We start from the raw sequence: 246,276 nt of genomic DNA on the forward strand, positions 1-246,276 counted from the left end.
GCTTCTCCAGCCATGAAGGGTCAGTAATGACTGCAAGTGTGCAAAGTGGAACTGCGGACACAACTGTATAAACATGATTTTACCCATAATGCAGTGTTTTACCCATATCAGCAACCTTGGCCAAAGTTGTGCCCAATGCGTCTAAACCAATGCATCTGGGGGTGTGAGCAATTTGGGTGCAAGTTAAAGCCAACATTTTAAGAGCATTTCTGTCATTTGGTGTTAAAATCATGTTACTATGTGATTCTTTTGGCACAAGTATGGCATGCCTATTGGCACAACCTTTCTTGGGAACCCTGAAATTACGCCTTCGTTCATGGTGGCAGTAGCTCTAGAGTTCCACAGTACCAGTAGGTGCAGTCGTGTGCAACACAGCCAGGCCTGGGCTCTTATTTAAACAGGCCGGGCATTTGTAAATATAACATATAATAATGATGTATAAATATATCAATAGAATAAAAAGAGGACACAGGAAACAGTAGGTCACCTGCACAACTTTACTAGTTGCCCTGATTTCAAAGCTTGAAATGCAAAATCCTTGGAATGGGAAAAGGACACCGGCATTTTACACCAAAAAAACCTTTTACTGGTTATATGTAGTGATGACCATTTTTTTTTCACCAGATATGAATTTGCAGTGACATTACATTGTTTTTCTGCACGTAAAAATGGCGCTGTCGCAGCAAAAAGGGCGTGGACATGGCAAAATAGGCCCTTTAATGTCAAAAAAAGGCCTGTTTCTCAAATTTCTACTGTTTCGCAAATTTTTCTGTAGTTTCGCAAATTTTTCAGCAAACCAAAACATCACTTCACTCATCACTCGTTTCATGCTTTCTGCCACACTTTTTGAATTTAGCTGTAACTTTAGTAGAATAAAACAAGGGAATAAGCCCCAGTACATTGTGCTCATTGGGATTATTGCAATTATAGAGCATTCAACATTATATGGGATAAATTGCACCAGTGCGGCAGGCATGCGATACAGTACTGCACTGTAGGATACTGATAGGCCTACAATTAGGACTTGCAATTTATACATGAAAAGAGCCAAGTTCAGTCCCAGCATCTACCAAATAATCTCAACTAAAATTTCAGTTGCTATCTTTATCATGCAATATGTCAATGTCATAACAAAGAGAAACAATTTAAAGGGTATTCATCCAGATGTATAACTCCAGGCAAGTGTTTTCATTTTTAGCAAGCTTTAATATATTCTAGATGTGAATGTACTGTTGCAGAATGCAAAACATTGATGTTTATATATTAACCTTTGCTACTGTTTCAAAATGATCTGCTCATATATAATTACAGTGGTTGTAGTTATGCGCAGACAGCACAGCCGAAACTCTGATACAGCTCATTATTCTTTCTATAACTTTGCAGCCTCACATGTACCGTAGCTTCCTTCAGTTGGGAATACAATTTTCCAGGACGTGGGCAAGCACAAAGACTGGTATTTCATGGTTTAAAAACCTGAAGGGTTGCTAAAGCAAAGTTTCATCCCATTTAACTCACAATTATGTAGTATATAAAATTTAATCAAGTGGTGATTGAAAAAAATCTTCTAGAAACCAGCCAAGAGGGATTCTTTTCAGAACATTTTCTGTGGCACATGGGTGAATAAAAGGATGAAGGTGTTGGGTGACAAATTATTTTACTACTGGTATGGTGGTGCTGTGCCTCTTGAGCTAGCCATCATAAAAAGCGTCGCCACCAAAAGTAGGGATCCTTTGGCAAAGACAGTTGGGCAAAGACTCTTTACTCTACTGAATATTAAGCTCTGCTTGATTCATATCTGACCAATTTTCAGACAGATATCAGTCAGGAAGGTCAATCAGTAGGCATGTGGCATGGCCCACCAGCAAAAGGTTATTTAGGACTTCTCCCCATGCCAATTAGTTTCACCCTTGAGACCCCCTGACCCAAAATGTCCTTACCATGCCCACTGTTTCTCTGGGCCCCCTAAAGTCATGTGGTCTACCTATAGTTATGCTACTGCTCAGGGCCGGAACTAGGGGTAGGCAGAAGAGGCACCTGCCTAGGGCGCAACTAAGGGGGGGGGCACCAGGCAGATACCTCTTCTTTTACCTACTTCTAGTTCCAGACCCTTTTCCCCCACTGGAGAGGCCCCGTGTAAGGAGAAGTGCCTTACCGGCACGGCGGGGACGCCCGCCGCGCTGCCATCGGCGGGGACGCCCGCCGCGCCGTCTGCTCCCTATGCCTGCTCCTTCATAGTGTGCGCGCGCGCGCACTTCCGCATATTTAAAGGCGCAGGCGCGCTGACGGATGACGTCATGACGCATGGCGCATGACGTCAGCGCGCAATGGCGCCAAATTTGAAATATTTAAAGGGCCTTTCTATTGTTACTCATTGCCCGTGATAGGATTTGATTCCTGGTGCCTTTCTGAGCCTTGTGTATTTTGTTCCTGTATCCTGCTTGTTGCCTTCCTGTGTTTTTGACCCGGCTTGCTCCTGACTATCCTGATTATCCATATCTGACCTCGGCTTGTACTTCGATTACGATTTCGTCTCATCCTGCTGTATTGATTATTCCGGTTTGACCCTTGCCTGTCTGACTATCCTTGATTGCTGCCCGCCCCGACCTAGCCTGCCTGACGACGACCTTGTTTAACCCTATTTGTACCGTGATCTTCGGCCTAACTGACTTTATCTACAGTCGTGCCCCTTTGCTTGCCAGAACTCCTGCCTCGTTCCCCTCGTTAAATCCAGGTGGCATCTGAGTAGCTGAGGGCTCCTCCCGAAGCCAAAGGCGGTCACAATACTGGTGAAGCCGAGCCGAGACAAGGGAACTTAGCATCTGTTCTGGTTTAGGGTGCCGACCGTGACATTATCACGGGCCATGGAGGACCAAGATCACGTTGAGTCCGCTGCTGCTCCTCCCACTACATCTGCTACCACTGAAGCGCTTCTTACTGCCCTGCTACAGCGCTTGGAGGATCAGGAGCAAAAGCAGAATTATCTCCTGCAGGGTTTCCACAATCTAACCCGCCAGCTGGAGACTACGCAATCTTCGCAGCAGCAACCTGTTCCTTGTTCTTCCCCTTCTGTGGGGGCATCTGTTATGGGAGGTAACACCTATAGGCCCCAGGAGCCTAAGATTGCATTTCCCGAGAAATTCTCTGGGGACAGGTCAAAGTTTTTCGTCTTCAAAGAGGCGTGTAAATTATATCTTAGCTTTTTCCCTCATTCATTCCCTTCTGGTGAGGAGAAAGTAAAATTTGTTATGACCCTTCTTCTGGGAGATCCCCAAGTTTGGGCCCTTAGGCTGCCTCCCTCTAATCCAGCCCGCTTTTCCCTTGATGTATTCTTTCATTCCATGGCAATCCTTTATGATGACCCGGATCGTGCATCATCTGCCGATTCGGCGATTCGTAAACTGCGCCAAGGGAGACGGGATGCAGAGGTGTATTGCACAGAGTTCCGCCGGTGGGCAGGAGAAACTGAGTGGAACGATGCAGCCCTGCGCAGTCAGTTCCGTATCGGGCTATCCGACTCTATTAAAGATAGCCTGGTGAATTACCCCTTGTCGTCCAGTCTGGATGATCTCATGTCCCTAGCCATCCAGATTGATAGGAGACAAAGGGAAAGAAGGAGTGAAAGGGGTCATACTAATTTTTCTGGGGTTACTTATATGAGGCCTGACTTAGTGACCAATGTTAAGTCTTCGGCTTCCCCGGTGTCTCCACCTCAGGAGGAGCCTATGCAACTAGGCCTATTCCATCTCTCTCCTGAGGAAAAGACACGCAGGCGGACCCTTGGGTTATGTTTATATTGTGGGGACAAGGGTCACTTTCTCAAACAATGTACCAAGAGGCCGGGAAACGCCCAAGCCTAAATGAAGAAGGGGAGCTTCATTTGGGTGCAGGCGTTTCCTCTCCCCAATTTGCCTCCAAGGTTCAGCTACCGGTCAAACTGTCCTGGCCTACGGGCTCCGTTAACTTGTCCGCTTTCGTGGACTCTGGGGCAGAGGGTAACTTTATTGAGGCCAGATTTGCTGCTAAACATGGCATTCCTGTAGTCCCTCTCAGTGTTCCCATGAGGTTATTAACGGTGGACAAAAGACCTTTAGGGTCTGGTGTAGTAAATAAGAAAACTGTATCTTTATCCTTATGTGTGAACGATTTCCATGTTGAAGAGATAGTCCTTTTTCTTATTGAAGGTGCCTCTTCTCCACTCATTTTGGGTTTACCCTGGCTCCAGGTTCATAACCCCCAGATTAATTGGGTTACTGGGGAGGTTTCTCAATGGGGTTCTTGTTGTAGGGGTATCTGTATTCCCTCAACTATAGCAGCCACCTCACTTGAGGGGTTACCTGCAACCTATTCGGCTTATGCCGATGTCTTTTCCAAAAAGGCGGCCGAGACCTTACCCCCACACAGACAGTATGACTGTCCCATTGATCTGGTTCCAGGTTCCTCTCCCCCTCGTGGTCGTACATACCCTCTTTCCCTACCTGAGTCCCAATCCATGAAGGAATATATCCAGGAAAACCTCGAAAGAGGTTTTATCCGGCCTTCTAATTCTCCTGCAGGTGCTGGGTTTTTCTTTGTGGGTAAGAAGGATGGGGGTCTCCGTCCTTGTATAGATTACAGGGGCTTAAACAAAGTCACTATTAAAAATCGCTACCCTCTCCCTCTAATTTCTGAGTTATTTGACCAGGTTAAAACAGCCAAGATCTATACCAAGCTTGATCTTAGAGGTGCATACAATCTCATCCGCATTAGAGAGGGGGATGAGTGGAAAACTGCTTTTAACACCAGGGACGGCCACTACGAGTATTTAGTAATGCCCTTTGGGCTCTGTAACGCCCCCGCAGTTTTTCAAGAATTTGTCAACGACATCTTTCGTGACCTACTGGGGGTATTCGTAGTGGTCTACCTCGACGATATTCTTATTTTCTCTTCTAATCTAAATGAACATCGTAAACATGTGTGTGAGGTCTTAAAAAGGCTAAGGGAGAATAATCTGTATGCAAAACTAGAGAAATGTACCTTTGAAGTTTCTACTGTTCAGTTTTTGGGTTTTATTATTTCCGGCAAGGGTCTAGAGATGGATCCAGGTAAAGTGAGAGCTGTCCTAGATTGGGCCCAACCCTTTTTGTTACGCGCCATACAAAGGTTTCTTGGTTTTACCAATTATTATCGTCAATTTATTAAGAATTTTTCTCTAATTGTAGCTCCCATCACGAATTTAACTAAAAAGGGCGCTGATCCCAGTATATGGCCTCCTGAGGCTGTACAAGCATTTGAAACCCTCAAAAAAGAGTTTAGTTCTGCCCCTATCCTTAGACCTCCCGATTCCGCTCTCCCTTTCATTGTAGAGGTAGATGCCTCTGAGGTAGGAGCTGGGGCAGTCCTGTCTCAAAGACACCCAATAACCAACAAGATGCATCCCTGTGCCTTTTTCTCTAGAAAGTTTTCACCTGCAGAGATCAATTACGACATAGGGAACCGGGAATTGCTGGCCGTGAAATTGGCTTTCGAGGAATGGCGCCATCTTTTAGAGGGGGCTAAACATCTAGTTACGGTCTATACCGACCATAAGAATTTACTTTATATTGAATCCGCTAAGCGCCTGAATCCAAGGCAAGCCAGGTGGGCTTTATTCTTTTCAAGGTTCAATTTTTCTTTAACTTTTAAGCCCGGTTCAAAGAATACCAAGGCGGATGCACTCTCTAGGAGTTTCGACTCAGTTTCCTCCGACTCTAGTGAGTGCACTCCTATCATTCCCAGGGAAATAATTGTTGCAACCTTGAGGTCTGACCTCTCTTCCTTATTGTCCCCTTTACAGTCCTCTGCTCCTGCTGAAACCCCATCTGGTAAATGGTTTGTTCCTGAAGTACTTAGGGAGCAAGTATTAAGAGAGGCTCATGATTCTAGGGTGGCGGGTCATCCAGGTATTGCAAAAACCATTTGTTTATTGTCCCGACATGTTTGGTGGCCCTCCTTCAAACAGGATGTTAAAACTTTTGTCAGTTCCTGTTCAGTCTGCCAAAGGTCTAAGTCATCTCATCATCGGTCCCAAGGTCTGTTAAATCCCTTACCCATCCCAGAGAAACCATGGTCTCACATTTCCATGGATTTTGTTGTAGAGTTGCCCTCTTCTCAGGGTAAAACAGTGATTTGGGTGGTGGTTGATAGGTTCAGTAAAATGGCTCATTTTATTCCTCTTCCACATCTCCCTTCTGCTAAGACCCTAGCTGATTTATTTATTATGCATATTTTCAAGTTTCATGGATTTCCTGAAAATATTGTTTCTGACAGGGGGGTTCAGTTTGTTTCTAAATTTTGGCGTGCTTTCTGTACTTTGATTGGGACGGAATTATCTTTTTCCTCTGCCTATCACCCCCAAACTAACGGTCAAACTGAAAGGGTGAACCAGTCCCTTGAACAGTATCTCAGGTGCTATGTATCCGATAACCAGTCCACATGGTCTGAACTGCTTCCCTGGGCAGAATTTGCATACAATAATGCTACCCATTCCTCCTCAGGGAGGTCTCCTTTCTTTGTCGTTTATGGGTTACACCCCAAAGCATTTTCTTTTTCTGGCTCTAATTCCCCTGTACCCTCTGCCAATTCCTCTGTCTTAAGATTTTCTGAAGTCTGGTCGCTAGTTCATGATTCACTATCTGCAGCTTCCCTAGCCCAGAAAAAAGCTGCTGACAAATCCCGTAGGGAGGCTCCCCAGTACAAGGTGGGGGATTTAGTGTGGTTATCAACCAGGAATATTAAGTTAAAGATTCCCTCTCCCAAACTGGGTCCCAGGTTTATTGGTCCATATCCCATCATTGCAATAATTAACCCATCTTCTGTCCGTCTTCAGTTACCTCCTAATTTCAGAATTTCTAATACTTTTCATGTTTCTCTCCTTAAACCTGCTGCTAACACTCGCCATCAGTCTGTTCCTTCCCCGGTGTTGATTGAAGGTCAGCCTGAGTATGAGATCCAAGAGTTCCTCGACTCCCACCGTGTGAGAGGTAAACTTCAATATCTTACTAGGTGGAGAGGCTTCGGGCCTGAGGAGAACTCTTGGGTCTCAGTTGATGACATCAAGGCTGATCGCCTCAGGAAACAATTCCATTTAAAGTTTCCTGAGAAGCCTGGGGGTCCAGTGGCCCCCCCTAGAGAGGGGGGTAATGTAAGGAGAAGTGCCTTACCGGGACGCCCGCCGCGCCGTCTGCTCCCTATGCCTGCTCCTTCATAGTGTGCGCGCGCGCGCGCACTTCCGCATATTTAAAGGCGCAGGCGCGCTGACGGATGACGTCATGACGCATGGCGCATGACGTCAGCGCGCAATGGCGCCAAATTTGAAATATTTAAAGGGCCTTTCTATTGTTACTCATTGCCCGTGATAGGATTTGATTCCTGGTGCCTTTCTGAGCCTTGTGTATTTTGTTCCTGTATCCTGCTTGTTGCCTTCCTGTGTTTTTGACCCGGCTTGCTCCTGACTATCCTGATTATCCATATCTGACCCAATCTGACGATTTCGTCTCATCCTGCTGTATTGATTATTCCGGTTTGACCCTTGCCTGTCTGACTATCCTTGATTGCTGCCCGCCCCGACCTAGCCTGCCTGACGACGACCTTGTTTAACCCTATTTGTACCGTGATCTTCGGCCTAACTGACTTTATCTACAGTCGTGCCCCTTTGCTTGCCAGAACTCCTGCCTCGTTCCCCTCGTTAAATCCAGGTGGCATCTGAGTAGCTGAGGGCTCCTCCCGAAGCCAAAGGCGGTCACAATACTGGTGAAGCCGAGCCGAGACAAGGGAACTTAGCATCTGTTCTGGTTTAGGGTGCCGACCGTGACACCCCGGCAACCCTGCCACCCTGTGAGCGCGTATTGTGCGCTTATTTGCACATGCACACATGGGAGGGGGGAGCTGATTGTGGCGGGCCAAGGCGACCAGGTTTCCTAGGACGCCCGGTCGACTGCTACTGCTTCAAGATTTAGAAGGGCAGGACCTCTGAACTTTGGCTCATAAGTAATATGTCTGTGCAGCAATATTGATGACCTTGCAGAAGCGAAATTATGCCAATTGAGAGAAGACAGTTTACTATATAGGTGTTATGCTTGTGTATTTCCATAAACCCATGTTTCATTTTAAGGCAGGACTGGTTAATTTCCAGATCAACATAATAATATAATAAACTACTTTATATATCAAAAGTGGAAACACTACCTTTGTGGTTATGTCCCATCAAATGTTAAGTTAAAACCTTCAACAGCAACAAAATTAATCCCTGTACAGAACAAATGAAAATTGCACGGCTTGAGACTGCCTTTGGAAACGTCCCCAGCTGCTGACTAGGAAGCTTCCTATATTTTAACTGTGTGCTGCTTCAAAATCCATAGGTAGTGACGTTAAATGAACTATTTGACGCTGCAAAACTATGTTTCCAAGGAATGCAAACGGCCCAAGGGTAACTTTTTATTAGTTTGAGCTCACAATCGCATGAATGAGATGGGAGAGAGAGACAACTCATTCTTTCATTTATTTTGTAGCATGTGATTCCCACAGAGAGAGAAGCTGATAAGCTTTAGATTCACAAGCATCATACCTGGCAGGCAATTTGGAAAGCTTGTGTAGAGAAAATGAACAGGCTACAATCATGTGCTGAAAGTCTGCAAGCTCTGATGCTGCATCAGATGATAAGACAATAAACAATCACTTGGCCAGAGGCTCCAGGATCATTTTCTCAATGAGTTATCCTCATATCTTAACCATAGATAGCTTCTCTTGGTGCAAAATGGAGCTCTCCCTCCTTAGTGTTCTGGTTCTTCCACCACAAAGTGTTTTGCTATAGCCCATATATGTATGCATATAAATATATATATATATAATTTGTGTAAATCAGGCCCCCAGTTTCCTTTGCCAGGTGTATTGGTTTTGTTAGCTTTCCCTTTTATAATAGCATAAGCCTCCATTTCTTACTGCGTGCTGTGTGTGTTATTTGACCTCTCTAATGTGAATTCAGTGCTCTAAACTGTACCAAGTGCCCAGGCTCTCACTATACCATTCTAGGGTTACTCAGGACATCCCAGCAGCTAAAGTAACTCTGAGCCTGGGATAAGGGGTCTTTCTGTAATTCAGATCTCCTACATTGTCTGCTAAAAAAATATTAAAAGTAATTAACCCCATAGGATTGTTTTGGCTCCAATAAGGATTAATTAATTATCTTAGTTAGGATCAAGTACAAGGTGCTGTTTTATTATTACAGAGAAAAAGGATACCATTTTTAAAAATGTGAATTATTTGATTAAAATGGAGTCTATGGGAGATTGTTTTTCTGTAATTTGGAACTTTCTGGATAATGGGTTTCCGGATAAGAGGTCTGATACCTATATTATCACATTTTATTTAAATAAGTTTTAGTCATCACATGTTCTAGAGTTGACACTAAATAATTCTATCACATTTCTCAGTGTTTGCATTATACATACAGATTATTCTCATATGCCACATGCTGATAATATTGGAAATATTATATTGCTGGAAATATTGTCTCTGTATACAGAGAACATGCAGATATGTGTGGTGACAATTGCAAACGTGTGCACCTTAAAAAAGGAAATTCAAAATCAGATAAAAGTTAATGGTAAAGAGTACCTTATTTATAATAATAATGAGGCACAGCACACTACATTTTGTACAAAGAAGACGTGCATTTAAATTGTAGGATTCATGGATTTTGCTATTATCTTTTGATCTTGTAATGATGTGAAAGTCAGTCATTACTTGGCTATCAGATATATGACAGGCAAAGGGATTGTGGCACTGTGGGTGCCATGATTGCAAATGCACAGCTTTCCTGACAATACAGAAAAGTGCTGTAGAAACTGACACCCCTGACAATATCACGCAGCAGAGATGGAGATCGTTATGGCAGATTTATGAAAGTTTTTTATATTCTTAGACTTCTTTTAGCACCCAATTTATCCTCAGCTTAACTCAACAATCAAACCAGAGCTGTGCCCATAACATTCAGTTTATATACACAGTCTCTCTTCCTCATGCTAAAATTGTGCTATTGTTTTAACACTGGATGTATCGGGTAGTCTGGTGGCTTTTCCCAGAGTTTTAAAAATGGATTTAAAAGAAGCTGAGTGCAGGATAAATATTAGAAATCAGAAACAGTCACATATTCTACAAGCAGGATTAGATACAATGGACCACATTTTCTAATCTACACAACTTGAAATGCATTTTACTGACAATGCACACTTATCTCAGAATTCCATCATTACCCTGTGTGCTGCAACATTTTGCACCCGTCACTTGCAATGCATCAGTACTGGCACTGCATCAGTGTTTTCTACACGGCATTTCGGCATTATCCAGCCAACACAAGCAAGCAAGTCAGGACAGCAGAAGGAACACTGGAGCTAATGATTCCCTTTGCTGCAAAAGAAGACACAACGTCTTAGGTGCAATTGGTATTACAATAATTATTTTAAATTATATAGTGGCATGGAGCAGATGGAGTGGAATATAAGTGTAGTATTTGCAGAATATGTACAGAAATGAAATTGAATAGTGATAAAAAGTCATGGTAGCAATAATATTATGGCTCTGCAGATCAATCATTTTTTGGTTACTGGAAAGAGGTTGCAGAACAGGAAGGCGAATATAAAAAAAAAAAAACAAATAAAAAATGTAGATGAAATGAAAAGTTGCTAATAATAGGAGTTCTAAAAAGCATTAAAAGTTAAGATAAACTTACCCTGTAAGTGCAGCTTATTTGAATAAACATTGTCAATTAAAGTATGGATGCTCAGTCAGAACAGATCTATAAGGGAAATGCATAGCTTAACATGGCAGCAATGGCTAAGCAACTACTTTGTAGTTACACAATGCAACCTTGCAGCGATTACCTCCTAGAGCTATTATTTATTAAGCAGGTGCTGGGATTTCACATAGCTGGCAATGCTGATACATGGGCAATATAACTGCAGTGGCACTTTACATAAAAAAAGCTCCAAAGAAAAGCTAACAATATGCTGGGTCCTTGCATTGATAAATTACACCCAGAGTCAACTATCATTAGTAGATAGAGATATCCTCTCTGCCCCTGCCATGCTACATTTCTCTTTTTATTATTGAGCAAATAACACATGTTGCGGCCTGGCTTGGCCTCTGAGCAGAGGACACTACCACTATCACAGTGGCCACAGTAGCTGACTCACTGGCCAATCTCTCTTACCTGAAGTAAGTGCACACTTTCCATCTCCCATGCAGGTACTTTGGCCTGGAACAAGGCTATGTCAAAAGACATTTCTACCATTCACACCATTTATCCCAGCACTCCCTTGTGGCTCAGTTCTACTCTAAAGCGCCTCCTTTCGATCCGAAACAACTCTCGGCAAGGCACAAAGTTACATATGTTAGCCAGATCTACAGAGATCAATATCTTGTTTACAGATTTGTGCCAAGAATTTCAATTACCCCAAACTTTGTTCTACTGGTACTTGCAAGTACAGAATGCTCTACTTGCACAATATTGATCTATGCCCAAACTGGAACCCTCAGCCTTGGAGACAGTGCTTGGGGTGCCAGATAGAAAAAAAACCCTCAATATTTATAATCTTCTTAATGCCCAGAGGGTTAACCCATATGAAGAATCTCACAAATGCAACAATTTAATAAAAGATGAACCCACCTTGGACAGTGATGACTGGAATGACATCACTGATATGTTTACATCAACTGTGATCAGTAGTACTGATATCCATATTCAATATATATATATATATATATATATATGGCAGGTGCTTCCGTTCTTGCCTCCTGACGAAAGTCCCAGTGGATATATACATAGAATGTACTGCACGCCGGTAAATTTCTACAATATGGGGGTGTGTTCTACTCAAATGTCTTTTGGTCCTGTACTGCAATCAAATCCTACTGGAACAAGATTGTTGCCTTTATACAATGCCACTTTGCGCCCAAAATATACCTTCTAGGATGCATTGATTACATAATCCCATGTTAGTACAAACACATCTTTTTCCACATATTTTTTTTCTACACATTTACATCTGGGACGACTGAATCTCCTGTCTGGATTCTAACTCCAACCAGGATACCAATCTAGACTCTGACTAAAAAGAATCAAATTTGACATTCCCTCCAACTATTCTGATTTATATTGTACATTAAAAAGCATTGTGGCCTACTCTACCCAAGCTTTTGGACACACACCCATCCTACTTATAAAGGGATCTACAAAAAGAATAAACCCCACCAAGCTCCTTTATTTTATCTTGGGGGAGTCACATGACAAACCTGTGCCACTGGGAGTGAAACTCACCTACAGGGTCTGACATTACCTTGGAGACTACACTACCAGTGCTGTAGGAATGGCTATTTCTACTTCTGAGCAGGTGCAATGAAAACATTATTAATAATATCAGTAGTAATAAGTCTTAAAGTAATATATGGCTGAACTCACAGTAAAGTAACAAAGAAAACCAAAAGAAGAAAACCTTGCCAAAAAGAATTTCCTGCCAATACAAAACAAGCCTGTAGCTATTGTTGCCTTATAAGCTTGATTATTCAAATTGCCTTTTAAAGAATAGCTTTTTTTCAACAAAGGGAAATGATTAAAATAATTTAAAACGTTATTGCTTCTTTACTCGATTTTGTGGCTAATAATTAAAAGTCAAGGTTGAAAGGCAGTTCCGCAGTCACATAATTATTCCTTTCATCATTTAGTTTTAGACTGTGTGCACATTTCCTTATTGTATGATTTTAATTGTTTGCTGCCACATGCCTCGTTACTCCTCAAAATTCTGAGAAAAAGTATCAAAAGTTAAAATGTTTGGCCCTGGTTTGCATAACATGTACACTCTTCTTTATATCCCCAACTATAGCATTATAATTGCAGCTGAATTTCACTTAGCTATTGGTCCTTGTCAGATAAAACTCCCTGGTCCTCATAGAATCCAGCACAGATACTGATGAATTGTGAAATCACAGTAAAATAAAAGCAACAAGGTTGTGATTGTTTTATATCAAGGTCTCATCGGAAAACAGTCCAAGGGTACTTGTGCCTATTGTAATTGTCTAAAATGCCCTCTAATGTTCTTGTAAAGAGTAATTATGTTCCTTCCAACAACCCCAACCTGAACAGCCTATCCTCATAGTTTAAATCCTCCATCCCCTTTACCAGTTCAGTTGCACGTCCCTGCACTTTCTCCAGCTTATTTATTGGAGCTCAGTTAGATATTAACAAGGAAAGCTGCAAAATTCTGTTGGACGAGGGGCACATTAGTCCATAAATGTGGTTTCTCACTAAGAGCACAGATTTATTTTGACTTACATTTTACTAAATGTTTTAGATAGTCACATAATGTTTTTCAGAATTTCAGCTATTTCCTTTACAATGTAATCTTATACCTGTACAAGTATTATACAGTATTTGTAATATTACATATATTGCAGCCTATAGAGTCCTATTCCCTGTTTCTGGCTTACACATTCATACTGATCACAAAACGTCAATTGCTCTAGTGCAGAGTCATCAACATTTATAATAGACTTTAATTTCATTTAGAAAGTGTCCCATCTCACCCATATGTCATTGGATGAATATACTCTCCCCCTTAGGTGTGAAAATCATATTTTCCTTTAACTCTAGCTTCTTTCATTTGTGCCATTACCTCGGTCATCCTGTGGGACTCTTTCCAGTGAGTATAAGCAGTAAGTTAGGTTGCTGTAGGGATAAAAATAAAAAGCTGTTCTCTTTTGTTGTGACATTATCAAAAGGCTTACTCACCAGAGCATTCCATATGCTCAAATGCAGTTCTGACCATAATTTAATTTATTTATGTCTTCACATCTAACCAGATATCCTGGAGGTTGAACATGACCATATAACCCATAGAAAGGTTCCGTCTTCCCTACATCACCTCCAGCATAACTTTGATGTGTTTGTAAAGATCTTATTATGTTTCTCTAGGGTATGATAGCAATAGAATATAATTTTATAGCCACTTTCTCTTTGTCTAAAATGTGTTTGTTTTCCAAGTATTTACCCATTGGTCTTTCCACTCCTCTATAGCTAATTCATTACCTATTGCTGTCTACCTTTTCCTAATAGAATGTTATATATCCTTTAAATAATGACCTTTTGTGATATATTTGCAGTTCTTTAAAATGTATTCTTTTTCGTATTAATTGGTCTACAGTGATGTGTATTCTATAAATAGACTGAGAACCCTAGTGGGAAAGGAAATGGTTTGATAATCCAGTGGGCAAGAATAGAATGGCTATGAATGATGTGAGATAGGGCAAGGGGAAGGCTATAGGTTATGTTACGGCTTCCAATTTTCTTACCAGTGGAGTGATAAAAATGATGTTAGCAGCAGATATGTTTTTAAGGGTTTTAAACCCCCAAATAACATTTTGCCTAGTGAAAGAAAAATGATGGCCATTCACTTTAGGTCCTGTAAGGTCCAGAGATTTTTTTGGATGTATTTTTTATGGATGGCAGCAGTACATATAAAACTGGAGGAGAGGGGAATCCCTGCCTTAATCACTATCAGAAAGGGCTCCTGAAGCCAAACTTTTATATTACTTGGGATTTTACCTAAACTGACTGTCTCTATTACATCAGTTACTGTAGATAACTATTCGGTGCTCCCTTGTATGAACCAGTATAGGTGCTATTAGCTAGTATATTAGTAAAGCAGTAGGTCTTTAGCTACAACATTGATCGGGGTTCTTCTTTTCTTTATAAATCTCTCTTCAGTGTTGGTCTTTACTCCAAGATGGTTTTTATAGTTCTGTTCTCTTTACTTCACTTTGCTTTCTTCTGGTATCAATCTCTGGAGGGGACAATACTGGAAGTTTTTATCATGTAGTACAGGTATCGGACCCCTTATCCGGAAACCCGTTATCCAGAAAGCTCCGAATTACGGAATGCCCGTCTCCCATAGACTCCATTTTAAGCAAATAATTCAGAATTTTAAAACTGATTTCCTTTTTTTATGTAGAAATAAAACAGAACCTTGTAATTGATCCAACTAAGATATAATTAATCCTTATTGGATGCAAAACAATCCTATTGGGTTTAATTAATGTTTTATTGATTTTTTAGTAGACTTAAGGTATTGAGATCCAAATTACGGAAAGACCCCTTATCCGGAATACCCTTGGTCCCGAGCATTCTGGATAATGGGTCCTATACCTGTACAGGGCATAAAATGCCAATGATGGGCTTTCTTTCTAGTGTGAGCTCTATCACTCCTGATATGTAATACTAGCGTTTTAGAGATAAAGGAGAAAGGAGAACTCTAAGGGCTGATTATTACATTCTGATGCAAATTGCACTGGTTTCTGATCTGCAATTAAGGCTCATGCCACATGATGCATATGGCGTATATTTTCGGCAACCCGAAAAGTGCCATATGCTCCTACCTGCGCCTGCAACCTAATGAATGGAATAGGCTTGGGTGCAGGCATGAAAACGCAAGATTTGGCATTTTCTTGCATTTTCTCACATTTTTGTGCTGACATTGGCTACATGTGCCTGCCCTTGATCGTATTCAATTCATTCGGCTGCAGGCACAGGTAGGAGCGTATGGCACATATTCTCAGCAATCGTTTTTTGGTTTGCCGAAAATATAAGCCATGCGCATGAATAGGGATCTACTCAAGGCATTTTAGAGGCACAGATCTGTGGTTGCCTTGGGCTGGTACAGAAGCCCAAAACATAATGCCCAACATTTCTAGCCCACTTCCTTGTTAGGTTTTAATTCTTTTTTAACTATTTTCTCCACAACTCTTAACTGCTCTTAATAACTCTTAAAAGGCAAATGAGGGTTCATCCATAACATCATTTGCCTTTCAGTAAGAAGGGTATCCTCAAAATGGATATCTGCTTGCTTTAGGTCTCTTTATGAATCTAAGGTTGGATCCCTGTCATTAAAGAAGCTCTCTGGATAACAAAATGGATAAAATCCTTATCAGTTAAACATCTGATGTCTGCTAGGTTCTTCTGACGTCTGACCAAGAAAACCAACAGGTATTGTAGTAAAAGGTGTAAAGTTTGCGTCAAGTCTTACTCCTAGAAACCAATCAGCAGGTTGCATTTACTGGTCATCTGTTTGAAAATAAGCACCAAATTGGTTGTTGGGGTTTAATGGATTTTGTGCAAGCTTTTTAAATTTTATTATATTACCCCCTAACCCTCTTTTCCTAGATTTATAACAGGCTTGGCTTTTTAAGCTTGAGTTTCATAAAAGGGAGATCAGTTACAAGCTATTGCCTACTTGCATACAGAAAAAGGAGGCACAAGAGATTTTTCTGCAGCTAAGGGCAGACAGCAGAGCAAATCAATTATCTACAGATAATTATGCAATAAGTATGAAAATTAGAATGCAAAGGTTGTGTGTGTATACAAACACACACAATGTATTTCTGATTATCGTACAAAGATTATCAGATTCTAAAATAGATTGTATTTTGTCTTCAGACTTCCATAAGGAAATCCAAGTCAAGCACATGGTGAAATTTATCTGAGCCTAGCAGCAAAACAGAGACAGGTTATTAAACTCTGCAAGGAAAGCAACGATCACATAATCTAAGTGACTGCAATCGTTTATTTAAATTGATTTCTTTGTAGCTGAGATGTAGCAGATAGATGGCTAAGGGAATCTTCAAGAACAACTTGACCAATAAAATCTTAACAACTGTGATAAATATGCATTCAAAAATAAAACAAAAGGCTGGATTAATGCATAGTTTTGCAGTCTTTGAAACTCATCTCATGCTCTCATGCGTGTCATCCTTCCAAGCTGCTTAGAAGGACTAAGATGAATTTAGTGCCCTCTGGTGGAGTTTCATGAACCTGTTAATGTAATTACATGTTTAAATAAAGGAGAACTAAAGCTCAACAAAGACATAGGCTATAAATGCTATACATTATATTTTGGGGTTCTGTACAAGCCCACGTAATCTCAACTTTTTTTGCAGGGAAGATCTGTGTCTATATTAGGGATGCACTGTACCCACTTTTTTTGGTTCGGCCGAAACAACCCTGATGGGGACCATGGATTTGGCTGAAACCGAATGCATAAAAAAAAAGGCTGGATTCAGCCCAAATCCCAAACCAAATCCGGGATTCGGTGCATCCCTAGTCTCTATACATGCCCCCAGTAGCTTCCCATCTTCTCTTCTGCCGATTCCTTGCATAAATCCAGTAGCCGCTTTCTTTTCAATATATAACAAACAAAATCTCCCATTTCAGAAAGGTTAATGGATCAGATAAAATGGTCGGCAAGAAGCAGCAATAATAAATTGAAATATACTTAAAGGACAATGAAAGGTTAATATAAATTAAAAGTAAGTCTAAAGGCATTCTTTTTAAGTACTTACTGCATATCTAAATTCCCAGATACCTGCTTGCTTCTCTGAGATATGGTGCTGGCAGCCTACAGCAGTGTGAAGACTCCAGTGACATCATTGAAATCTCTCTCCCCTTCCTGTAGGTGCCAGCGGCAGCCTTCCTATTCTCTGAGCATGTGTGTAACTTGATCCTGTCTCCTGTTCTGAGCTACACATGCCCACCAGCCAATCAGAAGCGGATCTGCCAGAGGGGAGGGGGGGAGGGAATGAAACACATGTGCAGTATGAAGCAAGGAGGGCAAGGAAGGGAGAATACCTTTTTAGAGATGGCTGCCTGTTCTAGAAACTGTGAAGTAAGTGTGACTGAGTAAATATTTGATTAGGTGAGCCAAAAGTGTGGCGTTTTTACTAAACAATAGGAGGACTATTGGGCAGTATGCTTTTTCAATTTTGACTTCTCCTTTAATGCTTGTACAGGTATGGGATCCATTATCTGGAAACCAGTTATCCAAAACTACAGGAAGGCCATCTTCCATTTACTCCATTTTAACCAAATGATTTGTTCTCTGTAATAATAAAACAGTACCTTGTACTTGATTTTAGCTGAGATATAATTTATCCTTATTGGAGGCAAAACTGTCCTATTGGGTTTATTTAATGCTTAAATGTTTTTCAAGTAGACTTAAGACTTAAAAGAGGGAGACAATATTACCTTGTGATTCTGTTACACTTTGTACACAAGAGGTAAATATACAGTACATCTCAAGAGACATAAATGTGCCTCTTATCTCAAAAAATAATGCTTTATGTGGAAATTCCTGAGCTAATAACTTACATGCTGTAAGCTGGGATCTCTTTGATTTGTTTCTATAGTGATGCCAGGTTTATTGATAACCTCACAGAGACGCAAAGAGCAGGAGCTGAGCAGTCTTCAAAAAAATGAAGCTATTGTAAACGTCAGCAAATGCAAATTTACATGGAGATATTATACCTAATTTCTCCCTCTTTCTCATAAATCTCATGTTTGCAGACATTGCATTCTACAGATAGGAATTCCATTTGTGTATATATAATGATGCAGCTATGCTTACACTGCACCTAAACATTTAATCCTTTAAGAAATAATAATATTTTGTTATACAGTACACATGAAGAAGGGATTGCAATCCTAAAATAACATTTTGCTTAATTACAGCAAATATAATTCTAAGAACATTTCCAATACAGATTGATATAAATATTCAATATTTGTAAACGTGATTGCTACTGAAAGCAGTATCTGTCTCTTGCTATTCTCTACTTCTACTTTCTACAAATGAAACAATGCAGCAGAAGTCAGATGATAACAGCCCAGGGAAATATCATGCAAGGCATTGTGGGAATTTGAGTCTTGGCTGGAACAGAGCTGACTACTGTTTTATTGATTTAATACTCAGAACCAATAGTAAGAGTACAGAATAGTGAGGGGCAGTCAAATACTGCTTTAGCAGTACATTGACAAATTACTTTTTATATAGTTATCTATACTGTAATTGGTAAGTCAAGAGGTTTGGGTACCACTCTGCAGGGGCAGAACTACTAAAGGCCCACTGGACACTTGCGCCAATGCGAATTGGCTGTGAAAATTGTGTCTGGGGGCAGCTGCATATTGCCACTCACTACATGTAAGGTAAAGACTTCAAATTAAACTGTATGTAGTTACAATGTATAAAGCCATTTGCAGGTACTCCTAAACAATATAAACACAACTTCATGTTAGATGCAGAGAATGGTAACCCTTAATAAACACACATATTTAGCATTTTCTGTTTGTCCCTGCTTTGGTCACCCTAGCAACACTAAACTAATTTAAATGCAAATTTTCCTGTTTAACTAAAACTATTGCCTTAATGAATGCAGATAAAATGCATCAATATCAGCAGAAGGAAGTGTTAAGCAAATATGGATTTGTGCAAATACCCTGCTATTTTAGCCGGCCTTCTGGATTCACATACAGTAACTAAGCACAAGAAATAAAGAAAACAACTAAAAAAAATAAAAGGTTTTTTTTGTACAATTAAGGAAAATGTAATTCTACACAACTTTCCACTATACATTAATTACAAATAAATAATTTATTATATAATTAATATTTGTGTATTACTTTGTTCTCTCGCTGCAAATATGTGCTCAGTGGGGTCCTTTAAGTCATGCAACAAAAATGCATTAATGTATTTTAGATTTTTTTTTTTTAAAAAAAAAAAGGAAAAAAGATAAGAAGCATAGCCATTGAATACATTTGCAAGAGTGCCCAGAGTTACTGGGTACAGAGATGTCCAGCAAATAGCAGCAAACCATCATTCAAGTAAAGGCGCGGTTATCAGAAACATCCGCTTGTTTGGAAACCTCGCTAAACGCAATGTGTGTGGCCACCTTAAAGTGGGTGATATCTGGCTAATTCAATAGTTTGGCCCTAGGCCAAGATAAACTGCAGAATTGGTCCAAAGGAGTCATCTGCTTAAATGTTCCTGTATATGGCCTCCTTGAGTGTGATAGCCCAACAGGCACAGATCAGCTCCATACTTGAGTACAAACTAAATGTTATGGAGTGGTTTAGATTGGGGGCCCCAGTCAGAATGCCAGTTACAGTTTAGAGTACAGAGTACAATTTGCAGACAATGGCTATTTATACTAGATATACAAGAAAATGTCTTGCTTAAAGGCCAATTAGGGTTAAAAATAATAACTGTGGCTGAATGCCAAATAGAAGTTTTTCCCTATATATATATAGCCCTGGTATATGATAAGAGCCCCTGACCAAAGGGTGGCCCTCCAAGGGAATGCTTGAACTAAAAAGTCCGACAACCGCTGGAGTAAGCAAAGCTTTGCACTTCCATTTGGTTCATGGCTTATGGGATCTTTCACCCTATAATTAGGAAATACTCAGAAATGAACCGTTTTTAAAAAACAAAAAAGAGAGCCGACTCATTTACTATCATTGGACACATTTTCCATCCCATGCAAGCCAGTTATCAAGTAGCTTTAAACAGTCTCCTGTTTCAAACAAACGTAGGTTACTGCACTAAGGCATATTTCCCTGGTGTTAATAATGGAACCTACCAATACAACTGCAGCATGAAGAGGAACCTAACATTTGAGAGATCATTTCACCCAAGTGACTGTTATGGCTAAAGGAATACTGGGACTTGCAAGAGATCACAGAATATTTGGAATTCATGTATGGTTGCTATTAATTTGCTGGTTTAAATCTGGCATTCTTGATGTACATTTTGTTAAGCTACCCAGCAAACTCAACTTTTGGTTGGCCTCCTTTAATCCCCAAACTCACCCTTACTTACATCCTGGGTTAACTTTTTCAGCCTGCAAGAGATTGAATGGCGGATTTATGTTTGTTTAGTTGGAGTTATGTGGCTGCATGTATTCCAATCAGAATAAAGCACAGATTGGGAAAGGCTTAACAGAAAGCTGGGAAATTATGGCTACAAAGAAATAAATGTGGTGGACTGAAAGCAAGAGAATGTTTAGCTTATACTCTTTACTTTTTTCTACTTGTATTCCTTTGTCTAGCCTCTCTTTTTAGTTTCAATCATTTTTATTGGGATTTTTTAAACATTATAGCCAAATAAAGGCATTAAAATATTTTCAAACATTAATATTTACTTTATGCAGAAAAATAATCTGCAGTACAAATAATAACAGCCGTTGAAAACTTATACATTCAGTATTGGTCAACATATGATAAAATGTGATATAATTTAATATTGTTGGTTAAGAAATTTGTTATGTACACGTATATTTATACCCGTATACTAATCACGCGTTGAAAACGTGCAAAACACGTATAAACTGACACTACTGAGATCCTAGGGGTCGCATCCATCTAAGGATTGATTGAACATAGTCAAGCTGTATCATTAAGAAATTTTGCTTCACCAAAAATATAGAGCAATATTTTACTATAATAAATTGATATATCCCAATAAGGAAGTATACATATAGTAAAAACTATAACTACACCTAATACTACAACTAGCCTCTCTTTTTAAAACCTTTTCTATTTTAATCTTTTGTCATCCCTTCATTTTCTCATTTATTTTTATGTTCTCACCACCCTTCATAATTTTAATTTTTTTCTCCCAATGTTATATTCTCTACCATCTTTCCTGTGTTCCTCCACTTTCATATCCTCTCCTTTTAGCTTCTTTATCATCTAATATTCACTCTTCCTGCCAGCACCATTTCTTGTTTCTTCAACATTGATTTGCTATTCCACTTTTCTCCCCCTATAAGCAGTATTTTGCAACCCTATATTTCCACAACTCCCTGCTTTTGTCAGATCCATTCCCTTTTCCCCACTTGTAACCACACTAATTCCATTCTGGACACTTTCCCCACAGGATAAAAATTGCACTGCAGGACATTCAAATCTATGCCTAACCGCCCAGCAGAATTGCACAGCTGACGCTGTATTGAGAGACGTGACAACTCCTTAACCTGCAGCTAAAACATTGTTTCTTATTGCTCTGATCAGCTAGTTCATAGCAGTTATCAATTTATGTCACAATTGTCCCGCGGCAGAATTTGATCCTGTGAGGAAAGCTAAAAATCTCTTTAAAAAAAAAATAAAGCTCCAGTATTAAAAAACTTTACATCCCGCCCACTGTGATGAAACATAGTCATTTAAAAAAGGTAGCATGATGGCAAGGTGCCCAATCCCAACCCAACTCAAGTACTGGTGACTAACGAACAGTAAGCATGAGGTAAGTACAGGGCTTTGTTGTGCTTTGCTCGCGCTGGCAGTAACTTGTCTGAATGATGAGTGAATTTGAGCCAGTCACTAATACAGCACTGCAGAATGCAGTCAGTGCTGCATTCACTGAGCCTTATAGAGCCAAAACCAAATACACTATTCTTAACCTGCCCACTTCTCTTCATCCCACTAAAATGCAGTGATTTGCAAAAAATAATAGACTCAAAGTCAAAGAAAATCCACACTGTTTGACAGTTTATTCAGGGAGACATTATTTGCATATATATATATATATATGTATAGTGGCACTAATCAGTTATATACAATTTCCATGAAAAGTAACAGTTGTGGCAGAAGACCACTGAATCTAAGCTGAAATATACAGATAGGGCTATGTAGGACACAGATCTTTTACTTAATCCTCCCCGGCTGCTGCTAAACAGTAACTGCCATTGGCTTGCTTTGGGATGCTGGGAATTGTAGTATAACAGCAGCTGTAGAGCCTCATGTTAAAGACTGTGAATTTAAGACACAAGGAATTCTCTTCTGCTTCATGTCATTGTAACATTAAAGGAGCCGTTCCCCATAAATTAACTTTCAGCATGATGTAAACAATTTAATTCCTAGAAAACGAGATGCTAGGAATAGGCTGATCTATAACATACCGAAAGTTAATTTAAAGGTGAGCTTGCCATTTAAGAAATACTGATAAGCTCTTTGAAACTAGCAGTGTGCTAGGAAGTGAAATATTAATACTATTCTGTTCTGCACAGGACTGTTATTCACACTTAAGAAAATCCATAGAATACAATAATACAATACATTCGGGGGGGATGGGGGGGACTATTGCACTCACATGTACAGGCTGTATGCCCTTATTTGCCTGTGACGCTGCACTTTTTATAAACATTTACAACACATTTAATAAAACACTATATAGACGCAGTGCAGCATATTTAGGAATAGGCAATCAATTATTTATAGACAAAAAAAAAAGTTCACAGAATTCACATAAAGTCTCTTTACATATTCCTGTATGTTTCACTACTAACTTTGGATTGCCTATTTCCCTTCTAATGCCGGGGGGTGGGGGGGTTCTCAGTGCATGAGAGCCTACAGCTGCTCTCTTCATTTAGTGTCCAGTTAGGTAGTCTTGGGTGGAATCTGATGCAAAAGAATCTGCATCTTCATTATCGGAGTCGTCACTGCTGTCATCGGCTGCGGGCTCGCCAGTTAGTGCAATCCGCGCGTAGTCGTCCGTGTCTATGGACTTACAAAAGTGAATGGCGTATTTTAATTTTTCCTCCAGGACCTGCTTGCAAGAGTATCTAGGGAGCTTCAGCAGAAAGAAGCACGTGTAGGATTCTGGTAGGAAGTGATCTGGAGGATTGTACTTATCCAAAACCTAGTCAAAACAGAAAAAGAAGAAAATGTCTTTAAAGTTGCCTTATGGTCTAAGCCTGCTGTAAACCTGCTTTTCTCCTATCATGTTAATGCAATGCCAAACACTAGTTCTTCCTTTACTCTGTATTTCGTTTTTCACATTCCTGCTCCTGCCCAATGATAGCCACTTTCCAAACATACTGCTCTGTCCTCCTTTTACTATTGGCCATTGCTAAGAGCTATCCCCCCAAGTTGATCTCCTTATCCTTTCCCCACTGGCCAAGCTGTCCTCCTTTTTATGTTGCATGCTGGGCCATGAGTTCTTCCTTTTCCAATGCCTACTTTTCTCCTTCTGCTATTGCCTGTCTAGTTTTTCACTGTTTACTGCAGACTAATACCATATAGCAGTGCTGTCTAACTGGCGGCCCGCGACCCCCCTCTGTGTGGCCCCCCACCTGTCTGGCTGATTTGATGGCTTACCTTTGAGTAAGCATTAAATGGTATCAGTACTGAGATTAAATGGCCCCCTGCATGGTTCTCACCTCAGATTCAGGCTGTAATCCCTCTGTATTGTTTAAAAATGTAATCCCCTGTGTTTTTCACACCTTTTAATACCTGCATTGTTCAACCCCTGCAGTGTTCACACCTCAGGCTCAGGCTGTAATCACTCCCATTGTTCACTTATTCACACCTCAGACATAGGTACTGTAGGCAGAGTATGGCACATACATCCAGCATAGGGCAGGTAGAGTGGCACACACAGGCAAAATAGGTCAGGGAGGGTATGGCACACACAGGAAGGGTAGGGCAGGCAGAGTATGGCACAGTCAGGGTAGGGCAGGCAGAGTATGGCACACACAGGCAGAGTATGGCACACAGAGGCAGCATAGGGAAGGCAGAGTATGGCACACACAGTCAGGGTAGGGCAGGCAGAGTATGGCACACACAGGCAGAGTATGGCACACACAGGCAGCATAGGGAAGGCAGAGTATGGCACACACAGGCAGGGTAGGATAGGTAGAGTATGGCACACACAGACAGCATAGGACAGGCAGAGTACTGCCTGGGTGCGCCATACTCTGCTTGCCCTATGCTGCTTGTGGGAGGTGAACCTGGCAGGGGTTTGTTGTGGGAGTTTGTTAGCAGTTGGAAATAGACATTAAATGGCCCCTAAGGTGTGTAATTATGTACTGGGGGTTGCTCTGCTATCCACAGGGGAGGAGGAGGCATATGGAATTTAAGGGTATATCTTAATATGACATAATTCTTTCACATATGAATGATGGTTGATATCCCCACAGTAAGGACCAAGCATTTGGGATTTTGCTGTGCTACCACCATTGTGATAAAATAGGTGTGGTTTGAAGTGGGTGTGGTTAAAAAAGGGGAGTGGTCAAAAATGGCTTCCATTAGCGGCCCTCCACTATGTATGCTAGAGAAATTCCAGCCCTCGGCACCGTAGAAGTTGGACAGCACTGCCATATAGTATGCCCTTTTACCCTCTTAAACGACATGTACCACCCCCCTTCCCACACACAAAAATGTAATCAGTGAATAGCCTCTTTGAAATCCTTAAATACCTGCCACTCCAGTTGTTAAATGGTTAATAGTAAGGCTGCAGCATTCCCTTGGAATGCCTTCTCCTCCTCTACCATTGGCTGTTGGCTACTAAGCATGCTCAGTTCTTCTCAGCTCGGATTACACATCCTTTAGTCTAGCAGCCAATGAAGAGATGGCATTGCTGGCTCACATAGAAACGCTGCTCTAGCTGTCTGCTCCTATTTTTTTCTCCTAACCTCCTGTCCTGAGCTCAGCTTAACCATTACAATGCTCAATCCAAGCAGAACTTTCTATCAAATTTCTGCCTGTGTAAGCCTGCAAGAACTTTGCAGGTGTAAATGTCACTGATGATGTGTTAGAGAAAAATGGTTGTGGGGTGAAAACTCCTATTTGTTTTAGGGAAATGTGATGGTCCTGGAAAACGGGGGGGGGGGGGGGGGGGGGGGGGTATATGCAGTACAAATTATGTCATTTGGGTGGGGGATGTGCCCAACATATACATGTACATGTCCTTTAAGTAGTCCTTTTTTCTATTGTGTTATGCCTTGTATTGTCTTTCTTCTGTTGCTTTCAGTGTTTTAATTTTTTCCTACAATCCTGTGTTGCACAGTAAAGTACTCTCTGCTGCCCAGATAACCTGCTAAATTGAAACTGGTTAGAGATGCACAACAGAGAGAGCATTTCCAGGACAGTCATAAGCATGTTTATCCTATATGTTGAGCACATTCACTATGTTTTACTATGATGCATACAATTGTAAATGAAGGAAGAGAAAACAATCAATAAAGGGACAGTAAGGGAATAAAGTACCTGAATAACAAAATCCCTTCCTCTGAAGTCTGCTATAGTACGTGGTAGTCTGGTTCTTCCCCACACAAACCGGAGGAAAAGAGAACGCTCAGTGTTGGAAAAAGACTCCATTACATCCCAAAACCACTGGATGAGGGATGCAGTTGGCTCAATACCTTTGTAGGTGGCTACAGATTTCAGCAAATGAAGTGGAATATCAGGGCTGCCACAGACCTGGAGAAGGTGACAATGGTTTAAAAAAAAAAAGAAAAAACTTTTTCTAAAAAAGACACAGCTGCTAACACCTCAGTCCAGCACAATGTGACTGCAAGGATGTAAAATGTAAACATCCTTGCAACAGAAGTTAAATATTTCAGTTTAGTAACATATATTGTGTTTAATACAAAGATATTTATTTTCCTTGTAAAATATGCAGGAGCAATTTGTACTAGGAAAAAAACTGTTGTGTTCAGGCTGCATATATCAGGTTATTTCAAGGTCTAAAAAGCATTCAAGCATGAATCAGATACCTGCATGTGCAATGCCCAGCTGCTTAACAGCAGGATTTGATAAATGAATGTAATAAAAAGACAAGCATAATGGGACCTATTTTAAAATGTTCAGTATGGTTTGCATGTATTTTCTATGACTGTTTATCTTTAAAATATTCTGTACAGATCACTGACAGTTATTAGACTGTAAGCTTTGCAGGGCAGGGCCCTCCTTCCAACTGTGTTTAATACATTGATCTTTGTAACTGCAGATAGGTGTTTATGATTACATTCTTTGTTATAGCTGGATTGTAAAACTTATACTCCCAACAATAACAAGTTCTACCTCCTAATAGCCAATTAGGCAGTACAGGCTTGTACAACTGTACGGACTAGTCAACGTTAAATTGCGGCACAAGGTGATCCTGGGACCATAGATGATAAGGTTGGGGGCGAGTTCAACAGTTTAAAATGTATAGATGGTTAGGTCCCCTTTAAACACTGTTGTGCAATATACATTTTCAAAATAGAGATAATTTTAGTAGTAGATTTGTGATGCTGCCATGGTAACCCACTTTTCTGATGTACAGACCAGGATTAAACTACTGGGCGTGCTAACAGGTGAAGAGATAAAGACAGGGGACCAGGAACTAATGTGTTATATGGCAGAGTGCTCAAGTCTCCCCATTTTTATTTCCATTTAATTCTTCTTCAACTATAAATTAGCAGCATAATTCAGGGACAGCTGAAGAGTAATATAGGATCTTTAAACAACAGACAGCTGACAAACCCACAAAACATATCTTAATAACCATGTAAAGGTAAAATATACCATAGTTTCAAGTTCATAGCCAGTAAACAGTGATAAGAGTGGAACAGGAACAACACGTGCCATCCCTTCTCGAACTGCTGCAACTTGCTCATCAAACTCATGCAATCTGGGAACGAGAGAAAAACCATAATAAATATAAATTTGGGAACTGGATTATAACTGCTATCAGTACAGGTAAAAGGCAAGGATAATACTTAATGTAGGGCCTGTATATAACACACAGCAAGCACATTATGTGCTTGAAAATAGTCTGTAAGCAAACAGAAGGTATCAAGATGCCTACTGATATGTCATAGGTAGAACATTGAACCTGAATTTAAATGGGATTTAAAGGAGAAAGAAAGGTTAAAAACTAAGTAAGCTTTATCAGAAAGGTCTATGTAAATACAGCCATAAGCACTCACAGAAACGCTGCACTGACTTCTCTGAAAAAAGATTAGTTGTGTCTGTATTTCCTGTGCCAGAGACACACAGCTTTCTGTTCTCTGCTCTTTCCTGCTCCCCCCCTCCCTCAAGAATGCCAAGAACTCACTCCCCCCTTAGGAATGTGGATCTGAGCCAATCAGCAGGAAGCTGACTCATAGTCTTACTAACTGAGCATGTTCACTTGGTCTGCATGTCAGTGCAGAAGCGAGGCATTATGGGAACTTTCTTTACACAGCTCAGCGTTTTTTCTTCCTGTTTGGCTTCAGATCTTCTGAACAGGTGAAATATGGGGAGACTTAAGGGCACTATTGAGACAACTGAGACAACTGAAGGTATGCCTGCAGCTTGAGATTAACTCTTTATTACCCTTTCCTTCTCCTTTAACCCCTGCTTTGAGGTCCCTCCTTCTACTATTGTTGCTTTGTTGTGATGGGGTATGTACATTTTAAAATAATTTTTATGTGTTGGTTGTGGGGAAATAAAGATTTTTGCTTTTACTAATTTGTTTATATACACACAATATATATATAAATATATACACACAATATATATACATATATAGAGCTAGTTTGCTGTACCAACCTGTAGCCAATTGCCAGCCTCACATATTCTGCACGATTGTCTAATGTAATGTGGGTGTGCTTAGAGCTCAGCTGTATGTCTTGCCCACTTGCGCTTGGAACGGTGAAAGGGAGAATCATTGCTTCAAACTCCTCAGATGTGGCCTCATTATCTCTAATATACATAAGCCCAGGGATGAAATCTTTATCCACCTATAAAAAGAAAAAACATTAATTGTCAGCTTAATAAAAAGATGGATGTCCTTCGATATAAAACAGTACTCGTTCATTCAAAGCCGACTTGACAGTTATTATATGCAGAGTGAAGTTACTCATACTGTTAACAAAGATATTAACTGTTGAATACAATCATCTGGTTATTATGGTTGAACGTGATGGATGTATGTCTTTTTTCAACCCAACTTACTATGTATCTGGTCCTTCAGTAAGGCTCGCAGCACACAACTGCTTAAAATCTATAATTCTGTATGTTAAAATAGAAGATGGCACGATTACTTCCTAACTTTGGCAAGTGAATGACAGACTGTAGGTATGCTATTAAAACAGAGGGCTCAAGTAAAAGGCTACTATCTCTGTGTATTGCCCATTCTCTGGGTAAGGCTGAGAACAAAGGCTCATGCATCTATATATGCATGCATCTAGTAACTAAAACCTAGGCCTTACATCATCAAACTGGCCTTACCCAATTTAAAAAAGTTACCACTAAAACAACCATAATTTCAGCGGTTTTACTCTAATTCCAAGGGTGCATTGACCAATGGTTTAACCCACCCATTAGACCAATGTGCACAACCTCGCATGCAGACTGTTTACCCATATAATTATCTAAATAAATTAAAGGGGCTACAGGGCCACTAAGCAGGTACTAGTTGTCTTCTTTGAGGACCACTAGATCTAGGCTACATTATCATTTCTCTCAAACGTTAAGTGATTTAAAAATCAATGTCTAATTGATTTTAGAAGCTTATCAACCTGTCTAGTCTGATCTATAATCCAAAGTTGAGTTAGCCATCCTGGAAATGTTGGATCATATGAGGCTTCTCAAGGTGTTCTAGAGAACACTAAACATTACAAAATTCAATAAAGATGCTACTCTCAACCAGCTTGCACTCCTTGTTTCTGCACAAACAAACTGTAGGTACATAAGCTAAAATCACTTGATCAGTTAAATTATGATGGCCTACAGAGTTCTCTTATTCGTCTTAACTCTAGAATGTTTGAAGGAATATCATTCCCCCACAACTGACCCTGAGCAAAGTCCCTTCTTAAATTTGTAGACAAGTCTGAACTTCCCTTGAGGCTAATCCAAAGGAGGTACCACCATTTTGTGCAAAAATGTATTAATTTTAAAAAGAAAAGAGATCTAGTATGCCACCTGGGCTACTTTAGCACCTAAACAGTGGAAGTCATCAGGACTTATCTTAAGTCTTTTTTTTGTGGAAATTTAGTGTAAAGTACACTCAACTCTTTCCTTTAAACCTGTACCAGAATGAATGAAAAATAATTTTTCATTATCACAACATCTGATTTGACAAAAGTAGACTGTGAAAGGCCAAAAGGCAGGGATTTGAACTATGTAAAGCTGATCAACTGTAAATGGATGTTAAAAGGCTTCTCTCAGGTTTACATTTAACATCCATGTAATCATAAAAATTATGGATTAAAAAAAACCCAATATCTATTAATTTTCCTTGAAAAAAATGGAAAATATTTAATAAATGAAATCTTCTCCTCAAATTGCTGGTTTCCAGAAGTTATTGGTTATATAAGAACAGGTCAGCTATCCCTTTTTTGTATGCATTCAGTCCTATTTGGCAAACTCATTTGTCTCTCTTTTCCTCAAGCAGTAATATAGTTTACTGTGTCAGTGCTTACTTCACTAAGGTCAGCAATTGTTAAATTCATGCCTGCCAGCTGCTTCCACACTGGTTCAGCAAGATTAAGGCTCAGAGGACTCCCAGTTCGAATTGCAATTCCAAGGAGCACACCTAGAATGCAAAGTATATTTTTAGGTATAAGCAACAAATTCAGATATTAATCTCTCACCATCTCAGTTTCAAGAAAAGTATAAATATTTAATAAATACAAAGAATAAAGGAAAGCTGAAAATGAAAAGCAAACCAGTAGGAATAAGTTGGCAGAGTACATAAATATATGTTTTGAAGTATAGGTTTAGAAACACTTGACAACAATTATTATATATATATATATATATATATATATATATATATATATATATATATATATATATATATATATATACATACATATACATATATACACATACATACATACATACACACACACATATACAGGGTGGGCCATTTATATGGATACACCTTAATAAAATGGGAATGTTTGGTGATATTAACTTCCTGTTTGTGGCACATTAGTATATGTGAGGGGGGAAACTTTTCAAGATGGGTGGTGACCATGGTGGCCATTTTGGATCCAACTTTTGTTTTTTCACTAGGAAGAGGGTCATGTGACACATCAAACTTATTGAGAATTTCACAAGAAAAACAATGGTGTGCTTGTTTTTAACGTAACTTTATTCTTTCATGAGTTATTTACAAGTTTCTGACCACTTATAAAATGTGTTCAATGTGCTGCCCATTGTGTTGGATTGTCAATGCAACCCTCTTCTCCCACTCTTCACACACTGATAGCAACACCGCAGGAGAAATGCTAGCACAGGCTTCCAGTATCCGTAGTTTCAGGTGCTGCGCATCTTGTATCTTCACAGCATAGACAATTGCCTTCAGATGACCCCAAAGATGAAGGGTGAAGTTAACAAACAAAACCACTGCTATTGGTCTGACACTAAACCACATTGGATAGATCCCTCCAAGACTGTTGGAAGAAAAAAATTGATGGTATGGTGTGGTATATAGGGTACAAAGATAGTGGGGCCATTCTTCATCAATGGAAACCTCAAGGCCACTGGATATGCAAAATTGCTACATGATGATGTGTTTCCCTCTTTATGCACTGAAGCTGGCACGTTCCCTGAGTTTTTCCAGCAAGGTGGTGCACCACCACATTATGAGTGTCAGGTCCGAGCATTCCTAGATGAACAGTTTCCTGGAAAGTGGATTGGTCGTAGTGGGCCAGTTGAATGGCCCCCAAGGTCTCCCCGATCTGACCCCCTTAGACTTTTATCTTTGGGGTCATCTGAAGGCAATTGTCTATGCTGTGAAGATACAAGATGTGCAGCACCTGAAACTACGGATACTGGAAGCCTGTGCTAGCATTTCTCTGAGGTGTTGCTATGTTGCTACTTGCTGCAGTGTGTGAAGAGTGGGAGAAGAGGGTTGCATTGACAATCCAACACAATGGGCAGCACATTGAACACATTTTATAAGTGGTCAGAAACTTGTAAATAACTCATGAAAGAATAAAGTTACGTTAAAAACAAGCACACCATTGTTTTTCTTGTGAAATTCCCAATAAGTTTGATGTGTCACATGACCCTCTTCCTATTGAAAAAACAAAAGTTGGATCCAAAATGGCAGACTTCAAAATGGCCACCATGGTCACCACCCATCTTGAAAAGTTTCCCCCCTCACATATACTAATGTGCCACAAACAGGAAGTTAATATCACCAACCATTCCCATTTTATTAAGGTGTATCCATATAAATGGCCCACCCTGTATATATATATCGCACAGCCTTTCTCAAATTGGAAACAGCTGAAACGTTAGTTTCCTGTCCTTATATGGTCATGGGATTGGTTATATAATGTTTTGCTCTGAGAATTTTCGATTTTCTTTTTAAAATCTAAATATACCGTAATTAAATTCATCAAAAAGGAGATATCGGATCATTTTATTCTACCTCTCGCCTTGATATTACAGAAAACTAAAAAGTACCTTCTACAGTAATCAAAATTAGATCCTCAGACACAAGAACCAAATCATTATACATATGATTCAAATACACCTTACAAATATTACAGAACACATCCCCAGGAATATGACGGACGGAAATTAAATCCTTTTTCTATAACACATTATGGCTCATTTGCAATTTGCGCTTTGCCTTGCAGTGAGTCTAAAACCACTTTCATTAAAGATACTGGTGTCCAAATGAGCTCTGTACACTTCCATATTGATGCACTCAGTGCCAATCACTCCTTCCTGCCCTCCATTCTTAAATGAGTGTTGCTGTGGCTATTTACGCACTGCACTTTGCAAACCCTGGAGCTACAGTCCCTCATAATCAAGTGTTAGTTCCGGGGGTTCCCTCAGCACCCTGCATTAACAGATGCAGCGCACTTGTGGTTGTGAAAATATTTGGCGCTACTGCATCAGATTTGCACTTGTATCAGTTTTTAAAACAACAAAGGACAGCAGAGTCAGGCACAATGAAACTGCATCCAATTCAACACCGCATTGTGCCTGCAATGACACATTAAATCTGGAGAAAACTGTTATACTGTGGGGGGTGGGAAGGACACTGTGATTGTGTCCAAAATTGCATTTTGCGTTCTGCATCTGTGTAAGTGAATATGCCCAACTGGGTTTGTTTTTTCCCCAATATGAAAAGTTGACTGTAAGATCTAGCACAGGAATAATGAACGGGAGGTGGAAGGGGCTTTGTATTTCCTAAATAAGAGACTACCTGTATTCTGTGGGATACCTACCCAGAAAACGGAACATATTCATGTGAAGAGTAGTCTTGGCAGCTGGGTTCAGGAGAAAGCAGTCCCTATTAGCCCCAGACTCATCCCTCCCATTTGGAGTTACAATAAGTAGAGGTGTTAGTCCATTCTGAAGTTCTTCACACATTTCTGCAATTGATTCACTGTAGCCTCCACCACAGTCATCAACAGACTCACCTACAAAAGAACCATTAAATGTGAATATTGTTGTGATTAACAGCCTTACCCCTGCAGAGAAAGTGAAACATAAGCTAATGAAGTTGCTGCAGATATGAAATAAATATTTCTTAAAAGAATAAAAAAAAGTGTCTGGGAAAGTGATATTCAATGGTTTGTCTGAAACATTAAGGAAACACTTTGTTAAGGCTTAAGTGATGGCTGCAAGAATAACACTTTACAGCTAAAGAAGATGCCCAACAATGCATCAGGTGTCACAATAAGTACAAAGAACAATAGGGGTTAAGGGGCCCATGGGCAATGGTCTATGGTCTAAAAGGCATCATTTGAAATAAATTCACAAATTCAAAGTGATGAAAAGAAAGTGCCCCAAAAAGGAAACAGAAATTAAAAACACAGCACAAAATCAAAGCTTCATGCCATAATTATTATTAAACACATAGTTACATTCTATATCTAAAAAAAAGGTTATTATAAAAAAATAAAACAAATACATTACCAACAAATTTGACCTTCCAGACTCGATGAGGTAGCAGTAGGCTGTCAGGACTGAAGGAAGCCATTTTTGCACACATTTGGCCAAAGACAGATTTTGTACCATCAGGCCCTGCCAGTCCTCCTTTGCTTCTTGAACGCTTAACCTAGTTAAGCATAACACAATGTAAACTATACAATTTCAGGAAATAACATTCATTTGACAATATGGAAAATTTGTAAACAACAACATTTTTTTCAGTTAAAACAATCACCTGCAAAATTCTAAACTTAATGGCTTTGTTCCCTCTCTTCATTTTGAAATATTTTATCTAATAATCAAGACAGATGGATCTGTCAGCAAGCTGTCAGCTGATGAATTCACTAAGGAAAATATATATCTATGTATTTCTTTTCAGTTTCAAAGTGTCTGTATAGCAGAAAATGAGATCTGATCAAAGTTCATCTAAATCACTATTATTGCTTTAAAACTTTGCAGCCCTGGGTGGTGAGAATATGTAAATGGATACTCTCATTTATTTCAGAAGTTTTCCTTTTTACTCATCCCATAGTTTTGAAGGCCATGTTAAAAAAACATTCTTTAGCTTTCTGTGGGTCAGGTTCTGAGGATTTTGGCCTATTTGTATTTATTTTTTTGTCCCCCACTTCCCTTTAAACAAATGATCACACTACAGTGCTTAAAAGAACAAAGGGATTAAAATCTTGAGTTAAAGTAAGCGCAGCAAATTATAGAACACACAAGTAAACATTTTTTATTGCTAATCAATAAAACCACATTAACTGTTCTCAGGCGTTGGTGATTTTTATTATGGTATTAGTGCAGCTTTTATAGATACATGTTAGAAAACTGTAAATCCTGTTTATAATCAGTATATTCCTTGCGTGACTCCCACTGCACTCTAACTAGTCAAAACCAAATTCTGTATTCCCAGTGGCTAAGGGCAAGACCAGCCATGCATTGCTGGACAGGTAAGGAACCCGTTATCCAGAATGCTTAAGCCCCAGGGCAGGGGGGCGGGCCAAGCCAACTGGGCATCCTAGGCAACCAGATCTCATACCTGTACCAGAATATGGATCACCATAGTTAAAATTACCAATTCATAGTAATGAGTTGTTTTCCAGATATAAAAAGAAATGTTAGCAAAGCTTGTTCTGTTTTTGTCGTTTCCTAGACTGGGTTTTCAAGATCAGTTTAATCAGACTGCAATTAAACTACCAAAGGCAGATTACAAAACCGAAACCTACCTGTATCCTATTTAACTCAACCACAGGACCGTGCTGCCGATCCCGAACCATAGTGGCTTGAACAACCTTGCGAAAGGCTGCCTCCTGAAGAGACAAAATTTAACATTTTTAGCAACTTCTGGTATCTACTCATAAATCAGTATTTCGTTCTAAAAAACGAGAAGCAGAAAGAAATTTTCTGAAATGGTCTCCCCATTTTCTTGACAAACTAAACAAAAACTTTCAGCAAAAAGCAGAAACAGATAACAGAGGCACTGGTAATTAATTATCAAGGCTATATACAGCACTCTCCTGCAAGCCATTTTAATGATACCAGACCAATGATACCAACAATACTTTAAATGAACAAAAGCTTTTACCTTTCCTTGTGAAATGAGAATTCCACGTAACGTATCAAACCCAATGGAAGGACCCTGTCCAGACTCATCAAGCCGCCCCTCCAAGTCAAACATAGGGATGCATGGACAAAATAGCTCTGAGATATGGTGCAATAAAAGCAATCTATTTCTCAATGCTATTATCATGATCTCCTGTAGGTGGTTATATTCCATTGGAACCTGCACAAAGGAACACAAGATTGAATACAATAATACTAAACATCTTGATAAGTCCAGATAAACACAAACACAGAAACATGATAGCAAAGGCATGTACAGTCTGACCAAGTGGCAGTTTAAAACATTTTAGCATTTCTTTCTTCTTAAAAAAACAAGCCTAATTCAAAATGTCTACATTAACTCAATAAAATATATATCTCTCTCTACTATCTGACAAGGGGGTTGTATTTAGCCATAAAAGTCTGGAGAAATGTGCTAGCAAAACATATAGGGGTTGATTCACTAAAGTGCGTTAAAACCAGCGCTATTTATAGCATGCGTTAAAAATTGTATCGCTTCTTATTTTTTGCGATCTAACGCACAATACACTAAAAGAATACTTGCGTTAATTAAGACGCGATGTTGTTTCCGTTATTTAAGTCGCAATGAGCGTTTTTCTTGCGTTATTTTCCACGCGTGCGTTAATTCCCGCTGTGCGTGATATATTTCACCACTTGCTATATTAGCGCACGATTTAACGCACATAACCATTACGTTCGTAAAACTACTTTTCTGAAAATGACAATTTCCCTGAAAACAGGAGGCTGCATCACTCTAGGGCCAACACTTACTTGAATAAATCCCACTGCAAACTCAATGTTGCCAAAAGCTCACCAACCACAATTTTCTTTAAGTACCGCCTGCCCCAAGTAGGTGTTAATCTTCGAACAGACTAATGCGATATTTAGCGTGTTTAACACTTCATATGTGTTTGTGAATCATGCGTTAGTATTATTTCTACGCGTGAATTAACGCATGCGTTAAAATTAACGCATTGCAGTAGCACACAACTTAACGCATGCGAAATTACTTTGATGAATCACCCGTTATTTATCGCATCAATTTGAACGCACATGCACAGAACCATGCGATAACGCTTATCAACCTTTAGTTAATCAACCTATAATGTTTAGATTTGCTAACCCTAAAAAAAAAAATTGGTAAGTTTTATAAAATTATTTCAGTTGCCCAAGACAACATTAACATTTAAACACATCAGGGCTCACATGGGACAACTGATTTTCATCAAAACACTTAGGTAACATTCACTAAGGCCCATACTTAAATATAGCTCTAACAGAGTTCAACAGAACTCTATTTACACAGCCTGCTCGTCTACACAATTACACCAGTTTCCTTATGTTGCCTTTGTTGTCAGAAAAATACTCCCTTGACCCACCCTCTTGTTCAATTCTCTACTTAATTTGTATCATCGCTAAGTGATTTATTTGAGTTTAACTGCATGGCTCTTTACCCCACTAACTGCCCATATGATCCTCCACAATCTTCTACCCAGCTAAAATACTCTAATCATCATTCTGGAGCTATTCTTCCCTTTGAGAAACTGTCCCATTTGTAATAAAAGTCATTAGGTTTTTTCAGGTGCAGTAATAACACCTCTTTGCAGATACAAATGAAGTCTACTGCTCTATCAGTGATTTCTCTTTGCCTGCCTCTCGTTACTACAAGTTAAGTGCTGCATTGTGTATCCTCTTATCAAATCCTTTTAAAATCTTGCATCCGTGCAACATTGCCAGAATTAATTGTTTCCTTACACAAGAATAAATTTGTTTATATAATTTTCTAGTTTTATAAGCGTCTGAGTTCTTAAAAGAAGGCTATCCTATTTTACTCTATAAACCTTTTTTTGAACATTTTTGAATTTTATAATGCTATTATACATAACAGTGTAGCTTCTTCCACTTTATTAAGAATACTCCAAACATTATGTTTACCTGGGAAGGAAGCTTGCCAGCATTAGCAGGCTTACTTGTTGACCAGGCCAACGTGTGCGCAGACCCACAAGCAACTCTGTTGATTTTTTTACCCTGCAGTGCAGCAACTAGCCTTGGCCTTTGAATGGCATTGGTTGTTCCATCTCCAAGTTGTCCTTCATCATTATCACCCCATGTATAAACTTCTCCTGGAGAAAGTGAAAGTGCATTTTTAGTTTTTGAATACATTTCCAAATGATTCTGTTATGTAGACGATTGCTCTAGGATTCCAAAAAGGGCTGACTTATACGCAGCTGATTTAATTTTCAATATAATGAGAGAATGCAGAGCAGCAAGTACATAAATGTCATTCAATCTAAATGTCAACTTAAATAAAAGCCTGACAACGCTTTTCTGAGTGCCAAGCATCCTGTTTGGCAGAAACAATCCATATGCAGGCACATTTTCTTCGAGATAATTTAATAGACCAGGATTAAGGCATGGCTGTCACTTCTTTATTTCTTCATTATTATTTTGACTAAGCCCCTAGAAGCTGGGTAAATCTCTTTACAACTATACAGATCTTCTCTTGCTTGTTACTATCTTACATTAACCTTCAGTAAGTTATTTCAAAACATAAAAGGTTAGTTCCCATTTGGCAGCAGCAGTTTTGGTCCTACACTGTTTTCAAGTGTGATACAGTCTCTCACTATTAGTAATGTTCTCTTGCTCTTCTAAAATGAAAAGGCAAATCAGCTTCATTCATACTGTGCTAAAGAAACTAACATTATACAGTTTTTATTCATATTCACATAGTGCACATAGCACAGTGTGAGCTGAGCTACTTTTGGAAGTAAATGATGCATTTTGCCCAAGATAAAGAGTGAGGGTGAAAAATAACTGTGTGGCATGTTAGATTTGCTGAGCAAATCTACAGAAGCATTACAGTAGCCTATGGCAAACTGTTGATGGAACAAAGGGCTTTTTCAAAAGCAGAACATAGTTTTGGTCTTGGGAAGGTTTTCTTTCTAAATCTTTACATCTAAATCTTTTACATTCTTCAACTGAATTTGGAAATAAAAAAAATAATTAATAAATGAAAAACAGACTTCCAATGATTACCTTTTTAAAGTTTAAAATAATGTTTTTTGTTATAGAGTTTTAGGAGTTGATAAGATATTAGGTAAAATGAGTATAGAGTAATGATGACATTATTAGTAAATATACCTATGCAACACCCATAAATAAATATCGGTAAGAGATAGTTTAAATAAGTTGTGGGTGTGGTGAGTGCAAAGGCAAAAGCCAAGATAATGCTGTTAAAGGACCAGTTCACTTTAAAATTAACTTTTAATGTGATGTAAACAACAATTTGCAAGCACTCCAGTTTTTGTTTTTTTTATTTTCTAGTTTATTAATTACAGTTTTGATTCAGCAAGCCTCTTTCATCATCACTGAGAAGTAGAAAGGAGAAAAAATGCAAAGAAAGAAAAGGTTCCGCAAAAAAAAGCAGAAAAGCTACAATTAAAAACTAAATGAAAGAAATAGGGATAAAGTACAGATTAAAAACAAGAAAATATAGATGGATATTTGGAAAGGAAAGCTCGAGAACCTTTTTTGAAGCAAAAGTAATAGATATATAGATATATAGATATATAGATATATAGATATATAGAGAGAGAGAGAGAGAAAGAGAGAGAGAGAGAAAGAGAGAAAGAGAGAAAGAGAGAGAGAGAGAGAGAGAGAGAGAGAGAGAGAGAGAGAGAGAGAGAGAGAGAGAGAGAGAGAGAGAGAGAGAGAGAGAGAGAGAGAGAGAGAGAGAGAGAGAGGAGAGAAGGAGAGAGAGAGAGAGAGAGAGAGAGAGAAGAGAGAGAGAGAGAGAGAGAAAGAGAGAAAGAGAGAAAGAAAGAAAGAAAGAAAGAAAGAAAGAAAGAAAGAAAGAAAGAAAGAAAGAAAGAAAGAAAGAAAGAAAGAAAGGAGAGATAAGTTTTGACCCTCAGTGGCAGAACCAGCAGATAAATTAAGTCAATATCAAAGCAAGTTTGATATTGACCCCTACCCACCTGACGCCAGTTTGAAAAACTTGATCCAACAAAGTAACATTTGGTGGTGGAAGTGCTGTTTATAAATAGGAAAACGGGAATGTGGGGCGATAGGAATTAATAATGGAAAGAAAAATACTGATCTATATATACTGAGCTGGAACGGTCTCCAGGATCAGATGTTTCTGTGAACTGTGACTGTCGAGTCGCTAAGTATTAAATGCATTATGGTCAGATAGTCTGGAACCTCCTTCTTCCATCCTATATAGTATACAATACTTATACTAATGTAACACATAAGCATGCCTACACAGATTTTCTATAAATAATAACACAAAAAAAGGACATAGACCTAATGTGCCCTCCGCTCAAAAACTCTTAAAGGGACAGTAACACCAAAAAATGAAAGTGTATAAAAGTAATTACTATATAATGTAATGCTGCCCTGTACTGGTACAACCATTTACAGGAGAAAAGGCACAGGTTACTTAGCAGATAATAGATAAAACCCCATTATATTCTACAAAGCTTATCTGTTATCTGCTATGTAACCTGTGCCTTTTCTCCTTTTTCCAAGCTTCAATGGCTGCCGGTTGACATAGCAGCCCATTTATATAAACTATATTAGCGTTTCTGTTGCAAACTTACCAGTTTTACCAGTGCAGGGCAACTGTACATTATATTTTAATTACTTTAAAAGACTTTAATTTTTGGTGTTACTGTTCCTTTAAGCAGTCTGATATATTTTACATTTCTTAATTTAATATGAAAACTTTTAGGAATTAAATAAAAGTACATTTTAATTCCTTTTAAATAGAATGCTGCATATAAGTTTGAAGTATATAAGATGTGCCGAAGGCAGACTGCATGCTAAATAAAAAGTATTTTTTTTAATTTGTTAAATTGGTTTGGTAAAAAATAAACAGTTGCTACGGTTTATTTACTGTAGCAACAAGGCAGCTGTTTGGAACTCAATAAAGAATATAAACAGAGAGGACTTCAAATAAAGATAAAAAAATAAAGACTTTAATAAAAGCCTTACAGTCAAACTTTTATTTGGTTTCTGGGTCAGTGACTCCAACATCTAGATTGTAGGTCGCAGGTTCCAAGTATAGGAACACTAATAATGACCCTGAAGGCCAATTGAAAAGCTACTCAAAATAGTCCCATATATAAGCTACTAAAATTAAATTTGAAGGGTGAACTTTCCCTTTAATATTGTCTTGGTGCATTTCAGCCCCTTTATAAGACTATAATTGAGACCAACTAAAATGAAACCTAGTGGGAAAGTGCTAACACTCTTGGTGCATAAAGCTTTCCAGGACCAACAAACAGATTATTGGAGATCTGGAATACCCCCCTCAAAATCTTATTTACTTAAGTTACAGACTATAAACTCTTATTAAACTCTAGTTTGGATCTATTTTATAGCTATAAACACAGAACAAGGAACTTTTTTTTTTTTTTTTTTTTTTTAATACACGCTGCTGATTTTTTGCTTCTATTAAACACTGCACGATATTCATTGAATTTCAGCACCCTCTGACATGCCAGTGTCAGGTTCCGAGGCATTTTTGCCCACAACAATGAAAAGGTATATAATTGGCAAACTAAGTCACACTGTTTCTCCCCCATAGTAAAATGCATTGATTATGGCTTTTGGTTCCATTGCAGAGAACAGCATTTAATAATCTAGCTGCTGGATCAAGCTCACAGCATCAACACACAGTAAAAGCCTTTTATTTAGATGCCTAAAGATGTTGCTTAAAGAGGCTTTTAGGGCACAAGCGATCATCTTCTCAGCACCATCTACCACAAGCAGAGTCAAAGTACTCAAGAACTGTAACTTATAAAACACATTAAAAGCCATTGTACCCAGAGAAGTTTGGCTCTTGTCCATTACTCATATGAAAACGCCAACCTATTTCCAAAGGCAGAAACAAATACAAATATAAGATATGAGAATTACTGTTTACCATCCTCTGTGCAGCAAACACAGTGCAATGATCCAGTGGCAATGGCAATAACTTTCTTCCCCTGTAGTCCTTGGACTTGACGTGGTCTCCTTACATGGTCATCAGATCCGTGACCTAAACGATGATAATCTCCTTTCCCCCTGAAATCGAAAGTGAGCAGGTATGACCCTGGGGCACACTAACTGCAGATTTAAAATTATAGCTAATGACATCTTATCACAAACATAACAAAGTCTTCTGTGTTCAATGGCTTCATAAGGTTTAGATTCAGTTATCCAGAAACCTGGTGTTCAGAAAGTTCAAAATTACAGAAAGGCTATCTCCAATAGACTCCATTATAAAGGAGACATATTCTATAAAAATTATGAACGTACCAGTGAATTATACTCCTCTAGGTATCGAAGGATTGTGTTTAAAAAAAAAAAGTTGTGTATCGGACTTATTTATTGAGAAGTTCCACCAAAACCCCAGTAGTCCTGGCCATCTGTTTCACTTCCTGTGGCTGAATTCTCTGGATGTGCAGAGGAGCCGTTGGCTCTCAGTACACTGCACTGTAGGATAGGAACCAATCAGCAGCTAGGCTGACCTGATAGGGAACTGAAGCCTGTCTTTGATTGTGTGAGTGCAAAGCTGTGATTGGCTCTCCCCCTCCTACTGTGCTTCTGGCAGGGACCATTAGGATAGGCCCACCCTTCATTTCAAACATGGACAGAGAACTGATGGGATCTATAGGGAGCTCCAATAAAGGGCCCATTTTACAGATAGGAATATTTTTTAGCACAAAGTGAATATATATTATATATATATATATATATATATATATATATATATATATATATATATATATATATATATATATTGTGTATATTATTCATAACTGTCTACAAAATTAGGGTTTTCCCCATTTATCCAATATGTCTCCTTTAAAAATGATTCCCTTTTCTCTGTAATAATAAAACAGTACCTTGTACTTTATCCCAACTAAGATATAATTACTCCTTATTGGGGGCAGAACAGCCCTATTGGGTTTATTTAATGTTTAATTGATTTCCTTTTTCTCTGTAATTATAAAACAGTACCTTGTACTTGATCCTCGATCCCAACTAATATATAATTCATCCTTATTAGAGGCAAAACAATCCTATTGGGTTTAAGTAATGATTAATAAATGATTTTTCAGTAGACTTATGGTATGGTTGAGATTCCCAGGTCCTAAGCATTCTGGATAAAAGGTCCCATACTTCTATATGGCCCCTGACTACTTAAAAGTTATATTTATTTTATGAAAAGCTATAGAATTTCTTCACCATCTTGAAATCTGGCATAATGGCCCCTTTTTTTTTTTTTTTTTTTTTAAAGGGATCCAACTTCAGTAATGATCACCCCACAAAGGTTTAAAATTTAGTGGTGATTACAAGTTTCCCTTTTTTACTACAGTTTATACAGGAGCACTGCCCAGCATGACATAGTGGGCCAGCTTGGATATACTTCAATATATAGACAAACAATCAATTTTGTTTAAAGGGAGGGGGGCATTTACTAGTACATTAATGCACAGGATGTCTTAATGTCCTAAATATGTTGATAATTGAGTGCAGAGGATCTCATGTCTTTGTAATTACTCACTGTTACCCAGGATAAGACAGAAAAGACATATAAGGCTGGTCATTACTGGCCCACTATGCTCTTTAGAAACCTTCTGACCACTAACTTCCTTGCAGCTGACCATATAGCTGTTTAAAATAGACAAACTAAAACATATGTACACCAGCCAAGGTTCACACTGGCTACAAAAATTACTACTTGAGCAAAAAAAAAAAAAAAAAAACCCCAAAACATACCATGTATACACAGCACCGGACTTTGTCAGTGCCACAGAAAACTGAGAGCCACATTCCACTTTTGTTACACCAACACCAGTAAGAGAATCAATCTGCAAAGACAAAATGGCATTTAAAATCTCCTGGCGTATTTTATTTGCCCTACATAAAAATGTAATAAAGAGGGGAGTAATTGTAAAAGAAAATGGGAATATTTCTCATGTCAAACCTCTCTACATTTCAAAAGGCTACAATAAAGCAAATGGATTAAATTTAGAACTGTTTCTTTTAAAATGTCATTTTGTTCCTTACCTTCAGCTGTCACATATTTCATTTAAGTACTGTGCTCCCAGTAAGCATGCTGAATTAACTTATATTACTAAGCAACCTTGGCTGCAAGTAATTTTGCACAAAAAGACATGTATTCTGCCAGGGAGAACAAATTATTTAAAGGAAAATAGGTGCTTTTTTTTTTTTTCTAAATATGAGCTTATCACCCAGTTATTTCCCCCTAAATGGATAATAAAGTGTAAGGGCTTACAATACTTATAATACTGTATCACATGCACCCTCTTTATATCACAAGTGTATATGAACAGAAGCTGCCATATTACTTGCCCTGGTAGAAAAACTGCATAGTCTGGGTCACTAGAAAGGTTGGACCATATCACTTGAAAATTCTGGGACTTGTCTAAAAAGTCCAGATAGCATGGCTGAACTGATTGCAGTTTATTTTAAATGCAATCAGTGCTGCCCTGCAACATGTATTTATTAGATATGTCCCTGGATTTTCAAGTGATCTTCTCACCCTACTCTAGAGGTTGTATTGTATAATGATCTATATCAGTAAAGTAGACTATGTAAAGTAGATATAAATGTAAAAAACATACCTACTTGAAAAAGATTTAAATATTCCTTGAAAAGCATATATTAGTGTACAATTTATAAATTAATACCATACACGTGGTTCAACAGACCATATATTAAGGGGCATATCTCTGACTGAAAAGTGATTTCTCCATATTTATCGGAGAATGAAAAATAACTTCTGTACAGTCTTCTTAAATCATTTAATGGTTTACACTAAATAAAGATCAAGAATAATGCTTAAAAAAAAAAAATTGAACATACTTTCATGGGAACTTTGCAACCGTCACTTCCACCACGTCCTAGTTTCCCATAGTCTCCATCTCCCCAGGACCAAACAGTATCATCATCAGTCAGACAAAGAGTTTGTGCATCGCCACTACCACAGGCAATATCTATCACACGGTATCCTTGTAGGGCTTCCACCTGAAAATTAATTTATACCACAGTTATAATTAGAAATGGTTTATAATCAAACACACTGGGTCAATCGAACTATTTTGATATATCTGAACCGTTTCGGATGTATCACATATTACAGAGAGAGAGAGACACATATAGAGCACACATGCTTGGACTTAATATACAGAAAACAAGTTTTATTACAAAAAATCCACTGATTCGAGCACAAACGGTGCTCTTCCTCAGGGACAACCAAAAGACTGAAAAAGCAACACAAATATTTAAACCATAAGTCAAAGAAAATTGGCACCCTTATTCTTTGGTTAGGGTTTAAATGTTTGTGTAGGGTTTAAATGTTTGTGTTTGTGTAGGGTTTAAATGTTTGTGTTGCTTTTCAGTCTGTTGGTTTGTCGCCGAGGAAGAGCACTGTTTATCCTTAATATATTGATAACGTGTATGTGAAGAGGACCTCTTGTTTATATTTAATGCAGAAGAACAATTGTTTCAGCAAATCCTGTGCTGTTCTTATGCACTGTTTATGTTGTTTCACAGCTCAGGCACCCATGTAAAACATTATGTCTTTCTCTATTATATCAATCTATCTATTTGATAAATCCTTTGAAAGTATCACTTTTCCCTTGCTATTTGTTGTAGTGAACCATGTCCTCCTTAAGAATAAGAAGTCTGAACAGCCTTTTGATAAATCAGAGCCATTATAAATCAACCAGCACTTTGCTAATGGAAACCAATGTAGTACACATCTTGTCTGATGCAAAAGCTTGCAATATATACATAGTTAAGGTTTCATATGATGCTCTCGTTGGTTAACATGCTAAAACTGATATACAGCCATCACTGATAAACAGAAAGTTTGTATCAGCTTGAAGATTCTGCTTATACTGAAAACTTGCCATCTAAAGGTCCCCATACACGTGAAGATTTGCTCGCTTGGCGAGGTCGCCAAGCGAGCGCTTCTTCACCCGATATCCCCACCTATGGGTGGGTGATATCGGGGAACATGTAGGCTAATTCAATCGTTTGGCCCTGGGGCCAAACGATCGAATTATAAAGAAGGGTATAGGCAAAGTTTGTTCGGGGATCGCATGAACGAGCCGATGCGGTCCCCGATCCGACTAGATTTTTTCGTCAGACATGTCTGACGAAAGGGCGTGCCCCCGAAATGTTACATGGTTTGCTACTATTAAAAATCAGCAGGGTTTATCCCGCTTAAACAAGTCCTGTTGTGCCGGCATTTTGTGCTTAAGAAAATGTGCAGATGAATGCAGTATATACACAATGCAAAATATATTCAAATACCCCAAATTTTGCTTTTAAGTTCGACCACCATACAATTTAACAAGCCTCTTAGAACAAGCTATTTCCCCAAACACAAAAACTTCCAGCTTCTTCCAGACATAAAAATCCCACTTTTACTGATAACATTTGATGTACCAGGCCATTTACAAAGGAAAAGAAAGAGTAACCTCAAAGATTAACTTGTGTGTACTTTGTGCTGATTACTAAAGGTGACCATACATGTTAAGATCCACTGGTTTGAAAAGGTTGCCAAATGAGCAGATCTTCTCCCAATATGCCCACCTAAAGTGGGCCAAACAACTGAATTACAGCAATGGGTAAAGGGGCTGTCAGACCAAGGACTACAGGAACATGACCCTACCCTAAAAATGTGGCAGTAGGCTCACTTTAAACATAAGACATTTATTTTAGAAACCTTAGGATACAACATATTACTTCATGTAGGCTTTTATATTAGTGTTTTAATTACATGTGCTGAATACATTCATCTTTATACTGGAGTATGTGTAAATAATGAATGAACAAATAATCTTCACCCACCAGTTTAGGCTTTAACTGATCTTCACTGTCTCCATGACCAAGTCGCCCATAGCGTCCCTTTCCCCAGGTATACAGTTCACCGGCTGCAGTGATACATGCACTGTGTGCTCCTCCAGCAGCAATGTCAACTACTTCTGTTCCCCGCAAAGACTCGATAACACGAGGACGATCACAAGGGCTAAAATGGTTACACACAATATTAAATATCAAAATGTTCCAAAGAGATTACCCCAATTAACTGTTGTACATGTATTCCATTCTCTCCTCTAACGATACAGATAAAGCATTTCAATTATTTACCTTCTGTTTCCATGGCCTAATTTTCCATCTTCTGCTTCCCCCCAGGAATAAACCTCTCCTTCAGATGACAAAGCCAAGCAATGCTTTCCACCAGAGTTCACAGCCACCTTCTTAATAAATACATGCTGGATTGACTCCAGAAGTGTGGGAGTAGATACTGATTCTGTGCCGCCAATTCCCAGCCTTCCACCTGCTCCATATCCAGTTGCATAGAGCTGCAATGTAAATAAATATATCCTTCGTATAGGGCCATGATGGAATAACTTTGTAAAGCAATGTCTATGAGTGAACAAAATGGTCCTACATACGACACTTCATCTATTCATCTATATATTTTTTTTTTTTAATTCCAAGATATTAAAGGGTGAAAATACAATTAATATGAAAGCATTTTGTTGGGCCATATGCTGGTCTCTTTTCAAACATGAAGCAATCGAGGAGGTTGTCAGGAAAAGCATTCCTCAGATAACTTTTTTCACATCTTTCCTTACCAGAAGAACATTAGCCAAGCCCTCTTTCTTTCTCTTAACAACTTCCCCCAAAAAATATATTAACATACTACTTTACATTTACTATTTCACAAAAACTCATATTTTTCCATTTACAATAGATCACAATAAGACCAGCGACTAAGTGCTCAATCAAAAGACAGATACAATTTCTGCATAAAACAGAACAGAAAGCTAAAATACATCTCAGGAACACTGCAGTAAGCTTTTATTACACATATACGTTACTGTTCAATGTAACTAAACTATAAAAAGCTGCTTTTGTGCTGTGCTGCATTACCTTTCCATCAGCTGTTACAGCAAATAGCGTTTGCTCTCCCCCAATTAACTGCACTGGCCGGAGGGTTGCTAGTGCCTCGCAAGGTGTTGGAACTTTAACTTTTGCACCTTCAATGCCACCAAGCTGCCCTCTGTGATTGTGACCCCAGCCATAAATTGTTCCACTGCCTCCAGCTGACAAAGTCCAATCATCAGGCCGTCTAATAGAAATAAACAATGAATGAAACAAATTCTTAATGTGGGTATATGAACAACATTGTTAGCTCACTAAACCAATGTACAACAGTACAAACCTGTTCATCCACTGGACAAGTTGCTCATCTTGCTCTCTCTTGAATGTGTCATGGCTCTCATGACCAGCATTCATATTTTCGTTATCTGCCATCAATTCCCGTATTTTCTTGGCCACCTTTTATACAAGATTACAGTATGTTTAGAAATGTTAAATAAGGCAAACATAAATTAAATGAACGACCCCTCTTAAATCTGGTACCTCATCTAGAAACTGGCGAGGAAGTGGTGTTCTCTTGTCTAATGCAACTGCCACCCTGGAAGCCATGCAGTATCTCCTGAACCAAGCCCATTTGTGGGTCTCCGCACAGCATGGAAGAGTATCCAATTCCAGGTCACAAGCTAAGGCCACTAGCACCTTAAATACAATAAAAATAATAGAACAAAGTCTTTCTAGAGTTGAACAGACTACTATTTATCGCTAAAAAGCAGATTGCTGATATATTTCAGGTTACTAGTTTAACAGATTAGATCAAATACTTAAGGCTCCATGACACTGGTTGGTTTATAAGAACAAACAAAATTACCTTAAAGAAAGGACTATGAAGTAATTGTTTTCCTCCTCTTACAATTGGATCTTCATATTCAAATTGTCTCTGCAAGGCTTCAGGAAGGCCCTTGACCAGGGCAGCTAAAGCACTGCCACTAAAGCTCTGAAATATAAAAAACATGAGAGTTTGCAGAATATGCCCGTGGATGTGTGCATTTCAAAACTTTTCAAATTACATATTCTGTCCAGTGGGCAGTTGTGAAACAAAAAGTGATGGTGCTCGATTCTAATGGGTCTGCGCCAAACACAGGAAGCAAGAACTTATTTTAATGCAGACATTAATGACCCTCATTTAAAAACTGGAAAGTGACAGAAGAGGAAGGCCAATAATGCAAACACTATACAAAATAAAAAAAAACAACTGCAAAGTTGCTAGGAATAGATCATTCTATAACATAATAAGTCCATGTAAAGGTGAACCAACCCTATATAAAGTTCCCAAATAGTTGTAGTGATAATGGGTTGTAAATATCAGAAATGTTTCATGCACTTATATTTTAAGCAGCCAAAAAGTATTGCTCTGTAATGCTACATTTTAATTTTGTTGTTAATCATTACTTATCATTCTGGGCAGGCCCTCTTCTATTTATATTCCTAGCTCACGTTTAAACCACTGCCTGGTTACTAGGTTAAAAAAAGACCCTAGCAACCAGACAGCTGCTAAAATACCAAATGGAAAGCTGCTGAACAAAAAGCTAAATAACTGAAAAACCATAAAAAAATGTCAACAGCATATTAAAAGTTAAAGGTGAACTACCCCTTTAATATATTCTCTTTTATTTTACAACAATAAAGAGAGATCTCACCATTGCACGTGTTTCTGTTTCTCCATCACCAAGTAGTCTATTGATGTTGATTGATTGCCCAAACTCTGTTGTCAAAAGTTTCCGCAACCTCTGAAGAGCCCACATTCTATGACCTGCAGCTGAAGTGTACATTTCAAAATTCTAGATCAGCAGTATGCATTTCTACACATAAATTGCTCAAGTATCACAGTTCCTTTAGGGAGAGAGTTTTATTTTCTATTTCACACTATAAATAAAAACCAAATGCTTAAGTAAAGTTAAATCGTGTAGTCTAAAAAAAATAGAAATGCAACATACTTACCCAGAGCACTTAACTGAGCACAAGCTGCAAGGGAAGCAGCCAGGCGGGGAACAATACTCCTGTTGGATGCAAAATTCAGCCTAAAGTCTAGTAGACAGGTGACCAGATCCATGGATGGACAAGAAAGTATGCACCGATCAGAGAGAAGATCTTTAGGGCCTGAAAGATTAATGTATAATATGTTTAGGGTGCATTGGATAGATGCCAACTTTCTTGTAAATGAATATTACAAGAGACTCCTTATTTATAGCAAAAACAGCTAGAATTCAAATGATTACAGCTCACCTGCAGCTGGCATTATTGGGTAAACAGTGAATCTCCAGCCCCATCCATTAACAGATCCATCGCTAATGAATTTCCATTTTAGTTCATCACCTGGAATCCGCAGTTCACTAGACCAGTCTGACCACTCCCGACCTGTGAAGTAAACAGAGAAAACATAGTTAATGCAAGCATTCTACAATCTTTTCACATTTTGCTTTTTTTACTGTAGTCATTCAAATCTTGTTTTAAGTCACAATGATTTAAAAAATGAAACTATTACATCAACTGTTTGAAGAAAACCAAGGAAGGAAAATGTGGATAATACAAACAAGATTTTCCCATACTTACACTTAAATGTCCTCACTAATTAAATACTCGCCCACACTGTATATATACTGTACTACAGTCACTTAAAACCATCTTTTTAAGGAATAAAGTACTAACCCTACTTTTACATAATTGCTTCTTCCATATAGCAATTAGCCATTTGGTGAGCATGTCAATGTAAAAAGAAGGCAAAAGAACTCCCTCTTGTTTTTATCAGCTATGGCATAACTTTATTGGGCCAAGAATAATGACATCAATTGCAATGTCTATTAAGTTTTGCAATTCTTTGGAAGCAATGTGCTAGCATCTGATCACAGCAGTCCTCTCAGAATGAATTTTGGAAATCAAAATGCCACGGGTTCAACAAGGGCCTAAGAAATGTTATTCTATTTAGTTGAGGTTTTCTAATCAACTATTAAGCATAGGTTACCAATCATCTCAAAGCCAGCTTGATCTAAGCACACTTATTTATAAAGCACTAAACATTTTTTTTTGTTAATACAGGAAGAAAAATTATATTTTATTGAGCTTTTTTTTTTTTTTTTTTTTTTTTACATAGACAAAAATTCCTTTCAAGGAGATCTTGGAAAGACAGAGCAGTTCTTCCACATTAAGTTAAGTTTTCCACTATAAAATACACTGTAAGCTTTCCTATTATTGTATTATTTTCATTGATTTAAAGGACATATAAACCCCCACCAAAAATTAAATCAGAATAGCCTCGCTGAAATCTTTAAATAACTGCCATTCCCTTAATCACTTAGGATTCCTTCTCTTCTAATCCACTCAGCCCCCTACATTAGGAATTTACTCTGGCTGTTGGCTACTGAGCATGCTCAGTTCTTCCCAGCTCAGATTACTTAACATGCCTTTAAATCTAGCAGCCAATGAAGAGATGGCATTGCTGGTTGCCATAGAAACTCTGTTCTACCTGTCTACTCTTTTTTTTCTGAGTTCAGCATAACCACTACAGTGCTCAATCTAAGCAAAACTTTTTATCAAAGCTCTGCCTGTGTAAGCCTGCATTCTTGAATGCATGAAATTTACAGCGCACATGTGCTTTTTGCAGATGTAAATGTTACTGAAAATGTGTGAGAGGGAAAATTGCCACCAGATTAAAGCTGCTATCTGTTTTAGGAAAATGTTATGGCCCTGGCAAACGGAGAGGATATTTGCAGTACAAATGATACCATTTTGGGTGGGTAAGACATGCCCAACTTATATACAAGGTGGAAAAATGCAGGCTTTAAATGTCCTTTAGTTACAGGTGAAGAATGGATTGCATATGTATACCCAATAGGGCACAAGCGAATGGTGTTTGTTTCTTATTTATAAAAGTTAATCAATGAATAACAGTTTTACATGGTGTGAGGGTATGTGTAATGCATATATAGAAAAAGAAAATGGTTAAAAAAACATAAAAAAGCCACAAGACAAGTATCTCGCCACATGAGCACAAAATGACAAAATGGCGTTTGTTGAATCGTCCTGTATGCACTAAACAGCATGCATATTAACCTATAATTCTAAATAAATAAAGTTTTAGTCTGCTTAAAAGCTAATCTAGGCTTCCATGTTGATTTTTTTTAAAGTACTTATAAAGCTCATAATTTATACCAGATGCAAAAGCGCAAACACATAGGTCAGATTATCATAATTATGGCAATACTGCATTCTGAAAATGTACAAATATTAGACAAGCAAATTAAAGAGGTGATAATTTATTTTTAGTCTCTGCTCATCACCTGATCGGACAGAAACTATCCTGTTGGCCCCATCCATTATGGTGAGTGGGTCATGACGCCGCTCTGTAGAACACTGGCGGTCAAATTCTACTCTAAGGCCCTCAGCACCTAAACAGCCATAAAGAGAGTTATTACACGCACACGATTCAACAGTAACAACTTGTATGCACGAGGAGTTCACAACAGATCCCATCTGGCATACAGACCATCTTGAACAAAAGGTTGTATTGAACTAAAACATGAAAAGAGTACAACAAAGAAAACAAATCCAGCTAATATACAGTACATTAATTACAATAGTAATTTTATGTATATTGTGAATTCAGAGTTAAATTTGTTTGTGCCATGTGTATTTGTATATATTTTTAGCAAATACATTTTAAAGATATTAGTATAGTGGAAATAATATCTTTTAATCAAAATTCCCAGAATTTAATACTGTAAATGTACCAGCCAAATACTGCATATGATAGTGGAGAAAAAGGGAAACAGTCACAGGATATTCTGAACTTCATTTTTACCAACCTGGTATTTTCACAGTGCCACTAGTTGAAGTATCATCCGTATAAGGGTGGCTACTTTCTACCACAACTGGTTGTGAGGAGAGGCGTCCACTCTGTGAGTCTGTGGCTACATCTTCCAGTTCTGTGACACACAGCTCCAAAAGCATATCAGCAACCTGAAATAACCACAAAATGTTGAAGAGGTGGACTTACGGAAATAGTCATGAATACCATTCACCGAGTACAAGACAAATCTCAAAAAAAAAAATATCCAGTATATAGTTAGTTAATTCTACTATCCATGCAATGAGACCGTGATACTGACCTGTGGATAGGCTGTGCCCATGCCAGAGAGTACAGCTGACAGTACTTCCTTTCCCTTCTCACCAGCTCTATTGGAAACAGCCAGCTTTAACAGGTCAACCATGACTCGTGTGTCATCTGGGACTAGCAAACTTGTGAATTCATCCAAGCACTGGGGTTCAGGACCAGTCACCTTGTTTTGGCTTTCCACATCCTGTACAGAGGAGGAGGAGTGATTATTCAGAAGTGCCAAAACTAAGACAACTGTAAACTGTATACAAGTGTTTCTTCAAAATAAAGCAACAACTGCCCTACCTCTTTTGTTTTAGTCATTGTCTCTGCAATTATACTAGCTGCTCCAGGATCATCTGTAACTGGTATGAATGGCCTAGATGAGGCTGCAGATGCAGAGGGAGTTACAGCAGAAGGGGTAACTGCATCTTCTGAAGAATTCACCTGTACAATATGTAATAATGATATTGGTGGGACAAGAACAAAGTAATCTGACAGTAAACTCTCACATCCACGCAACTTATAGATTTATTGCAAGGTTTTCTTATAAAGGCGTTGCATCATCTAATGCTCCAAATAACAATCAAGCAGAATAATATTTCATGCTAAGCCTTTCTACTTTATAATTGGTCTTGAACCATAGCTGTTTTAATACTACAGCAGAATAGTTTTTGAGTCAGGAGTAGTAAGGCAAATATTACAGAACAGAGCTTCTCTGTGAGGCACATGATAGAGCCAAGGAGTACTACTGCACCTGCTCAATTCAGTAAATGTACCTATTTCCTATGCTTGTACAGCCAAAGATAGATCATTTTAATTTTTATGCAGCGAGAGTTTGGAACAAATTTATAATCAAAGCTTTATATTTTTACTCACAGCATATTAACCTTGCCAACCAGCGATTATCAGTTTATTGGGTTACATCAGTGCTGTCCAACAGGTGGCTCGCGGGCAGCATGCGGCCCACTACCCCCCCTCTTTGTGAACCCAACCTGTCTGGCTGCTTTGATGGCTTACTATTGTGGAAACTTTAACTGATATCAGTACTGAGATTAACTGGCGCCCTGCATGGGTCACAGCTCAGATTCAGGCTGTAATCCCCCTGTATTGTTTAAACATGTAATCCCCTGTACTGTTCACACCTTTAAATTTCTCTGCATTGTTCACACCTCAGGCTCAGGCTGTAATCACCCACATTGCTTACCTGTTCACACCTCAGTGTGTGCGCCATACTCTGCCTGCCCTATACTGCCTGTGTGTGCCATACTGTCTGCCCTATGCTGCCTGTGTGTGCCATACTCTGCCTGCCCTACCCTGCCTGTGTGTGCCATACTCTGCCTGCCCTATGCTGCCTGTGTGTGCCATACTCTGCCTGCCCTACCCTGCCTGTGTGTGCCATACTCTACCTGCCCTATGCTGCCTGTGTGTGCCATACTCTGCCTGCCCTACCCTGCCTGTGTGTGCCATACTCTCCCTGCCCTATGCTGCCTGTGAGAGGTGAACCTGGCAGCGGTTTGTTCTAGGAGTTTGTTAGCAGTTGGAAATAGCCATTAAATGGTCTATAAGGTGTTTAATTATGTTCTGGGGGTTGCTGTGCTATCCACAGGGAAGGAGGAGGCATATGGATTTATGGGTGTGTCTTAATATGACATAATATAGTTACATAGTTACATAGTTACATAGTTACATAGGGTTGAAAAAAGACCTGTGTCCATCAAGTTCAACCCATCCAAGTAAACCCAGCACACCTAACCCACACCTACCAATCTATACTCACATACATAAACTATAAATACAACCACTAGTACTAACTGTAGATATTAGTATCACAATAGCCTTGGATATTCTGATTGATCAAGAACTCATCCAGGCCCCTCTTAAAGGCATTAACAGAATCTGCCATTACCACATCACTAGGAAGGGCATTCCATAACCTCACTGCCCTCACCGTGAAAAACCACCTACGCTGCTTCAAATGGAAGCTCCGTTCCTCTAATCTAAAGGGAAAGAATATAATTCTTTCACATATGAATGATGGTTAATATCCCCGCAGTGAGAACCAAGCATCTGGGTTTTTGCTGCGCTACCACCATTGTGATAACATGGGTGTGGTTTGAAGTGGGTGCAGTTTAAAAAAGGGGAGTGGTCAAAACTGGCTTCCATTAGCGACCCTCCACTATGTACACTAGAGAAATTCCGGCCCTCGGCACCACAGTGGACAGAACTGGGTTACATAATTTTATAGCTAATGCTAGAGAGTATTTAAAGTCACTACAATTAAAAACAAAGATAAACAAAAACGTGTGATATTTTGCTGCTGTCAAATCACTTAGTTACCAGCCAATAGTGCGGATAGTAAAGAAGAGTTTCTAGAAAAAGTTTCTACAGTTAAAACTTAAGATACATGCTATATATTTTAAAGAAATATCACTGTGTAATCCTTACCTCTCCTTTCCGGTCTTGCCATGGGCTTGGACTTAATCTGTCTTCCAGGTCCATTGCTAACATTATATCATCACCATTAATAGGGCTAGAAGTTCCAGACATGTCTGATGGAGGGGCAGTAGATAAAGATGGGCACTCCATTGGTGCAATCATACTGGCTGGCATCAGAGCTCCAACTACAGCATCCCTACAACATAAATGGAAACATAGTAAAACTAAAGGACAAGGCACCTTTAAGGCCCTTAAATTCAGCTAGAGGTTGATTCAAGCCATATAGCATGTTGAAAATGAGTTTGTGTCCGTTTCAGAATATTTGTTATGTTTAATTGTACAAATTATAAGCAAATTATGACTGAATTTGATTAAAGGAAAATTGCATTGAAACGGTTTAGGTGAGAAGAACTTTCTTTTGTACTGATAAAGCGACAATGCTACTTTAAACAAGTTATAATATAGGTCAAAAGCAGCCATTTTGTTCTTGCAGACAGACAAAAGTAAAAAAAAAAAAATGTAATAAATTCTTCTGGTGACATTTACCAGCGAATAAAAAAAGAATAAGAAAGCAGCCCTGAAAGAAATGGATAGTAAAAATTCTCTTAAAGGTAAATCTGCCAGTTTATCATGTATTTCTTACCTGGCATACATTATCTGTAATGCAGTGAGTATATGTGAGAGTGCTTGCTGTTTGGCAAGGCTGCCATCGATAGACAGAAGAATCTTTGCAAGGGAAGGCCGATTAGGTTTTAAGCTACTGACCCCACTGATTTTGTTGCTGGAAGAAGGTGAAGACTCTGAATCTGAAGGTACACCTTAAATAGAATGTAATATGGAAATAATTTTGTTATTGGGGGGGGGGGGGAACAATCACAAGCAAAAACAATGCATAAATGTATTTAACAGCACAGATTCTGACAGCCTAACATGAAGTCAAAGTACAAGCTTCTATTACTACATTTAGCCTTTCAGCTTCCTCAAGCACATCCTGTACTGACTCTCAGCCACACCTACACCTCATCACATGGCAAATGAAACCATGTTTCTAGATTCCAGTGTATTACTTATATTCCAAAAAGGCATGCGTGGAAATCTAACATGGGCTGAATCAATGCAAATACATATGCAAAACTTCTCAATTCAACCCCAACTGAGCATTAGGACCCATACTAATATTAGAATTTATCAGAAAGATTGACCTAAAAACAAATAGATAAAAGAAGATGCCCAAAAGAATGAAAAAAGATTGCATAATGAAAATGATTTTAAAGTTATTAGTAAATATAACTGCAAGTAAAAAGCTGCCTTTTGAAATTCTCTCCACTGTGTAACAGCAGAAATCAATAAACTTTGCACAGTTATGTTATTCTCCTTCCCATACCAAACAATGCATTGTGGGAGTCTTGGCTGGAAGAGAGCCGAATGCCAATAAACGGTTTCAGTAGTGTGAGTAGCCAATAGACTACGGGCACGAAACTTGAAAATACATTACAACAGTATTATGTAAGTCTTCATACCAAGGTAAGAGGCTCCAAGGGCATCCCTTGCTGTTTGAAAGAGGACTGGCTCATGAACAGATGGTGTTGCCACATCCACAGTAGTCCAGGCCACACTGTGTGAAGACCCACAAGCTACACGTGTGATCTTTTGTCCTTCCAAACCATGGACAAGGGTAGGCTTCCTGTTGACAGTAGTTGTTCCATTGCCTTGTTGCCCATGATCATTATCTCCCCATGCATAAACCTATAATTGCAGTAGCACCATACTTTCAGTATTGTTATAAAGGCAAGAACAAAGCAGAAACCAAAATACATTTTGGTTCATTTTTTATGTCGAAAATAGTGAAAAACTGTCTCTTCTTTTTCTGTCTATAATACCTAACAAAAACATTCTGTACTATAGTGTAATAGTATTAGCTGTTTTATATTAAAAGAGTGTTGGCTATATGGATTACCTTAGACTAGAGTGAGGAGTAAAAATTTGCCCTTATGTGCTCTGCACCTATCACTGCAATATAGAAATATGCTAAATATTTAAGATGTATTTAATAAACATTCAATTAAGCACAAATTACCTTTGGGTACTTATTCTAAAAATGGAAACCCTGCTATGAATACTAAGAATGAAAACAGCCAGTTCTTTTAATCCTGAAGAATACAAAGCATAATGCTGTTCCTGATAGAAATCAATTCCTATAGACTAGGATACAGTGTATTACCCTCTTTGTGGCTAGTTATCTACTGCTATTTGTGTTTCCAGTAAATGGAAGTTAATGGCAGCATATTCCCTTCCCTTACTTAGCTCATACAAATTAGTGAATAATAAAATAACTTACCTGCCCAGCATCTGTTACAGCAAGGCAATGGAGGGCTCCAACTGCCACATGAACTATCTTCTTTCCTCTTAGTCCTTCAACCACTTGTGGCTTCCTCACATGGACATCTGTCCCATGGCCAAGCCGAAAATAATCACCTTTTCCCCTAAAATCATATAGATTTTAGGCAACAAATACATTTTAACCATACTTTTTTTAATTTTACATTTAATGGTACATACAAGGTTTCAAATTCCTACTATTAAAAGGATACTCTAAAGGTGACAATATATACACAGTTAAAGTCATCCGAAACAAAATTTACCGCTAAATAATCCTTGCCACACAGCATATTGGTGGTCATCTAAGTGGAAATCACTCACAAGAAGATCTATTGCCCACGAGTAATCTGCACTACCTGTAGGCAACAAATCTTCTAAAAATACTTCTCCCTTTGTTAACATAAGGATTGCATTACATTCGACAATCCAGTATAATTGCAGAAAATGGCTTTATCTGTATTAATACACTATGCTGAACTGCCACATGTACAGGTCCTTTTCAAAAAATTAGCATATTGTGATAAAGTTCATTATTTTCTGTAATGTACTGATAAACATTAGACTTTCATATATTTTAGATTCATTACACACAACTGAAGTAGTTCAAGCCTTTTCTTGTTTTAATATTGATGATTGTGGCATACAGCTCATGAAAACCCAAAATTCCTATCTCATAAAATTAGCATATTTCATCCGACCACTAAAAGAAAAGTGTTTTTAATACAAAAAAGTCAACCTTCAAATAATTATGTTCAGTTATGCACTCAATACTTGGTCGGGAATCCTTTTGCAGAAATGACTGCTTCAATGTGGCGTGGCATGGAGGCAATCAGCCTGTGGCACTGCTCAGGTGTTATGGAGGCCCAGGATGCTTCAATAGCGGCCTTAAGCTCATCCAGAGTGTTGGGTCTTGTGTCTCTCAACTTTCTCTTCACAATATCCCACAGATTCTCCATGGGGTTCAGGTCAGGAGAGTTGGCAGGCCAATTGAGCACAGTAATACCATGGTCAGTAAACCATTTACCAGTGGTTTTGGCACTGTGAGCAGGTGCCAGGTTGTGCTGAAAAATGAAATCTTCATCTCCATAAAGCTTTTCAGCAGATGGAAGCATGAAGTGCTCCAAAATCTCCTGATAGCTAGCTGCATTGACCCTGCCCTTGATAAAACACAGTGGACCAACACCAGCAGCTGACATGGCACCCCAGACCATCACTGACTGTGGGTACTTGACACTGGACTTCAGGCATTTTGGTATTTCCCTCTCCCCAGTCTTCCTCCAGACTCTGGCACCTTGATTTCCGAATGACATACTTTGGACCACTGAGCAACAGTCCAGTGCTGCTTCTCTGTAGCCCAGGTCAGGCGCTTCTGCGCTCTTTCTGGTTCAAAAGTGGCTTGACCTGGGGAATGCAGCACCTGTAGCCCATTTCCTGCACACGCCTGTACACGGTGGCTCTGGATGTTTCTACTCCAGACTCAGTCCACTGCTTCCGCAGGTCCCCCAAGGTCAGGAATCGGTCCTTCTCCACAATCTTCCTCAGGGCCCGGTCACCTCTTCTCGTTGTGCAGCGTTTTCTGCCACACTTTTTCCTTCCCACAGACTTCCCACTGAGGTGCCTTGATACAGCACTCTGGGAACAGCCTATTTGTTCAGAAATTTCTTTCTGTGTCTTACCCTCTTGCTTGAGGGTGTCAATGATGGCCTTCTGGACAGCAGTCAGGTTGGCAGTCTTACCCATGATTGCGGTTTTGAGTAATGAACCAGGCTGGGAGTTTCTAAATACCTCAGGAATCTTTTTAAGGTTTTTAGAGTTAATTAGTTGATTCAGATGATTAGGTTAATAGCTCGTTTAGAGAACCTTTTCATGATATGCTAATTTTTTGAGATAGGAATTTTGGGTTTTCATGAGCTGTATGCCACAATCATCAATATTAAAACAAGAAAAGGCTTGGACTACTTCAATTAAATGGATCTTGCCGGAGAAGTTTCAGAGTCTGAATGGGAGAGCAAAAGCTAGTAGATTACACAAGGCAACCATATATAACATATTTTGACAAAACTAAATATGCTGACCAGGAGACTAAGTAATTTACCCAGGGTCACAAGAAGTTGCCACAGGGTTTCTACCACCAACCCACTCTAGGCAAAATCTTTCTTGGTACTTTTTTCTTGAACACTTTTTTGCTTATAACAATTTTAATAATATTTAGTTTAAAATATGTTGCACAGGTTTATAAATACTGTCCCAAAAGTACAAATCTTACACTTTAATTAGAAATAATTCTAGTAAATAATTCTAGTAATAAAATTAAACAGCCAAACAATGTTTAGTTTATTACCATGTCCAAACTACTCCAGACTTTGTTAGTGCCAAAGAAAACTGAGCTCCACATTCAATCTGACAGACAGCCTGCCCGTTCAGTCTTTCAATGTTCTGAGGAATGTTGCAGCCCTCACTGCCTCCACGGCCTAACTTTCCAAAATCTCCATCACCCCAGGAAAACACAAGCCCTGGAAAAAACAGAAGGCATGATGAACTCAACATAAAAAACACCATCAGTCTAAAAAGATATAATTCTGCAATCTAAGATTTATATATATGAATAACCATTCATAGTCACATGTTTTTTGTTTTCTGTGGAATATTTATTTCTGTACATATATGGTATAGCAAATGAGCAGATGCAGCATTATACTCACTGCAAACTGAATTTTCACACCTGTTCAGTAACTTGTGAGAACTAGAACTAGGTTAAGCAAAAATAAGGCTAGGAAAAGTAAGCCAACCAAAACCACTAAACTCTATTAGTGATGAGGATGTAAATGAAATATACATATTTATGCATATATATAGGCACAAACACACAACTATTCATTAATCGAAGTGCAGAAAGGATGGGTTAACATATGAGTTTTGGTACAAGTAATTTTCTTTTTTACTACTAAAGAAAATATATGTACCTTCATCGGTTAGTGCCAGAGTTTGTGCATCTCTACTTCCACAAGCAACCTGAATCACCCTGTGTCCCAATAACACTTTTACCTGGCAGGGCAAAGGGAGAGGGGAAAAAAAACAAGAAATATAAGGGTTAATGAAATCCTACTAAATCAGTTACTTCACCGCTTCCTATAATACCTTAAATATACAATAGCTAGAAATGCAAAAGGGACAAAAACATGTAACACTTTCTGGATTACATGAACACTTATTTACATGCACAAAATCTCATGCTTCATTTCTGAGATGTTAGACTTACTGGAAAAATTATTGATTGCTAATAGCAGCTCAGTATTCTACTAAAATTTCTTTCTTTACGTTTTACCATTTTTGGTTTCAGTTGTGTAGTATTGTCTCCATGTCCCAGACGGCCGTATTCTCCAAGACCCCATGTGTACAGCTCCCCACTAGATGTAATGGCAGCACTGTGAGAACTGCCACAGGCGATGTCTCTGATGCGTTTGGTTTTCAGTGCCTCAATCAATCGTGGTTTATCACAATTCCTAAATAATAAAAAATAGCTTATTAGTAAACCTGGAAGTTTAGCACCATGCTGTTATTGAACAGAATAAATACAAACTATGAAAAGTTACTAGTACCATGTTACTTAGATCAGGTTTGCTGCTAGTATTTCTATCACTCATGTAGTTCTATCAACGGTAACAATATGAGATAAACGAAAGTTTTACTCACATTCTGCTGAAATGTCCCAGTTTGCCATCATCACCTTCTCCCCAGGAAAAAACTTTACCATCCACAGTTAAAGCCGTTGCATGTCTTCCACCTTAAAAGAACAAATGTTCAATTGCAAACTGTACTCCCAAAATAAATGGGAAAGATACCACGTTTGGACCATAAGACACAAGGACAGGAGATGTGAAATAAAAACAAAAACAAAATAACAACTAAGCCCTAAATTGAATATGGCTAGAAATGCCATATTTTATATATACATATTGTACATTGGTCCCTAAGCTCAGTAACTGACAGCAGGACAGAGCAAGTGCAGTTAATCAGCAGAAAAGAAAACATAATATACAACATTTCCAGCCTACGTCTTTTGTTTAGGTTTAGTCCTCTAAGAATAAACATGTATTTTTTCACTAAAGATTCACAACAGTGACTTAGTTAACATTTCAGTGGTTTTGTGCAATTACCTGAATGAACAGCAACTTTCTTTACCACATAGTTGCTCAGAGCTGTAATTTGGCGAGGAATGGGAACTGTGCCACTAGAAATGCCTAAGCCCAATCTTCCATTGGTGGCCTCTCCGCAAGCATACACTTTGCCCTCTGCAGTTACTGTGAATCGCAGTGAAAAGGAACAATGAGAAAAATACTGGAATAAAAGCTTTATCATTTGTTAAGAGTCTTTTAATATAGGAACCTGCAAAAAGGCTCTTGGATCCACCGGCGACTTGTACAACATTCAGTGCAGAAAGGGTCTCAGAAAATGATGGAACTTTGATCTGTGAAAAAGAATAATCATTGGATAATGAAACAAAAAGTCTGTCCACATTTAGTAACCCATGGCAACCAATCAGATGTGTTTTTAAACATCTGACTTGTAAATTCTGCCTGCTGACTGATTACTATGGGTTAAAAGAGAATTATAAAACATTAGACCCCTCAGTGGGATATGCACGCATGTGACATTAACCCTAGAACGTTTGAGGTGGTTGAAGTGAATGTTCATGTGGTATGTATGGCGTGGACAATAAAGAATTTGTTGTCTCAGAGATGAAAGTTAGTTATGAAGGCATAGAATCCATTTAGCTATTTTAGGCCAACTTTACAAAAACATGTCAATACGGTGCAACAGAGCCCTAAATAGTGGAACACCTCAACTGGTTCATACATAGTGCTGTAAATAGCAAAAAAAAAAAAAAAAGAAGTTTTACCTTGGCCCCTTCTATTTTAAATACATAAATAAATGCAGACATGGACATTATTAATAATCTGCCCCAACAGCAAGAGGAGTTATTTAACTCGTTACAGTCCATTATTCTTTCAGGTAGGACTTTAATATGTTTTTAAGTGTTTTGTGTCCCTCAGTACCATTGAAGAGAAAACATATTTAATGAGTGACAAGATTACAACTGAATGTGTAACATCCTAAAAATCTTTAAAATTATAGTTATAGACTCCATCAGTGCTAGAATTAGGGGTAGGCAGAAAAGCCACATGTCTAGGGCGCTATGGTCTGAGGAGATAGTCATGTACCTCTTCTGTACGTCGAAACACCCTTTCTAGCCCTTCTAATTGTAAGCAGCTGCTTACATCACACATTGACTACTGCAGCGCCCTACCAATTCACCTAACCCTTGAGAGTCAGCATTCCAGTCCATGTAATAAATGCAACTCCCACACTCAAACATACTTTTTTTTCTGCAATTCCACTGTGCTAATCTCTTCCGTTATCATTTAGGATATGAGTCAAACCACTGACCCTCAATATTCAAACCGGTTTAATGTTTTATGATAACATGCAGCAGTTGGTGGTTGTGCATGTACAAGTGTCAGTGTGATCTGTCCCACTATTCTGACTCTTAAACAGAGTGCTATAACGTAGATAAGAATTCAAAAGGAGAAAATGTTTGAATATTCTAAATGTATTTTCCCAGGCAGAACCATTAAATCCTGTAAAATCCTACCTTGGATCCTTTCAGTCCTCCCAGTTGATCTTTGTCATTCAATCCCCATACAAAAACCTTGGTTCTGATTGTTGCTGTAGATTCCAAACCAGCGGTCTTCTTTCTAACAAAACTGCAAACAAGAAGAAGTAATACTTTGCTTGTCCTGCTTCCAAATAATAAATAGGGCTTGGAGAGAACATACTTTTTGCCTAGTTGCTTGATAGGGAATTATCTATGGGTTTTGTTAGTCTAACAAACCAGAAGCCCCTGTAGAATTAAGGGTGAAGACACATGGAGCTACAAAAAGCAGCTCATTGTACAGAGGCTTCTTGGTGGGCTGTTTGTTTGTTGATGTTGCCCTTTGGGATCAGGAAGCAGAATGTGTCTTTAGCTTCATTTTCAAATTTTCCCTGTTCAGAGTAAGTAATAATAAAAACCATAGCTATTTCAAAATTAAAAGAATATGCAAAAATGATGTTCAATACAAATCCTATTCACTGCATCAGTGTTGAATAGGGGGGGTATACTGACCCTTTAACAACTAGTATGATTGTCAAGAATATTAACAGCCTCAGGACATTGGTACAACTTAATAAATAAGAGTAACGGGAATGCACAACTAATTTAACAAGACTTTCCACAGCAAATAAGGTTTTAATGTTTATGTATTGCTACCATGTTTTATGCATCTACCTGCCAGTGCTTGCTTTATCATCATCTTCTTCATCGTTGTCTGATGCAAGGAAAGGAACAGTTGCCATATCTTCATCTTCTGCTCGTATCTGGCCTACCAAATTTAGTTCGTGAATCTTGCAATCAATGCCGGAGCTTCGACACTGCTTTATAGCAATTTCAATATATCTGTGATACTTTGCACATGAACAAAACAGAAAAAAAACATTTTATCAATATATTTCTATTGCTATATGGCAGATAAAACTCAAACACAAACAGGTACTGCCAGCCTACCTCTGTACAATCAGTCAGAAGTACAACATTTAAGTCTGTAGGGTTTATATTGATTGTCTTCAGTTCTATTAGGTTATTAAGTGAATTTCCACCTATGATAGATTCAAATATAATTGTAAAATTACATTAATGTAGTTTAAGCATATTTTTTATTTTTCTTTGCACTGCAGTGTAGTTACCTGACACCACCACTAGAGATGGCATGTAGCTGCTGTCTGCTGGATCCACAGTCATCACTAGTCTATGCACAAAGACATCAGGGAAGATCTCCAGGCGTATCCAATGCTGTATTGGAAAACACAAGTGTATTTTCAACACTGACAAAACTTAGGTATTTAAAATAATCATGAGAATACACTTCAGACTTTTAAATTTACTTTTATAAATACTTAAATAAGATTTTCTTTGTTATTAATTTCATAATTTGCCTTTATGCTAAATGCAGTACAACTTGGCAGGAAAATCATGTAGTAAACCAAAAACCAAAATCAAACTTGCCTTTCCCTGTGACCCAGACGACTGCCAGCATTGATCACTACCATCAATTAGACGTGATGCTTGATTCACAGATGAAGAAACGGTCAAACTTTTTACAATCCTTGACCAATCATCCAGTAACATCCCTCTCTGTCCACTGTGTCGCTGTTTAAGCTGTTTTCCAGATCGCCCACAAAACACAGGAGACTGGCCTGCATTGTAAAAGAAATGGTGAAGCAATAAGAGATCAGAAAAAAAAGTACACAATATTCTCTGTTCTCTAGATGCTTCTAAAATATCCATATTCAGCAAACACTTTTTTAAACTTTTATTTGGTAATTAAAATTGAGCTGTAACAATGGTACCTGGTTCATTTATTCTCCCAAATGTGTGCCTTGCATTATGCTTGCGATTCTTGAAGCAAGTGTCGCAGAAATCAAAATCATCGCAAACACGGCATTTAAATCTTGATCCATGGATAGGAAACATCTGACAGCCATCACACCTATCAGTAAAGGGGCAACAGCAGCAAATAAGCAGTCATGTTTAAAAACTCACAGATGCCACTGCATTCCTGTAAAGCTGTCAATACAGGTATGGGACCTGTTATCCAGAATGCTCGGGACCTGGGGTTTTCCGGATAAGGGATCTTTTTGTAATTTGGATCTCCATAACTGAAGTCTGCTAAAAACCATTTAAATATTGAATAAACCCAATAGGCTTGTTTTGCCTCCAAAAAGGATTAATTATATCTTAGTTGGGATCAATTACAAGGCACTGTTTTATTATTACAGAGAAAAAGGAAATCATTTTGAAAACAGAATTTGCTTATAATAGAGTCTATGGGAGATGGCCATTCCGTAATTTGGAACTTTCTGGATAACGGGTTTCCGGATAAGGGATCCCATACCTGTAATAATAAAACATTCTATGACAGTTGCATATATTATAAAATGAAGGATTATCAGATAAGTGAAATAAGATAATTGAAGAAAAGGCAAGAAATTAAAACAGTCAAGGGCCTCTAGAGCAGGGCTGTCCAACTGGAGGCTGTGGTCCAAAAGTGTCCCTCCAAAGGATTTTTATGGCCCCCAGTCTTCTCAGAGGCTCCATAAACTTCACTATATGGCATCGTAATCTTAATTGAATCTGGCCCTTCCACATGTTTTATGGAATATAACTGGCCCACTAGTTGTAATAAGCTGCACTTTCTGCAGACCCCATCCCTTTGCAATATACTGTAGCTGCCCTCAGCAATATCAGTTCATCAATGTACTTCTCTAGGTCAGCACTATGCTGGTTGGTGCTAGCGAGAAATTGGATTGTGTAACTGCAGCTATTAGTACAAGTCTGAAAAGGCATCTTCAGTAACATTTTAGCAAATGTTCAAACAGCAGCCAGAATATGTGCAAGCACGAGAGCCTATTCTACTGTCTAAAACAGTGGTAATTCCACATCATGTTCAGCTATATGTAAGGTGTTATTTCAGTATGCTTATCCAGTGCAGCAAAACAGAGACTGGGAACATACTATTTTTGTGACATTAGAATTAGTTACTTCCTAACAAGTTGATGCTATGTAACTCAAATCAAGCAGATTTGATAACCTTCTTATTGATATCATGCCTTGAAATAAAAGCTTAAGTAGAAACATATGGCTACCCACACGTTTTGTCAACTACATAAAACCATGGGCAACAGAATATTTGAAAATACTCTTCCATAGCAAGGCACTGCAACTGCCACATGTGCCAGTAAAAGCGCATAAATACACGCAAATGCAGAAGTAAGCATTTTTGCATAATTCCCCGTTTTTCCTTTTCTTCGGGTATTTTCAAACATTTAACCCAGGCATCAAAAAACCCTGTGTGACATTGGCCTATTAGGCATCCCCACACCCATCCAAATATTGGGATGGTGGTGCAATCAAATATCCTGGTTTGAATAATGCGTGGACTACAGGAGGGCAAATTTTTAAAAAAAAATATTTAAAAACATCAGTCATAGTACAAAACAGAGTGGTATTCTAAGACAAATGGCAATTAGTTGTGGCTTTTAATAATGGCTTTTTGTTCTGTAGTTCTCCAGTTTCAAATTTAAAGTTTCATCTGCTTGCTACAGTCCCCATTTACCCTGGCAATTAGACTCTTGTTTAAAAGCAGTCTAAAGGTGAATAAGAAAACACAGAAAAACACGCCCTAAAACTCTAGCCTCGGAAATTACAATTTCAGCATAGAGAAAGACAGAATAAAGAGAAAAACAGTTCCAAAACCTTTAAAAAATACAGAAAATGAAATGAATATACATTTGTCTTATAATATCACTGCTCTCAATTTTAAAGTGAACTTCTCAATCTTACGTTACTCCAGCGTGAATGCTTGGGACCAGTTCCATTTCTGACAACAATCCAGTCCAGTGTGACTGTTGAGGGAAATCTACAATCACATCTTTTCCATTTGCGCTAAAGGCTATTAGTGGAGAAAAAAATGTGTAGAAAATTACAGTGTGATAAGTATAGGAAGAACAAAATGCAAGCAAATGTATTAAAAGATAAACGTAAATAGTCTTTTGCAATAGAAAATATATGGGTACAGATAAAGGATTTATTATGTGAAATGCTTGGGACCTAGGGTCTGCTAAAAACATTTAAATAAAATCAAAAGGAATTGTTTGCCACCAACAGGGCTTTGAGGTTACCCTCTAATAATAAAAGTGTCTTGTACTTCAGGAAAAAAGGAAATCATTGCTTAAATTGGACTCTATGGGAGATAGGCAATTCCATGCTTTCTAGATAATGCATTTAAGTGAGAAAGTGACTGCGACTGCTGTTTCAACGGTATCCTTTCTTTTGCCTGGTAAGAATTTTACAGCACAAGTCATAATAGGATTTTTATGTTACTCACAGTTAAAATATGTTTCTCTGTTGTCGACAGGGGGAAACAGGGGACATATGGATAGACAGGGAACATTAGGGTAAAGCTCCACCCTCCAGGAGGCAGGACACTTGATTAGTAAAATTAAAGGGGGTGTGCCTAGATGATGGTTGAGAGCCACACATACCTAGTGAGACCAGGTACCTTATGTGGATAGACCTTGCCATGTTGCCCCCCAACCCTGTAGATTCCGCGAGTAGTGGTAGTCCCTGAAGGGATGCCAGGATTGGGATTTTGTCTCAATTGGCCATCGGGGTACTGGGGCTTCAGCAGGAAGGCTGTCTGGCAAGTCTCAGGAAGCAACCTCCGTAAAGGGGTCCCCGAGCTGCCCCAGGTTTTCATGGGGTTACTCCATGAAGCTGTAGCTGGTCCCTACTACTTAGAGTAGGTTTTGCAGGGGGGCTTACTTTGTCCTCCAGATAGCTTTGCCTGGCACCTGTTGCAATTAAAATATGTGCTGCTGCTGGGACTTTTCCCAGGCCATGCTGGGGAATAATCCCCCTGCCCTACCTTCTGCCATAGATGAATTGGAGAAGTAGGGAATAGGTGGGTGACTGCAAGCTGCAATGTGTGGGTGAGCAGTGGTGTTCCATGTCCAGAAAATTCACCGGCCGTCTAATTTTACCACATGGCTGCAGGAAATTCCTGGGTGGTCAGTCTAACCCAGTATGGCTAGTGTTTTGACCCCACATAGGGGGCTCATGGCAAGGGATGCAGGCAAATCTGCTCCCTGTTTCACCCAGAGTGTCAGTATCCGTTACTGATTGCAGATTAAATCAGAATTCTCATTAAAAACAGGAATGTCCAGGACACTTGAAAAACTGATGGAATGCGTATGGTGTAGGGGTCTAGCTGGAGTGGAACTGGCATAGCGTCCTGCCTCCTGGAGGGTGGAGCTTTTAGCCATAACTTCCCCACACACCCATAAATTCCCTGTGTCTCCCTGAGACGACAGAGAAAACACTCTTTGGAACACAGTGGAATTAAATATGGAGAGATGACTGTTTATACAGCTCAAATTGCAACTGTATTTATGCAGCAGGATGATAAATATCATGGCCGTATATTGCCACCTTTATGCTGGACATACAGAGATAGATCGGGTTCATTTAGTGATTATCAAATCAGCAGATGTTTGCCTGATTTTAAAATAAAGGTCAGGGATTGGACTCTCCAGCTCTATTTGGAGTTTAATAAGGTCCTCAACTAACAGGCGCTCCCAGCCACTTTTAATTGATAGCCAACTGAGTGTTGACCAGATAGTGATTTAGGAAGTCAATATTTTAAAGTCATATACATAGCAATAAACAAGAGACACAACTATGGGTAGCCAAGCCTTGTTTGTTGCCAATGCTGGTTTATGGCAAGTATAATTCAGGGGTATCAAATCATGCTGCATTGATTTGTTGATCAGATAATTTAAGAGGGCATAAAATGTGACATTTATGCTTAAATACATTTTAAATTGCACATTACCTTTTACAACACCCACACTTCTATGTGTGACAGAACCCCATTTGTATTTTGGTGTAGTCACAGAAGCCTTCACCCGGACTTTGTCTCCAATCTTAATGTGTGAAGGTGAACTCTGTGGTGGAAAACCTGTGGATTTAAATATAAAGAGACAGAGTAAACTAACTATGCCTTTACTACCCCCTTACCCATTCCTCTGCAAGACTGTATTCTCACCAAGTAACTCAACATGGATGTATCGAACCCAGTAAGTTCCACCTTTTTCCTGCCAATCACACTGGACATTAAGGTCATACAGCCCATCACGGTCCAATTTAATAACTTTACCAACATCACCTTCACAAACCTCTTCATATGTACGACAACATCGTACCATCATTCCAACCTTATATAAAAATACAAAAAATGACAAACTGGTAAGTGATTCTATATACTTCTGTCATTTCTAAACATTTACAAAAAACTGTCCTAAAATTAATAAATCTTGTATTGTAATAGCAATGTCACTGAAGTATACAGGGTATAGCAGCCTATACAAGTGAAGCGATTGTAAAACACATGATTTCATTGCCACCAGATACTGGGAAATTTGTATATCACCCAAGATGTGACAGAGAGAAACATTCTTTAATAACGGCACTTACAGCTACAAAAATTTTAGGACTGTAGAAAATAAACCAGCAAGCAATGTAAAACTACATATCATTCACATTTAAAAACAATTAGCATTCACATAAGTAAGCAGTATTGAAACAAATGGGCATTTTGCACATTACATAATGTACTATTGCCAGGGGGGTTATACCTGGACATTTTCCCTCACGTATACCGCATAATCATCATTGCTTAAGAAATCAGCTCTTTTCTTGTAGGTTTGGCTTTCTGTCACAACAGCACCATTAGCCTGCAATGCACAAAATACGACAAATATATACCTGAATTACTGTGAACATGTATATTGAAAAGCATGCATTGAAGGACTTGTAACAGCAAAAATGAAAAAGTGTGCCTTTGTGCTAAATTACTTGATTGCTGCTGCACAAAAAAGCAAGTGATATGAGGCTAAATGTTTTTTCTCATAAATAACAAAAAAATTAAAGTTCTATGCGTTTGTTATCGACTCAGGTGATTGACACAATGTAAGGGTGAACAGAGTTGAATTTATAGACATTCTTCAAAGTCTCTTCCAGGTTTTCTATCAGATAGGAAAGATGGGCAGGTGGGGTTGAATTTTAGATGTCAGTAAAAAATGGTTGGACCACTCTTCTCAGCTCAGAACACAAGTTGCCTGACAAAACTGAGCCAAGTTAAGCAGATTCCTAGTCATGATAGCACTATTTAAGAATAAAACTAAAATTCTAATTTCTATATCTGCTAGGGATCTCATAGGGAGGCCAGTCTCACAGTTTGAAATCCTAAGCGTTAGATCACGGTTGTCCAACTGAAGCACGTGGGCAAGAAGTGGCTCTCCAAAGTTATAAAAATAGGCTAATATTACCATTTTTTAGAAATCTTGGTTTTATTATAACCCAGCTCCAAATATAAAGTAGCTAATTAAATATGATATCATTAAATGCTAAAGACTAATATGAAGAAATAAGCAAGAGTCTTTTTTACTGAAGACATTTCCAGTGAGAACATAGTTAATGAATTTAACACAAACCATTGGGTAAGAAGCCTCAGTTTCTTCAACCTCCTCAACAATCTCCTCATCAGAATCCTCAGAAGCAGTCTCAGCATCTGACAATTCGGCGATCTGAATGTCAGGATGATCCAAGAGCCAACCAACCAAAGCCTCCACTCCTGTTAAGTTATGGAAGTGATAGCACCATTAGGTACAAATTATTCTACTTTTTACTCTAGTACATGGACACTGAGTACATAAACACATGGAGAGCTTAGCCTTTTCAATGGGTCTCACAGTATATAAAAAAAAATAAATAAAAAAAAGATTGTGTGACTAATGACATACAAAATACAGAAAAATAATCACAAATATTTTCATAAATCTCCCATACAGCCTTATATTTAACCGCAAAAGGTAAATGCATGATTCCTTGCTCATGCCTAGATTAGGGGTCTGAGATGTTAGAGTATAAGCAAAATGACTATAAATGAAAAATACAAACATTTATCAATAAAGCACTATAATGTGAGGGGAAAATCAAAATGTTAAATAGCAAAAAATTCTCCCCTTACTAACAAAAAATACTCTGTCCATATACACATCTACATGATGTATCACACTGAGATAAAGTATTGGGAGGTGGGAAAGGAAGAAGGGTTACTTCCCACATTACAATCTAGGATCAAGGCTACTGGAGGTGGGGCCGTGGTGGGAAGGGGTTTCAGTCTAAACTTGCAGAGACGAGTGTAAGCAAAAATAGACTTGGTAAAATGAAGGAAAGAACCAAATCCAGGATCAGATTCAGCTAAATCCAAGTGTCTGGCTGAGACACATTCACAGGAACAAGGAAATTGCAAAATGTTTCTCCCTTGCCCTAATTTGCACACACAAATTGCAAAATATGCAAATTGAATTTGCCAAATCCTTTATAAAAGATTAGTGGAATTGGTTCATCCCTGGGGATATGTTCACCAATTCTGTGGAAAACAGGGGTGCAGGGCTTAAGTAATGTTTTAATGACACTATATATATTTGGCACTTCAAGTAGTGTTAATGCACCATCTTTTACATAAGACCTCATGAAGTTCATTTCTAAAAGGTAATTTTTTATTTTAAGTAAGGATTTATTCTAAAAGTTCCTTTTGTTTTTTTACTACCTGGAGAACTTGAGGCAGTTCCTGAAGCTCCAGAGAGAGACTTAAGAGCAAATTCAATGTTTTTTCTCTGAAATCCCATTTCCATCAGTTGCACCACAATAGGAACCGGTGGAATAGGTGACTGCTTGCGCTTCTTTACTTTAGCCGGACGGATGTGCTGCATTGTTACAGGAGAAGAGGCCTCACTTGAACTGCAAATGTCCTCAAACAGAGGAGTTGATGGATGTGTTGACTCCACTGCCAAAAACTGACAGACAGCCAGAGCTGCAGCCTAGAAACAAATGAAATAATTTCAGTATATCACCAATATGAATTTACCCCTCCTATTGTTAAAAAAAGGAGTACATTTTGAAAAAATCATCCAAATAAATATTAAAACAAATAGCCATCCTGAATCAATAATAAAATAAATAGCATCTAAATTTACCAAACAGGTCCTTTAAAAGGAAGAACAAAAACTGTTTCTAGTCTTCAGAATTACATAGCACAAATGTATTAACAGATCAAGGATGAAAGCTCCTTTACATAATACTTTACTATAATTAAACAATATGCTTTAATTTGTAGCTAAAAGCAACAAGTAGAAAAAGTAAATAAAACAAGAAGTAAAGAGATTCTACTTCAGAGTTAACAGAAAAAATTCAACGCTGACTTCACAAATGAGAGGGGAAGTGGAGGTAAGATATAATGTCAAAGTATAGCTAGGCAAAAATTCACTAGGGATAATGGTACAGTAATAAAAACGACTCCGACACAAAGCCTGCACGTATATAGACTGCTGACAGGGAGATAGTTAATATTAACTTGATTTTACAAACATTACATTATGTATTATAATATATATAGATTAGATTAATATTTAGATTATTTTATATTTAAAAATCTTACTGCCATGAGATGACACTTTATAAAACTTTTGTTCTAGTACCCTTATATACAACAATTATGTTAAGATGGTTCTTATAGCTAGTTCTGTACCAAAACAATAGATTACCTCCAATTCTTGCTTGTCAAATATAGCCTTTACTGGAGAAGGCTGTGTGGCAGCTGTCAGTAACTGCTGCAAAAGTATCATGGGTGGCTGTGGTCCCTCTGGAGACATATCGACCATTTCAGGAGAAGCAGTAGCTCCCTCATCTGCAAGATATAAACCTGGAAATTGCAGTGCCCAGTCTGGGAACTATATGCAAACTGGCAGAAATTGCTGTTCTGACAGGGTCAAAAGGCATTGTTAATTGAAACATTTTTTAGTCTCCTATCTGGGAGATAGGTGATGGACACTAAGCATCCAAAACGAATTTCAGTACGAACATACAGCAAAATACAGCCATTGAGCCTAGGAAGTTTTTTCTTCTGCAGGGTCCTGCTTTATCTCAACATACTGTATATGCATTAGTAAACAGTGTTGCTGTCCTTTGACTATATCTGATCCACAATACCCATTAGTCTGTGGCATAGGATAATATTCAATAACAGTAAGAAGACTGTTATTCTCCCATCTCCACAAAGTTTCCTAACAATGCATACCAGATGCAATCAGTCCTGGTTCCTGAACAGAAGGCTGAGATAAGATCTGGCGTAATCTGTCTTGGTGAGAAAGAAGTGCCCGTCCAGCTTTTAATATGTAGAGTTTTAGTTGCTGGCATCTTAAACGGTCCAAGTCCACTTGGTCTGGAAAAGAGAAAACATGGGGAAATAAACACTTTTTACAAATAAAGTTAATATATATATATATAATATATATAAGGGATCTTTCTGTAATTTGGATCTCATAACTTAAGTCTGCTAAAAATCATTTAAATATTGAATAATCCCACTAGGCTTGTTTTGCCTCCAATAAGGATTAATTATATCTTTGCTGGGATCAAGTACAAGGTACTGTTTTATTATAAGAGAAAAAAAGGAAATCACTTTTAAAAATCAGAATTATGTGCTTATAATGGAGTCAGAGATGGCCCTTCCGTAATTCGGAACTTTCTGGATAACGGGTTTCCGGATAAGGTATTCCATACCTGTCTAGCATGCTTCCTTTTGCCTCCTGACGAAGGTCCCTGTGGGGGACTGAAACGTTGAGGTTTGCAATGTTCCTGTGAGTGCTGACATTACTTTTGCTATATTTTGATCATACGGTTTCTGCAACCAGGTCCTGACTCTGATATTTATATTTATTAATTTTTTTCAATATTATTTCTGTGCTTTTTTTAAACTAAACTTTTTACTTCTCTATAACCTGAAATAATCAGGTTTGCATCATCATATTGATGCAACATCATATTGCAATGTTTTTATAAAAAGCCACAGGAATGTGCCTGCAGTGTTAAAAAACAATATGCACTACATCTGGCCGGTCACATTAGGCTTGGGACCATTCTTCCTTAGGCTGGAGTGCAAATAAAAGCAGTACTGTAAACCTATTGGGGGTATTGCACAGTCCTTCATCCCAGTGTAGTTGAAGCAGCGGGCTCTCTGCTACAAAGAGTCTATTCCCTATTCACAATGTTAAGCTCAAAAATTTTGGCCAGTATGCAAGACTTCATGCCTATTCAGATTGTCGTTTGTGATTCTATAAAACCTAATCAAAGGGGCATATTGAGGCTACATGAATACTGCAAAAATCTTTACTGGTCATACCTGTTAAAGTTTTATAAAAGAGGCCCATTGAATGGCTACATTAGGTTTACAGCAATTCTGTGCCACAATAAAAATTGAATTTGTTCTTCATAAAGGTTTTCTGGTTTTTCCCTCAGAGAGTATTGAAAGTGGATGGAAGATGTCACACAATGAGTATGAGCTACAGCTCGATCATATAAAGTGAGTCAATTTCGGTAGATAATGACCCCTGCCCACTGTCATCTCAAAGCTTATTGAATAGACTTAAATATAGTACTTTCTATGATTACATTAGCTCTGGGCAATTCAGAGTCATAAAAACACTTTATCAGTACTAAGCCTTTCTTGGTTTCTGCTGAGAGGGCTTTTATTGCTAATGGAAGAGGCCTTTAGTGACTATGAAAGAAGAGCTCTAAAATGTACAGTAAAGTAGTGAAAGAAAGGGCCCTAAGAAGAGCTTAATGTAGATTATACCTGTGAGGCCCTGCCTCATAGACTTCTTCAGCCTGTGCTTTTCTAGCTTACATCCTGCCAAGTTCACAAGCTGGGCCCACACTGAAAGCATTGAATCCGTGAAAGGCAAGTTATTCACATTAAATGGCACTACAGGCATCTAATAGGGAATAAAAAAAACACAAAAAAAAAAACAAATTTATATTTTGCATTAGCTTAAGCTGCACACCATTATTTCACAGTCTGGCACATGAATATTTAATACTTTCTGATCTTCTTAATCTAGAGAAAAGGTAAAACTATATATACACACTGACAAATACACATAAAAACGACTTGCAAAAAGCACTGGAGGAAAAACAAGTGAAATACATGAGAGCGCATCATGCAAAGGGCAAAACAGGTCAAAGTCAGCATGCTTTTTGCACTTTGGCTTTAACCACTCACCTACAGGACATGGTTCAAAGATCTTTAAACTTCAAAATGGAGCACAACCCCACCCCCCAGGCCATACCTGCATTTGGCAGCACTGTATTCATGTGTACTGGGTATAGGGCAGCACATGGGTGCAAAGGGGGCTGCAATGCTTCAGTACCTTGCACCTTGTACCTTGCACCACATTTGCAAAGTGTAGGTATGCCCCTAAATAACTACTGAGGGGTGAAATATTGCACACCTTAGTGTACTAGCACTTGTGCACCAAAGCATTAATAAATGAGTTACATTGTCTCTTTATACTGAAGAGGCGCTTGCCTGTTAACTAACTATAATTTACTTACTGGATGGAGCTGATTTAGAGGACAAATACGACTTGTCCGCACATCATGAAACTGTACTGTGATTTTTCCCTTAGGAGTAATTCTTGTCACAGTGCCTTCTCCAAACTCATCTTGCACAACTTGTCCTCCCAAGCGAAGGCGGCTGTCAATGCCACCTATAACTGCAAGTACTGCCATGAGACTGCCCACTTCAGGACCCTCGGAGTCAGGAAAATAATCTTCTAAAACAGTCTAATAAAAGGTCACTATGTTACTTAAAGGAAAACTTACACTGAAAAATTACTAGTCTCTACAAAAATACATCAAAATAGTTTTTACACAAAATACTGTTTCATATAAATCAAGTCTTTTCACACAAAAAAAAATATTTTTCTAACAGTATTTTTCCTTGGGTAATCGCATACTAAAAAGCTACAATTTTGAATGCATGGGGGATCATATAATAACCTCTCTAATGCTTTATTTACCACTAGGTCCTTCTAACTGACACAAGGCCACCCATTCTGATTAGAAGAAAGGAGGCTCCGTTTAAATATTCAGAAAGGATTTTTTACAGTGAGAGCTGTGAAGTTGTGGAATTCCCTCCCTGAACCAGTCGTGCTGGCTGATACATTATATAGCTTCAAGAAGGGGTTGGATAGCTTTTTAGCAAGTGTGGGAATACAGGGTTATGGGAGATAGCTCTTAGTAGAAGTTGATCCAGGGACTGGTCCGATTGCCATTGCTGGAGTCAGGAAGGAATTCCCCTCCCCCTCCCCTGCGGCAAATTAGAGAGGCTTCAGGTGGGGTTTTTGGTCTTCCTCAGCTAGCAATAAGGCAGGTTATATATAGTATATACTGTCAGGTGATCAGTGAGTGAACACAAAATGGCGGCTCAAGGTAAAAGAGCAATATTTACAGTTACACATGTCAATTTGATTGTTTAATTGGTCACTTAAATTATATGCTATCTGTTGAGTAAATTTTAAGATCATATAGTTCTCCTTTAAAGAAGAAGAACAAAGCCTTAAAAAATAAATACAGGTACAAATGCCATGTTTTATATACTAAACTTACTGCACTCAATATCTAACAGTAATGATTTGGGTCTTTAAAGCTATGCATAGTGGGCTCACCATGTTAAAGGGACAGTAACACCAAAAAATGTGTATAAGTGTATAAAAGTAATTACTATATAATGTAATGCTGCCCTGCACTGGTACAACTGGTGTGTTTTCCTTAGAAAGACAACTATAGTTTTTATAAGTAAAGCTTCTGTGTAGCCACGGGGGCAGCCATTTACAGGAGAAAAGGCACAGGCTACTTAGCAGATAACAGATAAAACCCCATTATATTCTACAAAGCTTATCTGTTATCTGCGATGTGCCTGTGCCTTTTCTCCTTTTTCCCAGCTTCAATGGCTGCCCCCGTGTTGACACAGCAGCTCATTTATATAAACTATAGTAGCGTTTCTGTAGCAAACTTACCAGTTTTACCAGCGCAGGGCAACAGTACATTACATTTTAATTACTTGAAAACACTTTCATTTTTTGGTGTAACTGTTCCTTTAAGAGCGTCAGTGACATTCATATGCTCAGTGTGGTCTGGCCAGCTGTTGAGAAGCCTTCAAGGTTCTATATTTTAAAGCTGCCTTACAGAACTTAAGGGTAAATCAATCCAAATCCCAATATGTTTTAAGTTCAGGTTTGAACAATTGCTAGGCTAAAGATTCTTACCATGTCAAAGCGTTTTCCCTCAAAAATGTTGGTGACAGAGTTGAGCTGTGAGTTGATATATTTGTTGATAAGACCATTCCACTGATTTAGTGAATGAAGGGTGCGAAGTAAAGCTACAATCTCCTCTGCCAAGGTACTGCTATGGGTAGCAGTCAGCGATGCCTGTGGGCGCGCCTTTCTTCTCCTTAAAGTAGATTCTACATAGAAAGAACCATAAAGCCAGATAAAAGCAAAGCCCAATCATTTTACTGTTCTTTATATGCTTCTTAACAAGCAAACCAGTGATATCAGAACATCTATATGGATGGTCAGATGGGACACTGAGATCGGAGTACTGCATTGGTCCAAAATGCAAGCAGACTAATAAATCAATTGCCACGGGCTAAAATTATTTCAAACTTAACCATTTAGCTCATGGAATAATCACCAATGGCCAATCTAATGCTCACACCAGTTTACCTTAGTAAACATGATCAGCAGCAGACAACTTGAACCATAAACATTTACAACCAAGAAATACAGATGTTAGTCAGTGTATTAGCTCATTAGTTTTGGCTCACAAAGTCTTATCAAACTTCTTACCACGAAGAAGAGGAATATCAGAAGAACAAGTGCTCAGCAGGCTACCCAGGAAGCTAAAAAGTTTTTCAACAAGGGTTTTCATATCACATGATCTTTCATTTTTGTCCCAAGATGGAAGTACTGCTTGTAAAAGTCTAACAGCAAGAATCTAGAGGAGAATAGGTAGAAAACAAAAAAGTTAAAAAAAAAAAAAAAAGTATAACTGCAAGCAAATATAATCATTTAAAATTGCAGCATTCATTTGTTTATAAAAAAAAAAAAAAAACATTTAAGAACACATTGTATGTTTATCATGCATTTAGATAATTCAAAAAAGAACTGCTCAATTACCTGTCTTTGTAGAGAAGCAGCAGAAAATGATTCTGGTCCCTCAACAATTTTCATAAGCAGCGATATCCACTGTGGCATGCTGAGTGTACTGCACATTTGTGGCATAATGGCTATGCTCCTAATGAACCCCAGTGTGCACCAACTTTTGTGCTGCTCTTTATATACTAGTTTATTAGACTGAGTGCCTAGAAAGAAAATATTATAATACTTCATTTAAATAATGGAATCCAACCCTTTTCTTAAAAGGGAAATGAAAGCTGATAGAGTTAAAACTTCTTAAGGGGACACAAAAGCATGGAGAAAGATGCCCATAATTTGGCAACCCCATACAAGGTAGAAGGTATGGAGTGTTATTAAATTTGCAGATTTATATTTAAGGTACAGGAATGGGACCTGTTATCCAGAATGCTCGGGGACCTGGGGTTTTTTGGATAAGGGGTCTTTCTGTAATCTGGAACTCCATACCTTAAATCTACTAAAAATTAATTTAAACAGAGTTTCAATAAGCATGAAATAATTCTTAGCTGAGCTCAGTTACAAGGTACAGTTATATTACTTCAGAGAGAAATGAAATAATTTAAAAATATGGATTATTTCATTAAAATTGAGTCCATGGGGATGGCCTTCTCATAATTCTGAGCTTTCTGGATAACTGGTTTCTGAATAACTCATCCAATACCTGTATAACCTTAAAGAAACTAATCACTAAATATTGTTCTTTCCCTTTATTCTCCCAATCAGCAGCACAGCTGGAATTTGAGAGAACATTGCAGGAAGGGACAAAATGTCAATCATTTACAAATGTTTTACAGAGTTAGAAAGTTCTGAATCTTATGCAGTTATCCAAATACACAAGAAACACTAACTTGTTTTGTCCATGGTCCCACTTTCCACCAGCATCCGAAGCAAACCACACAGGGTCCTAGTTGTTTCAGATTGCATGACCTCGGCATTGACACCCGCTGAAAGGCATAGAGCCTGGAGCAGATTTACTGTGCTCATTAGCATCAAAGAGGTAGGGTGCAGGTTTTTGTCAATTTGCTCTCCTTCTGAAATTACAAAGGTGCTGTATTTAATGCTAATCAATATGCATTAGATCTTAAAGCAAAACTGCAAACTGGAAGTTCCACTATTTCTAGAAGAACAGACACAAAACTGTACATAAGACATGTGGACAAATAAAGTATAACAAAACAAGAATATCCAATACAAACCTGAATCATCTTCTGTGTCAGAATCCTCTGCCATAGCTTGAGTAGCTGGTGGCGGCTCGGTCAGTTTTAGATCATATTTCCCTTCTTTTCCCATTCTGTAAGAATTTGTGCTGCCTGTATCCCACTGAACCCTTATCCAGCCATCTTCTCCCAGTTCCCCAATTACACGACCCAAGCCAGGAGGGGGCCCATCCTAGGTAAATAAAAAATAAAACTTAATTGCAACATATCTTTGTTTTCTTTGATTGTATTTTGGGGTTTACATACCCTTTACAGTTTTAAACAAAAGTAAATTCGCTCCTTTTACATTCCAGTTGAAACCTGTCATCTCAGAAGATGTATTACTGAATCCCACAGTTTATGCCTGCTTACCTGGTCTCCCCATTTCCAATCCACTCCCCTCATAACTCTAGTACCAATTTTCATCATAGCAGCTAGTTCTGGTCCAGATGCTGGGAGCTGCACTGGTGTGGTCTCTTTTCTGGACTCTTCCAGTACAGTGGCTGAGGCACCCATGACACACACACTGGAATCATCCTCGCTGTTTTCACAGCTGGGACCTTCACAAATAAAAGAAAGAAATACTAATGACAGCAAACCTGTGAACATCTGAGAAGTGTTAAGAGTTGCATATTTTACATATTTGGGTTTGTAACATATGTTGGGTTTAAAAAAGCCCATCAAGTATATATTACATATACACAACTATATATACCAGTTTCTATACTTAACATAGATTTTAGTATCACAATAGCCTTTGATGATATTGTGCTTGATCAAGAAATCATTCAAGCAACTCCTAAAAATCTTAACTGAATCTATTTCTCTGGTCGAACGGGGTGGCCTCTGGTATGTTGATCTAATCACAGTTAATTTCTGAACATGACATTTAACGTTTACTTGCAGGCAACAATTTCTTCTTAACATTTTGCATTTCATTGCTATAAGGTTCACAGTCAGTTAAATATACTGTCTGAAAGAGAGGCAATGTGGGTTTACCACTCACCAATTAGCCTCAAAATGGTCTGTGTCAGTGCCAGCATTCCAGAGTTCAGAAGAAGGTTGAGGCTCTTTGCTCCATGTTGGCATGTAAGCATATTTACCATTACCAGCATAAAACGTGCTTGTGGTATGGTACCCAGACTTGGTCCAGAAGGATTTTCATTAGTGATTGTCTGTAGGGGAACAGGCTGGATACCTAGAACAAATCAATTGGGACAACAATGAAACAGAAGCAATTAATGTCAATGGTAAAAGCTATAGTAACAGTTATACACTTATTAAATCACTCCATGAGACTCTACTTACCCATTTCTTTGAAACAGCTGCTTGCATCCATCAGTGTGTTCCTTATGTTTTGAACAGCCCAAGCATACAGTTTCCCAAAGGTTACCTCCAGCAGCATGCGGTTGAAAGGAGGGATTAGGTCAACATCTTTTAAACAGTCAGTCAGTGGTTCACTATAACAAAGAATAGAATTGACTGGAATGAGTAATAGTCAATTAAATATCAGGAACCAATTTACCCGACTGTGGGAGGAAAACCACTCAAGAACAAGGAGAACATACAAACTCTATGCAGACAGTGAACTGGTTAGAATTAAAGCTAGTACCACAGTGATAAAAAAAATAGCAGTGCTGATGTGCTGCTTATTCGACTGAACACTCTGCAGACTGAATTTAAACGATATTCAGCATGCTGAAAAAGTTTATGCCTATGCTTTTAATTTGAAAATCCATATTCATTAAAATTCAACCTTAAAAGGTTTACCTTTCATGTTTTATGATTTCTCAGTTATTTAGCTTTTTGTTTAACAGCTCTCCAGTTCACTGTTTCAGCAGCTATCTGGTTGCTTTGGTTTTTGGCAAGTTGAAAGTTGGAAAAAGGCAGTAGAGGAAGGCAAATCATTCAAAAATTATAAGAAATAAATAATGAAGTCCAATGGCAAAGTTATGTCTATAAAATAGGACATTCTATAACATAGCAAAAGTTAACCTAAAGGTGAACCACCCCATAGTGGTGCAAACCTTAGGAGATTAGTCGCCCCCAATAAATTTCTGCTACCACTGGCGACTAATCTCCCTGGAATGCAAGAATGTGAACTGCCGGTGGGAAAGCATACGCATCAGGCAACTCACTGTTATCTGTATCTCAAGTTCACTTAGGGGATTCAAATTTGATTAGCTACCTTCTTCCACCATTGATCTGAATACCAAGATTGTGGGCTAGTTTAAAAATGGATTAAATTTCACTGTTTTATATCATTTAGTGCAACTCGACACATAGAGACAATTTTTAAAACAATGGGCAGAATACATGTTCAACAAAAGCCATATATATTGGGCACACAAGTGTATTCAGTCACTACATGATAGATGAACGTGGCTAGTACAAGGGCTATCCACTGGCTAAAGACAAAAATCAGATCCTCCTAGTCTGTAGTTAGCAACAAAGCCAGAGTACATCAATATGGATATATTCCATTCAGACTCATTTATCAGGTGATTATGTTGCACCATAAAATACTAAACCAGGCAGCTGTTACACTGGAAATATTCCAAGTTCTTGGTGCCAAGTCCCTGATTCAAAGCAACTGTAAGCTATAATAGCTAAGACGGCAAGTTGAATGTTTTTCTATTTCATTAGTCACACAGGCTTAAATACATATAATGCTGTATAAAAAATTAAATAGCATTACAAAAAAGGAAATTATGTGAAGACGGCAAATATTTTACCTTTTTCTACAGCTCTCCCTATCCTGTTTTGCACACCTTTTCATAAACCCCCTTCTCTGCTTCTTTTCACTCTCCCCTCCAATAAATTTCCACCACTTTTTCCACTATCTAATGCATCATTAACAAATGTATAGCCAGAATTGGTCACCCAGTATAAATTTTCCACCCAACAATATCGGTGACAAACTTTGAGGCATGATGAAGCTAGGAATGGCTCACCTTATATTGGTTCCCTCAGGAGCAAGTCTCTGCCAGCCACAAAACATGGCATACTGCACAGAAGGAAGCAAGAATGTTTTTGCTGCAAGTTTTAACATAGTATCTATTCCTTCTAGACGCACCTCTGCTCTCTCCAACTAAGAAAACAAATAAAAACAAAAGTAATTAAAGGGTTTTTGTTTTTTTAAATGCAGTAAGAAAAGTTACCAACAAAACAAACAAACATAAAGAAAGGACAGCATACACTTTTTATTACTATCATGAGTTATACAAAAGGAGTTATATACGTCACCTCCGCTAACCATACTGTACTTATATAGATATATAGATATGGAGAGTATTTCAGTACAAAGACTCTAAAGTATGCATTTCCCCATAAATCTGTGAATCGGCTTACATCGGATTTTTCTTTGCCTGCGTTTCCACACAGAGGGAAAAAGCCCTGTGTGCCACTAGCTTTAAACTGAAGGACATTAGGCAAGCATTAAGTGCTCTATGTTGTTTATACCCCTTTGGCCACTTCTTGCAAGTGCTTGTTGTTATGTGCTATGTACCTGTGATTTAGAGAGGCAAAGTGCATCATTGTGTGTAGTAGGTATACAGTTAAAAAAAGATTACCAGAAATGTATGTTGCTTTCTTTATAGAAAAAGTTAAATTTCCTTTCACACCACCTCAGTAAAATACACAAAAAACTCTGATAACCCTGGCAGCAGGACACCACAAAACTAAAAGCCCCAAAGTCCTTGTGTCTAAACTTGACTGAACTGAAAACAATAAAATATTAAACTAAAAACGTATTTTTATGGACTTAATATGTGGACCCTTTCATATATGAACACTTGAAATTAAATATCTCACCTGCTTTAACAAGCACTTTCTCATTTTTTCTACATCCACTGGCTCTTCCTTCAGTACAAATTCTACGATAGTACCAAGCAGCGCTGACTGAGGGTATGTACCCTGCACATTATGTTTCAACCATTTGTATTTGTGAACGCCAGCCACAGTGCTTAATAACGGTTGCCACTTATCCTGGAAATAAACATACAATTTGTAATAACAATACAAATACTTTAAGAGCAGAGAGATAATATATTTAGGTGTATTTTGACAGTAGTCATTGTGGCACAGGCAAGCGTGGAATGCAGGTGGAATGCAACTTGCTGTGTTAGGAGCTTACCTGTGCCACAAAGAGTACAGCCTAATAGGATACATAGGCCTGCATTTCTTCCTGTGCTGAAACACATGAAAATTCCAGCACAGGGAAACTCAGGGAAAAACACTTGTCTGTAAGAGGTATGAACAAATTTTAAAAAATTGTCACACACATACATTGACAACTTTAAAATACTGAAGTAAAAATGCAGTTTGGAGCAGTTAGGGTAAAAGGAAAAATAACATTCATTTTTTGGTGGCATTGCTCCTTTACAGCTAAAATTTATTTCAATAACACTGTCTCTCTAAGAACACTTAATACAAGATTAATTAAACTAAACCAACAGCTGCCTTATAATCAACTCCCAGCATTCATTTTTAGGTTCTACAGATTGTCTCTAGCATTTTTCTGTCAACTCCCAGCCAGTCCAGCCATTATCAGCTTAGTATCTTCAGTTCCAAAACTTAAGCCCCCCACAATAACCAATTCCAGCTGAACATTTCTCCCATAAGCCTTAACAGAGTTCATATTTTAGCACCCCAAATCCTTTATCACTCCCTATGATTTCTAGATAGCCCCAAAAGAATCAGTTTCAACTTCTGACTTAACTCTTGGGTGTACTTCTAATTTATATGAGCTCAACATTAGATCTATTACAGCTCTGAAAAACTTTGCCAGCACTTCTACAGTTCCGATACAGTGCAAGACTATAAAAATAAATGATATATAAAGAAATATATGTGTGCTTATCTTACTAATAAGGTAAACCAGCACCTTCTCCAGCTCTCTACATTGCTTTCCCTCAGAAATTTCAGCTCCATGTAGCCACTCCCTCTGCTGGGCGGGCTAATGTTACACTGGGAAGGAAGGCAGGGAAGAGTAGCAGACTATGCCCAGAAACTAAGTAAGATTGTAGGCATGCGTGGCATACATTAAGGCTGGATTATTATTGCCTTATACTTGCACCCCTTAGCCTTCCCAAGCCTTTATTAAAATCCGCCTATGTTTGCTGTGGATTTCTGCAATTCTTATAGGCAAGCAGATTTTGCTTTATAAAGATCACTCTACAACATAGTAGTAAATCCTAACAAATGGTTCACTGTATAGGGGTTATGGGGCCAGCTCCATTCAGACACAAATCATTGAAACATTTGTACACAAAAACACTACCTTTGGTGATTTTATAGGAACAGTTTTCTTATCCACAGACACAGGACTAGAAGGGACAACACATGATTCCTCCATTTCCCCTTCCTCATTTCCAAGCTTTGTATCATCCACATCAGCCGACTCTGATTTTTTTGGAACTATAAAATGAAATAAGGAGACCAGTGACTTACAAGTTTGATCATATCAGCTATTTAAATATGAAATCAATGAGGTGGAATAATGGGGAGTTTTTTGGTTATAAATTACCTACCTTTCTTTTTCCGTTTTTCACGTATAATCTTTTGAACTATTCTTTTCCAACGGGGAACAGAACTTAGAAGTTTGAGCTTTGAAACAATTGAAAGATCATTGCATACTGCAGGACGAAGCTCATTAAACAAAAACCTCAAGCGCTCAATGACTGGAGCACAAACTTCTTTGTAAGATCGCCCTTGTTCCTGATGAGTCTATAAGAAAAAAGGTAGGTAAAGAAAAAGCTGTAGAAAAAGAAAAAAATGCTCATGAACTGCATATTCAGAACTTACCTTTATAAGGGAGCACTTAGCCTGATAAACAACACGACAGACATCTACAACAGACTTGGGCAATGTCTTGTGCTTGACTTGTTCCACACTCAGAGCTCCATGATGAACAAGAGACAAAGCTATATTGCCTGAAAAAATGGAAGATGATTAAAGATGATTGACTCTTTGATTGATTTTACTTACAGGATTAAATATTTAAAGATATATTTTTACCTAAATCCTCATGTTTCAGTAGACAACACAGCAGCAAGCGGCCTACTTCTTCCACAGGATGCTCTGGAGGAAATGTAATTGGTGTGGTCAAGTGGCACTGTTTACAGTATCTGTCAATCTGGCAGAGGAATTCCTAAGAAGCAAACGAAAATTTTAAATTACAGGGAGAAGTAGTCAGAAAAATATAAATTAAAATGTGACTTCAGTATTTCTGAAAGACATAATTAACATGAAAAGGACATTCCACAGAAATAAAACTTTTCTGAAGTCTATGTACCTCTACTGTTACATTACATGTAATGGACAACTAAAAAAAAAAACTGAGTTGTTTGAAAATACTTGTACTTGTAAAAAGTACTTGTATTAGTTTCAGAAACATATCATGATCCAAATGAGATTTTCTTTTAAATGAGCCTGCACAGGAAATAGCTCCAAGTAACTCACCTTAACATTGTGATCTTGGGTATTATTATCAGCGATAGCCTGAAGGAAAGGTTGAGAATGATCACTCATAGAAAGTTTATGTGCATACAGTTTGGCTTTGTTGGAAGCTGTATTTCCTGGAGAGTTGCTATGGTCCTCATCTTTCTCTTCATTGTAACTGTAATGAATCTGGCTGGTTTGAAGGCCTCCAGAGAATATAGATGATCTTAGCCACTCTATACAACCAAGATCAAGACATATTTTAGAGAGTAGATTAAAAAAAGTCAAATATCTTAATAGCTGTGCACATTTAGCAAAATACATCTAACTTATTAGTTTACATCTGCCTTATGTTCTGCAATGCTGTAGACATAAAAAGATATATAAAAAAATATATATATCTTTCCAAATTAAACATGAAACCCAAGTTGTTGTTTTTTTTTTTATTAAAACATCCATACCTTTTATACAATGTATTTAAAAATCTCAGCAGTCAAGCATATATTGCCTGCCCCACTCCTATGCCTTAGTTATATAGGTGGGGCAGGCAATTACTTTCACTTTCTATTCTGCACTTTCTAGATGTCTGTGCACTACTCACATTCCCCCTCCATCCTCACTGTCTATAATTGTGTAGCCAGTGCACAGGCATAAGCATCAGGTCTCCCATTCTGGCGCATAAAATACATTTTTGAGACAGTGATGCAAAACTTGTCTTAACATTGTCCAAAGGACCACCTGTCTATTTACTATGATTGCGAATTCCAGGACTGAAGGAAACAAGATTTAAACAATTTATATAGTGTTTATTTTGCTTGATTGAAAAAGGGATTTAGATTTCTTAGTGCAACAGGTGCCCCTTAACTAAAGTTATTGTCACAACAGTAAATGGTGAAGATTTACTGTACTTTTCCCACCTCCAATGCTACTAAACTTTGTGTATCTTAAAACACCCAAAATCTACCTTTGTGCCACCGACATAAGTTTTCCATATTTATTGCAGAACAACCAAAAGGTGAAATTAAAGATAAGTAACTGATAATATTCATATTTGTTTACTTTACGTTGAAATTCAGTGGTTCGTTAAAAGCACAGATTTACTTACTAGCACATTCAACTTCCACAGGTGCCAGTGGGGTACTTAATGAGAGGTAGGATGCATGAAGTCCAAGAAGCAGACCCAAATTTCTCTCAGTATCAATGAGAGGGGAAGACAAACTGCTGAGGTCTGGTGCTGCAATAACTTCTTGATCTGGCTGTTTATGGAAAAGTGAACAGAAGTTTAAATGTTTAACTTACCTATGTACGCAGGGAAAATTATTAAATATGTGAAAAATCACAGATTTTCAGAATGCTAAGCATAATTTAAGTTACAGGGCACCATTTCAAGCTAAATATATTAATAAATATATATGTAAAATATGCACATGTAGGATATGTAACTATTACACGGATACATTTATCCATTTCTTGAATTAGTGCTGTACATAAGGTAACTCACTTCCATATAATGGCCCACACAGAAGGCCTGCATTGACTCTCTTGTGTCTTCAAACTGCAAAGCAGCTTCAAGGGCAACTACTGGGTCCTCCCCAGCAAAGTGAGCTACAGGAACAAAGGCACATAAATGATTAATTATTACAAAAGTTTAAGAGATAATGGAAAACAAATGAAGGGTTGCAAACTTCATACCAAGGATAGTATTTGCTTGTAGTGACTGAGCCTGAAAGTCCTTGATGTCATATACTTTCCCGTCAATTACTGTCCAAAAGCCTCCATCCTTATTATGATTCTCCAAGTCAGCCTTCCGGATTAGTGTCACCTCCTCATTGTTTCTGGAGTTCTGCCCATTATAAAATGACCCTTTTTGGAAACCAAAAAAATCAGCATCAGATATCAATAGGTCTGCAGTGAAAACTCCTAAATAAACTTCTGCCAGTATCAAATACTTTACCCAATATGCCTGGCCAGGCCAAGTCCTCATTGTCGTCTCTCTCTTTTCCTGGTGCCAGATGATTGAATTTATCCAATGGTTCCAGGAGACTTGCAAGAAGAGGAATAGCACCCGACTCCTGCATAAGCCAAGCATTTTTACAGAGTAGCAGCACCGTAGATACCACAAGTTCTGGGAGAATAACACCTAAAAGAATTGAAAGAAAAACCAACAAAGCTTTTACCCACAGTTTCTTACCATCTTTAATTTTTGATTAGATACAAAAAGCAGTATTCCAAAATGGATCTAACAGCATCTGAATAAGTTACAATTTATCTCCTTTTACTATTGTGTTTAAAGATCTTTATGTCAAGAACAGCCCTACCAGATTATATTTTGTGAAAGGGACAGTTATAACCAAACATTATTGAAATTATTAAAAAAATGTAATCAAGATTTAACTGATTTTCACTATACTAAATTATTAACAACTTTAAGAGTTTTAGCGTGGCATGCTCAGATTTTCTTTACTTTGGAATCTAATATATCCTGTCTTTTTCACCTTTTTACCCCCTTTTCCCTCTCTCCTCTCCCAACTCATCACAGAGGTTTTAAAAGAGCTAATATTCACATATTCCAACAGTGCAACCCAGGACCAGTTGTTTACAACTTTTCCTTATTTATTCCAAATCACATTAACATAGCATAAACATATATATATGTTTTCAACCACAATTTACAAATGTAGTTTTTACTAGATTTAAAGTACCTGTAAGATCTCCTGCCACAATACGAGACACCTCAGCAAAATGCCTGAGAGATACGGATGCAATATTGGTTGCGACAGGAAGTATGTCTCCAATATGGGTACATAGGAGAGCTATGTATTTTTTCAGCAAAGAACCGACTCCTAAATGTTCAGGTGCTAAATGAAATAATCAGAGAGAAATAAAATAAAGAAACACAGTTATGAGAATTGTTCATACAGTGAGACAACAGAAAAAAGGCGGACTTTAATTGGCTAGGTACCGTGAGTATTTGCCGTTTGGTCCACATCATTCCCAGGGTATAGCTTGCTGATAAGTAGTCTTTGAAAACGTAAAAGAAGGTCCATGGAAGCTGACCTCTCCTTACTGTAATGTTCCTGTTCTAAACAAGATGAAATGCGTCGTGCCATATCCTTCAACTTAGCAATTGTTTGGGAAGCAATGTTCCTGAGGAAAGATCAACCAATTACATATAATTGGGGTGCTTGTGACCCATATACCACCAGAGGTTGCAGACTGATGCTTCCCCCAATTCCTCACACTTCCTCCATTGTACTGAACCAGGATTTCAATTGCACTTTTTTTACTTTATAAACACACTGAAATAAGTATAGGTACAGGTATACTGTTAAGATATTAAGGGGGTTATAAAATAAAAGGCACTTAGTTTGGTCAGGAGCAGTAACCCATAGCAACCAATCAGCAGGTAGCAAACTGTCAGCGAAATCTTTGTTTTCCACAATTTTCGGTATGAGTATGCTGGCCGGATGATCTCAACTGATACCTATGTGTCACGGATATCATCTGATTTGGGATTTGATTGGCTGATATTTTATGTTGTCCAGTGTATGTTACATCAGCAGATTAGCTGAATGCTTCTCTTCACTTTCTGCTGTTTCCATCATTTGGCTGTTGGCCCAAACAAATGGAACAATAGAAAGTTGGCCACAACATATATGGCCCATCATACAGTATTTAATCATTCTGTCCACCGGCCATTTGTTTAGATATTGCATTGTATGTGTAAGGCTGATTTTGATTTGTTATTTTCTATTAGGATTTAACACTGGAAATGTTGCTAAAATTGCTTTGCAGGGCAAAGCTACAATTGCAGCTAAATAAGTCATAACAAAGTGACTTTCTAACCATAAGCTCCAATGTCTTCTGACTAAATGAGGCATTAAAGGAGAAAGAATGGTAAAAACTAAGAAAGCTTTATCAGAAAGGTCTATGTAAATACAGCCATAAGCACTCACAGAAACACTGCACTGACTTCTCTGTCAAAAGATTTGTTGTGTCTGTTTTCCTCTGCCAGAGACATGCAGCTCTCTGCCCTCTCCTGCTCCCCCCTCCCTCAAGAATGCAAAGAACTCACTCCCCCCCTTTAGAAACGTGGATATGAGCCAATCAGCAGGAATCTTCCTCATAGTCTTACTAACTGAGCATGCACACCGGTCTGGGTCTCGGTGCAGGAGCAAGGCATTATGGGAACTTTCTTTACACAGCTCAGCGTTTTTTCTTCCTGTTTGGCTTCTGATCATCTGAACAGGTGAAATATGGGGAGACTTAAGGGCACTATTGAGACAACTGAAGGTATGCCTGCAGCTTGAGATTAACTCTTTATCAGCCTTTCCTTCTCCTTTAAATTTGCAATATTCAAATGGTAGTTTCACTATGAATTCAACAGGAAATATTATAATGTGTATATGTTTAAGGAATGCTTTTTGGTGGCAATTTATAAAACAAAAATATTTTGTTTTATATAACATAACCTATGATAAAAGACACAAATGGTTAGTACACAAGATTGTAGCTCTGGTAACCTTACTATGTGTATTCTATCCCTGGTAGATCCTAACAGGGAAAATTATAATGCACACATATTTAAGGAACAATTTTCCTTTATATTATAAAAGACGAATACTATTGTTTTTATATATTGTGAGAACTTATGGTTCAAGCCACACATGATTAGTATTATTAGACTATTATGTTAAAATAAAAAAAAATTTCCTTTTGTAAATTCAACCAAAATATCATCCCTTAAACATATGCATACTTTATAATTTTTCCTGTTGGGATGTAACAGAGATAGACTATACGGATTGAGGCTACAATCTTAAAGTATGCATATGTTTAAGGGATGATATTTTGGTTGAATTTACAAAAGGAAATTTTTTTTTTATTTTAACATAATAGTCTATGGTGTAAGTCACACAGTAAGTATTTTAGATTGTTATTTATGATGGATGTGCGATAAAGTGATACAATATGGCTTGTGTCACTTTAAGATGGGATGTATAAATTGACATTGTGTGAGAAATACTGGGTATATAAGAGTGGAGTATTTTACCTCAGATGAAGTTAGGTGTTAAAAGGAATGCACTTTATCCACTATGTATACTGTACCAATTTCTTCTGTTTTTAACTTGGAAGAATAAATGTGAATGTTTTCAGAGAATATGGATTCAGAATGAATTAGTCACTTTCACTTTAAATTTGCAACCTAAATTTATCCAAAAAAATACAGGGCACTGTAGACATGCAGCCCACAATAAGGTTATAGAGGTAATTAACAACTAAGCACTAAGTTTTCAAGTGACCTAGTGAGAAGCTACCACAGCTAACAAGAGTAATATATTAAAACCGAATAGATAGAAGAATAAATATTACTAATGTCACAGAAACAATCTTACCTTAGTAGCTGCTGTATAAGTTGCACCAGAGGCAAGGTCTGCTTCCCTGCAGACTCATAGATTCCTGCATTGATTAGATCTTTATCCAGTGGTGTGCTGCTCATGTGAAGTGATGATGCATTTGCTTCCTGCTCATCAATTTCCTTCTCCTTCTGGGCTTCTTTTTTAGCTTCTATGTCCTACAAGTTTAAAAAACAAAGTTAATAAATAAAAAGGTAACCTTTACTGAAAAATATGCTTTCGATATATCTACAGACATTTATCTAAAAGCAGTTCAAAACACTGTACAACACACCTCCAATCTTCATGAAAAATAAAAAAGCGGATCTTCTCCCAATATCCCCATCTACAGGTGGGCGATATCGGGGAAAAAATACAGGCTAATTAGGTCGTTTGGCCCTGGGGCCAAATGATCGAATTAGAACAATGGTAATAGGTACAGTCAGTTCGGGGACCGCATCAACGAGCCAATGCAGTCCCCAATCAGACAATTTTTAAACCTGCCCGATTGATATCGGGTCAATTCCAGGCCAGATGTCAGTCGGCAGGCCCGTCGTCAGTGCCTCTACATGGGCTGATAAGCTGCCGAATCGGTCTAAGGGACCGATATCAGCAACTAGAATTGGGCCACCTTAATTATGGCCACCTTAAGTTAAACTGCATATGTAGGGAAATAAAAATGATTTATTGAGGACAGTGTTTTTAGAGAAACCTGTGACAATTAATGTTAATGGAGAAAAATGCCGGTTTTGGTTATAGAGAGCTTCTACCCCAAAATCAAATAATGCCCCTCCTAAATGAATTTGTATATATTTGAATTTAAATCTTAATATGTATATGCTAATCATTAGTTTAAACGGGAGAATAAAATATAGTTGTTATTCAAGGATGATGTGTTCTTGTAGTCAGGGCAATGTTGTGATTTTCTGTAAAGGTAATAGGTTGTCAGATCCAATTATCCAGTAATGGAAATAATACCCTTTATAAGCAATGTATATTTTTTTTGAGGGAGTACTATAATGTATTAAAGGTAACAAACCATTAGGAAGCCTCCTATTATGGCTTCAGTAAAGGTCTGATTCAAATTTGGGTAAAAGGCTAAGACAGAAGTAATTATGACCAAAACAAACTTTCCCATGGGAAACTGCAGACAGCGTGGACATTGTCAAAAGGGACCCTTTGTAAATCACCAGGAGAGCTCTTCAATTTGCCAAATCGGTCATTTAAAAATTGTCATAGTGATGGAGTGGTTTAAGGTCACGCAGAAAACCTTATGTTGGTAAAGGCTATATAAACATTGATAATGAATTTTGGAGGATAAACATTCCATCACAATATGATGGAAGGATAACATTACAGATTCTGCCCATTTTGTAGAAGAGGAGCATAGGAAGGAAAAGCAAAGATGATAAGTTTAGCTTACAGAATTAAGAAGTCGAGGCAAGTTTGTTAAAGAGACTGTACCTCCATAGATGCCTCAGTAGCAACTGATTTACAGTACATGCATTAAACAGGTTAATTAGTAATATTTCAGGTTCATATTACATAGCAGCACAGAAAACAGGCAGTCTGCACCAGAACTGATAATTGCCACTAAAGCATCATATCACATTCTGCTAATGGTATGGCGATTTCTGGTGACTTCAAAGCTTCGCTTTTCAGCTGCAGTTCAGAGAACACTAAGCATGTGCAGTGCCTCTGACCCTTAAAAGATGGCCTTTAAAAAATACAAGATGTGGGGGCAGATGTGGACAGATTTAAAGGCATGGAACCTTACTTTTACAGGGCTTTTTAATTAGAAGGGCAGTAAAAATTAAATAAATAAATAGTCTGTGCTTATATAGATGTAACAGGCATGACTTGGTTACTGTGTGTTCACAATGAAAAATTATAAAATTATTTTATAGTTTTACCTGAATTTCTGCTGTTATTGCGGTGTTCAATGCACATTCCAAGCCACCGTCAGCCATCAAACTGCTCACCAACAAATCAATCATAAACCGTCGACCAGGACTTATAGTCATTTCGTTTCCAGAAGCTAAAATATATAAATTTATAAATATTTTTTTTTTTTAAAAGAACAGTCCAACAACAATCACTACTTTATCATTTCCTGAAATGATAGAAAATTTCTAAAGTAACCATGCTGCTATGCAAGAATGGAGGACAAGGAACAATATATGAAATATATTAATATACAGAAAATTGCCCGGCACCTTTTCTTGCTTCTTCTATCTTTGCGACAGATGCACATGCGCAGTAAAGTGAAAAGCCAAACTTTAACAAAAAAGACCACTTTCTCACATTACTGCGTCTGCATCGGCCTTAGGGTTTAAAGAAAGATGAAGTGAAAGAAGAGAATCACTCAGTGTTTACTGAGAAGAACCCTGGGCTGAGGCAGTTTTCTGCTGACAGAAACACTGGCTGTGGTATTAGATAAGCAAATACAATCACTGGTGCGGTGACTGATTTATAATAAAGGCTAATTATGGACACCTAGTTTGCAACATACAGTCAGGTCCATAAATATTTGGACAGAGACAACTCTTTCTAATTTTGGTTCTGTACATTACCACAATGAATTTTAAATGAAACAAATCAGAGGCGGTTGAAGTGCAGATTTAGGCCACTAAAGCATTTTTTTAACGCAATTCCTTCATTTCAGGGGCTCGAAAGTAATTGGACAAATTAAATAACTGGATATAAAATGTTCATTTTTAATACTTGGTTGAAAACCCTTTGCTGGCAATGACAGCCTGAAGTCTTGAACTCATGGACATCACCAGATGTTGGGTTTCCTCCTTGTTAATGCTCTGCCAGGCCTTTACTGCAGCAGCTTTCAGTTGCTGTTTGTTTGTGGGCCTTTCTGTCCGATGTTTAATCGTCAACAAGTGAAATGCATGCTCAATTGGGTTAAGATCAGGTGACTGACTTGGCCATTCAAGAATTTTCCACTTGTTTGCTTTAATATACTCCTGTGTTGCTTTGGCTGTGTGTTTTGAGTCATTGTCCCTCTGTATAATGAAACGCCCCCCAATCAATTTGACTGCATTTAGCTGGATTTGAGCAGACAGTATCTCTCTGAACACATCAGAATTCATTTGGCTGCTTCTGTGTCACATCAACAATAAACACTAGGGTCCCAGTGCCACTGGCAGCCATGCACGCCCAGCCGTCGCACTGCCTCCAACGTCATTTACAGATTATGCGGTATGCTTTGGATAATGAGCTGTTCCACGCCTTCTCCATACTTTTTCTTGCCATCATTTTGGTATAGGTTGATCTTGGTTTCATCTGTCCAAAGAATGTTTTTCCAGAACTGTACCTTTTTAGATGTTTTTTTTTAGCAAAGTCCAATCTAGCCTTTCTATTCTTGAGGCGTATGAGAGGCTTGCACCTTGCAGTGCTTGTATTTACTTTCATGCAGTCTTCTCTTTATGGTAGACTTGGTAATCGATACACCTACCCCCTGGAGAGTGTTGTTCATTTGGTTGGCTGTTAGTGAGGGGGTTTCTCTTCACCATGGAAACTATTTTACGATCATCCACCACTGTTTTGCGTGGACTTCCAGGTCTTTTTGCGTTGCAGAGTTCACCAGTGCTTGCTTTCTTTCTCAAGATGTACAAAACTGTAGATTTTGCCATTCCCTAATATTGTAGAAATTTCTCGGATGGGTTTTTTCTGTTTTCACAGCTTAAGGATGGCTTCTTTCACCTGCATGGAGAGCTCCTTTGACCGCATGTTGTCTGTTCACAGCAAAATCTTCCACATGCAAGCACCACACCCCAAATCAACTTTTTATCTGCTTAATTGATAATGACATAACAACGGACTTGCCAACACCTGCCCATGAAATAGCCCTTGAGTTAATTGTCCAATTACTTTTGAGCCCTTGAAATGAAATGCTTTAGTGGCTTAAATCGTTTCGTTCACCCCACTGAATTAAAGCTGAAAGTCTGCACTTCAACTGCATCTGGAGTTGTTTCATTTAAAATTCATTGTGGTAATGTACAGAACCAAAATTAGAAAAAAGTTGTCTCTGTCCAAATATTTATGGACCTAACTGTATACATTAAAGACTTAACAATTTATAAGTTCTTGTTCTGAATAAAAAAACCTAATTATTATTCTGTATCTAATCCTCATGACCTGACCTTATAGAAGGCAATTACTCTTCCAGGGCAACAGATATCAATTATAAAACAATATTCCTATCTGGGAACTGTAGTGCCACTCTTTTACTAAGACTTTATTTGCTATGACTTATTTCAGTTACATATAAGCAATCTCCACATCCTCTCTACCACTTAGCATGGACGATCTTTGTGTTAGATTCTCATGCATTCCTTCGAGTTTAACCATACCTGCATTTGGTAAGAGAGCTGAAAGTGCCCTCGCTCTCTCTTCAGCTGTTGGCAATAGAACAGACCATCCACTCTGTAACACTGCTTGGGCTGCTGACTGCACAGTGTTTAGTACTCCAGCATTGCTTGCCAGTGTAACAACTGTTTGCTTCAAACTGTTCAACAAAACACTGCCTAGACCAAGGCCCAAACATTCTGGATCAGCTTGATGGCTTATTGCAGCATGAAGCTATATGGAAGACAAAAAGACACAAAAATTGTAAAATTGCATTTTAAAAGAACACATTTAAAGTTTTAGCAATACATTTATTGCTAAAACCATAACGACCCTTGGTATTGTATGGCTCATTTACTTAATAGAAAAGGTTTGAAATAATGTCGGTAATACTCCAAAGATTTTCCCTACAATGCAGCATTTGTGTCCCATAATTCCATCAAAATTCTGCCCTCTCAATATGGGCACAAAATTTTGAACCTGTTGGTTAAAAAAAAAAAAGTGTGTGGGTGCGAAGAGTAACCCTGTATATACCAGCTGGCCAGCAGTAGGTATATAATACAGCATTCTCTCTATTCATTTTATTTTGGTCATCAATACCTGTAGTTGGAGAAATGAGTGAACTAGAAGGGTGGTAGATATTTTAGCAATGTTTCAGAGATAGAAATTGCCATGTTCTAGCCAGGGATTAAATGTGGCCTGAGAAAGTAAGAGAGGTGTATATTTGACTATATCTAGTAAGAGATTGTTGGCAGTAAGGCAAATTGAGAGTTTTCATTTGTATTTTGCCTGACGAAGAGGCCTTAGAGCTCCGAAAGCTTGCAATGTACTTTTATTGTTAGCCAATATAGGTATCATTTCTACAATACTCTTGTAGTTGTGTTTTTTTTTTTATTATCTCTGCAGTAATAAAACAGTACCTTGTACTTGATCCTAACCAAAATATAATTAATCTTTATTGGAGACAAAACAATCTTATTGGGTTTATTTAATGTTTGAATTACTTTTTAGTAAGACTTAAGGTATGGAGATCCAAATTACGAAAAGGGAGGAGTCATCTTCTCCCTATAGTGTCTTGCCTGGAGGAAGCTATACCCATGGTCCCTGTGTCCTACATCTCTGGAAGAGAAAACTACTTAAAAATAGTCCCATGAGCCCAAGCAAACTTAAGTGTTGGAGACTTGCTACATAGTTTTTCGGTTTGCCCACTGCTAAATCAACTCTTAACCTCTCTTTAAACCTTTTAATCTCAAATTTACTAGTGCAACACAATAGTAGGCCCAGAGACTTCAATAATAAGGATATATCAAATGGAACTAAGAAAAAGGACTATCACCATAAAACACCTTATTTATGCCAATGGAATTTTGATAGCTAGGAAGTGTAACTCTCTAGATATTCTAGCTCTGGATGACAAAAACCATGACAAAATAGGTTTTGACAGATTTGGAAAAAATGTTTATGATTTGCAGCAGATAAAGAAATAACTGTACAGTATATTTACTTCTTGTTTCTATTAGGTAACACAGGTATGGGGTCTTATATCTTATATGTTATGAAAAGGGGTATTCAGGAGAAGGGGGTCTTTCTGTAATTTGGATCACCAATTAAAATAAATTGTATTGCAAAAAAAATTAGCAATTGTAAAAAACATACAATTGTCACCAACATGAATTTCTTCTAGTTCAGTTACCATAAAGTATGAGGTACTATCATATATTTACAAAGGGAAACAACAAGGGTTAAAAAATAAGAATTGTTTGCTTAAAAGGACAAGGAAAGGCACTTGTCAAAATGTTAGGCACCCCCAAGTGACTTTAATCGCTTACCGTTAGGAGAAAACAGCACCAGCCCGGGGTACCTGTAGCGGAGCGCTTCCTCCTTCCGGCTTCATTTTGCAAGGACTAAACGACAGGCGCATGAGCAGTAGAGTGAAAAGCCGGCTTTTCACTCTACTGCGCATGCGCGCACACGCGAGCGAAGACGCGAGGAGGAGGTGCTGTTCTCTCCTAACAGAGGCACCAGCCCGGGGTAAAAGGTAGGCGATTTAAGTCACAAACATTTTGGCACCCCCAAGTGACTTTGCCTTTCCTTCTTCTTTAAATATAAACGTGGGAAATCGAATCCCCATATATCAGAGTTTACTGCATAATTTCTGGATAAGAGATTTAATTCCTGTACTAGTACAGGCATTAACAGTATGCCTAACAGTCAGCACGTGATGAGATTTGAAGTCTTGTACTGAGAGGACAAAAAAAAATTCATCTATAATCACTTGTAACCCAGTCATTTTGGCATTACCTGTAATCGAAGCAGGTTAAGCATTGCCACTGCCATGCACTCCTTCTCTTGGGGAGGTGGCCAGTCTGAGGTCCCATCCATTCCTTCACTAACTTGTCTTAGCAGGAGGTCAAGCTGTTCAAAGGTCATGGGACAAACATCGACCACAAAAGGAACGCGGAGGCCAATAGACCATTCAGAGCAGGATGACCACGCAAAACTCTGAACAAACAAAAAAAAAATATATATATATATTTTATGTCACACACAAGCTATGATGTTTTTTTCCCCACAGGCTAAAGCCGAAATATTTTATTTTCAGTTTCTTACATTGAGACACAGATCTGTCTGAAATTTCCACACAGTATGCCTGTAGTATGCCGCTCTTAGGGGCATACTAACGAATACTTAAGCTAGGTCTTTGTGTTCTATTTATTTACAGACAGTACAACTATATAATTCATTCCAGACTACATACCTGAGCAGGACCACAAGAGATCCCAACTATGTGTTTAGAGTCCAGTCCCGGAAGCACAGATGGTACAGGTTTGGCAATACGCAAAGTGTCAAAATGCTGGCATTGATCATTGCTCCCCCAACTATAAACTTCCCCAGATTCAGTCAAAGCCAAACAATGTGTGGATCCTACTGCAACATCCACTACTTTCTTACCTGTCAATAAAACAAGAAGAAAGTTCAATCTTCAAAACGTGAAATGTAGTACCAATATCAGCAAACCTTGTGTAATAAACTTGGGACCATTCCCATCTTGACTGAACCTGTAGTGACATTTTGTTGTGTTTCACTGATCATACAGTCATAGAAGGCAGCCTGTTCAGCTATATGGGTGCGAATATCCCTAATTCAGAATATTATTGAACTGTCAGACCTACTCTCCATAAAGAATAATTAAACTTTGCCTTGTAAGAAAATTAACAGTCAAACATGCTAACAAGTAAAATCATTAAGGACTGGAAAAACTCAATGCAAATTCCCTGGACACAAGTGCATTGATCAATCCCCTTTTTATGTACGTATGCAGCAAATATGTGTTACTCAATGGCAGGGGCATTTTTGCCACAGGAAACACGTTAAAAAAAAACAAAAAAAAAACATTTAACATTAATCTCCTGAGAACTTTTTGTATGGTTATACAGTTCTTTGCAAAGTGCCTATATGTTATGTTGTTAGTGTATTTGTGTGTAGCTTTCATAATTTGTGATATTTTGGCACAGCAGTGCCACATTATACAATTATTGTGCAAATGTTGAAATATAAAAAGATCTACATTAAAGCAATTTTTTTTTTCTTACTTTTTTACTGATACTAATAGAAATATTTTACTTTCTAATGCTATGCCTTTGGACTTGCACACAAGTATAAACTGTAAGAAATATACATTACTTTTAAGGGTCTTGGCAGACAAGATTTGTCACCCACAGTAAATCTGTACTACTGTGGGCAACAAACCCCTTGAAAATGCCTTTCCCTTTACATTTTAATCGCAAATGAAAACACCTGAAAGGGGTGATTCACCTTTAAGTTCACCTTTAGTATGTTTTAGAATGTCCTATTCCTAGCAATTGTTCTTTATTATTTTATATTGTATAGCTTTCAAGTTACTTGCCTTCTTTTTCTGCCTCTTTCCAGCGTTTAGATGGGGGTCACTAACCCCGGCAGCCAAACATTTATTGCTCTCTGAGGCTACAGTTTTATGGTTATTCTTACTTTTTTATTACTCTCTCTCTTTAGTCCATCACCGAATTCATATTCCAGCCTCTCATTCCAATCACTGTCTGGTTGCAAGGGTAAATAAGGCCCTAGTAACCAGATAGCTGCTAAAATACTGGAAACTTGCTTAAAGGAGAAGGAAAGGCTTTTGAAGGTGTTCTCACCTTTAGATAAAGCCCCCTCCTGGCTCCTAAATCGCTATATGCGTTTCACTATGGGAGACCTCCTGCTGCTGCAATCCACGATCCAAGTTCAGCGCCGTTCGAAACGCTGGCGCTGGCCATTTTGAAAGCGCGCCGTCATTTCCCCTTTCCCCTGCGCATGCGCACACCGTTTTTTTTTTTTTCAGAAACGCTGACCTCTGCACGTCACGCTGCTCTGTAAGAGGTAAACAACCGCACGTGCAGAGCAGCGTAGGCAGAGGCGCATCGGTCAGGCAGGTAACCACTGAACACCAATGTTGTCTGCAGCCCAATGACTTCCACGATAGATAGTAGGTGTGGCTGTGCAGGACTTTGACAGCGCTGTCATAGAAACTATACACATGCGCTGCTATTGGTCAATGTGAAAAAGTGGGCGGAGCTAAAAGGTCATATTTTCGGCGCGACTGAAACAGCTTTAAAAAAAAAAAAAAACCACAAGGACGGCTCTGCAGCACAGTGCGCATGCGCTGGCCCCGGGAATTTTGTGCTTCAGAGCAAACGGAAGAAGCTCTGGGTGAGACCAGGTATGTGTTGTTTTGCCAGACTTTGCTGATTTCAAGATTAAGGAAGCAAGGCACAGCTAAGCTTGGGCAGTGTCATAGGTGTCATATCATGGCTGTTATTTGGAGCTTATGTTATTTTCAGACTTTCCTTCTCCTTTAAAAAAAGCTTAATAACTGAAAAACCACAACACCCAACAGCAAATTGTCTCAGAATATCAGTCTGCACTATATGAAAAGCTCATTCAAAGGTGAACTACCCCTTTAAATGAGGTGATCCATCATTATCACTGAAAAAACCTTCTGCATTTTTCAGTAATGAAGCTGGACCATCACATGTGAAGGAGTTTAAAGTAGACTGCAAGAGTACCTACCCTGTAAGCCATTCATGATCTTGGGATACCGGACATGCTCTTCTGTTCCATGCCCCAGCCTCTGATTGTCTCCTTTACCCCAAGAATAAACTTGGCCATCCTTCGTAATTGCTATGGAAAACTGACTGCCACAGCGCACCTTTACAATATCAAGATCTTGCAGTTTTTCAATTAGTTTAGGTGTTTTGCAGCCATCACTACCTCCTCTTCCTAACTTTCCATAGTCTCCATCACCCCAAGACCATACTTGCCCTGAAAAAAAAAAAAAATCATAATACATATTAAATGCAAATATAATGCACAACGCAGATATCTTCCCACATAAACAGCATCATTATCTTACCATTCTCTGTCACTGAAAGAGTCTGAGCATCTCCACTACCACAGGATACATCAACAACTTTTAGACCCTTCAATCCTGTCACCAACATTGGAACTGTCTGATCCTCACTAGAACCTATCCAGTGTATAGAAGAAAAAACAGATCATTTAGTAATTTGAGTTTAAATATAAGCAGTGAAACCTATCTTTATTGACATTAGATGCAATTAATTAGATTTGGATGTAATTCTTAAACTCCAAGAAAAAATCCCCTTGGCCCCAGCAGATGATTATCATCTTAACCCTTTGGCTGCCAAGACCGTAGCTCCTACGTGCTGACAAAAAAAGTTGCTAAGTGCCCAGCACGTAGGAGCTACGTTTCTCATTCAGCCAGCGCGTTCTCTGCACTCGCCGATCAATGCGAGTGCAGAGACGCGCTGCCAGCCCCACAACCCCCTAGGCAATGAGCTTACCGGCGCTGATGGTCCTCTCCCTCCTCCGATCGCCCCCAGACTGACCCAAAGTCGCAGCGACGTCATCAAGACGTGCCTGCTGCGTGGGGTATAAAAATCCCCTCTCTGGCGCTGCCCCCTTCACTCTTGGAGCCTCGTGGACCTGCCTGCAGCCCCCTGCGACCCTCCAGCACAGAGATCTGCCTTGCCTGCCTTTGAGATCTGCCCCCAGGTACATTTTTTGCACTATTACACACACACATTACACCATTTACACTAACTGTCATTTTTATTGCTGATTTAAATTTTTTTGCAGTTTCCATTTTTTTTTTTTTTACACTTACATACACTTACACACACATATACACACCTATACACCCTATCACTTCTTTGCAAGTGTGCACACATACATATTTTTTACTTTTTAGCACATAATACGCTGACAGGGGGCTCTGTGTGCAAAAGCTGAGCTGGCAGGCGAGAAATCCTTATGCGCTATTTTCATTTTGGGTTCAGTACATACCGCAGACTTTGGTATATCTATGCATATTGGGCATCAAACTGTTCAGTAGGCCTCTGGTGTTCCTATTTGGGGTGATTTCCCTTTGTACGCAAGAAATTGTGTGAGATAAATGCGGCAAACTGCAACATTTTTATGCGATTTTCTGAAATGTCATAAAAACCAATAACTTTAGTAAAGCTTTGCAGATTGGTACTTTGGTGTAGAAAGGACTCTTTACCCTTGTTGGATTTATCAGAATGTGTACTTTCCAAAAATATAGGGATTTTAGGGGTCACCCTACATTTCTGCAGCTTCTACCCCTCATAAAACTGCAGTGTGTTTATGAATTGGGTAAAGATAAGCCATGAAATTAGTGTGCACAAGGTATATTTGGGGGTCTCTAAGTGCCATGTGCTTTGATAAACCTATGTACAGTGGGCATCAAACTGTTCAGTAGACCTCTGGGGTTCATATTTAGGGAGGTTTGTCTTGGTACCTAATGATCTGTAGAAAATAAGTTGCTGCATAGTGGAAGTTTTGAGGTGATTTTTGGAAATGCCATAAAAATCGTCAAACTTAGGAAAGCTTTATGGCTTGGTACTTTGGAGTAGAAAGACATGGGTACCCATTTTAGATTCGGGGGAATGTGTACTTTCCAAAAATATATGACTTTCTGGGGTGAATGTACTTTTTACTAGCATTATCCCACATATAATTATGTAAATGTGTTGATTTTGCAGAAGCTGAAATGATAGATCATATGGGGTATGTTCACATTGGGGCCCCTACATGCCACATACTTAGGTAAACCTATACATATTGGGCATCAAACTGTTCAGTGGGCCCCTGGCGTTCATATTCAGGGTGTTTTATCTTGGTACCTAATGCTATGTGGGAGATAAGATGCTGGAAACTGGAAGCTTTGAGTGGATTTTTGGAAATGTTATCAAAATTGCCAACTTTAGGAAAGCTTTGCGGCTTGGTACTTTGGAGTAGAAAGACATGGGTACCCATTTTAGATTCGGGGGAATGTGTACTTTCCAAAAATATATGGCTTTCTGGGGTGAATTTACTTTTTACTAGCGTTATCCCACGTATAATGATGTAAATGTTGATTTTGCAGACGAAGAAATGACAGAAATGACAGTACATATGGGGGTATGTTCCCATTGGGGCCCCTACATGCCACATACTTAGGTAAACCTATACATATTGGGCATCAAACTGTTCAGTGGACCCCTGGCGTTCATATTTAGAGTGTTTTATTTGGTTACTTTATGACCTTTAGGAGTTAAGATACTATTGACTGGAAGCTTTGAAGCGATTTTTAAAAATTTTTACAAATTTTGATAAAAACGAATAACTTTAGGAAAGCATTGCGACTTGGTAGTTTGGAGCAGACAGACAGTTCTACCTATTCTGGATTCCCCAGAATCTGTTCTTTCTAAAAATGTAAAATTTTCTGGGATAAACTTTCTGTTAGCGGAATTTTTGGCCTTAAAATCTAAAGTATGCAGCTTTCTGGAGCAGTGCTTTGGAAATTTGGTAGGGTACTGCTGGAGGGTTTTGACCTATACAAGTGAGAAATCTCCATAGAACTATATATATTTGGTATTGGCACGTTCAGGAGACATGGGACATTCCAAATCAGGTGTATTTTCATGCATAAAATATTTTTTGTTTCTGGTATGTGTGTTTATATTATGGAAAATATTATTTTTTTTTCATTTTTTAGACATCTAGAAGCCTATATCTTGTTACAAAATTGGAATTACACAAAAATTCCACCATATTTTAAAAGCTTAGGTTGTCCTGAAAAAAACGATATATTGTTTTCCTGGGTAAACTAAAAGTCCCCCCGAGGAAAGGCCCCTAAAGTGAAACAGTGCAAAATGTTCAAAAACTGTCTGGCAGTAGAAGTTCCGCTTTGTCCAAAACGGCTGGCAGTGAAAGGGTTAAACATTAATTGGTGTACCATTATAAATATCAAATCCAAGAGCCATAAAATCCAAAAGCTTACACCAGAACAGGAGAAGTAAAAAGCCACTTGAGAGAATTTTGCATTTTGGAAGTTTTTTAAAGTACAGACACTTATGTTTAAATTAAAAGTTACTTTATAGAAAGGAACCTCCACTGAAAATCTTAAAAAGGTACATACCATGTCCTAGTCTTCCATAATTGCCACGACCCCATGTATATAGTTCTCCATCAGCTGTGATAGCTGCACTGTAAGTGCTCCCACATGCAATATGAATCACTTGCTTTCCAGTCTGCTTCCCACTCAAAGCAGATACTAGCTTTGGTTCTTCCAATGATCTAATAAGGTGAATAAAGTGTATATCAATAAAGCAGAAATATAAACCTAGGCATCGGAACCAGGGGGTCCCTGTTCTGATTTTTATTTTGGGCAGGCCAAAGGGAACCAAGTAAAGGTTTTTACTGTGGAGTGCATAGCACCAAATCTTTATACCCGTGCCCACGCCCATAATCATCTTCTGTGGACCCTGGGTCAACAAGCTGCTTAATGTAAATAGTGATGGGACACCAAAGACTTTTCTTTTGAAACTCTACAAAAGCATAAGCAAATCAAATTTACAAAGATGATTCTGTATCCACAAGAAAAAATATAAATTAAAGGTTTCTTCATTAAAAAAATATTTATATAAATGCATGCAGTGGAATCTATCCCATCATACATTTCAGTATATTAAAAATAAAATAGGTCAACAAAAGAGGCTCCGATTTTATTATTAAATCCCTTACTTATACTAAAACTAAAAGAACCCCCTTCTACTTTGGAATAAGCTGGGATCTAGTGATAAATATGTTTATAAGAATTTACAGCAGCAGGACAAAATAAAACTTACACAGTGTCCCCATGGCCTAATCTTCCACCATCACCACAACCCCATGAAAAAAGTTCACTAGTTGCAGATAAGGCCAAATAATGCTGCCCGTCAGGGTGTGCAGCAATCTTCACAATATTTCGGGATGCAAGACCCTGTACCAGCTGTGGTCCCTAAGAAAAACCAAACACAAAGCAGGAATGCATACAAAGTAAATGATAAAGTTAATAGGAAAACATCCATCATGCTTCCATGAATAAACAGGCTGTAATCCTGATAAAACAGTCAAATTTACTTATCATTAAAAATGTCATCCGAGAATTCTTAACTTGTGGATCAGAGTCCAAAAACGTGCCCATGTGATTATTATGAAAAATCACGATGATACCCTTTAATATATCATCCCCCCTAAAGTCTAATAGAAAAGATAAATGTGAAACAAATTATTAGGTTGCTGAATCCAAAGTAGAGGAGGTTAAAGGGGATCTCCACTTAAAAGCAATTATTTTGTATAATAAAAGAAAATGTAATTCTAAGAAATCTTCCAATAAAAATAAGATAACCATTTTAAAAGGTTATAAAGTTGTTTGCAGTTGAAATGAGAAGTGAGAAAAGTATGATGGAAAATTGCAGCCATTAGAAAAGAATTTTCAAGGATTTGAAAGTTGTTTGTAAATGCAACTGAAAAGCAGCATTTGTTTGTGCCTTTCTGCACAGCTGGCTCTGACTCTTAAAACATACTATCAATCAGTTGGCTTCTGCTACCTTGTGAGAGTCAGAACTGGCAGTGCAGAAATTATAGATAAAAAGGACTACTTTCAATAGTAATTATATTTTCTAATCTAAAATAACAATATTATACATTTTCAGCTAATCACTATGAGAGTTACCTCATTTAACATTTTAATGTTTTAATATAATGAAAATTACAAGTTTCTCAGAACAACAAAAAAAACAACTTACCAGGGTATTATTGTTGTAAGCTTGAGTGTATAGTTTGCCATTTCTGGAGAGTATTAGGAAGCATTTTTCTGCACAAGCTACCTGTGTAACTCCAAGATTAGCAAGTGCTTCACATTGAATGGGACCACTCACATTAGCATAATACTTCCATCCTAGCAAACCCCAGCTGATAACCTCCTGTAGCGCACCCTTGGGGGAAGAGCAACAAAAATACTTTTAACCCACATTAATGAAAACAACTATGATGAGGCTTTGCAGCCATATTAAAGGAGAATTAAAATCTAAGAAAAGAAAGTAGATATAATTTTTTTTATATGTTATATACTGAACTAACTGTACCAACATAGATGATGCACTATTCCGCCAACTAAGGGAGAAAGTCATCAGGAATTGAGGCACAATGTACAGCTGCCATGACTACCATGGAAGGGCCGTAGTAGTCATGGGCTGGTCCACAAGCCCAAAACATAAGGTTAACAATTTTTAGGTAATTTTCTGACCAGCTTTACAGATAACCTGCTATATCAGTGAAAAGTTCAATCAAACCAAACTGAAAACAATGGTGTTGGAAACGGGAGACTTAATTCTAGTAACTAAAAATAATCGGATTTTCCTAATATTAAAGGAGACATATCCTATAAAAATTATGAATGTACCAGGGAATTATACTCCTCTAGATATAGAAGGATTGTGCTTAAAAAGTTGTGTTTCTGACTGATTGAGATTCCCCCAAAACCCCACTAGCCCCGCCCATCTGTTCCACTTCCTGCTGGCTGAATTCTCTGGATGAGCTGGGGAGCCGGCGGCCCTCCGTACCCTGCACTGTAGGATAGGAACCAATCAGCAGCTAGGCTGACCTGATAGGGAACTGAAGCCTGTCTGTGCTTGTGTGAGTGCAGGGCTGTGATTGGCTCTCCCCCTCCTACTGTGCTTCCGGCAGGGACCGTTAGGACACGCCCACTCTCCATTTCAAACTCGTACAGAGAAGTGAGAGGATCTATATGGAGCTCCAATAATGGGGCCATTGTTACAGATAGGATTAATGTTTAGTCCAAAGTGAAACCAGCACCGGATATTATTCATAATTGCCTACAAAATTAGGGGTTTTCCCCATTTATCCAATATGTCTCCTTTAAAAGAAATGATTGTACCACATTATGCATATAAACTTGTATAAAGACTGTTATGTTTGGAATGATTGGCCAGCCTATTAAGGTTTAGATATGTAGCTTTAGATATGTATTCAAAGAAACTTACAAACCCTAGAATCCATAAAGCTCCAAGTTACAGGAAGGCAATCTCCTATGAGGAAGATTTTAAGAAAACTACATTTCTTTAATGATTTTATTTTTCTGTAATAAAACTGTACCTTGTACTTGGATGTATGTAAGGTAGTATAAATCCATATTGGTGGCAATACAATTCAAATATGTTTATTTGGCTAGTGGGTTTTATTTTTAAAGTGGTTGCATTACTAAAATAGCCCTTATCTAATACTAAGCATTACAGATAACTTTAACTTTTATGTATTTCAGAACAAATTATGTGTAAAAAAAAAAAAAAATCAAATAAATTAAAATAAAAACTAAAAATAGCACACAGGTTTATACACGGACTCCGTAATCAGCCCAAATATGTATGGCAGGCAATCTGTATATTAAGGGGCAGATTTATCAAAAAGTGAGATTAGAGCACAACACAAAAAAAAATCACCCACTTTCTATTCATTCCTAATTTATTTTTAGAGACATATTTATCAAGTGGTGGACCCTGAGAAATATACAGGTATGGGATCCCTTATCCGGAAACCCAATATCCAGAAAGCTCCAAATTACAGAAAGGCTGCCTCCCATAGACTTCATTTTAATCGAATAATTCAGATTTGAATTGATTTCCTTTTTCTCTGTACAAATAAAACAGTGCTTTGTATTTGATCCCAACTAAGATATAATTAATCCTTACTGGGTTTAATAATCCTATTGGGTTTAATTAATGTTTTATTAATTTTTTTAGTAGACTTAAGGTATGAAGATCCAAATTACAGAAAGACCTCTTATCCGGAATACCCAAATCCCATAGGAATGAAAAAAAAGTGTATTTATGAGTAAGTTACCTTATGTGAGGTTGGTGAGCTGCACTGAGGAGGCATGCAAGGTGCAGCCAAGCGGTCCAGGTGAGCCATGATCACTACAGCTGTTTGCCGAAGATCAATAGCTAACTCATTGTCCTGAGGCAAGATCAGATACCTAAGAAAGTTTTCATTTGGACTCAGCTGACAAGAAAGAATCTTGAAAAAGAAAAAAAAAAAGAAAGAAAGAAAGAAAAACACATTTATCAGAACAAATAAGGCACAGTAGTAGAAACTGTGTAATTCACAAAACATGTATTACTTTACTTTAGCACTGTAACCCCCATTATATATCTAAGAAGCAACAGTACAAAAAAATACAATTGAGATTTTTATACTACAGGTATGGGATCCCTTATCCGGAAACCCGTTATCCAGAAAGCCCGTCTCCCATAGCCTCCATTTTTATTAAATAATTTCGAATTTTAAAACTGATTTCCTTTTTTTCTGTAGTAATAAAACAGTACCTTGTAATTGATCCCAACTTAGATATAAATAATCCTTATTGGATGCAAAACAATCCCACTGGGTTTAATTAATGTTTTATTGATTTTTTAGTAGACTTAAGGTATGGAGATCCAAATTACGGAAAGAACCCTTATCCGGAATACCCTTGGTCCCGAGCATACTGGATAACGGGTCCTATACCTGTATTTGTGTAGAGAACTTAAATTAAAATACCTGCATTTCTTTCTCCATGTTATGGATTTCTTTATTACATACAATACTCTGAAACCTTTGTAATAAAGGAAGGAGTGGTGCACTGGTTCCCTGTGCAGATCTCTCATTATCAGTTTCTTTTGTTCCACTTTCCCACAGTTGCAACAGAAGCATAACAGCAGATAACATTTGGCTGTTAAAATATAAAAAATGATTTTATTAAGCACTTTAAAACGATTTGCATAATATGTTAAGAGCATTAAAAAACTGCTCAGGTTAAATAACCTCTTAAATATCCTAGCACTCTATAGTATACTGGTATGTGAAATGTATTTAAAAAAAAAAAGTTACATTTTTAGAACCAGAACAGTAGGAGCTGAGCCTGCAGTTCTCCATGGTGCAGAAAGGCAATAAAAAAAGGGGGGGGGCACTAGAAAGAAAACTGTAACCCCTATGTGTAGCATTGTCTTTAATCAGAAGCCTGACCATTTGCAACTGAGCCACCAATTGTCCATTCTCCCCAAGGACAATAAAAGAAAACGTAGACTGGAAGGAAATGCAGGCAGGGGATAAAGACCTCAGCAGGAGGAGAAGACGACACTTTAAACTTTAGTTTCTGCTTCTCCAGAATCAGGACCTTCATCCCCATGGTGCCTCTGTCCCTCAATCTAGGCAAGAGAAATAAAGCTTCTCAACATGTGTGGCCCATTTACTTTGCCTCATAAATTACTTTGCCATTTACTTACTCATACCCCGGGCTGTTCAATCATTTCCAAAAGAAAGCAGTCCTATGCAGCAAATGACATGAATTCTCCCCATCTACTTTCCAGGTAGACCACATCTGACCTGTCTTATAATGTTAAATAGTGTCGGCAAAGTGTGGAGCCTGGTGACTAACAGTGTTACAGCAGATGTAAAAGTGATCCTACAGCCATGAAAATAGCATCACCAGATTTAAGGTTGAAGACAGGGACCAAACAATCGTATTGGTACAGCAGCCCTTCTCCAGAAAATTTAAATAAGTATGGTATGTTCACAGGCTATTGCCCCCCCCCCCCCCTTAAATTATGTTAATAACTGTTAACTTGCTTACCTTAGGGTTCCCCTCTGTACAGCCAGCTCTAGTAAAATTGCAAGTGCCAGGTGCTGGTCCTGCAGTGGAATGTTGCCTGGACTTCTAGGGCTCTGAGTACTATGCACATCCCTGCAGTAAAAGAAGTAAAGTTTTGAATTTTTGAAAGTTGTGTTCACATTTTGCACATGTAAAGTATTTATTTAGGAGACAAGGTGATTAAAAGGAAACACTTTACCCCCAAACAATGTAGGTCTCTATAAAGATATATTGCATAAACAAGCTCATTTGTAAAACTCATCTAAAGCTTCATCTAAATAAACCATATTCATAAAAAATTTACTTTTTTAGTAGTACAGGTATGGGACCTTTTATTCAGAATGCTCAGGACCTGGAGTTTTCCGGATAAGGGATCTTTCCGTAATTTGGATCTCAGTACCTTAAGTCTGCTAAAAATCATTTAAATATTGAATAAACCTAATAGGATTGTTTTGCCTCCAATAAGGATTAATTATATCTTAGTTGGGATCAAGTACAAGGCACAGTTTTATTATTACTACAGAGAAAAAAGGAAATCAATTTTTAAAAATTAGAATTATTTGCTTATAATGGAATCTATGGGGGATGGCCTTTCCGTAATTTGGAACTTTCTGGATAATGGGTTTCTGTAGTTGCATATTATAGCAATTTATTGGAATCTATGAATGTTTAGCATTACACATTAAACCTATACAATTTGGGCATCAAACTGTGCAGCAGACCCCTAGCATTCATATTTAGGAAGTTGTATCTGGTTACCTTATGATCTGTAGGAGATAATATGCTGTAAGGCTGAAAGCTTTTAAGTTATTTTGTAAAATTTCACAAATTGTTATTAAAATTAATAACTTCAGAAAAAAGCATTGCAGCTTGGTAGTTTGGAGAAAAAAAGATTTACATATTCTGGATTCTTCAGAATCCGTTCTCTCCAAAAATGTATAGTTTTCTAGGGTACGCCTACTGTTAGTAGAATTTTTGGCCCTGAAATCTAAAGTATGTAGCTTTCTGTAGCAGTGCTTTGGAAATTTGGTAGTGTACTGCTGAGAGTTTTTGTCCTATACATGTGTATACATGTGTATTGGCACATTCAGGAGACATGAAATTTTTCAAATCAGTTTTATTTTTGTGCATAAAATAATTTATGTTTCTGATATATGTGGTGATATTATGGAAATATTCTAATTTTTTTTAGACCTTTAAAAGCCTATATCTCGTTACAGAAGTGGAATTACACAAATTCTAGCATATTTTGAATTACAGTATTTTGAATTGTGTTCCTCTGTAAACCAAAAAATGTTTAAAAACTGTTTGGCAATAAAAGTTCCAGAAGCGCCAAATCACCTGGCATTGAAAGGGTTAAATATATACCGTGTACTTATGAAAAATGCCCTAGGGTAGTTTATTTTTGGATTTGCAGTAGAGCCCAGTAATGTTTAGTTACATTTCTGACCTGTATATAAACACCCAGTTCATACAAAAAAACAAACAAAAAACACAACACTTTTTACAAGTAGTGAAAAGTAAATCCAGCAGAATTGTCAATCTCCAATTTGCCAACACAGCAGAAGTTTCATAAAATCAATTAGCTATTTGGTTCATTAATGCCATAAGCAATAAAGATAATAATAGGAGTAGGAAAATAACAGATCATCATTACAGAAAGTTGACAGTTTAAAGCAAGGTTTAATTTAAAAATATATATTTATTGAAGATAAAACTACACAGGCAACTCACCCTGTAACAGACCTTAAAAATTTGGTAGCCCTTTCCACAACTTCAAGCCACACAGAAGATACAGTGCCTTCATCAAAGAGCGTGGCCTCTGGAAGTGCTCTAAGTGCATCAAGGGATTCTTGTAACAATTCACTACATAGGTCTGCATCCTCACCTAAAAAAGAACGAGATGCAAGTGTGCTTTTAGTCATTTTCCACACACAAAAAAAAAAAAAACTTACTCAGGTCAAAGCATAGCAGATTTTTTTGTAATTCTAATGAATCGCCTCTAATACTTTGGAGTTATACTGACTAAAATTAAGAGACTCTCCCATTACAAAACAAAAATAACAGACATTGGTTTCTTCCCTCCTCTTGGCAGTAACCCTCTTACCATTTCAAAAAATGAGAATGGCTGAAACCTATTACTATTATATATTAATAAGAAGAACAATAATAATAATGGGTCTTGTGTATTGTACTGTGGAAATCTACTGGTAACATGCCTCTGATAAGCTCTAATTCTGCAGTGTTTTATACACTTATACAGCTTTTATATAAACAAATGCTTGGAATAATAGTGGCTAGAACTTGGTGATTTCTTGGTGTATCAAAGTTGCCACTAAAAATATATCTAGGGGGTTGGAAGAACATAACAGAGATATGGACTACCAAGAACTCGCTCAGGCCAAAAGCAAATGTAAAATTCTAAATATTTATTAACAAAACATAGCTTATTACTACTAATTCTGGTTTTATATTGATTGTACACACGGATTTGTTCATTTGCAGACGCCTCAATTACTGTTGCCTGCATTCACATTCTGCTTGAACAAATGTAGGACCTAACCGTAAGTAAGAAAAACATTCATCCTATATGTCATGACACAGCATAAAATGGTGTACAATGTTCTGGCATGTTTTTTTGCATAACAAGTTGCAAACTTTTTTTTTTTAACCAGCATTTCAGTACTGGAACCTTTTTAATGTTTTGGGTCGTACTCATACATCATACTGTGTGTTGATGTTAATCTGTACAAAAATAATAACTGGAGGATGGATGGGGGGGCGGAAGGTGAATGGTCACGCTTGTCCTCAAATAACTGAAGGGTTACTGGCGTGCTATGTGCACAAATATCTACTGTCTCAGCATTTTTAAAAGAATTTGGCCTCTTCAATTCCTCCTGAAACCTATTTTGCACATGGTAAAAACAATGGCCACCAATAAATAAAGAGTTGGACTTGGATAACAGTGACTCTTTATAGTGAGGTTTCATGCTTACCGGATCTCCATGCTCTACGTAGAAAGGCAAATGCAAATGATAGCGCAGCTCTGGAGCCAACCCTGGCAAGTCCTTCAACCCCCTGGCCAACAGGACGGGAACTGTGTACATGAAACATATCCTCACTGCAAAGGATGAAGTCACCATTTTTAGACACAACAAAAAATGTAATAATTAAATGTGGGGGCACTGCAGAAAATATAAATATTACAGATTTTAAATATCTTACAAAATAAGAATTGTAGATAAGGGCTGTTAAACCGTGCTGACAAGATATAACTTGCAAAGTAATTTTTTTTTTTTTTTTTTTTTTTTACTGCTAGAGTCCTCAGCTTTTCCTTTACTTTTTAACTGTACTCAACAGGAAGCTACCTATGCAGTGTTTATTCTTTAAGCTAGCCTACGGAGCAGTACCAATAACAATGTATTTTCACAATTTTTTTCACAAGTATACAAAGTTCACCGAAATTTTTATTTTTTGAATAACAATGCATGTGTTTAACCCTTTTCAATAAACTGCTTCCTATAAAAAAAATTGCATAAAGAAAATGGCTTGGTACAGGAAGATGCCAGCTGTTACATTATTTAGCGGAGTAAATAATGTAATAGTATTCCAGTTTGTAGACCACAAACAGAGTTCGGGCTCTACTCTGACTAAGCTGCACCTGTGGTAAAACCATTAGGGAGAATATCTATTTAAAGAAACCAATTAAGTAATAAGTAGTAATTTAGACATCAGGGTCTCCTGAAGAGCAAGACGTAAACATGAAAAGAAAGGAATGTTCTATGGAAGAATGTTGTTGGGTTTGGCTTCAGATTTACAAGTATATCTGCATCTGAATTTACAATGTGACATATTTGAACTTCTCTGGCAACTTTCTTCTTTCTGTCAGTATAAAAAAGTGTGGCAATACCCAGTGGGTATGAATGTAAAGTACTGATATGGTTTTAAAAAATGTTAGGCTATGCATTTTATATATTTAATAATTGAATTTTCACAAAGTTAGTAGCATGCAGTTAGTACAATAGCTCTGTTCTTAAAATTTCACTTTTCAAACGAAAACAAACCAAAAAGCTTGATGTGCTACAAGGGCCAGGTGCAACATAAATCAATATAAGCCAATTACCTTTTCTTTTCAGCAGAAGGCTGAGGTACACTGCTACTTTTCCACTTCACTTTAACAGTGTCCTGAAAAACAGTCCTGTTAAGTGCAATAAAGTATCGTTCCAGAATGACAAGTCTCTGTTTCATCCTCATGGCAGAAAGAGTGGTTTTGGCAGTCTGAGCTGCTAGCAATTGTTGTTCCTTTACAAGGGTATAGAGACATTCCTTCAGCTCATTCACATCTAGAAGGGACAAGAGATACATACTTAGCACATTTATAAAATAGATTTGAAATTCATATGGATGTATCTTTTTTTTTATTTTTTTTTTTTTACCATGTTTCATGGTTTTTTTTTTACCATGTTTTTTCTCCATGCAATTGAAGTCAAGGCCTAGAATACATATCTTAATGAATGGCTTAAATGAATCCAATTTCTGAGTTTGCAATTGTATACATTGTGAAACTTGGCCTGTTAACATTGTGCTCAACTTTGCAGGAAGTGGAAGATTTGTGCATTATGGAATATATATTTTGATGGAAAGTGTAGATATTTACAAGGCCTAAGAACTTTATAACACATGAATGACTGCAAGTGATTTTAGATCTGAAAAGACACTGAAAATCGGACATCCTAATTGGGATCTTTCCTACAGAGAACGCTTGGTCTGTATCTGAGTATCACCAACAAAGGTGGTATGACTGGCAACCAAAGAGATGTAGTTATTACAGACACAACTAATTTTTTTCAGAGAAGTCAGTGCAGCGTTTCTGTGAGTGCTTATGGCTGTATTTACATAGACCTTTCTGATAAAGCTTACTTAGTTTTTACCTTTCTTTCTCCTTTAAAGATTGTGGAAGAACTAAAAGACACAAGGAAAGTCAATCCATAGCACGGACACCAGCCAGTAAGTTAAAAGTAAAAAAGTATTTATTGGTGTAATAAAAACATCAAGGAAACATAGTAGGCTTCACCCCAAAGTATCACTTGCTTGGCTTAACGCATTTCATGGCCCTTAGCCACATTTTAAGAAGCTGGGTGTTTTACCCTCCCATAGGTTTAAATATCCATATAAGATTCTCCCATTAAAAACAAATATCCCTTGCCACTAGCAAGCTCTGTCTCACTCCAAGCAAGATACCATTAAAGGGAAAAGGAGAAAAGGAAAAGAAAAAAAGAAAAAAAACGCACTTATTAAAGATAAGGCTATTAGGATAATGAAATATAGATCCTACAGACTCAATGATGAAATATACATTTTAAAAATTCAATAGAAGCAACTGACATCTAACTCACGATTCATCCCACCTTGTTTCTTATGTTTCACTATAGCTGATTTAGTACCACCCCTTTCTAATGCTGACATATGTTCCAAAATATAAATACTAGCACACAGTTTTACGCGCCACAGCTGCACGTCGCTAAATATACTACTCCTTTAGATAAACAGTTAAAGTATTGCTTAATATTATACTCCTTGCCCGTAGTAGAACTTACAAATGTCTTGGAAATATTAATAACTGAACATGCTTTGCATCTATTTCTACCACATTGGTATGTACCTTTATGTCTCAACCACGTGGAAGCATTGTTGATCCTAGAGTCATATAAACTTTTTGATATCCATGATGCTACATTTTTCCCCTTTCGAAAAATAAAAGAGGGTTTATTTCCCAGGACTCCTGCAACAGTACATCCCAATGTTAAGTTACTGCCCGTTTAATGGCATATACATTCCTACTGTATGTGGTGCTGTATCTTAAATGGTGGTCGTTTTAAAACTGGAGTTCTAGTCTCTCTATCTCTGGATTTACTTACTCTTAGTAAACTGGAGCGATCAAATGCCACTGCTCTTTCTTAAGCTATTCTCACATCATGCAAATTGTAGCCCCTCTCTATAAACCTATCCCATAATTCCATGGCCTGTAAGTGAAAGGAATCCCAAGCTGAACAGATTCAGCACACCATATAAACTGTCCTATTGGGATCCCCCTTGCGCAGGACCCTAGATGGCCGCTGTCAGCAAGCAATAAAGTGTTTAGTGTAATTGCTTTACGATAGAGAGTGGTCTGTTTATCACATCCATTAACAACAAATGGAATATCTAGAAATGGTATTGTCTTTGGATGAGTTTCATATGTAAAAGCAATGCCTGGTACCATTGTTACAATAGTCTATGAAGGCTAGTAATGTCTGTTCATCACCATGCCATTTGCCTATACAATCAACTTAACAGGGTTAAGAAAGGGCTGCATGGAAATCTACATCTGAACACACAGGGAGTCAATGCAGTATCAAGGATGAGAACCATCTCAAATGAAAATGTTTTTTATAACCCCCACACATTTTTCTTTGAGGCATATTTCAGTCATATATAAGTTCTGCAAGGAAGAAATGAAATTCTATGTTTGGAGCAACTTTCTAGCAGTTTATGAAAGAAAGAATATAATAAAGCCTTATCACTTTCACACTCTAATAGCAGCATGGAAACCGTAGTGTTGATAAAACTATATCAGAAAGAAACAGACCTGCTGACATTTGATAAAGAAAGGAGTGCCCCTCACCCTTGTAAAGCCAACAGTAAAAGCCATTTGTAGGAGAAGCAGGAAGTAAACAATAAAAAAAAAAAAAAAAAACACACACATACACACAAAAGATTTGCTGATTGCGTTTTCAAAAATATTCGATGCATTGTGCCTGCACTATTGTGAAAAGTTTGTCTGTCAGCAATTTGTCTCATAAAATATTGCAGCATTGCTACACCTTTACTGCAACTATTTTCATTCTCAGGTTCAAAAACAATTGCTGCCTCTATTTTCCTCAAGGATAAAGACTTGCAGCAAGAGAACATGGGACAAAACCCCAAAGGAGAATCAATCAAAATCACAGACTGGAGTTGATCTGCAAATGTTAAACAACTGCAATTTAATAAGCAATTAAACATCAGCTCTGCTCCCACCAAGAATGCTGCCGCAAACACACTGTCACAAAAGAACACTTTTTACAGAAGCTGGTATTACTATGTGCAAATGCAGTACAAGTATTGGACCCATTATCCAGAATGCTTGGGACCTGGGGTTATTCTGGATAAGGGGTCTATCAATAATTTGGATCTCCTACCTTAAGTCTACTAAAAGAAATTATTTAAACTGTAATTAAACCCAATAGGATGGTTTTGGCTCTAATAAGGATTGATTATATGTTCACTGGGATGGAGTACTAGGTACTGTATTATTACTGTAAGAAAGTATTCTATTAAGGCAGAAGAAGTTGGGGCAGGCTTTGAGTTCAGAGCAGAGCCAGTGGCTTACAAAAAATTCTGGTCAATGTGTCTGGCTAATAGGTGCTAGGGAAAAACTAAAACTATAGGTGGAAGCTTTAAAAAGATGCGACAATGGCAGCATAAGATAAAAAAAAATTACAGCAAATAATTGGGAAACAAGTATAACAGTTCAGATCTCACTGGGTATACCGGGAGATATTCGGGGTATACCTGTTGAGGGGATCCCACAAAGTAATGTGTTAGTAACTACAGATCTAACTAATGAAAAATGTCAAACCAAAACGAAGTAGCATCCACTGTCTGCTTGCAAATGCATGTAGCTTGTCAGGCAAAATCAGACAGCTGAATCTGAATGCATGCACATAAAATTATGATATTAGTATAGTGGAAGCTCAGTGGGATAAAACATGTGACTGGTCTGTGAATTTAAATGGTTTCACCCTTTTTAGGGCTCTGGCACATGGGGAGATTAGTTGCCTGCGACAAATCTCCCTTGTCGCGGGCAACTAATCTCCCGAAATGCCATCCCACCGGCGAAAATGTAAATCGTCGGTGGGATGGCATACGCAGCGCCACGATTTCCCCAAAACCGCAGAAGTTTCCTCTCAAGGCAACTGGCACCACGTATGCCATCCCACCAGCGATTTACATTTCGTGGGATAGCATTTCGGGGAGATTTGTCGCAGGCAACTCCCCATGTGCCAGAGCCCTTAGGAGGAACAGAAAAAAAAGGCAGAGGAGTTTTACTCTATATAAACCAGAATAAAAGTCATTCATTAAACAAATGTTTTTTATGCTCTTTTGTTTGACATGATGATCAGTCCATTGAAGACCTTTTTTTATGAGCATATCCTATACGAGTACATCTTATTGGTTTCAGTAGTGCTTGCAAACCATGCTCATGATCTATATGTTACAGCTAATTAGGGTAGTTTTGATTGGCATATGAATGGAGAGCTTTCCTTGTCCTTTAAAAAGGTCAGCCTTTACCAGGGTTGAATTTTAGAACAGAGGAAAGGCATTTTAAAAGTAAAATTTATTTACAATCTACCCAATAGAGAAAAAAATAACTAACTATCTCTCTATATCTATATATGTATATATACATACATCTATATATCTATATATGTACACATACAAACATATATACAGAATACATAATTCTGCTTATATTTGTTTAAAATTCTAAGCCAATTAGACAGTAAATCTCTGTTCTAATAAATCAAACCGTAAAAGGACTTCCTTTTCTTATAAATATCACTTCTCATTTTGCTGTGTACAGAATGACGTTCACTTAAGCTGAAGCAGCATCTACAGTGGTATAATCTCAAATACCATGTGATAGATAACGTGACAGAACATCATGCACCTGAGGAACTGCTACATGAGATGGGGTTGGAATAGCTTGGTTTCATAACAGCAAACTACTTTGTTCTGTGAACAAACTTGAATAACCCTACAAATCAGTTAAGCAGTTATCTACATCATAGGACTATTTATTTTTCTACCTCCACAAAACATAAAATACGTACCTATGGCTTACTCCTAGGGGCACATTTACTAACCCACGAACGGGCCAAATGCGTCCGATTGCGTTTTTTTCGTAATGATCGGTAATTTTGCGATTTTTTTGCGATTTTTTCGGCGTCTTTACGATTTTTGCGTAAAAACGCGAGTTTTTCGTAGCCATTACGAAAGTTGCGCAAAGTCGCGATTTTTTCGTAGCGTTAACACTTGCTTTTAAGTTTTAACGCTACGAAAAAGTCGCGACTTTGCGCGCAAGTGTTAACGCTACGAAAAAATCGCGACTTTGCGCAACTTTCGTAATGGCTACGAAAAACTCGCGTTTTTACGCAAAAATCGTAAAGACGCCGAAAAAAAATCGCAAAAATACGAAAAAGTCGCAAAATGTTTGTTTCCAATCGGAATTTTTCCAATTCGGATTCAAAATCGTGTCTTAATAAATCAGCCCCCTAGTATAGCTCCCTAAAAGACTATTAAATGAGTTCATAATTATGAAAAGTCCATATACCAAAAAACAATACCCCACATTTCTTCTACTAACCATATGTGTTAACAGTATAGAAAAACCTTGCAGTGAAAAACGCCCACTGACTGTGAATTTTCACCACCTAGGGAGTTTGTTGGCAAAACAAAATGGGACGAATTAGCTCATCACTACCCATTATTAATACAGTTGAACCTCAGTTACATTTCCAGATTTTACCGTTCGCAAATTTTAAATGTTTACAACTTCTTGAGCACCATGCCACCATCTTGTTCTTCTTCCTGGGCCTTTGCTATGGTCTAATGTTTTGGTCTCTATGGTAGCAATTCCCAACATGTTGTTCACTACCCCCTTTGATGTTGCTTTCAGTGACCTCAAAGTAGGTGCCCATTTTTAATTTTCTGGCTTGTAGGCAAGTTTGAAAGCACAGAGATGTTTTAAAACAAGCAGAGCCTCCTGCGGGCTAGCAGTCCACATGGGGCTACCAAATAAAATTTGGGGATCCCTGATCTATGGTCTGGTCTATGTTCTTTTTTTCATTCCCAATTTTGTGTTTCTGGAACCTACACAGTGAAGCATTACCAGGGCAACCAATCAGCAGTTAGAAAACCAAAGCAAAGCATCTGATTGGTTGCTATGAGCAACATCACCTTTAATGTTTTACTCCACGTTTTACACAGAATGATAAATATACCCCTAAGTAACTTAAAGGGCCTGCAGGAGAGCAGCAAGGATAAAAAAAAAAAAAAAATATATTAAAAAAGAATATTGTGATGTGGTGCTACTACAGAACTACCCGGGGCTGGTACAGGTTTCAGTAAACAGGAACCCCAGCCGTAGTCTCAAATAGCTTATTCCAAGGTTACAGATAAACAAATTATTGCTTAGTACTTAGGAGTATCTGCATAGGCGAATGGTGATTTTTTTGTTTGGGGAGGCTAAAAATGTTAAGTATCTATATGCAATAACAGTTACCACACTCATACAGACAAGCATTTTTTACATGCGTTTTCCTGCACTGGATCTTGCATGTGTTTCATCGCAGGGGAACACAAGAAAAAACGGGGGCCTGTATTTCCTATGTGACTGTAGCCGTTGTGGCACAGGCAAGCGTGGAATGGAGGTGGAATGCAACTTGCTGTGTTAGGAGCTTACCTGTGCCACAAAGAGTACAGCCTAATAGGATACATAGGCCTGCATTTCTTCCTGTGCTTAAACACATGAAAGTGAAGTAAAAATGCAGTTAGGGTAACAGGAAAAATAACATTAATTTTTTGGTAGAACACTTAATATGAGTTTAATTCTAAACCAACAGCTGCCTTCCAATCAACTCCCAGCATTCATTTTTAAGTTCTACAGATTGTCTCTTGCATTTTTCAGTCAACTTCCAGCCAGTCCAGCCATAACCAGCTTAATATCTCTAGTTCCAAAATTTAAGCCCCCCACAATAATCAATTCCAGCTTAACACTTCTCCCATAAGCCTTAACAGAGTTCATATTTCTAGCACCCCAAATTCTTTATCACTCCCTATCATTTCCTAGAAAGATTAATCTAGATAGCCCCAAAAGAATCAGTTTCCACCTCAGACTTAACTCTTGGGTGTACTTCTAATTTATATGAGCTCAACATTAGATCTATTACAGCTATGTAAAACTTTGCCAGCACTTTTACAGTTCCGATATAGTGCAAGACTATAAAAATAAATGATATATAAATATATATGTGTGTTTATCTTACTAATAAGGTTAACCAGCACCTTCTCCAGCTCTCTGCATTGCTTTCCCTCAGTAATTTCAGCTCCGTGTAGCCTCTGCTGGGCGGCTAATGTTACACTGGGAAGGAAGGCAGGGAAGAGTAGCAGACTGACTAGAAACTAAAGGTGGCCACACACGTGGTGATCTGACGATCTTTCGGGCGACCATCGGTCGCACGAAAGATAGTCAGATCCGCCACTAAACCTTCAGGGCTGAAACAGGCAGATAAGGAGGTAGAAACAATAGGATTTCTACCTCCTTCTGCCGATTCAGCGCTGAAGGCAGATTTTAACTGGCCGATCGGTGAGTCGATATATATCAGCAGCTTCCTGCTATATCGGTCGACTCGCCGACTTGTCATACACGTACCGAAGATATTATCGGTGCGTGTATGGCCAGCTTAAGGAAGACTGTACTTAGTCTGAAAGGTGGCATACATTAAGGCTGGATTATTATTGCCTTATACTTGCACCCCTTCACATCACAACCCTCCTTTCCCCACACAGCCCTGCTAGTGATACACTGATGTCTGATCCTAACCTGCAACCTCCCTCACGTTCCATTTTCAGTTAGAAACTTGTACAGCATTATATTGCAAACAAGTTCAGGTAAATTTACGAAGACTTTAGGTTTCCTTCATTAAAATCCGCCCATGAGTATCTGGGAGAACAAATCTCAACCTAAGTATTATTTAGGCTGGTCCCACAGTCATGGCACTGAGGGCACATGGATCATTGGCTCCCCTGCACTCAGCCTACATTTTCTTTTTCAGGAGAGAAGAGGATCTGCTCCCTTCTCCAGCTCCATTGATCTGTAGAAGTACAGCTTCTACTGTTGGCTTGAAAGCACAGGTTGGCTCGAAAACGCAAAAGCAGGCACTTTCAGGAAGACCTCCGCTCTGCTGCGTGTGCCTGCACACAAGCGAAAGCTGTAATTTAAGTAAATATTAACAGAGCATGTACCTTCAGAATGTATACTTATGCTAACATACAGTGGCTTGCAAAAGTATTCGGCCCCCTTGAACTTTTCCACATTTTGTCACATTACAGCCACAAACATGAATCAATTTTATTGGAATTCCACGTGAAAGACCAATACAAAGTGGTGTACACGTGAGAAGTGGAACGAAAATCATACATGATTCCAAACATTTTTTACAAATAAATAACTGCAAAGTGGGGTGTGCGTAATTATTCAGCCCCGAGTCAATACTTTGTAGAACCACCTTTTGCTGCAATTACAGCTGCCAGGCTTTTAGGGTATGTCTCTACCAGCTTTGCACATCTAGAGACTGAAATCCTTGCCCATTCTTCTTTGCAAAACAGCTCCAGCTCAGTCAGATTAGATGGACAGCATGGATATGTTTTGTTTTAAACCATTCCATTGTTGCCCTGGCTTTATGTTTAGGGTCGTTGTTCTGCTGGAAGGTGAACCTCCGCCCCAGTCTCAAGTCTTTTGCAGACTCCAAGAGGTTTTCTTCCAAGATTGCCCTGTATTTGGCTCCATCCATCTTCCCATCAACTCTGACCAGCTTCCCTGTCCCTGCTGAAGAGAAGCACCCCCAGAGCATGATGGTGCCACCACCATATTTGACAGTGGGGATGGTGTGTTCAGAGTGATGTGCAGTGTTAGTCTTCCGCCACACATAGCGTTTTGCATTTTGGCCAAAAAGTTCAAAAAAAAGAGCACCTTCTTCCACATGTTTGCTGTGTCCCCCACATGGCTTGTGCCAAACTGCAAACGGGACTTCTTATGGTTTTCTGTTAACAATGGCTTTCTTCTTGCCACTCTTCCATAAAGGCCAACTTTCTGCAGTGCACGACTAATAGTTGTCCTATGGACAGATTCCCCCACCTGAGCTGTAGATCTCTGCAGCTCTTCCAGAGTCACCATGGGCCTCTTGGCTGCATTTCTGATCAGCGCTCTCCTTGTTCGGCCTGTGAGTTTAGGTGGACGGCCTTGTCTTGGTAGGTTTACAGTTGTGCCATGCTCCTTCCATTTCTGAATGATCGCTTGAACAGTGCTCTGTGGGATGTTCAAGGCTTTGGAAATCTTTTTGTAGCCTAAGCCTGCTTTAAATTTCTCAATAACTTTATCCCTGACCTCTCTGGTGTGTTCTTTGGACTTCATGGTGTTGTTGCTCCCAATATTCTCTTGGACAACCTCTGAGGCCGTCACAGAGCAGCTGTATTTGTACTGACATTAGATTACACACGGGTGCACTCTATTTAGCCATTAGCACTCATCAGGCAATGTCTATGGGCAACTGACTGCACTCAGACCAAAGGGGGCTGAATAATTACGCACACCCCACTTTGCAGTTATTTATTTGTAAAAAATGTTTGGAATCATGTATGATTTTCGTTCCACTTCTCACGTGTACCCCACTTTGTATTGGTCTTTCACGTGGAAATCCAATAAAATTGATTCATGTTTGTGGCTGTAATGTGACAAAATGTGGAAAAGTCCAAGGGGGCCGAATACTTTTGCAAGCCACTGTATATATATTTTAATAAGTCCTATTAAAGAGTCTCACCAAATTTCCGAAAATTAAAAAAAAAAAAAATATTAACAGAGCAAATCTGCTTCCCTCACCCTAAAAAAAAAAGTGCAGGCTGTAAGCAGCGGAGCCAATGCTGTGTGCCTAAAGGTGGCCATACACGTAGCAATTTTGATCATTGCCATCCTCCACTGACGTTCAGGGCTGAATCTTCAGATATGGAGGTAGAAACAACAGAAATTCTATCTCCTTCTGCAGATTCAGCCCTGAACGTAGATTTTGCTCAGGCACCTTCAATGGCGTCAGATCGAAATCTTTTAACCTGGCTTATTGACAAGTCGACCGAAATCCACAGCCTTCTGAAATATCGGTCGCCTCTTCGAGCCACCAGACACGAACCGAATATCATACGAAACGAGGTTTAGGTGGGGCCAGCACCACAATTTGGGAAGCATTAAATTGTTTGAATGTGTCTGTAAAATGTCAAAATTCACTCCCAGTGGAAAGAGGTGCACAGTTGGTGCACAGTTACATTTTTTAAGTGAAACTTAAAATGTGACACTTGATATACCAATTGGATCGGGACTTGTTCACTTTGTTGTCAAAACAGAAAGCCCTAATTATTAGTTTATATTCTGCATTGTTGTTGGACCAGTGACTCAAGGATAAACTTGAGTCAGAAGACACAAACGTACTGTTACCAACATTTACTGTGTCCTTGTAAAAGTCATTTTTAATGTTGGGAAACATTAAATTTTTCATAAACGTGTATTCAAACATCTGGTCAGATTCCAATTGGGCCCTTACACATCCTGTCCACCACAGCATTTGCAGGGTCTGCTTCTTTTATAGTTTTGCCCCAGTACCTGCACCTATATCCTCAGACAATGAGGCTGTTAAAAGATACAGGTCATGTAAACAAAGTTGTACAAATTAGACAAAACAGACTTTTAAAATAACATTTTTAATAGCACAAGCTATAATTGTGGTTTTCCCTTAAAAAAATAGACATCCCAGTAAACTTAGCATGGATCCTTAATGCAAACACCAGCGCTTATGACTGCTAACCAAAATAAAGAGACTGGCCGAAAAACTCAAGATGTGTTCAGGAAAAAGAAAATAAAACAAAGGCACAAGAGAAAAAAAAAAAAAAAGATACTTTTCATTCACTTTTAAAAAGTCTAGGCAGAGATATAATGAGACTGGGGCGAGGGCACTGAGATGATATTGGCAAGAAACATATTGACAAATACTTAAAGGCAAACTATATCCCTGAACATTGCAGGTCAGTATCAAAATATAGAATATACAGAAAAACTGTCATTTAAAGTACGAAAATTCACTGTGCTCACACACAAGCCAAGAGAAAATATGTATACATACATACATACTAGGTGACAGCGTTATTTCCAATCACATGATCCCTGAGGAAACACACAGCCCATCACAAAACGGTGGCTTTAGATAAAATGATTGTGCAATACTTAGGGGCCCATTCAGTAAAGGACGATGACCACGATTGAGAAAAATTCATATATTTTTTTTAAAGTTTAGAACTTTTCGTAATGATTGTGATAATATTGTTAAAATTACACAACTTTTTCGCATTTTGCATAAATTCACACACAAAAAAAAAAAATTGCGAACTACGAACATCATTTGGCCATGTTGAAGCTGCAGAATGCCATTGAGTCCTATGGAAGGCTTCCAAAATCATGCATTGAAGTTTCAAAGTCAGAAAGGTTTACGCGCCATTAACAATCGTTTGAATAAGAAAATTTCGTAACTTTCGTACCACAACCACAATATTTTCGTACGCCCACGACATTCATTTTTGTGCAATTTACACACATCAGAAATCCATAGGACAACTATTAGTCGTGCACTGCACAAAGTTGGCCTTTATGGAAGAGTGGCAAGAAGAAAGCCATTGTTAACAGAAAACCATAAGTAGTCCTGTTTGCAGTTTGCCACAAGCCATGTGGGGGACACAGCAAACATGTGGAAGAAGGTGCTCTGGTCAGATGAGACCAAAATGGAACTTTTTGGCCAAAATGCAAAACGCTATGTGTGGCGGAAAACTAACACTGCACCATAACTCTGAACACACCATCCCCACGTTCAAATATGGTGGTGGCAGCATCATGCTCTGGGGGTGATTCTCATCAGCAGGGACAGGGAAGCTGGTCAGAGTTGATGGGAAGATGGATGGAGCCAAATACAGGGAAATCTTGGAAGAAAACCTCTTGGAGTCTGCAAAAGACTTGAGACTGGGGCGGAGGTTCACCTTCCAGCAGAACAACGACCCTAAACATAAAGCCAGGGCAACAATGGAATGGTTTAAAACAAAACATATCCATGTGTTAGAATGGCCCAGTCAAAGTCCAGATCTAAATCCAATCGAGAATCTGTGGCAAGATCTGAAAACTGCAGTTCACAAACGCTGTCCATCTAATCTGACTGAGCTGGAGCTGTTTTGCAAAGAAGAATGGGCAAGGATTTCAGTCTCTAGATGTGCAAAGCTGGTAGAGACATACCCTAAAAGCCTGGCAGCTGTAATTGCAGCAAAAGGTGGTTCTACAAAGTATTGACTCGGGGCTGAATAATTACGCACACCCCACTTTGCAGTTATTTATTTGTAAAAAATGTTTGGAATCATGTATGATTTTCGTTCCACTTCTCACGTGTACACCACTTTGTATTGGTCTTTCACGTGGAATTCCAATAAAATTGATTCATGTTTGTGGCTGTAATGTGACAAAATGTGGAAAAGTTCAAGGGGGCCGAATACTTTTGCAAGCCAGTGTATATGTATGTATATGTATATATGTATATGTATAGAGATTGTTCTGTTAATGTGAACTGATTTGTGAATGTTGTACAATGGTGAACAACCCCTTTAAGGTCTTGGTCAATATATTTACAAGATGTTCTGCTTGTCCCATGACATTGTTTATAATTAATTGTGTGTCCTTTTTTAAGTAATGGTAATCACACTCAAATAGGAAAATGATATATGATATATCCAGAGTGTCTTTTAAAAATAGCCAAGGCATAAACTGGCTGTGCTACACTGAGATTAAGTGGCTATGTTTATATTTGCCATCAGGCTGGAAGGAAGTAATGAAGAAATAATAAATCTCAGCTCATCAGCATAAAAAGTATTTACCTTTGTTCAGAAGACATACATTTTATTTGTAATATTTTTTTTTCTTTTGCCTGGAGTCATTAGCAGTACTTATTTATGTTGTGACCATAGTGGAGCAGAGAATACCTGTGCATGGCAACAACTAATGGAAAATGTCAGTTATACATAATTTGCCTTGAGAAAGGTCTCAGGGAAGACTGAAGACTGTGTGTGTGTGTGTGTATTTTTGTGTGTGTATGAATACATAATACATGGAATACAGGAATTCATGCATCCAGACATACATGAAAAGCATTTTACTTTTTAAACACAAGTTTGTCAGAGCTGCAGAAGAGTTAATCTAAAAAGCAAAGAGGGAAAAAAAAATATGTTTACCTGGTTGCCTTCCCCACACCCAACTCTCCATGATAGTTTTGGCCTTGTAATTTGGTGCTAGAATTTCATCATCTTCTTTTTTCTCTTTATCATTCTGATCCTCTTTCTTGGAACTGCTCTGGGCTTCATTGATTTCATCTAGAAAGTTGGAAGCAAAAAGAACTCTTTTATTCACAAAACTTCCCAAATGTTAACAGTAAACTTAAAATAATTGTAATCTACATCACTCTTCACATTATTCTTTCAGTTGCAAAGAACTCAGGGCAACAGAGTTGGAATACTACAATGAAATTAAAAGCAAGGAAATTATAAATAAACATCACTGAATTAAACAAGCTAAAAAAATAAAAGAGAATGCCTAAGAAACATAAATAGCATATCATTTGTCACAGCAAAAAAAATCTGATAAACTCAGGGCTTCGCCTAATTAAAAATAAAACACTCACTTATCAAGAAGATCAATTTGTGTTGGTACAATAGATATTCAGAGGTAAAGCTAAACTAACAATTATCCAATACGTTTCTGAACAATCTCTAGACAAAATCAATCAAAGCAAAATCTTGTTGTATGCACGTGAGCAGGCGACACTCAATCCAAGGTTATTTCATTGTATACACAAATCCCCAGATTACTGCTGTAAGTACAGATGGATATCATTAAAACCTCATCATTGTTCGTCACTGTTCTGAAGCCAGTCCTGGAGCAATAACATACTAGTGTGTGGCCGGAGTATTTATTTGAGGAAAAAGTATGCCATTCATATTAATTCTACATCAAGGGGCATTTTTTTGGATGGTCACTATAGCCATTGCCACATTAATATTTTCATCTGACTGCAGAAAAGGTTGTCGTGCGGTTTTCTCGCACTCTGGTACTCATCAGAATGAATCTACTTGATTTTAAGCAAAAACAAATCCTTCCTCTCTAGTTTTATACATAGTTTTAGGCCGAGGTCACATAGGTCGCACTGTCAAACTGCGGATACAAGCAGGCTGACAATACCTGCACCCATAAGCATTGAATCCACCTGGGTGCAGGCACACACAGCCAAGTTTCGCGTTTGTTGGTGGATATCGGCTGTGTGTGTGCTGCACAACTAAAAGGTGTAGGTGTAGATCAGTGATCCCCAATCAGTGGCTTGTAAGCAACATGTTGCTCGCCAACCCCTTGGATGTTGCTCCTAACGGCCTTAAAGCAGGTTTTCGTTTTTGAATTCCTCACTTGAAGACAAGATTTGGAGGCATAAAGACCATGTGTACTGTCAAGCAGAGCCTCCTGTAGTCTGCCAGTCATCACTGGGCTACCAAATAACCAATCACAGCCCTTACTGGTCATCCCCTAGGAAATTTTTTCGTGCTTGCATTGCTCCCCAACATTTTTTTACATTTAAATGTTGCTCACAGGTAAAAAAAAAAAAAAAGTTTGGGGACCCCTGGTGTAGATTGTCAGCCTGCACTTATCCACAGGCTAATACATGTGCTCTGAAAAGGGGCGTAAAGCAGCCATTTAACATTTCGTGGTGTGGCACAAGGGACATTTCTATCATTCCTGCCAGCCAGGATTTACTTCCCACTTTGGCCCATTTACCATATTTTAAATACTTTTCATATAACTGAATACTTGACTAATGTGCCAAAGCACAAGAGAGGAAGTCATAAGAAACATTAGCTGAAACATTAGCTGAAACATTAGCTGAAACAAAGCTGAAGGAAATTCAACCTAACAAAACATATAAGGATTAAACTTGGATCTTGGGGAAGAAAGTAATGCACTGCTGCTCACCCAACTTTTATACCATTCCCAGTCATCCTTCACCATATTTGCAAATGATTTGTAGAGTAAATTATTCAGGTCTACTCAACTGCACATGTAGCCAGAAAATGGTAAAAAAATAAAAAAAATATGCTGGTGTGGGGGTTGCGCTACTTTTTCCCCGGGGTATATTTTTCCAAAAAGGAGCAATGACTGTAGAAAACAATAGATATTTTAGCAAATTCCCTGTATTTTTCTTCTGTAGTTTACAATATAGAAGAAAAAAACAGTACTGTATATTGTGAAGACAATGTAGCTTGGTAAGAGGTGAATAAATTTACCTTTTCTAGATGGAAGGTCTCCAGTTTGTGTAGCATCTGTTCCAGTGTAAACTATTTCTCCATCTTTTACCATTTCATTCCACAGGCTGCAAAAGCCATCTCTTGTGAAAGCAAGCTAAAAGAAAAAGTTACAATTACAAAGGAAAAGAAATTACAATTCTGCTTGACTTAGCAAAGGATGCTTAAGCTGGCCATACCCATTCATATTTCAGTCATACAAATAGAAATCGGAGGATGTTCTGAAAATGAAATAGTTGGCAGACACCAATCATATGAAAGTGACTTCTATTTTAGGTCCCCCAAAGATATAGCCAGATATAAAATACATGCTCAGATTTTATTGTTACGAGACTGAAATATTCTAACCTGGCCAAATGATTAAACGACTGATTGCCCAGGTACAAAAATTATTGCGACGATAATTCGGAGCCCACACGGTCCAAAAATCATATGAAACTGGATTTCATACAATTTTATCAGTATGTGTATGGCCAAATTAAGTCTTAAAGGACATGTAAAGCCTACATTTGCCTGCAAAGTATATCAGTTGGACACATCTCCCCCACCCATATGGCATTATTTGTACTGCGCACATCCCCTCCGTTTGCCAGCACCATCACATTTTCCGAAAGCAAATATCAGCTTTCACCCAGCAGCCATTTCTCCTCTGATACATTTAAATCTGCAAACAGCATACACACACAGAACCTTATTCAGCATTCATTTCATCAACAAATGCAGGCTTACACAGGCAGTCTCTGATAAAAGTTTTGCTTTGTTTGAGCTGAGCTCAGGAGAAAAAGTTAGGGCTCTGGCACACGGGAAGATTAGTCGCCCGCGACAAATCTCCCTGTTCGCGGGCGACTAATCTCCCCGAGTTGCCATCAGTTGGCATCCCTCCGGCGACAATGTAAGTCGCCGGTGGAATGGCACACACGGCGGCGCAATTTCGGCAAATGGCTGAAAATGCCTTGCGAGACAACTTTGGCGATTTGCCAAAATCGCCTGCGCAGCGTGTGCCATCCCACCGGCGACTTACATTGTTGCCGGTGGGATGGCAATTCGGGGAGATTAGTCGCCCGCGAACAGGGAGATTTGTTGCCTGCTCTGGCACACGGGAATCTCCCTGTTCACGGGCGACTCATCTCCCCGAAATGCCATCCCACCGGGATGTCATACGTGGCTTTTGAGAGGATACTTCACGCCGCGTTTGCCATCCCACCGGCGATTTTCGCCAGTGGCATTTCGGGGAGATAAGTCGCCCGCGAACAGGGAGATTTGGCGACTAATCTCCCCGTGCGCCAGAGCCCTAAAGGGGATGGAAGATTTAAACTATGAGGTTAGACTTTTAAAGTTGGGCTTGTTTTCTCTGAAGAGACAAAAAAAAAAAAAAGAAGAGCCACTTGCAAGGGGACATGATTACTCTGTACAAGTACATTAGAGGGGGTTATACACAGATAGGGAGTGTCCTTTTTTCCTATAAAAACGATCAGCCATTTATCCCCAGACATTATCAGCCCTGTGTGGCCATAGCCTTAAGGTGCCCTCACTGGGTTTAAGAACACAGTTGAACTATAAATATTTACTATTAGATGAACCAAATAAACTGTGATCTGCCAACCAGGGGTTTGTGAGCAACATGTTGAACACCACCCCCTTTGATGTTGCTCCCAGTGGCCTCAATGTAGGTGCTCCTTTTTAAATTTCTGGCTTGGATGCAAATTTTGAAAGCACAGAGACACAAATTTACTCCTGTTTAGGGCTGTAACACACAGGGAGATCAGTCGCCACGCAACAAATCTTTCTTGTCACGGGCAACCAATCTCCCCGAAATGCCATCCCACCGGCTAGAATGTAAATCGCCGGTGGGATATGCATATGCAGGCTAGCAGTCTACATGGGGCTACCAAATAGCCAATCACAATCCATTATATGGCATTCCCAAATAGTTCATTTTCATTCTTGTGTGGCTCACCAACACTTTTTACATACGAGTGCGGCTCACGAGTAAAATAGGTTGGGGATCCCTGGTCTAAAAGATAAACATGGTTAAAACACAGCTCAGATTTGACTGTGTGTAATCAGTTTATTTGAAATGCTACTTGGCAATACTTTTTTTGTTTTGCTTTAAAAGTTCATTAAACTGTCCCCTTATATTGCGTAACTGCTGACATTTAAGCATTCACATGTCAAAATTATCATTATTTTAGAGTCTTACCACACTTATTTATTTAAAGAGATAATTAATTTCTTTGGGCAATGGAACACAGGACACCTGTGATGTTTTTTTTTTCTTGCAAACTGCCCAAATTCACCCTGTGCCAGCACAGCAGCTTGTCAGAAGATGTTTACCTAAAACCATGTTGGTTGGTGCTAGAGTTTCATAACAAAATGCTGAATAGACACCAAATGAATCTTAAAATGCACACTGACAAACAGAAGCCTATCTTGCTTTATGGCAGACACACACACACAAATTAAGAAAATGTACCCTTTGTCTAAATCAGTGTTTTTCAACCTTTTTTGGGCAAAGGCACACTTGTTTCATGAAAAAAATCACGAGGCACACCACCAGTAGAAAATGTTAAAAAATTTAACTCTGTGCCCAGCAGCAGTGCCCCCCTAGTACATTGGTGCCCAGCAGCAGTGCCCCCCTACTACATTGGTGCCAAGAGCAGTGCCCCCCTACTACATTGGTGCCCAGCAGCAGTGCCCCCCTAGTACATTGGTGCCAAGAGCAGTGCCCCCCTAGTACACTGGTGCCCAACAGCAGTGCCCCCCTAGTACATTGGTGCCCAGCAGCAGTGCCCCCCTAGTACATTGGTGCCAAGAGCAGTGCCCCCTAGTACATTGGTGCCCTGCCTACGGCACACCAGGCAACACACTAGTGTGCCGCGGAACAGTGGTTGAAAAACGCTGGTCTAAATGACTTTAAACATTAACTACATTGCAACGCAAACTAACTGTGGCTGGTTTAAAAGACAATAAAGGCAAAATAACTGGGTGGTGGTTTAAAAGCTTATTATTCCCAGTCATCCTATATTCAGACCCCATACAAATCAGAATCAGCACCACCTCCGGGATCTTTGCTGCCTTGAGACGGCAAGGTTGATGCCACCCCTCACATTTCGTTTTTTCGTTTCAGAGAGGGTTTTTGCCCCCCTGATTTCTTGCCGGGTGCTGATGCCCAAGAAGAGTTTCTCAACCCTTCATCACTGCAGCAGCTCCTCTGATCTGAATATAAATATAAACCTCATAATTAAAAAAAAAAAGCAGAACACTTTTGAAACTAGTGTAAAAAGAATAAATGGTGTTACTATAAAAAGGATAACTAGACAATAGCAATATCCCTTAGTGCTCATTTAGACAGAACATGCAGTTTAAGCGCTGCCTGCACCATGCACTGAATGCACAAGATACAGCACAGCCCTATGCTTAATGCCTGCCATAGGGTGGGTGTGCCACCCCCCAGCACTATATTCATAAGGGTTTTGGAGCTCCATCTGCTCTTCTGGAGTATAAAGATCTGCATCTGCAGCACTTAGCATTAGGAAAGCATGAAGGTCTGCACCTGTTTTTTTGCTCATTGGACCCTGTCCTATACTTTGTCACTGATCCTTATGGATATTGAATATTATCATAAATGTGTTTACAACATATACAGAAAAAAATGTAAGTGCTTCAACTTTTATGTGCGACATAAGGCAATACAATTAACATTGCCAAAATGTAACCAGGAGTTTGACTGCTCCACCCCTACAGCTGTTTCCTGTGCATATTAACTGCGTACGAATGATGTACATCTTACATAGACAGAGAGACTTCCTTTAAAACATTTACTTGTGTTCAATTATCAAACATCAAAAGATATGGGGAAAAAAAACATTTAATAAGTAGTCAGAAAAACACACAGAGCACTCAGTCTTCTAAACGAATGCCAAAAAGTAAGGCTATCATCATATATGGGGTAGAACATCTACCCTGTGTTTTATAATGAAGCACAGTACGTCCCAAAAACGTGCAAATGTGCATTTATAGGCAAATTAACCCCATGTGGAAAAAAATGCCACAAGCAACGTCAGCCTGAAAAGTTAATAAGTGACCTATCTTTTTGGCAAAACCGTAAATACTGTCTGTAAATACTGCCCTTTTACATTGAAATATTCTCATAATCACTCATTTGCCAGAAAAAAAATGTAACAAAAAAACATTTAAAAATGTTTTATTAATTGCCCTGTGACTGAAAGTGACAGAAGTTACAATGCAGTTTGGCTGCACATTCAGAATTCCCAATTTGAATCCTGGTCTAATCTAGTGGATTACTATCAGTAATAACAATGTTCAAAATAGTAAATTACACATTATCAACCCAAAAATAAATCTGTTTATATGGACTGTATTCATTGTATGTAAACAGTATACTCTGGCACTGCAAGACAATATATAATGAATTGATTTATGCATAGAGAAATGATAAATAGCATGGAGTTTGTAATGCAAGCAATGACAATAACTATAATTTATAAAGTTTAAGTGCTCAATAAGCTCTCAATTTGAAACATTTAATACAATATCAGAATCAGTATCAAGCGGATTCCTATTAAACCCCTGCCAATCACACTAGCGTCTTATCTCAAACCACCATGACAGAGATGCTTTCACTTGACTGCACATGCGACTGCCCAGAACAAAAAGAAAACGGAAAAAGTAAAAAGAGTCTGAGCTTTCAGAAGGAGCCAGTGCTACACATTAGAACTGCTTACAGGTAACCTATTGTTTCTCCTACTCCCATGTAACTGGAGGAGTCCCAAGCCGGACTTGGATTCCTTACTATTGAGTGCTATTCTGATACCTACTGGAAGCTGCTATCTTGCTACCTTCCCATTGTTCTGCTCATCAGCTGCTGTGAGGGGGGTGACATCACCCCAACTTGTAGCCCAGCAGTAAATTGTGACTGAAGTTTATCAGAGCACAGGTCACGTGGCTGTGACACCCTGGGAAATGAAGAATTAGACTAGCCCAGTGAAATTTCAAAATTAAATATTAAAAAAAAAAAAATTTTTTTTTTTTTTTTTTTGAAAAACAGATTTCAGAGAAGCTCTATTAACTGATGTGTTTTGAAAAAAAAAAAAAAAGGTTTTCCCATGACAGTATTCCTTCAAGCAACAATCTGCGCTTAAAGATTTTCAAAAACTCTAAGCTATTTACACACACTCATGTGCCCATATAATAACCCTATAAAGACGAACACATCAGTTAACCAAAATACAAAAAAAAAAAAAAATATATATATATATATATATATATATATATATATATATATATATATATATATATATATATAACAATACAGCGTATAGAATTAGCTCAGTTTCACAATTTTATGAACAAAATTCCAAAATACAAAAATCATCACATGCCAATAAAATACTTTACCTGCAGGTCCGTCTTCAGCCATTTGGAATCAAACCTTGATTGTGCAACTAAGTTGAAACATTCAGAAGACATCTTGGTCTTGATCAGCCTATGAATAAAAAAATATTTTTATATACTTTTTGAAGCAATGTTTTTTAAATTTTTACGGTCTGTGCGCTCTCATCAGTTTAGTACAGCCTAATACTTGAAGTCTCAGATTTCACTGGCATACATTAAGTTAAAAGGCAGCTCATACCATATAAAAAGAGACATTTGAGTTTTAGGGCAAGTACTTTAACCAAATTTGTTTTAAAAGTAGCCACTCATATGCGGACATATTTATATTATTTGTTTGCATCCTTCTTAATGTTATTGCTATTAATGTTTAAGGTCCTTTAAGGACTATGGAACAGCAACATCATCAACATTCTGCTACCTGGACTCAATTGCCTCTCAATTACCAGTAAAAGGAAATCTGCTAGTAACTACAAGCTCTCTAGAACATACGCTGGCATGTTTCAAAATGATCAGTAAGTTAAATAGAGCAACTCCAACATTTTACAATTAATTCCCCCAGCATTTCACTACACTGTTGCCCCAACAAGTGACAGACCCTATCCTCCTGCATCTGCTCCAGTCTCATACCATAGGGTCAGAGCTATACATTTCAAAAAGTGTGAATTTAGATTTTACAATTCACAGACTGAAAGCAAATCATGTTACTCTAACCATTTCCTGACTTTCCTTAGGCTCAAGGTATCCCTTGACCACCTTGTTCCATTGTGAAGTGATGGATTGTGGGACAGGAAGTCGCACTTAGGGTAAAGAAGCATGGAGCTACTTAGTAGCAGCTACTTGGCATGGCTACTAAACACCACAAAATACCCTGCCCTAGACAATACTGAGCTAAAACACACATAGAGGCAGTAAATTATCAGCATTGCCTATTTTAGTAGCCATGACTAGTAGCTGCTACTAGTAGTTCCTGGTGTCTTCAACTCTTACTTTCTATTGAACCTCAACCTTTTATACTTGTGAGCCACATTTAAATGGAAAAAGTGTTGAGGAGCAACACAAGCATGAAAAAGGGTTCTGGGGGTGCCAATATGTGGCCTAGGAGCCTACAGAAGGCTCTGGCATTATACTTGGTTTTTATGCAACCAAAACTTGCCTCCAAGCCAGGAATTCAAAAATGAACACCTGTTCCTGTTGGAGCAATGGCCTCACCCATAATACAAAGCCCCACATATATGCTATGTTATATCAGTCAATAAATAGACAAAGCTTTGCCTTTTGCCATCACTTTACCCAACAAGTAACAAGGTAGTTCACTAAGCAGGGCCAAAACGAGGGGAACCCATCTGCGGGGACACCTTGACAGAAAGCAGCAGGGGAGGTTGAGTCCCACAAAGAAAAAACAGAAAATGGAAGTTCAAGGTGAAAGATATAAAATGGAAATATTTACTTAAATGTATTAGCCAAAAAAGCATTTAAACGTTATTTAATAGGATGAAAATGGTTTACGTTTAGAAAATATACTTCTCCGTCTATGGTTTTAACGTTACTGCCTCTTGCTTCTGCTAATCCCTTATTATTCATTTTGAAGGAGACATATCACATAACTGAAAATCCCTTAATCTTGTGGCAATAATAAATACTAAATTGTGCTGGTCTCATCCTAGGCTAAATATTACCTCTGTCTTTAAAAATTCTGTCTTTATTGGAGCTCCCTATAGATCTGCTATGCTCCCTGTCTCTGTTTTAAAATGATGTGTTAGGCATGTTCTAATGGTTCCTGCTAAAAACAAAAAAAAAACAGTAGGATGGGAATAACCAATCACAACCCTACACAACCTGTATGATTTTATTATATCAGAATACACTGAGGACATAACACCATAACATAAGGTGGACTGGCAGCTATAATTTCCAGAATAGTGTAGGACTGTGTATACACAATGTTCTTAATTTGAGACGAAGATACAATTGCCTGTTCATTATAGGGCACTAACCATAAAAAAATTAGTTTTACCCTAGTGCTTTTCTAAATAATTAGAGGGGGAATAATTTTAAGCATTACACATCAGTTAAAAAATATGCAGCCTTTTTTATGATTTTTAATGTAATATAGCCTGGCCCCCTGTTCTCCTGCTGATCTGACAGACTACTTTGAGACTCAAAACAATGTAACAGTAGTTGACTGTCCTCAACCTGCATCCTCCAAATCCAAAAATTCCTTAGACTTATGATGTCAATAAGGAAAGGAACATGCAATGCATTGTGGGTTACATAGTTCCTGCATGCTGTGTGTAAACTGTGCAGAAGTTGTTACAATTTGTAACATCAATGTTTTGTTCCTCCTCCCCTGCCAGGATTTCAAATGATGCAGAAAAAGAAGGATTTCAGTGTATAAAAATGGTATTGTGCATACTTTTTGAAGGAACAGATTACAGTGATAGGTATATTAGGGGTTTCTGTGCTGTGTGGGGCTCTAACACATTTTGGTTCAGAAGCCAGAGTTCCCCTTTAAATAGAATGACAATCTGGATGCACAAGTTTGATACTGAGTATCTATACAGCAGACAGGAAGCATTTAACACTGCATTTTGGTAAACATTTGCAGTTAGCATTAGCATAACATTTTTAAAGTAGCAAAACACTAAGTTGACAAAAACCTAAATTCCACCTCCAAACTCCAAAGCCTTCCAGGACTAGGAGTAGGCTCATAGCTCCTGAGTTGAAGTTGTGCCCATCACTAGTTCCAAGAATATCTTGAACAGCAAATTAGTACTCTCCTTAAATCTCACTCTGGCTTTGAGGCTGGGATTCCAAGAATATCCAGAACAGCAAATGAACTTTCACCCTAAATCTAATGCTAATCATGATGAGTCTCAAACTAACTCTGACCCTTGCAATTAGAAGGTAAATTTTCCCAAACAGAATAAAAAAAAAAGATCCTAGCACACAAAAGGAAAAAGCCTTGAAGTTACCAATACATTATATTTAATTACCAAAAGTAAACAATCTATGCCATATATTACATATAGAAATTGGCTTAAATAAAACCTCTATGCACATTCATTATTTAGGTGTCTGGGATGTTATGGGTGGGGGGGTACCCAAGTGCTTACTACCACAAAACACAACAGTGCCTAAACCCTTGTCTTGTACAGGTACAAGATCAGCTTGGTGTAAATGCTTTGGCATCTGCAGTATTGTTGCAATGATTATTTTTGCATTTCTCACCTTCATTTTAACAATGTATTCATATAATATACTTTGATTTATTTTTCCCCCAATAGGGATGCACCAAACCAAATCTGAGCTCTCAAATTCATGTGATTTTAAAGCTCTGGACAACTGAATGTTTTGTTCCCACCTGATGCAGCTTTTTTCAGATTTGAATATGCAAAGTATTCAGGCAAATGTACTGTGGAGGATTTGGTAAAACATGGGAATTACTGTTCAATAAATCTACAGTTCCCCAAATTTATCATAGTTTTTTTTTTTTATTTACCTTTTTGCTTGGCTTCTTTCCGAATTGGAAATTAAACTAGTATCTGGTTGCTAGGGTGTCACTCGTATAAGAAAAAATAAAGACATGTTGTGCTGGTTCTTTTCTCTAACATATTGAATGCTAGGGGGTTCAGTTCCCTCAGGTTGTTAAAGGAACAGTAACACCAAAAAATGAAAGTCTATAAAAGTAATTACAATATAATGTACTGTTGCCCTGCATTGCTACAACTGGTGTGTTTTCCTCAGAAAGACTACTATAGTTTATATAAGCAAGCTGCTGTGTAGCCATGGGGGCAGCCATTCAAGCTGGAAAAAAGGAGAAAAGGCACAGGTTACTTAGCAGATAACAGATAAACCCCCATAATATGGGGCTTATCTACTAGTTATCAGCTATGTAACCTGTGCCTTTTCTCCTTTTTTCCAGCTTGAATGGCTGCCCCCATGGCTACACAGCAGCTTATTTATATAGTAGCTTTTCTGTAGCAGAAACACCAGTTTTTTGCAGAGCAATAGAACATTATATTTTAATTACTTTAAAACACTTTAATTTTTTTATGTTACTGTTCCATTAACCAGGTCCCATATAGAGGAGAGACCAAGGAGAACTGCTGATCTTTTCAACTAGGGTGCAACTTACCCTAGCAACCAGTGCAGTGGTTTGAACTAGACTGTGCAATAAATACAAAAGGGCTGATAAGTAATGAAAAACTAGCCACAGGATTATTTTACTTTCTGACCAGAGTGATCAGATAGCAGTGTAAATGTTGGGTCCCAGGGAAGCAAACAGTTAAAAAAAACCAAAACTATAAGTAAAAAAAAAAATTAAACACCAGCAGCAAATGATCTAAGAATTTTTTCTGTTTAAAGAAAGTTCAGTACGATCGTCTGTTGGTGTATGCTGGCCTGCCAATCCTGACAGGTATCCACGTACTATTGGTACTGATCAGTTTGGGGACTGGGTGAGATTGCAAATTATACCCTACAGAGTGGCACAGGCAGACCTCTTGTTTGAGAATTTTGTTCTGTTCCGCTTGTTATAAATATAAATATGATATAAATTATAATAAATAGAGGATTCCCCTTGAGAAAGGCTCTTTGCCGAAACGTTGGGGTAATTCTCATCTTTGGCAAGTGTATCCGCTAACTTGTGTGTCTCCTTTTTGCCTATGCACATTTTTGTGGTATGTATTATCTTACAATTTTATGTGTTATTTTCTGTAATTAAAATTGATTTCTGTTAAATCTTCTGCATATTATATAAAGAATTATTTTTTTTTTAATACTACCGCTGTGCTTGTGTTTTCTGTGTTCAAAACCTTATCCCATTCAAAATTAAGCTCCGTTTGTTACCAATCCACGTGCATCAAAGGGTGCTTTTCATTTAGTATAAAGAACAATAACAGAATGACAGAGGAGATTTGAATTTTGCTGAAGGCAAAACGCCACATGTGCCATTATCCTTAATTATACAAAATATAAAGGAGCTATGGCCTTTCTGTTCATATATATTCAGATTCTTATATTCAACTTCCAATCTGACATTCAAACTGTTGCTTGGTTGCTAGCATAAATAGTACCCTGGCAAACTGTTCCAGACTGGGGAGCCTCTGCACAAAGTTCAAATTGGTAATAACCACAAAGAAAATAAAACAAAACCCAATGACAGTTTGCTATAGAATATTACTTAGCGCAGCCTATGACCATACAAACAAGCTGTAATAATAGAGTAGACCAATCTCCACATTCAGTTTTTGCTGTGTCCACATTATTTGTGGTGGTGATGAAAGCCATAACACTAGAGTCTAATATGGTAGTGACACAGTTTAAAGGACAAGGCAACGCAAAATATAATTCTTTGCCTAATAAAAGAAACCAAAATTGTAAGCAGCTTTGCAATATACATTTATTACAAGTTTGTAATGGTTTTTGAGTTATTATGTTGGGTTGAAAACCCCAACATACGGTTCTTCGACTTTAGCTTATTCTTCCGCTTCTTCTTCTTATTCTTAGCGCCCCCCATTTTCTAAACGCTACTCCTCCTACAGTTTTAGGGGTACAACACCCAAACTCCCCACACATCTTCGCCCAATAGCGGAGCAGGTTGCTTGTGCTTTTCTAAGCGATTGTGCCCCCCGTCTTTTTGTGGCGCCGCTCCGAACCCCCCAATTTTCCTATTGACTTTGACAGGGAAGATTTTCAAACTGCTGCCGCACTTACAGCTCTGAAGCTACACCCCCCAAACTTGAATAACATAATCATGGGGTCACCCCGAATGAAGCAGCAACATTTGTTGGATGACCCCAAAGTGGGAGGGGCCAACAACAGCCAATCAAATTTTAATCATTGACTTTAATGGGGAAATTGAAACTGCTGCCAATCTTACAGCTTTGAGGCTGCACTCCCCAAACTTGAATCACACAGTCATGGGGTCAGCCTGAATGAAAATAATATGATTATTGGATGCCCAAAAGTGGGCTGAGCTGTGAACCGCCAATCAGAGTTTACCTATTGATTTGGTGGAAATCAAACCTGCTGCCATTCTCACAGTAATAACAGCAGGGTCCCCAAACTTTTCACACTTGATCACTAGGGGACTGCAGTTTAAGTTTTGAAAAGTGGGCGGAGCCACCAACAGCCAATCAATCAAATTTCACCTATTGATTTTTATTGGTTTGATGCCAGATTTTCCAAACTTTGCACAGTCAGTCACTGGGTGACTACGCATTCAGGTTTTTTTTTTTTTTTTTTTTTTTAAACCACAAAGTGAGAGGGGCCAACAACAGCCAATCATATTGTACCCATTGACTTTTATGGGGAAATTGAAACTGCTGCCAAACTTACAGCTTTGAGGCTACACTCCCCAAACTTGAATCACACCGTCATGGGCTTAGCCTCAATGAAAATATGATGATTGTTGGATGCCCAAAGTGGGCGGAGATGTGAACAGCCAATCAGATTTTACCTATTAACTTGGCAGAAATCCAACCTGCTGCCATTCTCACAGTAATAACACCAGGGTCCCCAAACTTTGCAGAGTTGGGTACCAGGTAAGTGTGGTTCAAGGTAAGAAAAAGTGTGTGGAGCCACCAACAGCCAATCAGAGTTTACCTAATGACTTTCAATGGGGAAATTCAATCTGCTGCCATTCTCACAGAATTAACACCAGGGTCCCCAAACGTTTCACAGTTGGTCACTAGGGGACTGCAATTTCAGTTTTGAAAAGTGGGCGGAGCCACCAACAACCAATCAGATTTCACCTATTGATTTTTATTGGTTTGTTGCCAGGGTTCCCAAACTTTGCATAGTCAGACACTGGGTGACTACGCATTTAAGGTTTTTTGTAAGTGGGTGGAGCCACCAACAGCCAATCAGATTTTACCTATTGACTCTAAATGGGGAAATTCAACCTGCTGCCATTCTCACAGTATTAACACCAGGGTCCCCAAACTTTTCACAGTTGGTCACTAGAGGACTACAGTTTTAGTTTTGAACAAGTGGGCGGGGCCACCAACAGCCAATCAGATTTCACCTATTGAATTTTATTGGTTTTACGCAAACTTTGCACAGTCAGTCACTGCGTGACTTTGTACTCAAGGTTAGAAAAAGTGGACGGGGCCACCAAAAGCCAATCACATTTCTTTCATTGTTTTCAGTGGGAAAATTTTAACTGCTGCTATTCTCACATGTTTAATGTCAGGGTCCCCAAACTTTGCACAGTTTGTCACTGGGTGACTATGTTCCAAGTTTAGAAAAGTGGGTGGGTCCAACAACAACTAATTAGATTTCACCTATAGACTTCATATGTTTAAATTTAAACTGCAGCCATTCTTTAAATATTAATACTAAGGTCTCCAAACTTTGCAGAGCTAGTCACCTGGTAACTGCAGTTCAGAGTTAGAAAAAGTGGGTGGAGCCAACAACAGCCAATCAGATTTTACCTATTGATTTTCAATTGGAAATTCAACCTGCTGCCATTCTCACAGTATTAACACCAGGGTCACTAGGGAACTGCATTTTTAGGTTTTAAAAAGTGGGTGGAGCCACCAGCAGCCAATCATACTTCACCTATTGAATTTTTTTGGTTTATATTTAAAATGTTGCTTTGCTCACACTATTTATATCAGGGTTCCCAAACAAGTGGGAGGAGTCACCAACAGCCAATCCATTTCCACCCATTAGATTTCATTGGTTTATATTTAAACTGATGCCATTATTTAAATATTAATTCCAGTATTGTTAAAGTTTCCAGAGTTAGTCACTGGGTATTTGCCATTCAAAGTTAGAAAAAAGTTGGCGGAGGCACCAACAGCCAATAACATTTCACCTATTTACTTTCAATGGTGAAGTGTAAAATGCTGTCAGCCTCACAATTTTTATGCCTGAGTCCCCAAAATTTGCAAAGTTGGTCACTGGGGGGCTGCAGTTCAAAAATAGGAAAAGTAGGTTGGGCCACTAACAGCCAATCAGATTTCATCCATTGAATTTTTTTGTTTTAAACTTAAAATGCTGTCATTCTCTAACTATTTATGCCAGGGTGTCCACTGTTTGTCACTGGGTGACTTCGACTCGAGGTTAGAAAAAGTGGGCAGAGCCACCAATCACAATTCACCTATTGACTTTTATTGGTTTAAATTTTAATTGCTGCCGTTCTTTAACTATTAATCCTAGGGCCCCTAAACTTTGCAGAGTTGGTCACTGGTTAACTGCAGTTCCAGGTTAGAAAAAGGGGGTGGAGCCACCAACCACCAATCAGATGTTGTTGACTTTCAGTGGGGAAATTTAAGTTGCTGCCATTCAGACACTATTAAAACCAGGGTCCCCAAACTTTGCACAGTGGTTTTTACTGTATAACTGTGGTGCAAGGTTAGAGAAAGTGGGCAGAGCCCATTCAGTGACTTCATGTTTTTCAACCCAACATGAAGTTTGTTCTCAAACTTGCCTTTCTAGTTTTTATTTATAATTGCTATTAGAAGCAGTGCTTGTCTGTCCTTTTCTATTCTCTGCCCTGGTGGCTTTGTGTGTTGAAACATTGTAACACAAGCCAGAAGACTGACAGACCTGCCTTGCTGGAGAAGCAATGTTTGCAACATTGTTTAAAATGCAACAAACTAAGAGTTCAGCAAATGCTGCTTTCAATAGCAATTACATTTACAAATAATGTTTAAAGCGCTACAAATTTTTAATAATTTCATATTGGAAAGTTTCTTAGAATTATGTTTTCTTTCATTATGCGAAAAAATATATTTGGGGTTGACATGCCCTTTAAAAGGGGTGCAACCCTAAATGCAACATATTGTTTAATAAAAAGAGAAAGTTATTCTATGCAGCTTTCCAATTTGCTCATGAAAATGTTAAATGATTTTTAAAATTATTTGTAAATGTAATTGCTTGGAATGTTGTTCTCTGCAATGCTTTTACTGACTATCAGACAAATCTATAAACAAGCATGAGAGCTGGATACTTTTTAAAAGTAATCAGAGGCAGCAGTGAGAGCATAGAATAACAGACAGATTCTGCTTTCAATAGCAGTTTAATTTACAAATAACGTTAAAGGTGTTCTCTGCGCAAATATTTTTTTCAAACAGAAGAAAATGCAATTCAAAGCAACAATCAAATCTATATTTATTCCATATTCTAATCCCCATATATAATAAAAAGCACAGAGTTTGCCCAGGAGCAGTAACATATAGCAACCAATAAGATGTTTGCTTTTAAACAACTGGCAAGTAAATTCCACCTGCTGATTGGTTGTTATAGGTTACTGCTCCTGGGCAAACTTATGGCCTTTTATTACATAACCCCATTTATGTTTGTTTTTTTGCAATAATTTGTAACTGCTATTGAAATAATTATCTGTCTGTCTCTTTCTATTCTCTGCAATTCTTGCAATGAATCCTCAAACAACACAGCAGAAGACCTGGAGGGGAGCTGAATTCATTTATTTTATTCTGGAAGTTGAATAGAATTTATTTCATTGTGCAAAAAAAAAAAAAAAAAAAAAAAACACTGTGTAAAGATCACCTTTAGGATAACTACTTGTCGATCTAATTATATTTTATTTCATCAGGGAATACTAGGAAGTTTACAGCCTCTGACACTGACAATACCAGCCCACCACACTGCTTTGTGATCACTTTTTATGTGCACTCACCATACAGTTTAGCAACCAACATAAATATTCCTAAATGTTTTTGTTATCCACATTACAGGAAAAATTAAATGTTTTGAACAATCCCTTAGCATGCACATCACAGGTTCCAAGACAAGAGATTTTGGATATGCCCACCTGTCATTTGCAACAGAGAAGCTCAGTAGAATGTGGGTGGTTTGATGTTTATCCAATCACAACTTTGGCCTCACACAGGGTAAGATATCCTGCAGTTACTTTTGAGGTCTGGTGGGGTACAAGATGCGGAATGGCTAGCATCCTATAATGCCAATTGCGGAGTGCTTTCCAGCATAGCAGCCTGTGGAAAGCCAAATAGCTGGCATTAGTATGTTTTTTTAGTAAAAATGTAATTACAGCAGTGTGAAGCTAAGTTTAAACCTGATTTACCCCTATTCCTAAAACAGAATCTATGCATTGTATAGACAGACATTTTAAATCATAAAATAGATCATATTTAATGGATCACAAACCAATGGCTCTTATGCTAAACAACACAAATCCCCAAACCCCCTGACAGAGCTTGATTGTAGGGCAGGATGGGACTGCACAAACAAATGCCACTGTACAAACCTGACTTAGCACATTTACATACATTCAAAACAATATAAACAGAGTGAGATGACATGGCCATATACACAATCTAAGCATGTAGATCCGAAGAACATACATGTCATGTCAAGTCAAGTCATGAATTAATAAACAGGAGCATCTAACAGCAAGGATGTGTGTTCCTGTACATGGACACCAAGCCACAAGCATTTTACATACCGCCCAATAGACCCGCTATTCGCGGGACAGTCCCGTTTTTCTTTACGCTGCCTACGGTCCCCGATCGCTGTTTAAAGATCCCGCAGCCCCGTTAATGTCCAGCTCCTTGGCTTGTGCCGGAGAGCTAACCCAGGCATCACACGTCTCATCTCGCGAGACTGTGACCTCACACCATCACGTATATAAGCGCACTGACGCCAGACGTACAGGACTTAGGGGGAGTGACAGGCAATTTCTTGTACGCAAACATATCTGCTTACTTTTTTTTATTTATTTTCTTTGCTTGTGGCCTTTACTTTTGTCAGGGTAAACAAACAATTCCTGGCGGTTGCTAGCCATTTCCGTCGCCACCAAAGCCTTAGATTCCAAATTTGAAAAAAACTATATTCATTTTTTTTCATCACCTGAAGGTGTTCTTGTGCTAGGGAACAAAACCTCACTTTTTTCATGGAGGGCGCTAGCAATATCCCAAAAAGAGAAATAAAACACTTTATTTTCAAGGTGCTTTCCTGCAATACCTGCTTCTCTTCACAATGTTTAACCATTTTTACAAATTGTTTACTGTGCTCTGACATCTGATTTGTGCCAGGGGGGAAAATATGACATTCTGTTGCCCTGTCAGTGATGTGCTACAAGTACAATATGTGTGCAAAGCAGATTGCTGATTGGTCTGTTCTGCCCCCGCCCGCTTTGCAGCCATGGGCACAAATGTGAGTCCTGAATGGGGGGCTTTCCTGATGCAAGGTGGTAGAGCATTCCAGAGGAGTGGTGCAAAGTTTTATGCGGGACTCCGCTGTTTGGGGAACTATATCATCAAAAGAGCTGATTGCAGGGCTCAGGAGGGAATGTGTTTGAATTTGAATGTATATGGGGAGCTTTGTCACTTTGATAAAGGCTTGGGACTTAGCTGAAATGTTAAGCTGGCCATACACGTGGCGATAAACATCGTCAGATCTGCCACACACCATTCAGGGCTGAATCGGCAGGTAAGGAGGTAGAAACAATAGGATTTCTACCTCCTTCTGCCGATTCAGCGCTGAAGGGAGATTTTGGTCAGGCGCCTTCTATGGCGCCTGATCAAAATCTTTTAACTGGCCCGATCGGCGAGTCGGCCGATATCAGCAGCTTCCTGCGATATCGGTCGATTCGCCGACATACCATACACGCACCGAATATCGAGGTTTCGTACGATATTATCGGTGCGTGTATGGCCACCTTTAGTCTCTGAAATGAATGCAAATTTTTAGTCTTCTAAGCCCTGTGGGTGCAGATCTTGTTTGCAACATTGGAGATAAGAACAGATATATAAAGCGGAAGAGCAGAAGAATGCATTTGACCTGTTCAATTTTATGACCCCTTAATAAAACTCTACCAAGTCGTGCCATTTATATCCATTTGTTTCAGAAGCACTATGTATTATGCCCCACTAACTTCTCTGATCATATTATGCCCATGATGACCCACCATAAGTCAATAACATCTCAGTCACTAAATACATATGTCTGACTGTGTCCACACACTTGTTGATCTAGATAAACTCTTGTAAATAATGAACGGATTTTAACAATTAAATATGCATTCCTGTTTGGCTTTTTCTTTTTGTTTGTTTGCTGTTAGTTATATCAAACACATCCTCCAATTTACCTGCAACAGTTTTGCATAGCACTTTTTGTCATGGTGCTTATGCAAATCAGATATGCCATATGCTTAGGTGTCACCTGCCAATTCAAATTGTATCCTGTCTTCACCCTTTAAAGCCATTAGGGTAGGCCTATTCGAAAGTTTTGTATCCCTTACCCTATACTGATTCCTCAATAAGGTTTCGGAATCAGAGCTGTAAATAGTTATTTTGAATGGTTCAGAAGACAGCCACTATTTATACCTTTACTGGGTCCCAAATGAAACATTAGGTTGCTGGAGCTGGACCTGGATGCACATGAAACTATTGGCTCCAAGGCCCCTGCCTCTGTCCCAGAGAAAATCTTTGTATTTAGAAATGTCCTTGATATGAAGTATATCAGATGCTACATCTGCAAAGAAATTGTGTTTGGGAGGAATGAGGATTACATATGTATGTAGGGGACATATATATTTTTTTGTGACTCACAGTTGCATTTTTTTTATGTTTGTGATTGTACTAAAAAGTTAAAACACAATAAAAAGATGATGAAAAAAAATATCTTCACGTTATATAACACTGCCCAGTCCCCAATGTTATGGTTTTATTTTCAGTATTGTCAGCTACGTGAAAAATTGTATTAGTGCCTCTGCCAACACTGCTGCTAGATGTCCTGGATATTTTATTTATTTTTTAGTTTGAGAGGCAAATTCCAAAACTTGAATTCAAGGAGGGTTAAGGAAATCATTACTTGCAATTTACAGCAGGTGTGTAAAACTGTTTGGAATACAGATATGGGACCTGTTATCCAGAATGCTTGGGACCTGGGGTTTTCCGGATAAGGGATCTATCCATAACGTCTGCTAAAAAATAAATTAAACATTAAACCCAACAGGACGCCAGCCAGCCAGAAGGTGAAACACAATTCATCTTTCCATCCAACCTTATATTGGTTCCAAAGACAATCAAACTCAGCAGAGAGCATTCAATTCCACCTCAGCACATACCTTTGGCCATGTAGTGTGTATGAAAACACTGATATCTGCCATTTGGTGATAGCTTCAAGAATTTCAAGGACAGCAAATATATTGTAATGCTTTATCCCCACATCTAACCTTAATTAACCTTCAGTCTAGGATTCCATGGGTAAGCTAGCAAATAGGCATTCTCTGCAGACCACATTGTGGGGGGGCAGCTTCACAGTTTAGAAATCACTACCTTAGTCTACCATTGGCCATACACAGGCCAATAAAAGCTTCTGATGCGGACTTCTTCAGATCGAGTGGGCAACATATTTACCCATGTATGGGGTGCTTGGCACTGCCTTTTTGAAAATCAATAACATACTGTATGCATCAGACAGCTGTGAAAATCCTGTTAAACAGGGGCAGTCCTTGTCCAACAGTATGTCCACAGTATGATCTGATTGTTGACCCGGTGCTCAAATCTGGCAGAGATTCAATTGTTTGATGCCCTAGCAAAACCTATTCTTTCTCCAATTATTCTTACCCTTTTGTGCAGGTGTTTTCTCTCTCTCTTTGTGCGCTCTATTCATTTTGATGGATTATATAGTTGTAATGGGGACCAATGTCCCTGGGACTTACAGCAGGTCACTTCCCACATAAATCAATGAGAGGCACTCTGACTATCCCTATACCCATGATTATGGTCACAAAATGCAGCTGTGATTGTGTGATGACAGACTTTTCACTGGTAATGGGAATTGACCTGTCGTGCATAAGAAGGGTTTTGATCACCATTACAAACAGCATAATCAAAATGGCTAGTCTACTATAGGCCTAGTAGATCAGTGACAAGCCCAGAACAAAATTAAAGGTGAACTAAACACAAATAAATGTAATATTGCTTAGAGTTCTTTTTTTCTTGTCTCCAAGATATTAGTTGTTCTGAATTTGAAACAGCAGCGCCCCCTGCTGTTCTCTTTGGCCATCAGAATATTAATTACAGAGTAAAAAAACATCTTGAGGCTAAATGGAACCAGATCCCACCAACAATGTTCCAATGTTAAGTTGAAAGCCTTCCTACAAAAATAGAGGCCGTTAGAGCAGCAAAGGTAGGACTAGCATAATTCTAAAAGGAATGTTGGGTTGGCAGATATCTGACCAGTTTTGTCTATAAGGTATATTACTGGCAGTAGTAGTGATGAAATTCAAAAGTCATGATAAGAAACCAGTGGTGTTTCAGCTTATGCTGAAGTTAGAATGCTAGTAAATCAGCATTAACTGAAGCACCAGTGGTTGCTTATCACACCATTAGAATCTCGTGCCCCGTAAGTATTTGAGGGTCAATGAGCACTGCATTGGGCCCCTGAAGTGTCATAGCCTGGGAGCAATAGGAATACAGAGGAAACACATGCTTACTTTGTTTACTGGTAGCGGAGAGGACATGCTTCTAAATTGTGGAATAAGACTGTTCAACTCACCCAGCTCATCCAGGATTTGAGAGTAGGGTTGTTCTGATCCCAGGTGACATATAGAGGTGGTATGAGGAGGTAGAAACAACCTTGTGGTAGGGAAGTGGTAAGAATTGCCCAGTTGCTATCTTCCCACCTACCTGGTGACACGGCATGGATGACGCCAGTCAGGCTCTGGTCCCTGACAATGTAGACTCACAATACAGACCACCTGCCACCAAAGTACTGCGTGGACCTGAGCTGAAAACCCCAATGTTCTTCCTGATCGTGGATGAAGCCACAGTGGTCCAGTTCAACATCTCCTCCACTGAAAGCTCTCTGTCTGCTACTATGCTGCAACAAACTTGAAGATTTTTGGGGGCTTCTCAAGACCCTCCTCACAGTGAGTATCTTGCCACAGCTGTTCATACTTCCAGATGTTTACCATGTGACCCCAACATCTGTTCTTGGCAACAATCCTGAATTATCCTGGCAAAATTGACCCAGCAACCAGTGTCACCCCACTAGCCAATCCTAGGGTTGTCATTAGGGTTGCCACCTTTTTTTCCTTATAATAACAGCCTTTGGGTCGGGGAAGTAGGCAAGGGCATAACATGGGGCAGGAAAAGGGGCAGATCTGTACCTAGAAGGAGTAATCCTTTGGAAGAGGGTCAGGGAAGGAAGGGATATGTAGGGTATTACAAATGTACTGGCAATTACATTGCAGGTAAATTTGTAATTCTGGCCCAGCCCCAGCTGGTGATTAACTGGGGGTCAAATACTGACTGAGTGGTAACCCTAGTTCACATACTGACCTGCCAAGCACCTTACCAACTAGCTAGGGGGCAGATTTATAAAAATGTGAGTTTAGAGATTCATACATAAAAACTCAGCCATGTTCTATTCAATCCTATGGAATTTTTAAAAGCAAACTTATCAAATGATGAACTATTGCACTCATTGATAAATACACTTCTAAAAACCCCATAGGAATGAATAGAATGTGAGTTTTTATGTATTAATCTCTAAACTCACATTTTGATAAATCTGCCCTTAGGTGTTACTAAGCAAGCCTTTGTCAGCTTCTATACTCCAATGTAACCTTCTTTAATCAACTTGCACACAGTTTGCCACCACCCTATGCAGCCCAAAGGCATACCTCCCAACATTTGAAAAATGAAAAGAGGGACAAAAAGACTTGACCATGCCCACTTTGTGACCATGCCCCAATTGCCACACCCCATTTTTAAAATAGTGCCCACGATGGCCCAATAGACAGTGCCCCCCATACACAGTGCCCCATTTGCCCCCATAAACAGTACCCCCACATAGACAGTGCCCCCAATTGACCCCATAGACCATGCCCTCAATTGCCCCACAGACAGTAGCCCCCATACACAGTGCCCCCATAGAAAGTACCCTCCATACACAATGCCCCCATAGAAAGTGCCCCTATACACAGTACCCCCATACACGGTGCCCCCATACACAGTACCCCCCATACACAGTGCCCCCCATACACAGTAGCCCTCCTTACACAGTGTCCCCCCATACAGTGCCCCCCCATACACAGAGCCCCCCCATACACAGAGCCCCCCATACACAGAGCCCCCCCATACACAGTGCCCCCATACACAGTAGCCCTCCTTACACAGTGCCCCCCCATACACAGTAGCCCTCCTTACACAGTAGCCCCCCATACACAGAAGCCCTCCTTACACAGTGCCCCCCCATACACAGTAGCCCTCCTTACACAGTGTCCCCCCATACAGTGCCCCCCATACACAGAGCCCCCCAATTGCCCCCATAGAGAGTACCTCCAATAGAAAATTCCCCCATACATAGCGGCCCCCATAGACTTCTTGTGGCTCCTGCTCCTTATTCGGCTCCTCGTACGGCGGCGACAGGACCTTTTATAAGGTTGCGCCCGTGTGCACGGGCGCAACCTTATAAAAGGACCTGTCGCCGCCGTACGAGGAGCTGAATAAGAAGTAGGAGCCGCAAGAAGAGACGGAGTCGGAGCGCTCCGCTGCAGCCAGCGCATCCCGCTGGCCTGGATAGTTTAATGAATGTTCTGCATTTCCGTAATGCGGGACATTCATTGAACAATCCGGGACAGCGGGACGCTCTGTAAAAACCGGGACTGTCCCGCGAAAAGCGGGACAGTTGGGGGGTATGCAAAGGCCAAATTTTACCACAGCCCTTATTACATGAGCCACAGGTCTTAGAGGGAACACCGGCTGTAGGAATAATAACACACATTTAGCCAGCCATCTAGGCACTCCTGTATAGGCACATTGCCCCACAGAACTATGTGGTTGTTTCTCATTTTTAGGCAATAAAGTTTTCATAAAAAAAAAATTCTTTATCAGTCAAAGTCATTTCTGTGTGTGTGTGTGGAAGGGGTGGGGCACTGGTGCTGCAGTGTGTGACAAGTGCTCAGAGGATGGGCAGCCTGCTGCAGGCAGAAAGGAAGAATGGAACTGGAAGCTGAGTTGCCTGTCCTAGGACTGAGTATTGCTGTTTTATCTAGTTTATTGAATGGATCAACTTTCGTACTACAAAGGAAAGGCATCCTCAGAGCTCGCAGGAAAGGTAGTGTGAGCAACAGCTGCCAGCCATCTGCCATTAGGCTTCTTCAATTAGCCTTTACTGAAATAATAGCTACTTTGCTCCAGGGTTCTCCTACCAGTTACTCACAACTGTAGTACAACTTACGTTCCACATTTTAGAACAGCTGGAGGCATAAGATGAAACCATCAGTAGCAGTGGTAATAGATAGTCCTCATGGACGTAGATCACTCTGAAACAGAATTATACATAATTATGGTGCCCTTACAGGTGTCATGGGTTGTGGTAAAACTTCCTATTTGGGGCAACATTACACTGGTATTTATAATCTAACCTGTAGTTCTTTATGTTTTATTGAACTACAATTTCCAAGATTGTCACTGTATGTTTTGAGTTGTAATTCAACAACAGCTAGAAAATGCAGGAGAGAGTATCACACTTGTCAGGATTATGTGCAAGAAAATGTATTTAAGAAAAATGCAAAGTTTTACTTCATGGTGCATGGTGAAACCAAACTGACTAGTGCATATGATTAAGTACTCACCCAAAAGATCCTCATTGGGAACAATCATACAAACCAAGTAGTAAACTTTAAATGCCCCAATATGTAAATCCTGGACAGGAAGTGATAGAGAGCAATTTAAAGTGACAGGTTAAAAGATGTAAAGGTAAAAAATTCAAAACAGTGAAATATCACAAATATAAGTGCTGTTGCCTATAAATAAGTTAACCGCGTAAGTGTTAAAAATCCATTACTAATTACACCAAAATGAAAATAAAATCAAAACTATCAACTACATAAAGCACATTCTCAAGACAGTTGTGTTGTCACACATGGTTAATCTAATCCTACACTCCATTAAATAAAGCTCAGTGGGGCCCCACAAAAAGTGAAATCTGGGACCTGTAGGGCCTTGTATTACAGCAAAGTGCAAGTGATTGGTGTCCAGTTTACTCACATTGTTTGTTTCTTTAGGTGGCTCATACTTAGCTGACATTATCTGGTGGGCTGGAACTATTACAAGTAAGTTTCTCTGTTTTAAATTTCACATGTCGAATATTGCTTACGCCTCATAATGCAATTTTATAAATAAAAAAAAAAAAAAGCTGAAAAAGTGCCTTAAAATATTAAATACAGCCACCTTGGCTGCCACCTGTAGTCATATAATGGAAATTCAATAGACACTAAGGGGCACATTTACTTATCCACGAACGCTCTGAGCGTTCATTCTATCAGTCCAATCGTATTTTCCGCGGCTTTTTAGTATCTTTAGTGCGAAAAAATCGGATCGGTTTTGCTGCTGTTTACAATTGTTCGGGAAGAAAATTTTGTGACTTTCGGATCGTCAATATGATATTATCGTGACTAATACGATTTTTTCGTAAGCATTTTCGTGATATTTGCGATCTTCAGAAATTGTCATTTCCAATCCGAATTTTTCCCATTCGGGATTCGAACTCGTGTTTTGATAAATCTGCCCCTAAGTGGCCTAATATATGCACTACTTGATGAAGCCTGGGCTGCACATATGGCTATTTTAGCATTAGAAGTGCTGCAGTACTTTACTACTTACTTGGCTTTGCTCCTTATCATACTAAGCATCACGTTGGCCAACACAAATTATAAGATCGGCTTGTTTGGCAAGGTTGCCAGACAAGCTGATCTTTCCCTGATATGCCCACCTTCAGCAATATCAGGCATATCCAATTGAATAAGTTAGTGAAGAAGTGAGTATTGCACCATGATCTAGGGTTAGTGAACAGGTAAGTGAATATAGTGTAAAATTACTTGTTTGTATAAAAGTTAATATTTAAGGAATACTAGAGGAACTCAAGTTGGGAAAATCATTTGGGAAAGCGGGCGCTGCCTGCAAACCAGCACTGGCACTAACATCTGTGACTAGTTGGTTAGTTGATGGTGGTTGGTTGAATTGTGAAGCAATCTCTAATGTGAAGAAGCCCAAGCTGTTGGAAATGCTTTCAGATTGCAAATTGGCTGCAGAATTTATTTCAGAAGCTTCATTAGATCTTGTCCATTTTTCAGCTAGATCTATGGCTCTGTCTGTAGCTACCAGCAGAGTGTTGTGGCTTAACCCTTGGGCTGCAGATGCAGCTTCTAAAAATAACCTATGTCCGTTACCCTTTGAGGGTGAGATGCTATTAGGTGAAAAATTGGATGCCATACTATGTACTATGCCTGCCCTATGCTGCCTGTGTGCCATTCTATGCCTGCCCTATGCTGCCTGTGTGTGCTGTACTATGCCTGCCCTATGCTGCCTGTGTGTGCCATACAGGTGTGAACAGGTGAATAATGTGGGTGCTTACAGTGTGAGCCTGAGGTATGAACAGTGCAGGGGTGAACAATGCAGGGATTAAAGGTGTGAAAAGCACAGGGGGTTACATGTTTAAACAATACAGGGGTATGTTTTTGTTCAAAGCAGGTCCTTTAAAAAAGGCCTTAGGGGCTCTTATACCGTTGCTGGATATGAGATGAGTCAACAAATTCCTAACAGCAAAAAAATTCAAGATGAAATCTCTGGCTTCCATTATACAAGCAGTCTCCGTGGAATTCCCATCAGTAAATGCTGACCATGGGTGACCAAGAGAAAACAGGAAATTGTTTCTTACTTACCGTAATTTCTGTTTACTGGTAACTTCCATGGCAGCATTCACCAGGGAGGGAGGAGGAGGAAGTTGAATTTTTAACCTGTTGGGGGGAGTGTCTTGTCAGCTGGCCTGCAGGGGGTCTTAACCCATTAGTGAATGCTACCATGGAAGTGACCAGGAAACAGAAATTATGGTAAGTAATATATATATGTGTGTGTGTGTGTGTATATGTATAGGGTGGTGCATTATAAAACTTGCATATGGCTTGCATATTACATTAACATTTTAGGGAGCATTATTTCTGTGATACCTTTAATACTCTTTCTCTCTCCCCTTTAAGTGGCAGTTGGGCAGATTGGCAATTTCTTGGCATACACTGCTGCTCCTGCAGTGCTTGTTACACCCCTGGGTGCCCTGGGTATTCCATTTGGGTAAGTGATATAAGCAAGTAATGGGCATGATACTTGCTGCAGTCGTACTCGTATTGTATGGAATCATACGGTAATGGAAGAGGCATCAATAGATCCAGACTCCACATTTTCAGACAGACAGATGTGCCATAAACTGTGATAAAATATAGAGAAACTACATCATTTGAACATGCGATTTGCATGCATGCATTTAATATTTAGCAAAACATGGCATAGAATATGCTTTCCAGAAAGCCTTATTTATATTTATTTAAAGCAATGCCCTTGACAACGATTTTAAAAAATGCCAGGCAGCTTATTTATATTAACTTGGCAACTAACACAACACCTCTCCAATACAGTAGTTCCCTTATTTCATTCAAGATAAAATAGTAAATAATATTTGTGATTTTTTCAGCATTGATCAGTCTTAAGTCTCTTTTTCTGATGTAAGTATAGCATAAATATGCTTCTTGGAGAGTGGAAAGTGCACTACACCCAGTTATTGCATCTCCCTAAGCACTGTTTATGGAAGTACAGGTATTTGACCTGTTATCCAGAATGCTCAGGACCAAGGGTTTTCCGGATAAGGGGTCTTTCTGTAATTTGGATCTCCCTATCTTAAGTCTGCAAAAAATCATTTAAGCATTAAATAAACCCAATAGGATTCTTTTGCCTCTAGTGAGGATTAATTATATCTTAGTTGGGATTAAGTACAAGGTATTGTTTTATTATTACAGAGAAAAATGAAATGGTTTGTAAAAATCTAAATTATTTCCTTAAAATGGAGTCTATGGGAGATGGCCTTTCTGTAATTTGGAACTTTCTGGATAATGGGTTTCCAGATAATGGGCCCCACACCTGTAATGCTCTGTTTTGTTTTTAAGGTCTATTTTAGCTTCATACCTTCTAAAAGAAAATCTTAATTTCCTGGGGAAGCTGGGATGTCTGCTTTGCTGTGTGGGTTCGGTTGTTTTGATTATCCATTCCCCAAAGTCTGATGGTGTAACATCTCTATTGGAACTGGAAGAAAAGTTCACAAATCCAGGTACAGTGCCCAGTTCTCCTTAAAATACATTTAATACTTACATTCTATTCTTCTATCCTACAGAGAGCAGGTTGGTGCTACAATTGCACAAACCCTCATACTTTCCAACATTTCCATTCTAAAAATAAGTTGGCTTTGGTCATGACCCTATTACACACAACTTAGCCACCCCCCAAATGGGTTAAAGGAAATCAATTTTCATAATAGGGGGCACCTTACCAATTGGCACCTCCAAGTGTTTGCTACATTTAAAAAGGAAACTTACATGTGTTCCAGTCAGGCAATATGTGTTATGAAAAATTACCCTAAGTCTCAACTTTTAGTATATGCTCAATGCAGCAGTTAATTAAAATGAGGCTGCGGCATCACTCTAAGGCTAAGTAAAATAAGAGTAAAATATAAGGGAAGTGTGTCTTATCTAGTCAAATCTGCTAGAAAATAAAAATATTTTAATACTCAAATGTATGTTTTATTAATAAGGTTCATACATTTTCAAAAACAGTTTTAAACCCCACCTGGTCATTTCTCAGAAAAGTGTCCAAAGTAATGGTACTGGCCAAAGTAATGGTCTGATAGGTTGATTCTCTACCATTGTAGTTTCTATGTAGGGAGGCCAACATTCATTTTAAAGGCAAGCACGCTACAAAGAAATTTCACATAAAGACACAACAAATATCAATAAAAATAATCAGTTAACATATCTATTATACACCGTAGTGTAAGGGCTTTCCCACCACCCATATTCTCAGGCCCCACTCCCCTTACAGCAGCACTAGATGTTAGGGGCACGTGGGAAGGGGTGGTCATGGGTCCTTAATGGGCCTGCATTGTTTGTGAGACATCCCAAAGGGTCCAGTGCTCTGAATGCAGGAATTCTATTTATTTACAAAGTAGTTGGCAGTAGAAGGTGCCTGACCATACACAAAGTATGTGTTGGGATTATTGTTCCATAGCTGCATTTGGGAGATAACCCCCCAAAAAACAGAATCTTGTTAGCCAAGAGAGATGTTTAAAAAAAAATCTCACTTTTGGAGCCATGACTGGTCTTGACATGGTCCTCAGATTTTATATTATTAAAAGTATGCCTCTACAGAAAAGAAGGATGAAAACATGTTTTTTACTAAACACATCAGTTACTAGTGCTGCTCCAGCAGAATTCTTCACTGCACTGCAAATTTTTTTTAATGTAATTTTGAAATTAGACACATATTCTTAGTTTCCCAGGTGCCCACAGCCATGTGACTTGTGCGCTAATAAACTCCAGTTACTCTTTACTTCTGCGCTGCAAGTTGGAGTGCTAGCAAGATAGCAGCTCCCTGATACCTGCATTGCTAAAAAATGCAGGTGTCATCTGCCCCACCTAGTGGTAGATATGAGAATAGCAATCAATAGTAAAAATCCAATTCCAGCTTGCCCAAGTCAAAACCATAACATGAATCATGAATCCCTTTAAAAGGGACCTGTCACTTTCAGGAATGATAACAAATTCTTTTTTATCATGTTAGTTAAGCAATTTACTTACACTATAAAACATTATAGTGTATGTCTTGCAAGTACTCAATTACAGCAAGCAGGCAGCTGCCATTTTGTAAACACTGTTATTAAGACAAGCATTTCATCATCCCAAAAACTTCTTAATGCTCCACAATCTAGCACCTGATTTCCATGTCAAAGTACAAGATACATAAATGCAATGACATCTACAAAGTGCTGAATGAAAAGTGAAAGAATATTAACTGCCCCGCCCCAGGCACAGAGCCAGGGCAGGTAATATATGATTGACAGCTCAGGTTTTTAAATACATATAAAACAGGTATGGATGTTGTAATAAAAATAGAATTCGGGTTTCATGTTTAATTTACAAATGACTTTTTTATTCTAGCTTTTTATGTGTGAGTGACAGTTCCCCTTTAAGCTAACCACATAAATGGCCAGATACATTTCAGTACCAGAAGCTTCACCAAATTTTACCATATCTTAGTGGATTTTTCAAGAGAAAAAAAGAGGTTATTTTTGTCATGGAACTGGACCTGGGTCAAAATGTTGATTATTATATATAAGAATTAGAGAAACTGTGGCCAAACAGGCTGAATCATGGTTGTCATCAATTGTAAAATAACTATGATGTTGTGTATCTTATCAAGGGGAGCTTTACCAAAATGAAACAAAAAGGAAAGATAGAATCACTTGGGAATGCCAAGTGTTAGGCACCGCCAGTTATGCTAGTTGCTCTCCTCCTACCCTGCAGGCTAAAAGAATTTTTAGGTTGATGCCCCACAAGGCTGCAAACACAGGCCAAGAATCAGCCCCTACGCTGGCATCAGCCTTTCCCTGTGCCTGTACTTGGAGCCATTGTGCAGCAGCCCCGTGGGACATTAGCCTCATGCTGAGAGCTGTGCTGCAGTTTCTTTCCTATATGATGATACAAGAGACTAAAGTTGAACTGGGAATAGATTATTGCTGCAGCGTAGCCACTCCATGAATGGGTTACCATTGTCTGATGCAGTTAAATACAACAGGCCACATTTATTGAGACAAGCTTTACAGTAGAAACACTGAACAAATGACTGCAGGGACAGAGACAAAATTCTTCAGCTTTGTTTCATTTGCATGTTTTGTTTTATGTTTTGTTCATATATTAATGCTTATTTTTATAATAGCTGCTTTGTACTCCCTTTTTAATTTCAGTTACTCATACTATACTATATTCAGTTACTATATCATTGCACTTTTCACTGCCTGCTATTTATTAAGTTCCTATACCTACATTGCTGCTAAGTAGGACGTGTTCAAGGGTCAGAAGCTTGCAACGTTTGTCATAACTAGCTGATCTTTCACCTAAAAACAATGTTGATGGAAAGGCGAACTGGGGAAAAAATATTTCCTTTAAATCTTTGAAGTGATTCTAAGTTCTATCAGAGCTTTAATATGAATCTATCAGTTCTTTAATAAGCCTAGTTAGCTCTCATGACTGTAGCATTATTGTATTAGCTTCTGTCAGTGGTACATTTATACAAATTAACCAAAATATGAGGCTTTACCAGTATTACAATATGACAAATAACATTCTGATGACATTTCTCTTTTTCAGCATTTATGACCTACCTGTTGGTTGTACTTCTTATGCTATTTATGCTGATATTCTGGATAGCTCCAAGCCAGGGGCACAGAAACATAATGGTTTATACTGGTATTTGTTCCTTATTGGGCACCTTCACTGTGCCCTGCACCAAAGGTATTGGTCTGGTGGCTCAGGAAGCCTTTGCAAGTAATTCTACCAACTCAAGAGCGCTTTACATCTTTGTGACTCTCCTAGCTGTACTGGGCTGCAGCATCCTCATTCAGTTTAGATACATCAACAAAGCACTGGAATCATTTGACTCCTGCATATTTAGTGCAATCTATTATGTGGCATTCACCACCCTAGTTTTGTTGGCAACTGCCATACTTTTCCAAGAGTGGACAAAAGTGGGAGCAGTAGACTCCTTGGCTATTGTATGTGGATTCACGACCATGTCAACAGGAGTTGTCCTTATACAGATGTTTAAGGAGTTCAGTATCAACCTACAGGAATTAAATAAAACATCAAAGAAAGATGAATAAAAGAGCCCTGCTAAGCAAAATCTTGGAATGTTTCCTGTTCATGGTCTATATATAGGGTTGTATATTTTTAACTCGGTTTTCTAATTAAATTATCAGTATTAATGTATAATTGTACTGTGCCTATACACCATTTGTGGTATTATTCATGCTGTAAATGTTCCATTGTGATGATCAAATCCATGCTATTTGGTGCTGTCTGTGCATGGGAACAGTGACTGGGCACACAAATAAATCGTCCATGAGTTTGGAGATTGTATTGAAGTTTATCGAAAATTAACACGCTGTTTTGGTGTGCTTTATAGGAAATTCTACTAGATGTAAAAACCACTATTCGCATATACATTTTTTAACATTACTTTATTAATACATAAAATCTGTGCCATTAATATTATAATGTTAACAAATATGAAAGCCCCATTATCAAGATGCCTTTAAAGGGGGCATGAATAAAAAAGTATATTAAAGCCTTCACAAATATTACACTGGTGTCAAATGAAACACTTATATAAATTTTTTTAACCTTAATATTGGTAAACTTCAGAGTCATTTTAAAGTCTTTCTAGCTTTTTTGCCTTCCTTTAGCAACCAATTCTGAGAGTATTACAACCCATATTGTTTGCAGCTACTTCCTTATGCACTCCCACTGGTTAATGTTTACTTATGCAATGATTTACTGACTCATTCTATCATACTGTTGCCATTCCCTTCCTCTCCTTAAGGGCCCAACCTTTGATCATTTAAAGGTCACAGATTATTTATCTGTGCTGCTTACAGGTGAGATTTCCTATGCTTCTTTCCAAGGATTTGATCAAAAAGACACTATTAGTGATGTTGCACAAAGCCACCAATCGGCAATTAGATTTGAACATTCGCCATGTGTTAGAAAACAAAAGCAAAGATCTGATTGTTTGCTATGGGCAATGCCACTGGTGATGTTGGCTTACACACTATAATAAAGATGCCCCTAACTCTTTTTATCATTTCTGCTTTATTCTGCCCTCTTTTTTTCCACTCTTCCACTTATGTTCTGCTCCATTTTTTTCCCTCTGTTCATACTTTTCTTACTTCTTTGCCCATTAACTACTCGTAACCTACTACTATACATATGCTTTCATTCCTCTCTGACCCTCATGCAATTTTTTCCGTCCTCTCTTCTATTTCCCCATTCATAGCCCCTCTTTTATAGATTTCCTACTCTCCTTGTTCTTAGACTTCGCTTCAGTTGCTTTCCATTCTTAAAAACATTACAGTATTTCCAGACATACATGGCCAACAGCAGTTACCGATTAATTGTGCTGGTAGATAAGATGTGATATTGCAGGCATACACAGCAATCATGCAAGAAATAGTACAAATGAGGTAACACAGCTGCCCATTTGAAGCACTGAATCTGCCCGAGTGCTGGCACACGCAGCCAATATCCACCAACAAATGCTAAGTTTTGCGTTGTTGGCAGATATTTGCTGTGTGTACCTGCACTTGGGATTCAATGCTTCCAGATGCAGGCACAACTAGAAGGATTTTTGGGTGTAGGAGCGTATTGTCAGCCTACGTTTATCTGCAGGCTGACAATCCATCCCGTGTCACCTAGCCCTTAGGATAATGCCACATGAAACAGATTCTTGGCCTGTGGGAAAAATGCATGCCAAGAGTCCGCCCCATGTTCAAAAAATCTGGATGTTGTGCCTGCACTGGGAGCCAATACAATGGCCCTGCAGTTTCACAGCAAATTCTTCTTAGTGTGTCCTAAAAGATTTATTCTTGCAGAGAATGATGCCCCCTGGACACCAAAGGGTTAACGGAAGGGGAGCCTTGCCTGGGCTAGGAAGGCAGGGAGGACTAAAAAGCTGGGCAGTAGCAAGGGCAGTGTGAGAGGAGTGGCTAGGAGAGGATATAAAGGGTGCAGGGAGTTCCGTTTCCCGCCATATGTATTAGCACAAAGGGCAACGTTCCGCCCACCCTCCCTTGTTTCAGTCACAGCAGTGGGTGCTAGCGGTAGGGAATGCTTACCAGGTGGTAAGGGGCTCAGGTTCCTCTGCCTAGCGGAGTATGGGTCATTACCTCCCTGGGTATTGGGCCCAGGAGTCGTTGGCACAGAGTGAGACCCACTTGCTACCACTTGCCCTCCACAGTGCATCTGCACCTGGTGGCCGACATGGCAGGGGGGCCCGTTCACTCCGGTGGTGTGTTCTGTGCAGTGGCAAGCATTCCCCTGTTACTGTTATTGGTTAGAGATTTACATGTTATGCAAATACTATTTGTATAAATAAAGCTGTGGCCTTTACAATTCCATCCTGGACTCTGTGTCAATTTATTTGGGGACCTTTGGAAACAGGGATCAAGTTAATGGGCCATAAGATGACTGAGAACATGGACGCTGCACCAGTCATGACACTGGGCATGTCAGACCCATTTGCACACAGCACCATATAATCCAGTGCATGTACTGAACAAGTAAATTTGCCTGTAAGATTACAGGTTTATAGATGAAAGGTGTCCTGAGCAAATTCAAATTATTTTTGAGTATATTTTGAGTTAGCAAATATTATGGAATAGTGATTCACAAATGCTTTTTTCTGTAGCATGAACCCCCACACCTGCTGCCCATAAGTATAAACCTTTCCTTCCACCTCCTTCAAGCCTCACAAACCTATTCACAGGCCAAAAATATGACAGCCTTTGCCCTCCTCACAAGCCTCTTCATCAACACATGCCACCAGCCCAAACATTTCTGACCTCCCTTCGGCAAAAGGCTATTTACCTGCATCCATTCCCCAAAATTACAGTTCTCTCTGCACATACAGGCAACCAACCTGTCTCCTCCAGAGCAGGAAGTAACAGACCTTCATGCACAAGGCCATCCACCCATGGCTGCCTGAAAATGACAGACAGCTTTCTTCTCAGCCCCTCCGAATAACAGAGGGAAAGTTACACTGGATGCACCCTCCCGCTACCCTTAAGTGTACTATCTCTTACGGATGAATATTTGCAAATTACTAACTGTTACGCTCTGACATAAGCACACTAAAGCAGCAGCACAGATGAGGGATCAGAGGCAGATACTGACAGGACCTACAGCCAATCAGAGTTAATCTGTGGAAATAACTGCACCACCTCCAGCATAAGGGTTAGTGTTGAAGTAAAGGTTTTGCAGAGGGATGATTCTGAGATGAATATCTCTCAACTCTCAACAACACATTTTTTGTTCACCATTTATATGGCAAAGATTGTTTTCTTATCATGAACTATTAGATTTTTGATTGTTTAACAAAGGAAAACAACCCCTTTTAGGGCTCTGGCACACGGGGAGACAACAAATCTTCCTTGTCACGGGCGACTAATCTCCCCGAAATGCCATCCCACTGGCTAGAGTGTAAATCGCCGGTGGGATGGCATTCTTCTCAAGGCAACTTCCGCAATTTCGGGGAAATCGCGGTGACTAATCTCCCCGTGTGCCAGAGCCCTTATGCTGTAAGGATAGCACAGCTGGGCTTTAACGTGCAGTTGGAAGATTAACCTTGGCAGAGGGCTCACAGTCCTTCCCCCTACAAATAAGAAACTGATTTATATTTCAATTAGCGCTCTCGCTCACCCAATTGAATAATAGGTTCGGGTTCTTATACCCTGAACCTTTCGCTTATCACGTTTTTCTCTCTTCGTTCTTGGGAGTATATGCTCAGATGTAAATTCAAATGCAGGATATTCACCCATCGCTTCCTTTTGGTGGCCCGGGTGCCATGCCCCCAGACCCGCAGCATGGGAAGATTCAACTTTAATAGTCAGCACAAAACAGCATGCACACGTCAGACTCCAGGACAGCAGATAAAATTTCAAAAAAAGCTTTATTAAAGTTAAAAACCTGAGCTTAAAATGATACTGGCACAAAAAACTACTTTTTAAAATATGAATCTACATTAAAAGTTACCTATAGTTCATGTTGATCATTTAGACCTGCTTTCGTAAGTAATTGTTACCTGAAGTCCTAAACCTGACTGTTTGGCCAACATTCTCAACCTGTCAGTTATACCTTTAGGACTAAAGGTCCCCATACACGGGCCGACTAAAGCTGCCGATATCGGTCCCTTGGACCGATTCGGCAGCTAATCGGCCCGTGTATGGGCAGAACAGAGCTGCCTGGCCGACCGATATCTGGCCTGAAATTGGCCAGATCTCGATCGGCCAGGTTAGAAAATCCGGTCGGATCGGGGACCGCATCGGGCCAAACGATCGGATTTTTTTTTTTTTTAAAGCAGCTTGCTACCCGATATCGCCCACCCGTAGGTGGGGATATCGGGTGAAGATCCGCTCGCTTGGCGACATCGCCAAGCGAGCGGATCTTATAGTGTATGGGCACCTTAATATATACTCTGCCCAGTGCAAGTCCAGTCTGAAAGACATTTGTCAGATATGTGTCCTGTCTACTGCTTTTTAAGGTTCTTTCATACCAAAACTGAAAGGGCTTTACATACATATAAGCTGGAGGATACTTGGGGGGGGCCTGGAGGAAACAGCAGGATGCTGGGGGTGGGCCTGGGGGGAGTCAGAGGATGCTGGGGGTGCCCTGGGGGGGAGCTGGAGGATGCTTGGGGGGGCAGGAGGATGCTTGGGGGGGCCTGGGGGGAGCCGGAGGATGCTTGGGGGGCCTGGGAGGAAGCTGGAGGGGGAGCCGGAGGATGCTTGGGTGGCCTGGGAAGAAACAGGAGTATTCTGGGGGGGGGGGGGGAGCTGAAGGATGCGGAAGGAAGCAGCGGGGAGCAGGCCATAGTATGAGTAATTTGGGGGAGGACCACCAATGCTTTAGGGGGCCCTGGGCTGGCTAGCAATGTTTTATGGGGTACCTGCCCTGGCACCAATGCAAAACATAACCCCTGGCCACCAATGTTTTAGGGGGGGCCCTGGGTACCAAAGTTTAGGGGGACCTGGTACCAAAGTCTGTATGTCCTTTGTATTGATGGGAGGGGCCAGTGGGAGGAGGGGGGGCCCAGAAAATTTTGTTGTGAGGGGCCCCGTGATTTCTGATGGCGGCCCTGGCAACAGGATCTACTCAGTCACATTGTTTGCTGGGGGACTTTATTTTAATTGCATCACAGACTCAATGTTAATAGGCATTGTAGGACTCGTGAGCTTACATATTTTGGCCAAAGTGTGGTACTAACACCTCATTCTTTGTAAAAATTATCTTTAAAGGCAAACAAAGCGCTGGCAATCTTTCTTTCTTTTTGTGTATAAATAATGGCTTTTTATCGTTTCTTGCAGCTGGTCAACTCCAGAATGTGGGTTAGACCGAACGCTGGCACAAGAGTGTTTCTAGCAGCTGGTCAACGCTACAGCGTGGGTTAGACCGAGCGCTGGCGATTTCTTTCTGTGTTATATATCACAAAATGTTTGCCTTGATTTCCCCATCTTCTTATCCCCCGCCCCCCATTCATTGTGGTATTGTCCCTGTATTAATTGCCATCCCTCCTGCTCCTTAGTTTTACCACCCCTCCTGCTTCTTATTGTACCATCCCTCTTTTGCCATCCTTCCTGCTCTTTATTGTACCTTCTCTCTTTTGCCATCCTCCTGCTCCTTAATTTTACCATTCCTTTTGCCATCCCTCCTGCTCCTTATTTGTACTTTCCTCTTTTGCCATCCCTCCTGCTCCTTATTTGTACGATCTGCTTATTGCCATCCCTCTGCTGTGTGTGTGCCACCTTCATATTATGTTTTCAGACAGGCCTTGCCATTCTCTGCCAGTATGTACTGTTCGCACGCCTGTCCTTAGTACCTGCAGTACAGAGTCTGTAATATGCCATTATGCTTGTTCATCTTAATTCAAAGTGCTTGCCACAACAGAATTCTGGACAATAAGGAAAGTGTTGAACTGATATGATTATGAAAGCAGATAAATTTGTCAATTTGCCCAGATGTTTAAACATGTAAAACACATGTAGAGACAATTATCAGTAAAGGATCAGTGCAGCTCTGGGCCCTTTCTCAAGCTTGATACTCCTCCCCTATGCTTAAAAAATCTGGATGTTGTGCCTGCACCAGGAGCAACTACATCAGCCCTTCAGTTTCATGCCAAATTCCAGTAAAAAAAATCAGCAATTGAGTTCACGTACCATATAACCACAAAACACTGTGTACATGGACACCTTGGGGAGTTAAATGATCTAGGGCGGCTATTATCCACAAGATTAAAACTTTGAAGAAGGGTTATCTAGAGCATTTAGAACCTCTTTATCAGATAAGTTCAGACCTTCATTAGCAAGATCAGCCAAAGTCTCAAACTTGTTAGCAACAAAAAGGGAATCTAACTTGGAATAAGACCTCCTTTCGGATTTAGTGACTTGCATTCCAGGTGGACCAAGAAGCATCATCTGGCTGTCTGGAACAGGACCTTGGACAGTATGACAAGCCACTTCAACTGAAAAAATCTCCATATGTGAGACTGCCTACTGGGGCTGAACTAGATAGGGATAGGAACTACCAACCCCCATGCTTCCTCTTCTTATTGCAGGTGCTAACAACATCACGAAGCAGCACAGGATTAACAAAGGGTCATCACTTTGAAATAAAAAGAAGTATACCAAGCAGCATGGTCTTGAGATAGCAGAATGAGAGCCCCCAAGCTGCTAAAGTTGGTGAATATAATGCAAAAATCCTCAGCTCAGCTTAGATATCTCATTATTGAAATCCATAATGGTAAGAGGAGAGTCACACTGCTCCAGCAGGACCCCGGGGAAAAATGCAGTAGGCCCCGACCCAGTCCAAAATCCACCAAAAAATATAGGTTTCCCCATTGACCTTCCCTCCTTATTGTGGTGAAGTAAATATAGGGTACTTATACTTGCACTCAGGAAGGGGGGGGTCCCTCAGAGGGTTTGGGGGCCCCTAGTGTGGCAGCTCCAGCAGGCCCCAGTCTGATGCTGGGTAAGGGAGGCAAAACTTTAAATTTTCTTTAAAAAATGTTTTAAGAAGCTTCAAGAAAAACACAGCAGGGGTAGTAAAAACAATAGGCCTAGCCTAATGAGCATACTTTTAAGGGCAGCAATAGTGAAAAAAGTAAGATCTATAAGTGCTGTCTATGCATTCAACATATCAGTTTTCCATATTCACCTTGATAAAAAAAAGTACACAGAATTGTTGCAGGTACATTTGTGGATGTATCTGGGCAAAAAAAGAGAAAAAGGAAGAAGGAAATGGTAAACAGGAATGAATATTTGATTGGTGGAAAGTGTTCATGATTTACAAGAGCAGTCTATATCAACATTCTGAGCAGTGTCTGCATATGGTTAAACATGTATTCAGTGGCTGAGTTGCTTTTAATTTACTGGGAACATGTATGCACTTGCTGTGGGGTAACTACCCATTGGTATAGTGCAATAAAAAAGGGATGTGCACAAAGCTTCTTTCACACTGGGAAGAGAGGAAACAAGTTTCATTATAGGGAAGCAGCCTATAAAAAACCTATGAAATCAACCTCTAAACATTCTAAAGTTGTAAATTAAAAACTTATGAAATAAATAAAATGTAGGGAATTGCTGCCCCTTTTAAGTAACTACCAAAAGAGAAGTTGCATATTTTTCTGCTAACAACTTCTGCTTGTGCCAGAGAAAAAAAGAGGAAAACACTTTTATTTTCTACAGAATGTTACAGGGGGTGTCTAAGTGAGATCAGAGGGTCCAATTGAAGGGTTTTATGTGACAACTAGGGCCAGACTCTTCACAATTCAGAGACTGGCTAATTTAGGAGAAAACAATGTGTGAAATGATCCAAAAGTCATCTTGAGTTACTAGGCTCTTTTTGTTTACATTGGCATTAGATAGGTCCCTTGGTTTTCACCAACAGAACAAGGGCTAATTTAGGAAAAGACTGGGTCAAACTGACCAACAGTAATCTTTTACTCTGGTCCTAATTTTGAAGTGTCAGTTCTGCAATAAAGTTTTGTGGCCCTAAGGATGCCTCCTGTCCGGTTTTGAACCGGGCTGTATGGGTCAAAATGCTAGGGCCACAAAACCTTCTGCCTGGTTTTCTACATACTGAAAACTGGGCAGCAATCCTCTGAATTGCAACTGGCAGATACAGTAATATCTACACATCACATGGCCAAAAACGTCATCACACGATGTCAGCAGCTTGCGTGATGATATCAGCGACGCATGCCCCTTTGTCTGGGTTTATAACCCAGCAAAAGTGGCAGCCCTTTGTAGCCCCAAAAGGATTTCAGTAAAGCTGGAACTGGCAGGGGTTTTATCTGTTTCAAGCAGGAGTTAAACAGCACCATCTGTAACTAAAGGTTACCTATAAACATAACAACCTGTTGGTTTAAAGCTTTGGGGGGGACAGGGGTGGTAAACTTAACACTGATTCAGTGTCCAGTTTAGCCCTTTTGCCTATGGCTTTAACCTTTTCAACAGCTGTATCAAACAACCGAAATTTTACCGAACATAATTCCTTATCAACACTATCATTCACAAATGTGCCTCTTACAAATCTAAGGGGCCCATTTATTAAACCAGGATTTTTTGTGGTTAAAATCACGATATGCAAAAAATTCGGAGTAACATGATAATTTATGAAGTTAGAAAATGTCATGAAAATTCTTTTATTGGTCATACGAAAATATTGTGGTTGCGTTTCGAAAGTCACAAAATTTTCGGATTCGAATGTTCGTAAACAGCGCAAAAACCTTTCTGGCTTTGAACCTTCAATGCATGATTTTGGAAGCCTCAATGGCACGCTGCAGCTCCAACCTGGCCAAAAGAAAGTCACGATACCGAAGCTTGAATGAATTCCGAAACGGTCATAGTCCTTGTGAAAAATACGACTTTTTCATGGAAGTTTTGGAATTTTAACAAAACTATCCTGGACATTCAAAAATTCTATAATTATCCTTATCCTTTCCCGCTTAGATTACTGCAATCTCCTGTTAACCGGCCTCCCAGACTCCCACCTTTCTCCCCTGCAATCAATTTTAAACTCTGCTGCCAGGATCCTCGTGCTCTCTCCGAAGAGGGTACCTGCTCAGCCTCAATTAAGCTCACTAGCATGGCTGCCTGTTAAGCAAAGGATAGCTTACAAAATCCTTCTGCTGACATTCAAAGCCCTTCACTCCTCTGCTCCTCACTACATTTCTTCACTGGTCTCCCTACATGTTCCTGGTCGTCTCCTCCGCTCCTCTCAGAGCCTCCGTCTTTTTACACCATCCACACCCACTTCGCTCTCTCGTCTTAAACCTTTCTATCTCGCTGTTCCTTACCTCTGGAACTCTATCCCTGAATCCCTCCGTAGGGAAAACTCACCCACTCTCTTTAAGAAAAAGTGCACCTTCTGGAGCACTAAGACATTATTTTGCCCAGTCCTGTGCTTAAGGGCAAATGCCCATACCCGCTGTACTCTTACCTTCCAATTTGTGCCTGTATGTTACCCAACCACTTAGATTGTAAGCTCTACGGGGCAGGGACCTCCTTCCTACTGTGTCTCATACCACATGGCACTTATATATATATATATGTATTTATTTATTATATCACTTGTGCTCCCTGTGTGTAATTTTGTATTCTGTAAGACTGTACAGCGCTGTACAGTCTTACAGTTATACATACAAGTTGGAAAAAATACGATTTTTTCTCAAAAAAACTTAATTGTGGTTTAATGAATGGTCTCCTAAACCTCCTCAAATGAAAATTGCGAGCGCACACCCGCAGCCTGCCGCCTATTACTAAATGCTTCTATTTATTCGAGTGCGTCCTTGCTCACCAGCAGTGCTTATATGCGCTTATATGCGTTTATATGCGCCTAGTCGCAATCACGCGAGATGAGAGCTGTGACGTGGGATTCGCTCTCCGGCAGGAAGCGGGCAGCGGGGCATTAGTTGGGCAGGAACGGGGCTGCAGGACGGGGAAACAGCGGTCCGGGACTGCGGGCTGTGTTAAGAATATCGGGGCTATTGGGCGGCAAGAAGGTAGGAGCTGTTGGTTGAAGTAGTTGTGTGCGGCTGAATGTACAGTGACACATCCTCTCTGGCGTATGCTCGTGTTTATTAATTGGTGGCTTGGCTTCTTACTCCTATCTACCCGGAAGTACCGCCGGGGAACGGAGGGTAAAACTCTGAATTCCCGTTTTGTATCTATTGTTATCTACAGTAAGTGGGCTCTTCTCCAGTGCTTTAGGGAGTTCCCATGCCTCATGGATATCCTCGGCTGACAAAGGACATTGGACTGTGGAATTCCGGCAGGAGAGCCCTGTACCATTGTATCGCAGTGTGTGCCATGCTTCTGTATTGTGCAGTAATATGTGTACTGACACAAACCCACCCGGCACACCCCTTACTGGCCTCTATAGCTTCACTGAAAAAGTCCACCTTTTTGAACTGTGTCCATGAGCCACATTCAATCGTGTAATTCCCAGGGGTGCCAAATTAGGGCTGTGATTGGTTATTTGGTAGCCCCTATGTGTACTGGCAGCCTGTAGGAGGTTTTGTTTGGCTTTACAATAGTTTTTTTTTTGCAGCCAAAACTTGCCCCCAAGCCAGAAATTCAAAAATAAGCACCTGCTTTGAGGCCACTGGGAGCAATATGTTCCTGAGCCACTGGTTGGGGATCACTGCCATACACAGTCACTATTTATTGGGCTTTTTTGTGCTTGAAATGCCAGAGCCTATTTAGAACCTATGTCCGAACCTGCCTAGAGCTGCAAAGAGTGGCTCTACAAAATAATCAAGTTTATTTTGTAAAAGACGTAAAATGTCAGGTTTAAAATCTAACCTTTATTTGCTAGTGCCTTGAAAAACAAATATCACAGAAATCTGTATATCAGCGTAGGATTTATGAGGGGAAAATTGGAGAATTGGACAACGGTCTGAATGCTTTGCAATTCACTACATGCATATACATTTTGGGGTACGGTAATCTGACATGTTTTAAAGAATGTGTTGAATCACTTATAGCTATTATGTAACAACAGAAAGGATTATTTTATGATAATAAAGATGTTTGTTGCACTGTATGCCTTGGACAGAGGGACCCTGGTTCCAAACCTTAAAAGTATAGTGATATTACTGGCATTTCTGCCTAGATAGGTATTTTTAAACCCTAGTTTCAGAATGAGAGACAGGTGTCTAGAAACTTTTGACCATGTAGTGTGTATATAATTTATTTGTTTACATTATTCCCTGACACATCCTTTTTTCTTTTTACTTTACAGGCTATTAACAGTAAACAAGATGTCTGCTGAATATTTTGCCTTAGACACACAGTCAAAGTTTAACTCCAAATGGCAGGTACAGAGTTTTGTTGGGTATATAAAGTATACCCTGCATTTATCTTTTTCTTTCCACTAAAGGATTGTTCTGTAGATTTTTATTATATAGCAAATGCTGCGCTTCAGCTGAATTGCCACTCCAGCATCATTTACACTTACAGTGGATTACTAGTTGGGTATGTCGGTTAAAAGTTTGTAAAAATACTACTAACTCAAAAGTCACTACTATTGCACAATGCTGTTTGAACAACCTTGTTTATTTCAAAGCTGGGCATTTTTGATCTGCTTACTAGTTTAGCTGGTACCATCCAGTGTATCTTTTGGACACCTATGTTTAATTAGGTCTATATTATATTCTAATATTACAGTCAACTAGTATGAAAGTTTTATTAAACAACCACTCTGATGCCCCTGATTTGATTTCTTATATTTATGCAAAATCCTTTATCAACCAGTAATAAACAGGTTTTTAAACCACCTCTGCTGTTTTATATCATTTTTTTAATCCAGTAGTAATTCTGTGCAATGTGTGGGTTATTTTTATAAAATGTTATAGCAACATAATCCTCAAAGTACCTTGTTTTCTCACAGTGCCTTATGATAGCGTTTGAAATTCAACAACAAAAGATGGCCTGCAGCTTAGAGTTTGCCCTCAGGTGTTGTAAATACATCTGAATAAGATTTTCCCCTTTGTTGTTCTCTAAATAGAGTGCAGACACTGTACCTGCACCCGATGCCCTTTGCACCTTGTAACCAGTGTTTACAGTCTGTTTTTTATGCTTTTGCCTATAGTCACCTCACCTTGAAGCTAAAGGACCTGTAAGGGCCCCTGTGCCACCTGCACTTGCTATATGCCCTGCTATATGTATTTTACCTACAAATACAGGACCAGCAGTTAATGGCAAAGAGACACAAATGATGATGCCAACAACTGCATGTTTGCCTAATTTCATGAATTGTTTAGATGCTTATTGTGTGGTCAGCCTCCAGCCCCATCACTGACATAAAAGCTTTTTTAAGCCAGTGTTTGTGTTGACAATCAGTGTGAGATGATGGGCATTTTCATTTTGCCATTTTTTCACCTCTAATCTTAAAGATGTATGACGTGAGGTTAAGAATTCAGCTATTCCATTTTGTGTCTTTTTATTAATAAAATATATGGAGAATTATATATTAATTATGAATACATTGCAATAATAATACTACAGGCATGGAAACCATTATCCAGAAAGCAGTTGTCCAGAATGGTCTGAATTATGAGAATAACATCTCCCATGGAATATTTTTTTTAAATCAATTCAGTTATAAAAATGATTTCCTTTTTATCTGTAATAATAGCAGTACCTTGTACTTGATCCCAACTAAGATATAATTCATCCTGTTGAGTTTATTTAATGTTTAAATCAATTTTTTAGAAGACTTAAAGTTTTGAGATCCTAATTATGGAAATTATACAAACAATCTAGAAAACCCCAGGTCCCAAGCTTTCTGGATAACATATCACATACCTGTAGTAGTAATAGTAATAAAAACATAAGATGATTATTGTTTAGGCTTTTTGACTCCGTTTCAAGCCAGTGGTTCATTAGGGCATAAGAAGCTTTTTTTATGCATGGAGTTATTTTATAGCCATGAAAAGATTGTCCCATTTTATGTTTGAGTCTTTGTTATATCCATTTTGACTAGCTTGACCCATGTTTGCCTTACGCTGTAACACTTAATTAACTGAAGATATCTAGTCCCTACATAAGATAAACTGAGTAGCTTATATTAAAACCTTAGCAACTGTGGCTTGCTCTAAATACCTTGTGAAGAAGACTGCATACCTGTTGCATTAGTAATGTGGCACACCTTCGCAGATCCACTTACACTTGCTGAAATGTAATATCTCCATAGTGGCACTGTTCCAGCTTACACTGGAACGGTGTTTTTGGACTTGCGAATTCAGAGAACGTACCTTTTTGTGTCTCTAATGGATATAGATATGCAGTGAGTCTTTACTATAGGTTATCCACACTTCATAGAAACCTTTATTCAGTTCCTGTGGACATTGCTTGTGTGTTTTTCTCTCTTTAAGCTCTTGTGAGCATAGTGCCTCTCTGCTTGAAGTACAGGCAGTCATAAACCAACTAGAGCTGTAGCAGAAATGTTCACTGGTGTACAAATTTAAAGAAATAAAATTTCCACCCCCTCACACACTCATAAAGCACTCTCTTGCCAAATATGTTTGGATCTGATCAGTTAAATTTGGCGCAACATAAAAATATCTTATTTCTTTTGTGTACCAAGCCTTATTTTCTGCAGCTTTAAATTGTTTCCGAAGAGCTTCTATTCCCAAATGATATGAGTCGACACTTTAATTTAATTTTTGTTCTAATCATATTCATTTAGAACTGATCATTTTGTAAAGATGAATTTCCTTGGTGTATAGTAATACACTCTGTGTAACACATTCAATTAGCTTGCTTCATTAGCCAATATCTGTTTAACACTAATGTGTTTTTTGTTTTGTTTTAAAGCTAGAAACAAATGGAACATTCTTAGCCCCCACATTACTTACAAAAGCCAAAATAATTTGATATATTTGCAACATATTTAGCAGGCCTCGATACATATGTTGTTTGCATAGATGTAGCTGCTGGTAGGAGCACTCTTGAGTAAATGCATGTCCTAGGGGGATCTTTTAGCTGCCAGATTCCATCTCTCTCCCTGGGGTGTACATATAATACTGGGGACTCCTTTGTAGTCGTGGTGATCAGATGCAAGGAACAGGATTAAAACGTAGCAGCATTAGTGCTGAAAAATATTCATAAATAGTGACAGTCGATCTTTTGGCCGCCACAAAAAGTTGACAGATGTTCTAAATGATGCTGGAGGGAAGGAATTAGTTCTGCTTTACTGAGAGCACTTTTAAAACATAACCAGAAAAAATGAATCTCCCTCTAGGGCTGCAAATGGCTAAGAGGTTTAAATAACAGCCTCATTTGTTGCAACGTCATGTAATACAATGGTTTTCTTTGCAGGAATAAATGTGCGACCTACACAGGAAGTTGCTCTGCACTAATATCAATGTTACGCGATCTCTGGCACAAATATCAATGCGGTTGGGCTGGGAGAATTAAATGCTTTCGAAATGAGCCAAGATCGGGGAAAGTATGACTTCTACATAGGACTTGTGCTGGCCATTAGCTCCAGCCTCTTCATTGGGGGGAGCTTCATATTGAAAAAGAAGGGCCTCCTGCGCTTAGCTCGGAGTGGCTCTATGAGAGCAGGTAAGCAATTCTCCCCCATGTGGCCCTGGCTATGGGTTGCACTGCCTTCATTTGCAAAACAACAAAGTGTATGTGGACAGTACAGTTTTTCATTATACATATATGGGACCTGTTATTCAGAATTCTTACGGCCTGAGGAATTCTACCAGGGCTGTGGAGTCGGTAGATAAATTCTCCAACTCCTCAGTTTCTGATACTTCCGACTCCACAACTCCGACTCCTCTGTTTTTAATATGCTAATGTATTTTATACATTCATTGAAGGAAAGGAAGGAGACATACATGTCATTTAACCACAGAACTACTGGCTAGGAAGCAAACACTCTACTGCATTGCCCAATTAAAGCACGTATACAAGTATTTCTAGTCCTGCAAATTTTTTTGACTTAATTAGTTATCAGTGAGAGTTAGGCTAGGTTCACAGTGGGCATTGTGTTCTCTGTAACAGAGGAACACGACGCAGTGGAGCTGCCGCACCTTAACTGTGAGTTACGTCCCATTTAGTGAAGCATACAGTCAATGAAAAGCATTCTTCATGGTCACTCAACGTGTTCGTTTATGCACTGCGTGCATTGGGCTTTATTCTTATAGCAGAGAAGTAATTAATTATGACTGTTTGTGAATTGGGACATTTAAACTTGCTTTAATTTTTTTTTTATTCCCATTTAAATTTAGTAGGAGTCGGAGTCGGTTCATTTTTTGCCGACTCCAGGTACCCAAAATTGCCTCCGACTCCACAGCCCTGCATTCTACATACCTTAATTCTGCTAAAAATCTTTTAACCATTAAGTTGGGATACACCCAGTAGGATTGTTTTGCCTCCAATATAGATTTATGCAGCTTAGTTACAGTATTACTGAGAAACAACTCCCTTTTAAAAGTTAGTTATTTGCTTATAGAGTCTGTAAGATGGCCTTCTTGGTGGAGGTGGTGGCTCACTAGATGTTAATCTGGGGGCTTTTGCTTATCCATGCCTGTTGAAATCATACACTAAACTAGGGGTTCCCTAGTTTTTTTTACCCACAAGCCGCATTTAAATGTAAAAAAAACGTATGGAGAGCAACACAAACATGAAAAAGCTTCACGGGGGTTCCAAATAAGGGCTGTGATTGGCTATTTCAGAGCCCCTATATAGACTGTCAGCCAACAGAAAGTTCTGTTTGGTAGTACACCTGGTTTTTATGCAACCAAAAATTGCCTCCAAGCCTGGAATTCAAAATGAAGCACCTGCTTTGGGGTCACTGGGAGTAATATCCAAGGGGTTGGGGATCACTGCTCTAAACAAAGAATCACTTTGAAAGACATAAATGATCAAGTTAGCCTATTGAGTTTGTATTACTTAAAGAGTATTTCTAGTGGATTCTAAATTTTTAATCTAGATTTCTACTTTTTTTTTTTTTTCACATACAGGACAAGGTGGCCATGCATATCTCAAAGAATGGCTGTGGTGGGCCGGCCTTCTCTCAAGTATGTTCTTATAAAACCGAAACCTTGAACCTCTAACATGTAAATGTCTTCATTTATGCTAAGTTTTAGATGCATCTAGTTTGATCAACTTTGGAATTGGTCAGTTTAGAAGAACTAAACTGGACAAAATTATTGGCACCCTTAACTTAATATTTGGTTGCACACCCTTTGGAAAAAATAACTGAAATCAGTCGCTTCCTATAACCATCAATAAGCTTCTTACACCTCTAACCGGGAATTTTGGACCACTCTTCCTTTGCAAACTGCTCCAGGTCCCTCTTATTGTAAGGGCCTTTTCCCAACAGCAATTTTAAGATCTCTCCACAGATGTTCAATGGGATTTAGATCTGAACTCATTGCTGGCCACTTCAGAACTCTCCAGCGTTTTGTTGCCATCCATTTCTGGGTGCTTTTTGACGTATGTGTGGGGTCATTGTCCTGCTGGAAGACCCAAGATCTCTGATGCAAACCCAGCTTTCTGACACTGGGCTCTACAGTGTGACCCAAAATCCTTTGGTAATCCTCAGATTTCATGATGCCATGCACACTTTCAAGGCGCCCAGTGCCAAAGGCAGCAAAACAACCCCAAAACATCATTGAACCTCCACCATATTTCACTGTAGGTACTGTGTTCTTTTCTTTGTAGGCCTCATTCTGTTTTCGTAAACAGTAGAATGATGTGCTTTACCAGAAAGCTCTATCTTGGTCTCATCTGTCCACAAGACGTTTTCCCAGAAGGATTGTGGCTTACTCAAGCACATTTTGGCAAACTGTAGTCTTGCTTTTTTATGTTTCTGTGTCAGCAGTGGGGTCCTCCTGGGTCTCCTGCCATAGCGTTTCATTTAAATGTCGACGGATAGTTGGCGCTGACACTGATGCTCCCTGAGCTTGCAGGACAGCTTGAATTTCTTTGGAACTTGTTTGGGGCTGCTTATCCACCATCCGGACTATCCTGCGTTGCAACCTTTTCATCAAATTTTCTGTTCCATCCACGCCCAGGAAGATTAGCTACAGTGCCATGGGTTGCAAACTTCTTGATAATGTTGCGCACTGTGGACAAAGGCAAATCGAGATATCTGAAGATGGACTTGTAACCTTGAGATTTCTGATATTTTTCCACAATTTTGGTTCTCAAGTCCTCAGACAATTCTCTTCTCCTCTTTCTGTTGTCCATGCTTAGTGTGGCACACACAGATACACAATGAAAAGACTAAGTGAACTTCTCTCCTTTTTATCTGCTTTCAGGTTTGATTTTTATATTGGCCACACCTGTTACTTGCCCCAGGTGAGTTTAAAGGAGCATCACATGTTTGAAACAATCTCATTTATCCACAATTTTGAAAGGGTGCCAATAATTTTGTCCAGCCTATTTTTGGAGTTTTGTGTGACATAATGTCCAATTTGCTTTTTTTCTCCCTTTTTTGTTTTGTTCCAATACACACAAAGGGAATAAACATGTGTATAGCAAAACATGTGTTACTGCAGTTCTGTGAGAAATACTTGATTTTCTGGAAAAATTTCTGGGGTGCCAACAATTTTGGCCATGACTGTATAGGGTTAGCCTATATCTCGGTTAGTACTGTGTGATAGAAGTTTTGTTACATGTGTAGGATAATGTATCTTATTCATTGTTAAAGATTTGTATCTGTCATTTTCTTTCAGTGGGAGCGGGTGAAGTTGCAAACTTTGCTGCATATGCCTTTGCACCAGCTACTCTAGTGACACCCTTGGGAGCGCTAAGTGTGCTAGTCAGGTACATGCCTGGATATTGTTTTCCTCTGATGGAATTTTTATGACATGCACTGTAATTGTGAATATTGGTCTAAACATATGCTGTTTACTCATTATTGTTCTAATTGCACACCACTGTGTGAGCTTATTAGTCTAGAGACTGCTTTGTTTGGGGGATCTAGAAATGTATTGCAGTGTAACCCCTTATATATTACCTTGGCCTAGTGGAAGGAAGGGGTGCATTTAGCTATAGCACAAGGCAATACCACAGGGTAATTCTGTGGCCATAATCAGCCTAGCACTCTGGGCTCTGATTTCTTATTTTGATGCCTAGCCTTATTATATGGTTAAGCGTTTTCCTGCTGCCTGGTTTTCATATTACATTTGCATTAACTGCTCACCCTTGTTTTACTATATTTTGTACTCACTGTATGGTATTTCCAAGGGGACCTTTTTAGTTTTTTAGTTTACCTTGGAAAACTATAGGGGTGCAATTTCTGGAGCAAGGGGCTCAAAAGTAGGCCCATTAGCACTCACTTATAGAGCACTTGTTCTCCCAGGGTTGCTGGTCTCTGTGCCAGCTCAAAAATCTGGCGCTAGGTGCTGAGAGCAGCATCAGGAGGTGCAACTTGGCCTTGTCCTTATATAAGAACAGGGCCCAAATTCAGGCTGTGCCCACTGATGCTCCCTAACTTGCATGTGTAAAGGGTTCCTCCTCCTGCTAGCACCTCTTAGATCAATTCTGACTAGTGCAGTTATCGCTCAGTCCATGGAGCATGCCACAGGTTTCTGCACTCTTAAAAAGCTGCCTTATTTTTGCCCTATCCAGCCCAACCTTTCTCCATTCAGGTATCTTACTGCCATGTTTAGTAGAGGTAACCAGAAAGAACAGGGCAACTTTTTTAAAACTGGAAAGCATGTCTCACTGACATCAGCATGAGTGCAGAATGTCCACCTCTAAAAAGAAGGAATCATGCAGTGACAGGGGACACAGTCAGTGAGGCATTTGGGCAGTCCCAATCATGTATCTCAGTTTGAGGCATCCTGATAAAATCTGTTGTTACAACTAAGTTGCTTATCATGTAATCAGAGCTGGTTTTTGAGGTGTAATGATTAGGATATTGGCATTAGTCGATGGTGCAGGAATGTGTGTATTGCTGCATGCTGACAGGAACCAACATACCTAATTGTCACTTCCCGCTCCTTCACAGTGCCATACTTTCTTCATACTTCTTGAATGAGAAGCTCAATCTTCACGGTAAAATTGGATGTTTACTGAGCATATTGGGATCAACGGTTATGGTTATTCATGCTCCCCAGGAAGAAGAGATTGGCTCTCTGAATGAAATGTCTATCAAACTAGCTGATCCAGGTAATGCCATTGTAAATATTATCGTGTGCAGCTTTAATTGCATTTAACTTTTGTATAAGCCAGGGGTGGGCAAACCTTTTAGGCTCAGGGGCCACATTGACTTTTAAAATTTGACGGCCGGGCCAGTGCCGTCTCCACTCATCAGTCCCCTAGGTTTTGTGTCCCTGTGCTTACATGCAGTCTTGATGCCAAGTCTCGAGTGATGAGACTTGCGGAGTCGGGATTTTCTGAAAGACACAGGGAGACACACCAATCCTCAGTGGACTGTAGTTTGCCCACCCCTAATATAAGCGGTTAGGTGTGTGCAGGTATGCAAGGCTCTGTATATACTGCTGGCTATATTACACTTTGTTGTGTAATGAAACTCCCCACCCATCTTCCTTTCCAGATGTCTGGGAGTTCTGCTGAGGGCACTAAATTTTACTGCCATACAAAATATTGGCATTGGCACCTCCCAGTGATTCAGGGTTTCCTTGCCCTTTATTGGTGCTATATCAATGTACCATAACAACATCTAATGGTTATACAATAGTCTGCTACTCAGTCTGCTCACTGCAAAAATACATAAATAATATTTTCCCTAAGCTAGCTATGCATAAGTTTTTGTTTTAGTCCAAGCATAATCATCCAGCATAAGATACTTTAAAAGCGGCTGTGATTTTTCCTGGGCACTCGGTGGCCTATTTGAGTGCAATCAGATCACATGTGAATGCCCTCCCACTCACCCGAGTGGGTGTATTTTTTTTTTTCTTTATAAGAGAATACTGTCTTAACCCCTATATGTTTTAAAAAATAATTGCACCCCCAATGATTTATATATTGGAACTGTTATCTCCATGTTTGTCTTTTAACATGAAAATCACACTGATTTCTCTTCCTTTTAGGTTTTTTACTTTTTGCAACAGGAGTGGTTATCGCCTCCCTTATTCTGATATTTGTGGTGGGACCTCGCCATGGGCAGTCCAATATTCTGGTTTACATCTCCATCTGCTCTGTTATTGGTGCCCTTTCTGTGTCCTGTGTTAAAGGCTTAGGCATTGCTATAAAGGGACTCTTTTCTGGAGAGCCTGTTCTAAGAAACCCTCTCTCCTGGATTCTTCTGCTCAGCCTTATTGTGTGTGTAAGCACTCAGATAAACTATCTCAACAGAGCCTTAGATATATTTAATACTTCCATAGTGACTCCAATATACTATGTCTTCTTCACCACCTCTGTTCTGACCTGCTCTGCAATCCTGTTCAAGGAGTGGCAGCACATGGCTGTTAATGACATGATTGGCACCTTCAGTGGCTTCTTAACTATAATTGTGGGTATCTTTTTATTACATGCTTTTAAAGACATTGCTTTCACCCTTTCAAACCTGCCTGTTTCTCTGAGGAAGGACGAGCGTGCACTAAATGGGAGCCTTTCTAACAATCTCTACGAGCACTTAAACAACGATGAAGAAAGTCAGATCAGTGACAGTGAGCTTCAAATGACTGACACTTTAGCTTCAAGGAGGAATGGGACTCTGGGTTCTTTTTAGTGATAACTATATCTTCCCTTCCGGGAACCAATCTGTACATAATCTCCAACTGACTCATTCTGCCTTTTTAAGTGTTGCTGAATGATTTCAGCCAGTATCATTTTTTTATCGTATTGACTGAAACACAACCCTACAAAAACAATCATCGGCACTCTGTGAGGAACTGCGTGTGTATTGTGGCTGCACTGTCGACAGAGCGCACAAAGTCCAAAATCGTGGACAGTATTGTTTTTATAACAATCAACAAATTGAATATTAACCAGCGATATCAGTGCTTTGTCTCAGCGTGTTTATTTCTAACAGATTATAATGTGCATATTATCAGTGATGTGGGGATGGTACTGAAACAGAAAATGTATTGTACCGTGGTTCCCCCAGGAAACATGTTTTACGTTTGCATTTCATTGTTTTAATTTTGCTTGGTTTGGACCAAGTCCAGTAAATAGGATTTTAGTTTGCCTTAAAAAGACTTTAGTTAATGAAAATTACCTCTGATTTCATGTCTCTGCTACATGTAAGCATGTAAGATCACACCCTGATTGCTAAAAGTGCACTGAACTCTTGAATTGCTCATATAACAATAAATAAGATGCTAATATACTACTATAGATATGCTTTAAATCCATCATTTTCAGCATGGGTACAACTTGGCCTTCAATCACATTCTTTGCTCTGAAACCTGCTGCTGGAATACAACTTCCACCCACTGGGCTTCAGACCTTGGGGCCAGTCAGGCAGCGACTTGATTGCTAAATGCAGATCTGTTGCCTCCAAATATATTTTTGATGATTTGAATTTTATACAGAAATAAGAACCAATTAAACATCTGAGTACTACAAAAGTGTTAGCATGAATAATTAGCCCTTTCAAACACACAGCATTCCGGGGGCTTAGATAGAGGCTCCTAGATCCCCATAGATCCTTGTTTTTGTAAGAATTTTTGTGCACTTTCAAATGGAAAAAAACCCCCAAAAGCCACTAAAACCATGAATTAAAATAAGATTGTTACATTATGCCTGGGCTCCCACTGACTTGTATATGACTGACAGCTTTTAGATGGTAACATTTGTGTTAGCATCTTTTGTGGTATTTACACTTAATCCAGTTTTGGCGTTTGAGTAATGAGTATAATCCACAATTTTAAGCACTAAAAATACTATTTGTATTTTGTTATATAAACAATATCAGTGTTAGTAAATGGACCTTAGCAATGGGGCCTCTAAACTGCCTCAAAAATCCAACTCCGCATGACCCAGAATTATCACAGATCATTTACAATGCGAGACACACTGAACCTTTTAGTAAAAGATTGTAAATTTACAGCCAGTGATAGTTCCGCAAGTAAAGAATAAGCAAGCTCTGCCTTTTGCACATAAAAAAATGTTGCTTTCTCAAGCAATACATTGTAGGGTTCTGTACACACCCTTTAAATATGCTTTTTGCTCAGTGCATTTGTAGGTTTCATGGCAAAGCAGCTCTAAGTGGTTCTGTATTCTGTAGAAATATTTTTTTACTTCAGTATTCAGAAGTTTACCCATGTAGCTACAACCCCACAGACTAATTGACATTACCATAGGTTGGTATATAACACAACCTAAACAAAATGGATTGAAAGCGCTCTTCGATGAAACCCATCTTTGTGTAACCTTCCGGGTTACAGTTGTGCCATAGATGACTTCTTCAGTCTCTCTTGTGGATCTTCAGAGTTATCACTGGCCTTTTTTGTTGCTCCTCTTACTAACATGCTCCTTACCTGGTCTGAGAGATTTGGTGATCAGCATTCTCTAGGTACCATCTCTGTTTTGCCTTTCATTTTTTATTTGTAAATTATATAATAATGGATTTTAGTGCTCTGAGGGATGTCATAGCCATAAACACTCACAAAAAAGCTGCGCAGTCATCTATCAAAAGAAACACTGGATTTCTCAGATTTTTTGTAAATATTTTCTTCAGAATCTGACTTCCTCTCTCCAAAAATCCTTCATTCCCAGGGCTTAAGTCTGTGCAGCTCTTTCCTCTCTCCCTTCTTCCGCCCCCCCCCCCCATATGAGAATTCAGAAGAATTCACTCCCCCTCCCATCAGAATGTGTGATCTATGCTACCAGGCCCTAGATCTGCAGCAGAAAGCTACGAAGATCAAGCAAAAATTGCAGCTGCTATCTTAAAGGAACAGTAACGCCAAAAAATGAAAGTGTATAAAAGTAACAAATATAATGTGCGGCTGCCCTGCACTGGTAAAAGTTGTGTGTTTACTTCAGAAAGTCTACTATAATTTATATAAATAAGCTGCTATGTAGCCATGGGGGCAGCCATTCAAAGGAGAAAAGGCACAGGCACATAGCAGATAACAGATAAAACACTATTGTATTCTACAGAGCTTATCTGTTATCTGCTATGTAACCTGTGCCTTTTCTCCACACAGCAGCTTATTATATCAATTATAGTAGTGTTGCTGTAGCAAACACACCAGTTTTACCAGTGCAGGGCAACAGTGCATTATATTTTTATTACTTTAAAGCTCTTTCATTTTTTGGTGTTACTGTTCCTTTAAGGGAAGGAGCTTACAGGGATCTCAGGTATGGTAAAAGGTTTCTGTGGAATAAATATAGCATTCTAGGTGGCAGTAAAATGCCAAAATGACTTTCCTTCTCTAATAGCTCAACCGTAGTTGGTGCTTAATAAGAAAATAGTTATTTGACTTCTAAAGGTAATTGTTTTTACGCCAAAAAGGTGGTGAGTGAATACTTATGCAAGCAAGACTAAAGTTAATTTGTAAATATTAATGAAAACAATATTTCTGCACTAGCATGGGATACTTTTCTAGAGAGCACTGCAACACCATCTTGTTTTGTCTTCAGTATCCCTGCTGTGTCCATGTGCAGTTGAGCAGAAGTTTGTTTTTTACATCTGATTTTTTACTCTACTGTGCATGTACAGCCACAAGGGTTCCCCAGGGACAGGCGAGATGGTGGTGGCATGTCACTCAACAGTGGCTTTGGCCAGCCTGGAGCTCACTTCAGTAATGCCTTGGGCCAGCCTGGGGTCTGAGGTAGGTGCTGGACCCCCCCCTCCCCCTCCCCAGTGATTCATTGTTTTCCTTAAAAATTCTTGTAGATGTAAACTCCCCCACGACTATGTATAGAAGCAAAACCCATCATCTGAGCTACTGTGAGATAAGAGAATGGGATTAGACTGCAGAATTGTGATGTTATTAGAAACCTTTATTGCAAGTGTAGCATTGCAGGAAAGAAGTTAATCATTACTTGTAGATTCAGAGGAAATTTCCTTAGGCTCCATACAAACATCGGGAATGTATCCTTACTATAGAATTCATCTCAGTGGATTTTATAAAACAATTTAGATGGTTTAGCCCAGTGCAAACAGTAGTGTACAGTTTTACATTGGCATTAATGCTTTTAGATTAGGTTATGACTCAGTGCTGCTATGGTCCCAATATGGCTGCATGCCACAATACCGTCACTTACAAATACAGAAAAGAACTGGGGAGGAGAACTTTGAGGACACCGGTGACATACAAGAAGAATCCACGTTCTTTTTAAATGTTGACTTGTAGCAAAAATAGAATGCATTCAGTATACAAGAGAGACAGTCCATGAACATGGTGTATGCCATCCCACAGATGGAGACTGGAGGCATGCTTAGTTGCTGGCCAGAGATTGGTGAATAGGTGGCTGGAAGCATCTAACATGCTCTACAGGGGTATTCTCTCCATCTACTGACTTTGAGTACTTGTCTAAGATGCCAAATATTTCATCATTTAGTATCTGGAACTTGCGAATGCGTTCAACCATTTTTTTCAAGGGCTGCAGGAAAGAAATGGATACATTAAAATGTATGAACAAACCAGAGATTCACGCAACCTAAGGATGTCAAACATGCAAATCTGGCCACATAGGTCTGATCCGATTGTTGGACAAACGGATCATACAGAGGGCCTGCAGAGACCCACTGACCAAGGACTTCATTAGGCTGCCAAAGTGGTTCTCATGTGATGGATTTTCAAATACAAGGCCAACTAACCTTCTACAAAATAATTAGCCACTCCTCCATGTTAAAGTTACTAGCAGAGATGCATGTTGAATGAAATAGTGCTATGTAAATCAGTCTAGCCTGCAGCCATTAGTTTCAGTGGGGCTGTTAGACAGACACTGCTTGGGAATATAAAAGGAAGCCTTCCCAAGTGTTCCTTTTAAGAGCATTTCTTATTCACATTGGTGGAAAGCGGCTGCAGAGAGCCAAGGGGGCAAAACTCACCTAAATAAGTAGTAAGTACTTTGATATTCTGGTGCTAGTGACAATTTAGGTCTCAAAACCCTAGAGTGACAGTATATTTTATGTAGAAGCTGAGTCCAGTTCTACACTTGATAATACTGAATGCATAATGAATTAAAATTCAACTTTCATAAAACTATCCAGTGTTTAAACATAAATGTTTCAATAATTTAGGACAAGGAAACTATAATTTAATAGGGAGTGTCAATCTATTAGGAACCCCTTAGCAAATACAATCATTAACCCTGGAGCCCAGCCAGTGTAGTTTTGTTGAAAAACGCACCAATCCCGGGTTTATGCCTAACTGCGCCATGTGCCATCATCCTCTGTCCTTTCCCATAGTCCTTTTGTGGCTGTTGCTTCCATGCGCACAGTAAAGTGAAATTAGAAATTTTACTCAACTGCACTTGCGCATGGTCCATGACTCCCAAAGAGCCAGGCAATGGCAGAAATGACACTCAGGTATATACTCCATTTTTCAGCAAGAGAAATACCTTCCCGTGGGTCCAAGGTTAGCAACTGTATTCACCCAACAGACTGGCATCCCCCAAGGGATTACATTGAAGAGAAATAGGAAACACAGAAGTGAGGACCCAAGGCATTAGGCTACCTATCAATAATACACTAAGGCTTCAGTAAGAATATAATGGCCCTGAAGCAGGGCAAGCACTCAATGTCAATAGCAGATTCATTTGAATACGTACCACATTCTTGATAACTTCATCTTTGCCATCATGTTTCTGTACCTTGAGTAGATGATAGCAGAAATCTAGCACATCAAAGCGACGATGCTGCCCCAGAAGTGCAATGATCATGCACCCAGCCCAGTTCAGTCCATCACCAAAGCATTGCCTGCAACACAACAAACATCAAACCAATGAGCCAGCACACAGAATACACACATTAACTAAACCATTCATAAGCAGCATTATATTTTATGTACATAAAGCTAAATATGTTATCCCTGTAGGTTTAGCATAAATGGCATTCATGTGAAATTAAACAGGGCTTTTGATATGTTCCCTTAAACTGGCCATACACATAATCAGCAGCCTGATTACCCTTTGCACAGCCAACATCTGGCAAGGGATTCGGCAAATTTACAAACCCCCCCAGGCAAAGGTCACACAAGATCACTGATTCAGCCCTCTCAATAGGTTTTCATTGGTATTAGCTCATGTGGGCAGGGTCCTTTATCTCTTGCTGTTATTGGTTGTCTTTTTTTCTATGTAATGTGTATGTTCATTGTATACACTGTGTATGTGCTGACTCTGTGCCCAATCCAGGGTTTATGCCTAACCGTGCCTCCATCCTCTGTCCTTTCCCTTTGTGGAATCCTTTTGCGGCTGTTGCTCGAATGCACACACAGTAAAGTGAAATTATGTAATGTAATTACTCTACATCAGTAGTTATTAAAAAGTGTGACTGGCCCCTTTGGAGGGCACAGATAAGAGAGGATGGAACATTCCCAAAGGCCAGTTTAAAGACTTTTTATGGGGCCTAAGCAATTGTTGCACTACAAATATAGGTCTCAAGACTTCTGACGCCCCAGCTAAGTGTTCTTACTTTGCCTCGTGGCAAAATGGCACTTTCTATAAGGCTTTTAGGCACTGGTCAAGAATATGTATTATAAGGGGCCACTGAGCACAATTATTTGTTTGGATTGCAGATAAGAGGTGCAACAGCAAACGCTGCAATAAGATTCTGTTGTATTCACACAGCATTAAAGGAACCAACATTTAAAAATATTTGAAAGCAACACAAGCATGCAAAATGTTCCTGGGGGTGCCAAATTTGGGCTGTGATTAAAAATTAATTGCCCCTATGTGGATGAATAGCCTACAGGAGGCTATCCAAGGGGTTCGTGAGCAACATGTTGCTTCTGAGCCACTTGTTGGGGATCACTGTCCTAAATAATGTATGACATTCCATATTACTAAGAAAGAGGCAATGTAAGATACATGTTGGGCTGAACAATGGCATGACTTACTCTACAGTGAACTCATGTGTTCCCACTGGGATACAGTAGACAAACTGCATGGCGCTCCAAAGGCGATGGAATTCCACACACTCATCCACATGCATCACACCATTGCTGGGGAGAGGGCCACGCCATATAGCATCATCCAAGAAGGTCTGGACTCTAGTCAGGATAACTTCAAACATGGAGAGACCACAACAAAGACGCTCCTTGGTCAAAAGATCCCCTTCTCTTGCTATAGCAATTTGCTGTGAGCAGAATGAAAGCAAAAGTAGAAATTAGACAGTAATTGACATATCAAATGCTAAATCTTTTGCTTAGCAAAAAAGGACACAAATTCAATGAAAAAAAAAAACACATTAGGGATTCCACCTTTGGGGAAAGATCAGTTATTTCAAAGATGCCCCCTGAAATTTGAAGATCTAAAATTTTCTGGTCCTTCTACAGCCCGATAGTGGCCCTCCTTCTGCACTATTGCAATGTGACTTTATTCTAAAGCGCAATACTGTGATCCTTTTGTGTTGTGTTCATATAACCAGCAGTGGGCTCTAGTAATCTAAAATGATGTTTGAAACCAAATGTGCCAATCTAGCAATTAGTTGCCTAAGCAGGGCATCTCCTAAAAAGGTCACATATAGAGATATAGCCTGCAACTATGCAGCGCAACACACAGACAGGAACACAATGCGCAACTACAATACTTTCCTCAGGAGACACACTGTGACTGGAACATTGGCAGTAACATTACCAAACAATACAAATTATGCAGTTTTACTCTATTATTGCTAATATAAAGGGACAATTAATACCCGGCCTGTAGAAAACCTGCAGTTGAAAGCAAAAGACAATGCACAACTATACGATTGCTGCCATATTCTTTGGTTAAATAAATGATAATCACACATGGTTAAATGCTTCCCGCTGCAAGTCATAATACTCTATAGGAAGAAGATAGGATAACAAGCTAGGCAGAGTATTGCAAATATAAGGAAGGCTGAATTTCTCAGATAATAAATCTATTGTGTGTGCCATAAGCCCCGTACTGTGTGCAAGACACTCTGATCCTATTTTTATACTGTAACGTTGGCCATTCAAGTTTTTTTCTCTCTCTCTAACAACCAATTTTAGTACGATCAGACAAATCCTTCAAATTATCATAAGGTAGTGGGCATCGAACAATCCTACATCTTAGCAATGTTTCACCCCACATCAGTCAGAAAATCAAATCGGCAGGTTTGAATATTGTCATTAACAATGAAATTTGTCCATTTTCCAATTTGCAGGGCCAAGCAGGTAGCTACCAACAGTTTTCCTAGCATCAACTGGACAATATCGCTTGAAATGGTCGTTTTTGTTGATTGACAAAATGTACTTTTAAACAATCGACTCAGGATAAGCTTGGTCCTACGACAATGAAAACATTTTTTAAAAACTTAACATATATGGCCAGCTTTACCCATTTGTTAGATACCTATAATTGCAAAGCACTGCATAACTTTGTGGCGCTATACAAATAAGTAATGATGACAACCACTAGAAGTAGCTATTACCCATAATATTAGCTGGGGGAAACAATGGTTACAATTGGAGCCTTTGTGCCCCAACAAATATTGTCTGGTCCTGGTGTTGCTCAATAGAAATACCTGAGGAGTTCCAAGCCTCTCTATGAGTGGCACTAGGTGCAGAGGCGCGTACTTGGATTCCAGTCTTTTCATCTTTGCTTCCAAGCGTTCGCCTTCTGCAAAGAGAGAGGGATGTGTGTAAAATAACTACTGCCTTGTTGTTTTACATGAAAATCTTCTCTAAAATCCTCACACCATAAACAACGATGTCAATGTATGATGTGACCCTCAGCTGTTCATAAACCAAATATTACAGGAACCAACAGCAAGCAGCTCAAAATATAGGTACAGTGGTGCTATATAGAATGAATCCCCTATTCCTATTGGAAACAGAAGCCATTACTCAGATTTTGCTGCATAGAAATATCAATATCTGGCATCTGCCACAGATTACATTATAGTACAGATACAGGACTATAGTGATGTATAGGTCAACAAAAAGTCAACCTGCAGCTGACCCTAACCTGCTCATGCCCAACCCAATCCAATCCGGAAATCCAGCTCTATTTATAGACCCACATCTGACCCACCCCATCTCTAACAGCTAAGGGGATGAAATGGAGCAAGCACACAACTAAAAACAGGGGCTGGTGAAGGTGAAAACAGGGCACAGTAAGGTTGCAGGCTGAAGGAAGCTTGGCCCGAACCTGTCAGTGTCCCGCAAATTTTATGTGGATGTCTGCCCAAACCCACCCACCCTGAGGGTAAACCCAAGGGTCCTGTGGATTTTGGCCTGGCCTGGACTACACATGTGAGTAAACATATGAAGGAGGGCATAAACCCAGAAACTGTTAATTGTGAGGATGGATTCAATTAAGACACTTACCCTTAACATGCACCCTTGGAAGTATATTCTGAAAGGGAGCTGCATGGAGCAGGTCGCAGACTTCTTCCAGGGACTAAAAGATAAAAAAAGGAATCCATGATGCTCAGCATTATACTGTAAAGTGATTAGAGACCAGAACATTGCACAGTTTGGAAATGGGGTACAGGTATTATAGTATTACTGTATATTATTAGTAGTAAACTAGTATCATCACATTGGTAGTTTAGATACAAAAAGCACTACAAAATACTACAGCTGTACATTTTACTGCTGCTCTGAGGAGCCGGGGGTGGTTGCCCTAACTTGCACATCCTTAAGACCTCTTTGTACAATACACTATATATATATACATATCCATGCAGTTTAATCTCACAAGAAATACATCTTTAGCAATTAAGGGGAAATGGCTGCACTCTGTATAGCAGGATATTCTCTTGCTGCCTTACACTGGCACATCTGAGCACTGCGATTAGCATCTGAATCTGTCTGACCCCTTAGCCCATGAATCATAACTCATTAAGAGCTTCTTTTACAACCCTCTACAGCATGGTCCCACTTATGAATTCTGGAACGCAACAAAAGAAAAACATTGTGCTTAATGGGCTGAGCAAAACATTACTGTTAGCCTATTCATTTGAAAACCTTTCAGGGCAAAAACCTTTCAGCTTATTTTTATTACAGAAACATTATAGTTGTCAGAGAAGGAGAAAAAGAACATAGCCCTTAAGCCAATACAATTACCTTGCTAATTACACTAACACTACTGCTTTCAGTTGTACAGTATGTGCTGGCTCTGCTATGCTTCAGAGCACAAGAAGAAAGATAACATATAACAATCAGAGAGTGGCCATTATTATTCACTGAATCTAAAGTTGGAAATAGCTTGTGTTTACTCCATAGCTTATTACTTATCAACAGTTACATTTTATTCATGAATGTTTTACAGTGTATAAAATACCCCCTATTGCCAGTTTTTTTTTTTTTGTTTGTTTGTTTTTTAAGCAAGAGGCTCCGATGTGCATATGGTGTTTAACTGCATCCCAAGAAGAATTTAGAAATAGCAGGACACAGAGAGAGAATCTGAAGTGAGCACCATGGGAAGCCTACTCATATACAACAGCTGGAGATCACAGAGACTTGCTTTGTAGCCCTGAGAAGTTCCCTAATCCAATTCAATGTCAAGTCTATGAATTCCTATCTGAATTCCATCTGTAAATGTTTTAGAATAAATTAATCTTTGTCTACAAATATAATTTTAGTGTTTTTGATTGAAGTGGATAACTTCAATATGTCAGTGCTGTCCAACTTCTGTGGTACCGAAGGCCTGAATTTTTCTAGCCTACATGATGGAAGGCCAATAAAGGAAGACCGTTTTGACCAATCCCTTTTTTTAAAAACACCCACTTCAAACCACACCCATGTTATCACAAGAGATTTTAAGACTATACCAACATTAATGGTGGCAGCACAGCAAAAATCCAAATGGCTGGACATCACCTTTCATTCAAATCCATATGCTTCCCCTGTGAATAGCACAGAAACCCCCAGCACATAATCACACACCTTAGGGACCATATAATGACTATTTCCAAATGCTAACAAACTCCCAAAACAAACCCCTGCCAGGTTCACTTCCCACAGGCAGCATAGGGCAGGCAGAGTATGGCACACATAGGCAAAGTATGGCACACACAGGCAGCGTATGGCACACATAGGCAGAGTATGGCACACATAGGCAGAGTATGGCACACACAGGCAGCATAGGGCAGGGAGAGTATGGCAAAGAGTAAGCCTGGGCGGGCCACACAGAGAGGGGGGGGGGGGTGCAGACCGCCAGTTTGACAGCACTGCTATATGTGAATGAAGAGATTGTACATGGGAAAATATAATTCAATTAACTTCAATTAAATCTCTGGCTAAGGCAAAATGCCCTTTCTATTTAAAAAATGACCCATTAACTTAATTCACTTACCAAGCTCTGTTCTATGAGAAGGCAGAAAAGGAGAGTGTTGCCCACTTCCCTCAGGTTCTGAAAGCACACTGTTTTCAGCTCTGCATATTCCACTATGTCTTTCAGCTGGTGATGGAAAAATTCCAGTATACCTAGAAATAAAGGGAAACAGAATTAGATTGGGTCACCAACTGCACAGTTTATTAGTGTTTCAAAAGAAATACATCAATGCTACAAAAAAACAGAACACATGTAGCCCTGCATAGTAGTAATCCAGCAGATGGTATTGCACACACTCTGCTTGCTATTCATCACACCCTGAGCCCCTTCTGCGCACTTTATTCTAAAACGCTCTTGCTAAATTGTGCATAGTACTGGGAAACGACTCTACTGTATGAATCTTAAGGGATTTCATTATACAAGTTATGAGCAATGGGGCTGTTCCTGCTGCATTTCCTTGTCATGTTCCTTGTCCAATGCTGATTTATTTTAAAAAGGGTAGGCAAAGTTACAGCAGTAAAGGAAATATGATAAATGAGAAGTTAAAAATTAGACACATCCAGGAAATATTTTATGTATGAAGGTGCAAGCCAAAATAATCTTTCAGTTTGATCGCTGGAGCATTACGAGGGGAGAATGTGCAGATCAGCTGAGAGAGAAGAACAACCCACACGAAGATCACTGTCAAGAGTGGGCAGGGAATACTGGCCCATGTAGAGCCAGCTCTGCTATGAATAAAAGATGCATCAAAAGAAATCATTGTATATTTAAATCATTCACACACATTTGCCAAATGCTTTTCCCATTAAATAGGGAAATGTGACACTGTTTTACTTGCTGCACAGCTGGTTAAAAAGTATAAGGCATAAAATAAAATGTATGCTTCAGCTACAGCAAACCTTTAGGCTGCATAGTACCATGCCTGTTCTGTACAGAATATATCCAGAAACATGTGAAGGATTAATAGAAGGGATTAGGACCTCTGCATGTCTCCTTTTTCTAAATCCTCTGAGAAAATCTCTGGAAACAGATGACATATTTTAGCAGTGTCTCGCTGCTTCCTATTAAAACCTGCATACTAAGTCCTAAAACTAACCATGCTGCTCTGGCATCTGACATCCCAGCCCAAATTCTGTAACCTGGCAGTATGCCATGGTAGCATTGCCCATAAAAACAATGAGTTCAACTGTACTCAGAGCACTGGGAACAAACAGCTGTGTAACCCACTGTCTGTGCATATCTGCAAGGCAAACCCACCAAGTATCAGATTATTTTTTTTTATTATTATTATTCTGTATGTGCACCCACAGCTCAACCCACACCCCCAGATTCCAACTGGTTTTGATTGAGCTTTGCTTCATGTTATCTGTATTATAGAAGCGATGTATAGTTCATTGTTCAGGACGCTCACTTGTCTCACTAGGGAAAGCACTGGGGAATAATGTAACACTGATGGCATTCATTTAACAGGGTTAGTAACCTTTTAAACTAAAAGGAGCAATTTATTATTCTTAAAATGTGTTTTTACCCCCAGAACAGAAGCAGAACAAAAGCAATAAAAGGAGTGTTCAGTGGAGCAACGTTGTGTTATGGCTGTAGTACATATGTCTGTTAACAGCTGTCCTATCACTGGTTTTGTGACAAACAAAAGAATAATATGAATAATATCATGGTGCTGACCCATATAGGAATCATCAGGAATAAAAGGAAGCTTCCTATGGTACTGTGACCATGTTGCACACTAGCATAAGTACATTCCAAATCTTAGAGGTTCGTTTAGTCACAGAAAATGTTACAATAAGATCACTTACCAAGTGCAAAGATTAAGGGCCAGCTATAGCTACATAAGCTTGCAAGCATAATCTGCATTTAATAGTGAATATTCCCCTCACAAATTGCTGGAAATCTTAAAGGGTCACTAAATCCTCACATAGCCCAGGCATCCAGTGTGCATCCATGAACAACATTAACAGGGCTTTTATTTATTGCATTCATCACAGGCCAATGGGCTTCTGGTGAGTTAAAAAGTCAGAGGAATATACTAAAACTGTCACCCTCAGTATTCACCTGTAAGTATAATACAGGTATGGGACCAATTATGCAGAATGTTCAGGACCTGGGGTTTTTCGGATAAAAGGTCTTTCCATAATTCGGATCTCCTACCTTAAGTCTGCTAATAAAGTTATTTAAACATTAAATAAACCCAATAGGATTGTTTTGGCTCCAATAAGGATTAATTACATCTTAGTTGGCATCAATGACAAGCTACTGTTATATTATTAGAGAGAAAAAGAAAACCTTTTTTAAAAATGTGAATTTTTTTATTAAAATGAAGTCTATGGGAGATTGCCTTCCTGCAATTTGGAACTTTCTGGATAATGGGTTTCCGGATAAGGGGTCTGATACATGTACTACAAAAACATGAGTGGCACATAAACCTGAAAAAGAACAAATGCCTGTGCATGGAGTTGTTTACTTCAGCATCAGCAAGTCAGGAGGCAGGTTACTACATAAAAGAGACTGGAAGATGTGATGCTTCTGAATAACCAAATCTACAATGGAGATTCATGGTAGGTCACTACAGGTGTATAGTAATTTAATAATAATAATGATGTAAATTTACAACACATTAAATACAAATAATGCAATAAACACACATATATACTTACAAACAAGAATCTTGGGGCCATATTTAAGAAAGTAAAAAAAGTGGTGGACTAGGATGCATATGATTCAGTACATTTTATTTTTCAAAATCTCTCACTGCACTTGTCTCAAAGCAGGCAGCTGCCTAATGCAAACAAAGCTCAGGTCAACAACCCATCATTGTTTGCACTGAGACTTAGGTCTGGCAGCAAGTCATTGCGATGGTTTTAGGACTAGATTTTTCCCTTATGTACATAAAGGTAATAAGTGCTGCAGATAAAACAGACAAGGGTGCTATGAGGGACATGGATAGAAAATGAAAACATAGCCATAATTTGGCAGTGCAATTGTTAAGCTATAGGGGCAAATAAGCGCAGTTAAGGTGCAGAACTAAATTACATGAAAGTATTGAAAAAAAAAAAGGCTAATGAAAGGAGAGCTAACCTGGAGAGCCATACTCATGCCTGGGAAGGCGGCAGATCTTGGGCATAACTTCCATTAACGTTTTCACATACTGAAGAATTGTACCTTGTAGCTAAAAGAAAAACAAACAAACATTGACATACAGTATACAAACAAGCATTCCTGAGTGTAAGTCTGCTTGTCACTGCTACATGTGTTTCAGGTAGTGCTTTTCTTCTATATCACAATCTGATAATCATTTCTACCCACTGTGTTATATAAAATTAGTAGGGAACAGGCTCTAAAAAATAACAAAATCCATATAACGAAAAATGGCAGGACTGGTTAAATGCAGGGGCTATGAAGTTGGTAAATAGTTGAGAGAACTCCAAGCACGCCAGACAACGGAGTTTGCTAAAAAAAAACAAAAAAAAAACAAAACGTTTTTTATTGTTCCATTTAAAATCAAAGTGCCTGACGCGTTTTGTGCGCACTTAATCAGTTAAGTGTGCTTAAAATCATACCCTCCCATTAATTTTAGATTTCATTCTCCTTTAAAGAGTACTAAATGTGGTTATAGAGAGCTGCTGACAGTCAGCGGCTTATCTGCATGTATGGGGCACTCAGACAGGCCTACCAGACTGAGTTTGGGCAGATGTTGATCAGGAAGGTTTAAAAATCCTGTTGGGGTGAGGAGCAGATTGATGCATTGCTGTGTTCCTCATCCTGACAGTCTGTATCCTGCCAATGTCCAATATGCCCCAATATGTGTCAGGAACTGTACACAGCTCAGGCTCCCACCAGCAATACTTGTAGAATGCAGAAGATTTACACAAAATGTTTTTTGACCCTCTCTGATCACTGCAAGAAAACCCTCAAATTGGTATCTATTATAATAATTTACCTGTATGCTATGGTGCAGGGTTCTCGGGTTATACACAAAACCGTAACTGGCAAACAACAACAAAATCCTGTACATGTTTAGTTGTTTTACTTTTGTAAGTCACATTTTACTTTATTTATTTGCCACTCAGAGCAACAGTAAATGACACAACTGCTTAAAATTATTTTACTGAGTAGATAATGTAGACCAGTGCTGTCCAACTGGCGGCCCGCGACCCCCCTCTGTGTGGCCCCCCACCTGTCTTGCTGCTTTGATGGCTTACTCTTGTGTAAGCTTTAAATGGTATCAGTACTGAGATTAACTGCCCCCCCAGATGGTTCTCATCTCAGATTCAGGCTGTAATCAGGCTGTATTGTTTAAATATGTAATCCCCTGTGTTGTTCACACCTTTTAATCCCTGCATTGTTCACCCCCTGCAGTGTTCACACCTCAGGCTCAGGCTGTAATCACCCCCATTGTTCCCCTGTTCACACCTCAGACTGTAGGAGCAGTAGAAACCCACAAATAATCCCTGCACACTACAAAAAGAACATATTCTGAGGTGGTACTGCAATTAAAAAGTTTTTTAATATATAGTTATTGTGCAGACTGTAGGAGCAGTGACAGCATTGTGTCACTGTATGCTGCCTGTGTGTGCCATACAGACAGGCAGCATAGGGCAAGCAGAGTATGGCACAAACAGGCAGGGTAGGGCAGGCAGAGTATGGCACACGCAGGCAGGGTAGGGCAGGCAGAGTATGGCACACTCAGGCAGGGTAGGGAAGGCAGAGTATGGCACACACAGGCAGGGTAGGGAAGGCAGAGTATGGCACACACAGGCAGGGTAGGGAAGGCAGAGTTTGGCACACACAGGCAGGGTAGGGAAGGCAGAGTATGGCACACACAGGCAGGATAGGGAAGGCAGAGTATGGCACACACAGGCAGGGTAGGGCAGGCAGAATATGGCAGGTTTTTGCTGTACTACAACCATTAATATGGGTATGGTCATATGATAACACAGTGTGGTTTCAAGTGGGTGCGGTTTCAAAAAGGGGAGTGGTCAAAACTGGCTTTCATTATCGGCCCTCCACCACGTAGGTCGGAAAAATTCCGGCCCTCGGTACCACAGAAGTTGGACAGCACTGATGTAGACAATTGTCTGTCCCATGTACCATGTAAATGATAAAAGGCTCCTTGAAGAGAGGAAGAACATGAACATGGTTACTTTTCAGTTAATGGCACTCACCAGACTCTTGACGACTTTCAGTAGTTCCTCCATGACTACTGCAATCCCCTGATACCCCAGAAGTCGGCAGATCACTTTGAAGTGTGGGGGGCCCACAAAATGCCTATAGTAGCTAAACATGCTGCTGTACGCCAAATTCAAAAGCTGCAGAGGAACAAGACAGTGTTTTAAAGATATGTTCAAAAAAGGTATTTAAGCCCTACACAGTGCAACAGATGGAATGCACACTACATGCAAAGTACAATACATATCTTCACACACATTTACATAATGTTTACATTTATGCAAAATAACTTCAACAAAAAGGTACCCATCCCATTTCAAATGATAGCCACACATCCCTGCTTATGACAGCACATAACAGCCATAATGGTGGTATTAGCCATACAAAGATTTAAACTAATATCGGTGTCCAAAAAAAGAAAGAATCATTGTAATTGACTACTGACTACTTCTCATAATATTTAAACATGCATTGCCTAATTATGTGGCCTGTTAAACTGATGTAAACACAGTGTGAACAGATCACCAGCTGTTCAGTCCTCCCAAGGTGCCCATTACACAACAAAATCTTAGCATGTAAGGCCAGCTTAAGTCTCCCTATGAGTACAAATGTGCAGTTACATCTTTTTATGGGTTGCATAGACATAGCATTATGGTCCAGAAAATAAATTGTTTTGGGTGAATCTCTCTTGAAAGAAAGTGTTATCGACCATATAGTGGGAAGTTTCAACAGTCCACCTTCCAATCCCATCAACAGATCTGCACAATTATGTGTTAGCAATTGTGTTCCTAACAGCAATAGGAGTACATAAATGAATGCACTGACTGGGAATTAGACACAAATGGGCAAAGCCACAGCAATGCACAGCTACAGAGACCCTGTAGAGCAGTGTTCCCCAACATGTTGCTCCCCAGCCCCTTGGATGTTGCTCCCAGTGGCCTCAAAGCAGGTGCTCATTTTTGAATTTCTGGAAGGGAGGCAAGTTTTGGTTGCATAAAAAATAGGTATAATGCCAAAGAGAGACTTCTGTAGGCTGCCAGTCCACATAGGGGCTATTAAGTAGCCAATTATAGCTCTTAATGTCACCCCCCCACCTTTTACATGCTTGTGTTGCTCCCCAACATTTTTTTCTTTGAATGTGGTTTATGGGTATAAAAGGTTGGGGATAGCTGCTTTAGAGGCACAAAGAGTACACGTCTGCTCATCTACTGCTTTCTGCATTGACTTATAAACATACCAAAATAAATCATGAGATGATGATGCTTACTTGGAGATTAGCCAACTGGATAAAATATGAAAAAATTTTATGGGCACTAATGCCATGAGCTGCGCAAAAATATATAAGAGGATTAAAAAAAGAAATCTATTGTAGACTTTTTATCAAATAAAAAAACTAACACATTAATAGTGAGAATAAAGTACATCAAAACAGATTTCTCTTTTTGTGATCTACTATTTGCTGGTAACACCTACAAGCAACTGCTGAAGTAAGTCCAGCAGCAGAATGACAGACATCTCTCTTTGATGATGCTGAAAATGAAATTATAAATTGGACATTGAAAAAAAAAGGCATCATGTATATCTGAGCAAATCTTATTGTTGCAGGAATGTTAAACTGACTGCTGTGCATGTCCCAGTGATCTCTTTTGGGAGGGGGAAAGACAATCTGACCATCCTAATGCCAGTGTCAGTTTCGGAGTCTCTAATGCTTGGGAGAGAAACATGCTGGTAATCTCTTAACAGAGAGGATGCATTTAGAGTTCAGTCCATTCTGCAAAGGAACAGACAGCAGGCAATAGAGCGAGGGATAAGGAGTGCTGCTGGAAAGAGGGAGGGCTACAAATCATGTTTTTCATGTCTTTTATAAAGCCAAGGTAACAGCACTCAGAGAATATGCGCTCCTATGTAAATTCAGCCAAGAAAGACAAAGGGACCATTCTCCAGTGCCCCTGAAGAACTGCTGAATGAGTGAGGAACAAAGCGGCTGATCGACTGCAGAATGCAGAAGGGGGTAACCCACAGGTGCAAAGCACAAGAAAACTAACAGCACAGGCAAAATTTATAAACCTTCATTTTCAGCACACACTTGGGCTTGTACTACTGACAGTGTGAGGTAGGTAATGATTTGTTCTTCTCTGGGTAGTAGAAACAGGTGTATGCTTTTCAGTGGGAACATTGTATTCAAGTTATTACACAGTATGAGTATAATATGAGTATAATAAAGAATGCTTGGGACTTGGCATCTCCTTGGTGTACCATTACTTAAGGCTAGCAAGTTTTCCAAAAAATGGGATTGCTTTGTCATCAACATAGATTACAAAAAAAAAACACAGAAAATCAGTCAAGAAATAACAACTGTTCGCTAAAATAAAGCTATATGGGAAATGAAATGACTTTATTTCAAAGCTTTTTTGTTTTTTTGGATAATAGATGCGATGATAGATAGATAGATAGATAGATAGATAGATAGAAAATGAGAGAAAGAACTGAGAGAAATTGAGGGAAAGAGAGAGAGACAGGGAGCACCTGTTGGCAGTATTGCCCCGTAAGCAGTTAAAAGTAACTCTATTTACTGCACTATAAAGGGGAAATTAGCATTTAAATTAACCTTAAGCATATCATTAATGCAGTTCTGGCCAAGTGCAGTCTGCCATAAAGCTGCCTCTCATTCAATCTTATTTGGTTGTGCTGTAAGCAGACTCCACAGCTGTCTCACACATAACTTTGGCTGCTAAAGCAGGATTCCACTGGCAACGCTTTACAAACATATAACATAAAAAATATAAGCATGGCAATAGCATCAGGTTGTGTTAAAGCATGCACCTAGACCCAGATAAAATTTACCAGACTGAACATAATAATACATGTTCCATAATAATTATATGTTTAAAATAGAACATGCTACTGCTTACATAGTCTGGCTTTTCATCCTGAATTTACAGGCAATGAGAAGCAACAAAATGCTTGCTTTTACTATGGATATTCCTTTTAAATGTGCAGTATAAAAGGGAAATGAATATATAAGAAAACCTGTTGCACAAAGCATGTTATACTAACACACTGAGCAATATTCCACACGTAAATCCCCAAATCCTTAGCCACCAACTGTGCCCTTTGCATTAGAAGGAAAGGCAGTGTAAAGACAAAATATAAAGTAATCATATCAGTCAGTCAGCTGGGAAAAGAGAGGTGTGTGTAACAGTTTTGGGCGATTAGACAGAGAAAATATGACAGCTGGAGCAGCTGCTATGGATTAGTTTTGCAGCATGGAAAATTCCTCTCACATTGGGGGAACGTAGGGAATATCTTCATGAGGCAATTAATGCTCATCAGCATTGATTTCTCAGGATAACAACAGCGGGACTTAAGTATGTAGATACAGGTATGGCATTCCTTTTCTGGAAATCTATTATCCAGAGAGCTGCAAATTATTAAAAGGCCATCTCACATAGAGTCACTAACTACATGTTAGTGACTTATGGGAAAAACACTCTCTACTGAGTTTTTTTCAAACACAATATCACTACACAATATGACCTGGATAAAATTTTGGGATAGATGTATTCCTACATCTACATAAAATGGATTGGAATGGGTTTTTTTAGCCTTAATATGTTGATGCCATGATACTAAAAGAGCATTATGCATGGTTTCTCTTGCAGGATTTGTTTGCATTTAAGGAGGGAACTCCTAAAACTGAAGTGGAAAGTTACATTACACTCCAGTAAACATAATGGGAATTTCTGTCCAGAACATCACGGGCAACACAGCAATGGTCATCTGGCCATCAATCTCAAGCTGTGCCGATAGCTTCTACAGTGTCATGTACCAGTCTAACTGGAACACAATGATGTCTGAGTACTCTAAGAAGAACTTCCAGAAGGAGGAAAGGATTCCCACCAGCAAGACTTCCTTTACCATAGAGAACCTGACTCCTCTCACTACATACATAACCTGCGTGACTTGCCAGTCAGCTATTCCCTCTAGTGACCAATGCAGGATCTTTCAAACATTAGACCAGGATCACGCAGTGGTAAATAGCAAAAAAAAGGACTTAGCCTTAGGGATCTGGCTGACCAGCAGCATTCTTCTTCTGATTATTGCCTGCATCATGATTTACGGCTGCTTGCATATTTGGTGGCGAAAACGTCAGGAAAGGGTCAGAGAGGAAAATACAGGAAAAAATGAGCACAGCAAAAAAGAAGCTTGGACAAAAAATGATGACGTGATGATGAAGGAATACGAGGAAGCTGAAAGCTTAGCACTCGGAGATGAAAACAAGAGGGAGGATGACTGCCCAGATGAGGGCCAGCTAAATACGATCACCAAACACCCTTTGACTTTAGAGAAAAGTAATGGTTTAAAATGCACTGATCAAGAGGAATTAACTGCACACATTTCAGAAATGAACTAAGCCATGGAACTCTCTGCATCTATTTCTTGTTATTTATGTCAGTGGTTTAGTTAAGCAACAAACTGTAGAATTAAATGAATGTATGTTTCACTGTCTCGTATTCTAGTAGACAATACACAGTTTTAAGTACTTTACAAACATAACTTTTTTCCCCATATAAAATAATGGAAAGATAAACAGCATTTTGGGTCTAAACATATACAACAGTCACTTTAAAGGAGAAAGAAAGGTAAAAACTAAGTAAGCTTTATCAGAAAGGTCTGTGTAAATACAGCCATAAGCACTCACAGAAACGCTGCACTGACTTCTCTGAAAAAAGATTAGTTGTGTCTGTAATTCCTGTGCCAGAGACACGCAGATTTCTGTTCTCTGCTCTCTCCTGCTCCCCCCTCCCTCAAGAATGCTAAGAACTCACCCCCCCCCCCTTAGGAATGTGGATCTGAGCCAATCAGCCAGAAGCTGACTCATAGTCTTACTAACTGAGCATATTCACTTGGTCTGGGTGTCTGTGCAGGAGCAAGGCATTATGGGAACTTTCTTTACACAGCTCAGCGTTTTTTTTCTTCCTGTTTGGCTTCAGATCTTCTGAACAGGTGAAATATGGGGAGACTTACGGGCACTATTGAGACAACTGAAGGTATGCCTGCAGCTTGAGATTAACTCTTTACTAGCCTTTCCTTCTCCTTTAAGGACTATGTAGAGCTAAAATATAGCAGATATGGCAGAGAATGGCTTACGTTATCTCACCAAGGCCTTATGTATGCTACATTTCTGCTGTAGCCATAATTGTGAACAGTGGCAGACAGGTATGAATTTCTAGTGTGAAATATAATTTAGTCAGATAGCAGCATGCAACCTTATTTATAATATAAGCACAGTAGAAATAAAAGAAAAATATTAAAAAATAATGCTTATATTAATATGAAGAATAATAAGTGTGATTTTTTTTTTCCGATTTGGTTAACCAGGTTATGCATCAACCTCTACATGATGTTTGGCACAATTCAGGAACAAGTGCAAAGTCTTTGAGCTATTTGAACCAAAGTTGCAGCATGGTAAATCCCTTACTTTGGACTTGAAGTCCAACGCATTTCAAAGGTTTCGAAGGGCACTTTGCTGATCTAAGCATATATTGCAATCAGCCCAAAGTCAGTAGAAAGCTCTTACATGAAAATGAACAACCAAATACTGAATATGTGATCTCCCACCACAATTTTAAGATATAACTACATCATAACATATTTCATTTGCTAACTAAAAAGGGAAGATAAAAGTGAAGGGTCCCTTTAAAACAAAAAGTTCATTTTTTTATATGTGCCATTAAAAGAAAAGAAAGACTTTAACTAATGTTTGGCTTGAGTTTAGTTTAAATGAAGAATTATTTATGTGTAGTTTATTTTCTATGTATTTATTTAGAAAGTAAAATCTGGTTAAGGCCTAAAAATGCAGCACTGAGGCACAAAGTCTGTAAGCATTTAACCAAGGGAATGTGAGATGACAATATTCCTTTAATGTGACAATTGAAAAAAAGGACATTACTGTATGTGGTGGAAGTATGCTTTTTCTTATCTCTTCATATGGCAGTGTTGTAAACTGTAAACTAGGTCATACAAGGGGCTGATTACCCTGTACTCTTACATCAGTGCTGTCCAACTGGCCCCTGTGTTTTTCACACCTTTTAATACCTGCATTGTTCACCCTCTGCAGTGTTCACACCTCAGGATCAGACTGTAATCACCCCCATTGTTCACTTCTTCACACCTCAGACATAGGTACTGTAGGAAGAGTATGCCACATACAGCCAGCATAGGGCAGGTAGAGTATGGCACACACAGGCAGCATAGGTCAGGGAGGGTATGGCACACACAGGAAGGGTAGGGCAGGCAGAGTATGGCACACACAGTCAGGGTAGGGCAGGCAGAGTATGGCACACACAGGCAGCATAGGGAAGGCAGAGTATGGCACACACAGGCAAGGTAGGGCAGGCAGAGTATGGCACACACAGAAAGCATAGGACAGGCAGAGTGCTGTCTGTGTGCCATACTCTGCTTGCCCTATGCTGCTTGTGGGCGGTGAACCTGGCAGGGGTTTGTTGTGGGAGTTTGTTAGCAGTTGGAAATAGCCATTAAATGGTCCCTAAGGTGTGTAATTATGTGCTGGGGGTTGCTCTGCTATCCACAGGGGAGGAGGAGACATATGGAATTTAAGGGTATATCTTAATATGACATAATTCTTTCACATATGAATGATGGTTGATATCCCCACAGTAAGGACCAAGCATTTGGGATTTTTCTGTGCTACCACCATTGTGATAAAATAGGTGGGGTTTGAAGTGGGTGTGGTTTCAAAAAGGGGAGTGGTCAAAACTGGCTTCCATTAGCGGCCCTCCACCATGTATGCTAGAGAAATTCCGGCCCTCGGCACCGTAGAAGTTGGACAGCACTGTCTTACATAATATCTGACTGATCTCTGATATCATTAATCTGTGTGTCTGGTTGCACCATAACAAGCAACAGGGATGATCTCCAGCTTGATTTTATTATAGTTTACTGGCCAAAGTGTAAAGGGAAAGCCATCTTGTTTCAGGGTGACTAATGACACTGTTCACATACTGATGAAAATCACTAGCCAACAGGTTTTCTGTTTATGCCAATCAGATCCTTTGGCTAACAGATTATTTGAGCACCCCTCAAAGTTATGCCCCTAAAATGTGGTCAGAAAATACAAAATTGCATGTAGCTCTATTTTAGAGCTTAATGTTTCAGCACAAGCCTTTAAACCTTAACTTAAATGTGTGATTCAACTATTTGTATATTACTTATCAAAGTAGGGCTTGCCAATGTTTGCACTTATGCCTTTTTATGGGAAGGGATGCCTTAACAATGTTGGCTTTGTACATATCTGGCCTTTACACAGCAAGACTAACATTGTAGGCACTGTACATATATATTACCTCTTGGGAGGATTTGTCCTTTCCAGGAGCCAGCACACAGATAATCTCTGGTTCCAAATCAAATCTCAAGCCTGTACACCAGTATATAAATCTCACTCAGATAAAATCAGATTAACGTTTCTGATTTCTGTTAATCTTTAGAAAAGAAAAGCTAGAGTCTACTGACAAGTATGCATTCACACGTACACATACACGGTGTATTTAGGTACATATTCTATTCAGGCAGTCATTTCTACAGAAAACTGTGAGCTGAAGTGATGATCACTCCTGAAAGTGCAAAGATTATTGTACAAGAAAATAGTTTGCTCCAATATATGCTTGTACTTTGAAAGAAATGAAAGCATACACCAAAAAATAATGGAACTAGTGCAACCCTACTTTCTTCTCAACTTAGCATCTACATACCACATTGGATCTGCTACATTACATATGCAGTCTTCATTCTCTGTACTTTTTCCAAGCATTAAGGGGCTAGAAACACCAACAAATGAAGATACCATGAACGCATTTTCATGATGTAATCTTACTGTATATGGCTTCTGTCACAAATATGTTATTATCTAAGGTTCAGGTCTCTGGTCCAAATGCTTATATTTAAAGTGAATAATACAAACAACACAATTTGGTTAATTTGAAACTGAACAGTCTAAAGGTGGCCACCTACGGGTGGGCGATATTGGGGGAATTTAGGCTAATTCGGTTGTTTGGCCCTGGGGCCAAACAACTGAATTATAACTTCTGGAATAGGAGCAGTCGGTTCGGGGTCCCCGACTGAATTTTTTAACCTGCCCGATTGATATCTGGCCTATTTCAGGCCAGCTATCGGTCGGGAAGGCCAGTCGTTGTTTCCCCTACACGGGCCGATAAGCTGCCGATATTGGCAGCTACGATCGGCCTGTGTATGACCACCTTTAGTATCTAAAATCATCAAACTGCTATAAATTACCCAAAGTCAGTCAAAAAGGAAGACAAATGACTTGATTTGGAGCAAGTAAACAACTTGAATTGAAAAGAGGTTAGTTTATATACCAGTGATCCCCAATCAGTGGCTTGTGAGCAATATGTTGCTCACCAACCCCTTGGATGTTGCTCCCAGTGGCCTCAAAGCAGGGGTCACAACCTCATTGCACCCCCGCCTAATGGTTTAAAATTTAGTGGTTGAGCACAACTTTCCCCTTTTTTGCTCAAAGCAGGGGCTCATTTTTTATATTTTTTTTATAGAGCTGGTAGGAAGCAGGCACTCACGTCTGATAATAAGAATGCCTGGGTGCAGTATACACAATGCAAATGTAACCATTAAAACAGAATACCGCACTCACAGGTCTTTATGAAACAAATACTGTGAAGTTTATTGTGCAAAACGTCTGTCTAGACAGACGTTTTGCACAATAAACTTCACAGTATTTGTTTCATAAAGACCTGTGAGTGCGGTATTCTGTTTTAATGGTTATATTTTTTTTATTAATCTTTGGTTGCATAAAAACCCAGTATAATGCCAAACAGAGGCTTCTGTAGGCTGCCAGTCCACATAGGGGGCTATTAAATAGCCAAGTATTGCTTTTATTAGCACCATCAGGAACCTTTTTCATGCTTGTGTTGCTCACCAACACTTTTTCCATTTGAATGTGGCTCATGGGTATAAAAGGTTGGGAATCCCTGGTTTATACCAATGACTGCCACAATAGAGAAGATGAAAACAAACTGCAGTATACAAGGGACTTTAAATTACTGGACCATTATATTATCCTACATACATATTATACATATTATCCTGTAGACATAAGGAAAAATAATGTTCACCCTTGACAAATTAATTTTGCTATTTCACTCACCTACTATTTTGGCACCTCTCTCTGCTCACTCGTTTTGCATTGGACACTTACATATATAACTTACAAAATGCATCTTCTAGTACAGTCATTTTAACTTTTTTTTCATGGGAAGTATGCAGATGGACTCACCTTTGAACCAAATAAGTACTGAGGTTGAGCGTTTGGCTGCTTGTCCCTTTGGAACTCCTGAGAGAAAGGCATTACAGTACGAACAAACCTAAGGAAGAAGGAAATATATATCTAAACTAGTCAGATAGAACAGCTGGAAAATATACTGTATACTGAGTTTAATTCATGCATAGAAAATATTGCCCGCCACCCCAAGCCCCCCCCAGTGTGTACTTAAAGTATGGGGCAGGTGTGCAAGGGACCTTGGACTGTAATCACTACTGGAGAGGGGACTGAAGTGATAATGAATAACCTCTGCAAAGTTCCTTCCAAACTGTTGGTAGTATATAACTAAGCGGAGGGTGAACATATTGGCCTAACACATTGGCACCCTTCAGTGTATTTCCTCTCCTTGTCTTGTATATAATTACAAAAAAAAACATAAAAAGTGAACAACAATAAAGACTAACTCATTTAGTCTTAAAATACTGACTACTGTGTATGTTACACTAACTATCCCCATTAAAAGGTACAACACATTATTTCTGTAGATAACAGAATTATTTCTAGAAAGAAATAATAGAAATAATAGTCAGGAGGTACACTATTCTTCTCCTTATCACTGTTTGCTGAAATAAACTGGTAAGCAGCAGATGGCATGCAGAACTCCCAATCCCTTTCAGTTTTCAAGGTGACAATGTTCAGTCTTGCTTTCAAACAACGGTACTTCTCAAGGCTGAAAATATACCACAATATATCCTTTCTAAAGCAGAGTCTTTTCTGTGTGAAATATGCTATTGGTGGTAAATGATTTCTATTCTTCCTATATTCCATGCTGTAACAAGGAACAATTTGGTTCTGGATTTTTTTTTTCTTCAATTTGGTGTCAATGATGTGTGCTGTAGTCGAACTGCTCCCCATATAGGGAATAGGAATAAAAACATTGCATTATCCCCATTCCCTTGTCAGATCCTAGTATTCATGAATGTAAAATTTGCAGATGAAATCAATTATCCACTCTAACAGCGTATTGAAATGACCAGTGAAGTTTTTTGGAGCACTGGCCTAGGGGAAATTTTTTTAAAAATAATACATTGGTGGTGGCAAACATATTACCATCCCTCTGCACTGGCCTATCTTTGTCCTTTCTTTTCTTTTTTTCTTTGGCTCTCCAGTTTGGAGTTATTATAGCTATCTGGTTGCAAGGGTCCTACGTATTATTGTTATCAATCAGGATGTGGAAGATAAATAGCAGAGTGCCTTAAAAGAACAAAATGCAATATCCTTTATATAACAACTGCACTTTATGTAACAACGGAATTTATACATCAAGCTAAAAAAAACAAAATAATAAACAAATAATTAAAAAATTAAAACTAGTCAAAAGTTCACTTAAAAGTGAACTGCCCCTTCAAAACTAGAGAAGCGATATATTTTCAGACAGTTTCAGCAAACATCTTTTTTACAGGTAAAGACACACCTGGCTATGTCATTACACAGAGGGCATCTATGCAGTAAAAAGCAAGTTTTAGATGACTAAATACAGAAGGGAAGACAGCAACACACTACTGTATTACCTGTAAGTGGACCCATTATAGCAGTAATTTGGAAGGAAGTCATAGTTCAGCTCCCAGAAGACATGAAGGGTGATTCTACCATAAGGAGCAGACACATTATGATTGGCCTCGCGGAACATAGCATCAAAACTGTCCAGGGTCAAATACTTGCTCAGCAGCTTGTGCGTCAATCGATTTATTTCAATAAGACCATCCAACTCCTAAGAAGCAAAAACAAACAATAAAAAATGATTCAACAATCCTTTATTCTGATAATGGGTAAAGTTAAAATGTGTTAGACAATGATATAAAACAGACTGGTTCTCAACAGAAAAATCACTACACACAGGGTACACTGATAGCAAACAGCACATTTGTCCACTGCTGCCATCAGCAGTATGCTTTCTATTAAACAACATACAGAAGCAACAGGCAGGCTATTGGCCACCTCTGTTTCTTGCAAGAAGACAGCTACAGTCAAAACCTCCTGTGTGGCGTTTGGCATGGGCCTAAACCCTGACTTCAATACAAAGCACTGTATTAATACAGGTATGGGACTTGTTATCAGTGCAAATTTTAACATTCGTTAAAGGATCTAGAAATCAAACAATAAAGCATCAGACTTTTTTTTTTTCCATCTGCAGTCATTTTCAGGGGGAATGTCTACACAAGGTATTTCTATATAAATCCTCTTTCTCTGCTTCTGAAAATGCAACAAAATGTAGCATTATTAGAATACTTGCACAACTGAATCAGGTGCAAAAGTGGAGAGTTATTTCTAAAAAACTAATTAGAATTAGATCTTGGTTAACGCGTATATTACCTGCTCTGTTAAGTTTTTTCTAGTTCTGTGTTTTTGTTACACACTACCTTGGCTGTGAGTTCTATTCTCATTAATAATCCAGATTATAATAGATAATATAGAAAGCACCGGTCAATCAGACTATGAGGCTCAGAGTACCCAATTCTCAGGAGTGTAGGACAGAAGAAAAAAAACTATTTTTAATTTATTGTTTGACGTGATATGCACATAACATTTCCCTGGATGATTTCTACATAAATCCAAATGGCTTAAATGCTGAATAATATATTGGAAGCAGCTATGCTCTGCTGTACTGTTGTCCCATAAGCTACATATTTTTGCTGAAAGGACAGTAACTATATAAAATAATTCAAGTTGAGGCTTAAGGCACACATGCTATTCTGAACTCTGATCTGATCGTCTAACTACTAATCTGTACTTAAGCCAGAAACTTCCTATTTACTTTGCTAAAAGCATGTCATAGAACAAAGCTGTCCAGTGTTCTCCATGCAATGAGTGGATTATTTTACATATCATTTTTTGACAGCCAGATTATGATAAAAATGATGATTTCCATGCAAAGAAGTCTATGGAGCCGTTATGCAGGCCAGGGGTCACAGCCAGCATGTTGGTAACCAGTTGAACAGCCTTGTCAAAGCCTTTAGCATATTTTCATACCCTTTCTCTTGCTCTAGTCTACAGACTAGCCTCTAGCTGTCAAGGGAGGCTGACATTTTAAGTTTCAGAGCTGCAAGAAGGCCAAAAATTGTGCATTTAATTTCCAAGCTACTTACAACAATTGAGGTTAGGTCTTCACTTTCAAACCGCCCAATAGCTAGCTCAAGTGATCTATAAAGAGCAGCCGAAATCCTCTGAGTAATTAAGCGATTTAGGTCAATTGATCTCCCTAGAAGCTGCGGTAAAGAAAGATAAAATGCCATTAAACTTTATTCTCTGCTTTTTAAATATACTTACATTTTAGCAATGAACTAGCGGGGAAAAACAAGAGCAGCTAACTGGAATTATTTTGCCACCACACATACAACACACAAAGTAAAAAGAGTACTGTTGTACTCCACTGTACAGTACGATGGATGGATAAAAATATAACACCTCTGCCTGAGACAGATCTAAACATCAAGCTTTAAAAACATATTAATACGCTAGCATATGCAGAGCCCATTCGGCAAATGTGTTCCATTTATTGAACAAATTCGAGCAGCACCATAGGGACTTGCAGTCTTGCTTACCTGTACGTGCCTCTGCTTCAGCAAAGTGTCATAGCGATTGGATGTTGGCTGGGAGATACTGGCTCCCTGATTCTTACAGTCTGCTCTAAGTCGCTTGTCTAGAAGAAGGCTGCAAGACAATAAAAAATTAAATCCCAAAAGGAAAATTCCTAACATAACTAAATTCTTTAAATGTTTAGTCTAAATTCTTACCCGCCAGCTACAACTTTGTAGTGGGCAAATATTTGGTCAGCTAACTTGTAGACAAACTGGTCAAAGCACAAGTTTACCTGAGAAAAGAAACCCAAATAAAAATCAATACATACATAGAAAGCTATTGAATTATTTAGCTAGATGTTTCTATAACTTGCAGTTCAAAGATTGTAGGGGCACAGATGAGAGTTTAACATCCCTAGCTCAACACAGAGATGTTTTCATTTCATGCTTATTTCATTTCTATAAGCTAGTAAGCAGAAAAAAAAACTGATCTCGATATTTATGGTGGCTTTTTGCGCCCAGCTTTACATTTATTAATAAATGCAAACATGCACATAATTAATTTTTTGTGCACCAACATTTTACAGGCTCAGAATGAACCATCTGTGTTAGTAGGGGATATATAACAGTCTATTAAATGGAAAATATACCCCCCTATTTAACTTGAGTTTATTCAGTTGGGCTTATGCAGCAAAAGTGCATAAACACTATTTGAACTGCCAAAATGAAATATAAATATACATATTTTCTTTTTAACAAAGTCTAGTTACTTGTAAAAGCCATTTCTAAACCCTCCGTGTACTCCGACACCCTGTTCCACTGTGAAGTTGAAGTACCTCTACTTCTGCAAAATCCATCACTTCACAATAGAATGGGGTAAGGGAGGGGCTAGATCACTTTGTGAAATCTGTTAAATGAGACTTAAGAGATTTATTTTTTGGATGTTCAGTTTCTTCATAAGCCCAACTGACTAAGCAAAAGGAGGGTTAAAGTTACCTTTAAAAACTAATATGCAAAATATATGAACTCTGTAGAAATAGCACAAAACACCAATTTACCTCAGCTTCAATTTCATCATAGAGAAACTGCTTTTTGAACTTTGTAAGTGCATAATGTGCACTGTCATTATAGAGATCCAGAGAGTAGAGGACATACCTGGAGAAGACAAAAAGCAAAGAATTACATGTGGTTTACTAATAACAGTCTGGCAGCCACCATCATGGGCCGCTTCAGATTCTCTGATTTGTAGACATGGACTTAGGTCTTTTTTCAACCCAACTTAACTATGTGTTAAAAGCCTTTGCGGAAGTAAGCAATATAGCAGCAGTTACTCGTGTGAAAATGCAAGTACAGAGAAAAAATGTTCTGTGCACACAAAAAGTCATATATTTACAATAAAATAAAAATAAAATTTTTGGGAATCCTTACTCCATCATAGATGCCTCCTTTGTCTCCAGAATATGGTCAGTCAGAATCCATGGCATCGACATCTCAATAGGAAACTGAATTCTACGGCCCATTGTCAACTCCAAGAAAAACTCCCTGAACCATAACTGGGACAAGTCACAGCACTGCTGTAAGGTCTCTTTAAGTATAAGAACATATGGATATTAGGGTTAGGCAGATTAAAGAGCTAATGGAAATGGAAATTTATTGTATTCCCATAACACATATTAAAGGAACAACACCGCAAAAAATTAAAGTGTTTGAAAGTAATTAAAATATAATGTACTGCTGCCCTGCAGCTATTCAATCTGGAAAAAAGAGAAAAGGCACAGGTTATACAGCAAGACAACAGATAAGCTCTTTAGAATACAACATGTTTGGTTCTTACACAGATACATTCTTGTGTCTACTCAGGTGCAGTAGCCCAACCAATAGGATGTTTGTTTTTAAACAGGTGGTCAGCAAATGCGATCTGCTCATTGGTTGCTATAGGTAACTATACCCGCAGCAAACTTTGACTTTTTTTTACATAATGTCCTTACCTTTTGTAACTGGATGGAGTAAGTATGGTATGTTCTATTTTAATCTCTGTATTATTTAAGGAGAAAATACTTGTTTCTGCTATTTCCCAATCTTAGAACACAAATGCTTTCTATTTTGAATGACACTATAAATTCCAACCCCAAACAAAGGCAAGTGAATAATTCTGAGCTGGGGTTGGTGTTGTTAATATAAAAACAAAACAAAAAAAACCCTTGGTACATGCTGATAGACGTAGCTCAAATTTTGGCCCGTAATGTAACAGAAATATGACTGCTAGCAGTGGGAAACACCATAGCAACCAAATGCCCTATCAATAATTAATTTATATGATTAGTTGCCATTGAGGTACAGCTTTAGGTTTTACATAGGGAATAGAATTTCAAATATTTCAAGGTCAGATATTTATCACATATTTGTGAACAGTTGAAAAATACAGAAGGCAGCTTTAAAGGCATATGCTGAGAATATGAAGGTCAAGGCACTGTGGTGGGTGCAAAGTTTGCACTGCAGCTGTCGATCCTGTGTGGGATCAGGAATGCAAAGCCTTGTTGGCATTTGCAAACTTAGTAGGACAGATTATGATGGCACATAGCTATTTTAGTATTTAAATGTGCCCCCTTAGCTCATGAGAATATATGACAGAATTTCTGATCTGATATGCAAGTCTTTTCCCTAACAGTGTATGCTAATGCAAATGAGGGAAATCAATGCACTATGTCTGTTTATTTTCATATCAGCATAAGCATAGATTTATTTATTTTCTCTTATGCTTCAGTACAAAAGTGAAGCTCCAATATGAGGTATACCTCCTTGTTCAACATGAGTTAAATCATGCTTACAACACAGCCCCAACAAAAGGTGAAGGGAGGGGGCTGTATACTGGTAATCTAATGATCTATCTCAGAAGGACCAAACATGGAGTAGCTTCAGTTTCCCTGTTTAGTGAAAGAAATAAAACTTTAAAAAAAAAAAAAAAAACAATAGGCAAACTAAGCTGCATGAGTTCATACTGTTAACATAATCTTATTGGGTTTATTTATGGTTACAATATTTTTTTATTTTGGTAGGAAGATCCAAAATACAGTAAGATCCATTATACAGAACACCGCTGGTTTCTAAGTATTCTGGCTAATAGACCCCATACCTGTATTTAGATGCCAGTGCAGGGGAATAATCTCCCTGGAACACCACCTTATATTGCTAATTTTGTCACTTAAATAACCAACAGTAGTAATGGCTGCAAGAAATAGATATTCATATAGTAAAGTAGCTGAGACTTGTATTACCGTCTTAAAGTAAGGCAAATTTGGTACAAGCCTCCATTATTATAATAACATTTATTAACTCAAATTTTTAACTGTACAGACAATTGAGGCAGCAAGAAACGTAATCTAACTGTAATAAGGTTTTAATTATGCCAGCACTGACAAATATATCAGAGGTACTTACTTACATATGTTTTGCTTGTTTGCTTTAATAACTGCTTGCTCCTAAATGCAATTGCTGGGCTGAGGAGTCTATTATATCACACATACCCATGTTTCATATTCTATTTATTTAATCATTTAAAGATATCATGTATATCGTTTAGGGTATAACATGATTCTTTTTTGCACAGCTCTCCAGGAAGATTTGTTTCTGGTTTAGTTATGTGTGATCTAACTTGTTGGTACATGTGAAAACAGGCCCATTACTATTTAGGAAAAAATCGTTTTGAAAAATGTTTTCCCATGCCAGGATTCCTTTAACAGCCATGAGACTAGAGACAACTTAAAACAATCCTCAGCAGAGACAGACATTTTTACACAGACAAATACAAAAAAAAAAAATTTGAATCTGCAGTCACGAGGTATATTGTTATATCGGGTCATTCATGAATCCTTTTAGGGGTGATGTATGGAACAAACTGCCTACAAAGTGGCGAGATGCTTTGTAAGGACATACCAGCAGCACATCGATCACACATCATAGTCTTACCACTGAAATTTATCAAATGTGTGTAGAAGAAAGATTCTCGGTGAAATTTTTCTATGTCCAAAATGGTGGGACCCTCTAGGCTACTTCTCAGGGTTTTCTTGGAACCACTTTTGTCAGCAATGAGGGACTCTAGCATGGTTCTCACCATGTAAAGCTGTGTTATTAAAAGGGAGAAGCATTCAAAGAAGGGAATGTACATGGAAAAATCATACTCACTATCAATAATACAATAGACAATCGAGACAAATTATCACGTTTTTTTGAATGGTCCAGTTGGCAAATTCCATTCTGAAGGCTCGAGTAATACCTTATGGAAGGGATGTCTACTCAGAAGACAGTCTGTTGCTGAATTACAGCTCCCAGGGATTTTAGGGTTGTTGTTCAACAGCCAGACCACAGCAGACTGGACATGCCTTTATAAAAACTCAGTAAAATCCAGCAAAAACAGTAGCATCAACCCAGAGTGGAACATAAATGCACATTTTGCCAACACAACCAACCTCTTTCACTAGAGGAGCTGTTTGGTCTTGCGAAGACAAGAATATAAAAGTAAAAATCGTCTTACCACCAAAGTCTAAAAGAGCTGGATAGTTGTAGGACTGCCTCAAAAACTTTTTTACCACATGCAACAGCTTTTCCATCCCCAGAGACTTGAGCTGTTTGAGCAACTCAGCAGAGTTTAAGGACTCCGCCATTGTGCGCATCAGGAAGAGCTGAAAACCAATGGGGAATGGAGAGTAGCAGGAGGTCAGGAGCAGAGAGTGAGACAAAAAAAAAAAAGAAAAAGGGGTTAAGAATAAGTTTGGGGGAAGCATTGGTAAAAAAGAAAAGCAGAAAGGAAGACATTAGTTAGTAGGTTAGGAAGACAAAGCCACGCCTATTTTACATGATATTTTGTTGTTATTTTATGATTGTTAACTGTGTAGCACAGCTATACAGTAATAATAAGTTCATGAATGCATTAGGCAAGTATGACAAATCACAGTCAGAGGGCTTGTGTTTATATAGGCTGGAGGGCACACAAAAGCCTTGGATATTGACAGATGGAGATTAAAAAGCAGACAAGCTTATAAATAAGACATCGCAGCCAAACATATTCAGGGTGAACATTTTTGCCTCACAGTGCATTATTTCATTACCATTCTTAGTTAGCTGAACAGCCCTTTCATATAAATTTGCCTCACCAGTTGGTACAGAGTAATGTTGCTGTTGAATAGTAATGAAAAATGTAGCACTAAAAGCAAACCTTTTATTTCATATATAGTTCAGAGCTGAAGATGATGGCTTAGTATACATGTTTAGTATAGTTACCAGAGGATTATATTCCTTAACAGAGCAAAACACAGAAGGCTGCAGAAGACTGCTCAGGCAATGCCAGAGGTGTCCCAAAGGCAAGGAAGGAAAGAGAAAGAAAACATTGGTGGTAATCGATTTGATGAATTAGATTCAGTCTTCTAATTATTCAGATAATTAAATCACTTCCATTCCCTCCTCCCTCCATTAGCCACTAGGAATTAACCAAAATGTCAATTACATTTTTAATTTAGGACACATTTAATTTAGACACATTTAGATTAAAATAAGAGAAAGAAACTCGTGAACATGCATATCAATGCATTAGCTTTGTACGGAATATGTCTTTAGATTTAGTTAATTCTTACATTAGCAGTTAATACTACAAACAGTATTCACTAGTCCACCTGATACACAGCCTAACCTTAACATTCTGGCTACATTAAGTATATGGGAGAAATCTATGCTACCCTGTGGGCTGGAGGCATTATAACACTGGAAGAGGATATAACAATCTAAGTAGGAGTATGACCTGATTATTACTGAATGACTATACTAGCATTTCAAATACACAAATGAACACTATAAGCATTTTACTAGGATTTAAAGGGAAATACCTGGGTGCTAGATGGTCCAACAGCACGTCTAGGAACTTTTATATCAAATCCAGACTTTGGGTCTTTTTCTCCTCTGAGTGCAGGGTCATTGAATGGTTCACATCCAGCTCCCCAGTCACAAACAGTCTTTCTGATAGCCTGGAGCACACTACACATTGAAAACGCATTATTACAGGGCAATGTCTATTGATTTATTGTCACTAAACCAAGTTTATGTTGCAGTACAGCTAAATATGAACCAAACAATCATAAATAGCATATGCATAAATAGTGATTTAAGAGCAAAGAGTGCTTTTCAGAAGGTTCAGACCTTGCAAGGACAGGTGTGAAGTACAAAAATGTAATAATCCCCACCTTTGTATTACATTTTTCTTCTTCTTAATAGCTTGTCTCAGTGGCTCCCTTAGTGTAACCTGGGCAAAATCCTGAAGCTCAGCATAGATAGTATGGCGTATGGCATGATTAAATACACTTTCCATTCTGCCCATAAGGACTTGTAGACCTTTTATCATCGCAATGACCTATGTAGTAAAAGAAAGATGCTAAATTTTATCCACCATCAATAAACACATCAAAGAAAGAGCACTGGAAAGCATCAGTTTGTTCTTGAGGGTTAATGTAGACAAATGATCATACCTCAACCAGAGCAAATTTCTCCTCACTGGTATAGTTGTATCTTGTAGCACGCTCATATTCTTCTGCATTGTCTGGGCAGTCTTTATTGGAGTATTTATCAGTTGGGTGAACAAGCTTCCATGAGTACTGTTGAACAAAACAAGCCAAACTATATCACAAGTGCACATTAGCATCCACATACCCTAATCACAAATTAGTAAGATGTGTGCTGTCTTCAAAAAGGCACTGTTGTGTCCCCTAATGGCACAATGACGCAATCCTGGACATAAAATATAAATGTTGTATGGGAAATACTGCAAGCCAATTCCATTAGACACGTCATCATTATAATTTATTTATATAGCGCCAGCAAGTTACACAGCACTTTACAATAATTTAGAATAAACAGGGGTCTTAAAATAATTTAACAAGGGTTACAGGCAAGCTTATGCTCATGGATCACAAGTCCTGCTTGCATGACAGCTGACCTTCCCATCTCAAACAGCCACAGAATATAACTGCTGACTGATTAGACCAGTAGTTTCTGGACTTTTAAGGTCCATGCCCCTGTTTAAGTTCTAGTACATTGTCAGTACTCCTTTTAGTTTAAAACAAGGCCTTAGATCTTACTGTGTCCGAAATGGTTCCAATATATTTTTTTTGTAAGATTATCTTTATCAGTTTTAAACAAACAAACAAAAAATAAAGTTGGGGTGGGAAAAGGTAGAAGTGGGGGTAGAGAGGGGGCGGTGGTGGGCGTCTCAATTTTCAGCTACTGCCTAGGGTTTTGTTACATGACTGCTTTGCTAAAGTTCCTTAGTCGCTCAGTTAAGTGTCTTGATCTGTCATATTGTTTCGTCGTGGGTCTGCTAGACATCGGCTCCAGATTTTCTCGAATTTGGCTGGACACCCTTGGGCAAGGTAAGTGAGTTTTTGTCGTGGCAGAGTATCATCCACCAGCTTAGTCCAAAATCCCAGAGAAGGTGGCTCTGTGGCTTTCCAGGTCAGTAGTATGGCTTTCCTAGCATAGTGTAGGAGTTGTTGCAGACATAGTCTGTCACTGGATGATAGGGTGAGTCCTTCAGTGTGACCCAATAGGCAGAATGTAGGTGTCCGGATGTTTGGAAGTCCTAGTGTTGAGTTGGCATATGTAAGTATCGCAGTCCAAAACTGTTAAATTTTAGGGCAGTTCCAGAACACATGTAAATAGTTGTCCTGGTCTAAATTGCACTTTATACACATATCTGGGTAGCCCTGGTATATTTGCGCCGGCCTGTGGGGATTTAAGTACACTCTATTGAGAAATGTAACATGTATGTAGCGGTCTCTTGTGGCTATGTTGATTTCAGGTATTTGTTCTAGTAAGTCTTCCCAGGTTTCATTATCCAGCTGGGGGAGATCCTGGGCCCATTTTAATTTAATGTGACTTATTGGATCGAAGTTGCTTTGCAGCAGGATAGCATAAAACCAGCTAAGTGGTTTTGACAGATCCGATCTATGGAGATATCGTTCTAGGGTGCTTTCTGCTATGATAGGGTGTTCCCTGGGGAATTGCACCTGGTATGCGTGTTTCAATTGGAGATACCTAAAAAGCATACGGTTTTGGAGACCAAATTCCTCCTTTAGTTTGGCAAATTGCTTATCTACCCCTTGTTCCACCACGTCGTTTAGACTTTTCACTCCTGCAGCCGCCCAGAGATTGGTGTCTGGTTCCAATATATTAACCCAAATCTCACCCTAACCAACTTCAATATGGGCTTGCTGCAGTATCTAGGGTGGCAAAAGAAAATAGATATACCAGTAAGAAAAATCATCAGGTTTCCAATCAGGACCTCTCTATTAAATGCAGTTCATACAAGTTCATTAAGATTATGACAATAAAGGTTTCGAAAGCAAGCACCTGTGTTTAAATGTTTGTTTCAGTACATACCACTTCCATTACATGTGCACTCCACTGAGACAGGAGCTGAAGCCCTTGCAAAGACAAGTCAAAAAGTTTTCGGTACTCTGCATCTGTCTTCTGGGCTTCTTGGCGACCTGATCCAGTCACCACCTAAAACACAGAGGCAAGGGAAAAAAAGATAAGTCTAAAACCATGCAAGAATTGTGCTCAGAATTGAAAAACTAAAATAAGAACATTTTGCAATGTCATAAAAACGGACATATCACTCTTCATCCACTTTAAAGACTGGGTTGAGTTTGCATATAAAATATGAACACAATGAAAGCGTTCATTTCCTACACAGAATAGTATTAAAGCACAGTGCTGACTGATGTTTTCAGTACACCAAATATTTACATATACTGTATTAAGATTAGGACACATCAAAAATGTTTAATAATTGTTTTCTTGTATCTATTTCTCGTCTCTCACTCTATGACCAGAATAGCACTGAATTAAAAAAAAATTGTTTAACCATTTGAAATACTGTTAATATGAGGGACATAATGACCGACCATACCTCACTATTGCTATAGCGGGCCAACTCAGAAATAAAGCGCATATGGTCTTCTCTGATCTGAATCATCTGCTCACATATATTATACTGTGGGCTGCTGCTTGATGAGGTACAGGTCCACCTGTTTAAAAAAAAAAAAAAAAATGTAGAAATATATATTCATGTTTCCATGTTCCCACAAATGTAGCCTAGGAGGGAGCATTTATAAAGATAAAACGGGAAAGATGTTTCCACTTTGTTTGATTTGGCACTTTAAAGAGTGATTTTCAAATTCTCGCATTTTACACCATGGTGTTTACATACAGACACTGGAACTGCACTGTGGCACCCTGGGAAATAAAGAATATGGCTAGCCCTATGTAAAATTTCAAAATTAAATATAAAAAAAATGTTTGCGCTTTTGAAAGAAAAACAGATTTCAATGCAGGATTCTGCTGGAGAAACTGATGCATTTTGAAAAAAAAAAAAAAAACACGTTTTCCCATGACAGTATTCCTTTAAACCAGCAGTTCTCAATCTGTGGGTCAAAAGACCCTTTCTTAGGGGGTCGCCTAAGACCATCAGAAAATACATATTTCCGATGGTCTTAGGAATAATTTTATGGTTGGGGGTCACCACAACATGAGGAACAGTATTAAAGGGGCGTGGCATTAGGAAGGTTGAGAACCACTGCTTTAAACTATTGCCAGATTTATAACACAGAGGCAAACTGTGACATGATAACCACTGGGAACACCCTCTGCAGTATCTCATTGGCTACTGTCTGCATGCTAGTAGCATCAACATGGGGTGCATGTAACAGATATCAGTTATATTAGAATCAATGGATCAGGATACCATTTATGGTAAATTAAATATAATTTTTACTTTAATGTACTGCATTTATATGACCACATAACCCACATCCCATGTCTACAACATTTTGAAAACTGGCATGCTTGAAAGCCTGCCTCCAACCTCTTAAATCCTGCATTATCTGCTACAAGAGGACAAAAAGCAGAGAACGAGTTACCTGAAATTACAGGTAAAATGCTTTATCCAGCAAGCAGTGGGTAACAAGAATAAGAATAACTGTACATTTATAAAATACAAAGATTTACAAAAAACTTAACATGGAAAAACTTTCCTAAATTAGGTCAATAAATTGGTTTTTTGAAATCTTACCTGGATTTATTTTCTTCATAATGTGCACTTGTTTTAATATATCTTGCAAGCTCAATTTGCATATCACCAAACAGAGGAACCACCTGTAGTTGCTGTGCTCAAAAGGATGATAAAAAGTATTGTTACCATTATGAAAGTCATAGTTGATACTGGAAGTGCTCTTAGAACAACCCAAGGTATCTAAAGCTTATCAGCAAAGCTTTCACAGAAACCATTAAAATAAGCTAAAAGTCAAGTTCATAAAGAACAAAAATGTTATGTTAAGGAAACTAGCAGTTGCAAATAAAAACTGCAGTGCTCACAGTTGTTTCAATTTCACTATACAATCAACAAGACAAAAATGAACCTGAACCCAAATGATTTTAGCAGATTGGCCCTTTGGTTTGATCAGGTGATTGGGTAACCAAAAAAAAAAAAATTTCATACTACTATAGGCCACCAGTAATACCAAAAAATGGAAATGTTTTAAAGTATTTAAAATATAATATACTGTTGCCCTACACTGGTAAAGGTTGTTTGCTTCATACAGACTACTATAGTTAGGTATGGGATCAGTTATCCAGAAACCCGTTATCCAGAAAGTTCCAAATTACGGAATGGCCATCTCCCATAGACTCCATTATAAGCAAATGATCCTTTTTCTCTGTAATAATAAAACAGAACATTGTTCTTGATCCCAGCTAAGATATAATTAATCTTTATGGAAGGCAAAACAATCCTTTTGGGTTCATTCATTATTTAAATGATTTTTTAGCAGACTTAAGGTAAGGGATCCAAATTATGTAAAGATCCCTTATCTGGAAAACCCCAGATCCCGAGCATTCTGGATAACAGATCAGAACATTTTAAGTTAGGTTGAAAAAAAGATGTAAGTCAATCACGTTCAACCACAATGCCTATATATAACCTGCCTAACTTCTAGTTGATCCAGAGGAAGGCAAAAATCCCCATTTGAAGCCTCTCTAATTTGCCACAGAGGGGGAAAATTTCCTTCCTGACTCCAACAATATAGGACACATTGTCAACAATCCATCTAACATTTGGCAGCCACTAGATTTACTCAGTATACAGGGGTTTTGTAAATAACAGTGTTCCTGTAATACATTTGATTTCTAACTATGACAGGAACAGTGCAGTGTAATGTGATGTGTTGTAAAATAATGGTAACAGGTTACGTAGGGGAGACAAGGAAGAGTTTATGAAATGAAGAGCATACAGGTACTGAAGTGAAATAAATGAACTCAAGCAATTTATTACAGCAGGACAGCAATTTAAAGGGATTCTATTCTATTTTAGGGATTTTTAACCCCACAACTGGATTTAAGGATAATCTTTTTAATCTCAGGATTTATGAAACTATTACAATTTGTGCATTATAATGTATGTGGATTATGGCACTTCAGTTTTAATTACCAGGTCTGGTTACCACTTGTTACATAGACGTTTTACGCAGTTTGCATTTAAATGAAAGTTATACTGATCAATAAATAACTGAAAGATCTGGAAGACTGTAAATGGTGGGAGCAATAACTGTCATAGAAGGCATACCCCCAACTGTCCCGCTTTTCGCGGGACAGTCCAGCTTTTTATGGCTATCCAGCACAGCGGGATGCGCTGGCTGGAGCCAGACGTTCAGACATCTCCGGCGGCTTTGCTTGTTATGCCTCTCCTTATACAGCGCGACAGGCCCTTTTATAAGGTTGCGCCCCGTGCGTACGTGTGACGTCATTACGCATGGGGCTCAACCTTATAAAAGGGCCTGGCACCGCCGCACAAGGAGCCACATAAGGAGAGAAGCCGCAGACAAAGGCGGAGCTCCTATGGGGGGTGGTACTGTGTATAGGGGGCACTGTGTATAGGGGGCTACTGTGTATGGGGGGCTACTGTGTGTGGGGGGCACTGTGTGGGGGGCGCTACTGTGTGTGGGGGCTACTGTGTGTGGGGGGCGCTACTGTGTGTGGGGGGGCTACTGTGTATGGGGGGCTACTGTGTATGGAGGGGCTACTGTGTATGGGCGGGCAAAACTGGTACATAGTTATAACTCACTTATAACTGACTGCCTTCTCTCTATATTTGTATTTTAATGTAGGAGTTGCTATATTGTTTTTTTTAGGTAGTACAGTATGAGGGTATAGCACATTTGCATCTGATCCAGCCATTTCATCTATATAAAAGGAGTATTTTTAAAAAAAAATGGGGTGTGGTAATTGGGGCGTGGCCACAAAAGTGGGCGTGGTCAACAAAATTTGCCACGCTGCGCGCGCCAAAATCTTTGTGTCCCTCTTTTCATTTTTCAAATGTTGGGAGGTATGATAGAAGGGGATGTGCCATTATAAGCCATACACTGGGAAAGCAGGCAAGATGGCACTGCTGAGCCTTCATAAAAAAAACTTTATTTCAGAATGGACCAGCAAGGGCTTTCAGGTTAGTGACTGGTGTGACAGTGCATGTCCTACAAATTGGAACACAACCACAATTTGAATTGTTATACAAGCAAGTTGTGTTATTGTTGTCTGTTCAAATAAAAGGTATTTAATAAAATATTTATTTTTCATTGCAAATAACTAAAAATGTAAATAAAAAAAAAAACAACTAAGGTACTTAACCAGTCATTTCTAGGTATATGCTAATTTTCAGAAATTAAAGAACCCACCTAAGTTTGGTGGCTAGTCTGTTTTATGGCAAACTTCTTCCTGAATAATAATTACCTTAAAGAATTTGTCTATTTTATTCAGGTTAATCCTCTTTTTGGCATCCAGTTTATAGATGTTGCTCACACTGCCATCCATAAGATAAAGTCCAAAGCCCATTACCTAGAACCAAAACAAACTTGTGTTAAAAAAAACAACAATTCCTACTAGAAGATGCTATATTAAAATACATAAATGGTAGAACCAACCTGTGAATAAACTAAAATAAAATACTTATGTATACAAATGAAAGCTATTATTCTTGGTTGTTTGACATATATTAGGGATATTAACCTGTGACCTTACAGCTGTTGTTTCGCTACATTTACCAGCATCCCACAACTAACAGGGGTAATGTAATTGGTCACTACAGGCTACAAGACCTGGGAAAACTGTTAACCTTTTACTGTACTACTCCGTAAAGACTGTTAGAAGATTCGGAGGACTAGTCAACAGATAAGGTATCTCTTGAAATGTGCATTTCTACATTCATAAATAGAGCGTGGCCAATTTATTATGGGTATACTAAGAACAATAAACATTGCAAAGCATCACTACACACTAAAAAAGTTTTGAAAACTAAAAGATTCCTACAAGCTGTGTCTAACAAATCACTGACTGCCTTCTTATGTTTTATTTGATAATACCAAAAAATACTTTCTTCCAGTGCCCCCAAATGTATACACATTCATCATAGGAAGCAAGTCTGTTTGCATACTTACTTTTAGAAGCATGTGTTTCTCCCCGGGCGTCAGATACATTTTATTTTCATAGTAGTCAACACACAAATTAACTATGTCAGCAAGGAGCTCTTCATAGCCAGGAATAACTTCCAGCTGTTGCTGAAGAGACTATAAAAAAAATAACAGAAAAAATTATAAGTAAAAATTCATCATAACCGCACATGTGGCAGAGAGGGTCCCACTTTTTAAGTAGAATTTTACACCAGTTTAATGTCAAAACTTCTTTACCACCAACATATTTTCTTTTGTTTTCAGTAGGTTATGCCGGGTATAGCTTGGTGTAAAATGTAGGAATTTTAGACAATAATTTAGCTTAAGAAAATACACAACTTTACAATTACCTCTTTATATTATTCCTTGGTTATAAAGTGCTACAGAAGAAACTTATTAATAAATATTTACCAGTATCAGACCCCTTATGTGGAAACCCATTATCCAGAAAGTTCCAAATTACGGAAAGGTCATCTCCCATAGACTCCATTTTTAATCAAATAATTCACATTTGTAAAAATGATTTCCTTTTTCTCTGTAATAATTAAACAGCACCTAGTACTTGATCCCAACTAAGATATAATTAATCGTTATTGGAGCCAAAAAAACCCTATTTGGTTTAATTACTGTTTAAATATTTTTTTTAGCAGACTTAAGATAGGAGATCCGAATTACGGAAAGACCCCTTATCTCCAGGTCCCAAGCATTCTGGATAACAGGTCCCATACCTGTATAAATACAACAATGTCAAATAGTACTAAGCCCCTGGTTTTACTTAAGGTCACCGAGGTTAGGGGTATGAGTTTCCTAAATCACTGAAACTTTGAAGTGTGGCAAAAGGTATCCATACCTGAGTGATCTTATTGTGATTGGCCAGAAACATAGACAGGTTCTGAGATTCCTGGATTGATTGTGGGTCTGCCATTTTTCGTAGAAACTGAGCTGCTCTGTATTGCACCATTAAATAAAAAGAAAAAAAAATTAATAAGCTTAGAAAACAAAAATAAAGCCACTGCTGTACCAATGAAGAATAAATAAAAGAACACCGATCATTTTACGAACAGGCCACTTATCAAACTGGACTACTTATGGCAGAAAATAAAGAATACAATTACTGCATTTACTACTCTAATTGATCTTTAAATGTATGTAAATTGGTTGTCAAACTGGTACTTTATATCCTGCTAGCCTTAAACTGGCCATACACGCACCGATACTATCGTACGAAACCTCGTTTCGTACGATATTCGGTGCGTGTATGGCATGTCGGCGAGTCGACCGATATCGCAGGAAGCTGCTGATATCGGACGACTCGCCGATCGGCCAGGTTAGAAAATTTTGATCGGGCGCCATAGAAGGCGCCTGACCAAAATCTGCCGTCAGGGCTGAATCGGCAGAAGGAGGTAGAAATCCTATTGTTTCTACCTCCTTATCTGCTGTTTCAGCCCTGACTGTGTGTGGTGGATCTGACGATGTTTCGTGCGACCATCGATTGCCACATGTATGGCCAGCTTTAATGGTGGGACTATTCCAAACCAAAGAAAACAAAAAGGTAGGGAAATCCCATTATTTAGAATAGAAGGAAGGAACTCCAGTGATTGTAATGGTTTAACAAGGATAAAATCTAAGACATTAAGATACTGTGTATTCAAATCTGATAGCAGACACATAAGCACCCCCAAAAAATATGTACGGGAGTCTTATAAATAGAACAAAGGGCACCTTACAAAAAGAATCCAGAGCAATCACCATGTAGTTTCTATTGCAATGAAAAGGCTACTTCAGAACATATTCTATAAAACTGTATTTATACGTATTTTTTAAATTAAACCCCTACCTCTTGTATGCAGAATGGTCATTTTTAACACTACACTTCATGTTTTTAAGTTCATCCAAGACAGCAAACATATTGATAAATTTTCCAAGGGTCATAAGGTAGGCCTCAGATACAAAGTCCTTCCGTCGTTCAGCATGGCACAGGCGTTTTACCTCCGCACAGAACCGTTCTGTGGCATTTCTCTGTGGAATTATAGAAAAGGTTTTGAAAATCATTGGCACAATTTGGTAGACCTTGAGTTTTAAAAATCTTTTCCATCCTAGAGAAAAAGTCTGTTCCATCTCACAAAACAGCATTTTATACATTATATGTTATTATCTATCATTAACATTTACTATAGCACGGATCCCCAACCTTTTATACCCACAAGACACATTCAAATGGAAAAAGTTTTGGAGAACAATACATGAAAAAAGTTCCTGGAGGTGCCAAGGAGAGCTATTTGGTAGCCACTATGTTGACTGGCCTACAGAAAGCTCTGTTTACTCTGTAATTACACTGGGTTTTTTGCAATTAAAATGTGCCCCCTAACCAGAAATTCAAACTGAGCAACATGTTGCTCACAAGCCACTAGTTGGGGATTACTACACTTATATCTTAAGTTGGAAAGGTTGTATGAGATTAATGTGCAAAGTGTCTATCTGTGGATAGCAAAGGTGGCTGAAGGGAAATTTTGCTTTAATAAATAGTTGTAGCAAACAATACTTTCAGTTTATCTAACAATTTACATTTTGTATCTTGCACAGAGGTATAATCTAAGGACAGTGATTATGATCCCACGCGCGAACCAGCTGTCTCTCCTTTAGGTATTGCTGGCTTATGCCCCACTAGTCGTACTGGATCTTTATTGTAAACATGAAACCAGCCCTTACTATTTTGCTCCACAATAATACTAATCACACAGAAGTTCTTACCGATTCGTTCCTCTGTAGCGCCGACAGTACGGGTAAATTGTAAGCCGGTTGGTTAATTGTTATACAAGGCCATCCTTATTGATAACAGTTTCCAGAGTGGCCCTACCACCTATACCTACTGGTCATCAAATAAGGCTATCATGAGCGGGGAGTTGTACGTTCAGCGCAATAGGGTGTCCTGCCCTCTGCATCTCTTTTTACCTTTTATACTACCTTAGTTTCTTTGCTTCACAAGTTTCTATCCTCTATTTGGTTTGGTTTTTTACTTTTCCCTTTTATTTGATTTCTATATATACTGCTGGTGACGCCATTTTATGATGTCATGCAGTTCTTCAAGGGGGTCTGTTTGCTTCACTATTACTTTAAATAAGGCTGTGGAAACAGGCCAAACGTTAGTTTCTCATTTTAATAGATTCATCTACAATATCTCTACACTGCACCCAGGTATATTTGTCTTGCATATTTATATATATATATATATATATATATATATATATATATATATATATATATATATATATATATATATATAGCAACAATCATGAAGAGGAATCCGCACTCACAGGTCTTATGTGTAATCAAAGAAACTTTATTTTGGAACAAACACTGACGTTTCGGCCGTTGCTACGGCCTTTCTCAAAGAGAAAAGAGAAAGGCCGTAGCAACGGCCGAAACGTCAGTGTTTGTTCCAAAATAAAGTTTCTTTGATTACACATAAGACCTGTGAGTGCGGATTCCTCTTCATGATGGTTGCTATCTGATGGATATTCAAGGACTGCACCCAGGCACGTCTACCAACTTATCGTGAGTGCGGACTTTCTTCCTTTCAAATTATATATATATATATATATATATATATATATATATATATATATATATATATATATATATATATATATATATATTTGACATATTGTTGAAAAGAAAAAAAGGAGAAAGGTTCCATGCACAAAAAAAGCTCTAATTGCTACTGTACTTCTGTACTTCCCCTTTACAAAATACACTGGACTTTGGTACAGGAACAGGTAGAAGGTAACTGGTGTTATTACAAATATCTCTGAAAAAGAACCAAGGTTAATTACCTGAAAGTACATGAAGTTCATCAGCTTAGTAACCTCAGGCTCCAATACATCCACAGTTTTTTCATATATTTCCACACGATTAGGCTGCTCATTGCATTTAACCTGCCAATATAAAAAGCAAAGAGAAAAAAGACAATATTAAAACTCAATGTAAAAATAATCTGGAAAGTACTGCAAAGTGCAGCATCAACCTAGCAGTCCAGTTCTGAAAACAGGCAGTGGATTTATTCATGGGGGCTGCCGCAGACCTCTGTTCTTTAAAACAGTGATAAGGCATGGTGCAAAGGGCTTCTACTTTATAAATTTTTCATTTAACATTTTTCTTTTATGCATTTGTTTCCATATCCTTTCCCTTTTTCTACTGCTGCTGCTCACTTTTCTGCCACACCTGTCTCTTCGTCTCGCTGCCTACAACCCCATTATTTCTCTCACTTCTTTACTGCTCTCTACCATTCTTAGACTTTTATCTCTTGCTAAAGTTATCTCCTTCCCCTGTCTCCCCTGTGCACTACCATTTATTTTAGTCTCTTTTATTACTTTTTCCATTTTATCTTATGTCACCCATGGAAGTGTCTTGTTTATTTCTCCAAACTGTAACTGGACTATACAGATCACATATCCTATTCATTGCTTTGTTGTTGAACACAGAAATTGTCTGCCACTGATATTTTGACAGCAATTATTTAAACACCTTAAACTCATGCAAATATCAAGAACATAGGAAACTGCAAGATTATGGACTGGCACTATAAACATATACCCTCCCAGATCAGTCATAGTCAGTACCTGTGGTATGGCTCTTGAACAGCTTCTCCATGTATATAACATGATAGCATATTCCTGCCCTTCTTCAAGCATTTCATTCTGTGTTGGCAGATTAAAAAAGATATCAGATAACGAATTTAAAGGACTTTTGCCAATGGAAAGACAAATAATAACACTTTATATATATAAAATTCTTGTGCATAAATATTCCATAACCCGATATAGCTTAAACTGATTATCAGAGCAAAATGACCTTCCTTTAACCCTTTAGAAATCTAAGAATGCTGTATCCTATTACTTCTTATGTACCACTGACTTTTATTATATGCCCATTTAAGCAATAGGTGCTTTAGAAACACTGTTCAATAAAATTGTCCCACTCAACACCTTGCATGAACTAGCTGTGCTGATAAATCCCTCTTAAAAAATGAAGCACCAACAAATATTAACAACAAGCTTCTTAAAAACCCAGTTTCGTGCAGGTAATTTGGAGTACTGTGGAGTTACTAACAATACCTATATGAACTGATGCCATTACATAACTTTCCTTTTAGTAGGGATGCCATATTTTAGTGTGTTTAAGTTCTAAATTGCTTGTGGGACACCTGCTAAGTTTAGTTTAGTATTGCATTGCCATCTTTTGGTCAAAAGTAGGAATGCAAAAAAATGAGGATGGGCCTTCGCAAAGTGGAAGTGGCCAGCGGAGCTAGGGGTGTAGTGTGCCTACAACTCACTGTAGCTGTGTGTAGTGCAGATTTAGCAAAGATGGATGCCAGAAGGTTCTTGTAGTTGAACTATAGAACAGATTTATTGTCATAGACAATCAATGCGCAGGGTTAAGCAATATACTCACATACAGATGTTAAATGATAGTACACTCTGAGGACAGCAAAGAGAGGATGCACACTGGTTTATCCCACCTCCTTTAGAGTCTGGGCAGGGTAAATGCACCTGATCAGCTTGGCACCCCTTTTGGAAGCAGTCAGGATAGATACCTCAGTCCTCAGGTTGAATACCTCTAGCTTTAAGAGTCCTACAGCCGACTGTGGATCAGGGTTTAGATACTGCCTGTCTCCTATGTCTTAACAGTGGCCCTATGCTGAGGCAACAGTGCTTGTATGGAAGGGTACTTTCAGCTACTTTCCTTTGTGGAGCCGAAACTACTCTTGCTTCCTTCCCTCTCTATCTCACTTGCTCTGCAAGAGTAACTATCTAACTGGTCCTCGTTCACGGGGTCCCTGTCCCCGACTTCACTAGAGTATAAGATTTCCATCTATACTGGGGCACTGTTGATCCCAGGCTTAGTGGACCTTCACCTGAGGCACAGAGGCAGCCAAAGAGGAAGCCATACCCTCCTGCTAAACACTATATGAGTTTGCAAGAGGTGTGGTCAACTCAAATAACCAATGAGGCATACGAAAAGGGTGAACTAGATACATGGGTCTTTGCCCAGTAACAGGAGAAATAAGGAAGTAGTAGGGTTTAAAGCCATAGGGGCAGATTAACCCTATGGGTCTCTACATTAGCAAATACTATTGGCAAACGTGTGCCATATATTTTATATACAGAACACACAGAATACAGTCTGCCACAGCTTAAAACATGATGGTGGCCTCTAAACAGAAAGGATAACTAAGCATAGAAACAGCATAGAACTATAATAAAACAATATATGTTGCCAGCAAATGCAGTTTGGCTGTGCAGTAATTACTTACCATGCCAGAATGCACAGTAGCTTGTTCAATATATCTTGCAATCCCTGTGACAAATGCATTTCGGTCTTCAAAGTTAGTGTTAAAATTGGGCTAGAAAGTTGGGGGGAAAAAAGTAGACAAATTATGTGAGTATATAGGGATACTGTACATTTTATCATGAATACCAATACCATGCATAGCCTTCCAATCTCCTCTGTGTATCAAAAGGCCCCGTCAGTGACGTCATGCAAGGAACATGTTTAGAAGCCTGTTCAACTCCAATGGATGCAGTCAATTGCAATGACACAGAATAATGGACAAATGTGTTTTGGCTATTATATGCCTTTACATAAGTCTTTGCACTTGAATAGAAATCTGCCTGAAGAACAGAGTACACTGAAGGTAAAAAAAGGGTGATCTTATAGAAGGACCATTATTGTAAGTAGAGAAAATTAGGTACTTCTGTTAAAGGAGAAGGAAAGGTAAAAACTAAGTAAGCTTTATCAGAAAGGTCTATGAAAATACAGCCATAAATAAGCACTCACAGAAACGCTGCACTGAGTTCTCTGTCAAAAGATTATTGTGTCTGTTTTCCTGTGCCACACACCCACAGCTCTCTGCTCTCTCCCCTCTCCTGCTCCCCCTCCCTCAAGAATGCTAAGAACTCACTCTCCCTCCTTGGGAACGTGGATCTGAGTCAATCAGCAGGAAGCTTCCTCATAGTCTTACTAACTGAGCATGTTCACAGGTCTTGCTCTTGGTGCAGGAGAGAGGCATTATGGGAACTTTCTTTACACAGCTCCTGTTTGGCTTCTGAACATCTGAACGGGAGAAATATGGGGAGACTAAAGGGAACTATAGAGACAACTGAAGGTATGCCTGCAGCTTGAGATTAACTGTTTATTAGCCTTTCCTTCTCCTTTAATAGAATGATGCTGAACGGCCCACTACAATTACCATACCTATGCTGTTTATTTTCATTTTAAAATGTGATTAGAAACATTTTTGGTCTGTGCAGTTAAATAGCAGGTGGGGGTTGACACTGTTGACTGCAAAAATCTACACTGTAGTTACAGAACATGCAGCAAATTAATCATATACTGAATAGCATAATATTAGATAGATGGAGAAGGATTTGCAAATTGATGTAGAATATTTACAATGGTCAACTGACATCTGCATTAGAGAGTATGAACAAAAAAACTAATAAAATGCAAACATGCTTCCTTAGTCTTTTCCCATAAATCTTTAACTTATGTTTTGGTTAAAATGTGAGCTATAAAGGCATATACCTGAAAAAAACAAAGTATCTCCTAAAAAGCGGTTTGATTCTTTTTTGTATTCAACATCTTTTACTGGTGCATTACTGGTAATTAATGGAGCAATCCCACTGTTTGTAAACAAGCCCTTGTTTTTCTTTAATTCTAGTATAACAATAGGTGTAAGGAAACTCATCATCATAACAAGAAAAAATAGAAATAAGACTTTAGTAAAAAAAAAACGAACAAACCTGTATTTTAAAAGTTATGGCACAAGGAGTGATTTGGGGCATTTTGTTACATGGTGTCATTAATAGCTCTGAGGGTGTTGGAGACACTCACTTATGATGGGTAAGTTCTGCATAAAGGGGCACATTAAATTCCCCAGTATTGTAAAGCGTATGGCCAACTTAAGCCCCAACATGCACTTTGCTGTTTGAACAGCTATAACCACAAAGCATACAGAAAGCTGTAAAATGGGTATCATTTAGTTTTGTGATAAGGTATGCTATCATCTATAAAAGGCTGAGACTTTCAGGGTCTCCACTGAAGCGGTTTGTGATGCATTTCAGCTGTTGTTCTGTGTTGCTAAAAACTTCCACAAGACTCTTTGTTTCATAAATAAAGCATCAGTTATGCTGAGAACCTTGTCTCAGAGTCTTGTTCTATAATAAGGTTCTGGTAAATTACAAATTACTTTATTAAGATATCAATTGTAAGTGCCTGACCTATAAGACCAAATGATAGAACAAACATGTAGATCTGCAGGGCATGATTCCAGGCATTTTGTTACCCACATTGCTATTAATTGATCCATCAACAAAACATCCAAAATTGTGCCCCCTGTGTGTATATTTTTTGTAGTGCTAGTTGTATAAATAAAGTAGCTTTTTGTCTACTTCAAGAATGCAAAAAATGTAGTTAGGAAATCGGTTGGTTTGTTGTATTTTCTTATTAACAAAGTTATAATCTTAGAGGGTATTATTTATAATAACTCATGCTGTACTGCACCAATGATCTTAGATAGGAATTTAGATTCTAGACAAGAACAGGATTGGAAAGTCTTGCTAGCATATACCTGGAACAGTATTGAGGAGGGAGGTGGCTCAATGCAGGGCTGCTGGTCTGGTAATGGCAGCTCCTCCAACAGATCCACATTGGACAAAGCGTCCTCCAGTGTTACTTGGGTGGTCATTGTTGGGTTCCTATGAAAATGTACACAAAGAAGTCATGATTTATTAAAATGCTTATCTATTTTACATATACAAACACATACATACAGGCTTCAGCATTTATGATCTATGTATCATATCATAGGAAAATTTACTTTTATTTATTTTTGCTAGAAGACAGCTTTCTGACAAATTCCTAACCTTGCAAAAACCTGCCTAATTTACCATAAAGTCAATGAAAAATCACTATTAGCAACATTTAAAAAAAGATGTGGTAAACATTAGAAAATTGGTTTCAGTTGTGGTGAGAAAGAAAAAGATGTGGCTGCTCACTGCAGCACTAGTTGGTTTTGATATACAGGGAGCACCTGAGCAGTGTGGTTACTAAAAGGAAATTGGTGGTACATTGTAATAGAGATAAATAACTTAGAGATGAATATACCACAGATGCCTTGATGCCTTCACACAGGGGAGATTAAATGTACATTTACGTGCAGGTTGAATGTGTCAGAACACATATAATGCATTTTTTTAATGCACGTTTCTATGTATGTGGGTCGAAACCACTATACAAAAACACATGTCTGAAGGCTCATGGATACCGCCACAGAGAATATGATGGAATCAACTAGCTCATGTGTCTAGGCTTACTCAAACCTGCATCTCAAGGTGTGTGTCAAACTGAAAAAAAAAAAAAGCTTGTTTGTAAGTTTTTTTACTCTAAAAGGTGGCCATACAGGAGGACAGATTTAAGCTAGCCAGCTTATCTGCCTGTGTATGGGGACCCCCCAAAGGGCCTACCCAACTGAGCTGATATCCAGATATCAAGCAGGCAGGATTGATTTTCCCGTTGGATCAGGGACTGCATCAGCTCATTGAGGTGGTCCACACTCCAACCGCTCTTTTTCCCGTTGTAATTCGATCATGTGGCCCGAGGGTCGGAATAATGGGCATATCGGGGAAAAAAATGTTGCCAAACAAGTTGATCTTATAGTGTATGGCTAGCTTTACAATTCACACTAGAGATACATTAAAGATATTATGGATATGATGAAGAAAAAAAACCCAAAAAACTAATGTCTGCTCTCACATTTTTATTACATGCCACCGACATGGTTTTATCATTTACTATGCAACCAATGAAAAACAGCTGATATAAATCCTACTGGCAGGAGCAGAACATGCCATATACTACACATTTAAAAGAAAAAGGGAAATGATCATTTGTAAGAGGGCATACAACCTGCCCTATTATTGCCACAACATACACAAAGCAAAAATATGCTTGTTTTTTAATATGCATCTGTGAAAAATAATCAATAATATAGTATTTATTGAACAAATATGGGATCTGTTCAGGAATGCCTGGGATCTGAGGGCTAAAATCTGCTGCAACATCAAAAGGAATTAATAAAAATAATAAAATTGAACAGTATGTTCAATAATACTCAGGAAAATTGTATTGCCAGTTGGATATGATTGGATACTACTGTAAAGCAGAGGGCTCTGCACATGGACTGTTGGTCACCAGGCTCACCAGTCTTGCTCAATGTGGGGCCAACCTTAATTTAAAATTGAAAGGATAATGGTAGAAATGACAAACATTTAAGGAGCAAAATATAATAAACTGCATGTGATGTGTTCCTACTTCATGTTCTTTCCATATTAGCAATAATAAAAAAAGATGCACCACCAGCAACATTATTTCTGCAACACTGTTTTTTGTTTTAAGTCATTTAAAAAAAAAAAAAGTTTTAGAGAAGTAGTTAATACTGCAAAGTCAGGTTTCTCCTCCCATTAGGATGTGTGAAACCACAGAACTTTTTTTTGCATTGCACTGGGAAAAAGCATCACTGCCATGGCTGTCATCCTTATCTCCTTCACAGTTTTGCAGGTCATAATTACATCCCTAGGAACTGCAGTCAGCGCAGGTGCACTGAAGACACATTTTAAAGGATTCTTCATAGTAAAGTTTAAAATATCCATTTGCTTCTAGCGGCAGCAAAATTAAATATAAAAAATTGTTGTGTGCAAGGCTAAAACTGTAAGCGCTGTCAGTAACACCATCACAGAAAGAGGGGAAGTGGGGAGCAAATGGAAAATAACGATACACTCATTTTTTTAACATTTCAATTAGAAAACCACATAGCTGATAAAAAAAGTAAAATATGTCTTTACGACTATGTACCCAATTATGGCTTTCTTTTCTGCTCTTCGGGCATAAACAGGTTTTAAGGGCAAAACACACAATAAATTGGTATGCATAGAAAAATTTGTGCGATAGCATATCATTAGTACAGGGGTCCCCAAACACCGGGCCGCCTCTGATCCCAGCTGTGGTGGATATGCGTTGCGTCAATGACATTGGGAACGAAGCATTGCGCGCATAAAGGCGCAAATTACCATGTTGCGGAAATAATGATGTGGATCACGCATTGCGCGCATAATGATGCAAAACACTTTTTTAAATAAAATAATTACATTTACCTTATATGTGTAATAATTATATACTATGCACTGACTAGTTTATTTTGTTTTATTATGCGCCTGAAATGCGCGTCCACCCCTGCCGGTCCTTGGAAAAATTGTCTTGCACCGGTCCCTGGTGCAAAAAAAGGTTGGGGACCACTGATTTAGTATGTATTCAGATCCATCCATCTCTCTGTATACACAGCACACAAAAAAATCTTTAAAGATTTGTATGAGATCAATTGAAGCCATATTGCATAATATAGTTATGTTTTCATTCCGCAGAGTTTTATATTATATTATTATACAAAATGTTCTGTGCTGAGCACAGAACTCAATCGTAGAACTGATTTGGTCTCACAAATTAGGTGTACCTGTGTAAGAAGGTAGATTAGGGAGAAATGTGAGGTGAACACCTACCAGCTTTCCATATATTCTTGGAACCATAGCAAAGCTACCTAAAAATTATGTTTACATATGTATGTTGGACTCTAAGGGGGGTTCAAACTAAAAAAGCTAAAAAACAAACACAAAAAAACTAGCTCATGGGGGTAGTAGTGAGTGGTGGCAATGAAAAGGGCTTGAGCTAAGGGCCGTGGCAGACGGGGAGATTAGAAATTAGAAATCTCCCTTGTCGCGGGTGACTAATCTCCCCGAGATGCCATCCCATCGGCTTCAATGTAAATCGCCGGTGGGATGGCAATATGCGGCGCGGCAATTTCCCGAAATCGCAGAAGTTACCTTGAGAGGAAATTGTGACGCTGCATATGCCATCCCACCGGCGATTTACATTCAAGCCAGTGGGATGGCATATCGGGGAGATTAGAGGCCCGCAACAAGGGAGATTTGGCTGTTATGTTAATGATGAATAAGGATAATGGTTTTAGTTATTTTCTGATCTTAAGGGCTGTGGCACATGCTGAGATTAGTCGCCCACAACAAATCTCCTTTGTTGCGGGCGAATAATCTCCCCGATATGGCGCTGCGTATGCCATCACACCGGCGATCTACATTCTCGCCGGTGGGATGTCATATCGGGGAGATTAGTCGCCCGCAACAAGGGAGATTTGTCGCGGGCAACTAATCTCAGGGTGTGCCACAGCCCTAAGGGCTCTGGCACATGGGGAGATTAGTCGCCCGCGACAAAACTCCCTGTTCGCGGGGGACTAATCTCCCCGGATTGCCATTCCACCGGCGAAAATGTAAATCGCCAGTGGGATGGCATACGTGGTGGCGCGATTTCAGTGAAATCACGCAAGTTGCCTCGAGAGGAAACTTACGCGATTTCAGTGAAATCGCGCCGCCGCGTATGCCATCCCACCGGCGATTAGATTAGTTACCCGAGACACGGGAGATTTGTCGCGGGCGACTAATCTCCCCATGTGCCAGAGCCCTAAAAGTGTAAAAAAGAAAACTAAAACTACTTCATGTTTGGTCCTTGTGGGGTAGACAAATAGATCACTCCACTACATAAAGGACTCCTGCTTATCTGTAGGCAAAATAAAAAAGATAACGGGAGAAGGTTGTTTACTGTAAAAAAAAATGATATACTCCACAAGAGGGAAACATGGAGTAGCTTTCATCTTTTCATTTTTTAGAAACAATATGGAAAAGTATGTCTAGCACAAGCCCTATTCATTGCGCCTTTAACTGGCCATACAAACACAGCATACTTTTACTGTATGGCTCTGTTTAGCCCACCAAATTGCTTATTTGGGATCATTTGGTGCTATCAAACTGAAGCTGATCAGGTAAAACAGACCAGTGGGCAAATTCAGCACATTCATTTATGGGTTGTTTGGCCAAACAAGGACATCACAGGCCTGCATTTACACCATATGCTTTGACCAGAAGGCATGCAGGCTAATGTACCAGGTAAGTGCCCAACCACACATTCTGTAAAAATTGCACTAATATTTAGCAGATCGTCGACAATCACTTGAATATCCTTGAGCTCCACTGTGAGTGATGAACATAAGGACTCGTCCCTCACACAGATTTAGGCCATATTTTAGAAAAATATTTTAGACATGTTACAACTGGTTGTTCCACACAAGAACTTTGTGTATCCCAGTGACTGAATTGCCATTTTTGTAAAAACTAACAATCATTTTTTGCAAAAAAAAAGTAAGCACTGTGCTGTCATTTGATGGAGCATGTCTGGCACCCGACACTTTAAAATCACTCCACTCCTTATAGAATTACAGTTTAGATAAATAATGTATAAATATATTAAAAGGGGCAAGGGAGCACTCAGTGAAGTTGTTAAACGCCTGGGTGCTTGTTAGCAACCAAAGTACACAGTGTTAAACCAAGTGCTGCTTCCACAATTTTTTTCAAAAAACAGCAAAAAGTGGTTTACTGAGTGTTACAAAGTTTCAGTCATGTGACCACCTTCAGAGACACACAAAAATAATTATATATAGCCATTAAATGCTTCACACTTATGCCATGCTTGTTTTATTTATTTCTACCTGATTCCAAAAATAAATATAATTTCCCACTACAGCTTTCAAAATTAAATGACTTCCTCTTATGTTTCCCAGCAGACAGCTAAGACAGGACTCCAGCTTTCTAAAACAGTTACATTTGATACATTTGTAAATACTTTTTTCAGCAGCTGAGAACAGCCTGCAATGAATGTATCAAAAATGTATTAACTGGTATATTAAATGGTAACAGCTGCCGTTACAAAGTTTTCTAAGGCACTTGAAGGGTCTAAGGGTGAAGACACACGGAGCTACTAGTAGCAGCTACTTGTTGTGGTTTCTAAAATAGACAATGCTGATCATTTACTGATAATTGTCTCTACATGTGTTTTAGCAGAGGCAATTCTCAGTATTGTCAATGGCAGGGGATTTTCTGGTATTTAGTAGCCCTGAGAAGTAGCTGCTACTAAGTAGCTCCGTGTGCCTTTACACTGTAATAGGCAGCATCAGCTGCTGCCTATTACATTTTAAATAAATGTTGGGCTTGAGTTAATGATCTGCTACAAAGAAGAATAAGATTGAGTTAATTCAGATTTACAAAAATAAATAATTGAAAATTAGTTTTTAAAAAAAAAAAAAAAAAAAAGACAGAAAGCAAATCATCAGTATCTGTGATGCAATATTTGAAAACAAAGTTTAGGAAACCATTACAAGAGATATAATAACAAAGATGGCACCGGTCCAAAACATATTTGTATAAAAGCATCACTTTGCAAACAACCGTCATTGTTTGTCTCACTGAGACATCCTTGCGAAGAGTTGAACACTAGTGTGAAAACCTGTGTGAATATGGTTGTTATTCTTTGCAACAAAGTTCTAAGCTATTAACTCTTTAACAGATAGCATGCATACCCACTGTCAGCCTACCATACTATATTACCTGGCTGGTTAACCTCTTTGCTAGTTGTATAAACCATTCTCTAGGAGGCGTAGGGCGGTATTTTCAGCAAGCGATTTTCCGCTTGCCGAAAATATTCGCCCTATGCCTCGTCTGGCATTAGCCTTAATGCAGAAGTGCAATGTTTCTGGGGCAGAAAAAACCCTCTGTCAAGCACACTCTATATGTCCCTATGTGCTATAGCTCTAACTGGAGGATAACAACATCAGTCTAACTGGTAATACTTCCAACTTATGGTGTGTAAAGCTGGCCACACACGCACCAAAGTTTCATATGATATTCGGTGCATGTATGGCGGATCGACGTGACAACCGATATCGCAAAGGCTGTGGATATCGACCGGGTTCAAAGATTTTGATCGGGCACCATTGAAGGTGCCTGAAAAATCTGCATTCAGGGCTGAATCAGCAGGTGGAGGTAGGAAAGATCAGAATTGCTATGTGTATGGCCACCTTAAATAATGCTCTTCCCTGGTTAAAAGGGATTATTGTTTGCGATCTATTAAAAATAGGCACGTTTGGAATACAACAAAATAAAAAGGGAGTTCACAGAGGAAGTAGCTCCCTCCCTGCAGCTGTGAGTGACAGTATTCTAAGTCATTACAAGAGACTCTAGAAAAACATCAAGAAATTACAGAAAACTGACCAAGCTTAAACTAATATTTTACAACAACAAATACCATAAACATATTGTAATAGGATCATGTAGAGCTGCAGACAATCTGCATATCCAGTAATGTAAATGCTGCTTCTCAAGGCAGGGGGTCAGCCTCTTGCCTCCAGACTGTGACAACTGCACTTAGTCAAAGGCCAACTAGCCAGAGTTTTGCATTCTCTCACAAATCATTACATATATATTTAAAGGATTATGAAGCAAACTCTCGTGTTACATAGCCCTGGTTATTGTGCCCATTATGCTATGATTAATAAACTTATTCCACTTATACTTTCACCCTCTCCTGGATTGGGGACGTTTATTTCTGCACTCCAGTGATTCCAGTATTATGTCCCCCACCACCCATTTCTGATTAACATGAGCCTCGGGTGTAGGGTGCCATGTAAACACCATCACAGAAACAGCAATTATTACTAACAAAAACACCAATGTAATATCATAGTCAGAGCCAGTTTCGCGTGCAATACTTACAGGAGACGAATTTGCTCAAAAAAGCAGCCGAAACAAAGATTCTTGCAAACCCCTAGTAGAACTAAATCTTCAGCACCTAGGCATTCTGGGAATTGTAGTGCAACAGCTGAAGAGCCACTTTTTAAACATTCCAAGGCTTACGCCAGCAATAAAGACGGAACAAGGACAGAGACGGGTAGACAGAGGTAGGGGAAGTTAATAAGGGAGTGGTGGAACGAGCAGAGATTACAGAAGTGGTTCCGAGGTCTCTCACCCTGGGTGTGTGGAAGGTATCCGGTCCCCGTTTCAGAAAATGGACTCTTCCCACTGCGCTCCCCGCTGCTGCACCGCTTACATGAAGGGCGGCGGGACGCACCAGGATAAGGGGTGCGCTCTCTCTTTCCCGACTGGAACTGCGGGCTGAAACTTCCCAAACACTTAGCCACCACGGAACAAGTTACAGAAGGAAACACCCTTCCTCCCAGGACAAACTGGGGGCAGGAGCACAGTTCCAGCTCCGGCTCCTCCTCCTCCCAAACTCTAGTGTAGGCCGCCCCTCCTCCAGAGCTGTGGGTGCAGAGTGAGCCCTTCTCTGTACCAGGGCATGGCGCATAGCCAGAGGGTGGCACCTACGCTGGATTGCGGGCTCTGTAAACATTATTTTCGTCATTATATCGCATGTATTCCATAGCTGAAGCGATCCAACCGTGACACACAGGTGGCTAGGAACTTGCCAGCAGAAATAATAAGGCAAGCCTTTTTAAGCGTTAGCTTATAATCAGAGCAAAACTGATAAATATTATGAAACTATTCTTCTAACTAACCGAACGATCGGATCGCAACGTGTGTTGCCAACTTTAGGCCTGTGTTATACAGCTGAAACCAACCCCTGAGACTCATTAGGGTTAAAGGGGTTTGTTCACCTTTGAGTTAACTTTTGAGTTAGTGCTGGGCGGTATGACCAAAAATTTATATCACGGTATTTTTCAAAATTATATTGGTATTTGACGGTATTTTTTTTTCCCCATGCATGATTAGGTGACCACCCCAAACACCCCCCCCGCCACCCCAAACACCCCCCACCACCCCAAACACCCCCCCATCCGCACCCCGCCACCCCAAACACCCCCCCATCCGCACCCCGCCACCCCAAACACCCCCCCATCCGCACGCACCCCCCCCCACCCCACGCACTCTCTTCACATAAATATAACCCCCCACCCCAAACATCCCCCCATCCCCTTCACATAAATATACCCCCCCACCCCAAACATCCCCCCATCCCCTTCACATAAATATAACCCCCCACCCCAAACATCCCCCCATCCCCTTCACATAAATATAACCCCCCACCCCAAACATCCCCCCATCCCCTTCACATAAATATAACCCCCCACCCCAAACATCCCCCCATCCCCTTCACATAAATATAACCCCCCACCCCAAACATCCCCCCATCCCCTTCACATAAATATAACCCCCCCACCCCAAACACCCCCCCATCCCCTTCACATAAATATAACCCCCCACCCCAAACACCCCCCCATCCCCTTCACATAAAATATAATTACTGGCCAGGCAGCCGCAGGCACCCCCGACAGCTCACATTGGTATCCGACTCTGAATGATAGTCCTAGCGATGGCGCTGACGTCACGCGCGCACCCGGAAGTATTTGGAAAAATTGCCAGGAAGCGCGCACACCGGTATGGGGGTATGTAAAAAATTTATATCGTTTTTTTAAAAAAAAAACGGTGTTTGGTTTTTACCGGTATACCGCACAGCACTAGTTAGTGATGTAGAGAGTAATATTCTGAGTCAGTGTGCAATTGGTCTTAATTTCTAGTTTGGAGGTTGCTAGGGTCCAAATTACCTTAGTAACCAGGGAGTCGTTTCAATAAGAGGACCTCAATAGAAAAACAAGTTATTAAAGGAGAAGGAAAGGCTAAGTCACTTGGGGGTGCCAAAATGTTAGGCACCCCCAAGTGACTTAAATCGCTTACCTTGTACCCCTGCTGGTGCCCTTTAGGAGAAAACAGCCCCAGCCCGGGGTACCTGTAGCGGGCACTTCTTTCTTCTGTGTTTCTTCTGCCAGCGAAATCCCTGGGCCGGCACGTGCACATTAGAGTGAAAAGCCAACTTTCTTGTTAAAGTTCGGCTTTTCACGATACATGTGTTTTAGCAGAGGCAATTCTCAGTATTGTCTATGGTAGGGGATTTTCTGGCGCTTTGTAGCTGTGACAAGTAGCTGTACAAAGCTCTGCGTGTCTTCCCCTAAAAAATCCCTCCCACCTTCAGTTTTCCTTCTAATTTGAGATGTAGATGAATCTGATCATTAGATTTTTTCCCTTTAAAATGCATATTTAATTATTTTAGAAATCATTGATTTAATAGAGTTAAAATAAAACTTTAATTGCATCACTACGGCTGCAGATATATAGTGAATAAAGTACCACCTATTGTAAAATATAGGGATACTATATGTCACTGAGGAGTTTCATAATTATATAATAGCACAAGGCTGAGTGATTTTATACAGGTCTGTTTATAAGGATTTAATTTACAGTTTGGTCCCATAGGGAAATTACCAAACTGTATATTATAAATATATAAACACATGGAACAAGGTAGACCTCTAATGGATTACAGGAGATGCAATGGTCTCTTAGACCTACTAGTTAAGAAATATTTGCTCCCCCTTTTAAAGATAGAAGAGATGTGGCTTACTTAGGGGAAAATAATGTTTTTAGGGTGCCATACATGTAGTGGGAAGCTTCATGGTATGTTATTTTCCCATCCACATACTGGGAAGAAGTTCCATGTGCACCAATATATGAGATCAAGACCTCAGCATAGGGGAAGGATGAAAACCCATAGATGTGCCATTATATCACTTAACAAAAGAAAGGCTAAACAACCCATTGGCAAATACTTTTTTCTGCTTTTTTAATTTTTTGTCTGATAGAATCTCAAAAAATTTTTAATGAAAAAATGAATCAATTCCATCCCAGTCTTGGCTTGGCTGCATAAAAAAAGGTCATGTAAAAGAAGACACATGGCATTCATCTTTAGGGAATTTTGGGACAAAATCGCTCATCACTAGTGATGATCTGTGAGTGATTGTTCTGTTTGTGACCAATGAAAATGAATCTGATCTTCTGATACTGAACATGAAATAAAAACGTAAAAAAACTCAAATACCTCAAATTTGTAATTTCTGCATTATTTTTAATGTGTAGCCAAAACTCAAATTCAGTAACCAGTAAAATCTTAACTATTACAGCTGCCATTAATTTCTACATGACCAACTTTTTACAATTGCATTTTTTTGTGGAGTTTTTGATTAATGATTAATGTGTATTTTTTAAAAACAATATTTAAACTTGTGATTTTTAGTGCAAATAAACTTGAATCTGGGGCTAAAATAGGAAGCCTAGATAAATAAGCCCCTAACTGTGCCTGATTATATGTGCTACCAACAATCACTGGTGCTGTTTCAGAATGACATGTATCTGTTATATGATTCAGCTTTAGTATAGGGCATACATTATGTTAGATTTGTTTTTGCACCAAATCCTCTAAGGCACGAATACCCAACCTTTTATACCAGTGAGCCACATTCAAATGGAAAAAGTGTTGGGGAGCAACACAAGCATGAAAAAAATTCCAACATGTTGCTCACAAACCACTGGTTGGGGATCACTGCTCTAAGGGATGGTATAGCTTTCAGTTAACTTTTAGTATGTTATAGAATGGCCAATTCTCAGCAACTTTTCAGTTGGTCTTCGTTGTTTAATTTTTTTTATAGTTTTTAATTATTTGCCTTCTTATTTTAACTCTTTGTAGCTTTCAGATTGGGGTCACTGACCCCAGCAGCCTGAAAACTATTGCTCTGCGAGGCTACAATTTTTCTGGTATTGCTACTTTTTTATTCAGGTCCTCTCCTGGAAATAGGATTTCTACCTCCTTTTGCCGATTCAGCCCTGAACATAGATTTTGCTCGGGCACCTTCAATGGCGCCCGATCAAAATCTTCTAAACCGCCCAATCAGCGAGTCGACCGATATCAGCAGCCTCGCTGACTTGCCAACTTTAGTCACTGGTGGACTGCAGTTCAAGGTTAGTAAAATGAGCCACCAACAGGCAATCAAATTTCACCCATTGAAATGTATTGTTTTAAATGTAAAATGTTTTCATTCTCACACTATTTATGCCAAAACTTTGCACAGTTTGTCACTGGGTGACTTCAACTCAAGGTTAGAAAAAGAGGGCACACCCACCAACCGCTAATCACAAATCAGCCATTGGCTGACTTTTTATATTCTTCAGTTATTAATGTCAGGATCCCTAATTAGTTAGCCACTGGGTAACTGCAGTTCCAGGTTAGAAAAAGTGGGCGGAGGATCCCCAAACTTTGCACAGTGTATTTTTACTAAATGACTGTTGTCCAATATTAGAAAAACTGGCTGGAGCCACCAGCCAATCAGATTTCATTTAGTGACTTCACGTCAGGGTGGGACTGGGCCACGACGCGACCCTTGCCGGCGGGCAACCATTCCTCCCCTAGTTTTTCTTCATTAGAAAAGAACAATTCATAACATCAAAGAATCTGTTGTGGTAATAGAGAAGAATTGTGCAACATCATTTCCTAAACACCATTTATCTCTCCTGGTGAAGGGATAGGCTTTGGCCTTTGCATTATCATCACAATAAATCCCTATACTGACCCTGCATTTATTTTTACACGGATGCTAGGCCTTTAATTCCAAAAGTTAAAGTAAAGTCAACTTTTTATCACTCAACCAGCAGGAGCCCACTAGAGAGCCCAAAGAAATCATCTGCCTGGTAAGTTGAAAAGGAGTTGGTATCATGCAGTCCTTATATTATTAGCTTTCCTTAAGTGTTGTGTTGCCTTTAACTGTCCCATTGCCCAGTTATGTTTTGCCTGACAGGCCTTTTACTATTATTTTATATCTGTCTATGGGCAGCTATACATATTCCAAAACTGAAAAAGACAGACATTATTGGTTATAACTCTCTAACTGCTCACACAGGGAGAAACACCACTATTAACTATTGCTAGTGTCACCCTTGATGGGAAAAAAAACTTACTTGTCATGGGTGTTCTAGTTAGAATAGCACCTATGCCATGTATCATCACTGCATTTCCAGACACATTTATTTATTTATTAATAACACATCACACTGATGGGCCAGCTTAACAATAAGCTCACATGCACTTTTTTAAGAAAAGTTGCAGCATCTCCTTATATATCTATTTTTTATTTTTTTTTTGTTTGTTTTTTTAAATCTGAGTCACCAAGCCCACCAGTATCAGCTGGTACTGGATCCCAACTCTCTTCCTTTTCCTGGTGCTGTTTTATACAGACATGGGGGTTTTGTGTCCATTCAAAATGCAAGCTTGGCAGTCTGAAGTTTATCGGTTCCATTTTATTCTGCCTGGTTGTACCCAAGTGTGTTCAGCTCTCTTTTTTAGTACAGTCACCTTCTTTTAAACACAACAGGAGGCATAATGATGTGCTTGTTCAAATTCAATTATAAAAGTTGTAATGCCCTTATTAGAGGTTCGTTATACAGGAGCTGCTGATGTGGTACATGGTCTCTGCAAGGCTACAAAAAAGTAATAGCAAGTATAATTCTCATTGTTTTAGAGGGATGGGAAGAGCGCTGTTGTGGGACTAGCCAAAAGAAACCCCAGCTTTCAACAAACTTCTCCAGTGAATGTGGAGCTCACCACTCTATGCTGGACATCAGCTGCAGGAATCTGAGTCGGGCCCTCTTGGCAGCAAGATTTCTTCACAAACATCAAGAATTCCGACTCAGTAATCACTGTTATCTCTTCAATTACACCTTCAAATATTTCTTTTACATATCTTTATTTTATGCAAATACAACTCTGAAAGTAAATGGCACAATGCAGTACAGCAAATTACTAATGTGTTTCATTTAAAGGCATTCTTCCAAGTTTATACCCATGCGTAAAAATACAAAAAAATATATATAAAAATTAAAAAAAAATATTAATAATTATACTCTTATTAAGTTAACATACATTGAGACAGGATAATCAATTATGAGCATAAGCTGTCAATGATATAATAATTTATTTCTCAGCCTTTATTAAGATGGATAGTCTCTGTATACATTTCGGTCAGGGTCACAAAATACTTACAAGGAGCTTTAGGCTATTGGCAAGCTGGGCTGTGCATCACAGTTATCTGCCTCCATGTTTTTTTTTTCCACAGGCAGAGAAAAGCAGGTATACTCCAATCTGCTCCTTCCTGTAGCGGCACAGAGTTGTCCTGTGTGCAGACAGAGTGGATTTTGCCACGGATATGTGAAATTATGCATTTTCATGCTGATATTCACTCCATGGGGGACATTTACTAATCCACAAACGCTCTAAGCGTATTTTCGGAGACTTTTTCGTACTTTGCGACAAAATCGTATTATCGCACCGAGTACGAAAGTTTCGGATTCATTCAAGCTTCAGTATCGTGACTTTCCTTGGGCCAGGTTGGAGCTGCAGAATGCCATTGATTCCTATGGGAGGCTTCCAAAATCATGCACAGAAGGATCAAAGTCGGAAAGGTTTTCCTGCATTTTACGATCGTTTGGTACGAAAATTTTGTGACTTTCAGATCGCCAATACGATATTATCGTGACTAATACGATTTTTTCGTAAGCATATTCATGATATTTACGATCTTAAGAAATTATCGTATCCAATCGAATTTATCCCAGTTGGGATTCGAACTCGTGTTTTCATGAATGTGCCCCCATGTGTCTGCACACATACTACACATGGCCTGTCAGTGCAGATCAAGGAAGGAGCGGATAGAAGCACATCAACTTTTCTTCACCTACAAAGAAAACACAGGCGGAGAATAGCCAATGCACATCCCTGTGTGCCATTACTCAATAGTGATGGGCAAATCTGTCCTGTCCCAGCAAAAATTCGCAAAATGCATTGAAGTCAATAGGTGGCAATTTTTTTTACCATAAAATTTATTTACAGCCATTGAAGTTGGCAAAACCGGGCAAAAAATTTCCCTCATCACTAGTCACTCGCACACACAAGGATAGAAGCTCACTCTGCTTCTATCCCAGTCTAAGGTCTCTTAGAGCTCTGGCACACGGGGAGATTAGTCGCCCGCGACAAATCTCCCTTGTCACGGGCGACTAATCTCCCCGAACTACCATCCCACCGGCGAAAATGTAAGTCACCGGTGGGATGGCACATGCTGCGCAGGCGATTTCGGGAAGAACAGAGATACTGACATTTTTATTTTAGTCTTCTTTCTGTTTGTTATAAATGTCACACTTTTCCCAGCAGCAACCCGAGTAACACTGGAAGAGGAAGAGAAAGCAGAAACACAATATCTGTGCTGTGCATGAGCAACTGCTTCCTGACTCCTGCACTCACAACTTGTGTGATGACTTTAAAGAAGCAGAGATCAGAAACAGTCAGCAAATTATTTAATGTGCTAATTTACGGAAATGCTTTCTAAAAGCATGGAAGAAATGACAAAGTCCTCTGTGGTGCAGCCAGTGCCTAATGCCACTGAGCTGGTAATCTAGGGAGAGCTAGGGGGGCACCTCCATTAATTATACGCATAATTTCATGTTCCTGTTACAGCCTGGAATGTGTCACTATCCCTTTGAAGTATACATGTAGGAATCAAACAAACAAGTATTTAATTGTAATATAAACAATTGTAATTTAGAATGTAACAAAACTATATAAGTGAGTGTTTTGCTCATGCATCTTGTGCATTAATTTGGACACTATGAATTGGGGATGCACCAAATCCACTTTTTTCAGATTCAGCCAAACCCTGAATCCTTTGTAAAAGATTCAGCCGAATATCAAAGCAAATCCTAATTAGCCTATGCTAATTAAGTTATGTAAGGGTTTAACATCGCCATCCTTTATTTGCATGAGAAAAAGTCACATAATTTTTAGGATTCCGTTCGGCCAGGAGTGTGGATTCTTACAAATCCGAATCCCACCAAAAAAGGTTGAATCTTGGCTGAATCCCGGATTTGCTGCATCACTACTATGAATGGCAGGGCTGCTTTAAAGGGACAGTAACACCAAAAAATGAAAGTTTATAAAAGTAATTACTATATAATGTACTGCTGCAACTGGTGTGTTTTCCTTAGAAAGACTACTATAGTTTATATAATAAAGCTTCTGTGTAGCCACGGGGGCAGCCATTTACAGGAGAACAGGAGAAAAGGCACAGGTTACTTAGCAGATAACAGATAAAACCCCATTATATTCTACAAAGCTTATATGTTATCTGCAATGTGCCTGTGCCTTTTCTCCTTTTTCCCAAGCTTCAATGGCTGCCCCCGTGTTGACATAGCAGCTCATTTATATAAATTATAGTAGTGTTTCTGTTGCAAAGCAGGGCAACTGTACATTATATTTAAATTACTTTAAAACACTTTAATTTTTTGGTGTTACTGTTCCTTTAAGGCGTTGGTGGTCCCACAGCAAAAATTCCATTCTAAAGTTAGCGACGGACCGAGTTGTTAGCTTATGGGCCTGTGTATAGTGCCCTCTGAGAGGACTACCCCAAAACGCATCAGTTAATAGTGCTTCTCCAGCAGAATCCAGCATTAAAATCCATTTAATAAAAGTGGTAACAAATTATTTAATTTTTACATTTCACATTGGGCTAGCCACGTTCATTTCCCAGGGTGTATCAGTCATGTGATTAGTGCTCTGATAAACTTCAGTCACTCTTTACTGCAAGCTGGAGTGATATTGCCCCCCCCTCCCTTCCCCCCAGCAGCCAATCAGCAGAACAATAGGGATGTATCAAAAATAGCAGCTACCTGACACCTGTATTGCTAAAAGTGGTCGATTAGAATACCGTTTAATAGTAAACAATCCATGTCTGGCTGTTGACTCCTCCAGTTACATTATTAATAGGAGTAGGAATGCATAATGCACCTTGATGGCGCCTACACACCAATATTA

At 38.9% G+C, this 246,276-nt stretch overlaps 5 protein-coding genes across 11 annotated transcripts; 3 read left to right on the top strand and 2 right to left on the bottom strand.

The window, feature by feature from the left end:
• Positions 1–22,348: 22,348 nt before the first annotated feature.
• herc2 (HECT and RLD domain containing E3 ubiquitin protein ligase 2) lies at positions 22,349–144,573 on the bottom strand. 4 transcript variants are annotated; one of them, XM_012957702.3, is made up of 94 exons: positions 144,396–144,572; positions 143,745–143,925; positions 133,964–134,051; positions 128,528–128,642; positions 126,434–126,571; positions 113,388–113,607; positions 112,261–112,385; positions 111,011–111,152; positions 109,247–109,357; positions 108,175–108,346; positions 107,479–107,652; positions 105,366–105,554; positions 104,424–104,575; positions 103,715–103,872; positions 100,625–100,738; positions 100,282–100,533; positions 97,952–98,145; positions 97,495–97,695; positions 95,199–95,427; positions 92,748–92,872; positions 90,835–91,013; positions 88,401–88,585; positions 88,141–88,296; positions 87,393–87,578; positions 87,131–87,301; positions 86,940–87,043; positions 86,544–86,694; positions 85,460–85,674; positions 85,016–85,148; positions 84,803–84,930; positions 84,529–84,724; positions 84,279–84,415; positions 82,811–82,984; positions 81,952–82,088; positions 80,306–80,457; positions 80,004–80,195; positions 79,370–79,557; positions 78,998–79,190; positions 78,650–78,832; positions 77,784–77,968; positions 77,454–77,601; positions 76,872–77,068; positions 75,157–75,387; positions 74,399–74,537; positions 72,842–72,985; positions 72,309–72,451; positions 71,315–71,585; positions 70,194–70,333; positions 69,336–69,434; positions 68,747–68,915; positions 68,534–68,659; positions 66,484–66,592; positions 64,491–64,630; positions 64,147–64,337; positions 63,828–63,933; positions 63,649–63,740; positions 63,373–63,548; positions 62,698–62,809; positions 61,431–61,512; positions 61,202–61,345; positions 60,738–60,828; positions 60,370–60,547; positions 60,008–60,089; positions 59,386–59,557; positions 57,004–57,148; positions 56,186–56,411; positions 55,309–55,483; positions 54,675–54,861; positions 52,533–52,673; positions 52,240–52,431; positions 51,937–52,090; positions 51,412–51,519; positions 49,361–49,492; positions 49,076–49,234; positions 48,775–48,893; positions 47,946–48,071; positions 47,621–47,776; positions 47,421–47,536; positions 47,129–47,327; positions 46,340–46,554; positions 46,040–46,217; positions 44,045–44,206; positions 42,935–43,026; positions 41,094–41,233; positions 37,097–37,284; positions 35,124–35,321; positions 34,765–34,848; positions 33,524–33,665; positions 32,830–33,024; positions 30,058–30,170; positions 28,184–28,374; positions 27,176–27,281; positions 25,874–26,086; positions 22,349–23,525 (listed from the first exon to the last, which is right to left on the bottom strand). In XM_012957702.3, exons 3-94 carry the CDS (start codon positions 134,033–134,035, stop codon positions 23,253–23,255), a joined length of 14,535 nt encoding a protein of 4,844 aa, XP_012813156.2. In that variant the 5' UTR covers positions 134,036–134,051; positions 143,745–143,925; positions 144,396–144,572; the 3' UTR covers positions 22,349–23,252. The 4 variants fall into 4 exon arrangements, with proteins under 4 accessions (XP_012813156.2, XP_012813154.2, XP_012813157.2 ...); XM_012957700.3 differs by having other exon boundaries at positions 110,999–111,152; XM_012957703.3 differs by lacking the exon at positions 51,412–51,519 and having other exon boundaries at positions 110,999–111,152; positions 144,396–144,573.
• A 6,258-nt stretch (positions 144,574–150,831) lies between these two features.
• Positions 150,832–160,957, top strand: nipa1 (NIPA magnesium transporter 1). Its single transcript, XM_002936985.5, has 5 exons — positions 150,832–151,021; positions 151,974–152,021; positions 153,945–154,035; positions 154,902–155,062; positions 158,154–160,957. The coding sequence occupies exons 1-5, from the start codon at positions 150,904–150,906 to the stop codon at positions 158,663–158,665; spliced, it is 930 nt and encodes a 309-aa protein (XP_002937031.1). The 5' UTR covers positions 150,832–150,903; the 3' UTR covers positions 158,666–160,957.
• A 7,483-nt stretch (positions 160,958–168,440) lies between these two features.
• nipa2 (NIPA magnesium transporter 2) lies at positions 168,441–179,887 on the top strand. 2 transcript variants are annotated; one of them, XM_031895912.1, is made up of 8 exons: positions 168,441–168,615; positions 169,431–169,552; positions 169,857–169,932; positions 172,937–173,185; positions 174,595–174,651; positions 176,314–176,404; positions 177,594–177,754; positions 178,639–179,887. In XM_031895912.1, the coding sequence occupies exons 4-8, from the start codon at positions 173,047–173,049 to the stop codon at positions 179,277–179,279; spliced, it is 1,089 nt and encodes a 362-aa protein (XP_031751772.1). In that variant the 5' UTR covers positions 168,441–168,615; positions 169,431–169,552; positions 169,857–169,932; positions 172,937–173,046; the 3' UTR covers positions 179,280–179,887.
• A 2,592-nt stretch (positions 179,888–182,479) lies between these two features.
• cyfip1 (cytoplasmic FMR1 interacting protein 1) lies at positions 182,480–237,816 on the bottom strand. 3 transcript variants are annotated; one of them, XM_004911814.4, is made up of 31 exons: positions 237,541–237,816; positions 230,192–230,318; positions 227,876–227,965; positions 226,182–226,259; positions 225,396–225,497; positions 223,400–223,581; positions 222,413–222,509; positions 221,551–221,679; positions 220,847–220,951; positions 218,139–218,230; positions 216,978–217,095; positions 216,446–216,568; positions 214,537–214,662; positions 214,255–214,421; positions 213,901–214,048; positions 212,556–212,703; positions 209,453–209,609; positions 209,083–209,179; positions 208,241–208,317; positions 208,049–208,157; positions 207,593–207,712; positions 206,018–206,217; positions 204,462–204,549; positions 195,130–195,273; positions 193,043–193,133; positions 189,974–190,104; positions 188,002–188,074; positions 187,197–187,291; positions 185,563–185,801; positions 184,277–184,424; positions 182,480–183,103 (listed from the first exon to the last, which is right to left on the bottom strand). In XM_004911814.4, exons 2-31 carry the CDS (start codon positions 230,306–230,308, stop codon positions 182,939–182,941), a joined length of 3,756 nt encoding a protein of 1,251 aa, XP_004911871.1. In that variant the 5' UTR covers positions 230,309–230,318; positions 237,541–237,816; the 3' UTR covers positions 182,480–182,938. The 3 variants fall into 3 exon arrangements, with proteins under 3 accessions (XP_004911871.1, XP_004911869.1, XP_004911870.1); XM_004911812.4 differs by lacking the exon at positions 212,556–212,703 and adding an exon at positions 211,991–212,144 and having other exon boundaries at positions 237,541–237,814; XM_004911813.4 differs by lacking the exons at positions 212,556–212,703; positions 237,541–237,816 and adding exons at positions 211,991–212,144; positions 237,288–237,489.
• On the top strand, positions 196,870–199,830 carry fndc9 (fibronectin type III domain containing 9). The gene is made up of 2 exons (XM_004911811.4): positions 196,870–197,246; positions 198,796–199,830. The coding sequence occupies exon 2, from the start codon at positions 198,867–198,869 to the stop codon at positions 199,545–199,547; it is 681 nt and encodes a 226-aa protein (XP_004911868.1). The 5' UTR covers positions 196,870–197,246; positions 198,796–198,866; the 3' UTR covers positions 199,548–199,830.
• Positions 237,817–246,276: the final 8,460 nt, after the last annotated feature.

The sequence above is a fragment of the Xenopus tropicalis genome, chromosome 2 (assembly GCF_000004195.4).
Source record: "Xenopus tropicalis strain Nigerian chromosome 2, UCB_Xtro_10.0, whole genome shotgun sequence".
Classification (NCBI taxonomy): domain Eukaryota; kingdom Metazoa; phylum Chordata; class Amphibia; order Anura; family Pipidae; genus Xenopus; species Xenopus tropicalis.

Bases quoted from the DNA above. Each gene is read 5' to 3' on its own strand.
- herc2 (XM_012957700.3), bottom strand. From the start codon at position 134,035: ATGTCTTCTGAATGTTTCAACTTAGTTGCACAATCAAGGTTTGATTCC. The intron at 100,534-100,624 runs GTAAGATAATGA...TTTTTTTTTCAG, and splicing joins TCTTTCAGTGACAGAGAATG to GGCAAGTATGGTCTTGGGGT. The intron at 30,171-32,829 runs GTAGGTATCCCA...TTTGCATTCTAG, and splicing joins GAATATGTTCCGTTTTCTGG to GTGTGCTCCTTGGAATTGCA.
- nipa1 (XM_002936985.5), top strand. From the start codon at position 150,904: ATGGAACTGGAAGCTGAGTTGCCTGTCCTAGGACTGAGTATTGCTGTT. The intron at 151,022-151,973 runs GTAGTGTGAGCA...TTGTTTCTTTAG, and splicing joins CCTCAGAGCTCGCAGGAAAG to GTGGCTCATACTTAGCTGAC. The intron at 152,022-153,944 runs GTAAGTTTCTCT...CTCCCCTTTAAG, and splicing joins GTGGGCTGGAACTATTACAA to TGGCAGTTGGGCAGATTGGC.
- nipa2 (XM_031895912.1), top strand. From the start codon at position 173,047: ATGAGCCAAGATCGGGGAAAGTATGACTTCTACATAGGACTTGTGCTG. The intron at 173,186-174,594 runs GTAAGCAATTCT...TTTCACATACAG, and splicing joins GAGTGGCTCTATGAGAGCAG to GACAAGGTGGCCATGCATAT. The intron at 176,405-177,593 runs GTACATGCCTGG...GCTCCTTCACAG, and splicing joins GCGCTAAGTGTGCTAGTCAG to TGCCATACTTTCTTCATACT.
- fndc9 (XM_004911811.4), top strand. From the start codon at position 198,867: ATGGGAATTTCTGTCCAGAACATCACGGGCAACACAGCAATGGTCATC.
- cyfip1 (XM_004911812.4), bottom strand. From the start codon at position 230,308: ATGACCACCCAAGTAACACTGGAGGACGCTTTGTCCAATGTGGATCTG. The intron at 214,663-216,445 runs GTATGTACTGAA...TTTGTTCAACAG, and splicing joins GTGCACATGTAATGGAAGTG to TACTCATGGAAGCTTGTTCA. The intron at 195,274-204,461 runs GTGAGTCCATCT...GTTCCTCTGCAG, and splicing joins AGTACTTATTTGGTTCAAAG to CTTTTGAATTTGGCGTACAG.